The following is a 288,358-nucleotide window of genomic DNA, read 5'->3' on the forward strand; positions in this document are numbered from 1 at the left end:
AAACGAAAACCCATCGGCGGGTGCTTGAAGTAGGGCGACTCTGACGGTACTGGTGGTGGTAGCGTCGCGTGGAAGAGTGATAGAGCAGCGGCGCGTGCGGTGGAGAGTAATTCTTGTTTAGACTCTAATTTCAATTCCTAAAATTTTTAAAAATAAAAAATAAATCTTTTTACAATTTAAGAGATTCTAATTTCAATTCCTAGAATTTTTAAAAATTAAAAAATAGAATATTTTGAAACGTGGTTATGTACTATAGGAAATTTTCAAATAAAAATTAATTATGTAAACATAATTACTAAAATACACTAAATTTAATATAGGTATAAACTAATTTTTTTATGTGAATATTTTAATTGATAATTAAATATGACTTTATTTTAAAAATAAAATAAAACAGTATCCATCAAGATTGAATATATTCACAATCAAATGAACTATTAAGCAAATCAAATTATCACAATTTTTTGTGTTTTAAACCATAATTTATACATTTTCACTCTCTACTTGGATCCGATTCTTCTGTCACATTCGCCTACAAAACAATAAACTTATTAATAATAAATACCCACTTAAACTTTATTATTTAAAATGTATAATTTCAAATATAGAATGTAAAAATTCACACAATTAATATAATGAGATTTATTATATAACATGATTTATACCATTTTCACTCTCTACTTGAATCCGATTCTACTGTCTGATTCGTCTACAAAAACTATAGCTTATTAATAATAACCACCCTTGAACTTTATTATTTAAAATGTATAATTTCAATATAGAATATAAAATTATCACACAATTAATATATAAGATTTATTATTAATATATAGATTAAAAGAAAAGGAAATGAAAACAATATTCACAAATAAAATTGAACTTATTATAATTTTATTAAGAAAAGAAACAAATTTTTTATTAGGATTAAGAGATTTAAAAAAAATAATAAAACAACTTATTTGAAAATTAATTATAAAACAGTCAATTTAGTGTGGACTTTGTGTTTCATTTTGGGTAAGAATTGAGAGTGAATTTCGAAAAGAGGTTTTGTATGAGGCAAATGTTTGTTTAATTGGTTGTGTAAGTAGCAGCTATAAGTATTGTGTTTAAAACAATCACAAACTAGAAACATAAAGAAACCTGAGAAAGAACAATCCATCCCCCTGTTTGTGAAAAAGATGCATAAAAAAGTCAAAACATTACCAACCGGCCACTGTTAGCTTTTAATATGCTAGGCATGAATGTTGATAAGCTTATTCATTGTATCTCAAATCTTAAAACATGGATAGGGTTACTCTGTTGAATTTAATGTCATATTTATATACATTTATTCAAATAAAGTGCATCAATGAAAGATCATCAATGCAAAATGGTAAAACTTTACAATATTAATTACAACATGTACATGAATGTTGATAAAGTTATTCATTCAATCTCAAATCTTAAAACACTTTACCTTTGTTAGCACATCACTTTCTCAACTTGGTCACCATTATCCAAAGCTCATTCCTTCAACGCTCATTCCTTCCTTTTAATCTAAACACAAATCAATTTGTATTAATATATACTGTTACTCTATTGAATTGAATGTCATATTTATATACATTTAATTCAAATAAAGTGCATCAATGAGAAGATCATCAATGCAAAATGGTAAAACTTTACAATATTAATTACAACATGTAATGTAGCTCTTGAATCATCAAGTACATACCTGTTCATTGAACAACTCTTGCACCGTGGCATTCAAGTTGCCGTTCCAAAGTTCTCCATCCCATGGTTGCACTTTGTTAAGCTTGGGTGTCACTTGCTCTCCATAACCAAAGGTCTTCATTTTTCCACATCCCCATATATCTAGCCTCTCCAATGCTGGGTATTCAATAGTATATGATCCAGAGCTAAAACAAGTGAGGTTGTCTAGATATCTAAGTTTCAAGTAGTACAAACTAGGAAACACTATCTTCTCTATTGATGCTTTTTTTTCTCCTTTCTCATTTGTGACTATTTCTTCTATTGTTGAGCAATAACTTATTTGAAGCCTTTTGAGCTTCACCAGACACTTGACAATGGAAGGGGTGAAAAGGTTTTTTAATTTAGGACATGAACTTATCTCTATAGAAGTTAGGTTTCCCAAACTTGGGGAGGTTATGGTGTGGTCTAACTCCTCATCCAAAGCTTCTTTCTTCTCAAAGATCTCCTCTAAATTATTGCAATCCCTTATATATATTTCTTCCAAACAAATAAGGCTTTGGAGTAGACTTGGTACAACATTTAACATGTTGTAGCACCTATACACACTTAAAATTTTTAATTTACTAAAAGATGGGGCTGGAGGTGGTCCATGACATAGTTCAACCAAGTTGGGGTTAGAATGCATGTACAATTCCTCTAAATTGTAGAAAGTTGAGTTTGGTGTCCATTCCAATGTATTTAGGAGATACTGTATCTCATCACATGATGTGATATCAAGATACTTCAATTCATTGAACCCTTCTTCAACTAGGTTATGGCTAATACTCTCTAAATTAGCAATTTTCTCTAAAAATAGACACTCAGTTCTTTTGAGCAAACTTTTAACCCAATCATGTATTTTTGAAATGTTGGTTTGTGAGACACGCATATTTCTTGAGTATCTATTCTCATCCAAATCATCATCATTATATTCGGTATAACCTATTCTTAATTTAAATTTGGATAGGTTATTTTGGAATACCAACAATTTCGGTGAGAGGTCAAGGTTTGAAATAAAAACATCTAAATGAGTCAATCGAGACAAGACTTCTAACTCAATAAGATTGGCATTACTTTTCAAATTTTCACTTTCATATTCCCATTGCCAAAATCTATTAATGTACAACTCCTCTAACTTTTTAAGAGAGGGTATAACACCACGAGGTATTAGTGTTAACTCTCAACAATGATTCAAATCTAATAACCTGAGATTACTTAATTGGCTAAAGGAAACAGGGATCTCTTGAATAGAAGATCTGGAAAGACTAAGAATCTCTAGTTTACTTAGACCTCCAATCATTGATAAGTCCCCTAAATTGCAACCACTAAGATTTAGTGTTCTAACAGTTAAAAGAAATGAAAGTGATTCAGGCAATGACAAGAGTTTAGTTTGACTCAAATCTAAAACTTTTAGATCTTTCATACCTTGAAAGAAATTACTAGGGACAACCAAATCAAAATTATTCTGCAGTAACAAAGCCTGCAGTTTTGGACATTCCAACCCACTAGGTAGCTCCCTAATATAATTTGCCATCAATGAGATACATGTGAGATTTTCAAATGTATCTCCATTTGACCACTCTTGTAATCCAAGGCCAGCTTTTACCATGAATCTATGGTTGTGTTTCGGAGCTATCATTAATGCAAAATCACGGATAACATCATGCATTTTAACAAATTTTTCACCATCATCAATTAAGAGAAAAGAAGAGGTGATGGTACTTACAATACCAAAGATTCTATCTCTGATATCTTCTATCTTCTCATCGACGTTTTTGAACCACCGTAAACCGATCCCGTATCTAACCAAATCTTCAATTGGAATTCTGTAATCGTCTGGAAATAAGCTACAAAATAAGAAAAGTGTTTTTTTCTCCACACTTTCCAAATAATTGAAGCTACCAACAAGACCCTTAATATTGTAAATATATATATACAAAATAATCATATGAATGATAGAGCAAATCAAATTATTACAATCTCTTGCATCAACATCTAATATCTTTCAAAAGAGTTTTTCATCTTCTTTTTCTCTCGTCTTCTTCTATACAAAAACAATCAGCATTTAGGAGATTTTATTAGACTTAATTTTTGATTGTTATTGTATTTAGAAAATGAGTAAGCTGTGTTAAGATCTTCAAAAGATGAAAAGCAAAAAATAAATTATCTTTGTATATCTATCTTCAAGAAATAAAATATCTTTGATTGAGCACATTCTCTGATCGTACACCAAATTTCCCATCTTCTATACAGAGTTCTAAGAAGCAAATTCAAATTACACAAAGTACATATAATTTCTGTTCATTTGAACAAATACTACACCAAGTACATATAATTTCTTAAAAAATATCTAAATTTATTTTGCCATTTCCAAAACCACTTTTAACTAAAAGTTTACAAGTACAAACAGAATTCAAATTTAAAATATTTATATTACACTTTAATTTGATTGATTTATTATGTAAATCATTTAATATTTACACTAAAAATTACTAAATAAAAGTGTATTTTTTGTTATTTACATGCAACATATGTAGCTTATTAAGAGAATGCAAAGCTTACCCTGTACACAATTCAAGCAAGGAACTAGATATCAGTCTAAAAATTGTGTTTTTTGGATTGAATTATGACTTAGCCGTACATATCATACAGACCAATAAGCAAGTTGTGAGCTAATCCTTCTTGCATTAAGACCACAGCAAGATCAGCACAAGCTACAGGATCTGAAATTCAAAGAACAATGCACAGATTTACAGTCGGAGATAAACAACCCTTCCGTAACACAAACTCAAACATGTTCGTATAATAAATGAATCATTAGAGAATAAAGAAACAATGTAATTATGTCAATTTCTTAGACTCAAAACACAATTACAGTATATATAAAGGCGACAATAGCTCAAACCAACAAAAGATTTCTTCTACATATACATTAAAGTATTGGAAAAAATTATCATAAAATTTCAAAAGAATCATCATCAAGGTAACCAGAAAATTAAATAAAATGTTGAAGACCATTTTCTGTCCAACCAAATTCTGTGAATGTAACTTTATTCCCCTGTATTATAGTAGTGATGAGTTTTAAATGTTTCCTTTAACGACTGTCTAAAGGAAAAGAGGAGCTTACTGTTAACTTCTTTTGCTCTGGTAATTATTTTCTTTATCTAGTAATCTCGGAAAAGACTGAAAAGAAGAAAAGATGAGGGGCATCTCAAATTAAAGCACAATGGTCATTTTTTAAAGAAAACAAAAAAGCAAAGTGAATTCTTCCTTTTAAATTGTTGTTGTTTCCTTTTGTGGACAGATGGTATGAAAATTTTTGGAGATATGTTTGGATATAGCATAAAAAAGAAGCCTCAATTAATTCAGCGTGTCTGTAATTATAAAATATTTATCTGTATATTTTGAACAATATCTACATAAAATATATATAATTTTTTAAAACATATAAGTAAAGTTTAAAATACAAAAGGAATTAAAATTTAAGAATATTTTGAGAAACAAGAAGATGGGAAGTTGAACCATTGCCACAAACTGTCTCTTAATAAAAGAAAACTAAAATTTAGGCACCTATATGGACCAAATAAGATTTTATCTTTACTACCCCCTTTTTTCCAAGAAGTGCTTTAAGTGTCTATTTCAGCCATGAAAAGTTGTGCTTTTTTCATGCAATACAAATCCAAATCTTATGCGACAAAAGAAAACAATAAGAAAACCAAAAGCACAAAGTTAATTGAAGCATGAATCCGTGATGACAAAATATAGAGCATATTATTATTTTGAATAGAAAGATGGGAAGAATCAGTGAAATAGATTTTAACTTACCCATGTTATATGCTCAAATGTCAGTAACCCTGTCACTGAAATTGAATTTTGTATCCACCTCTTTGATTATGAACACATTATCTAATATTAAACCAACTTTCCCATCTTCATAGAAACAGATTTCAAAGCAAATTCAAAATAATTATATAACTAAATATAAACCCCGACATTCAGATTAACTAATTATTTTGGAAAGACTTAAGACAACTACATGAGCAGAAATTCATTCAGAGTTCAGCGCAAACATAAGATTGCATTATGTAAATGGCAAGGGTAAAATCTACACTAAAACCCTTGTAAGCACCAGCTCTTTAACAAATAAAAACTAAATTTTCATACAAATTTCTTCTACAACTGCAGCTACAGCAAAAATACTATGATACTAATTAGGCTTCTCAATCCAGTTAAGTACATACAAGTAAATAGAATTATTAGAATTCACCAGTTACCATCTTGAATGTTTAGGTAAGACCCAATTCCATGACCAATACTCTGTCGATATTCAAGAACATATTTCCACAGAGACATCCTAGCAAAAATCCAAGGGTGCATGCCTGTAGAAGGTGATTTATTCAATCAGTTGTGCAATCTTATGCAGACCAGTGTTACCTAATATTTCGAATTTGTTGCAATTGCACTCACTTATAACAATTAAAAAAAATTAAAATCTTAATCAATGTGTGCAATGGACTAAAGTATGCAGCAAGGCATACTTTAATAACGTAACATATGCCAACATTCATTAACGTTTAGATATAAAGGAATTCAATGACCAGTAGTAATCAACACCATCTTTGCATAGAGCTTGCTGATTCCTACAAGAAGGTCAGGGGCAATACTAGTAGAAAGTGATTGAAATCTACGTAAGCAGATTCAATATTTGGAATCTTCAAGAGAGTTGGGAGATTCATAACCATACCAGATGCCTTGAGTCAAGTATTAAAGAGTAAAAAGGGATTAGAAAAGTGAACCAGGTGTCCACAAAGGCAAGACAAATAACTAACAATAAAATTATAGTTAAATATGACATTTCTTCTTTACACATATTAGGCACAGCAAGCAGAAGAAAGCAATGGAGCTCACCTTTGTTAAACCGAAAAAAGCATCACTTTGCTTCTCAGAAAGGGCTGGATCTCATGTGTGAACTGTTCCAGACAACCTTCAGAAAGTTCTACCTGAAAAGTTTCTAAAAGCATAACAAAATTTAAAGCTAGAACACAATGATATTTCATATACTTTAATCCATGCTTACAAATAATTGATGTTCAGACAACTAGACAAGTGTGAAGTCAGAAGAAATGTAGCATTTTTAACCATAAAAAGGGAATGAGTTTTTAAAATCGTTGAATCTTCAAATCGTTCTTCCTCAGTCGTGAACAAAAGAGTTAAAGAGTATATCTTGCACAATAGATATATATTCAACCCAACCTTTTCTCTTGCAGTTCTTCATGTCCTGGCAAAGTCATATTCTTCATATTCATTAAATAAACCGCAATCAAACAATTAATTGAGACAATTTATCAAGCACTTTAAAAGCATAATTAATTTAGATAACCAATACCCAAAAAGAGATGTACCACAACACAGTAGATCAGTGGCCAAACCAGTAGATCATGAGGGCCACGAGAGTAGATTGCTTCGGCTACACAGCTGCTCTCAGCGAGGCAAAGCGCAGTCCAAGCCTTAGTGTTGAAGATAAGTAAATTGCCAAAGTAAATCTATACTAAAATCCTTATGTGCATAAGTATTACAGTAACATCTGGTTATACACACAGAATATATATTAAAATTTTATGAAAAATTTTTACTACAACTTCAATTGAAAGCAAAAACGGCAGTCCGATACTAACCATCTGTTGCCGTCATGGAAGCTTGTAAAGGCACAAGTTGGGCCTGGGTTCAAAAACTATTGACCTGCTTAGCATTGCAACACCAGAAAGATAAACTAATTAGGCTTCTCAAACCAATTAATAACATCTATATAAATGCAAGTAGTAGGAAATTACCTCACGCCAGGCTGTAATTCTAGTTCATTGCAAGGAAACCAATCAGTTCAAGTAGTGGCTTCAATTATGCTTCATTGAACCATTTGACAACAAACTCACCAATCCCAAGGAACCATTCCTCACAAACAGTTGCATGAAATCCTTTAATAAACCCAGAATGTATTACAACATAAAAGCTGCACAATTCTAACATGTAATCAACCAAAAAAAAAAAAAAAAAAATTCTTTACCAGTTTACTAGGCCGGTTACGTTGTCCGATTAATGCACCACTCATTTAGACACCTCTTGTTTGCCTTGACCTCATCCTCCAAAAACTTTCAGCTTCTGCAGAGATTTTGTCAACTTCTGACTCCAGCTTTGAACATCAGTTTCTATAATTTCTAATGAAACAATTTCCATGGTGAAAACAAGGAAGAGTAGTGTACAGAAGAACAAAAGAGCTAGAAATGTTGAAGTGGTGGCAGAGTTTCAGCTTTGAAGGACCAAAAACACAGATTTGAATGAGTTTTTGGTACCCAAATTCAGATCATAAAATACAATAAATGTTTTATACATTTTTATTATGCAGGCTATCAAAAGCAATCACAATTCACAAAGACACAAACTCTTCAAGCAAGCTACAATTTATTATCTTTTGATTACTTCTTGTCTGCCATTTACATCATTAAAAATATAATATTAGTGGAATTAACTTTGGAAAGCTTACAGTAGTGTTTGATTTCTCTACTAGATTGCAAACAGAATCATGATTAAGCAATTACATATAAGATTACACTGAAAGATGACATCTATGTATATTCTTATACAAACAATTGTAACCTAAAGCTAACACTAATTACAATTGTGATAACTAATTGATATTAAAATATGACATATAATCAAATCTTATTATTGTGTTGGAAATATATATTTAAGTTTTGTTTTTTCTTTTCTACTAGCTAGCATCACATAATATTGTAAATGTAAGCCAAACAAATAAGTACATGCATAAATCACAAGAAGTTCAAGAAATATAAGCCAAAAATTGATCATCTTCTGCAGTGATTTTATCAACCTCCGACATCTAGAATATCAATTTCTATAATTCTAGATTCCTTTTAGCAGCTTTAATTTTGGCTTCTAACTGTCTCCTATACCAGCAAATGATTAATTTGCTTCTCTAAGGGTCCAATGTGTCCTAGTAGTGAAGCAATAACCAAACTGACAGCCTGCTGCACCAAACAAACAGTCTAAGTGCTTCCAACAACTGAAAAAACAATTTCCATGGATGAAAACAAGGAACATAGTAATTAGTTTGAATGAGTTACCCGTTTTGCGCTCAAATGTCAAGTAATTAACCCTTGTCCCCAAGGTCACTTTCTTCAAGCTTACAACAAATTTCACATCCTCATAGTAACAGGGCTCTGAAAAGAAAATTCAAATTAATAATTAATACAAAATCCCAATGATTCTAAGATAACACAACCCCAGTCACAGATTAAAGTATCCAACTATTAAAGTGATCCAAAAAGTATATGTTAACAACATACCTAAGATAACACCTTAGCCATTATCCAAAAGAAAATTAATTAAATAAAACCTCAATGATTCTGGCAAACACACAACCATTAATTTGGAAAGATGGGACAACTAAATGGGCAGAAATCCTTCAGGGCAAACATAAGACTGCAATATGTGAATCTAAGCCAGGAAAAAAAGAAGTGTATTGCAGGAATGACATAAGTTCAAGAAATGTAACATTAGAGAAACAGTTCTAAAGATAAGTAAAGGACCCTTATAAGCATGAGCTTAACAAAGAAAAAATTAAAATTTACAGAAAAATTTCTTCTACAACTGCAGCTAAAGCAAAAATACTATCATACTAATCAGGTCTCTCAATCCAGTTAAGTACATACAATAAATACAAGTTGTTAGAATTCACCACTTACCTTCACGAGTGTTTAGGTAAGACCCATTCCTAGACCAGTACCCGTCGGTGCTCAAGACCAGATTTCCACAAAGGCATCTTAGCAGAATACCAACGGAGCATGCCTGTAAACAGCAAAGTGCAAGCCTCAGCGCTACACAGGCAGCTTCTCTTTGTTTACTGATGAAGACAAGTCTCATCATGTTACATTAGAGGTCTTTTGTCTACTGAGTTGGCGTTTCACAGCAGTACCTGTCCAGTAAAATAAAAACAGCTGGAATGACTATTGCCCACCCGAAATTAACCTCCCTTTATTGTCAGTTTTAAGATAAGCAAACGGCCAAGGTAAAACCCATATTAAACCCTTATGTGCATGAGCATGCATCTGGCTACACAAACAGAGGACATAAATTAAATTTTTTGAAAAATTTTTTCTTCAACTAAATTTAGAGCAAAAAAGTTATATGATACTAACCATCTGTTGCAGCAATGGAAGCTTGTATAGTAAGTTGAGCCTGGGTTCTAAAACAATTAAATGGGGTTCTGCAGGCACTGCAACACCAGAAAAATAAATTAGTTAGGCTTCTTAATTCATATAAATACGTCTAAGTAAATGCAAGTAGTTGGAAATTACCTCACACCTGCTGTAATTCTCGTTGTTTGCAAGCAAGCAAATCAATCATACCAAGTAGTGGCTTCAGTTATGCTTCTTTGAACCATTTGACAACAAACTCACCAGATGTAAGAAACCATTCTTCACAAGCTTTCATCGAACATGTTGCCTTTAACAAACCCAGACTGATTTTATTTTGTCTGGGATAAATGCAACACTCTTTGAGACACCTCCAATGTTTTCAGCTTCTGCAATGATTATATCAACTTCTGACATCCAGCTTTGACATCCAACTGTATCGGAGAACAAAAGAGCTAGAAATGTTGAAGTGACGGTACTACGGTAAGTTTCAGCTTTCGTAGGAACAAAAACATGAAGTTATCGAGTGAGTTGGGGGTCCCAAATTCAGATCCTTAAATAGCATAAATAGTCCAATATATATTTAATTACTAAATATCCTTAGAATTTAATAATTTATAATTACTTAATTTAATTAATAATTAAATCATGGTTTGTTCGTGTTGAAATACGTGAAATCAGAATGAAAAAGCTGAGAAAGGAGACACGTGGAGCCCTTATTTAATATAGTAAATAAAAACAAACTTTTATTTTAAATTTAAGAAGATTTATAACTGTATATTTATAATTTTTAACTAAACTAATGTTATGAAATTTATGCAAATCATTTATAACACGAGAAATATTCGTTTATAAAAATAAATAACTTTAGAAAGTTGTATATTTTTCACGTGGGATTGAATATATTAGAACATATTGAAAATTTTAATTATATCATAAATAAAATCTTATCCTATTAATTTTTTAAGCAAACCTCGACGGTACGAGGAAAATTTTATTAATTAAAAAAAAGATGACACCTAGACAGAGGGGGATGTAATGAGCCTTACCTCTCAAATAAGACTAAATACAATAAAAAAATAAATGAGAAAAAATATTATGCATGAATTACAAAGAATATATACAAAAGCTTTACATACACCATTAATGTTTCTAATAAATATATACAAACAATCATAGGAATGACAGAACAAACCAATTATTACAATCTCTAGCATTGACATCTCAATACTTTCATCGGAAATTCTTCTTCTTCGTCTTCCTATAAACATTCAGCATTTAGAGATTTTATTTAGACTAAATTTATAAAATAATCAATTACTTCTAATTACAAATAAAAGTGTTTAAAAAATATTTTGAATGATATATTACTTTAGGAAGGATTTTCGAATAAAAAATTAATTGTGTAAATAATAATTACTAAAATAGCCTAAAAATCAAATAAGGTATAAACTAATTTTTTATGCGAATAATTATTTAATCTAATTGTAATAAAATATTGGCCTAATTTAAATAAAAATAAAAAAACACTATCTACAAGATTGAATTTTTCCCTATCGTCCATAGCAAACGCCACTTTCATACTCATTTGCCAATATCGTTTGACTATCACCGTGGTACCATTGAAGTCGACAGATGAGCTACCAAAGACGACGAGCTATCACCAAAACTAGTGACCATCTATTGATCCATCAATTTTTATTTTATTTTTCCTTGTGTATCAATGTTAGTAATTAATATATAATAATCATATGAACGATCAAGCAAATCAAAGTATTACAATTTCTTGTGTTGTTCAATAATACTGAATAATAATATATAAAACATGATTCATACCATTTTTACTCTCAAATTTAAGTCGATCCCTCCGCCTGATTCTCCTACAAAAACAATAGTTTTTTAGTAATGGACACCCCTTGAACTTATTATTTAAAATGTATAATTTCAAATATAGATATGAAAAATATCACACACTTAATATGATGAGATTTATTATTTAAAATGTATAACTTGTTTTGAAAAAAATAAAAATAAAAAAAATAAAAGAGAAATGAAACAATGTTCACATAATAAATTGAACTTATTATAATTTTATTAAGAAAAGAAACAAATTATTTATTAGGATAACAGATTAAAATAATAATAATTAAAAAATACTTATCTGAAAAATTAATTATAATATAATTGTAAAATTATAAAAATTGGTTTTTTCTTTTTGCTGTAGCCAGGGGGAGCCATCGCTGCTCCGCCCGTGTTTGTGGATTATCTACAACTTAACCTATTTGGAACTTAAAATTTAATAAATTATAAAATAATTACTTAATTTAATGAAAAGGTTGAAATGCAGTGAAATCAGACTGAAAAAGTTGAGAAAGGAGACACGTGGGGTCCTCATATAATATGTAAATAAAAAAACAAATCAATTTATCAGAGGAGGCATATTCATTTATATAATAAATAACTTTGTTACCTATTTGGGCTTATGTTAAAATAATCATTAGATTTTATATACAATTTCTGTATAATTGACATGATGATATCATAACAATTGCATATAAAAAGTGTATTGGGTTGGGAAACTCTTGGCAACTAGCTAGGCATGAATGTTGAAGATATATATATATATATATATATATATATATATAATGCCCTTAAATTACAAACACGTAACAATTATCTTCACCAACTTGGGAATTAGGCATTCAAACCCCTATCTTCAATTTCAAAAAACCTGTGAAGAATAAAAACTAGCCAACATGTACATCGGTCAACCACTATCGGTGGGATTAGAGATGGGCAATTAGGACTGGGTCCAAAAACTCAATCCAAAAACTCGGTCCTAAGAGACCTGGTCCTGTGGAGGAGGGTCCAATCCCTCCATTGGGTCCTCGGGCCTGGGCCCAATCCCTTATACAATTACTGTAACCCCTTATAAATTTTGAAATAAACATAAATTATAGGGGTTAAAAGAAAATATTACAAAATTTATTTTTAAAAAAATTCTCCAAGCCCTAAAAAATTTATAAATTTTACCCCTAAAAAATACTAAAAACCTCCTACAAAATTTCGTTTCGCCCCTAAAATATAAAAAAAAAAATCGGGGGAAAAAAAAAATTTCCAAGCCCATAAGACCGGTCCGAGTCCTAAAGTTGCTCTAGGTGGGATCTATTTATAATTACAACATATTTATTTGTGGGAATAACACTACAGAACATAAGGTAGAGGTTATAATGTTAATTCTCCTACAGATGATAAAATTTAAACTTGTTAATTTATGATTCAATGGTCTACAATCTTCTAAAATATTTCAATTCATTTATGCCAATGCCAAAACCATTTTTAAATAAAAGGTAAATATTCAAAAAGAATTAAATTTTAAATTATTTCAGGAGACAAGAATAAAATAAAAATTAAAGTTTATGCACCTACATTGATCAAATAAGATTTTATCTTTTTTTTCCAAGTTTTTATGTGTGACAAAAGAACAAACAAATTAAAGAATAGCAAAAGCAGGAAGATGCAAACCGTCTGTTGCAGTCATGGAAGCTTGTATAGGCAGAAGCTGAGCCTGGGTTCAAAAAACAAATTAAATAAGGTCCTGATCAGGAATTGCAACACCAGAATGATAAACTAATTAAACTTCTGAATCCAATTAAGCAGAAGTCGTGACTTTTTTTTATGCTTCTTTGAACTATTTGACAACAAACTCACCACACGTAAAGGACCATTCCTCACAAGCATTTCATCAAACATGTTGCATGAAGAAACAATTCCTCAAAAGCATTTCATCAAACAAGTTCTATGAAATGCTTTTAACAAACCCAGCAAGTATAAAAACACAAAACACTACACAATTTTAACATATAATCAGCACAGCATAAATTTTATTCTTTACCTGTTCACTGAGTTGATCACGTTGTCTGGGATTTATTTACAACTCCATTAACTTTTTAAGAGAGGGTAGAACACCACGGGATATTAATGGTTGCTTCCAACAAGAATTCAAATGTAAGAACCTGAGAATAGTTAATTGACTCAAGGATATGGGGATTTCCTCAATAAGATCAGAATTGGAGAGGTCAAGTATCTCAAGTTTACTTAGCTTTCCAGAGCTTCATATTCCGCCAGATTAGGTAGACGTCGACGTAGGGAACAGTTATGCCAACGCCCATCGTGCGTCGGGGTAGTCCATGTTTCTCGCGGTGAACATAAAGCAACTTGAATTGAGTTGAATTTTCCCGGATTCTCTAAGCGTGTAATTGGTGAAAAAATGTGTGTAGATGAATCAAAATGCAAAGGAAATGGGTGGAAAGGTGGGCGAAACAGCACAGGATGTTACTGAGAAGGCAAAACAAACAGTGGAAGGAGCATGGGGCTCAGCTAAGGATACAGCTCAGAAAGCTAAAGAATCATTGATGGGCAATGCTGAAGCTTCCAAGGAAACCGTCAAACAACATGCTGAGGAAGTGAAGAAAAACATGAACATGAAGAACTGATTACTGTTTTTGTTCTATCTCATATTAAGTTTCACTCTTATATATCTATATATAGTTATTTTGTAGTAGTGCAGATGTCTCAGCACCGTAAGAAAGTGATGAACTATCTGTTTTGAGTCAGCTTTAACTAGCTCACTTTATATAACTCTTCGTATTTTAAGTTTAAACCTAAAGAAATTTAACTTAAGTTTCTGGAATGAATGCATGTCTACTTCGTTTGTTTGTTATCACATTCGAGACATATTCATTTATATAAATAAATAATATTTCAAGTGGGATTGAATATATTGAAAAATAATATATTTGACTTTAAATATCTTTCACGACAATAAGGTTAAGAGTGTCATATACCTAATTTATAGTAAGTAAATTTCAATTACATCGTAAATAAAATCTTATATTATTAATTTTTTTTAAGCAAACCTCGACGGTACGAGAAAAATTTTATTAATTGAAAAAAAAAAGATGACACCTAGATAGAAGGGTACATAATTAGCCTTACCTCTCAAATAAGACTAAATACAATAAAAAGTAAAAAAAATAAGAAAAATGATTATGCATGAATTACAAAGAACAAATATAAAAGCTTTTACACACACCATTAATATTTGTAAAATATATATATACAAAATAATCATATGAATGATAGAGCAAATCAAATTATTACAATCTCTTGCATCAACATCTTAATATCTTTCAAAAGAAGTTTTTCATCTTCTTTTTCTTCGTCTTCTTCTTACTACAAAAACAATCAGCATTTAGGAGATTTTATTTAGACTTAATTTTTGATTGTTATTGTATTTAGAAAATAGAGTAAGCTGTGTTAAGATCTTCAAAAGATGAAAAGCAAAAAATAAATTATCTTTGTATATCTATCTTCAAGAAATAAAATATCTTTGATTATGAGCACATTCTCTGATCGTACACCAAATTTCCCATCTTCGTAGATACAGAGTTCTAAGAAGCAAATTCAAATTACACAAAGTACATATAATTTCTGTTCATTTTGAACAAATACTACACCAAGTACATATAATTTCTTAAAAAATATCTAAATTTACTTTTGCCATTTCCAAAACCACTTTTAACTAAAAAGTTTACAAGTACAAACAGAATTCAAATTTAAAATATTTTATATTACACTTTAATTTGATTGATTTATTATGTAAATCTATTTTAATATTTACACTAAAAATTACTAAATAAAAGTGTATTTTTTGTTATTTTACATGCAACATATGTAGCTTATTAAAGAGAATGCAAAGCTTACCCTGTACACAATTCAAGCAAGGAACTAGATATCAGTCTAAAAATTGTGTTTTTTGGATTGAATTATGACTTAGCCGTACATATCATGACCAATAAGCAAGTTGTGAGCTAATCCTTCTTGCATTAAGACCACAGCAAGATCAGCACAAGCTACAGGATCTGAAATTCAAAGAACAATGCACAGATTTACAGTCGGAGATAAACAACCCTTCCGTAACACAAACTCAACACATGTTCGTATAATAAATGAATCATTAGAGAATAAAGAAACAATGTAATTATGTCAATTTCTTAGACTCAAAACACAATTACAGTATATATTAAAGGCGACAATAGCTCAAACCAACAAAAGATTTCTTCTACATATACATTAAAGTATTGGAAAAATTAATCATAAAATTTCAAAAGAATCATCATCAAGGTACACCAGAAAATTAAATAAAATGTTGAAGACCATTTTCTGTCCAACCAAATTATGTGAATGTAACTTTATTCCCCTGTATTATAGTAGTGATGAGTTTTAAATGTTTCCTTTAACGACTTTCTAAAGGAAAAGAGGAGCTTACTGTTAACTTCTTTTGCTCTGGTAATTATTTTCTTTATCTAATAATCTCTGAAAAGACTGGAAAAGAAGAAAAGATGAGGTGCATTCTCAAATTAAAGCACAATGGTCATTTTTTAAAGAAAACAAAAAAGCAAAGTGAATTCTTCCTTTTAAATTGTTGTTGTTTCCTTTTGTGGACAGATGGTATGAAAATTTTTGGAGATATGTTTGGATATAGCATAAAAAAGAAGCCTCAATTAATTCAGCGTGTCTGTAATTATAAAATATTTATCTGTATATTTTGAACATATGCTACATAAAATATATATAATTTTTTAAAACATATAAGTAAAGTTTAAAATACAAAAGGAATTAAAAATTTAAGAATATTTTGAGAAACAAGAAGATGGGAAGTTGAACCATTGCCACAAACTGTCTCTTAATAAAAGAAAACTAAAATTTAGGCACCTATATGGAACAAATAAGATTTTATCTTTTACTACCCCCTTTTTTCCAAGAAGTGTTTTAAGTGTCTATTTCAGCCATGAAAAGTTGTGCTTTTTTCATGCAATACAAATCCAAAATCTTATGCGACAAAAGAACAAACTAAAGAAAACCAAAAGCACAAAGTTAATTGAAGCATGAATAATGCTGATGACAAAATATAGAGCATATTATTATTTTGAATAGAAAGATTGGGAAGAATCAGTGGAAATAGATTATTAACTTACCCATGTTATATGCTCAAATGTCAAGTAACCCTGTCACTGAAATTGAATTTTGTATCCACCTCTTTGATTATGAACACATTATCTAATATTAAACCAACTTTCCCATCTTCATAGAAACAGATTTCTAAGAAGCAAATTCAAAATAATTATATAACTAAATATAAACCCCGACGATTCAGATTAACTAATTATTTTGGAAAGACTTAAGACAACTACATGAGCAGAAATTCATTCAGAGTTCAGCGCAAACATAAGATTGCATTATGTAAATGGCAAGGGTAAAATCTACACTAAAACCCTTGTAAGCACCAGCTCTTTAACAAATAAAAACTAAACTATTCAGACAAATTTCTTCTACAACTGCAGCTACAGCAAAAATACTATGATACTAATTAGGCTTCTCAATCCAGTTAAGTACATACAAGTAAATAGAAGTTATTAGAATTCACCAGTTACCATCTTGAATGTTTAGGTAAGACCCAATTCCATGACCAATACTCTGTCGATATTCAAGAACATATTTCCACAGAGACATCCTAGCAAAAATACCAAGGGTGCATGCCTGTAGAAGGTGATTTATTCAATCAATTAGTGCAATCTACTTATGCAGACCAGTGTTACCTAATAATTTCCAATTTGCTGCAGTTGCACTCACTTATAACAATTAAAAAAACATTAAAATCTTAATCAAGTGTGTCAATGGACTAAAGTATGCAGCAAGGCATACTTTAATAACGTAACATATGCCAACATTCATTAACGTTTAGATATAAAGGAATTCAATGACCAGTAGTAATCAACACCATCTTTGCATAGAGGCTTGCTGATTCCTACAAGAAGGTCAGGGGCAATACTAGTAGAAAGTGATTGAAATCTACGTAAGCAGATTCAATATTTGGAATCTTCAAGAGAGTTGGGAGATTCATAAACCATACCAGATGCCTTGAGTCAAGTATTAAAGAGTAAAAAGGGATTAGAAAAGTGAACCAGGTGTCCACAAAGGCAAGACTAAATAACTTAACAATAAAATTAATAGTTAAATATGACATTTCTTCTTTACACATATTAGGCACAGCAAGCAGAAGAAAGCAATGGAGCTCACCTTTGTTAAACCGAAAAAGCATCACTTTGCTTTCTCAGAAAGGGCTGGATCTCATGTGTGAACTGTTCCAGACAACCTTCAGAAAGTTCTACCTGAAAAGTTTCTAAAAGCATAACAAAATTTAAAGCTAGAACACAATGAATATTTCATATACTTTAATCCATGCTTACAAATAACTGATGATTCGGACAACTAGACAAGTGTGAAGTCAGAAGAAATTGTAGCATTTTTAACCATAAAAAGTGGAATGAGTTTTTTAAAATCGTTGAATCTTCAAATCGTTCTTCCTCAGTCGTGAACAAAAGAGTTAAAGAGTATATCTTGCACAATAGATATATATTCAACCCAACCTTTTCTCTTGCAGTTCTTCATGTCCTGGCAAAGTCATATTCTTCATATTCATTAAATAAACCGCAATCAAACAATTAATTGAGACAATTTATCAAGCACTTTAAAAGCATAATTAATTTGAGATAACCAATACCCAAAAAGAGATGTACCACAACAACAGTAGATCAGTGGCCAAACCAGTAGATCATGAGGGCCACGAGAGTAGATTGCTTCGGCTACACAAGCTGCTCTCAGCGGAGGCAAAGCGCAGTCCAAGCCTTAGTGTTGAAGATAAGTAAATTGCCAAAGTAAATCTATACTAAAATCCTTATGTGCATAAGTATTACAGTATACATCTGGGTATACACAAGAATATATATTAAAATTTTATGAAAAATTTTTACTACAACTTCAATTGAAAGCAAAAACAGCAGTCCAATACTAACCATCTGTTGCCGTCATGGAAGCTTGTAAAGGCACAAGTTGGGCCTGGGTTCAAAAGCTAATTGACCTGCTTAGGCATTAAAACACCAGAAAGATAAACTAATTAGGCTTCTCAAACCAATTAATAACATCTATATAAATGCAAGTAGTAGGAAATTACCTCACGCCAGGCTGTAATTCTGGTTCATTTGCAAGTAAACCAATCAGTTCCAAGTAGTGGCTTCAATTATGCTTCATTGAACCATTTGACAACAAACTCACCAAATCCCAAGGAACCATTCCTCACAAACATGTTGCATGAAATGCCTTTAATAAACCCAGAATGTATTACAACATAAAAGCTGCACAATTCTAACATGTAATCAACCAAAAAAAAAAAAAAAAAATTCTTTACCAGTTTACTAGGCCGGTTACGTTGTCCGGGATTAATGCACCACTCATTTAGACACCTCTTGTTTGCCTTGACCTCATCCTCCAAAAACTTTCAGCTTCTGCAGAGATTTTGTCAACTTCTGACATCCAGCTTTGAACATCAGTTTCTATAATTTCTAATGAAACAATTTCCATGGATGAAAACAAGGAAGAGTACTGTATAGAAGAACAAGAGCTAGAAATGTTGAAGTGGTGGCAGAGTTTCAGCTTTTGAAGGACCAAGAAAACACAGATTTTGAATGAGTTTTGGTACCCAAATTCAGATCATAAAATACAATAAAATGTTTTATAACATTTTTATTATGCAGGCTATCAAAAGCAATCACAATTCATAAAGACACAAACTCTTCAAGCAAGCTGACAAGTTATATATCTTTTGATTACTTCTTGTCTGCCATTTACATCATTAAAAATATAATATTAGTGGAATTAACTTTAGGAAAGCTTACAGTAGTGTTTGATTCTTCTACTAGAATTGTCAAAACAGAAATCATGATTAAAGCAATTACATAATAAGATTACACTGAAAGATGACATCTATGTATATTCTTATACAAACAATTGTAACCTAAAGCTAACACTAATTACAATTGTGATAACTAATTGATATTAAAATATGACATATAATCAAATCTTATTATTTGTTGGAAAATATATATATTAAGTTTTGTTTTTTCTTTTCTACTAGCTAGCATCACATAATATTGTAAATGTAAGCCAGAAACAAATAAGTACATGCATAAATCACAAGAAGTTCAAGAAATATAAGCCAAAAATTGATCATCTTCTGCAGTGATTTTATCAACCTCCGACATCTAGAATATCAATTTCTATAATTTCTAGATTCCTTTTAGCAGCTTTAATTTTGGCTTCTAACTGTCTCCTATACCAGCAAATTGATTAATTTGCTTCTCTAAGGGTCCAATGTGTCCTAGTAGTGAAGCAAGTAACCAAACTGACAGCCTGCTGCACCAAACAAACAGTCTAAGTGCTTCCAACAACTGAAAAAACAATTTCCATGGATGAAAACAAGGAACAGTAGTTAATTAGTTTGAATGAGTTACCCCTGTTTTGCGCTCAAATGTCAAGTAATTAACCCTTGTCCCCAAGGTCACTTTCTTCAAGCTTACAACAAATTTCACATCCTCATAGTAACAGGGCTCTGAAAAGAAAATTCAAATTAATAATTAATACAAAATCCCAATGATTCTAAGATAACACAACCCCAGTCACAGATTAAAGTATCCAACAGATTAAAGTGATCCAAAAAGTATATGTTAACAACATACCTAAGATAACACCATAGCCATTATCCAAAAGGGAATTAATTAAATATAAAACCTCAATGATTCTGGCAATAACACACAACCATTAATATTGGAAAGAGTGAGACAACTAATATTGGCAAACATAAGACTGCATTATGTGTATTTGCATGAATGACAATAAGTTCAAGAAATGTAACATTAGAGAAACAGTTCTAAAGATAAGTAAAGGACCCTTATAAGCATGAGCTCTTAACAAAGAAAAAATTAAAATTTACAGAAAAATTTCTTCTACAACTGCGGCTAAAGCAAAAATTCTATGATACTAATTAGGCTTCTCAATCCAATTAAGTACATATAAGTAATACAAGTAGTTAGAATTCATGACTTACCTTTATGAGTGTTTAGGTAAGACCCAATTCCTAGACCAGTACCCCGTCGGTGCTCAAGACCAGATTTCCACAAAGGCATCTTAGCAAGAATACCAACGGAGCATGCCTGTAAACAGCAAAGTGCAAGCCTCAGCGCTACACAGGCAGCTTCTCTTTGTTTACTGATGAAGACAAAGTCTCATCATGTTACATTAGAGGTCTTTTGTCTACTGAGTTGGCGTTTCACAAGCAGTACCTGTCCAGTAAAAATAAAAACAGCTGGAATGACTATTGCCCACCCGGAAATTAACCTCCCTTTATTGTCAGTTTTAAGATAAGCAAACGGCCAAGGTAAAACCCATATTAAAACCCTTATGTGCATGAGCATGCATCTGGCTACACAAACAGAGGACATAAATTAAAATTTTTTGAAAAATTTTTTCTTCAACTAAATTTAGAGCAAAAACAGTTATATGATACTAACCATCTGTTGCAGCAATGGAAGCTTGTATAGTAAGTTGAGCCTGGGTTCTAAAACTAATTAAATGGGGTCTGCTCAGGCACTGCAACACCAGAAAAATAAATTAGTTAGGCTTCTTAATCATATTAAATACGTCTAAGTAAATGCAAGTAGTTGGAAATTACCTCACACCATGCTGTAATTCTCGTTTGTTTGCAAGCAAGCAAATCAATCAGTACCAAGTAGTGGCTTCAGTTATGCTTCTTTGAACCATTTGACAACAAACTCACCAGATGTAAGAAACCATTCTTCACAAGCATTTCATCGAACATGTTGCCTTTAACAAACCCAGACTGATTTTATGTTGTCTGGGATAAATGCAACACTCTTTGAGACACCTCCAAAATGTTTTCAGCTTCTGCAATGATTATATCAACTTCTGACATCCAGCTTTGACATCCAACTGTATCGGAGAACAAAAGAGCTAGAAATGTTGAAGTGACGGTACTACGGTAGAGTTTCAGCTTTCGTAGGAACAAGAAAACATGAAGTTATCGAGTGAGTTTGGGGTTCCCAAATTCAGATCCTTAAATAGCATAAATAGTCCAATATATATTTTAATTACTAAAATATCCTTAGAATTTAATAATTATATAATTACTTAATTTAATTAATAATTAAATCATGGTTTGTTCGTGTTGAAATACGTGAAATCAGAATGAAAAAGCTGAGAAAGGAGACACGTGGAGCCCTTATTTAATATAGTAAATAAAAAACAAACTTTTATTTTAAATTTAAGAAGTATTTAATAACTGTATATTTTATAATTTTTAACTAAACTAATGTTTATGAAATTTATGCAAATCAATTTATAACACGAGAAATATTCGTTTATAAAAATAAATAACTTTAGAAAGTTGTATATTTTTCACGTGGGATTGAATATATTAGAACATATTGAAAATTTTAATTATATCATAAATAAAATCTTATCCTATTAATTTTTTAAGCAAACCTCGACGGTACGAGGAAAATTTTATTAATTAAAAAAAAAGATGACACCTAGACAGAGGGGGATGTAATGAGCCTTACCTCTCAAATAAGACTAAATACAATAAAAAATAAAATGAGAAAAAATGATTATGCATGAATTACAAAGAATATATACAAAAGCTTTTACATACACCATTAATGTTTCTAATAAATATATACAAAACAATCATAGGAATGACAGAACAAACCAAATTATTACAATCTCTAGCATTGACATCTCAATAACTTTCATCGGAAATTCTTCTTCTTCGTCTTCCTATAAAAACATTCAGCATTTAAGAGATTTTATTTAGACTAAATTTATAAAATAATCAATTACTTCTAATACTACAAATTAAAAGTGTTTATAAAAATATTTTGAATGATTATATACTTTAGGAAGGATTTTCGAATAAAAAATTAATTGTGTAAATAATAATTACTAAAATAGCCTAAAAATCAATATAAGGTATAAACTAATTTTTTATGCGAATAATTATTTAATCTAATTGATAATAAAATATTGGCCTAATTTAAATAAAAAATAAAAAACACTATCTAACAAGATTGAATTTTTCCCTATCGTCCATAGCAAAACGCCACTTTCACTACTCATTATGCCAATATCGTTTGACTATCAGCGTGGTACCATTGAAGTCGACAGATGAGCTACCAAAGACGACGAGCTATCACCAAAACTAGTGACCATCTATTGATCCATCAATTTTTATTTTATTTTTCCTTGTGTATCAATGTTAGTAATTAATATATACATAATCATATGAACGATCAAGCAAATCAAAGTATTACAATTTCTTGTGTTGTTCAATAATACTGAATAAATAATATGATAAAACATGATTCATACCATTTTTACTCTCAAATTTAAGTCGATCCTCCTGCCTGATTCTCCTACAAAAACAATAAGTTTTTTTAGTAATGGACACCCCTTGAACTTTATTATTTAAAATGTATAATTTCAAATATAGAATATGAAAAATTATCACACACTTAATATGATGAGATTTATTATTTAAAATGTATAACTTGTTTTGAAAAAAAATAAAAATAAAAAAAATAAAAGAGGAAATGAAAACAATGTTCACATAATAAATTGAACTTATTATAATTTTATTAAGAAAAGAAACAAAATTATTTATTAGGAATAACAGATTTAAAATAATAATAATTAAAAAAATAACTTATCTGAAAAATTAATTATAATTATAATTGTAAAATTATAAAAATTGGTTTTTTCTTTTTTGCTGTAGCCAGGGGGAGCCATCGCCTGCTCCGCCCGTGTTTGTGGATTATCTACAACTTACCTGATTTGGAACTTAAAATTTAATAAATTATAAAATAATTACTTAATTTAATGAAAAGGTTGAAATGCAAGTGAAATCAGACTGAAAAAGTTGAGAAAGGAGACACGTGGGGTCCTCATATAATATAGTAAATAAAAAAACAAATCAATTTATCAGAGGAGGCATATTCATTTATATAAATAAATAACTTTGTTACCTGATTTGGGCTTTATGTTAAAAATAATCATTAGATTTTATATACAATTTTCTGTATAATTGACATGATGATATACATAACAGATTGCATATAAAAAGTGTATTGGGTTGGGAAACTCTTGGCAACTAGCTAGGCATGAATGTTGATAAAGTTATTCATTCAATCTCAAATCTTAAAACACTTTACCTTTGTTAGCACATCACTTTCTCAACTTGGTCACCATTATCCAAACCTCATTCCTTCCTTTTAATCTAAACACAAATCAATTTGTATTAATATATACTGTTACTCTATTGAATTGAATGTCATATTTATATACATTTAATTCAAATAAAGTGCTTCAATGAGAAGATCATCAATGCAAAATGCTAAAACTTTACAATATTAATTACAACATGTAATGTAGCTCTTTCATCGTCAACTACATACCTGTTCATTGAACAACTCTTGCACTGTGGCATTCAAGTTGCTATTCCAACGTTCTTTATTCCATCCTACAACCACTTTGTTAAGCTTGGGTGCCACTTGCTCTCCATAACCAAAGGTCTTCATTTTTCCACATCTATATATACGTAATATCTCCAATGCTGGGTATTCAATAGTATATGACCCAGAGCTAAAACAAGTGAGGCTTCCTAGACCTCCAAGTGACATGTCGTACAAACTAGGAAACACTATCCTCTCTATTGATGCTTCTTTTTCTCCTTTCTCATTTGTGACTATTTCTTCTATTGTTGAGCATCTCCATATTTGAAGACTTTTGAGCTTCACCAGGCATTTGACAATGGAAGGGGTGAAGAGGTTTTTTAATTTAGGACACCTAATTATTTGTATAGAAGTTAGGTTTCCCAAACTTGGGGATGTTATGGTGTGGTCTAACTCCTCATCCAAAGATTCTTTCTTCTCAAAGATCTCCTCTAAATTATTGCAATCCTTTATATATATTTTTTCCAAACAAATAAGGCTTTGGAGTAGAGTTGGTGAAAATAGTTTTATCAACTTATCGCATGACCAAAGTTCTACTCTCTTCAAGCTACAAAGGCTTACGGATTGATGGTCACCATTCCGTATATGTGACAACTCTGGCAAAAATGCCAATTTTAGATACTCTAACGATGAGAGTAACTTGGCTTCTCCCTCTGCAATCTTAATATCTTTACAATCAAATATATACACCAATGATTTACAAGATGTGATATCAAGATACTTCAATTCATTGAACCCTTCTTCAACTAGGTTATGGCTAATACTCTCTAAATTAGCAATTTCCTCTAAAAATAGCCTCTCGGTTCTTTTGAGCAAACCTTTAACCCAGTCATATATTTTTGAAATGTTGGTTTGTGAGACAAGCATATTTCTTGAGTATCTACTCTCATCCATAGAAGCATCAAAATATTCACTATAACCTATTCTTAATTTAAAGTTGGATAGGTTATTTTGGAATACCAACAATTTTGGTGAGAGGTCAAGGTTTGAAATAAAAATCTCTAAATGAGTCAATCGGGACAAGGCTTCTAACTCAACAAGATTGGCATTGCTTTTCAAATTTTCACTTTCATATTCCCATTGCCTAAATCCATTAATGTACAACTCCTCTAACTTTTTAAGTGAGGGTATAACACCACAAGTTATTAGTGTTAACTCCTTACAATTATTCAAATCTAATAACTTGAGATTACTTAATTGGCTAAAGGAAGCGGGGATCTCTTGAATAGAAGATTTGAAAAGGCTAAGAATCTCTAGTTTACTAAGACTTCCAATCACTGATAGGTCACCCAACTTGCAACCACTAAGATTTAGTGTTTTAATTGTTGAGAGAAATGAAAGTGATTCAGGCAATGACAAGAGTTCAGTTTGACTCAAATCTAAAACACTAAGATTTTTCATACCTTGAAAGAAATTACTAGGGACAACTAACTGAAAATTATTATTCTGCAGTAACAAAGCCTGCAGTTTTGGACATTCCAACCCACTAGGTAGCTCCCTAATATAATTTGCCATCAATGAGATACACGTGAAATCTTCAAATGTATCTTTGTTTGGCCACTCTTTTAGACCAATTCCAGCTTTTACCATAAACTTACGGTTGTATTTAGGGGCTATAGTTATTGCAAAATCACGAACAACGTCATGCATTTTAACGTGCTCTTCACCATCATCAATTAAGAGAAAATAAGAGGTGATGGTATTTACAATAGCATGTACTCTGTCTCTAGCATCTTCTGTTGTCTCATCAGTATCTCCAAACCACCTCAAGCCCATCCAATATCTAACCAAATCTTCAACTGAAATGCTGTAGTCCTCTGGAAATAAGCTACAAAATAAGAAAAGTGATTTTGATTCCACATTTTCTAGATAATTGAAGCTCAGTTCCAAAGATGAAAACACGATTCCCTCCATTCCTTGGATGCTTGTTGGGTTGGACTTTTGAAGTTGTCGTGCCGCATTGCTCCACACATGCTTGTTCTTCCCCTTTAAGGCCCCTGCTACTGTGACAATCGCAATCGGCAAACCGCCACATTTAGCAGCTACATCTCTTGCAATTGGATTTATATCAGTAGTTTCAACAATCGTGCCAGCCAGCTCCTTGAATAAGGCCCAAGACTCTTGTTTTGACAAAGTTTCAACTATAAATTTCTTTTGACAATTCATTTGATCACAGACGTTTATGCTTCGAGAGGTGATTACAATTTTACAACCTCTATGGCTTTCTCCAAAAGGAATACCAATATCATCAAGCTTTATTTTTCTCCAAACATCGTCTAGTATTACGAGAATCCGCTTCTTCTCCATGATTCTCCCCGATAAGAAACTTGCTCTTTCTATTTCAGAATTAGCAGGTAGAGATGCCGTTACACCTAACATGTCAGCAATTTCTCCTTGAATCCTCATTATGCTAGGAGTTTGAGAGACAACTGCCATCACTACTGGATCATATATCTTTTCATCTTTTAATTGTTTGCCCATTTCTTTTACTAGTGTGGTTTTACCCACACCCCCCATCCCACATATTCCAATTATGTAGACACCATCATCATCAACTAACGCCTTCACGATTTCCTTCTTAATTGAATTTCTAGATTCAAAAGGGCCAGAAGAAAATACCTCGGATGATGATATAATTCCCGAAGGAGGAGCAGGAATTGACACACTCTCAATCTTTGCCGCTTCTTGGAGCTGATTAGAAATCGCCAGAGTCTGCTTCTTTGCTTCCTTACTGAATCGATAATGTTGTCTGAGATTAATGCACCACCCTTTGAGGCACCTCTTATTTGCTTTGTCTTCATCTTCCAAAAACCTTTTAGCTTTTGCGGAAATATTATCAGCTTCAGCCATCCAACTATTTGAAAAATCACCAAGATGATTTCTCCATGTCTTTTAGCAAATTTGATTTTCTTTTGTACTGTGTCTCTACTGTCTGCAACTTTTAGCTTGATTTTTCAAGTTTTCAACGTTGTCATTGTAATGAAACAAGTAACCGAGTTGATCGCAGCAGCTGCAAACAACACTTTCGAACTCCACACATTGAGGAAACAATTTCCATGGCTTGGTTTTTTTTTTTTTTTTTTTTTTTTTTTTTTTTTTTTTTTTTCAGTTGGGTATAAGGAGAAAATTATGTTTTGAGTGTTTGAAGGTGAAAGAAGAAAAATATATAGGACTTTAGGCAGGGTTTTAGGAGAATTTTTTTGGTTCAGTTTGTAACAAAGAGTAGGAAAACAAAGAGATGAATAGGAAACAAGTATGTTGTTTGCTGTGAAATGATAAGAAAAAAGGAGTAAAACATATGAAGCAAAGAAAAGTAAATGATTTGTGGAAGGAAAAAGTATATATATATATATAAATATCCTTTCAATGCAAAAAGAATTTTGTACGTATTGTTGTTCAATTACCAATCACTTAGAGATGCATGCTTAAGAAAGAAATCAAAGTATAATTTGCTGAAGATCCTCCTTGCCTTCAGTTTTAAGGCTGCAGCTTGGTTCCATCCTTATTACAAACTCATTCTTCTCTCTTATAATTGTTTCTAAGTTAGAATCTCTAATTTTGTATATATTCTTGTCTTTGGAAAGAGGAAATCATAAAGAAAAGTGATTATATGATAAGAGGAGAGGAAGCAAGGTATGCAATTCATCTTGCCTTTGCTCTCATGGCTTCTTTTCTTTTATAAACTTTTTCTGATTTAGGATCTACAAAGAATTGAAAACCAAATGTAGAATTATTCTTGTCTTCTAAAAGAGAAACTTAATTGAGAAAATGATACCATTGTTTGACCTCTTAAATCAAAATCCTGCAAAAAGAATCCTTCAATCAACAAGAATTGCAGAGCAAGGGAAGGGATATGCATGAACACCAAGAACTAATGTTCTTTCCTCATAAGTAGTGTTATAAATTTTCAAGTTTTATTCTTACATATATACGTTTAGTTATTTTGTTTTTGCAGCGTATATAAGAAATCCTTTAGAAAATAATAATATAAATTTAATCTTTGGTTACCCAAATTTGTATTGATTTATAAGGTTTAATTAGCTTCAAGGCTGTTTGATTTACGTTCACCAATTTTATGTTCTCTAACTTATGTACCAATTAATGGCTTGAATTTTGCATTCAAATTACCAACTCATTTCTTATTTCTAAGTAATATTAATATTCCAAGGTAATAAAGGAGTAAGATTGCAGTTACTGAATCCTGAAGGAATTGTATAACCAAAAAAGTCGATTGTCGAATTCGTCGCATCAATACTAATTACTAAAAAAGTGAAAAAGAATTTATATGCAGAAGGGAGGTATTCGTAATTGATGTTGAAATGAATACTTTTGCTTGCTCTCAACTCAAGGCTGCTTGGTTCCATTCTTACAACAATTTTTTATTCTGTTCCATAAGAATACAATATTCTTGTCTTCTAAAAGAAATCTAGGAACATTATTGTCTTGTGAAAGACAAAATGTAAAGCAAGTTAATGTTGTTTTGATCATCCTTCTTCTTCCTCTGCAAAAAAATATATAACAAACTTCAGATTGTACAGAAACATAAGAAGAATACTTAATGTTGTTTAGAATTAGTCCATGAATGGAAACACAGGGCTTCTACCATTTAATGCACTCCACTCATTTTAAAAGGAGTTTTCCCTCTAGAAATTTAAATATATATTTACCAAATTGTTTTCAACAACTAAGGCCTCTATGGTTTGTTGATTTAGCCCTTGTAGTCGAAGACTTTTAGAATCATCAATTTCATCGGCAAAGTGATATCATAGAAGTTAGAATCTAAGTTACCCGATATTACTACCTCCTATTAGCGTCAACTGAAAAATTTTCAACAACTACTCCAATGTCAGCACCAGACCATGCTAGCAGTATAATGGCAACAATTGTTCAATTAAATTCAAAAGATATCCCAACTGTAAAATAAACTAAAATACCTTTACTCTGAGCAGCAGTAATTTGGTCTCTGATCAGTTAACAGCCTTCTTGTTAGATCTCTCTATGAGATTTCTAACCTGAAGTAAAATGAAGTTATAACAATATAAGCTATTAATGCATAGGTGCATATTACACTAGCTTCAAGAATTACAATCACAAGAAAGTCAAAGTAATGCTTCCCACTTTGTCTAAATGTTCAAGAACTGAATTTTGATTATTGGGATTCATGTAAGATTCATCCTTCAATCCAATTAGTGTCATGAAAATTGAGTAAGCCGTGTAAAGATCTTCAAAAAATGAAAAGAAGAAAATAAATTGCCTTTGTATATCTATCATCATGAAATAAATTATCTTTGATTATGAACACATTCTCTGATCGTACACTAAATTTCTCATCTTCGTAGAAACAGAGTTCTAAAAAGCAAATTCAAATTAATTATAAAACCTCAACGATATTGATTTTCTTCATCCTAAAATCTTAGAAAATACTGGAAAAGAAGATAAGCTAAGGTGCATTATCAAATTAAAGCTCAATAAAACATTGTTAAAAGCAGAAAAAAGAAAAAAGGCATAAATATGTTTCTGTTCATTTTGAACAAATACTACACAAAGTATATATAATTTCTTAAAAAATATTTAAATTTACTTTTGCCAATTCCAAAACCACTTTTAACTAAAAGTTTAAAAATACAAACAGAATTAAAATTTGAAATATTTTATATTGCACTTTAATTTGATTGATTTATTATGTAAATCTATTTTAATATTTATAATAAAAATTACTAAGTAAAAGTGTATTTTTTGTTAGTTCACATGCAACATATGTAGCTTATTAAAGAGAATGAAAAGCTTACCCTGTATACAATTCAAGCAAGGAACTAGAAATTAGTCTAAAAATTGTGTTCTTTGGATTCAATTATGACTTAGCCGTACATATCATTACCAATAAGCAAGATGTGAGCTAATCCTTCTTGCATTAAGACCACAGTAAGATCAGCATTGGCAGCAGGATCTGAAATTCAAAGAACAATGCAAAGATTTACAGTCGGAGATAAACAACTCTTTCGTAACACAAACTCAACACATGTTCGTATAATCAAATAAATCATTAGAGAATAGAGAAACAATGTAATTATGTCAATTTCTTAGACTCAAAACACAATTACAGTATATATTAAAGGCGACAATAGCTCAAACCAACAAAAGATTTCTTCTACATATACATTAAAGTATTGGAAAAATTAATCATAAAATTTCAAAAGAATCATCATCAAGGTACACCAGAAAATTAAATAAAATGTTGAAGACCATTTTCTGTCCAACCAAATTATGTGAATGTAACTTTATTCCCCTGTATTATAGTAGTGATGAGTTTTAAATGTTTCCTTTAACGACTATCTAAAGGAAAAGAGGAGCTTACTGTTAACTTCTTCTGCTCTGGTAATTATTTTCTTTATCTAGTAATCTCGGAAAAGACTGGAAAAGAAGAAAAGATGAGATGCATTCACAAATTAAAGCACAATAGAGCATTTTTGAAAGAAAACAAAAAAGTAAAGTGAATTCTTCCTTTTAATTTGTTGTTGTTTGCTTTTGTGAACAGATGGTATGAAATTTTTTGGATATATGTTTGGATATAGCATAAAAAAGAAGCCTCAATTAATTCAGCGTTTCTGTAATCACAAAATATTTATCTGTATATTTTGAAAATATGCCACATAAAATATATATAATTTTTTAAAAATATATAAGTAAAGTTTAAAATACAAAAAGAATTAAAAATTTAAGAATATTTTGAGAAACAAGAAGATGGCAAGTTGAACCATTGCCACAAACTGTCTTTTAATAAAATAAAACTAAAATTTAGGCACCTATATGGAACAAATAAGATTTTATCTTTTACTACCCACTTTTTTTCCGAGAAATGTTTTAAGTGTCTATTTCAGCCATGAAAAGTTGTGCTTTTTTCATGCAATACAAATTCAAAGTCTTATGCGACAAAAGAACGAATTAAAGAAAACCAAAAGCATGAATACCGGTGATGACAAAATATACAGCAAATTATTATTTTGCATAGAAAGATTGGGAGGAATCGTTGGAAATAGATTATTAACTTACCCATGTTATATGCTCAAATGTCAAGTAACCCCGTCACCAAAATTGAATTTTGTATCCACCTCTTTGATTATGAGCACATTATCTAATCTTAAACCAACTTTCCCATCTTCATAGAAACAGATTTCTGAGAAGCAAATTCAAAATAATTATATAACTAAATATAAAACCCCGATGATTCAGATTAACTAATTATTTTGGAAAGACTTAAGACAGCTATATGAACAGAAATTCATTCAGAGTTCAGGGCAAACATAAGATTGCATTATGTAAATGGCAAGGGTAAAATCTACACTAAAACCCTTATAAGCACCAGCTCTTTAACAAATAAAAACTAAAATTTTGAGACAAATTTCTTCTACAACCGCAGCTACAGCAAAAATACTATGATACTAATTAGGCTTCTCAATCCAGTTAAGTACATACAAGTAAATAGTAGTTATTAGAATTCACCAGTTACCTTCTTGAATGTTTAGGTAAGACCCAATTCCATGACCAATACCCTGTTGATATTCAAGACCATATTTCCAGCCAGACATGCTAACAAGAATACCAAGGGTGCATGCCTGTAGAAGGTGGTTAATCAATCAATTAGTGCAATCTACTTATGCAGACCAGTGTTACCTAATAATTTCGAATTTCCTGCAATTGCACTCACTTATTACAATTAAAAGAACATTAAAATCTTAATCAAGTATGTCAATGGACTAAAGTATGCAGCAAGGCATATGTTAATAACGTAACATATGCTTACCGTCATGAACGTTTACATATAATGCAATTCAATGACCAGTAGTAATCAACACCATCTTTGCATAGAGGCTTGCTGATTCCTACTAGAAGGTCAGGGGCAATACCAGGAAAATGTGATTAAAATCAATGTAGAATCTACATATGCAGATTCAATGTTTGGAATCTTCAAGAGAATTGTGAGATTCATAAACCATAACAGATGCCTTGAGTCAAGTATTAAAGAGTAAAAAGGAATTAGAAAAGTGAACCAGGTGTCCACAAAGGCAAGACTAAATAACTCAACAATAAAATTAATAGTTAAATATGACATTTCTTCTTTACACGTATTAGGCATAGCAAGCAGAAGAAAGCAATGGAGCTCACCTTTGTTAAACCGAAAAAGCATCACTTTGCATTCTTAGAAAGGGCTAGATCTCATGTGTGAACTGTTCCAGACAACCTTCAGAAAGTTCTACCTGAAAAGTTTCTAAAAGCATACCAAAATTTAAAGCTAGAACACAATGAATATTTCATATAGTATAATCCATGCTTACAAATAAGTGATGGTTCGGACAACTAGACAAGTGTGAAGTCAGAAGAAATTGTAGCATTTTTAACCATAAAAAGTGGAATGAGTTTTTAAAATCTTTGAATCTTCAAATTGTTCTTCCTCAGTCATGAACAAAAGAGTTAAAGAGTATATCTTGCACAATAGATATGTATTCAACCCAACCTTTTCTCTTGCAATGCTTCATGTCCTGGCAAAGTCATATTCTTCATATTCATTAAATAAAACGCAATCAAACAATTAATTGAGACAATTTATCAAGCACTTTAAAAGCATAATTAATTTGAGATAACCAATACTGAAAAAGAGATGCACCACAACAACAGTAGATCAGCGGCCAAACCAGTAGATCATGAGGGCCACGAAAGTAGATTGCTTTGGCTACACAAGCTGCTCTCGGCGGAGGCAAAGTGCAAGCCAAGCCTTAGTGTTGAAGATAAGTAAATTGCCAAGGTAAATCTATACTATAATCCTTATGTGCATGAGTATTACAGTATACATCTGGTTATACACACAGAATATATATTAAAATTTTATGAAAAAATTTTACTACAACTTGAATTGAAACCAAAAACGGCAATCCGATACTAACCATCTGTTGCCATCATGGAAGCTTGTAAAGGCACAAGTTGGGCCTGGGTTCAAAAACTATTTGAACCCAGTAGATCATGAGGGCCATGAAAGTAGATTGCTTCGGCTACACAAGCTGCTCTCGGTGGAGGCAAAGTGCAAGCCAAGACTTAGCGTTGAAGATAAGTAAATTGCCAAGTTAAATCTATACAATAATCCTTATGTGCATGAGTATTACAGTATACATCTGCTTATACACACAGAATATATATTAAAATTTTATGAAAAAATTTTACTACAACTTGAATTGAAACCAAAAACGGCAATCCGATACTAACCATCTGTTGCCATCATGGAAGCTTGTAAAGGCACAAGTTGGGCCTGGGTTCAAAAACTATTTGACCTGCTTAGGCATTGCAATACCAGAAAGATAAACTAATTAGGCTTCTCAAACCAATTAAGAACATCTATATAAATGCAAGTAGTTGGAAATTACCTCACGCCAGGTTGTAATTCTGGTTCATTTGCAAGGAAACCAATCAGTTCCAAGTAGTGGCTTCATTATGCTTCATTGAACCATTTGACAACAAACTCACCAAATCCCAAGGAACCATTCCTCACAAACATTTCATCAAACATGTTGCATGAAATGCCTTTAACAAACCCAGAATGTATTACAACATAAAAGCTACACAATTCTAACATGTAATCAAAACCAAAAAAAAAAAATTCTTTACCTGTTTACTAAGCCGGTTACACTGTCCGGGATTAATGCACCACTCATTCAGACACCTCTTGTTTGCATTGGCCTCATCTTCCAAAAAATTTTCAGCTTCTGCAGTGATTTTGTCAACATCTGACATCCAGATTTAAACATCAGTTTCTATAATTTCTAATGAAACAATTTCCATGGATGAAAACAAGGAAGAGTAGCGTACAGAAGAACAAAAGAGCCAGAAATGTTGAAGTGGTGGCAGAGTTTCAGCTTTTGAAGGACCAAGAAAACACAGATTTTGAATGAGTTTTGGTTCCCAAATTCAGATCATAAAATACAATAAAATGTTTTATAACATTGTTATTATGCAGGCTATCAAAAGCAATCACAATTCACAAAGACACAAACTCTTCAAGCACTGACGAGGTATATGTCTTTTGATTACTTCTTGTCTGCCATTTACATCATTAAAAATATAATATTAGTGGAATTAACTTTAGGAAAGCTTATAGTAGTGTTTGATTCTTCTACTAGAATTGTCAAAAAAGAAATCATGATTAAAGCAATTACATAATAAGATTACACTGAAAGATGACATCTATTTATATTCTTATACGAACAATTGTAACCTAAAGCTAACACTAATTACAATTGTAACCTAAAGCTAACACTAATTACAATTGTGATAACTAATTGATATTAAAATATGACCTATAATCAAATCTTATTATTTATTAGAAAATATGTTAAGTTTCTGTTTCTTCTTTTATACTAGCTAGCATCACATAATATTGTAAATGCAAGAAAGAAACAAATAAGTACATGCATAAGTCACAACAAGTTCAAGAAATATAAGCATTAGAGAAATAACTCAACAAGAGAAGAAAATGGTCAAGGTAAAATCAATACTCAAACTTTCATGAGCATGAGCATGAGCATATATCTGGCTACACAAACAAAGAATATGATCCGTGAGACTCAGTAAACAAAAGAGATAATAGTTTAAAAAGAAAAAATGCTCATGTAGCTCTTAACAAATTTAAAACCTTATGAAAGCTTTCATCTAAAACTGAAATTAAGGCAAAAAAACAAAGATCTACTTGTTAGGAGTTAGGAGTTAGGAGTTATATGTACTTTTTTCTTATTCTCAAGGGTAGTATAGTTTTTTTACTTAGTTGTATATATATGTAACTTTACTCTTTGAATTATTCTCTTTTTCTTTTGGTTAATTGTAATATGGAACCCTAGTTTTTTCTTTTCTTTTTTTCAATCTTCTTTAAATCCTCTTTGAATCTTTGAGTATGCTAATAATACCAATCCTTTGTTGCAATCACGGAAAGCTTGTATAGGAACTAATTAAATAAGATCCTGCTCAGGCATTGTATCAACACAAAGATCAACTAATTAGGCCTCTAAATCTAATTAATTAAATACATATAAGTAAATGCAAGCACTTGGAATTCACCACTTACCTTTATGAACATTACCTTCATGAACTTTTATTAAATGGGGTCCCATGTCAATAATCAACACCAGCTTTCGTAGAGGCATTCTAGCAAGAATTTCAAAGGTATTACCAATAAAATGTGATTAATCAATCAATCAGTTGAATCTACCTATGTAAACTCACATAAAAAAATTATATAAAAATAATTAAAAACCTTGTTCAAGTATGACAATAGATTAAACTATGCAGCGCAGCCTTCGTTAATAGCATACCTAAAGTTAACACAATATCCACAAACTAAAAAGGAAATTACCTCACACCAGGCTTTAATTTTCATTTGTTCGAAAGCAAAGTAATGAGCTCCAAGTAGTGGCTTCGAATAGACTTCCTTAAACTATTTGATAACACACTCAATACCACAAGCAATGAACCAATCCTCACAAGCATTTCATCAAAAGGAAATTGTTTCTGCCTTGCCTTCTGCAACGAAGACAACAAAGACAAAAGATATTTAGAAATTTGTTTCAATTATCAAAATCAAATATTTTTGTCTTCAACAAGAGAAGACCAATGTATACTTTTTTAAACCTGACATAAGGATTGCAATCAATGTGTATATATATATATATATATTAAAAAAAAATCATGCAATTGACAAAAGCAGTTATAAGTACTCTTTGCCTAAACAGGCCAGCAGTGCAAGAGCAACGATTGTTGCAGCATACTAGGCTAGAATCAATTGCAACATAAGTTGATTCTAAAAGAGTTTATATATCCTACCTTGATTAAATACGTTTAACTCTTTCTTGAATTTAGGACAGTAGAAACACCTGAGACTTGGACCGTGAAACTGATATGCTAGAATCTCAAATGTAGAATAACCTAAAATAGTGGTATCAATCATAGGTGTAGACAAAATTATTGTAATTCTGAGTAACGGTCAATGATCTTTGTTTTGTCAACAACCTACTTGTTAGATCTCTCTAACAGGTTTCTGATTTAAAATAGAATGAAGTTATAACAATAGAGTTAATGTATAGGCACATATTATGCTGCCTCTAGGAACTACAACAACAAATAGCTATTACAAGACATAAGAAACCTAGACTATCAAGACAACTGTTACCTTTTTCTGAAGGTTCCATAATTGAATTTCGATAATTGGGATCTCAAGTAATATTCATTTCTCATACAATTTGTATCATGAAAATTAAGTAAGCAGTATAAAGATCTTCAAAAACATGAAAAATAAATAAATAAATTACCTCTGTAAATTTAAAAGGGCTCACTATAGCCATGTTTGATAGTCACTGGAGGAAATTTTTAAGAGAGATACACATCCCTTCTATGAATAAGTAAGATGTGAGCCAATCTTCTTGCATCAAACAACAAAAAAGAACAGCACTAGCAGCAAGATCTGAAATTCAAAATACAAAGAGCAGAGATAGAGTCAGAGATGAAAAATCCTTTAGTAATATGAATCAACACATGTTCTACCAATCAAACGAATCATTAGGGAAAAAAGAAACAATTTAACTTTGCGAATTTCTTGGATTAAAACACAGGTACAGTATATATGTAAGGTGACACTGGCAAAAACCAACAAAGGATTTCTTGAAAAGAGCAATCATCCAAGTCTTGCTTGGAAAATCAACATAAAAGATATCTAACTAATTTGTAATGCCTATAGTTTGAATTTACGTATAAAATCAAATTTAAGTATAAAATCATATAAAAATCAATCGACAATGTTTGCAGTTTATTTGATGTTGTCAATCAATATATACTCTATTTTCAGCCTGAGCATGAAGAATACAAAATCAATTTTATATACATTCTTCTTCAATCTCATCAATCACTTAGAGATTCTTATACATATGAAATATACAAGTATGGCATATATATATAATCTACTTCATGTTAACTCCTGTGTTAAACTACTTTGATGATATATTATTTGCGTTATGAAATGATAACAGTAAAGAAGGAATATTTGTTTAACTCTTCTACTATCTACTCTACCATACCAGAATGAGAGGATGACCACAGAAAACAATCGATTATGCGATCAAGTTTAATTAGGCTAATCAATATTTTAGGGTCTCAATTTGAACTATCGATAGGACACCATCTCAATTTGGTTGAATATACAATGATATGAATGATCAAGAAAATCAAATTATTCCTACCTCATTACAGTCTCTTGTAATGAAATCCTAAACTATTTCACAGGAAGCAGTTCATTCTTCTCCATCTAGAGGGCAATATTAACACACTTAAGCTGTAAATAAACATTATATGAATAATGAAAAAATTAAGCTCAATGATATGATATTGTGCTAGTTTTAGGTGACTTAGACATAGTAAAACATAATTCATGCCACTTTCAGCTGATCCTACAGGCCTTTAGGGAAGAAATTAACCTGAAATATTGAACAAAATGCTGAGCAATACATGAAGCATGCATGGACACCAAGAGATAATTTTCTTTTTCTCTTCTCACAATCATTATTCTCAATCTAATCAAGGAAAACTCTACATCCTATATATGTATACCCTTGATAACAACTTGTAATTATACTATACCAACACCATAGAATGACCCCATCAAAATAACCCTGTACATGATCACATTTATGCTAACCAACATTTAAGAGTTTTATTTTGAAATTTCAACGAGAAGTAATCACTAATTTACAAAGATTAGTCCATTGAAAGTATGTTATAAACTTTAATAATTGGACTTGGATACCATGCATTATGTACCATTATATTAATGATCTAGAAAATCTGATTATTACAATCTCTTGTATTTATGTTCCAATCTCTTTCACAGCAAGCACTTCACTGCGTCTTCCTCTACAAAGCATAAACACAAACTCTGGTTGTAAATAAACATGTTAAAGAATATGAAATAAGTGGAAGAATATGACTGTATTATGAAAACAAGAGTCATATGTAACGCCCGCTTGAGGTACGCAACTCATATGTGCTCATTTTGCCCTTAAAGTTGTTTTAGTTAAGTGTGTATGTGTTGAAATTGCTTGAATGCCCTGAAATTGGTGAAGTCTTGTTGAAAGTTGTGAAAGGTAGACTTCGCCGCGGCGAAGAGTAGACCCTAGAATTTTTCGCCGAGGCGAAGAATTCCTTTTCGCCGTGGCGAAGACTCGGCTGAAAAGTTTTATGAGTTTCTAAAGAATTCTTCCTTTGGGGAAAAATGACCATTCTACCCCTAATTAGCAGGAAAAGTGGGGAGTGAAATGCAAGGACATTGCATGGAGAATAGTTTAAATGTGGGTACATTTGCAAAGAATTAAAGGGCAAGGTTGGAATTCCTAAGAAAGAGTAAGGGTAAAATGGGAAAGAGTGGAGAAAATATGAGATATTAAGGGTTTAGCTTTAGAAACCCTTTCATTCTTTCTTTTCCACTGCCTCTTCCATCCTTCAATTCTCTCATGCTTTCATTCAATTTTTCCAAGGATTTTTGGAGGGCTTTTGACTAGAAGTTGATACAAGTTAATCCTAAGCACTTAAAGGTAAAAATCCTCACTCTAGATGTGAATTTTTATTGGTGTAAGAGTAGAATCCTTACCAAGTTTGTGTTTAAGGTTTAAGAGAAAACATCAAGCCATCAAGAGTAGAGAGCTTAAGTGGATTCTACTTGAGTATAAGGTAAGTAAATCCACCTAAGTTGTGATTTGCATGATTGAATGATGTATAGAGATTTGTATATGATTAATGCTTGAATTTTTATGTTTGGAATGAGTTGATGGATTTATGAATGAGTTCAATGTTGATTTATGGAGAGATTCCCACCATGAGAAGGGTGGATTGTGTTGATAAACTTTGATAGAAGTATGGAGAGATTTAGAAGAATTTGAAACGAATATTTGAAGTGTGTTTTCTTTGTAGGATGTGTGATGATTTAAAGGAGTTGAACTCCAATTTTGGATGGTTAAGAAAGAAGTAGAATTATAGTTAGAGAAGAGTTTATATATGCACACATATTGTTTGATGAAATGCCTAAGAGAAGCATGAGTAGAAGTAGAGAACCTTACTTTATGCAATATAGCATATTTGCATTTCATGAGTGCATATAAGAAAGATTCTAGGCATAAGCCATCCATATGCATATGTTTATATGTGTAATCATCAAAGATAGAAATATGAGTAAAAAGAACTAATTCTCTTAGAATAAAGAGAAAGAAAGAATTAGCACTAGAGAATAACATGACTAAGAAGTGCTAAAGAAGATAAAAGAGAATAGGTTGTGCGATAGGGAACCCGTGAGTGTAGAATTACCTGCATGTAAACCGCCGTGAGAGAACGGTCTCCGCCATGAGAGAGCGGAATGAGAATGAGAAAAAGAATTCGTATAGTCCGTGAGAATACATGCGGATGAGTGCTATACACGAGAGAGAGTACACTCACATGGCCAAGGGTTCTGAATCCATGCATAAACCAAGACCGATCGGCAAAGAATAAGAATAAGAATAAGAATGAGAATGAGAATGAATAAGAATGAGAAAGAATGAGAAAACATGAGAAAAGAATAAGAAAAGATTAGAAAGGAAAGAAAAGAGAGAAAATGCATTGCTTTGCCTTAGTGCATATGCATCTCATCCATGCATGTTATCATGATATCCCTCATGGGTGATGAGAATAGAGAGAAAGAAAGAAAAGAACAGTAGAAACAGAGAAAGAACAAGAATGATTGAATAAGAGAAAGTGAAAAGAGTAAGGAAAGAATTGAAGAGTAATATACTGGGATAGTGGAGTAGAGGATTCACTTACTGAGCATCTTTGTGCTCACCCCGTTGTTTTCTATGTTTTTGTAGGACATAGGTGAGGTCGTGGTCGGATACAGCGGCAAGCGACGAGACTTGGCTACACTATCCACTGTTTTGAGAGTCTTTTTGTACACATGATATTGTGCTATGTAAAGAATGTATATATCAAGTAAAGAAAATTTTTGGGCTCAACTATTTTGATAAGTATACTTGTATTTTTATTAATAACTTGTATGAATATAATAGTAGAAAGAAGTCATTACATCATACCACTTTCACTTGATCATCACATACCTGTTCATTGAAGAAATGTTGCATTGAGGTTTTAAGGTTACCATTCCAACGTTCTTGATATTGGTTATAAATATAGATAAGATCATATGGAATGATCAAGTAAATCAAACTATTACTGTTTCTTATTACAATTTCTTGTATTGACATCCAAATCCTTTTCACAGCAAGCACTTCATCCTCCTTCCCCTTAAGAGCACTAACAAACTATGGTTGTCAAGAAACATGTATTCTGATGTTTAAACAAAAATCCCAAAACCTTTTCATTCATTAATAATGTTACGTACACAACATAGTTTATGAGTATAATTCTTTTCTCAAAATTTTTCACACACCAATAAGGATCTTCCAAGTTTTCACACGATACATCATTAAAATTTTTCTATGTTTTCTTTGCATGTATGTAGAAATCAAAGAAGTTCAGTTCACAAATTCCTATCTTTCACAATCAAATACTTAGAAATCATGGATGATAGCACAAATTATTTGTAGATTAAGAAAATTCCAAAAGTACAAAGATGATCGAAGCATAAATATTGGAGATAAATTAAATGTAGAGCATATGTTTTGCATAGAAAGATCAGGAGGAACCAATATGATTAACTTCGCCATGTTATATGCTCAAATTTCAAGTAACCTTTTTAACCAAATTTGAATTTTGTCTCCACCTTTTTAACCATAAGCATATTCTCCAATATAACCTGATAATTATATAAATGAATAAAAAATGAAACGGCATAAAGGAGGGGACTCCCCTCCAAGCTACACACATTGGACAGGCCCAAGATTATAACCAAAAAAGAAGGCCGAGAAGAGACAAGGATCTACAATTCTGTACAAAGAAGCCCGAACAACCAAACCCAGCCTTAGCAAAAAAAACAAGGCTCAAGAGATCAAAGTACAAAAATAAAACACCAGCCCAACAACGCAGTCCTGCCCAGCCAGCAAAGAGGCCCATACAAAAGTCATGGGTCATGGCTTCCATAAGAAAGCAGCCAGCCTGCTCAGCAGCAGAGAAGCTCAAGCCGAAACACATGAACCCTCACAATAAACACAAATCCAAGGAGAAACCACACACATGCTGCCAAATGCCAATAACCAGAAGAAGCCATGGAGCCAACAACCATCACCCTTCCAACAACACAGAGAAGACTACCAGCAAAGGACTCAGGCTGCTTCAACGGCCCATCCAACAGAGCAAAGTGATGATTATGGCCCCCAAGGCCGAGGTGGCCGTGACCCACCTGACTAAACTACCAGCAGATCATCCAGCCCAAACAGCTTGGTCCACGAGAAACCATAAGTAAAAGTCCCACTAAAAGGCAAAAGCTTGAACTGATCCATGATGTCGAGAGCAGCTAAATGGGAGCCATAAGAGAATTCAAAAAATTTCCTAGTCCGCTTCTGGAGGAGGTCCAAAGGCGAAGAAAGGGAGAGCAGAAGGGAAAACTGCTGAGAGCTGACAAGGGGAACCCAAGGGAAGCCAGGGAAAATGAAGCCATTTCTCCTTTTAGAGGTACTGGAGTCCAACACCACCAACAGCAGCTCCCAAGAGTCACTTTAGGAAAACCAGTTCTAGTCAACCAGTCCTCTGAGGATATTTGGCTTACTGTGACTCTCCTTCCTTGTCGTCCAAATGCCAACATCAAAAGCTGCCTTAACAACCCATAACAAACCACCTAAGGCCAAAAGTGATTCCAAAGAAGCAAATTAAAGTTAATTAAATGTAAAATTTCAATAATTCTTGCGATGCCACAACCTTCATATTTGGAAAGACTAAAAGAACTAAATGGGCAGGAACTCATTCAAGGCAAACATAAGATTGCATCAAGTAAATGTAAGCGAGAAACAAATAAGTATATGCATGAATGGCAACAACTTCAACAAATGTAAGAACTAGGGCAATAATTTTAAGGATAAGTAAATAGCCAAGGTATCAAACATGATGCATGAATTGCCTTGCAACAAACCCAGAATGTATTAAAACACAAAAGCTACAAAATTTTAACATGTAATCAACACAACATAAACTGTCTTCTTTACCTGTTTACTGAGTCAGTTACATCGTTTGAGATTAATGCACCGCTCATTGAGACACCTTTTGTTTGCTTTTGACTTCATCCTCCAAACATTTTTCATCTTCTGTAGTGATTTTATCAACCTCCAACATACAGAACATCGATTTCTATAATATCTAGATTCCTTTCAGCAGCTTTACTTTGGGCTTCTAACCATCTCCTATACCAGCAAGTTTCTTAATTTGCTTCTCTAAGGTTCCAATGTGTCCTCGTAGTGAAGCAAGTAACCAAACTGACAGCCTGTTGCACCAAACAAATAGTCTAAAAGGTGCTTCCAACAACTACATAAACAATTTCCATGGATGAAAACAAGGAAGAGTAGTTAATTAGTTTGAATGACTTAGCCCTGTTTTGTGCTCAAATGTCAAGTAATTAATCCTTGTCCCAAGATCACTTTCTTCAATCTTACAACAAATTTCACATCCTCATAGTAACAGGGCTCTGAGAAGAAAATTCAAATTAATAACAAATATAAAATCCCAATGATTCTAGGATAACACAACCCCAGTCACAGATTAAAGTATCCAACAGATTAAAGTGATCCAAAAAGTATATGTTAACAACATACCTAAGATAACACATAGCCATTATCCAAAAGGAAATTAATTAAATATAAAACCTCAATGATTCTAGAAATACCATTAATTTTGGAAAGAGTGAGACAACTTATTGGGAAGAAATTTGTTCAGGGCAAACATAAGACTGCATTATGTGTATTTGCATGAATGACAATAAGTTCAAGAAATGTAAGCATCACGGAAATAGTTCTAAAGATAAGTAAATGGCCAGGGCAAAATATATACTATACCATTATAAGCATGAGCTCTTGACAAATAAAAATTAAAATTTAGAGAAAAAATTCTTCTACAACTGTAGCTAAAGCAAAAATACTATGATACTAATTACGCTTCTCAATACAGTTAAGTACATATAAGTAAATACAAGTAGTTAGAACTTAGAATTCATGACTTACCTTTATGAGTGTTGAGGTAAGACCCAATTCCATGACTAGTACCCTGTCGGTATTTGATACAACACGTGAAATGAGGGTTTATAATAAGAGGCGTAGGAAGAAGCACTAGGGAATCAATTGTGATAAAGGGAGCAGCTAAAGTGTGAAGAGAAGCAAAAAGGTAGAATAAACAGGTGGCAACAGATAAGTGGCTGAGAATGGAATTCTGTTAGGGAAGGAAGTGAATAAAAGGGAGCAGCAGATGTTGAAAAGGGCATCAAGAGAGAATAGAGTAAAGGGGAGGTAGCTGGCCCTCGAAGTCCAACGTAGCAGTTCCATTTATTTTCCTTGTTGTTTGTTAATTGAATTCTGGTGTTGAGAAGTGTCCATACAGGAATGTAAATCTGACTTTACCAGGAAATATATACTTGAAGTTCTGAATGTTTAGATTGTTTATACTTAATGGTTGAATATTTGATGCTGTGGGTGATTGAACTGGTACAATAGAGTAGGTTCGCAACAGTATTCAAGAGAAGATTTCCACATAGGCATCTTAGCAAGAATACCAACAGCTCATGCCTGTAAAAGGCAATTAAGGAATCCACCAGTGCAATCTACTTATGCAGATTCAATGTTCTCTTATAATTTCGAATTTGCTGCAGTTGCAATCACTTATGACAATTTAAAAAAAAAAAAAATTAAAATCAACTATGATCAGCAGCCAAGCCAGTAGATCATGAAGGCCACAGGAGTAGATTGCTTCGGCTACCCGAGCTGCTCAAGGCGGCGGCAAAGTGCAAGCCTCAGTGCTACACAGGCAGCTTCTATTGATTTACTGATGAAGACAAAGTCTCATCATGTTAGATTAGAGCTCTTTTGTTTACTGAGTTGGTGTTTCACAAACAGTACTTGTCCAGTAAAAATAAAAACAGCTGGAATGACTATTGCCCACACGGTAACCTACATCGATTGTCAGTTTTAAGATAAGCAAACAGCCAAGGTAAAACCTACATTAAAACCCTTATGCGCATGAGCATGCACTGGCTACACAAACAGAGGATATAAATTAAAATTTTTTGAGTTTATTTATTTATTTTTTGGTTCAGCTAATTTTAAAGCAAAAACAGTTATATGATACTAACCATCTGTTGCAGTCATGGAAGCTTGTATAGTAAGTTCAGCCTGGGTTCTAAAACTAATTAAATGGGGTCTGCTCAGGCACTGCAACACCAGAAAGATAAATTAATTTGGCTTCTCAATCCAATTAAATACGTATAAGCAAATGCAAGTAGTTGGAAATTACCTCACGTCAGACCGTAATTCTCATTTGTTTGCAAGCAAGCAAGCAAACCAATCAGTACCAAGTAGTGGCTTCAATTATGCTTCTTTGAACCATTTGACAACAAACTCACCACGGGTAAGAAACCATTCCTCACAAGCATTTCATCAACCATGTTGCATAAAATGCCTTTAACAAATCTAGAATGTATAAAAACACAAAACACAAGATTGCATTATGTAAATGTAACCAATAAACAAATAAGTATTTGCATGAATGACAAAAAGTTAAGCAAATGTAAGAATTAGAGCAATAATTTTAAGGATAAGTAAATGGTCAAGGTAATACCTATACTACAACCCTTATGAGAATAAGGATGCATCTGGCTACACAAACAGAAACTAATTAAATGGGGTCTTGCTCAGGCAGTGCACACCAGAGAGATAAACTAATTAGGCTTATCAATCCAGTTAAGTACATATGAGTAAATTCAAGTAGTTGGAAATCACTTCATGCCAGGTTGTAACTGTCATTTGTTTGCGAGCAAACCAATCAGGTCCACGTAGTACTTGTTTTATGCTTCTTTGAACTATTTGTCAACAAACACACCACATGTAAGAAACCATTTCTCACAAGCATTTCATCGAACATGTTGCATGAGGAAACCATTCCTCAAAAGCATTTCGTCAAACATGTTCTATGAAATGCCTTAGACAAACCTAGAAATTATAAAAACACAAAAACTACACAATTTTAACATATAATCAACACAACGTAAATTTTATTCTTTACCTGTTTATTGAGTTAGTTACGTTGTCGGGGATTCACTGAGACACCTCTTGTTTGCTTTGACTTCATCCTCCAAAGAATTTTCAGCTTCTGCAGTGATTTTATCGATCTCTGACATCCAGTTCTGAGCATCAGTTTCTATAATTTCTAGATTCTTTTCAGCGGCTTCATTTTCTCCTACACCAGCAAGTTTTGGGTTTTCAAATTGAGATCATAAAATACAATATAATATTGTATTATCATAATTACTTACTATGCAAGGTATCAAAAGCAATCACAATTCACAAACTCTTTGTAAAAGCTGATGTGATAAGTACTTTTACACATGCTGCAGAGATTTTTGAGACTGTATTGGGACCCTTCTTCTTCTTCTTCTTCTTCCTCTATAGAGCATTAATAAACATATATATAATTCAACAATATGATTCAATTCACCCTCCTTGTTGAATAACCTTTCAATTCAAAATTTTGTTTAATTTTTATATTATATATTGCACTTTAATTTAAATGATTTATTATTTAAAAATATTTTATTAATTTATCAATTTTTTAAAATGTCTATTTCTCCAACCACGTTATAGCTAATACTCCTTAAATTAGTAATTTTATCAAAAATTTGATACTAATTTCTTTTGAACAAATCTTTAACCCATTGATTTATAACTGAAATAAGATTAAAAGTCTCATGCACCCAATATATAATAAACAAATTTCAACTACATCATAAATAAAATCTTATACTATTAATTTTTTTTAAACAAACCTCGACGGTACAAGGGAGATTTTATTAATTGAAAAAAAAAAAGATGACACCTAGACAGAGGGGGACGCAATGAGCCTTACCTCTCAAATAAGACTAAATACAATAAAAAATAAAAAGAGAAAAATGATTATGCATGAATTACAAATAATAAACATAAAAGCTTTTACACACTATTAATGTTTGTAAAATATATATACACACACAAACGATAGAGCAAATCAAATTATTAAAATCTCTTGTGTCGACATCTCAATATCTTTCACCAGAACTTCTTCTTCTTCGTCTTCTTCTTCTTCATCTTCTTCTTCTTCTTCTTCCTACAAAAACAATAAGTATTTAAAAGATTTTATTTAGACTCAATTTTGAAAATAAACAATCAGCATTTAACAAATTAAAAGTGCTTATCAAAATATTTTGAAAGGTGATTATGTACTTTAGAAAGGATTTTCGAATAAAAAATTAATTATGTAAACTACTAAAATACTCTAAAAATCAGTATAAGGTATAAACTAATTTGTTATGTGAATAATTATTTAATTTAATTGATAATTAAATATTAGCTTAATTTTTAAAAATAAAAAAATAATAAACATTATCCAACAAGATTGAAACTTGGTTATGCCAGCATCATTGAATACATTACCTTTTGACTATCATAGAGACAATGGTACCATTGAAGTCAGTGGATGAGTTGCTAAAGACAACGAACAATCACCAAAGTCAGTGTTAGTAATGAATATATACATAATCATATGAACAATTAAACAAATCAAATTATCACAATTTCTTATATTGTTGATAATACTAAATAAATAATATAATAGACATAATTCATCCATTCACTCTTACTTAAGCTGATCCTCCTGCCCGTTTCGCCTACAAAAAAAAAAAATAAGCTTATTAATAATAGACACCCCTTGAATTTTTTTATTTAAAATGTATAATTTCAAAAATAGAATGTGAAAAATTATCACACACTAAATATAATAAGATTTATATTTAAAATGTATAATTTATTTTGAAAAAAGAAGGAAATGACAACAACATTCACATAATAAATTGAACTTATTATAATTTTATTAAGAAAAGAAACAAAATTATTTTTTAGGATAAGAGATTCAAAAAATAATAATAATGAAACAACTTATCTGAAAAATTATTATAATTATAACTGTAAAATTATACAATTTATTTTTTGCTGTAGCACCCCTGGCTCCACCTTGTTTTTGTGGATTATTAACAACTTATCTGATTTGACTATTATATTGTGGTTGTGGCATGTTAAATTATGCCAAAGTTTTGCATAAATAAAGATTGCATATAAAAAAGACGATTTAATAAATGCTAAATAAATGGAATGAATAATTAATCTAACAAGGAAAAAAGTAAGCAAATGAATTTGTATAAATATTTGATCATTAAGTACATACCTCTTCTTTGAACAACTCTGCATGTGGTATTCAAGTTGTCATTCCAGCGTTCTTCATCCTCTTTTAAAAGCAATCTTAAGCTTGGGTGTCACTTGCTCTCCATAACCAAAGGTTTTCATTTTTCGACATCCGTTATCTCTAGCCTCTCCAATGCTGGGAATTCAATAGTATATGATCCAGAGCTAAAACAAGTGAGATTGTTTAGACCTCGAAGTTCCAAGAGGTACAAACTAGGAAACCCTATCTTCTCTATTGATGCTTCTTTTTCCCCTTCCTCATTTGTGACTATTTCCTGTATTTTTGGGCAAAAGCTTACTTGAAGATATTTGAGCTTCACTAGGCATTTGACAATGGAAGGGGTGAAGAGGTTTTTTAATTCACGACAAACAAATATGTAAATAGAAGCCAGGTTTCCCAAACTTGGGGAGGTTATGGTGTGGCCTAACTCCTCATATAAAACTTCTTTCTTCTCAAAGATCTCTTCTAAATCATTGCAAAACTTTATATGTATTTCTTCCAAACAAATAAGGGTTTCGAGCAGAGATGGCGAAAATAGTTTTATTAACTTATTGCATGACCAAAGTACTACTTTCTTCAAGTTATGAAGGCTTATGGATTGATGGTCTCCCTTCCATATATGTGACAACTCTGGCAAAGATTCCAATCTTAGATTCTCAAACGATGAGAGTAACTTGGTTTCTCCCTCTGCAATCTTAATATCTTTACAATCAAATATATACACCAATGATCCACAATCTCTTACTGTGAAAGTTTGAAGATTTTGAAAGCTTTGTAACAAATGACTTGGTACAACATTTAACATCATGTGGCACCTTCTCACTCTTAAAACTTTTAATTTACTGAAAGACTGGGCTGGAGGTTGTCCATGACATAGTTCAACCAAGTTGTAATTGTCATAGATACCCAATTCCTCTAAATTGTGGAAAGTTAAGCTTGGTGTCCATTCGAAAGTACTTAGGAGATACTTTATCTCATCACATGATGTAATATCAAGATACTTCAATTCATTGAACCCTTCTTCAACTAGGTTATGGTTAATGCTCTCTAAATTAGCAATTTTCTCTAAAACTAGAAACTCAGTTCTTTTGAGCAAACCTTTAACCCAATCATGAATTTTTGAAATGTTGGTTTGTGAGAGCTTCATATTTCTTGAGTATCTACTCTCATCCCAAAAATAATCACTATATTTACAATAACCTATTTTTAATTTAAAGTTGGACAGGTTATTTTCGAATACCAACAATTTTGGTGTGAGGTCAAGGTTTGAAATATAAATCTCTAAATGAGTCAATCGAGACAAGGCTTGTAACTCAACAAGTTTGGCATTGCTTTTCAAATTTTCACTTTCAGATTCCCATTGCCTAAAACTATTAATATACAACTCCTCTACCTTTGTAAGAGAGGCTATAACACCAAAAGGTATTAGTGTTAACTTTGAACAACCTTTCAGATCTAACAACTTAAGATTACTTAATTGACTAAAGGATACGGGGATCTCCTTCATAGAAGATGTGGAAAGGCTAAGAATCTCTAGTTTACTTAGATTTCCAATCACTGATAGGTCCCCCAATTTGCAACTTCTAAGATTTAGTGTTCTAATAGTTGAGACAAATGAAAGTGATTCAGGCAATGGCAAGAGTTTAGTTTGACTCAAATCTAAAACTTTGAGATCTTTCATACCTTGAAAGAAATTACTAGGGACAACCAAATCAAAATTATTCTGCAGTAACAAAGCCTGCAGTTTTGGACATTCCAACCCATTAGGTAGCTCCCTAATATTATTTGCCATCAATGAGATACATGTGAGATTTTCAAATGTATCTCCATTTGACCACTCTTGTAATCCAAGGCCAGCTTTTACCATGAATCTATGGTTGTGTTTCGGAGCTATCATTAATGCAAAATCACGGATAACATCATGCATTTTAACAAATTTTTCACCATCATCAATTAAGAGAAAAGAAGAGGTGATGGTACTTACAATACCAAAGATTCTATCTCTGATATCTTCTATCTTCTCATCGACGTTTTTGAACCACCGTAAACCGATCCCGTATCTAACCAAATCTTCAATTGGAATTCTGTAATCGTCTGGAAATAAGCTACAAAATAAGAAAAGTGTTTTTTTCTCCACACTTTCCAAATAATTGAAGCTCAATTCTAGAGATGAAATAATGTTTCTCTCCATTCCTGGGATGTTTGATGGGGTAGACCTTTTAAGTTGTTGCAAAGCGTCCCTCCAAACACTAGTGTTCTTGTCCTTTAATGCTCTTGCTACTATCACAATAGCAATCGGCAAGCCATCACATTTAGCAGCTACATCTCTTGCAATTGGGCTTATCTCAGTTGTTTCGACATTCGAGCCAGCAATTTCTCTGAAAAGCACCCAAGATTCTTGTTTCGATAAACTTTCAACTGTAAATATCTTTTGACAAGACATTTGATTACACACAATTTCGCTTCGAGAGGTGATAGCAATTTTACAACCGCGATGATCATTCCCAAAAGGAATACCAATGTCATTCAATTCAATTCTTTCCCAAACATCATCTAGTATTACCAAGATGTGCTTTTTCTCCTTGATTTTGTCCCACAAGAAATGTGCTCTTGCTAATTCAGAATTAGGCGGCAAGGACTTTGTTACACCTAACATGCCAGCAATGTCGCCTTGAATCTTCATAATACTCGGGGTTTGAGAGATAACCACCATCACTACTTCATCATATATTTTTTCTTCTTTTGCTTGTTGGCTGATTTCTTTCACTAGCGTGGTCTTACCCACGCCCCCCATCCCACATATTCCAATTATGCTGACATTATGATCATCAATTAACACCTTCAGGATTTGCTTCTTAATTGAATTTCTAGATTCAAAAGTGCCTGAAGAAAATAACTTCGATGACGATATAATTCCAGATGGAGGAGCAGGACAAGACACACTCTCAAACATTCCCACTTCCTGGAGTAGATCAGAAATCACCAAAGTATGCTTCTTTGCCTCCTTACTGAACCGATAGCGTTGTCCGAGAATGCACCACCCTTTGAGACGCCTCTTGTTTGCTTTGTTTTCATCTTCCAAAAAGCTCTCAGCTTTTGCGAAAATATCATCAGCTTCAGCTATCCAACTTTGGACATCAACCAAGATTATTTCTCCATTACTTTCAGCAAATTTGATTTTCTTTTGCACCGTGTATCTGCTATCTGCCAACTTCTTAGCTTGCTTTTTCAAGATTTCAATGTTGTCGTTGTAATGAAACAGGTAACCAACTTGATCGCGAGCGGCAGCAATTGAAGAACCAATTTCCATTGCTTTTGTTTTTGGTTTTTTTTTTTTTTTTTTTTCTTTTTTTTTTTTGTGGGGTATAAGGAGAGAATTCTATTGAGTGCTCTTTGAAGGTGAGAGAAAAATAAAAGAAAGGATTTCAAGGAAAGGTTTAGGAGAAATTTTGTGGCGTAGCAACAAAGAGGAGGACACAAACACAATCAGATGAAGAAAGAATGAATGATTGAGTGTTGTGAAATGATAAGAAGAAAGAAAAGCACAAAAGTGAAAGAAGTAAATATATATGATTTCAAGCAAGGTGAAAGAGAGAATTCTATTCGAATGATTGAAGGTGAAAGAAGGATAAAATATATGATTTCAAATGCAATTTGAGAAATGATAAGAATAAGAAAAGCACAAAAAGAAAAGTGATTTATATGAAGAAGGAAAGTATGTAATTCATCTTTGAAATTTTTCGAATGATTCCATCCTCTGCCTTTGCTGTCAAGGCTGCTTGGTTCCATCCTTGTTTCAACATCATTCTTTACTTTTATAACATGTTAATGTGTTAGAATCTATAATTAATGTAGATATATACTATAAGAAATGTCTTCAGAAATAAAAATTCAATATCTATACTGAGCATAAAGAATACAATCAGCTAGGTATAAAACCAAATTTACTACACAATCAAATTTACGTATAAAATCATATAAAAATCGATCGACAATGTTTCAAGTTCATTTGATGTTGTCAATCAATATGTATTTTGTTTTTAGCCTGAACATGAATACAAAATCAGTTTTATATACATTCCTCTTCCATCTCATCAATCACTTAGAGATGCTTAGGCAAATTTATTAAACTATTCTGATAATATATCATTTGAATAATGAAATGATAAAAGTAAAGAAAGAAAAGCATAAAAAGAAGAAGGAATATTTATATGAAATAAGAAAAAAGAAAGGTTGCAGGATAAAGCAAAGAAAAGTAAATGGTATGAAAAAGAAAGGTATGCAATGCACCTTGGAAATGAATGATTCTATCCTTCGCCTTAGCTTCCAAGGCTACTTTTCTTTTATAACATGCTTCTATGTTAGATGAATCTTTAATATATTCAAAATCAAATGTAGATATATTATATGACAATGAGCCTTAATCTGAGACTAGTAACAGTTCCATGTAGATTATACAATTTGAAGTCTAATGTCATTAAACAATCTTTCAATATATTAATTAAACATTTAAGACAATAAGACCAATATGAACAACAACTTGAGTGTTTTTTGCTAGACCAAATCATCCAATTTAAAATTTGTGGATTTTGCACAGCCATTTTCTGATACATGCCTTTTTTTTTAGAAAAAAATGTTTTTCTAAACTGTTGGCCAGGTTGATGTTTTCACATTTGGCAATATTCATTAAAGAACTTTCTAAGAAAGGTTATTGACCATATCATCATAAATATATTTAGAAAAAAAGTAATCTATCCAACTCATCCTCAATCATTTTTTTGGCAACAAAAACAGAATCATTAAATCTTTACCATAATTGACCTTTTTTGTAATGTCTATGTTTTAAATTGAATTTAAAATAAAAACTTTAAAATTTACAAATAATTGTGTTTATTTCTTTTAAATTGTCGGCCGCAAAGATGCCAAGTGAGATTGTAAGGACAATTTGTAAAATTCTTATTCTTATAAGATGTCAATTGGCAAAGTATGAAACAGCAAAAGAGGTTACACATTAAGCAATCCTAAATACTAAGTAATCATATTAATCACTCTATTTGAATAGTCTAACGGAAAGATTAATTTAAATTCTTGAATAATAACAAAACATTTACTAATCATCTTTTTAATGTCCTTAACATGTGAATTTGAGACGTAAATTCAGAAAACCTATATAAGAGACCCATTAGAAATTAGAAATTAGACGTAAATAATGCACTTGTGTCTTTTACCTTCTCACGTTAATAATGAAGTAAGGAACCTTTTATGTCATTTGATGAAATTAGATATATGTTTAAAAAATTAACGTTTTATGTTAACTCATGTGTTTACTATACTAACATCAAAGAATGACTTATAAAATTATCGTGTGTTGTATAACCAAGAATGTCAAAATTGTCCGCATCAATAATAATGAAGAAAAAGAAGTTGGAATTTTATATATGAAGTCACAAATGAAATGGAAGGCTATGAAGAAGAAAGGTTTGTAATTGATCTTGAAATGAATGATATTTCATCCTTTGCCTTTGCTCTCTTCTCAAGGCTGCTTGGTTCCATTCTTATTACAAGTTAAAGCATCTTGTCTTCAGAAAGAATGTTGTCTTCTAAAAGAAATATATTCAAATTAATGAAACGTAGATATATTCTATAACAGAGAAATCCAGAAGTATTCTTGTCTAAAGCATAGAAAGTTAAAGTGTGACACCGATCGAGAACTAATTTAATTTTGTCCATCTGAATATCACAATTTCTCACTTTAAATAAAAAAAATTACTACTGGTATCTTAAAAAGCATAAAGCAAGAAGGGTATCTATGAATGATTGCAGTCTTCTTACATAAAAGAAAGTAAAAAAAATGATTAAGGATAATTATGATGGATATGGAACAAGAAATAAGAAAAGTTCAAGCATAAAGTAAAGAAAACATTAAAATAATAATAATAAAAAAAATTAAAGTGCGTGATATGACGAATCAAGATATTTAATTTAGCTCATTCTTTTATTTTATAAAATGCTCAACGTAATTGTTGTCTTTCCTCCTGATTAGGTTGGTATAACCTTGATCAAGTTGTTTCCTCATGATAATGAAATCCTAAATAATTGAATTTTTTTCTAGTTGAAAAATTATTGTTCAAAGTCACAAATCTTTTGACAAAATGAAAGTAATATAATCTCAGAAAAAAATTCAAAAGGGAATTTGTCTACACTAATCTATAGCCATGACAACTACAAGGTATAAAAGATTTAATAATGCTGTTGGAGAAATGGTTTCAGATAAATATATATATACTCAAGCAAAATGAGCATACTGCATATCTTCCATAGCTCAATGCACACTCTCTATGAGGTTGGCGTAAACATGATTACACGTCCAATTGATCCATCCTGCTCACAAAACTATTGTATAGTACGAGGAAAATCAATCAAAGTTTCCTTCACTAACAGTTTATTGTAAGGCATGCTCTGCTTCCCTCAAGAATTAGCAAGTGAGTTCCTTTTGTCCTCGCCGATATACTATACTCGACCACTTGCTTCTACTCATCTTGTATTGGGTCAAGCCACAAGTCTCCTTGCTGCAGCAATGCAAAAATAAAGTCATCTTAGTTAAAAATGACCATATAGACCAACTTATTTCTTGAAAGAACCCTATTGAACAGCAATGATTACCTCTTCCCTCTATAAGATTAACTAGTTCAGAGTTAAAACAAACTAATAGGTACAGGTTGATACCTTGAGTTAATCCTCATAATTTGCATGTAATCATAGGCTAGTCAATCACTCCAACTTATGATTATTTTGATTCAGGCTAATTGCCTAATGAAACAAGAACGAACATTTTCTACCAAATCGTCAATATATTAATAGTCATGGAAAATTCGATAGAACGAAAAGTCTGCATTATACTTGTGACCATATTCAATAGCGTACTATATCAACACCATAGCATAACATCTGCATTAACCACATATGCTAAAAGACTCAATATCCTATACAAAAGAAATCAAATGAATTGCAAGTAAATGTTGTTTAGAATTACTGCATTAACGGAAATTGTGTTGCCACTCACCAAACAAAGGGGCTTCTACCACTTAATGCAGTCCAGTCACTTTATAAAATCCAATGCGTGCCATCAAAAGTGTTGGCACTGCAAATTTCAATGGTGATCCTCATAATTTTAGAGCGTCTATTAGCAGGAGTTTTCCCTGTAGAGATTTCAATAAAATAAAAAGCAGCAGTCGGTGTCATATATGTGATTGTTGACACATTGGATATATAGAAAATGATAGTTAAGTACCAAATTGTTTTCAACAACTAAGGCCTCTATGTTATGTTGATTTAGCAATTGTAGGTGAAGCCTTTCAGCGGCAATCCATTGTCAAAGTGATATCATTGAAGTTAGGATCTAAGTTACCCAATATTACTGCCTCCTATTTGCCTAAACAAGAAACTTTTCAACACTTACTCCAAATTTTAGGTTCATTGATATTTGGTGAGGGTGTCAATCCAATCCCAGAGAATGCTAGCAGTGTAATAGCAACAATTGTTTAATTAAATTAAAAAGATATCCTAGATTATGCAAGGGTAAAAGTTGAAAGATATACAAGAATTCCTTGAGTTTAGGACTGTAGAAACACTTGAGACTGAGGCTATGAAAAAGATATGCAAGAATACCAAATGTAATAGGAAAATAATACAACTACCAAAAAGAGCGCACCCAATTTATGCACCGAATGACGTGGTATAATCTTGACCGTCGATTAATTATGAATTAATATTAATCGACGGTCAGGATTACATCACGTCATTTGGTACATAAATTCGATGCGCTCCTTTCGATAATTGTGGCATTACTCAATGTAAAATGCCTAAACTCTGAGCAATCTTCTTGTAGATGAGATTTCTAACCTGAAATGGGCCATTAAACTCTCCTCAATGTTTTCCAATGGCCAAGCTAACAAACTACATTTTCAGAAATGCCCCAAAGACCCCAAATGGATTCTGGCCCATTCATGGCTTCGTATAGTAGCCCATATCAGCTTTGACACTTTTGGGCTATTATTTAATATATATATATATATATTTATGAATCTAATAATAAATAATTTTTTTTAAATATAGTCAATAAAGTAAATTAAATTAATGTGAACAATTTTTTGTTAAAAATTACCAATTTTTCCAATCAATTTTATTTTCATTTATTTTATAGTTAGGATTTTGTTATCATAACAGTTCTCTCTCAAACCCTATTTTTAATTTATTTATTTAATTTTTATATTATAACCATTGTAGTCTTACCAGACCCACTCACCCAAATTGTAGGCTCTCCATTTGAATACAAATATTTTGTAATAGAACACAAATTGATATTTAATTCAACGAGAAAAGTTAATTGTTTGGGGATTATAAAATTAAACAAAATAAATGAAATACAAAATATATATTAAAATAAATAAATTATTTCTTTTTAATATTCTTTACACACACCCTTAAAATACAAGATAAGATAACTCATAAATAAATTTATCCATAAACGTGGTCCCCTTTGAGAAAAAAAAAAACTATTTGAAAAAACATTTTCCCGCCCATCATTAAAATTCAAACACATAACAACTCCCTTAACTTTTTAAGAGAGGGTAGAAAACCACGGGGTATTAATGGTTGCTTCAAATAAGAATTCAAATGTAACAACCTAAGAATAGTTAATTGACTCAAGGATATGGGGATTTCCTCAATAAAATCAGAATTGGAAAGGTCAAGTATCTCAAGTTTACTTAGCTTTCCAGAGCTTCATATTCTGCCAGAGTAGGTAGACTTCGACGTAGGAAACGGTTATGCCAACGCACATCGTGTGTCGGGATAGTCCATGTTTCTCGTGGTGAACATAATGCAACTTGAATTGAAATGAATTTTCCCAGATTCTCTAAGCATGTAATTGGTGAAAAAATGTGTGTAGATGAATCAAAATGCAAAGGAAATGGGTGGAAAGGTGGGTGAAACAGCACAGGATGTTTCTGAGAAGGCAAAACAAACAGGGGAAGGAGCATGGGGCTCAGTTAAGGATACAACTAAGAAAGCTAAAGAATCATTGATGGGTAACGCTGAAGCTTCCAAGGAAACCGTCAAATAGCATGCCGAGGAAGTGAAGAAAAACATGAACATGAAGAACTGATTATTGTTTTTGTTCAATGTCATTTTAAGTTTCACTCATATATATGTATAGTTATTTCGTATTTCAAGTTTTAACCTAAAGAAATTAAACTTATGTTCTTTGGTATTGACAGTGCTATTCTTTATGGAGTGTTTGATAAGAAAAAAGAAATTTATCCTTTTTCAATCTAAGAAATTCTGATTTGAGTTCTCATAATTGTTTGAGACTGACGACAAGCTTGTCCCCAGTTGAATGCATGTCTTCTTCATTTGTTTGTTATCACACTTGAGACATATTCATTTATACAAATAAATAACTTTTAGAAAGTTATACATTTTTCATGTGGGATTGAGTATATTGAAAAATGTTCTCACATGAATGATTATCTTTTGCAACAATAAGGTTAAAAGTCCCATGCACCAAATTTATAATAAGTAAATTTCAATTACACCATGCATAATATCTTATACTATTAATTTTTTTTTTTTTTTTACGCAAACCTCGACAATACAAGGGAAATTTTATTAATTGAAAAAAAAAGAATGACACCTAGACAGAGGGGTATGTAATGAGCCTTACCTCTCAAATAAGACTAAATACAATAAAAAATAAAATGAGAAAAATGATTATGCATAAATTACAAAGAATAAATATAAAAGCTTTTACAGACGCCATTAATATTTGTAAAAAATATATATACAAAATAATCATATGAATAATAGAGCAAATCAAATTATTACAATCTCTTGCATCGACATCTCAATATCTTTCATCAGAAGTTCTTCATCTTCTTCTTCTTTACTGCCTTCCTCTTACAAAAACAATCAACATTTAAGAGATTTTATTTAGATTTAATTTTGGATTGTTATAGTTTATAAAATAATTAACTACTTCTGAAATAAGTAGTTAACGACTTCTTCTTTTTCCTCTAGAATGCATTAACTAACTCGTTATCAATAAACATGTAAAAGATAAATATATAACTTTCAACTGATCTTCCTCCAAAAACAATCAAATTGCTTCAAATAATACAAATTAAAAGTGTTTATCAAAATATTTCGAAAAGTGATTATGTACTTTAGGAAGGAATTTCAAATAAAAAATTAATTATGTAAATAATAATTACTAAAATATCCTAAAAATAAATATAAGGAATAAACTAATCTTTTTTATGTGAATAATTATTTTATTTTATTTATAATTATATATTAACTTAATTTTTAAAAAAAAAAAAAAAAAATCTATCCAACAAGGTTGAATTTTTCCCTCCCTTCCTTCCATAGAAAAACACCATCTTCACTATTCATTATGCCAACATACTTGAATATATTACCTTTTGACTATCAAAGCGGTACCATTGAAGTCGGTAGATGAGCTGCCAAAGACAACGAACAATCACCAAAGTAGCCACCGTCTATTGATCCGTCAGTTTTATTATATTTTTCCTTTTGAATTAGTATTAGTAATGAATATATACACAATCATATGAATAATCAAACAAATCAAATTATCACAATTTCTTGAGTTGTCAATAATACAGAATAAATAATATGATAAAACATGATTCATACCATTTTTACTATTTACTTTAAGCGGATCCTCCTGCCTGTTTCACACTTTCACCTACAAAAACAATAAACTTATTAATAATAGACACCTCTTGAACTTTATTATTTAAAATTATAATTTCAAATATAGAATGTGAAAAAATTATCACACACTTAATATAATGAGATTTATTATTTAAAATGTATAATATATTTTGAAAAAGAAGAGAAATGAAAACAATATTCACAGAATAAATTGAACTTGTTATAATTTTATTAAGAAAAGAAACAAAATTATTTTTTAGGATTAAGAGATTTAAAAAATAATAATAATAATAAAAAAAAAAAAAAAAAAACCCTTATCCAAAAAATTAATTATAAATATAATTGCGAAGTTATAAAATTTGTTTTTTTTCCTGTAGCACCCCCTGGCTCCACCCCTGTTTTGTGGATTATCAATAACTTATCTGATTTTGACTTTATCATATTGTGGTTGTGGCATGTTAAATTATGCCAAAGTTTTGTATAATTAAAAGATTGCATATAAAAAGTCAATTTAATGAATAATTAATCTAACAAGAAAAAAGTAATGCAAATCAATTTGTAAAAATATTTGAATATATACCATTACTCTATTGAATTGAATGTCATATTTATATATTTAACTGAAATAAAGTGCATGGATGAGAAGATCTCAATGGAAAATGCTAAAACTTTACAAAATTAATTACAAGATATAGCTGTTTCATCATTAACTACATACCTCTTCTCTGAACAACTCTTGCACTATGCCATTCAAGTTGCCATTCCAATTTTCTTCATCCCATGTTCGCATTTTGTTAGGGACACCAGATATAGGCTTTAAGGACACCACAACATACCCGTCAAAGTGAAGCAAAAATGAAAAAAATCCACAATATTCTGCCACGATCTACACTCAAGTTGGTAAAAAATGCCAACTAAACCTAATTTGTTAATAGTTCATGTAGCTTGACAACCTCTCATTAATTATTAACAAGCCAGTAATCCCAGCATAACTTAAAAATTCCACAAGTGAATAAGGTTTTACATATCCTAATCCAAATATCCTTTTCATTCCACCTTATCGCTATATGATATCACACCCTCAAGAAAGAAACTAGCATATAGCAAAATTTACACTATTGCATTTGTGTTTTCAAGTGTACTGACTAGAACTCCAAATAACGGAAGTAACTAGAGCTGCAAACAAATTGCAAGTAAAACTAAAAAGCAGACTTACATTTAGGAGATAACTCAATGCACACTCTCTATGAGGTTGGCGTAAACATGATTACACGTCCAATTGATCCATCCTGCTCACAAAACTATTGTATAGTACAAGGAAAATCAATCAAAGTTCCCTTCACTAACAGTTTATTGTAAGGCATGCTCTGCTTCCCTCAAGAATAAGCAAGTGAGTTCCTTTTGTCCTCGCTGATAAACTATACTCGATCACTTCTTTCTACTCATCTTGTATTGGGTCAAGCCACAAGTCTCCTTGCTGCAGCAATGCAAAAGTAAAGTCATCTTAGTTAAAAATGACCATATAGACCAACTTATTTCTTGAAAGAACCCTATTGAACAGCAATGATTACCTCTTCCCTCTATAAGATTAACTAGTTCAGAGTTAAAACAAACTAATAGGTACAGGTTGATACCTTGAGTTAATCCTGATAATTTGCATATAATCCTAGGCTAGTCAGTCACTCCAACTTATGATTATTTTGATTCAGGCTAATTGCCTAATGAAACAAGAACGAACATTTTCTACCAAATCGTGAATATATTAATAGTCATGAAAAATTCGATAGAACGAAAAGTCTGCATTATACTTAGTGACCATATTCAATAGCGTACTATATCAACACCATAGAGTAACATCTGCATTAACCACATATGCTAAAAGACTCAATATCCTATATAAAAGAAATCAAATGAATTGCAAGTAAATGTTGTTTAGAATTACTGCATTAACGGAAATTGTGTTGCCACTCACCAAACAAAGGGGCTTCTACCACTTAATGCAGTCCAGTCACTTTATAAAATCCAATGCGTGCCATCAAAAGTGTTGGCACTGCAAATTTCAATGGAGATCCTCATAATTTTAGAGCGTCTATTAGCAGGAGTTTTCCCTGTAGAGATTTCAATAAAATAAAAAGCAGCAGTCGGTGTCATATATGTGATTGTTGACACATTGGATATATAGAAAATGATAGTTAAGTACCAAATTGTTTTCAACAACTAAGGCCTCTATGTTATGTTGATTTAGCAATTGTAGGCGAAGCCTTTCAGCGGCAATCCATTGTCAAAGTGATATCATTGAAGTTAGGATCTAAGTTACCCAATATTACTGCCTCCTATTTGCCTAAACAAGAAACTTTTCAACACTTACTCCAAATTTTAGGTTCATTGATATTTGGTGAGGGTGTCAATCCAATCCCAGAGAATGCTAGCAGTGTAATAGCAACCAACTTTTTCAATTAAATTAAAAAGACATCCTAGATTAGCGAGGGTAAAAGTCACAAGATATACAAGAATTCCTTGAGTTTAGGACTGTAGAAACACTTGAGACTGAGGCTATGAAAAAGATATGCAAGAATCCCAAATGTAATAGGAAAATAATATAGTTACCGAAAGGAGCACACCGAATTATACATCGAAGACGTGACACATCCTGACCGTCGATTAATTATGAATTAATATTATCGACAGTCAGGATCATACCATGTCATTTGGTACATGAATTCGATGCGCTCTTTCGGTAACTATGTATTACTCAATGAAAATGCCTAAACTCTGAGCAATCTTCTTATAGATGAGATTTCTAACCTGAAATGGGTCATTAAACTCTCCCAGTGTTTTCCAATGGCCCAGCTAACAAACTACATTTTCAGAATGCCCCAAAGACCCCAAATGGATTCTAGCCCATTCGTGGCTTCGTATGGTAGCCAATATCAACTTTGACACTTTTGGGTTGTTATTTAAAACATATATTATATATATATATATATATATATATAATATATAATATATATATATATATATTATATTATATAATGCCCTTAAATTACAAACACGTAACAATTATCTCCACCAACTTGGGAATTAGGCATTCAAACCCCTATCTTCAATTTCAAAAAACCTGTGAAGAATAAAAACTAGCCAACATGTACATCGGTCAACCACTATCGTGGGATTAGAGATGGGCAGTTAGGACTGGGTCCAAAAACTCAATCCAAAACTCGGTCTTAGAAGACCTGGTCCCGTGGAGGAGGGCCCAATCCCTCCACTGGGTCCTCGGGCCTGGCCCAATCCCTTATACAATTACTATAACCCCTTAAATTTGAGAGTAAACATAAATTATGGGTTAAAAGAAAATATTACAAAATTTTTTTAAAAAAAATTCTCCAAGCCCTAAAAAATTTATAAAATTTAAAATTTTACCTCTGAAAAATACTAAAAACCTCCTACAAATTTTGTTTCGCCCCTAAAATATAAAAAAAAAATCGGGGGAAAAAAAAAATTTCCAAGCCCATAAGACCGGTCCGAGTCCTAAATTGCTCATGGGCCTAGGACCGTCCCAGTCCCAAACAGGCCCAGGCCTGGGTCTGCTTGGGACTGGTCATGACCAGCTCTAGTGGGATTTCTTATAATTACAACATATTTATTTGTGGGAATAACACTACAGAACATAGGGTAGAGGTTATAATGTTAATTCTCCTACAGATGATAAAATTTAAACTTGTTAATTTATGATTCAATGGTCTACAATCTTCTAAAATATTTCAATTCATTTATGCCAATGCCAAAACCATTTTTAAATAAAAGGTAAATATTCAAAAAGAATTAAAATTTAAATTATTTCAGGAGACAAGAATAAAATAAAAATTAAAGTTTATGCACCAACATTGATCAAATAAGATTTTATCTTTTTTTCCAAGTTTTTTATGTGTGACAAAAGAACAAACAAATTAAAGAATAGCAAAAGCAGGAAGATACAAACCATCTGTTGCAGTCATGGAAGCTTGTATAGCAGAGGCTGAGCCTGGGTTCAAAAACAAATTAAATAAGGTCCTGATCAGGAATTGCAACACCAGAATGATAAACTAATTAAACTTCTGAATCCAATTAAGTAAAAGTCGTGACTTTTTTTTTGTGCTTCCTTGAACTATTTGACAACAAACACCACACGTAAGGAACCATTCCTCATAAGCATTTCATCAAACATGTTGCATGAAGAAACAATTCCTCAAAAGCATTTCATCAAACATGTTCTATGAAATGCCTTTAACAAACCCAGAAAGTATAAAAACACAAAACACTACACAATTTTAACATATAATCAACACAGCATAAACTTTATTCTTTATCTGTTCATTGAGTAGATTACGTTGTCTGGGATTTATTTACAACTCCATTAACTTTTTAAGAGAGGGTAGAACACCACGGGATATAAATGGTTGCTTTCAACAAGAATTCAAATGTAAGAACCTGAGAATAGTTAATTGACTCAAGGATATGGGGATTTCCTCAATAAGATCAGAATTGGAGAGGTCAAGTATCTCAAGTTTACTTAGCTTTCCAGAGCTACATATTCCGCCAGAGTAGGTAGACGTCGACGTAGGAAACAGTTATGCCAACGCCCATCGTGTGTCGGGGTAGTCCATGTTTCTCGCGGTGAACATAAAGCAACTTGAATTGAGTTGAATTTTCCCAGATTCTCTAAGCGTGTAATTGGTGAAAAAATGTGTGTAGATGAATCAAAATGCAAAGGAAATGGGTGGAAAGGTGGGCGAAACAGCACAGGATGTTATTGAGAAGGCAAAACAAACAGTGGACGGAGCATGGGGCTCAACTAAGGATACAGCTCAGAAAGCTAAAGAATCATTGATGGGCACTGCTGAAGCTTCCAAGGAAACCGTCAAACAACATGCTGAGGAAGTGAAGAAAAACATGAACATGAAGAACTGATTACTGTTTTTGTTCTATCTCATATTAAGTTTCACTCTTATATATCTATATATAGTTATTTTGTAGTAGTGCAGATGTCTCAGCGCCGTAAGAAAGTGATGAACTCTCTGTTTAAGTCAGCTAGAAAACATCGTTTACTAACTCACTTTATATAACTGTTCGTATTTTAGGTTTAAACCTAAAGAAATTAAACTTGAGTTTTTCGATTGAATGCATGTCTACTTACGTTTTGTTTGTTATCACATTCGAGGCATATTCATTTATATAAGTAAATAACTTTTAAGAAGTTATAGTTCATGTGGGATTGAAAAATATTCTCATGTGAATCGGATACAATAACATATTTGATTTTAAATATCTTTCACGACAATAAGGTTAGTCATATACCCAATTTATAATAAATAAATTTCAATTATGTCATAAATAAAATCTTATATTATTAATTTTTTTAAGCAAACCTTGATGGTACGAGGAAAATTTTATTAATTAAAAAAAATGATGACATCTAAACAGAGAGGGACGTAATGAGCCTTACCTCTTAAATAAGACTAAATACAATAAAAAAGAGAAAAGAGAAAAATGATTATGCATGAATTACAAAGAATAAATATAAAAGCTTTTACACACACCATTAATATTTGTAAAAAATATATATACAAAATAATCATATGAATGATAGAGCAAATCAAATTATTACAATCTCTTGCATCAACATCTTAATATCTTTCAAAAGAAGTTCTTCATCTTCTTTTTCTTCGTCTTCTTCTTCCTACAAAAACAATCAGCATTTAGGAGATTTTATTTAGACTTAATTTTGGATTGTTATAGTTTATAAAATAATTAATTAGTTCTAAATTAGTGCTAACACAATCAAACCCTGGATGACCTTCCATTGACATTCTCTTAATACTGGTAAAACCTAACATAAAACATGGGACCTGAAGATTTGAACAAAACACAACAAAAAACTAAGTAATAAAATTTATTCAACCAAACTAGATACTAGGCTACTGTTGCTTAAAGTTTCCGCCTAAAGGACAGAACACAAACAGATCAAAATACCAAAAGAATAAAAAGCAAAGAAAACAATAATAGTACAAAAATAACTGGCTAACATCTATATATATTTTTTCATCTAGGAGATGTGTATTCTTTCGAGGTCTGGTGTTCAAGTTTGAGATGGGAGAGAAGAAAGGTAAAGTTATTTACACATATATGTAGCTGTATCACCTGGATGGACAAGGAGGCAAGGAACCACAGAAATGAGGGACACCCGATTGTTTTTGTTTTTCTCTGAAAAAGTGAAATTTGATCAATGAAACTCCTTTTTGACTGGGGTGGTTGAAATGGCAAAGGCACCATGAGAAATGCATACGAGAGTAACAAAATTCATTGCAAATTAAATATATGAACAACAATGAAAGGGGGAGGGAGATGACCCTGCAAGAATTCCAGAGAATGATCTAGTATCCAACTGTTAATGAGGACAATGACTAGAATTACATACGACTCTAACCTCTGAGGCAAGTTGAATTTCATAATTCTATTCAGGAAAAGAAGAATAAATATCTCCACATATCAAACAAATGACAATAAGTACTGCAGCCTCACTGGAATGTCTTGCAAAAAAAACACATGCACAACAGAAACAGAAGCTTGTACTGGTACACGGACCATTGTATGCATAAATGCCCTTACCAATGATGATGGCATCAAAGACAATGATACAACATTGAGCATCAGATAGACGAATTTTTGGAAGAAACCTTCAATTCAAGGAGAAATCATTCCTCCTTCTCTCTTAACGGTATTGACCCCCAAAACCTACTTCTACTCCTACTCCAACTCAACTCCTTTAAAAAACAATCATGGACAGGAGTCTATACATCAGATACAGGCTTTAGGGACACCACAACATACCGTCAAGGTGAAGCAAAAACAAAAAAATCAACAATATTCTACACACATCTACACTCAAGTTGGCAAAAAGCCAACTAAACTTAATTGTTAATAGTTCATGTCGCTTGACAACCTTATTAATTATTAACAAGCCAGTAATTTAGCATAACTTTAAAATTCCACAAATTATAAGGTTTTACAAATCCTAATCTAGATATCCTCTTCGGTCCACCTTATCGCTATATGATATACACCTTCAAGAAAGAAAGAAATAGCATATGCAGAATTTACTCTACTGCATTTGTGTTTTCAAGTTTTATTCTTAGCGAATGTGTACTGACGAGAACTCCAAAGAACAGAAGTAACTAGAGCTACAAACAAATTGCAAGTAAAACGAAAAAGCAGACTTACATTTAAGAGATAACTCTCCATCTTTCGCGCTTAAGAAGTTGCAAGATAACAACCGGAAGCAACGAAAGTCTGAATGCCCAAGTCGAAGTAGCAATAATTACCCACCTGAAAAGTCCTTATACACCAACTAATAAAACAGAACATCTCAAGAGTGAATTTCATTAACCATGAAAAGGAGATATAAAGAATTTAAAAGAGAATACCAATGTTTACAATTTTATAGGCTTTGTGACAATTTTCAACTTCATGAAACACATTTACACACAAAATAGCTGAGAGAGCAGCTTTACCAAGGGAAGGGGAGAGATTATGACAAGCATCCAGACCGAAATCAGAGTTTGAACAGGAAGATCGACTCTTCACCGTGCCAATCACTCCGTCACAGAAGTTACAATCTCCAACGGGATCGCAAGGACTAAGCGCCGGAGTCAGTGAGCGAGTCGTCATCTAGTGAACCGGAGTGGAAGAAACAAGAACTCACCGGGAGTGGTTGAAGTAGGGCGACTTGACGGTGGTGGTGATAGTGTCGCGCAGAGGAGTGATAGAGCGCGGCGCGTGAAGCGGAGAGTAATAAAATTTATTCCATCTGTTTTTGAATAAGTAATAAAAATTTATTCTCTCAGTTTTTTAATTTATTTTTCTCTTTTTTAAAATAAAAACTTTCACTCTAAATTAGTTTATAATACAATATTACAAAAAAAATCAATAAATTAACATATTTGAGACATATTTTCAAGACAACAAAATAAATGATATTTAAAGTAACATATTTTCAAGACAAACAAAATAAGATATTTAAAGTAATTTTATCTATTGTATTAGTATTAAATATTATTTTGTTTTTCTATTTTAGACAAACATGGAGAAGAGGTTCATTTTTCGCGTTTTCAAGTACTTTATATATAATTTCGTGTTTTAAGTTTTAACATAAAGAAATTAAATATATGGGTTCCTTATATATATATATATATATTATATTATAATATATTATAATTATATATTATATATATATATATATATAATATATTATATTAGTCCTATCAATTTTAAGGTGCTATTTTTTTTTTCGAGAAAGAAATTAATGATTTAGATTTTATGGAGGTGTCCAATAAAGTCAATCTATCACTTAGAAATTTAAAAAATGAAAAAAATAAAATTCATTTTTTAATTTAAGAGATTTTAATTTTAATTACTAGAATTTTACATGATTAACTTGTCTTAGTAAAAGTATTTTGAAAAGTGATAGTACTTTAGGAAGGATTGGCAATAAAAATTAATTACATAAATAATAATTACTAAAATACCCTAAAATCTAATATAAGGTATAAACGAATTTTTCTGTGAATTTTAATTGATAATTAAAATTAGCTTTGTTTAAAAAATAAAAATAAAACAGTATCCATGCAAGAGTGAATAATATACAATCAATTAACAATCAAGCAAAGTAAATTATCACAATTTCTTATTTGATCAATAATACTTAATAATAGTATATGATAAACTATGATTCATACCATTTCACTCTCTATTTTATGTTGATCTTCATGTCGCGTCATCTACAAAAATAATAAGCTTATTAATAATAGCACCCCTATAAATTTATATTAAAATGTATAATTTTAAATATAGATATAAAAAATTATCACATAGTTAGTATAATGAGATTATATTTAAAATGTATAATTTTTTTTTTTTAAAGAAATAAAAACAATATTCACATAATAAATTGAGCTTATTATGTGAATATTAACAAGCTAAGCATATAATTTTAATACTAAAATATCCTTAATTATAAAAAGTTGAAATGCAGGTGAAATCAAAATGAAAAAGTTGGGAAAGGAGACACGTGGGGCCCTCATATAATATAGTAAATAAAAACAAAACTATTATTTTATAATTTTTAACTAAACTAAATGTTTATGAAAATTTATGCAAATCAATTTATCAGCGAGGCATATTCATTTATATAATAAATAAACTTGTTACCTGATTTGGGAATCTTTATGTTAAAAATAATCATTAGATTTTATATACAATTTTCTGTATAATTGACATAATGATATACATAACAGATTGCATATAAAAAGTGTATTGGGTTGGGAAACTCTTGGCAACTAGCTAGGCATGAATGTTGATAAAGTTATTCATTCAATCTCAAATCTTAAAACACTTTACCTTTGTTAGCACATCACTTTCTCAACTTGGTCACCGTTATCCAAAGATTCCTTCAACGCTCATTCCTTCCTTTTAATCTAAACACAAATCAATTTGTATTAATATATACTGTTACTCTATTGAATTGAATGTCATATTTATATACATTTAATTCAAATAAAGTGCATCAATGAGAAGATCATCAATGCAAAATGGTAAAACTTTACAATATTAATTACAACATGTAATGTAGCTCTTTCATCATTAACTACATACCTGTTCATTGAACAACTCTTGCACCGTGGCATTCAAGTTGCCATTCCAACGTTCTTCATTCCAATATCCCACAAGCACTTCGTTAAGCTTGGGTGTCGCTTGCTCTCCATAACCAAAGGTCTTCATTTTTCCACATTCACTTATCTCTAGCCTCTCCAATGTTGGGTATTCAATAGTATATGATCCAGAGCTAAAACAAGTAAGGCTCTTTAGAAATCCAAGTTCCAAGTAGTACAAACTAGGAAACACTATCCTATCTATTGATGCTTCTTTTTCTCCTTTCTCATTTGTGACTATTTCTTCTATTGTTAAGCAAAACCACACTTTAAGGCTTTTGAGCTTCACCAGGCATTTGACAATGGAAGGAGTGAAGAAGTTTTTGAATTTAGGACATGAACTTATCTTTATAGAAGTTAGGTTTCCCAAACTTGGGGAGGTTATGGTGTGGTCTAACTCCTCATCCAAAGCTTCTTTCTTCTCAAAGATCTCCTCTAAATTATTGCAATAATCTATATCTATTTCTTCCAAACAAATAAGGCTTTGGAGTAGACTTGGTACAACATTTAACATGTTGTGGCACCTATACACTCTTAAAATTTTTAATTTACTAAAAGATGGGGCTGGAGGTTGTCCATGACATAGTTCAACCAAGTTGGGGTTAGAATACATATACGATTCCTCTAAATTGTAGAAAGTTGAGTTTGGTGTCCATTCCAATGTATTTAGGAGATACTTTATCTCATCACATGATGTGATATCAAGATACTTCAATTCATTGAACCCTTCTTCAACTAGGTTATGGCTAATACTCTCTAAATTACCAATTTCCTCTAAAACTAGATACTCAGTTCTTTTGAGCAAACCGTTAACCCAATCATGTATTTTTGAAATGTTGGTTTGTGAGACATACATACTTCTTGAGTATCTACTCGCATCCGAAAAAGGCTCAAAAAGTTTACCATAACCTATTCCTAATTTAAATTTGGACAGGTTATTTGGGAATACAAATAATTTTGGTGAGAGTTCAAGGTTTGAAATAGAAATCTCTAAATGAGTCAATCGGGACAAGGCTTCTAACTCAACAAGACTGGCATTGCTTTTCAAATTTTCACTTTCATATTCCCATTGCTTAAATCTATCAATGTACAACTCCTCTAACTTTTTAAGAGAGTGTATAACACCACAAGGTATTAGTGTTAACCACCAACAATTATTCAAATCTAATAATCTGAGATTACTTAATTGGTTAAAGGATACGGGGATCTCTTCAATATAAGAATCACAAAGGTTAAGAATCTCTAGTTTACTTAGACTTCCAATCACTGATAGGTCCCCCAAATTGCAAGCACTAAGATTTAGTGTTCTAATAGTTGAAAGAAATGAAAGTGAGTCAGGCAATGACAAGAGTTCAGTTTCGCTCAAATCTAAAACTTTGAGATCTTTCATTTCTTGAAAGAAACAACCAGGGACAACCAAATTTCTATTTTCTTGTAGTAACAAAGCCTGTAGTTTTGGACATTCCAACCCTTTAGGCAGCTCCCTAATGTTATTTGCCATCAATGAGATACATGTGAGATTTTCAAATGTATCTCTATTTAGCCACTCTTGTAAACCAATGCCAGCTTTCGCCATGTATTTATGGTTGTATTTAGGAGCTATCGTTAACGCAAAATCACGGATAACATCATGCATTTTAACAAACTTTTCACCATCATCAATTAAGAGAAAAGAAGAGGTGATGGTACTTACAATACCAAATATTCTATCTCTGACATCTTCTATCTTCTCATCGAAGTCTTCAGCCCACCTTAATCCGATCCCGTATGTAACCAAATCTTCAATTGGAATTTTGTGATCCTCTGGAAATAAGCTACAAAATAAGAAAAGTGATTTTGCCTCCACAGTCTCGAGATAATTGAAGCTCAATTCCAGAGATGAAATAATGTTGCTCTCCATTCCTGGGATATTTGATGGGGTGGACTTCTTAAGTTGTCGTGCTGCATCACTCCAGACATGCTTGTTCTTTCCCTTCAACGCTCTTGCTACAGTCACGATTGCAATTGGCAAGCCACCACATTTAGCAGCTACATCTCTTGCAATTAAGTCTATATCAGAGTTTTCCACAATCTCGCCGACAATCTCCTTGAAAAGAACCCAACTTTCTTGTTTCGATAACGTTTCAATTGTGAATACCTTTTGACAATCCTGTTGATTACATACAAGTTTGCTTCGAGAAGTGATCACAATTTTGCAACCTTTATGGTCATCACCGTAAGGAATACCAATCTCATCCAATTCGATTCTTCTCCAAATATCATCCAACACCACAAGAATCCGCTTCTCTTCCTTGATTCTCTCCCACAAGGATCGTGCTCTTCCTGACTCGATTTCAGTCGACAGTTTCAAACCCAGCATGTTTGCAATTTCCTCTTGAATCTTCGCAATATTAGGAGTTTGAGACACAACCGCCATCACTACTGCATCATAGATCTTTTCTTCTTTTGCTTGTTTGCTGATCTCTTTGACCAGTGTGGTCTTACCCACGCCCCCCATCCCACATATTCCAATTATGCTGACATTATGATCATCAACTAACGCCTTCACGATTTTCTTCTTAATTGAATTTCTAGATTTGAAAGTGCCTGAAGAAAATAACTTCGATGACGATATAATTCCAGGCGGAGGAGCAGGACAAGACACACTCTCAAACTTTTCCACTTCCTGGAGCCGATCAGAAATCTCCAGAGTATGCTTCTTTGCCTCCTTACTGAATCGATGACGTTGTTTGAGATTAATGCACCACCCTTTGAGACACCTCTTGTTGGCTTCCAAAAACTTTTCAGTTTCTGCGGAAATCTTATCCGCTTCTGCTATCCAGCTTTGAACAGTAGCGAAGATGGTTTCTCCATTTCTTTCAGCAAATTCGATTTTCTTTTGCACAGTGCCTCTGCTATCTGCCAGCTTCTTAGCTTCCTTTTTCAAGTTTTGAATGTTGTCGTTGTAATGAAACAAGTAACCAAGTTGATCGCCAGCAGCTGGGAACAAATAGTCAGCGACCTTCCCACCAATAGAATTAACAATTTCCATGCCTTTTTCTTTTCTTACGGGTACAAGTAGAAAATTATGTTTTGAGTGTTTGAAGGTGAAAGAAGAAATAATATAGGACTTTAGGCAAGGTTTTAGTGAGAACTTTTTTAGGCTCAGTTTGTAACAAAGAGATGAATATGAAGGAAACAATTATTGTTTGTTGTGAAATGATAAGAAAAAGGGAGGAAAACATATAAAGCAAAGAAAAGTGAATGAAAATGATCTTGAAATAATGAATATTGTTCCATCCTTTGCCTTTGGTCTCAAGGCTGCTTGATTCCTTTCAATGCAAAATCAATTTGTATGTATTGTTCTTCAAATTTATGAATGATTCCATCCTTTGCCTTCAGTTTCAAGGCTGCAGCTTGGTTCCATCCTTATTACAAGCTCATTCTCCTCTCTTATAATTGTTTTTGAGTTAGAATCTCTAATTTTGTGCATATTCTTGTCTTTGGAAAGAGGAAATCATAAAGAAAAGTGATTATATGATAAGACGAAGCAAGGTATGCAATTCATCTTGCCTTTGCTCTCATGGGTTCTTTTCTTATATAAACTTTTTTCTGATTTAGGATCTCTAAAAAATTGAAAACCAAATGTAGAATTATTCTTGTCTTTTAAAGTGAGAAACTTAATTGAAAAAATGATACCATTATTTGATCTCTCAAATCAAAATCCTGAAAAAAGAATCCTTCAACCAAAGAATTATTCTTGTCTTTTAAAGTGAGAAACTTAATTGAAAAAATGATACCATTATTTGATCTGTCAAATCAAAATCCTGAAAAAAGAATCCTTCAACCAAATAGAATAGCAGAGCAAGGGAAGGGATATACATGAACGCCAAGAACTATATTTCTTTGCTCATAAGTAGTCTTATCAATTTTCAAGTTTTATTTTGTCTTTGCAGTGTATATAAGAGATCCTTTAGAAAATAATAATATAAATTTAATATTTTCTTACCCAAATTTGTATTGATTAAGGTTTAATTAGCTTCAGGGCTGTTTGATTTACTTTCACCAATTTATGTCCTCTAACTTATGCACCAATTAATGGCTTGAATTTTACATTCAAATTACTAACTTATTTCTTATTTCTAAATAATATTAATATTCCTTAAGGCATTTCAATCCCAAAGTAACAACACTGCAATTACTGAATCCTGAAGGAGTTGTATAACTAAGAAAGTCGATTGTCGAATTCATCACATCAATATTAATTACTGAAAAAGTGAAAAAGAAAAGCACAAAAAAGAAGGAAGGAATTTATATATGCAGAAGGGAGATATACATAATTGGATGTTGAAATGATACTTTTGCTTGCTCTCAACTCAAGGCTGTTTGGTTCCATCCTTACAACAATTTTTTATTCTATAGCATATATGTTCCATAAGAATACAATATTCTTGTCTTCTAAAATAAATCTAGGAACATTCTTGTCTTGTGAAAGACAAAATGCAAAGCAAGTTTATGTTTGGATCATCCTTCTTCTTCCTCTGCAAAAAATATATAACAAAGTTTAGATTGTACAGAAATATACGAAGAATACATAAATGTTGTTTAGAATTAGTCCACGAATGGAAACACAGGGCTTCTACCATTTAATGCACTCCACTCATTTTAAAAGGAGTTTTCCCTCTAGAAATTTAAATATATATTTACATGTTATATACCAAATTGTTTTCAACAACTAAGGCCTTTTGTTGATTTAGCACTTGTAGGGGAAGATTTTTAGAATCATCAATTTCAGCGGCAAAGTGATATCATAGAAGTTAGAATCTAAGTTACCCGATATTACTACCTCGCATTAGCGTCAACTGGAAAAATTTCAACTACTACTCCAATTTTTCGACTATAAGTTCATTGATATTGGGTGAGAATGTCAGCATCAGACCATGCTAGCAGTATAATAGCAAAAATTGTTCAATTAAGTCCAAAAGATATCCCAAATGTAAAATTAACTAAAGTACCTTTACTCTGAGCAGTGGTAATTTGGTCTCTGATCAGTTAACAGCCTTCTTGTTAGATCTCTCTATGAGATTTCTAACTTGAAATAAAACGAAGTTATAACAATATATGTTATTAATGCATAGGCGCATATTACACTAGCCCCAAGAATTACAATCACAAGAAAGTCAAAATAACGCTTCCCACTTTGTCTAAATGTTCAAGAACTGAATTTTGATTATTGGGATTCATGTAAGATTCATCCTTCAATCCAATTTGTGTCATAAACTTTGAGTAAGCCGTGTAAAGATCTTCAAAAGATGAAAAGAAGAAAATAAATTGCCTTTGTATATTTATCTTCATGAAATAAATTATTTTTGATTATGAGTACATTCTTTAATCGTACACCAAATTTTCCATCTTTTTAGAAACAGAGTTCTAAGAAGCAAATTCAAATTAATTATAAAACCTCAACGATATTGATTTTCTTCATCCTAAAATCTTTGAAAATACTGGAAAAGAAGATAAGATGAGGCGCAGTATCAAATTAAAGCTCAATTGAACATTGTTAAAAGCAGAAAAAAGTAAAAAAGCAGAAATTGTTTCTGTTCATTTTGAACAAATACTACACAGAGTATATATAATTTCTTAAAAAATATTTAAATTTACTTTTGCCAATTCCAAAACCACTTTTAACTAAAAGTTTAAAAGTACAACCAGAATTTAAATTTAAAATATTTTATATTACACTTTAATTTGATTGATTTATTATGTAAATCTATTTTTTAATTATAATAAAAATTACTAAATAAAGTGTATTTTTTGTGATTTTACATGCAACATATGTACCTTATTAAAGAGAATGCAGAGCTTACCCTGTATACAACTAAAGCAAGGAACTAGAAATTAGTCTAGAAATTGCGTTCTTTGGATTCAATTATGACTTCTTGCATTAAGACCACAGCAAGGTCAGCACTGGCAGCAGGATCTGAAATTCAAAGAACAATGAACAGATTTACAGTCAAGAGATAAAAAACCCTTTTGTAACACAAACTCAACACATGTTCGTATAATCAAATGAATCATTAGAGAATAGACAGACAATATAATTATGTCAATTTCTTGGACTCAAAACACAATTACAGTATATATTAAAGGCGACAATATCTCAAACCAACAAAAGATTTCTTCTACGTACACATTAAAGTATTGGAAAAATTAATCATGAAATTTTAAAAGAATCATCATCAAGGTACACCAGAAAATTAAATAAAACGTTGAAGACCATTTTCTGTCCAACCAAATTCTGTGAATGTAACTTTATTCCCCTGTATTATAGGAGTGATGAGTTTCAAATGTTTCCCTTAATGACTTTCCAAAGGAAAAGAGGAGCTCACTGTTAACTTCTGCTCTGGTAATTATTTTCTTTATCCAGTAATCTCGGAAAAGACTGGAAAAGAAGAAAAGATGGGGTTCATTCTCAAATTAAAGCACAGCAGAACATTTTTGAAAGAAAACAAAAAAGCAAAGTGAATTCTTCCTTTTAATTTGTTGTTGTTTGCTTTTGTGAACAGATGGTATGAAATTTTTTGGAGATATGTTTGGATATAGCATACAAAAAGAAGCTTTAATTAATTCAGCGTTTCTGTAATCACAAAATATTTATCTATATATTTTGAATATATGCTACATAAAATATATATAATTTTTTTAAAATACATAAGTAAAGTTTAAAATACAAAAAGAATTAAAAATTTAAGAATATTTTGAGAGACAAGAAGATGGCAAGTTGAACCATTGCCACAAACTGTCTTTTAATAAAATAAAACTAAAATCTAGGCACCCATATGGACCAAATAAAATTTTATCTTTTACCACCCCCTTTTTTCCAAGAAGTGTTTTAAGTGTCTATTTCAGCCATGAAAAGTTGTACTCTTTTCATGCAATGCAAATTCAAAGTCTTATGTGACAAAAGAACAAATTAAAGAAAACCGAAAGCACAAAGTTGATTGAAGCATGAATACCGGTGATGACAAAATATAGAGCATATTATTATTTTGCATAGAAAGATTGGGAAGAATCAGTGGAAATAGATTATTAACTTACCCATGTTATATGCTCAAATGTCAAGTAACCCTGTCACCAAATTGAATTTTATATCCACCTCTTTGATTATGAGCACATTATCTAATTTAAACCAACTTTCCCATCTTCATAGAAACAGATTTCTGAGAAGCAAATTCAAAATAATTATATAACTAAATATAAAACCTTGACGACTCAGATTAACTGATTATTTTGGCAAGACTTAAGACAACTATATGAGCAGAAATTCATTCAGAGTTCAGGGCAAACATAAGATTGCATTACGTAAATGGCAAGGGTAAAATCTACACTAAAACCCTTATAAGCACCAGCTCTTTAACAAATAAAAACAAAAATTTTGAGACAAATTTCCTCCATAATTGCAGCTACAGCAAAAATACTTTGATACTAATTAGGCTTCTCAATCCAGTTAAGTACATACAAGTAAATAGAAGTTATTAGAATTCACCAGTTACCTTCTTGAATGTTTACGTAAGACCCAATTCCACGACCAATACCCTGTCGATATACAAGACCATATTTCCACAGAGACATCCTAGCAAGAATACCAAGGGTGTATGCCTGTAGAAGGTGATTAATCAATCAATTAGTGCAATCTACTTATGCAGACCAGTTTTACCTAATAATTTCGAATTTGTTGCAATTGCACTCACTTATAACAATTAAAAAAACATTAAAATCTTAATCAAGTATGTCAACGGACTAAAGTATGCTGCAAGGCATATGTTAATAACGTAACATATGCTTACCGTCATGAATGTTTACATATAATGCAATTCAATGACCAGTAGTAATCAACACCGTCTTTGCATAGAGGCTTGCTGATTCCTACAAGAAGGTCAGGGGCAATACCAGTAAAAAGTGATTAAAATCAATGTAGAATCTACATATGCAGATTCAATGTTTGGAATCTTCAAGAGAGTTGGGAGATTCATAAACCATACCAGATGCCTTGAGTCAACGATTAAAAAGTAAAAAGGAATTAGAAAAGTGAACCATGTGTCCACAAAGGCAAGACTAAATAACTCAACAATAAAATTAATAGTTAAATATGACATTTCTTCTTTACACGTATTAGGCACAGCAAGCAGAAGAAAGCAATGGAGCTCACCTTTGTTAAACCGAAAAAGCATCACTTTGCTTTCTCAGAAAGGGCTGGATCTCATGTGTGAACTGTTTCAGACAACCTTCAGAAAGTTCTACCTGAAAAGTTTCTAGAAGCATACCAAAATTTAAAGCTAGAACACAATGAATATTTCATATGGTCTAATCCATGCTTACAAATAATTGATGATCCAGAAAACTAGACAACTGTGAAGTCATAAGAAATTGTAGCATTGTTAACCATAAAAAGTGGAATGAGTTTTTAAAATCTTTGAATCTTCAAATCGTTCTTCCTCGGTTGTGAAGAAAAGAGTTAAAGAGTATATCTTGCACAATAGATATATATTCAACCCAACCTTTTCTCTTGCAGTGCTTCATGTCCTGGCAAAGTCATATTCTTCATATTCATTAAATAAACTGCAATTAAACAATTAATTGAGACAATTTATCAAGCACTTTAAAAGCATAATTAATTTGAGATAACTAATACTGAAAAAGAGATGCACCACAACAACACTAGATCAGTGGCCAAACCAGTAGATCATGAGGGCCATGAGAGTAGATTGCTTCAGCTAAGCAAGCTGCTCTCGGTGGAGGCAAAATGCAAGCCAAGCCTTAGTGTTGAAGATAAGTAAATTGCCAAGGTAAATCTATACTAAAATCCTTATGTGCATGAGTATTACAGTATACATCTGGTTATACACACAGAATATGTATTAAAATTTTATGAAAAATTTTTACTACATCTTCAATTTAAAGCAAAAACAGCAATCCGATACAAACCATCTGTTGCCGTCATGGAAGCTTGTAAAGGAACAAGTTGGGCCCGGGTTCAAACACTAATTGACCTGCTTAGGCATTGCAACACCAGAAAGATAAACTAATCAGGCTTCTCAAACCAATTAAGAACATCTATATAAAAGCAAGTAGTTGGAAATTACCTCACGCCAGGCTGTAATTCTGGTTCATTTGCAAGGAAACCAATCAGTTCCAAGCAGTGGCTTCAATTATGCTTCATTGAACCATTTGACAACAAACTCACCAAATCCCAAGGAACCATTCCTCACAAACATTTCATCAAACATGTTGCATGAAATGCCTTTAACAAATCCAGAATGTATTACAACATAAAAGCTACACAATTCTAACATGTAATCAACACACACACACACACACACACAAAAAAAATATATATATATATTCTTTACCTGTGCCAGTTACATTGTCCGGGATTAATGCACCACTCATTCAGACACCTCTTGTTTGCATTGACCCCATCCTTAAAAAAAAATTCAGCTTCTGCAGTGATTTTGTCAACTTCTGACATCCAGCTTTGAACATCAGTTTCTATAATTTCTAATGAAACAATTTCCATAGATAAAAACAAGCAAGAGTAGTGTATAGAAGAACAAAAGAGCTAGAGATGTTGAAGTGGTGGCAAAGTTTTAGCTTTTGAAGGACCAAGAAAACACAGATTTTGAATGAGTTTTGGTTCCCAAATTCAGATCATAAAATACAATAAAATGTTTTATAATATTGTTATTATGCAGGCTATCAAAAGCAATCACAATTCAAAAAGACACAAACTCCTCAAGCAAGCTGACGAGGTATGTATCTTTTGATTACTTCTTGTCTGACATTTACATCATTAAAAAAATATTATTAGTGGAATTAACTTTAGGAAAGATTATAGTAGTGTTTGATTCTTCTACTAGAATTGTCAAAAAAGAAATCATGATTAAAGCAATTACATAATAAGATTACACTGAAAGACGACATCTATTTATATTCTTATACGAACAATGGTAACCTAAAGCTAACACTAATTACAATTGTGATAACTGACAACTAACTGATATTAAAATATGACATATAATCAAATCTTATTATTTATTAGAAAATATATTAAGTTTTGTTTCTTCTTTTCTACTAGCTAGCATCACATAATATTGTAAATGTAAGCCAGAAACAAATAAGTACATGCATAAATCACAAGAAGTTCAAGAAATATAAGCATTAGAGAAATAACTCAGCAAGAGAAGTAAATGGTCAAGGTAAAATCAATACTCAAACCTTCATGAGTATGAGCATGCATCTGGCTACACAAACAAAGAATATGATCCCTGAGCCCAGTAAACAAAAGAGATAATAGTTTAAAAAGAAAAAAAGCTCATGTAGCTCTTAACAAATTTAAAACCTTATGAAAGCTTTCATCTAAAACTGCAATTAAGGCAAAAAAACAAAGATATACTTGTTAGGAGTTAAGAGTTATATGTACTTTTTCTTATTCTCAAGGGTAGTTTAGTTCTTTTACTTAGTTGTATATATATGTAACTTTACTCTTTGTATTATTCTCTTTTTCTTTTGGTTAATAGTAATATGGAACCCAGGTGTTTCTTTTTTTTTTTTTTTTTTTTTCAATCTTCTTTAAAATCCTCTTTGAATCTTTGAGTATGTTAATAATACTACCCTTTGTTGCAATCATCAAAGCTAGTATAGGAACTAATTAAATAAGGTCCTGCTCAGACATTGTATCAACACAAAGATTAGCTATTAGGCCTCTAAAATAATTAATTAAATACATACAAGTAAATGCAAGCACTTGGAATTCACCACTTACCTTTACGAACATTACCTTCATGAACTTTTATTAAATGGGGTCCCATGTCAATAATCAACACCAGCTTTCGTAGAGGCATCCTAGCAAGAATTTCAAAGGTATTACCAATAAAATGTGATTAATCAATCAATCAGTTGAATCTACCTATGTAAACTCACTTAAAAAAATTATATAAAAATAATTAAAAACCTTGTTCAAGTATGACAATAGATTAAACTATGCAGCAAAACCTAAAATCAACACGATATCCACAATCTAAAAGGAAATACCACAAGCAACGAACCATTCCTCACAAGCATTTCATCAAAAGGAAATTGTTTCTGCCTTGCCTTCTGCAACGAAGACAACAAAGACAAAAGATATTTAGAAATTTGTTTCAATTTTGATCTTATAATACACTTTAATTTACCAAAAAGTCCTTTTGCTAGGTAATTGTAAAAACAAACTACTCAAGGACAGTTTTGGTATAAAATTTTAAATTTAAAAAGTACTTAAAATCTATTTATTTTATAATTTTTAACTAAACTAATATTGTTTCTTGAAAACTTATGGAAGCCTATTTATTTTATGTTAATTGTAAATGATTTAATTTAATTTAATTTATTTTATGTTATTCAATTATTAGGATGTCTTATATATTTTTATTTTAGAAGGAAATTTTATGGCTTAGTTTGCTACAAATTAAAGAGAAGCACAATATATCATATAAGCACATTAATGAAATATTTCATACTTTGTATATATATTTAAAACAATTAATGATAGAAAGAAAAACCTGTCTCAGTCTTTTCTTTTATAATATGTTAAGAGTTGGCATCTGCAAAGTATTCAAAATCAAATATTTTTGTCTTCAACAAGAGAAGACTGATATATACTTTTTTAAGCCTGAACATGAGGATTACAATCAAGATCTATATATTTAAAATCTACTTCATGTTAACTTCTGTGTTAAACTACTCTGATAATATATTATTTACATCGTGAAATGATAAAAAGTAAATAAGGAATAGTTGTTTAACTCTTCTATTATTTACTATACTATACCAGCATATATAAGAGGATGACCACAGAAAAGAATCACTTATACGATCCAGTTTTATTAGGCCAATCAATATTTTAACTATTGACAGGACAACATCTCAATTTGGCTGATTATACAATGATATGAATGATCAAGAAAATCAAATTCTTCCTACCTCATTACAATCTCTTGTAATGAAATACCAAGCTATTTCAGAGGAAGCAATTCATTCTTCTCCATCTGTAGAGCAATATTAATACACTCAAGTTGTAAATAAACATTATATGAAAAATGAAAAAATTAACACTTTCACTATCAGTACTTTCAGCTCATCGTATAGGCCTCTAGGGAAGAAATTAACCTGAAATACTGAACAAAATGCTGAGCAATACATGAAGCATGCATGGACGCCAACAGCTAATTTTCTTTTTCTCTTCTCACAATCATTAGTCTTAATCTAATCAAGGAAAATTCTACATCCTATATATCTATACCCTTGATAACAACTTGTTATTATACTATGCCAACATCATAGAATGACCCCATCAAAATAACCGTGTAATTGATCACATTTATGCTAACCAACATTTAAGAGTTTTATTTTGAAATTTGAACGAGAAGTAATCACTAATTTACAAAGCATTAGTCCATTGAAAGTATGTTATAGACTTTAATAATTGGACTTGGATACCATGCATTATGTACCATTACATTAATGATNGTCTTTCATGGGCTTGGGTAGAACTCTCCTTGGAAAACCGGCTTGCCAAGGGAGGGTGCCCAAGCCTTTATAACCCACATGCCCACCCTTTTCTCTTTCAATGTGGGATCCTAACATTCCACCAAGCTTTCGCAACCGACATCCACGTCGGCCTCTTTACCCCCGTCAACCTCTTTATCCCTTGGGTGACTACGCGGATCCCCTTTCCCTCGGGCCTCCATGCCCTTTCTCGGGGTAGCAGCCCGGGCCTAAGGTCAGCCTGCCACGGGTCAGCCTGCCACGCGTGCGCTGCCACATAGGCGCAGGATCATGCTCTGATACCAATTGATAAGAACCCACTCCAATAACTCAACAATTTGGGTTGGGCCATGGGTCTTTCATGGGCTTGGGTAGAACTCTCCTTGGAAAACCGGCTTGCCAAGGGAGGGTGCCCAAGCCTTTATAACCCACATGCCCACTCTTTTCTCTTTCAATGTGGTATCCTAACAATCTCCTTCCACAATCGTTTGTCAACCAACTAGGATGTGATGTATTGTTATTTTGCTGGGAAAAGTTTCCTCCCTGGACTGGTGGTAACCTATCTTTATATCATAGATTCCATTAGACTTGTGAGGCCAAACAATTTGGTCAGGATCAGAGTTCCTACTTATCGGAATAGCTGCCATCTTTTTTGCATTTCCAGCCTCATAAACTTCAACTAATTTATGATGATCCCAAGATCTACCAATCGAGGAAAACAGCTCCTTCACTTTCTGATCTGCTTGTACAATGGGCTTAATGTCTTGCATTCCTGGTGGCATCTAATTGTCATTCATAATTCGAACAGAGTTGCCATTATTCACCTTCCAAATTGCTTTCTCCTTGAGAAGGCTTCTGCCAAACAACAAATTCTTCCAACCCTAAGAACTATTCTTTTTGCATGTTGCCTCCCAAAAGTTTTTTTGAGGGAAATATATGGCTTTCAAGATTCACATCCATAAAATATCAGAATTCAATAGAATGCTCCATGCTTGTTTACTCAATAGAGCCTGGTTCATTTTGTAAAAATCCCTAAATCCCAGCCCTCCGTCTTTCTTGCTCTTTGATAACTTTTTCTGTCCAACCCAATGAATTCCTTTCCTCTCCTTGCTTTTTTTCCACCAAAAGTTAGTCACACTCATGCATAATTTAGCACAAAAATGTTTAGGGAATTTAAGAATGGACATAGCATAGTTAGGTATGGATTGCAAGACAACTCTAATAAGCACTTCTTTACCAACTGATGACAAGAGTTTTTCTTTCCAGCCTTCGGTTTTTTGTTTAACCCTCTCCATGATCCAACTTAGAGTTTGTGTTTTGGTTTTTTCCCAAGAAGAGGGAATCCTTAAGTATTTTGAAGGAATGTCCCAACAAGGGATGCTTAAGGCCTTGGAAATTTTGTCCTTGACTTTATTTCTGGTATTACAAGAGAAAATTGGGCTTCTGGTGATAATCAATTGGCAATCTAAAATTCACTTCAGGCCTTCTATCTCCCAATTGGACCGGACTTAAGTGTTGACTGAAGCCCAACTTCTCCATTGGACTTCCTTTAGCTGACTTATTAGAAGAGCTAGAGCCCTCACAACCCGGTCCAGTTTGCATAAGATTAGAGAAGCCCACATTGTTTAGGTCCAATGACATGTTACCACAATTAATACCAACATTCTCCTTTAACTCATCATAATCATTACCCACATTGTGATTTTGGCCTCCCATCAGAAATTGAGAATGAGTTACCGTCATTATCTGGATTTGTGATGAATTAGGCGTAGCCAATTGCCTCCAGATTTGGTTTTGTAATAGGCTGGTTGGGTTAGTGTCCTTGGAGCTTGTGATGTAGCCCTTGATTATCTGCTTTTGTCACATTGCAATTAATGCCACTGTTGTCAGAGTAATTTTCTCTTTCCTCAACTCTAATGTTTTGCTTCCCTCCTCCATGAACATGATTTTGCTTGCTTCCTTCAACCTCTTCTATCAAGGATCTCACTTGTGATGTTCCTAGCAAGGCACCATACTTTGACTTGGTAGTATCGTAAGGGCACACCGCTTTGGCTTCGTTACAACTTTTCTGTTTATAGCCTATCCTGTCACAGCCATAGCAAAAGTTCTGAAGTTTTTCATACTTAAAGAAGACCCATATGTTGCCTAGTTCTTTCCTGTTCACCCAAACCCCAGTTGCTAGCGGTTTCATAACATCAAGCAACACTCTCACCCTTAGAAAGCTGTGCACCAGTCTATCTTGAACCAATGAATTTTCAACCTGAAGAACCTCACCAATACAATAGCCTATTTTTACAGCACTATTTGTGCTTAACTTAGCTAGCGGTAAGCCATGAATTTGAACCCAAAATGGAGCTTTGGTAAAATCAATCTCATATAGTGAGACATCTAAGGACCCAACATTGTAGATTAAGGAGGGCTCCCAAAACATTCCATGGACTATCTTGAAGGATTTGCTTGGGTTTCTCCTCATCCGCGAAAGTAAACAAAAACATATTAGGGCCAAAATCCCCCGCCCCTCATATCCCTTATGAATCATGCCTTTGACAATATTTTTATTCAAAATTTATAGAAAAATCATCTTTAAAATAAATAGCATAAATAACATCATTGGAGGTGCTTTTATTAAGTTCATTTTTTGAAAAAATATATTCTTGATGCTTTTATTAAGTTTATTTTTTGAAAAAATATATTCTCGATGCTTTTATTAAGTTCATTTTTTTAAAAAATATATTCTCTTTCTTAAAATTTAAAGGAATCGATTTATTTAAAAATTAATGAAATATTTTTTAATTATACGAAAGAAATTGGAGATACTCTTCAGCCCTACCTTACGCAGCCTTAAAACCATTGAGAATTAGTTGAATATTATTTACTTAAAAAAGAAAAACAGATAAAAGTTATTTATATTCAATCAAAACATCGTCTCCTTCCCAAACTGGCCTGAAACTGAAACATTACTAAATACTAAAGAAGCAGAAAGAAAATAACAGTTGACAAAAACTAAGCATTTTCGTCTCCATCAGAAAATAAAAACAAAACAAACACCTAGATGGATAACCCATTGCCCAAGAGCTGGAGCATCCACACCCGTCCTGAAATTATAGCCAAATACCAAATCCTGGAGCGCGTGGGAGCCGGCGCCTACTCTGACGTGTACAAGGGCCGTCGATTATCCGACAACCTCATAGTGGCGCTCAAGGAGGTGCACGACTACCAATCGGCATTTCGCGAAATCGAGGCTTTACAGATCCTCCAGGGGTCCCCAAACGTGGTGGTTTTGCATGAGTACTTTTGGCGGGAGGACGAGGACGCCGTGTTGGTCTTGGAGTTCCTGCGGTCGGATTTGGCCTCCGTCATTTCGGACGCCAAGAGAGAGAGTGGACTCAGCGTGGGGGCGATTAAGAGATGGATGGTTCAGATTTTGTGTGGAGTTGACGCGTGTCATAGGAATATGATCGTGCATAGGGATTTGAAACCTGGGAACTTGTTGGTTGGAGATGATGGGGTGCTCAAGTTGGCTGATTTTGGCCAGGTACTTTTTATTTTATTTTTTTGAGCCATGTTTTTCTTAGAATTTTGTCATTATTGGATGGATGAAGTTATAAAGAGAGGATTTTAATGCTTCAATAATCATTGTGTTAATATTTTTAGAAGATAACTTAGCGCATTGGCCTCTTTAACAAATTGAAAAAAGAAGTGCATTTCGCTAGGTCAAATGATCTGTTAGCAATTGCTAGTAATTTATTTATTTATTTTGATAGTTTGATCAATTATATTTTGTTTTCGCCCATTGCAAAAAATGAAAAGTTTGATTTAGTTAAATTGATAGCATCAATGTATTAAGTTGATTTTGATAATTGGTACCATTGATCTCTTAGTTGAAACTAATAGTTGGATTGGTCTAATTTTTGTTGTGCAGATATAATGGAAAAAGAGGGTAAGTTGAGAATTAGTTTAACTTCCTAATGACGAGAACCTGACCTTTCTACACAAATTTGTGTTTAAATTATTAGCTATCTCTTGTCTGTAAAACAGCGAAAATATATTAACTTAAGACGGTTAACATAATGACAATGCTAGTAGAGCTTGCTATCAGCTGTCAATAGTTAGGAGTGAGTGAACCTTAATAATGATGAGAGAACTATCCTTTTCATGAACTTATAGTCTTTCTGGAGGTGGTTGGTGGCATTTGCAAGTTTATAAGTAACTGCAGCAAATTGTTGTACTTGCTTTTTTTTTTTTTTTTTCTGAGGATTGAACTTTTCCGTTTTCTTCTGTTTCCAGGCAAGGATACTCCTGGATCATGAATTGGTTGCTGCTGACGACAATCCTCCACCATTTGAACCGGATACTGCAGATCAGGAAAATATTTGTCAAGCACCTCAAGCTGGTCATGAAAATGCATCCCAAAAAGGATATGTTAATCAAGAGCCAGAGGGTATGAGTAAGGAAGACTCTTTTAGGGAGTTAGATGAGGTCAAAGCTAAACATTCTATGCATGAAACTGATAAAGAAACAAATGTTGATGATGGAAATGCATCTTGTTTTGCTACATGTACTACTAGTGACATAGAAGATGATCCTTTCAAGAGCTCTTATTCTTATGAAGCAGAGGAGGCTGAGAATGATGAGCGTGGTGCTTTCACATCCTGTGTTGGAACTCGCTGGTTCAGGTCACCTGAACTGCTCTATGGATCCACAGCCTACGGATTAGAGGTTGATCTATGGTCATTGGGTTGCATATTTGCAGAGCTTTTTACTCTACGGCCTCTTTTCCCTGGGACTTCTGATATCGATCAGCTTAGCAGAATTATTAGTGTATTGGGCAACTTAACAGAAGAAGTCTGGCCGGGTTGTGTTAAACTTCCCGATTACCAAACGATTTCATTTTGTAAGGTAGAAGATCCTAGTGGTTTGGAATCCTGCCTGCCCAACCGCTCTACAGATGAAATCTCTCTTGTCAGAAAACTTGTTTGTTATGACCCAGCTAGTAGAGCTTCTGCAGCAGAATTGCTACATGATAAGTATTTCAATGAAGAGCCTCTTCCGGTTCCAACATCTGAGTTGCGAGTTCCTTTGACAAAGGGTAACCAAGATGAGGATTCTCCTGGAGGATGGTATGACGACATGGGTTCAGATTCTGACTTTGATGAATTTGGCCCGCTAAATGTGACAACCACCAATTCTGGTTTTTCAATTCGATTCTCTTGAGCAAGACAAGTGTTTAGGTACTTCGGATTGTTAAATTATATGTCTATTTGTTTGAGTAACCATTTTAAAGCCATAAATTATTCGCATAAAAGTGTCTTATACCAGTAGGACCCTTATATTTTCTTATGCTAAAGTAACACTTCTAGTGCACAACATGCTTATTCCTTGTAAAACCAGAGGATTATGATAATATGTTGTTTCACATGTTTTATGGCACCTGCTACACTGAAAGGCTATTTTATGATATGATTTTGAGGTAAAGCAAAGGATATGGCTGAGCTAAGATTATAGCATTTGGAAAGTGACGATGGCAAAGTATTCTTGTGCATTATGTTCCAGAGACGATTAATAAGTTGTGAACCGTTTTCATAATGCCACTGTCCTCAAAGTGATTGAGCCAATGACCTTAGTTATCAATTACAGGGACATTCAAATTGTCAGTCTCGAACTTTTTAATAACGTTATATGAGGGAAAAACGTGAACTTTAACCTGAAGATAGCTGTTTTATCAACCTTGATCATTATCTATGATAACACTATTACATGGTGGCCAGTCACTGGATATATAGATTGTATATGAATTTAGAACTGTCCTTGAAATAATTAGTAAGGTCATTGTTTGTTCAATTGAAATATTAACTGGGATCCATTCTTTTGGGAATCTTGAGAATTAGATTTTGAGTTGATTTACCGAATAAATCATGCACATATTCTACATATTTGATGGTGATGAGGTCCATCAAGGGATGGTCATCCTCATCCTTGTCTCATATCCAAATTTCCAAATTTCACTATAACGGGACGGGTAAGGGAATTAGGGATCCCCACATAACATATACCGGATACCGTACTAGGTTATTGAGAAGTGTAAAAGAAAAAGAGATGATTTATATTCAATATTCTAACAATTAGCACAACTAGAAAATGTCTCATATCCTAAATGTATTCAATAATTAGATTAAAAGTTTAAAAACTAAATATTCATTCCCAGTCTATATACACTTCAATTCAAACACAAAATTACACATCTAAGTTTTGAATAACAATTATAAAAATTCAGTAACCGCTATGTCAAATTTAATATTTGGGGGATCGGAATCGGAGATGATGAAGGGATTACAATTCCTATGGAGGATGGGTTCTTTATCCCCATCTGTGAAAAAATATTGTTTTCACTTAGTAAAACAATGCACTTATGGTGTCCACTATTTTCTGCTTTATGACTAGTCCTCTGAAATGTAATACAATCTCTCAAGTGATAAGAGGAAATTGGCCCAAAATTCAAGTATTGATTTAAGTGTCTATTCTAGACTTCTAGTGCAACCAGCTGGGTAACATTGTAAATTTTGTAACTTACTGTTATCATATAGCCGAACGTCCATCCTCAAACACAAATCTCCCGAACTTTTCAGACACCATATATTGATTTTAAAGGGGTTACATATTTGAGACTACATAATACATATTATCACATATCAAAGCTCTATATATGATGCCTAACTGACCTAAACCCTAACGACTGGAATAAGCCAAATCTCACACCACTAAAATTCATATCATATGAAGTACTTCACTTGCCTGATGACACTTGATCTTACACATTATTTAACCAGAATATCGGCCACTTCAACTTCGTGTCTACCGTCTTATGTTTAGCTTCCATCAAATGAAAAGAAATTGCTTATTACTTTTCAACTGGAGTCTGTTTCTTTCAAGCAAGAAAGGCCTTCACTATTCTTGTGGAAGAAGTGATATCTCGATTTCTTGGAGTGATTTTCCTTTTGTTTCCACAACATTTCTTTTCACAAACACCACAGCCATCAAGCAAAAGGTTGCAAACATAGAGTACAAGAGCTGTGACCCAAGTTGCTCCAGTAGTTGCAAGAATAGCAAGCCCACAAAGAAATTTATCACCTAAAGAATGGAGATAGACAATGAATAAATCAAACCATCTTACTTCATTTGACTTTATTAATAGATAGAAATACCCAGACAGTTTTAAATTTAACTCAAACATTGCAAGTGCAGTACCAAATAAAAAGGGCGAAAAAACCAAAGATATTGTGACAAGAAAAGTTACCCAGTGCACTGACATACCACTGCATAGCTTCGCCCTAATTCGACTGGGGAAGATTTCTGGAAGGAGAAGACCTGGAACTGGACAGCCCCAGAGCAAATGTTAAGACAAACCTGCAAAAAGTTCACACTTAAATGTCCATATAATATCAGATTCCACAAGGTTTTGTCAGTTTCCATCAGTCATGTACCATCTAATCCATGCAAGATGTCACAGAGAATCAGGCATGGCTGATTAATTGCTAAAAATTATTAAATTTGTTGAGGTGACCAAAAATAATACAATCCAAATATTCATATATTCAGCATCTCTATAAAATTTAATCAACACATTGCAATTGCGGCCAATCTTGCAGGCTACTCTCAAGTTAAGAGTAGTCTCCAAGGACATTCCTATTGGCTAGCAAGATTTCAAAACCTTGGCTTTCACAAACTTTCAAAGATTTTTATTTGTATGACACCCTCATCATTCACCAATTTTCATGCAACATATAGAAATTATCTTCTTCTTACAGCCTTAAAGATATTCTTCAGTGGAGCTGGAAACAACTACAGCGTTTATATTAAATAGCGCTATACAAACACAAAGTATCAGGCAGAAATGAAACAAAATGGCCAGTTCTGCGTACAGTATGTTATTAGATGCATGTATAAGCTCACGAAGTTCATATCAAAGATTCACTTATTATAATATAGTACTCACAATAGCATGCCACCCAGAAAGGTATAAAGTCCAGATTCTGGCATGTAAGAACTTGAAGCAGGACTGAAGACCCATTGATGCTGCCTGAGTAGATGCATGCATTATGAAGAGATGGAATATTAAATGATAGACTCCATTAACTCATTCTATAAACTCGGGAAAAGAGATATCAGCTGAACCATGCACAACAGTAGCCACCATGGTGGTATCATGAATATAATTATGCTAACAAGAAATCAATAAACTTATTGCCATCCTGCTCCAAAAGATTGTAACTTCTGAAGATTGAACTATCTTTCTCTCATCCCACACATGGTTGCAATAAAATATAAACCCTACAGAGCTCCCCTCTGTCAGTAGAAAAGCACATCACAATGCACCATGGAAAGCATGTAATCCTCCCTAAAGTAAATGAAAATGTAATTATGTGCAAACAGATCCAGTTCCAGATTCTCTAATGAATTTTACATCAACTCGGTTCTTAATCTATATTAAGCATAAAATGAATGGCTTTCTGTGAAAGAAGACATGAAATGCAATCACATTTACCATGCCAAAGAAGCTCCACTGAAGGAGCACTTTCCTTCCTAGTTTATCCATCAATGTCATTGCAACAGATCCTGAAGACAAATAAATCATCCATCAATTGAAACTGCAATGATACAAGTACGAAAGACCTATTAAAGAAAAACCTATACTGATAGATTTGCAATTCAATGAGACATTTGCAAGTTGGACGACACCCGCACTTTTAAATACAGATGAAGAGAAATAAAAATAGCATTTATACCAATAGCTGTTGTAAAGCAAATAGGGTTGATCCATACAAACAAATCAAAGGAACATGTGATAGCAAAGCCTAAAAGGAAACCAAGGAAGGAAAGAAGAAGAGAGAAAGTAATGTGACAGCAGCGTGACAACTGCAACTGTAGAAGCTGAATAAGAGAGGATAGAAGCATTAGACGCTCATAAGGTACACCAGAAAGTATCTATCTACCTCTAAAATGGCGACCAGAAGCAATTCTTCAGCTTCACAGTTCTGTGTCATCCCCTCTGTCTAACTTGGACAACTCGCCATAGAATATTTGACATGTGCTCCACCTAAAAGCCTCTCGAATTCATTTCGCTTCAGCACTTCTTCTTGCTAGTTTTTACCATAGAAAGTGTAAGCATTGCATCTCTTAACATAAGAAACAATTAGAGATAAGCTTATGTCTTTTGGGGGAATAGTCTTTGCTTAGGGAAGCCGGAATAATGGCAATTCAGACAAAACAACTTTCTCGTCATGGTAAGCCCAAAAAGAAATAAAGATACTGTAAAAGACTCAGCAAAAACTAGTATATTTGTGCTAAAAACCAATGGTATCTCCAAAAACAATTGCCAGCAGAGCGTAAGATCACAATGTTAAAACACAATGGCAAAAAAAGATCACGAGGGAGTAAGAGCACAAAATGTATTTTTAGTGATACAATTAATTCATTTGGTCATGCCACAGCCACTATCAATTTTTTTTACTAACAATAATAAACTATGACTGTCTAATGGCATTTAGAACACATAGGAGAATTACGTTGCAAAAGAAAAACTTGCGAATCAGAGCAAACCTTATGCAGCAATGTGGACTCTCTGGACAAAGACAATGGCAGGGCAAGTATTCCTGCGGGATTGGTAGCTACCCAAAAACAAATGCGCCACCTAAACGAATACCCACAAAAGAAAATGTATGTCAGAAAGGCTAATTCTACCAAGGATGCTGAGTGGTACAGTGCACATTTCTTACCAGCCGGATATTTCTTTGACAGGATTCCAATAACAGAGCTGCCATAAGTCCAAGACATGTGCAATCTGGAGAATCCTCCATAAGTGCCCCTCCACATTGAAGGGGAAACCTGCTCGAGTAGATGTGCAAAATGAATACAAGAGAAATAATTCCTGTGTTCATGATCAAGAAAGACTGTGCATAATCAAATCATTGATTAGAATATAAATCTACTGTCACATAAGAGATGCCACAGGGGGTCCAATACCCATTCCTATTCCAACCAAGAACCTTCCCAAAAGCATACCATAGATTGCCAGTTATTGCACTGAAATACAAATCTTAACTTTCAGGTCGACATCCAACAATAAGAATTTAATATAGAAAGAAAAGGGAAGGGGGGATTGTGCATCAGATAATAATAAACTTTATTATTCTACCAAAAATAAATACACACAAGAAAAATATAAATGAACTATGCAATAAGAAAGAGACTGTATGATAATTTTTACTTAAGACTAAACAAAATTCACATGTGACCTTTAAGCTTGAATATAATCCAAGACTAAACTATTATCTGGTAACAAAAAACCAAAATACGATATTAAAGTCTAGTTTTACTATTTCATATTTGAAAATTATAGAAAAAATAGATGAAGTTTCATATTTTAACGAAACCAAACAAATATTGGAGAAAAAACTCTGATTAGAACAGATTTAGAAAGAAAAAAAAACGTGAAGTACAGAGTAAGAGCCGTTACGCCTCAACGCATTGCGTTATGGGCAAAAGCATACCTTACGGCAGCACCAATGATCATAGGCAAAGCACACAAGCTGAAAAGCCCTCGACGGCCAATTCATCAGCAATCCAACATAAATAAGCATCCGACAAGCGCACCAGCCAGACAAGTACTTAATACCAAACCTATGTTTGGCATAACATGATATAAGATTAATAGCCACATTTAAAATATCACCACTATATTAACATCCCTTAACCGAAAAAAAAAAAAAAAAAAAAAAAAAAGATGATGGGGGTTGGGGGGGTGGTTTAGTGAATAAAAGCAAAAAAAGACATCCAGAACTCTCACCTTCTGCTAAGGTATTCCCACTAAAACCAAGATCAAGAGAGATGCTTTCAAGTGGTTCATTAACCACTCTGTTTATTAAAACAAAATACAAAAGATAAACATCAATTTGTTGATCCATAAACTTCTAATAGAAACATGAAGAAAAAGAAAATTAAGAGAAACAACAAAAGGACTAAGTTTAAGATAGCACACAAACCCAAGATGATAGCCAAATAAAAATGAAGATAAGGTTGCCACTAGCACATAGGGGAAAGACAGCCTCCACGAAGGATTTGTAGTTTCCAGATCCATGCTCTCCAGTAAATGAGCTAATGAAATATAAAAAATGAGTCCCATTATCATCTCAAAATGCTTGGTACCTTCATATGATTGAAATAATGCATAGACTATCTACTTGAACAATCCCTACTTATTTATGACCTTATAATAAGACAACAAATACATTTCCTTAACCAATTTTGACTTTGAATTTATGGGTTTTTCTTTCATTTCCCTTGATCAATAGAACATATTGCAATTAATATACAAGGAGACAGAAGCAGTCCACAACTGATGCATCTGAACTCAATCGCTGAGTCAGGGATATTAAAACCAGGGGTGAGTTGTCAATAAGAATTAATGAAATACAACTTCAAACAGTCAATGGACAGAGTTAGTAGTTACCTGAGTTGTCTTCTACATCTACAACGCTTGTATTATCTCTTGATGGCATTCGCTTATACATTGAGTATGATTCACGCTGTCGCCCCCACATGCCAAGCTGCAGCCAGCTTTCACTTCAAATCAGCAAATTTGGAGAGTTCTACGACTTCACTGCCACATCACATTCATAGACAATTGGCATTTACTATACAGGTTACATCAATTTATTATTTCCAGTTGTAATAAATAGGGTTAATTGCCAAAATTTAACAGTATCTCAGATCAGCCAGTCTAAACTGAAAATATTATAAATTACCAAATCTTTAATATTATTGTCTTCCATCTTTTTTATCATGTTATGATCTGTTTATGCACTACGAGTTTAAAGTCATTCTCCATTTACTTTTGCTGAAAGCCTGAAATTCTCCATTTATAGAAACCTCATATAAAGCAAATGAACCATAGTTGTTTCTTACTTACCAAAAAAAAACTAAAGTTGTTTCTTTCCACTCAATTTCTCAGTGATCGGGTAAAGAGTACAGTTACATATTTTCATCACATTACAAAGACTGTAAAAGCCTAATAAGTTCTTCGTCCAATTTAGGTTAACATTCAACAATTGATTACCTAAGAAGCTGGTAAGGACTCCACAATCAGAAACTAATTAAACTCTATTATAGTTGCACCTAATTACGCATTATTTTCAAAACTAAAGAAAGAATTCAAATAATAACGTAACATTCAGATTTCTTCTTTTTCCTCCGATTTCTCCAGGCAGCCAAACAGATTGAAGAAAAAAACAGGGGTTCTCCAAACCAAACTAAATCTCGAGCACAACTAAACTTAGTACCTTTTGAACCGGATCACACTCCCACGAACTCCCAATTCTAACAAAACAACGTAAATTCTCAATAGAAATGAAGCACTAACAACTTATTAAGCAAAAATCAATCACCAATGATCCTTTCACTAGACCAAACATACAACAAACAAAAATAAATATAAAATAATCTAAATTTAATCACCTTGATTATGTTTCGATTATCCAAAGAGTTCAAAAGGATCTGAAACAATAAAGGTTAGGAACTTTGCAGTGACACTGACGCTGAGAAAAACTAAAGTTCAAGAAATACTGTCGAAACCGCTTATATATAAAGCTGGACAGGAGAACTCTCCACTAACGTGCGCTTGATGTATAGGTTAAGAATTATCTTTCGTCAATTCCTTGTTGTGATGTTATTCCCTAGAAACAAACATGAGAAAGGGATTTTCTCTCTCTTCGCCAGACAATTAACTTTAAGAGACAGAAAGGGACAAATCTACAACGATAAACCATAAATTAATTCATCAAATAAACAATTAACAAAGTAAAACGAAAAAAGATCTCACTGTTGTACCATAATTGAAATTTAGTTATGGCTCAGAGGCGTAGCTGTCACTTCAGAGAAGGTGAGAACCCGGAAGCTGCAGCATGAGGGGTGATTCAGTCATTTTGTTAATATAAGCGTACGTGATTAGTGTTTCTTGTGACAGGTGGCGAACTCTAGAAAACTCGGGTTTGTTGGTTTGTCACTGGCCGAATTGTCTTTGCGCTTACGCGAAAGAGGGGGCCTAACTTTTTTATTTATTGCGGGCAATTTCCATTTAATGGTTTTTGTTAGCCTAAATTACAATCGCAACGCCTTGCCCCGATTTACTTTTTGTTTTAGTTTTAAATTTTTTTATTACAAAATTTCATATCAAATTATTCAGAATTAAAAAAAAAAAAATCTTATACATTAATTCTTGATGCTACTAAGAATAAATTAATCATTCTACTAACATGATACTAAAAAGCGAGTTTATGATAACGGGTATTGTCACTATTTCTAAAATAAAAAACGGTGCGGATAACATTAAATTTAGGACATGTTATATAATATAATATTGAATAATACAATCTAATATTTGGTATAAACTTTAGATTGCCTTAATTAATGTAATCTACAAGTGCTCAATACATAATCATGGTACTATTTAATACCAAGTAAAAGAGTGAGTACTATGTGTATTGTACAATTTCATTTAATTTAATCATTTTAGTTAACTAATAACTTAAAATGTAGTTTAAAAATATTTAAATTATTATTATTTAAAATTTAAAATTAAGAAAAAGTTTAATATTTTATGTGAATATTTAAACAATCTAATTTCTAATAAATTATCTTTTAATAACTTTTTTCCAGTAAAATTTTTAATAAGCATATTTAAAATTTTAATTGAAGTCTATATATATATACAACAAAGAACTAATTATATTTGGTCCTATATGATATTATACAACACACTAAACTTGACGTTTAAAGTCAAAAATAAAATGTTTGATTAATGGTATATGATATAAAAGATACAACAAAGCTACGAACACCGAAAAATTTACACCGAAATATGTACCAGCCTACGTGTACGCGTGACTCGATTTTTTTATCAATTTTTTTTCTAATGAACGGCCGTCCATCAAATATGGACGACCGTTCACTTACATGGACTCCCGTCCATATTATATGGATGGGGGTCCCCATTTAAAGGACGTCCATCCATAATTAAAATATAATAAAAAAAATTTATAAACATTAAGGACGGTCGTTCATCTGTTATGGACAACCGTCCCTTTATTTTGGATGGACGTCCGCAAATAAGAAACGCCCGTTCTTAACCGAAATATGAAAATAAAAAATAAAAACTTTGGGGACGGGCGTCCATTACATACTTTAAAAAAAAAAAAAAAAAAATTCTAAACCTCTTTTTCTTTCTCTTCATTCCCCGTCTCCTCTCTTTTTCTTCGTCTTCATTCCTCCTCTCTTCTTCTTGTCTAGTGTTATTGAGAACCGCAGCCACTGAAGTATTTATATCAAAACAAAACGAAGACAAGATAAGCAACAATCATGCAACTATAAAAACAACTGATCATCATGCTGCAGCAACACAAAAACTCAAGAAAAAATGTATACATACATTTGAGTTGTGAAAATATAAACAAAAGCAAAACAAGCAATAATGGCGAGTGATGGTGACATTATGAACAACAAGCAAGTTATATTGAAACACTTCGTTTATGGAGCTCCAAAAGAATCTGACATTTTGGTGAAAACAAGTTCAATATCTTTGAAAGTCACTACAGCCACTAAAACAGCAGCGTGGAGCTACGCATTCTGGGCTCTCTGCTACAGCACCCACTGCTGCTTCTTCATCTTCAAGAAAGAACGAGTAGTCTGCCAAAAATAAACACACCACATCATCTTTTATGCCTTCGGCAATATCATATATCACATATATATTTATCATCATGGTAAGCTACACAAAGCTGCGAGCGAAAATTGTACAATTTCAGCGCTAGAATTGATAATAAATCTTCAAACTCACCTCAGAAAATATCAATCATTAATTACAAGAGAGCAGCTTAACAAACTGAATGTAAATATGAATATGCATATTATGTCGACAGATTTTGCCCAATACCAAGACTTTTGAACTTGGATTTTGCAAAAGAAAATACCATACAAAACAACAGAGCAAAATATATTTGTATAATAGAAATCTGGATATGTATTATTCAGTTTGAAACATTATTTTGAAACATTATTTAAGTAAAGCACACAAGTCAAACTAGTTTATACAAGGTGAGATACGTCTCAGATAGATACTGGTCTTAGTAGACACATGAAATTTTCACTTGGTTAACCGCTTGTTTCCAGCTCCTCCATGCAGCTGCAATGCCCTGTTTGGAGCAACATGAAGAACACCTTCTTTTTCTGCCATAAAAAGAGCATATAAAAGTTATCTACGTGAAAATGCTTTTGTATAACACCTAAAATAAGAATCAAAATATAAAGGGAGATATAATTCAAGAATAAAAGCCAAAGAGCCAGGATATATAACAAAGACAGTTGGTACCAAAAACAAACTTACGAAAAAAGTTATATACATCTCACTGAAAACTTCTTTCAGAATGAATATATTTTCTGTATTATAATACGCATACTCATATTTCACAAATTTCAATTGTGAGATAATATTTTGATATTTTGGAAGGATTAATTTCGAGACACAAAAATGAGAAAAAGAAAAAGAAAAATAAGAGTCCTAGAATGATTCCTCCACCAGTGCTTGATTGGCATTACTTTGCTGGTATCATAAGGAAAGCTTGCTTTTTACATTCATTATATATTAAGACGAACTTAATATAAATAGCACACATCAATAACTATCAGGCAAAACTTAAAACAATCAGTCATCAAATCAGAGGTTTCTTATCACAGATAAGTGTTAGGCTTCAAGAAATAGAACTCCAGCATACACTGGCAGATATGTGCACAAGCATTAATGTTTACCTTGTTTTTCTTGGCAGACTACTCGTTCTTTCTTGAAGATGAAGACGCAGCAGTGGCTGCTATAACGGAGAGCCCAGAATGCGCAGCTCCACGCTACTGTTTCAGTGGCTGCAGTGACTTTCAAAGATATTGAACTTATTTTCACCAACATGTCAGATTCTTTTGGAGCTCCATCAACGAAGTGTTTCAATATAACTTGCTTGTTGTTCATAACGTCACCATCACTCGCCATTATTGCTTGTTTTGCTTTTGTTTATATTTTCACAACTCAAATGTATGTATAAATTTTTTCTTGAGCTTTTGTGTTGCTGCAGCATGATGATCAGTTGTTTTTATCGTTGCATGATTGTTGCTTATCTTCGTTTTTTTTTTTATATAAATATTTCAGTGGCTGCAGTTCTCAATAACACTGGACAAGAAGAAGAGAGGAGATGGGGAATGAAGACGAAGAAAAAGAGGTTTAGAATTTTTTCTTTTTTTTAAAGTATGGACGCGCCCGTCCAAACGTAAGGGATGGCTGTCCCCAAAGTTTTTTTTATTTTTTTATTTTTATATTTTGGTTAAGGACGGGCGTCTCTTATTTGCGGACGCCGGTCCAAAATAAAGGGACGGCTGTCTATAACGGATGAACGGCCGTCCCTAATATTTATAAAAAAATTTTATTGTATTTTAATTATGGACAGGCGTCCTTTAAATGGGGACGCCCGTCCCTAATATATGGACCCCTGTCCATATAATATGGACAGGAGTCCACTAGAAAAAAAATTGATAAAAAAATCGAGTCACGCGTACACGTAGGCCGGTACATATTTTCGGTGCAAATTTTTCGGTGTCCGTAACTTTGTTGTAAAAGATAATGGGTTATTTATGTTGAGATATTTTGACTCACTTTCCTATTTGTTTGTTTATCTTTAAAAAAATTATTTGGTAAAAAATACAATTATAAATAAGAATATAATTTATGAGTCCTAATAGGAATTGAAATACGAATCCTATTAAAAAAATAAATATAGAAGTGAGAACTAATTCAAGGTTATGAGAGAATGTGAGAACACTAGTATTTGATATCTCCTAACAATTTATCTTTAGGATAACTGTTGCGATTTTGAACCAAATCACACTCTAAAACTACTGCCAATTCAATCACACACAAGATCAAAGAAGAATCAAAGACACAAACAATTATCGTGGTTCACTTGTTCAAGATTCGAACAAGCTATGTCCACGTTGAACTCCAGAACACTGAGACCTGCTGCACTCTGTATCAAGAAAGTTCTTATAGATTACAAGCTCTCAAGAACTCTCAATCACTATTACAAACACCCATTCACAGTAGTCCTTACAAATCCCAAGAGAAATCTAACCCACTCCTCTTAACCAAAAAGGAAACACAACCTTTTCTACACGATTCACCAAGAAATCGCCTAAGAATTACACAAATAGTGCTAAATAAAAGAACACAGCATAGAGCAAAAATACACGAAGAAGAAAGCCAAAAAACTGCTCACGCAATGAAGAATTGGCTACTTTTATATGTTGACTAAATGAGAGGATGGCAGCCGTTGGATCTTCACACAAAGAGACAACCAGGATTAAAACAAAAAGAGATAGCACTCAAAACGGCAGCGCATGGGATTAAGTCATGCGACACCGTTTATGGCTTCACACTTTAACAATCTCCACCTTGAAGCCAACACACCATTTCTGAACAGTACCCATTAGTGCAGTAAGCATCTTCAATGTTCCTTCTTAGCTCCATTACCTTATTTGATGTGAAGTAAGTCCAAGCAATGCTTGAACTTAGTGGCAGTCACCACCTTAGTCCCCATGTCAGCTGGATTCGCCTCGATTGGGATCTTTCGCAGGTTCAATTAGCCTCTTGAGATTAGATCTCTCACAAAATGAAACCTCACATCCACGTGTTTAGTCCTCCTGTGATACACTGGATTTTTACATAGGTGGATGGCGCTTTGACTGTCAGAATATACAGTCACAAGCTCTTCCGATAGGTTAGCTTCTTTCAGAATACCTTGCAACCAAATTGCTTCCTTAAACGCATCAGTTATAGCCATATATTCAGCCTCGGTTGTGGATAAAGCAACCAGGGGCTGTAATTGTGACTTCCAACTCACACAATTCCCACCAAGAGTAAAATAATATGCTATAGTAGGTTTTCTAGTATCTTTGCACCTGCAAAATCAGAATCTACATACCCAGCCAGATCAAGTACAATATTTCTTTTGCAATAATCCAAACCAACATGCACAGAACTGCTTATGTATCTTAAGAGTCATTTCAAAGCAACCCAATGCTTAATTCTAGGATTAGACATGTATCTACTTAGTAAAGAAATAGCTAATGCTAGGTCTGGTCTTGTACTAATCATAGCATACATTGTTGAGCCTATTGCATTAGCGTAGGGAATGTTTTCTATTTTTATCAATTCAGAATCTGTTTTAAGACATTGCACTTTGCTGAGTACAAAGTGACTTGCTAAAAGTATAGAAACAACTCTAGAGTTAGTCATTCCAAACTTGGATGTAAGTTTATGTAAATCTGCATGTGGTGAATTTTCAACTTATTTAATTTCCTATTTCTCTCTATCACCATTCCTAGAATCCTCTTTGCACATCCTAAGTCCTTCATATCAAATTTGGCGCTCAACTTTGCCTTTAAATCATTTATTTTGGACTTGGACTCACATATTAACAACATGTCATCAACATACAAAAGCAAATATATAGGCACGTCTTTAGTGAGTGCAAAATAAAAGTAATTGTCATATTTACTCCTAGTAAACCCAATCACAATGGAGTCAAATCGTTTATACCATTGCTTAGGAGACTGTTTAAGACCATATAGGATTTATGCAGCAAGCACACATGTTCAAGTAGATTTTTATCTATAAAACCAATAGGCTAACTCATGTATATAGTTTCTTCTAACTTACCATGTAAAAATGCAGTATTAACGTCTAATTATTCTAGTTCTAAATCATAGTGAGCAACTATAGACAACATTAACCTAATTATTTTAAATTTAACTACAAGAGAAAATATCTCATTAAAATCAATACCTTCTCTTTGTGTGTAGCCCTTTGCAACTAACTTGGCCTTGTATCTTGAAGGGTCAGGCTGATTTATCCCTTCCTTTAGCTTGAACAGCCATCTACACTCTACACACTTTTGATCTTTAGGTTTCTGAACCAATGACCAAGTTCTATTTACCTTTAAGGAGTGCATTTATTCACTCATGGCAGCCAACCATTGCTTGCTATCGTTTGAGCTTATAGCTTCTCCATAGGTGGCTGGTTTAGCTCTTTGGATTTCAACCCTAGCCACTAATGCCATGTAAATCAGGTCTGCATAATTGTATCTTGTGGGGAGTTTGATTTCACGCCTGATCATATCCCTTGCAAGCTAATATTGAGCAAGATCAGCTTGTTGAGGCCCTCATTCAGGCTCTATTTCTTCATCTTCAGTGCCTTGAGTGATACCTGCTGGTTGTGGCAGCTCTGCAGGTCTAATTTCATCATCAGAATTGGTCAAGTCAGTTTAGTACATTGTTGGCTCCACCTAAATTTGGGTGGTATCAGTTTGGTTCAAATCTTCAGTCTCACTATTAGAGGTACCTGTAGTGGAGTTAGAAGATTTACAAGGAAAACACATCCATTGAAGACCACATCCCTGCTAATTATGACTCTTACCCCAGAAGCCTCTCTCTCCCAAAGCTTATGCCCTTTTGTCCCTTCTTGGTATCCTAGAAACACACATCTAAGAGACATTAGCTCTAACTTCCCATCATTTGTGTGTTCATAGGCAGCACACCCAAATACCCTTAGGTGGTTGAGACTAGGCTTCCTACCAGACCAGCTCTCTTCAGGACACTGGAATTCTATAGCTCTAAAGGGGCTCCTATTTATAAGGTAGGCAGCAGTAGTTAAGGCTTCTCCCTAAAAGGTTTTAGGCAGCCCTGAGGTGAATAAGAGACACCTAACCTTTTCCAACAATGTTCTATTCATTCTCTTCGCAATCCCATTCTGCTAAGGGGTTTTCCTAACTGTCCTATGCCTACCTCCATTGTTACGGATAATCAGCGATGGATGAATAATAAAATGCAATAAAATAACCAACAATGAGATTTTTAAAGTGGTTTGGCGAGGTAAACTCTCAAGCCTACCTCCATTGTTCTTGTATTTGCTGTGAGAGCTTACAATAATAGTTCTATAGAAAAATTTTAACCCTTTTTTCATTATTTGAGGGGGTTTATATACAATGTTTATATAAAGGAAAGAGCGAAAATAAAGAGATTATAATTAATTTGAAATGTAACTCCGATATTCTTGCAATTGAGCGCTGTGATTGCGAAGAGATTACTGTTAATCTTATCATTCCTGTAATATTTGGGATCTGAAGTTATCTGGGAATCGATTGAATGGTCATTCGGATTGTTCGCAACTAGCTTGTGGTGGATCGAGCTATTAATCGATGAGTTTATGCTGGGTTGAACAACCAGTAGAGTCGAGTTAATTCTGGATCGATTTAATACCTCGCAACTCATCGAGCTTGATGGAAAAATCACACATAACATAAATTTTACTGCTTAGTTGACTGATAATGGATAGTAAAAAGTTTTTCAATTCAATAAAATAAAAGAGAAAAAATTGCAATGTTTTTTTTTTTTTTAAATAATTGTTAATAAATGCTTTTATATTTTTTTTGAGCAATAATACTTTTTTGAAAGTGCGTTTAATAACGCGTAGGACCACTTTGTAAAAATCAGGTAATAAGTTGCCCTTTTCTGTAATTTGCCCGTAAAAATGTCCCATTCCTCTAGGGTTTTTGTAATCCACCCCACTCATTACAATTGAAATCCCGTCTCGGCAACAGACACGCGTTCATCGGATTCACAGACACTAAAAAAAAAAAAAAAAAAAAAATCCAATAGATGGGTTCAAGGGACAAGGAACAAACGACGCCGCATCATCAACCGCTACTCAGTAGCCTAGTTGTACGTCCCTCCGTCAGCGACGGGGGCGGTGACGGTGGCGGTGGCCGCGGTGGTGGCAGCGATTACGAGCCCGGCGAAGTTCGCCGTGACCCCCCTCCAACTTATCGTTCTGATCGGTACTCTGATGAGCCTGGTTCGTGTTGCTCCTTGTTTTTGTCGTTTCATTTGTTTTTATTTTTATTGCGCTGTTTGAATCTCTTTCTCTTTTGAGGTCCAATTTCGAAATGGTGAATTTTCTTGTTTTCATGTCAAAATCCTGATGGAAGAGATGATGCGATTTGAAATCCTAGATCTGGTTCGCGTGATCTGTTATTATGTTTCTTTTAAATTATAGATATATTTATACCTTTTTGTTTAACTGAGTCTTTATCACATGCAACTAACTTGTGAATGATCGGCAGATTTTGTTTTACCATTTGATTCGTGGTTTGTGAAGTGATTTTTTTTTTTTTTTTTTTTAAATAGCTATTATGTAGTTCAAGTTATGATTTTAAAGCAACGATAACTTAGGTGAGTTCGGGTGTGTGCGTATTGTATTATGAGAAAATGGACTTCATAAAACTCAGGTTACAGCTCATTATAATCTTCTGGAGGAGCTTGCCTTCTCCCCTTTTCTAAGTTTTGTTTAAACCAAACTTCTTTTCCATAGAATGATAAAAGGTTTGTGGTAGTGAGCACACCTCTTAGGCGGCATTTGGATGTTCTATAGAATATTTTAACTGCCCTCTTAGTATGTATTGTTATAAGATTAAATAGTTTCCATCATCACAAATTATGTTGGAATTTTGAAATGGTAGCACTTCAGGGCTCTATTTTATGTGTTTGGACACATATTTTGATTACTATGCGACCTGGCAGCATGATATTTTCTCACGTTTCTAGAATTTTGCTAGTGAGTTTGAAAGCATGACTCAGTCTTGTATTTTCCTATGCTTTTGTGCTAGTGACCTGCTTTTCTATGTCTTCTGTTGCATATCGAGCATGTGGATCTACTGCCAGTTATGGAGTGTCAAACTGTGAATAAATTTTGCTATTATGTGTTACAGCTTTGAATGTTGCCTGCAAGAACTTGGGTCTTGAGGAAGGCATCATGGTGTGAGTGCGGTCTTGGATCATAATCTGGGTGAAATTGATTTTTTGTTTTGAGTAATTTATTTTGGGGCATTCCATCAATGGATGTTGTGCATTCTCTGTGAATCTTGGGTGCTGCATCACAAAAAATAAGTTCTTGTTCTGTTTATGACAAAGAATGTGGACTGGTTTGAATACTGAGGGAATAATGACTATAACCTTGGTTTCAATTGATATGGAGTTTTCAATTTGGAAAGATGTAAATCACACTTTGGGAGGGATTTTCCCTTAAGTTTTACTCTTGAGATGAGATGATCACATGGCATGGTTCATTGAAGTGTCAGAATACCCAATATTAGTTAGCACAGTTGTGATGGTTATCTTAAGTAATAACCTGGGCATTAATGTATTGGGGTCCACAGAAATATGATGAAAAATGCACTGGGGTTGCTACTGGCTATGTTTTTGTGAAGCTGACATTTCATTATGATCCGATGCTATTTGCTGGCCTTCAGATGTCATCAGTTCCTTAGTTTACGGAAACATCTAAGACTTCCCGGTGGTAATTGGAAATCTCTAGCTGCCCTCATGCAGATTTGTGGTTTGGGATTGTCCTTATGATAATTAATGGTTTGATTGGGCTACTTACATTTTATTTTCCTTTTTCCATATGGTTAAATAGGGTTGAGTTGGATTGCTCACAGTAAGTATGATGGAAATCTGTTTTTGCGGCTTTTGGAATTTCTGTTATTATTCCATAAGTTGTTTTTATAGTTTTCTGTATCTCAGCTGAGGAATTGATACAGAGAGTTGCTGCAGGTCTCTGAAACTATTGGGTGATCATTTTCTTTGGGTAATTAGTCCTTTCAAGTTTTCCGTTATGTTATAGAAGGTATTGGTAGTGGCAGACAATAATGATCAATCAGACAGTCCTCCTCTGGCTTCGTACGTGCATGTTTTGAGCAATTATACCCTTGGGTTTGGACTGGAATTGTTTAAATTGTGTTGCTTTTGAGTTATATTTTTTGGGTGTTTGGATTATAACCACATGCTGGGATGTTTCTGAAAACAAGTGAATGGTTTCGTAGCCGGTCAATTTTTGATATAATGCTGTTTCTGGTGGTTGATTACCTGTATGGTTCATCCTGTTGGTTTCGCTGCTCTTTATTGAAGGTGCAGTTTCAGCTGAAGGTTTGGAATAAACTTGTACTGGGGTTTTGGTTTCTCTGTTGGTTGTTATTTTTAGGCTTATATCTGTCTTTATCCGCTGTCCTCGGTTGTGGACAAAGCTATCTTCAGAATTACTAGCTCGTCTTGTACTAAATTTGGTTGCTCAACATTCTGGGTTTGGGGTTAATAAATCTGATACGTTTAGGTTAGACACATATTATTAAGCTGATAATGGTTTACAAGATAGATGGATTTGGATCTTGAATGTAGGAACGCTGGGCTTGTTTTTGTTTTATGAGGACTGAGTGGTTATCATTTGTGGTAAGTACAAGTAACCATCATTTGACTTGCTTATCCAACAATTTTTTACTGGTACTGTGGACTAGTTGTGAAAAGTAACTAGGGCACTTACCAAGTGAACTTTTCACTCTTTTCCATGGCCATAATATCTTTTTGTACTATTAATAGAGAAGGTGGTCTGAGTGATGGTAACTACCCTTGCAAACTTTGTTGATTGGGTCATTTGACAATTCTCATGGATAGCTGATCTTCCGGCATTATAAATACATTATTGCATCCATTATTTTCCTCTGGTCAGTTGGGGTTAGCTTATCTGTAGATTTTACTGCTCTTTTTTTTCCAGGATATAGAACTCGTGCAGGTTCTGTTTCTCCTATACGGCGTAGGGATGCAGATCATCGATATGGCTCTAATTTTGATCATTCTGGGGGTATGCCACGCAGCCGCGAATTTGGCAGTGGGAAGGATCATGATAGATATCGAGACCCTTCACCACCTTATGCTCGAGGAAGGGGTGGTGGCAGGCCTTTTGGCAGAGGTTTCGATGGACCTGCACTTGGTCCTGGGCCTTTAAGAGGTGAAGGCATGAATCGAAATAATCCAAATGTGCGACCACGGGAAGGAGACTGGGTTTGCCCTGATCCTTCGTAAGTCTGCGTATCATTTTTTTGCTCTGGAATTTTTATTTTTTATTAACTAGTTTTTCTTCCCTTAATTTCTATACTCCTTTAGATTCCATTATTTCTTGTAATCTTGGCCCAAGCTCTGTTTGGTTTTTATTTGTTGTGTTTTACAAGAAAGAATGGTAATATTATGATATTTTTTAATTAGAGAATTACATTGATTTTCATCTTGCTGGATCCTAGATTTAAAGCTCCTCTTATCAATTGTTGGTACTTTCTAAGCCCTTTTACAATACTCGGAGAGACAGTTTCTCTTATTATTATGATTGGAACAGAGTTAGAAATCTTTACCTTTTTAAGCACTCCATGAGTGAGTAACCTTCTCGTTTTTGCCATTTTTTCTCCCGACAGGAAATTTGACCTAGTGCTGATATAGTTTTTCGTTTCATCAAAGTCAATTAGTGAATACTGTTATTGGTAAGTTTAAAGCATCCAATCTTTCATTCTTCCTCATTGTGTTTTCCATGTCTCAGATGCGGCAACCTGAACTTTGCCAGGCGAGAGTACTGTAACAATTGCAAGAGATTTCGCTATGCACCTGGTGGAAGTCTTAGAAGGGGTTATCCTGGCCCTCCACCACCACCACCACCACCACCTCCTCCTCCTAGGCGATTTCCTGGACTTCCTATGGATATTTCCCCTGGCAGACCCATGAATGGTTATAGGTCGCCTCCTCGTGGTTGGGGCAGGGATGGCCATGGCCCTAGAGAGTTTGTAGCTGGTGGACCACCGCCTTCTCGGCATGAAGGTAGGTTTTCTGATCACATGCGGAGGGATCGGCTTGATTTTCCAGATGATGGTTATCGAGGGAGGAACAAACCAATGCCACCTATGGATTGGGGCCATAGAGACCGTGGAAGGGACAACTTCTTCAATGAAAGGAAAGGGTACAGACGGGCACCCTCTCCCCCTCCAGCTCCACCAGTTCCTCCTCACCGTGGGCGATGGGGACGAGATGTGCGAGAGAGGAGCAGATCGCCAATTAGAGGTGCACCTCCACCGAAAGATTATCGTCGAGATATGTACATGGAACGGGGTAGAGATGATCGAAGAGGCATTGGGCGTGACCGAATTGGAGATGCGTATTAGCATGGATGGGAAAAGCCGAAAAGTTATTAGAGCCTAGAGGACAGCTTAGGATTGTAGTGCTTTGCATTTTATTTCAAGTTCCCATGATAATTTTGCGGGATCCTTGACAATTCTATATCTATCAAGATTTTCTTTACATTATTGACCAAACAGTTGGTAGTCATAGTTTGTCAGGTTTATGCCTTAAAAATCTGCCTACACCGTATAGGCTACGACTTCTTCCCTCATTCCAGTCTTCTCTTCTATCATCATTACATATTCCAAGTTGACTTGCGTCAAACCTTAATAAAAACGTTAATGAATTATCAGAATCTTGTCCCCCCGTACGTTTAATTTTTTTGAAATACTTTTATTTTATCTTATTTAAATAAAAAAATAGAATCCGTGTTTTTTTAGTTATTCAAATCATTATTCTAAAAATTATTCCAAATCAAATAAGATTTAAATAGAATTTTTCAATTGAAAATGAAAAGTGGGAGGTAACAATTATTTTCACAATAAAAGCTCTATAAATTATAAAAACACTCTCATCCACTCAAGCCATTGCCAATTGTCAGTAATCATCACTTTTCATCATTGCCATCGACGGCCGGCGGCGTCGAAATGACTCACGACTAGTCGATTATGCGCCAATCTGACAATTTTCTTCAGATTTACCATGGATTTGACCGAAAACGGTCAGATTTACGATTAGAACTGATCATTGATGACGGCTAGAAATCTGGCCATCAACGATAGTCATATTCTGGTCATAAATTTGACAATTTCTGACCAGATCGATGCACGGCTGACAAGATCCAGCAAGTCTTTCGCTATTCTGATGATTGCCGACTATCGTCCGACAGTGGTGGCCGGTTGCCGACAGTGACTTAGGTGGATGAAGGTATTTTTGTTAATTTATAAACTTTTATTGCGGGACATGTATAGCTAAATTAGCAAATGTATAAAGTTAAAAAATAATCTAAATATTTTTAAAAAATGTATCAAACAACAATTCTAATTTTCATCTAACTCTGATATAATTTTTTAATATTATACCAAACACATCATCAGAATCTTATCATATTTGATTTTCCTATACTATCATATTCAAATAGTTTTTGAGAGCAATAATTTTTCAAATAACCTACCAAAGAGGCCCTTGTATAATTGTTATCAACTTTTGGTGAAGAATTTGGTTCCTCTTATCTGAAATTACATTTAATTTACTTTTAAAATTGGCTTCATCATGGTAAAGTAACCTTCATTTAGGTCTTCCTTTATAAATAAAATTGATGTTTAATATGGTATTTTTCGCTAACTGTCTTTGGTATGTTTGGAGTCTTTTAACTAATTTAGGCTCTACAAATTATTTTATATAATTTACAAAATAAGAGTTGGAACTTTCTAATATAAAGTTGCCTAGTTGATGAAATTATTTTTTATAAATTACACGCTTGTGTTTTATTGTGATTAAAATTTAGACCGTCTATTAATGACCTCGTTCTAACAAACTCTCCCATCCCATCAATCCATCAAACTGACCTTAACCCAGTTCTACTTGCACCTCCATGTCAGCAACTTCTCTGTCCATTTAGGATTTAGCGCCAATTTTATTTTATTTTTCCTTTTTTTTAAAACCGCTCCTCAGCTCATTACATAAATATTCCTTCCACTCACGTGCTTCCACATATCCCAACTTGCTTACATGGCCTGATTTTAGTGGTCAATCATTCACTTTGCCTGCACTCTACAACACCAGATTTTACCTTCTAGCACGAATAACTTTGGTGAAGCATATAATCCGACGGTCAACCACTTACCAACGATGCATTCCTATGAATTTCCACCGTCTGATATTTTCTTTCAATATACACCGTGAGATGAAACAAAGAAGCAAATCTCACCCTTCAATATACACAAAAATTGAAATTTCAAAACATCTCAGAAGAGAGGGAGGAGAGACAGAAGAACAACTAAGTCCCTTTTGCTCTTCTTCGTTCCTTCCTTTTCCTTTTTTTCACAGTTCCCCTTCTCTTCACAATCACTGTACCGAATTCCATCTCTGTACGGTTTTTCTTCTACAGTTTCTCTCTTTCTCTCTCTACGTTTATGCGCATCCAGTTACTCTCGATTTCATTTTTTTCGGTTTAAAGAAAATCATCGGTGTGAATCTCGAGCTAAGCAATTACATATTCTGTTTATAATCTGATACCGAAAAGGTGTCGAATTGGTTTTTGGATCTGAAATTTCTTTAATTAGTCTTGATTTTGTGAAATTTGTGGGACTTTTGGAGTGTGATTGCTGGATTAAGCTTCAAAAGATTGGTTCTTTTTTAGAAATAAAAAGTGGTTTTTAAAAAAATTGATGGGGGAGGGTGAGGAAGGCGAATTCCCTCCAAAAAAAGTGCAATCGGACACGCAAGGCGGCGCCGGTGATTTCCCGACGAAGAAGCTCGCTAGACAGCTCGATTTCACCGCCGGTTTTGGTGGAACTGTGGTTTTGCCTGAGCACCCACAGCCGCAAGCCGTGGTGCCAATTACTCAGCCGCAGCCGCAAACTGTTGCACCACCTCTGCCACCGTCCACGCTTACCGCGCAGCCATCAGTGAGGGTTGTGTAAGTTTTGAAATTCTTTTATCAAAATTGGTTTTTTGGAGTATCAACTTTCTGATTATTTTTACTGCATGTTTCCTCTTACTGTTATGTTGTGAGAGGTTAGGTTTGATTGCTCTCTTTCAGTTGTTACATAGTTCATTTTACAGTTAAACTATTTATTACAAGTTTCTTCATTTATCTCCTCAATTTCTGAGTTTTTTCTTTTTGGGTTATATTGAAATTAAATGGTAGACTTGAGTGAGTTCTTTACTGTTGAATTTACTTGTTGATTCTCAACTGATTTCCTCTCTGGTTGGCGCTAGTTAATTTTTCCGAAGTTATCATTTCTTTAATTTGCTAGTAAATAAACTCTATCAAGGACCTGAAACTTTCCAACGCAAAATTACTGTAAAAATATGGCAGTGTGGCAAAACTTTATATGGAAGTTCAAAGTACTTGCATCAATTTTGTTAACAGTACTTTTGCTTTCTCCAGAAAACCAGAATCCCCAAAATCAAGACCAAGACCCAATGTTGACGTCAAAGAGAGTACTCCAAAGAAGCAAAAACAGTGTAACTGTAAACATTCACGTTGCTTGAAGTTGTGAGTATCTCACCTCTCTGTGCGTTCTTTAAATGCAGGAGCATCATTGATGGGTTGATATATATTTTATGGAAATTTGTATTAAATCGGTATTATTCCTATTTGATTTGGGGCTGTGGTCCAACTCTGTTTATATACTGAGATGTTGGTTGATGTTTCTGTTTCGTCTTGAACTTTTGATGATCAAAGCAGGGATGCATTTTTGTTTACCCTTTTTTTCTCCTTCTGCTGTTCAAGAAGTTAGATGTTTATGTGAAACTTTGGGGGTCTTTAGATAGAAGGGAAAATTTACCTTATTAGGTAATGATTTATTTCCATGAAAAAAGAAAAGGATAGTTTCTTACAGATTTTTTGTGAAGGTAATAAAATGCATCTCTATTTTCCCTGTCCTTGTCCACTCACCCGTCTCTGTGGTGTTGTGTATATGCATTATTCAACTTATTCATTCATTTTTCGTCAAGTTATGGATTTCTTAATCATATCAGATAATCAGGTGAGCTTGAAATGTTCAGTTGGGGTGGAATGACTGTAAGTTTTGGAATATTTTTGTTTTGTTTCTTTATAATACCAGTTAAGAGTATCATTGATCAAACTCACCTCATACTATCGTTCTTTGAAGTAATTGTTTTATGAAATGAAATATTAATGCCTTTTGACAACACTTGACGAATAATAATACTTTCGAGGCTGAGGTAATTTTTTGTTAGAGTTATATTACGAGAAAATTGAGACCATTTTTTCCAATTCAGCTCAAGGATTTATATCTATATCATAAAAGATAATGATTGGTAATCAAAACGATTCAATCCAATAGTTTCATTATATTTACTATTAGAATCATTATATCAATGGGATTAAACACAAATTATGCATATTTACTTGTATCACTGGGCTTGGGCAATGTTGGATACCCCAAGGCCTTACGTAATTCAAATAATTGTTGTTCAAAACAATTATTAATGAGCATTTTAAATATATGACATGTTCCTTTTATATTTCATTGAGGTGTGTCACTTTTTATATTTTCCATGTACTAGGTTTGTCCCATCAATTTTGTCCTTTCCGTTTGCAAGAACATTATTACTTACAGGAAAAAAATAAGATTAAACCATAGCTAATTTGTCTTTGTATTTAATTTTTGTGCCCTCCTGCCAATCTCAATTGTCTAAGAACTGTTTATGGAGAAATGGTTGCTTCTTATTAGATGCAATTATGTTTTCTGATATTTAGCTAATATTTCTCTGTAACAGGTACTGTGAGTGCTTTGCATCTGGAATTTATTGTGATGGATGCAATTGTGTAAATTGTCATAACAATGTTGAAAACGAAGCTGCTAGGCGAGAAGCTGTTGATGCAACTTTAGAGCGTAACCCAAACGCATTCAGGCCAAAAATTGCTAGCAGCCCACATGGAACACGGGATACTAGGGTATGTGAGCCAACTTTATGTACTACTTTTCTGTGAAATACGGTCTATTGATCTCATTAATAAAATGCTGAGATCACCTTGTAATTTGTGTAATGTTAATTAAGTTTTAAATGCTTATTGTCTAAACTAATTTAATCAGATGAAGTTTTCAAATTCTTTTAGGTCTTTGTTTAACATGTTTAGAAATCACCACTTTTTTTTTTTTTTTTAAATAGCCCTTTTAGCGATGTAACTGTCCAGAACTGTTTATCATTTGTGCTGTAGTTGTAACTGGGAAAATCTTGAATGAAAAAATTTGCTTAGTGAAAGGAGAAAAGGGTGTATTTTTATGCACAAAATTTATATTATTCTATTAAAGCAAATGTTAGCCAGAGCTTTNAATATGTGATTCCACCTAAGTTTGGGTTGTTGCTAAACTGTAGGGGTGGAATGGAAATTTTGCTTGATTATTTAAAGAAAGCAAAATTTAGGTTTTCGTAGAATTCTCTCATTCTTGCCGTGGGTTAACTTTTGAGAGAAAGATTTTCTCTCTTCTTCTTCACACTCTATCATTCAAATACCATCTTTAAAGCCAAGAATTAATTCTAGCAAAATTAATTCTTGGTCTCTGACATACTGTCTTCGTGTGGAGGACGTGAGTTCGATTCCGTTCTCGAATCAGTAGCGAATCCCATTCAGAGACACTGGCGGAGCCTCCAAATGCTGGTATCCTTGCATGGATCTTTATTGTTTCAATTTAAGCATGTTATATATATATATATACCAGACCCTGATCTTGGCAAATCAGAGTGATCGATGGGCAAAAATTTTTATTTTCCGCTGCCTTTATCTATCGATTTACTAACAACTTCCTCACTCATGGCAGCCAACCATTGCTTGCTATCCTTTGAGCTTATAGCTTCTTCATAGGTGGTAGGTTCAACTATTTTGATTTCAACCCCAGCCACCAATGCCGTGTAAATTAGGTATGCATAGCTGTATCTTGCAGGGGATCTGATTTCACGCCTAATCATATCCCTTGCAAGCTGATACTGAGCAAGATCAACTTGTTGAGGCTCTCCTTCAGGCTCTATTACTTCATCTTCAGTGCCTTGAGTGATTCCCACAGGTTGTGATAGCTCTGCAGGTTCAGTTTCTTCATCAGAATTGGTCAGGTCAGTTTGGTACATTGTTGGCTCCACCTTAATTTGGGTGGTATCAGTATGGTTCAAATCTTTAGTCTCACTATTAGAGGTACCTGCAGTGGGGTTAGAAGATTTACAAGGAAAAACACATTCATTGAAGACCACATCCCTACTAATTATGACTCTTAACCCCCAGAGCCTCTCTCTCCCAAAGCCTATACCCTTCTGTCCCTTCTTAGTATCCTAGAAACACACATTTAAGAGACATTGGGTCTAACATTTGTGTGTGCATAGGCAGCACACCCAAATAGCCTTAAGTGGTTGAGCTAGGCTTTCTACCAGACCATCTCTCTTCAAGACATTGGAATTCTATAGCACTAGAGGGGCTCTAATTTATAAGGTAGGCAGCAATAGTTAGGGCTTCTCCCCAAAAGGTTTTAGGCAGCCCCGAGGTGAATAGGAGACGCCTAACTTTTTCCAACAGTGTTCTTGAGACATCCCATATCGCTTAGGAAGGAGTGGCCTAAGCTAGTTAAATACCAAGGGAACCCCCTTAATAGTCAAGACGCGTTTTGGGCTTGAGCAAGGGTTCTTGGGCTGAAAACAAAACTATGAGGGGCTGGGCTTCAGAGTCGAACCACCCAGGTTGCCAAAGCGAACAATATCTTGACTGTGTTGGGTCGGCAGTAGGCCGGGGTGTTACAATTGGTATCAGAGCCAATCCCAACCAGAAATGTGTAAATAGTCAAGAGATCTCGTCTGGCCCAAGAGGGATCGCAACGAAGACGTTGGATCCTGAGGGTAGGAGATTGAGACATCTCACATCGCTTGGGAAGGAGGGGTCTGAGCTAGTTAAATACCAGGGGAACCTCCCAATAGTCAAGACACGTTTTGGGCTTGAGCAAGGGGTTTTGGGCCTGAGCAGGGGGTTTTGGGCCTGAAAACAAAACCGTGAGAGGCTGGGCTTCGGAGTCGGACCACTTAGGCTGCCAAGGTGGACAATATCTTGACTGTGTTGGGCTGACAGTGGGTTGGGGTGTTACAATTCTATTCATCCTCTTCGCAACCCCACTCTCCTAGCTGTCCTATGCCTTAGGATCCTTAGGTCACTACGGTAGGTATCAAATTCAGAGTTACAAAACTCTAAACCATTGTCAGTCCTAAGGGCCTTGACTCTATTTTCGCACAGGTTTTCCACCAGAATTTTCCAGCCTTTAAACTTGGTAAAGGCTTCATCCTTAGACCTTAGGAGGTACACCCAAACCTTCCCACTGAAGTCATCTATAATAGACAGGAAGTATGAGTTCCCACCATGAGACCTAGCCTTCTCAGGACCCCACAAATCTGCATGTAGGTATTCTAAACACCTAGTGGCCTAATGCGTTCCTTTTGGGAAACTCATCCTATGTTGTTTACCCAACACGCATGTTTCACAAAATTCTAGGTTAGTGATAGTATCATTCACAAAACACCCCTATTGTCTGAGAATGTTCATACCTTTCTAGCTTATGTGGCCCATCTTCAACTACCATTTCTCTGTAGCAGACATGTTAGTAGTAAATAGAGCAGTATTAAAGAGTTATCACAGTAATACCCATATAGTATGTACAACCCATTTTTCTTAATCTCTCTAAGCAATACATGATTATTTTTGTACACTACTATACAACCATTCTGAGCCTTATAAAAGCATCCAGGCTCATCAAGTGTCCTAAAGATATCAGGTTACATTTTAGTTCAGGTATATATCTTACTTTGGTTAGTCCAATTATTTTGCCATCATTCAGCTTGATGGCAATGCTACCAACTCCTTGGACCTTACACGAGTGATTATTACCCATAAAAACAATTTTCTCATCACGTTTAAGGTCTTGAAAACAGTCATTATTTGGACTCATGTGGAAAGAACACCCTGAATCTAAAACCCATTCTTTAGCACTAACAGAGTTTAAAACAGTTTGAGCTTCAGCAAGCTCAATGCTATTACTAGTACATGCTAGATTGCTTTCAGTATTAGTCTGCTTCTGTTTCTTAATCCAATCATAGTAATTCTTTTTAAGATGCCCAATTTTATTATAGTAAAAGCATTTCCTAGTTTCTGATTTAGGCTTACTGTTACCTTTACCCTTCTTTTTATTCTTAAACCCTGGATTATGCTGAAACACTCTTCCTGCCTTTTTTCCTAATTGACCAGTATCAGTCCTACCTTTCACAAATAGGTTATTGCCATTTCGTTTATGAGTTTTCAGTTCTAATACCCTAGATTTCAAACCAGCCACAATCAAATCAACACTGGGGACAGTCCCACTATACTGCAATGCATTTTTAACAACTAAATAGCCCTCAAGCAAGGAATTTAATTGGATCATCGCCAAGTTAGAGTCTCCTAATTCTTGGTCAGTGCCTTTAAGAATAAGTGTCATTTTCAGGATCTCGTTTAGATTATCATCTAAAGATTTAGAGACATCCATTTTATATGCAAACAAAGAACCCTTTAAAAAAGCTAAATTAGGGGTAGATTGTAATGCAAATAAAGTTTCGAGTTTACCCCACAAGGCGATTGGATTCTCCAGGTCATCTACCTTCTGTAGAACGCTGTCTGATAGGTTTAGGATGATGAGATTATATGCCTCCTCATCAATCTTAGCCTTCTTTTTCAGCTTCTCCTCTGGCCACTTTGATGAATCTTTCTTCAGCGCAATTCCCACCTTATTGTGAGACAAAAGAACCTTCATCTTTTTTTTCCAACTGCTGAAATCAATTTTCCCATCACACTGGGTGATTTCCATGCGAGTGGTAGTAGTCATTGTGTGAATTTTCCATTGAACCCTAGAAATCGGAATTAATTTTTGATTCTCACTAATTGACAACCTAATTCATGATTATCAAAACCCAAGATTACCTAGGATCTATTAAATCAAGAAACCCCCAATTTAACAAACCCTAAAATAAAAAATTTCCCAAATCAAGAACCTGATTGATGATTTCCAGAACCTTTGACTCCCTAAGAACTTTTTAAAACACGAAACCCCAATTTTAACAAACCCTAGGATCAAGAATTTCCCAAATCAGAAACCTAGAACCAAAGCTCTGATACCATTGTTGTGATAAGGGACCAAATCACACCCTAAATCTACTGCCAATTCAATCACACACAGAAGATCAAAGAAGAATCAAAGACACAAACAATTACCATGGTTCACTTGTTCAAGATTTGAACAAGCCACGTTCGCGTTGAGCTCCAAAACACTAAGGCTCGCTGCACTATGTATCAAGAAAGTTTTTACAGATTACAACTCACAAGAACTCTCAAATCTCTCTCAAACGCTATTATAAACACCCACTCAAAGTAATCCTTATAAAACCTAAGAGAAATCTAACCCACTCCTCTTAACCAAAAGGAAACACAATATTTTTACACGATTCACCAAAATCGCCCAAGAACTACACAAATTGAGTGCAAAGTAAGAATCCTAACAGAAAGCAAAAATACACGAAGAAGAGAGCAAAAAATCTATTCACACAATAGAGAATTGGCTACTTTTATATGTTCACTAAATGAGAGAAGGGCAGCCATTAGATCTTCAGACAAAGTGACAGCCAAGATTAAAAAAGGATAGCATTCAAAACGGCAACGCATGGGATTAAGTCATGCGGCATCGTTTATGGCTTCATACTTTAACATACATTTTTTCTTTTACAGTTGTAGTGAAACCTATATTCGACCGAGGCTTATTACATTAATATATTATATAGTATGGTTCGGCATAACTACAAAAGTAAGAATACATAACAGTAATATATACATTATAGTTCAGCAATAGCTTTTACAATTATTCACTCAAATTTATGGTTCGAAATTTGGCATATCAGAAATCAATAATAGAGAAATACGTGGATCGACAGTCAAACCGTGAACTAACGTATCTGTTATAACTATGGACAAATTAAATTTCGATACATGGTTTATTACAATTGTGTAGAACAATAATAATTAACTTTAAGGGGGCATTTGGATCATATAATGTTTTATTATAGGGGTATATTATATTAACAGAAAGAAAGAACACCTTAAAGATTACTAGGAATGTTTAGAAAATGTGTTTGGTTGGTTCAAATAAATTTGTCAATAATATGTTTGGTTAGGAGGATAAATTGGTGGATATGTAATATAGATTAGTAAATTACCCTCCTTTTTAAATATTAATATAATAATATTTTTTGAATCGTTTCTTTTAACCCCCTGCATTTAAAATTTTGCTAAAATACCCCGGCCATATAAAATTTCAATTTGTAGCAAAATCACCCCTTCCCAGCCCAAGCCATCGCCGGCAGCCAGTTACCATCATCGGTAGTCGACGAAATGGTGCACGATTGGTCGTATATGACTGGCCATGCGCCATCAAAGTCGAAAATGGCCATGGATCACAAATCCGTGGCCGAAAAATGGATGGATCACAAATCTGTGATCCATGGCTAGAAAAGGCCTTACCAGCGCACGACCAGCCAGATCTCATTGATCGTGCGCCATTACAGTGATTAACACCAGCGGTCGGCGGTGGTCTTGGGTGGTTGAGAGTATTTTGTTAATTTTTAAACTTTTTTGTGGCTAGAGTGTTTTAGCTAATTTATCAAATGTAAGGGGGCTGGGTAAATGATAGAGAGGGTAATTGTGTTTGAAATGGTTTTTAATTAAGGGCAAAATGGGTAGAAAAATCATATTACCCCAGTAATGTTTTAATAACACCCCCAAACAAGGTAATAAGATTACCCCCCACATTACCAACAATAAACACTATTTGCAATAAAAGATTACCGTAATATTTTATTACTTGAAAACCAAACACAGAAATCTTACAAAATAAATGAAGATTACCCCCGTTATCTTATCTACCCCCGATCCAAACAATCCCTAACTAATTTTTTCATATATTGGTGAAACTTATGAAAATTAGAGAACCTATCCAATATATTTTACTCATATTGATGATTCTTTAAAATTTTATTGAAATCAAACAGACATTTTATCTTTTACAATTGTAGTGAAACCTATGTTCGACAAAGGTTTATTACAGTGATTCATTATAAATTATGGTTCGGCTGATGGTTTGCTACAATTCTATATTAATGAAATGACATAGTTCGGCGTGTGCATTCACGTAACATAAATATTAGACAAAATATTGAATGATGGTTTGACATTGTTTGGCTACTGACTTCTTACAATTCAACAGCCAAAATAATGAGTTGCATGATTTTATGTGTCTACTTTTTAATGCATTTAATTTGATAGAAATGTTATCATATATTGGTGAAACTTATGAAAACTAGAGTGGATATTTATTGAGCAAGGTATGACCCATTTATTAATGATTGTTCAGTGAAACCTGAGAAACAGGAGAAACTAAAATGTGTGTGATGATAAAATAAATGGTTCGGCAGCAGGTCTATAGTTATCCAAATTCAACATATAATATATCAAATTCAAGCTCTGTCTATTTGGTTTTCAAAGATTTAAATCGCTCATCAATTGGATTTTTATTGAGTAAGTTATGGCCAATTTACTACTGACTATTCAATGGAAATAAAAAAACAGGGGAAACTGAAATGTGTGTAATGATAAAATGAACGGTTTGGTAGTGGGGCTAAAGTTATCCAAATTAAGCATATAGTATATCAACTTAAATCCCTATCTGTCTAGTCTCTAAAGATTCAAACCTCTCATCAATTGGATTTTTATTGAGCAAGTTATGGTCAATTTACTACTGATTATTCATTGGAAACCGAAATGTCAATTGGATTTTTATTGAGCAAGTTATGGTCAATTTACTACTGATTATTCAGTAAAAACCGAAATGTGTGTAATGATAAAAAGAATGATTCAGCAGTGGGGCTAAAATTATCCAAATTAATCTTATAGTATATCAAATTAAATCCATGTCTATCTAGTTTCTAAATATTCAAACCTCTCATCAATTGGATTTTTATTGAGCAAGTTATTGTCAATTTACTACTGACTATTCAGTGGAAACTAAAATATGTGTGATGATAAAAGGAACGGTTCGGTAGTGGGGCTACAATTATCCAAATTAAGCGTATAGTATATCAACTTAAAGCCCTATCTGTCTAGTTTATAAAGATTCAAACTTCTCATCAATTTGATTTTTATTGAGCAAGTTGTGGTCAATTTACCACTGACTGTTCAGTGGAAATTGAAATGTGTATGATGATAAAAGAAATGGTTCGATAGTGGGACTACAATTATCCAAATTAAGCATATAATATATCAAATTAAAGCCCTGTTTGTCTAGTTTCTAATGATTCAAACCTCTCATCAATTGGATTTTTATTAAGCAAGTTATGGTTAATTACTACTGACTGTTCAGTGGAAACTGAAATATGTGCGATGATAAAAGTAACGGTTCGGTAGTGGGGCTACAGTTATCCAAATTAAGAGTATAATATATCAACCTAAAGTCATGTCTGTCTGGTTTCTAACAATTCAAATCTCTCATCAATTGGATTATTATTGAGCAAGTTATGATCAATTTACTATTGATTGTTCAGTGGAAACCGAAATGTGTGTGATGATAAAAAGAATGGTTTACTAAAGCTACATAATTCAGCATAAAAAATCAATTGATATTGGTTAAACAAATAAAATTAGTTATATTCAACAACAATCTTTTTTCATGATATATGTATGTAACATAAAAAAATATTAACAAAAAAAGATAGAACAATTACAATTAAAATTACATATCAATATTTGTTTTCCTTTCTCATTACTAAAATTGAATTCGTTTTTATGGCACAAATCTTCGTCTGTTCATCCTGAAATTGTCGAATGATACCAATCCTTGTAGGTCATCATCACTTGATTTTCCTGAAACAGATGAAAATGAAGATGGAAAAGATGGAGACAATAATTAAAGGACAATTCCAGTGAAAAATGAAAAAAAATTCTAAACTAAACAAAGAAATACAATTAAATATTATGCAACAACATTACAAAACTATCAACACACACACACACACACACACACACACACACAAAGCACAACTACTATTAAATATCCAACATCACTTGATATTTGTAGAACAGATGAAAATGATTCTCCTTTGCGGGAACCACTAACTTTACAAAACTATTGCTGAACAAATATTAACAAATGGAATATTTGTTTTCCTTTCCCGTCTCTGCATCATGGTACCAATCCTCACATAAATAAATACATATAGATTTAAAAGTGAAGGTAAAAAGTTTGCATTTAATTGACAAAGATTTAATTACACCTTTCATATGTCCAACTTTCTAATATCAATATTTTCTCATTAATATCTCTAACCCTTTATATTGATTCCACATAAACAACAACACATAACACATTCAGTGCATCAAAAATAAAACTTATCAAACCCTTCATATTCACATGAATATCTCTAACCCTTCACATTAATATCAAACACATAAAACGTATAAATCCCTTTACATTCACATAAATTTATTTCTATATAACTGAAAATATTTAATGTGAATGTGAAACATCAATGATTAAGGTTATTAATATGTGTCATTAATAAGCCACGTGTAACAAAGAATCCAACTCATCACATTATCACCAATAACATGCAGCTAAATATAAAGAATCCACATCATCACCAATCAAATATAGCCATATGTCTGATAATCTGCCTACGTGTCAAATTGAAGGAATTTTACATCTTCAAAGGGGCCATCATATAGCCTCTCTCTCTCTCTCTACATATATATAATGGGAGTTTTCATTTTTTTTAAGTTTCAAGTATCATTCATACTAGTCATAGGTTTTCAAGTATGTTATTTTATGTATCAAACTCAATGTTTTAAGTTGTGAGTTTCATGTATGTTGTTCTAGGTTTCAAGTATTATTAAATCGATGTTAAAGTTTCCAAATGCAATGTTATAAGTTTCAAAAGAAATGTTTTTGGTATTAAGTCTCTTAGATTTCACGTTATGTGTTATAAATTTCACATTTTAAATTGTAGATTTAACGTATAATATCCTAGTTTTTAAATTAACGTTAAAAGTTTCAAGTATAGCATTGTGAATTTCGAATTATGACATTATCAAATCAAATCCCTCGAATTTCACGTTCAACCCTTTTTTTATTTTTTTTATTTTTTTAAGGTTTTAAATATATGTTGATTTAAATAAAGATTTTAGAAGGTAGAATGTCATTTTCCCTCCCAAGGTTTGGTGAAACAACATTTTCCCACCCATCAAGTTTCAAAGCAACACTTTCCTACCCATCGTTATGTTCCGTTAGAAAAATACATTCTGAAAAAGGGCAAATGGTCAATTCATGAACCTACTCTTTTTACTTACTATATCCTATCACTCGACCCAAACATCTCTCTATCACTCCCTTATTTTCTATCTCTAAAGAACTTTCTCTTGCAATCTTGATTTCTCGTTTTCAATTTGTCTCTAGTGTTGTTGTTTTGGAGATTGAGCGAGAGAGATTGTCTCTGCGACGTGATTTTTGGATTTCTCTATTGCTGTCGAAGGCCAAACCGATTGGAACTTAGGGTTTACGTTGTGAATTCATAGACATAGGGGTTTGAGGGTTTGGAATCAGCGGGAGTGGGACCTAGCCCAAAAAGGAAGGTTGTCCCTCCATTGAAGAAGCATGAAATTACAAACTAGAAAGAGAAAAAAGGATAGATGGAGTTTAGAGGAAGAGGAAGCTTAAGGATTGACGTTGAAAAATATGTTTTTCTGTTTTGACCATCTTGCCCTTTTTTAGAATGGATTTTTCTAATGGAACATAACGATGGCTGAGAAAGTGTCGTTTTAAAACTTAACGGGTAAGAAAGTGTAGTTTTGCCAAACCTTAGGTGCGAAAATGTCGTTCTCCCATTTTAAAATATAGATTAGGTATACTTATTAATGGGGGCCACTAAAAATTCTATGGGGGCTAAAAATTAGTTTTTTTTTTTTTCTTTTGTGACGTATGGATAGACTTGGCAAAACAAGTGGGTGGGCTGGGTTGGGGTCGGGTTGGGTCATCACAGATATGGGTCCAATACGGATCGAGTTATACGAGTCCAAAAAACTGGGAGCTGATTGTAAAATGGGTACCCCTGAGTTTACCTATATTACCCGTTAATAATACGGGTCGAGTCGGGCTGGGGAAAGGGTCGACCTGTGGGTCTGGACCCATTTTGCCAGGTCTACGTATGGACGAGGCAGGGAGGGTGGATCCAATTGTGAACAAATTTAATTGATTGAGAAAAAAAAAAATAATAATAAAATAAAAAGATAGAAAAATCCCTAACCTAATATTTGAAGAAGAATTATTTTGAAAATAGATTACGTTTTTTTAATTTTACTATTTAATTATTTACTATTTAAATTTATTTTTCAATAATAAATATTTTTCAAATAATAAAAATTGTTTTCAAATTAAAAGCTATAGAAAACCATGTTAGAGCATCTCTAAATGACTCTTTATATGATTCAAACTCTTTATTATAAAGAGTCTATCTATAAAAACAAAAGTCTAACATACTCTTTATCTTTAAAATATAAATTAGAGAGTGAGTTTGACTCTCCACATTTAGAGAGTCAAATTTCACTCTCTATCCTAATTTTAATTAATAAGCTACAAATTTTTATGCATTTTATTTGTTAATTCTCTCTCCCATTAAGTCTCTTTCTTAAAAATAAAAAGCATTTTCGTTAAATTTAAAGAGTCTATTGGATTTGAATAAAAATTTTGTTCTTTATATTTAAAAATTAATAAAGATGTTCTTTATTTATATAAAAGATGTTCTTCAAAATAAAGAGCACCATTGGAAATGCTCTTACACTAGTTTTTACTTTTTAAGATTGTATTTGAAAACCGTTTTCTAAAAACTATTTTACTCATTTTTATAAGAGTTTTATCATAATTTGTTTTAAAAAACAAAAAACTAATAATAATTATGTCCCTTTTGAATGAGTTTTTGTAAACGTTGTGAGCATAATAATAATAATTTTTGTTAGCATTCATTAAGATTTGGAAAATGAAGAGTAATTCTTGTCTTCAGATTTGGAAAATGGAGATGAGTGAAAAAGAGGCGGAGAAATAAAAGAAAATTAATAAAAAATTCAACACGAGTTTTTGAGGTCAAGTTCTTTCGGATACTAATAAAGGTGATCACTGGAAGAAAACCCTAAAAATAAAACTTGATTGGAATGTTGAAGGAGAATCTTTTTTTTCTTTCAAAATCAAAGCTGGCACTGGATCAATTTGGAACGAGACAAACAGCCATAACATGCACACACCCTGGACTTCAATTTACATTCTTTATTTTTCATACACTTATAAAGAACCACCGACGTACGTAATCAGCAGAGGGTGAGCGTGTGGAGTAACATAGATAGACTTATAATTTGTAACTGTATGAATGACCCACCAAAAAGGTCGTGGAAAAAAATCCAAGCACTCCATTACAAAGATTGTCAGGACCCATAAATAATTACCTATTAAAAGCTCTTATTCAATTTGAAATGTACGAGATTGAAGATGCTAAATCCTATTTACTTCAAATTTAACCAAAGTGGGATAGAAAGAGAGAGAGAGGCGGGGAAATGCCATTACCAAAGCAGGAAACAAAGAACAATGAAATTATAATAATAAATATAAAAAAAAAAAAAAAATTGCATATGTTTAGGTGCTTTATCGACAATAAGGACCGTTAAACAAAGGCATCCAGTATATACAGTGGGGAACAGACATGCTTATGCGCGGAACCCAGACGCACTCTTAACTATATTTTATTAATACCCTTCTGAAATCCGGTCCGAACGGTCTCACTTACTCCTGAGTCCCGAGTCCTGACACTCAACTCACCCTACATCCAACCCAACCCAACCCAACCCAAAGGGTTCTCTCTCTCTCTCCGTCTCTCGAGCTCCGAGAGAAGCAAAATCTAAAAGCATACAAGGACACACACAGACTGACAGACAAAGACGTTACTCTAGACCAGAAGCACGTTACAACTTCAAAAGCTCCGCCAATACAAGAGCAAAGTGAAGCCAAGTTGAAGATAAAAACACTTTGTTTTGCTCAGCTCTGAGAGAAGGGCGATTTTCAGCAATGGCTAGAGGATTTCAGCTTACTTTTGCCATTTCTTTGTTGTTTCTGCTTCTGGGTATGTTTTTTTTTTTTTTTTTTTTCTTCTGTTTCTCTCCCTCATACTTTGTATCCACTTGTTTTTACATCCATTTGTTCTACTACTGCTTCAGTTTTCTTCTTTTCTCCATCTAACAAGATCTTTATTTTCTGGGGCCTTTGATTTTGAAGGGTAACATGCTTTTCAATAATCAAATCTGTGTGCCTCAACTATTTTTCTTTTTCTTTTGGCACAGTTAACCTCTTTCATTTTCTCTATCTTTTTTCCTAATTGGCTTCTTCTGTAATGCAGTACAAACTTTTTCTTGAAGAAATTTTGAAGTACCAATGGTTTGCATTTTCTTTATCAGGAGTTGATTAGCTAACCTGTAATATGTTCCTCTCTCTCTCTCTTTGATAAGGTGTTACATTTCTTCATTCTTTAACGTGCCACCAAACGATAATACCTTTTTTTTCCCAACAAAAAAACAGGGTAAAATCAAAAGCATTGCGACTAGAAGTTTCCTGCCACTAATTTGGTAAAAAAATTTCGAAATATTATACATGCATTTATAGTCTTACCTATGGTAGGTAGAGTTTCAAATTGATGGACGGCTAGATTGCAATAATCTAGCTTGTGGACCCTCTTGTGATTTTGTTTGATATGTATGTTTTACTTACAACAATGTGATACGCTCTTCTACTTCAGGTGTGTTATCCTCAGTTATTGTGAGAGCATTATTGTCTTTTTACAAGCTTTCATATTTCTAAAAGAGTAAAACTGCTACATTGGGTAAACTTGTGTTTTAGAAGTCATGTATACCTTATCTTATGTTTCGTCAAGTAGTTCATTCTTTCCTTAATGTAGTATTTGATCACAGTGGCGGAATTTGCTGTCGAGGCACTTTTGACTTATGAAATTTAACTTTTCCATAACTAGTTTTGTTGCTCATTATGCCATTGTAACTTTAATAGCTGTGGCTGATCTGAATTTAAGAGGGATGGTTAAATGTGATGGTTCTCCCTGAGTTTCTGGGTAATTAACCTATTAAAGCTTGATTTTACTCCGTTGGAGATGTATGTTTCATGAATAAGTAGTTCAGTTGTGTAAAAGTATATATGTGGTCTGGTAGACTCCATCTCTAACTTCATAATTGAATTGATGTATATGATGGAAAGTTAGCTGACTGGGGTCTCATATGTTTTATGAAGAAAAACCAGTTTTGGGAATTTTCCATGTAGACAATGAATACTCAAGAATGTTCATATTGCAAAAGATGTTTGAAACAAGTTCCCTGAAGTATCGTAATTATTCTCACTGGCACAATGTCAGTCAGTTTGTAGAATGCAACACTAGTTGATGTTCCTCCAAAGTCGTGGGTTTCTGTGGGACAAGAAAAGCAATCACTTTTACCTATCATTACAAATGTAACTCACATCTTTTAGTTGCACAAATGAGAACTTCTCACGTGTTCTCTTGTTAGTGTGTGTGGGCTTGTTTAAATTTTATCAGCAGTTTAATTGGGATAATATGTCTTGTCATATTGTGGCAGGTTTTTGCCGAGGAAGTACGGTTGGAGTTTGCTATGGAAGAAATGCTGATGACCTCCCAACACCTGATAAAGTAGCACAGCTGGTTCAACAACATAACATCAAATATCTAAGGATCTATGATTCTAATATCCAGGTCCTCAAAGCTTTTGCAAATACTGGAGTTGAACTCATGATTGGGGTCCCAAATTCAGATTTATTGCCATTTTCACAGTTCCAATCCAATGCAGAAACCTGGCTGAAGAACAGCATCCTTCCATACTATCCAGCCACTAAGATCACATACATAACTGTTGGTGCTGAAGTCACAGAAATCCCCGGTAATACCTCTAAACTAGTTGTGCCTGCAATGCAAAATGTCCTCGCGGCATTAAAAAAAGCTGGTCTGCAGAAAAGGATTAAAGTTTCAACTACCCATTCCCTTGGGGTTTTGTCCCGATCATTCCCACCTTCTGCAGGGGCCTTTAATAGCAGCTTTGCATTTTTCCTGAAACCCATGCTGGAATTCCTTGCCGAGAACCAGTCACCTTTTATGATAGATATATATCCATACTATGCATATAGAGATTCTTCCACCAATGTGTCTCTAGATTATGCTCTATTTCAGTCATCCTCAGAAGTCATAGATCCGAACACTGGCTTGCTTTACACAAACATGTTTGATGCACAGATTGATGCTCTTTACTTTGCACTTATGGCTCTGAATTTCCGAACAATCAAGGTTATGGTAACTGAAACTGGCTGGCCCTCCAAAGGTTCACCAAAAGAGACGGCTGCAACTCCTGATAATGCACAGACTTATAACACCAATCTGATCCGACATGTCATAAATGACACAGGCACTCCTGCAAAGGCTGGACAGGAGCTAGATGTGTATATTTTCTCATTGTTCAATGAGAACAGGAAACCTGGGTTGGAATCTGAGAGAAATTGGGGTTTGTTTTATCCAGACCAGACAAGCGTCTATAACCTGGATTTAACTGGGAAAGGAGCAGTTGATATGACACCAGATTCAAATGTTACTAGTCTGAATGGAACTACATGGTGCATAGCCTCCACCAAGGCTTCTGAAAAGGATTTGCAGAGTGCATTAGATTGGGCATGCGGCCCTGGGAATGTGGACTGCTCTGCTATTCAGCCTAGCCAGCCTTGTTTTGAACCAGATACTCTACTCTCTCATGCATCTTTCGCATTCAACAGTTACTACCAGCAGAATGGGGCTTCCGATATTGCTTGTAGTTTTGGAGGGAAAGGGGTCAAAGTTGACAAAAATCCAAGTATGTAATTCCACATCCAACTTATTCATTGCTTCAATTGTGTTTGGAGCCTCTTCGTGGATCAATTAACGTGCATTTTCTTTTTTGTGCAGGCTATGACAATTGCTTGTATATGACCGCGGGGTAAGTTCAATACCTCAGAGCAGCCTGTTTAAAAATTTTGTGTAGTCATACTCCATAGACTAAAACTTGTTTTGCAATAAACTTACAGGGCAAACAAAACTGCAGCCAGCAGCAATACAACAGCGATATCTTCTACTTCTTCCTCTGCACGTAATGTGGCCTTTACATGGACTACAAGTTTTTTACTTGTGACTTTTCTGTCAATCCTCTTGAATATTGAAGGATCTGTGAAGAGTTCGATACTAATATGAGAGTGGTGCCTCTCTGAGTTGGAGGAGAAATACTGATCTGGACAATTTTCCGTAGAAGTTTTGATGGGAGAAAATGTAACTACAGTGGAGGAATTCGCCCTCTGGTTTTGTATGATATTTGATAGCTATCACCGCTTCATTCCAGTAGTTAAGATTAATTATATGTTTTTGCACATATCTTGCAGCTTTTGATTGTTGCATATTGCTTGTATTAAAGGGACTGCAATTTCGAGTATGCTGTTTCAGATTTAACAATATTTAATGCCTTGGCTGCTTCTCCCCACTAAAACGGCTTTAAGGGATTCTTCAAAACCAAATCGTTGAAAATGAAATTCTTCTTTCTTCAAAATCAAATCACAAAAAAGTGAAATCGTTCTTATCTTAAACAGTGTAGGGATTAATTCGTAATTCTGCTAGAAAGGACTATTTTGTCGTTGAGAGGTTATTTTGACCGAATAAAAAATTAAATCATTGGCTGTTAAAGCAGTCAGCCATGTAGCTCTCTGGCGCACCTATATCGAGTATACGTCATGGGCATTTCTTAGTTTCGACTTTTCAGTTAGGGAGAGCTCTTAGTTTCGACTTTTCAGTTAGGAAGAGCGACTTGTGCATACACAAGGTTTGTCATAACGATAAGTTTGTATCCAAAAGGTTTTGAAACAATAAATAGGTATCTTTCGTCATGTTCTGATTTCTGTTTATTAATAGTAAAAAGATTAAAATACCCTTGAAAGTTTGAATTTTAGTTTTTTATAAATTTAAAAATTTCTAAAAACCTCTTAGGTTTACAAATTTAACTAAATACCTCAATATATAAAATTTTTGTAAAATAATAAAAATACCCCCGTCACCTGCAGTGTCAAATTCCGGCCACCACCGCCGGAATCTGGTCTGGAAGTTGCGTTACGACACAGACCCGTCGGATCTGTGTCGTAACGTGCCGATCTTGCCTTTTCCGGTCAGATCTGCCACAGATCTAGCCGGAAAAAGCCAGATCTAGTCGTCGAAACAGCAGTCAGATCTGGCCTTTTCCGGCCAGATCTAGCCGTCGACGCCGCAGATGGAGTTTTGTGACGTCGACGGCCAGATCTAGCCGTAGATTTGGCCTTTTTCGGCCAGATCAGCCACGGATCTGGCCAGAAAAAGCCAGATCGACGCGTTACGACACAGATCCGACTGGTCTGTGTCGTAACACAACTTTCCGGCCAGATTTCGATGGTGGTGGCCGAAATCTGGCATTGCGACTGGCGAGGGTGTTTTTGTTATTTTACAAAAATTTTATATATTGGGGTATTTAGTTAAATTTGTAAACCTAGGAAGTTTTTTAGAAATTTTTAAATTTATAAATAACTAAAATTCAAACTTTCAAGGGTATTTTAGTCTTTTCACTATTAATAAACAGAAATCACTAACAGAACATGACGAAAGATACCTATTTGTCGTTTCAAAACATTTTGGATACTAACTTATTATTATGACAAACCTTGGGTCTGCACAAGTGGTTCGCCCTTTCAGTTACCCTGAAAGAACTTGCAATGGTGCCACTGATGTCATGAGCCTCTGATATTGTCACCCATTTCGAAATTTAAATATTGCTCTAATTGACAAAGCAAAGGGATTACTTTATGTCACCAAAGCCAGCTGGTTGTTGCAACTTTCACTTTCTACTTTCATCTTCTCCTTTAGCTTCACAAACACAACTCGATAATTCCTCAAACTTTGTCCTAACTCCGACTCGAAATTTCCTCAATTTTTCAGTATTCTAAGAATACTGAGGATCTGGATCCCTTGAAAGGGGCTTTGCTTTCAACCGAAGAAGAACAGATAGAATCCATTGTTCATAGCCCAAAACACAAGGGTCAGAGATAGATTGTTAACAAATATAATATAAATATATCTTAACCATCCATCATGATAGTGGGTTACATGTATTCCAATGACCAAGATAAACGCATATAGAAAACGAAGAATACTTTAAAATTTAATGACAATCAAATAAACACATCCATTAGATATGTTCCACTATAATGTTCATAAGATAACTCACTTGACAACCACAATCATACATCAAAGTAAGCCATCATATCCATCAATTTCACAGGCACCAAACTATTTCTTTCCACACAGAGTTCCCATGACTTTGAATACTTCCAAATATTATTACATTGCAGCTCAGAAGATGCAAGTTTGTAGAGAAGCCAAGAAGAACTGAAACAAATAACAGACATACAAACCAACTAAAGACCTTGTTCCACAAGATAATCACCAAGCCTTTCCACAATCATGTTGCACTGTCCAGGAGTCATTGGCTCATCATAGATGCCAATAACGAAGGCCATATTGGTCTTCTTGACAGTAACACCACCAGGTCCCTGAAATTAAAATGAAACTAGTCAACAATCAGCTATGAAACAAAACCAAATGTAAGAGGCAGCTTAACGNACCAAGCAAAGTAAGGATACACCCATTTCGGAGTCTTCAATAAGTTCTTTCCAGTTGAAAGTGGATGCAACACTGTCAAAAAGTAATATAGATGTCCTGCGATGATTCCCAGAAGGTCTGACATCAGAGGTGAACCAAAAACAACATCCAAAGCCAGCATTGCCCATGGTAGATAAAATGCCTACAAATTAAAAAGAAAAATGAATACGACATGCTTCGGATAAGTAAGGAGCAGCCCAAGCTAGCTCATAAAACAAATCCAAGAAACCACCCCATTGCATTCATCCTCAAAACTATAGCTCACATACCTTAAGCGTCACGAGGCCATATATATTAATTTGGGCATTCGGAAATTCTCTACTCCAGACATAGATAAGCATAAAAACAAGGGATATCCCCAAATAGCCTGTCTGAAATATGGGGATGGCTGACAACACCTTGAATCCAGAAGACAAGTACCACCAAACAATGACGTTAGCAAGGCAAAATGGTCAAAGATGCTCAGAATTCATAAAGTACAAAGTCACACAGAGCTGATCATTACAACTACAGTCACTATATGTTCAAATTATTCACACCAAACACAAAAGATCAAAAAAGGCAATAGAATTGTTCCTTTTTTTTTTTTTTTTTTTCTTGAAAAAGGGTATTTGCATTTTTTGCTTTAGAACCAAAATTTCAAGACTCCAGCTCATATGAGCTTGTGCCACTTAACTAATTAGTCATCTGCATAGTGAATCATCTTTAAGGAAAAAGATCAGTAAAACATTAAATCAGAAAGCTGAACAAGATGAAGGCACACACCAGCAATGACAAGGCTCCAAATATCATCATCCACAAAAAGTCTGCTGTACGTCTGTCAAACGGTCCCTTCTCTAGGTTAACTCCATATCTCACTCTGTAAAGTTAATAAGAATTACCACACAAGTTAATGCCAAGGAGAAAAAACAAAAGAAAAATGAAAAATCCACACACATGTTATCAAATTACCACGTGGTTGTCATAGCAGAAAACCACTGGAGTTGCACAATAAAATCAAACTATTTTGATGCTCCGAATTTTAAGTTTTCAAGATATAATACTTACATCATCAAAAGGCGGATCCCAAAATTGATTGAGAAAAAACCAATGAAAAAGAAATTTGTAAACAGCCTCCACACCTATGATTGCAAGTCAAATATAATAAGCAAGTCTACAGGATAATTGAGAAAGAAATTGAAATGTTTTTGTTAACTGAGATCTCATATCAAACTCCAAAAGAAGATACCAACAAAGCCAATCCATAACAGTGCAAATTTGCTGGTATGTTAAGAGCATATGGGTCTATAATTGAGTGTGTGTGCGTGTGTGTGTGTGTGTGTGTGTGTGAGTGTGTGTGTGTGTGTGTGTGCGCGCATGCGCTAGAAAGAGAGAGAGGGAGATTGAATGGAATATGTTCAGGGTCATTTGACAAATCTCAAAAAGGGACTGGCTTGGTTTGCAGATTGTTTCTGGCACATATTTAACCAACAACATGGGAAACACAAATTTCTAGCATTCTGCCATATAGATGCTATGGGAAACACATATATAGTACCCAGTTATACACTTAGGAGCCAAATATCAGTTTAAAATATAAAAATAAAAAGTTGTTTTAAAGTTCGAATTCTCACTAGAGAACTTTGTGGAAATTTGAAAACATCCTTCCCCAGGAAAACAAAGAGTTTTACACCTCAAGGAAATGAGATAAGCACAGCCTTAATATTCAAACACTGTCGAATTGTAAGAGTTTAAATATTTGATATCCTTATGCCAGTTAGAACTATCAGATTGGTACAAGCTATTTTCCAATCCATATACCCTGAACATAATGCAAACGTATTTCAAACACAATCTGGCTATTTGTTCTTTTAAGAACTAGCTCAGCACACAAGAGACGTGATACTCAGAAATTCATGCAAGCTAAACCATCTTCACAGAAAATATATTTATAACAACAAAGCATTGAATCATAATAAAAGATAAAATTATCCATCAACATCTGTACAAGCCTACTTAGTTAAAATTGTCGGAACATAAACTTTAGAACAATTGGGATATTTTTTTCTTCCAACATCAATAGAATAATCTAGCTAATTGTTTGTAATCCAAAAAAATAGAACCCAAACCTGAAGACGTAAAAAGACTAGCTCATAGTCTAATCCAAGATAATTAGGATTCAATAATCTGAGCTGACAAGCTGTAGTGACTGCAAGGCACAATGTCCCATAAGCCTTGCATATTGGTGGAAGAGAGTTATAAAATCTGAAAAAGGAAGAACAACAAGGATTAGACAAATAAAAAATTGTCACTGAAACTATTTCAATTCTTAAAACAAAAATAACATTGAAAAAACCCAGAGTAGAGACTCAAATAGCATGGAAAGCAAAGCTCTGCTATTTCACATACTGTCAGGGAAGTAAAGCATTGAACTAATGGTTAAAATCAAAGCACGCACTATAATTGAGATTCTACACCACAACAGGATATCTTGTTTGATAAGCATGTTCTTTTTGCTTAGTTTTCGTCATTTCTTATTTTTGTACCCTTAGTTTTGCAATAACATAGAAGCAAGCAAACAGAAATCCATCTTGGTCAGCTAGCTGCCACTCGGCAAACTAAAATCTAACAACTGCAACGCTTTACTTTGACTTGCATATGTAAAGACGAAAAACAAACAAAGTTGCAGCGTGAAGATAACAAACCCTTAACTAAGTCTTAAAATTAACTACATAATAAAATAATAACGCTTGAATTTGAATCAGCGAACCCACAATTACAAACCTATAAAGTCCAATACCATAAACCATGTTTGAATTTGAGTATTACATTAAGTAATGAATTAGTAACATAAAAACACGAATAGAAGTGAATTTTCAAGAAAATAAAGACCCAAGTTAATAGTATGAATATGAAGAGAAAGAGAAAAGGGTAATACTCAGCAGGTGTAGACATTGGCGACCCAAGAAGCTAATTCAGCTGAAAACCCAGTTTTAGATCTTCTCTTTAAGTGGTGTTAATGAATTGTTTACCCAAGAGTTGAAAACCGGTTGTCAAAAGTTAATAGCATAGGATGTACCAACCAGAAGGTTCTGTAGTAGTCCATCAATCCATCGTATGTGTATTTTATTGAGTAAACGACACGTTCCCACCCAAAGATTAGCGAAACCTAAGTGTCCACCCCTAGTTTCATTTATTTCAATACCCACCCTTAAATTAACACTGTTGATGATTTTTGGGTTCTGACTAATATGTAGAATATTATTACCAAGCTATCTTTACCAATAAATTACTTTTTAACCCAAATACATTTGGATTTTTTTGACAATCGCAAGGGAGGGAAAAATCAAGAGAAAATGCTCAGATTTGACCAAAATAAAGGTGAACGAGACTGAGGGATTGATGGGTTTTATTAGAGATAAGTGGGGGGAGTTAGTGGTGGTAGCAGTGATGTCAAACGACGTCAGAATCTGGCTAGATCTGGATTTTTTCTGTAGCAGTGAGAGAGAAAAATATTGAGGATAAAAGGCTCAGATTCAACCAAAATGCAGGTGGACGAGGCTGAGGAATGGATAGGCTTTGTTGGGGATGAGTGGAGGAAGCTAGTGGTGATGGCAATGATGTTAAACGATGCCAGAATTAAGTTAGATCTGGATTTTTCTAACAGCCGTGAGAGAGAGGAAAATCGCAAAGAAAATGCTCATATCCGATCAAAATAGAGGCGGACGAGGCTGAGGGATGGATGAGTTTTGCCAGGGATGAGTGGAGGAAGTTCGTGGTGGGGGCGATGATGTCAAACAATGCTGGAATTCGGTCAAATATATATTTTTCCAACAGCTGCGAGGGAGGGGAGTGATGAGGGGTGCTTGTGAGAGAAATTTGAGATGTAAAGGTTTATTTTGAAATTTTTATTTTTATTTAAGATTTAATGCAATTCAAATGACCATTTTACCCATTGACCATTAGATTAAATGATTTTCTGTTAGTTTAAGGGTGGGAATGTAGAATAAATGAAATCAGGGGTCGGAAATGTCATTTGTTTTATTTGTTGTGTTATCCCACGTGTAAACCAGTGGGATTGAACTTTGGGCCTTGGTATTGAAAGGTTATGGTCATTCACTAATTGGGCCATTTGGTTACAATTATGAGCATATGTCTTTCTGATATTGAGGGAACTTATTGAATCAAACCTGAAGTCCAAAACATCCGAATAACGTAGAGCATAGGCCTTCTTGATAATGAGGGAACTTACTGAATCAACCCTAAAGTATCCATAGCAAGTGTCACCGATTACGATTTCCTTTTTCATTTAAGATATTGAAACTCCTTTCCTCTCTCATTTGTATCCCTTCATTCACTTCTTGTGAAAAACTCTCTATTATTTATAAATCCTAAATAAAGAACAAGTAAAGATGGAGCACGATGAGGTTATATGGCAAGTTATCAGGCACAAAACAATCACTGCAATTTCTTGGCCAAGTGAGTCTTCTGCTTGACCAGGTATACACTGCTTCTTATGTCTCAAGATATATCTTCCACTTGATTGGGAATTACAAACAGCTACTGTCAAAGAGTGCTGAATAGCTCCATAGACTCCTAATTTGATTAAAAGTAAATGGTTCCTGGTGAAATTGTTGACTTATATATCATGATAGCATATGTTCATGGTTCCAGTAAATTATGGCTTAATTGTGGTAACACTTAAGACTTGATAGTTGATAGTACAAGTTTGCTGACAGTTGTTTGTGTCAAAAATGATTCAAACAATCTTATATGCAAATGTCTCATAATTGTTATTTTTTGAACTGAAACAAAATTTTGGAAGCGATTGTCATTGGCCATGGCACATTCTGTTTCTGCATGGTTAAGTTGACATCAATACAATTCGAGTGAATCTTGATATCTCAAATTATATTTTCTCAAGTTGAGCAAGAAGATGCAGATGAGAGACCAAAGACAGTCCACTGAGAGTGTCAAGTCTATTGCTTAAATTTAATTTCTTACCGAGTAACAGTGTCAATTTTACATACATAAGATATAACTGCACAAATTGGTAGTGAGAGGAAGCGCAATTGTTGTATTGTTGAGTTGCACTAGTATGCAAAATTTTGACCCAATATTTGAGAGATACTTTCTTACTCATCATTCACTTCTATTTCGTTTTTCCAATATTTGTATTGGATCTGAGTTGAGGAGCTGAATTCTTTATTGCTCATAGCTAGTTCTTGCTGCACTTTTTCAATTATCTTGTTGGTAGTAGAAACGAAAGATGAATTGGAATTTCTTATGTGAATGTATTCTAATTATTGATACTTATGTTGTGTGAGAGGAAACTATCATGGACATATTTCTTTCTTGGAAGTTGATTTTACATTTACCTTACCCGCTTTGAGTTGAAAAAACAAAAAAACATACTCAAGACCCCAAATAATACTTCCCTTGTATTGTACAATAGAAGAAAAGTATTATGTGAATTTTTTCTTCAAAAAAACAAAAGGCAATCATGTTTGTTTGTATCAGGCAAGTAAAGCATTGAACTAAAGCAAAAAAACAGGAGCTCTGCTATTTCACAGATAGCATAGAAAGCAAAAGCAAGAGCTTTGCTATTTCACACTGATAGGAACTCCTGCCAAAATGAATCAAACCCAAGCAAACAACACCCAAAATAACAGATTACAATTGAACAACAAACTTATATTAATCAATAGAGGAGTAAAACAAGTATTGAAGAGCAAAATAGACCAAATCATAAAGTAAACACAAAACAAGGATAATTTCCTAGCAATTCGAGGAGCTGGGACCTCTATGATAAACCTTCAATGAAAATACTTAACCCTTCCCCAAGACTCTTCCTAACTATATATACTAGTTATTTTACTGATTTATCCCCACTCTATTATTCTTTATAACCTGCCACGTGGAGATTCCCATAACAAACTCCCATTACCACCCATCTGCCTTTATGTCTTTTATGCCCCCTCAACTTGTAGACCTTATAATAGGTGGTCTATAAATCCCAAAACACCAAACACCCCCCCCACCCCCCCCCCCCCCCCCCCCCCCCCCCCCTCTCTTTGAAGAGCCGCCTTGTCTCAAGGTGAAATTAAGGAAACCATGTTTTGATTACATCAAATGGCTCCCATGTAGCTTCAAATACAGTCCTGCGATCTGTTTGGGTTTTGACATTTCCGGCCAAATTCCAGTTGATTTTGATGGCCAAAATTCAATCCAACACCACCACCTGAACCATCGTCCTCCACTCTACGAAATCCCTCTAACCCCGGAACTTGGTAGCCCTCCTTTTGTCGGCTGTGACTTGCAAACATTGTCACAATTGGTTTGATTTTTCCAACCAAATTCTGGCCTCCAAAATTCAATCAAACACCACCAACTAAACCACTAGCCTCCATTCTACAAAACCGCTCTAACCTCGGAACTTGGTAGGCCCCCGTTTGCTGGTCGTGACTCCCATATTGGGTTGAATTTTTTGGCCAAATTTTGGCTTATTTCAACCTCTAAAATTCAATCAAACACCACCAACTAAACCATCGACCTCCACTCTATAAAACCCTTCTAACCTCGGCACTTGGTAGCGCCTCGTTCGCTGGACGTGACTCCCATATTGGATTGAATTTTCTAGCCAAATTCTAGCTTATTCCGACATCAAAAATTCAATCCAACACTACCCCTTAAACCACCGACCTTTACTCTACAAAAGCCCTCTAACTCCAACACTTGGTAGCCCCTCGTTTGCCGGCGATCAAACTAGGGATTGAATGAACAATGAAATTGAAATCTTAGACCGGAAAAGAGGCTGGTCAACTGTTGGACTGGTTCGATCGGTCGGTCCGATCCAGTTTTCATAACATTGCTTTGACTTGCATATGTAAAGACGAAGACAAACAAAGCTACAATGTGAAGATAACAAACCCTTAACCAAGTTTATGTTGCCAAGTTGGGTTTTAGTCTTAAAATTAACTACATAATTATTAAAAAAATAACGCTTGAATTTTGTTTTTCTATTTTATTTTATAGCAATATTTAAGTAATTTTATTTGAACTGATCATTAGCAATCTAATCATTTTTAATATGAGATAATGCCACCACAGTATTAGTTGTGAAATTTATTGTCAAAGGTTGGCATGAAAAGTTAGTCCTTGAGAATTCAACATTGTGTTTTTATATAGCTGTAATTGGATAATAAAAAGGATTTAATGAGCAATTTCTTATTCTTTATTTGCCCTTTTTTCTCTTGAGCATACATGGAAGTATTATTGGAGGTAGGTAGCCATGACGAGCTGAAATATATTATCTCAAAATTAGAGTAAATAAAAATTAGGTTTGTAATACTGATTGGTGAGAAGATGGCGTGGTTTAGGCGGTCCTAAACCATTATTATGATGACAAAGAAGCACAATAATATTAGTTTGTTTGGGTTGCAATGAAATCCGTGACAGTTAATTATGATTATTATAATTAACCGTATCATTGGAAATGGGCGGGTGGGTCTGAGTCTCACACACATACAACAAACTACCTTGCCTGTCTGCCAACTTCATCTTGATGTCACCTTGGCGTTTATCGTTTCCTTGCCTGGATTCCTCTTATGTTTTATTTGTTTATTATTCTCAATACATCGTTAAATAAAGAGCAATCGCCCAAGTTTATACATTTGTTATCTTTATTTTGGATTCTCACAGTTAAACTAACGACGTTTTTTTTAATATAACATATTTTTAATTTTTTACTGTAAAATGCACATTAATAAGCTAAAATAAACTAACACTTTTTCTGGTAGAAGATGAGTTTATGTTAACAAAGAAAAAAGCTTACGTTGATAGCATCTAAACCTATGGTTTTTGATTTTTTTTGACCAATTTTAAAGTCTAAAATCACTTCTAAGGTTATCATTAGATTTTTTATAGTTTTTTTTAGAAAATTTATACCTTCACTTGTCGACTTTGTCTACTATTTTTTACTATTTTTAATAATTATTAATAATAATAATAATTTAAGATTGAGAATCTAAAATAACTGAGACTAATAATAGAAATATATCGTTTACTCTTAAATAAATAAATATTTTGTATCTTGAGAAAATGTGATACTGTCACCAAAGATTCGTTGAGATTGGAGGGAGGGAGCACGTGAGGAACACGCAGCCAAGTGGGGTGGAAGCGAAAGAGAAGTGGAACAGATTGTATATTGTCGTGACTTGGGTTGTGTCAACGGACATTGATGTAACATGTCTGATTTGGAATGCTGAGGCTCCAACATTACACAATAATAGGAAAACCCCCTCTTCTGGATTTTCACAACCCACCCACTACCTTTTAATTACTTGTAAAAAAAAAAAAAAAAGAGGAAAACCTTGTCAATAATAGGAGGCTATGATTTAACATTATGAAACTTTAATTACTTGACCACGGCATCAAGTGTTTAAAGAGTAAAAACTAAAATTTGGGCAGTTGACCAAACTAAAATAAAATGTAGTAATCTTCTTTGTGCCAGCAGCGACCAACCCCACCCATAGTGAATCACCAATCATATCACTCCACCTCACGTACGTACCATGCATCCATATATCGATCCCATCTAATTGCCTCGCTTACATGGCAAACAGATTAACCAACCCCTGTCCCACTCTAACTAATTAAAATTGCTTTCCACTTTTCTTTTTTCTGTTTATTTATTTTATAATTCATCAACACCGCAACATAAACATGAAGATATTATCTGTGACTGTGACGGTATCAAAAAGAAAATAAAATAAAATGTTAAAACGGGGCCATGGAATGGAATATGCAAAAGTGGTAGATAAGATTAATGATTTGGTGTTGTTAAGGTGGTAATTGAGGGCGTAAAGTGACCCTTAATCTAAGAAAGCTGGCGTCCATGGGTTGAGTTGACCTCCTTTTGAACTGGAAATACTCAATGAATTTGGTAAGTGTTTGTGTTACTGGGCAAAAAGTGTTTGGTAGCGTAGAAATGAAACAAACATCATGTTGTAAACCTGATTTTGGCAAGCAATAGGGATGGTGCGCCTACACGCTTGCTCCCCACGCTCCGGTCACTGATAAATGCATGCTAAGGGTCCCCCTTTATTCCTGTCAACATTTCCACCTTCCCCTCACTCTCAACTCTCATCATTTAATAAATCAAACCAAAAGGATAAGGTTTCAAAAACAACCAAACATTATGTAACACTCATAATTTATTTTTAATATTACAAGAAATTGAGGTGAAAAAGAAAAAGTTGTGGATTTGAAGCATGCATGTATTCTTAAATTAAATTTTAAAAATGTTTTTATTTAATTTATTTTGTCGGGAGGATATTGCATTACGTTACTTTATATGCAAGCTTCATCCAGAAATTAATTAAGCTCATTTTATTATGCCTATTTATTCAACAACCATCCTTGACCAGACGTGAACCAATTCGTAAAGAATAAAAAATGAACATAAGTGATTAACTGCAATCAGCGCCGTCAAGAAGCCGTCCAAAACGGCGAACCGATTGGGAAGGCGTCAACGAATGACACGTCAACAGATTTCTTCTTGTTCTGATATTTAGAGATGGAAATGTAGGAAAATTCTCACCCAATCCAACTCCAGCTACGCATAGTCAGTCTCCCATGACAACGTGGTGACAACCTTAACACAGCTGTACCCCTCCCCACTGCGGGACCCATTTTTATTTTCCCCGCCGATATTTTCATCTTTCTTTTCTCCTCAGTTTATCATTTCCTTTAAAATTATATTACTTTTTCTTTTAAAATTATATATAACTCTTAATTAATTTATGTATTTTAAAATAGGTATATGTACGGTGATGTTTAAAATGTTATGAAATATGCGTTTAACACTTAACCAATCAAATCAATATACAATGAATAAGTGATGAAGCATAAACGACATAATTTTCAAATCCTTAAGTAACCTAAAAAGAAGACATAATTGCTAAAATTAATTAAAAATAGTACGTGATAATGCCACACACTACAAAATGTATATAATTTTTGTTTGCAATTAACATAACAATTGACTTGTACGTATTATGAATCTATGATGTTACCTATTGTACCATATATTAACTTCAATTTATACGTCTATGCTCATCAAACAATCAATATTTGTATTAATTAATAATTATGTTACACAATTTGAGTATTCAACAAGCATATTGTACTCAAGATCAGGATTAAATTACAGTGTTATTGCCTAATTAATTAATAATATAAAGTCACCAACAAATTTTAGCAGTGATTTGGTTAACTGGGTACCCATCGACCCTACATAAGCATAATCGTAACTCTAATTTTTCTCCTACCATTTTCCCGCGAGAAGAAAAGTGGTGAAACCAAAATAATTAAAAATAATAATAAAAGAGAGAAAGTAAAACGTTAAGACAGGTGAGCCGACATTCAATTGAGTCCATGAACATAGATGTTTCCTAAGCTCTTGAGCTCCCCTATCTCATCAACTGACGTACATTTCGAGTTTCACTCATCATTCTTCAATTCCTTTTAAATCCAAACATACAGTCAACTACTACAATCACCAATGGATCCCTGCCCATTCGTACGTTTGATTGTCGAATCTTTGGCTCTCAAACTCCCACTTGCCGCCCCTAAACCAGCCGGTCCGGGAGTTCATCCATCCGCCACTCCATGTTTTTGCAAGCTCAAGATCAAGAATTTCCCTTCACAAACTGCTCTTGTACCGCTTTCCACATCACCCAACGACTCTCCACCCGAATCCTCTACCTCCGCCTTGGGTTTTCACCTCGACGCTACCGCCATCCGCCGCCTCTCAGCCAAGCCCGTCACTCTTCGCGTCTCCGTCTACACGGGTCGCATGGGTAGCTCGTGCGGCGTTAACTCCGGCAAGTTGCTGGGGCGTGTACACGTAATTATTGACCTCTCAGGAGCTGAGTCTAAGCCAATTGTGTTCCGTAATGGGTGGCTGAAGCTGGGAAGTACTGAGACTGAAAAGCCTTCGGCTCGGCTTCACTTAATGGTCCGGGCTGAACCAGACCCCCGGTTTGTTTTTCAGTTTGGCGGGGAACCGGAGTGTAGTCCTGTCGTTTTTCAGATTCAAGGGAATAATAATATCAGGCAACCTGTTTTCAGCTGCAAGTTCAGCGCTGACCGAAACTCAAGATCCAGGTAACATTTCTTTTTCAACATTTTGATTATATGGGTTTTTTGTAGGGTGATGTAGCCGTATACTGTTGGCGATGGTGGTGGTGGTGGTGGTGGTGGGGTGGTCAAGAATCATTACTTTAATAAATTTTTTTTCCTGAGAAATTATTGTTTGTCGCATTAATTCGGAGAGTGTTGAGATAATTCCGTATTTGGATATGCTTTTTTGATAAAGTAGGGATCATGTGGGTTGTCAAATTTCTTTGCTTAGCTGGTGACTCACATCACATGTCTTATTATGCTAAGTTGGCCACCACCTTATCTATTTTCCCTTATTTTGTTCCTTTCATGAAATTAACCTCCATTTTTAGTTTCCTTCATGCTAATTTACTTTGAAAATGGCTGATCAAAGTAACCAACAATTGGCCCGTAGTGGACGCTTTAACTTGGTCCCATTCAATCACAATTCCACCCAATAGTCTTTATCATTTGGCACCACTATTTCTTTTACTTTTCCTAAGTTTAGTAGGTTCAATTAACGCTCACGATTCATTCCTTGATTTCTCTGTTGTTCTTGGTTATCTTGTCTTCAAATAATTTCAGTCTATGGCCACATGAGAATGTCAACTTAACCGACCATGCACCGTGACTAATCACGAACTTCTATGGTTAAGAAAATTAAACAATAAAAAGCACTCAAATTTCTAACTAAAATCACTAATTTGATTATTAATAATGGTATCCGTTGCTAGTTTGGTCAAACGAATCAGAACTTGAAATCTATATATACTGTATCAAACTAGTTTTGATTCCCTCCATGTGCAAGAATATTTGGTCGTTACGTACATCACGTTAATTCAATTTCCTGTCAACTGTTCTGACATATCTATATTTGAAGTCGGTTGGGTTCTAAGATTTTGTTGTTTGTGATTCTTGAAACCAGATCTCTGCCATCAGATTTTACCAACAATAACGCCAACAATCGAGGATGGATGAGAACATTTTCAGGCGAAAGAGAACGACAAGGAAGGGAGCGCAAAGGATGGATGATAATGATATACGACTTATCCGGCTCTCCAGTGGCAGCCGCCTCCATGATCACTCCATTTGTTCCGTCACCAGGATCCGACCGCGTGTCCCGTTCAAACCCTGGCGCATGGCTGATCCTCCGGCCTCACGGTTTCTCCGTAAGCAGTTGGAAACCATGGGGCCGTCTCGAAGCATGGCGTGAGAGATGCCCGATTGATGGGTTAGGTTACAAGTTTGAGCTCGTTACCGATAGCGGCCCTAACAGTGGAATCTCCATTGCTGAAGCGACAATGAATGTAAAAAAGGGAGGCCAATTTTGCATTGATAGTAGGATTATGAGAGATTCTTTAGTGAGTTTAAGATGTCCAGTTAAAGGATTCGTGATGGGTTCGAGTGTAGAAGGTGAAGGAAAGGTTAGTAAACCTGTGGTACAAGTTGGGGTGCAGCACGTGACTTGCATGGCGGATGCTGCACTGTTTATAGCACTTTCAGCCGCCATTGATCTGAGCATGGACGCTTGCAGACTTTTCTCACATAAACTTAGAAAGGAGCTTTGCCACGATGAACAAGATGTCTTCTCTTAAAACGGATTCTTTCTTGTGCAGTGATAACCAATTATGAGTAAAGCACTAATGGTTGGAGCATAGAAGATATATATTTTGCGACTTCCTTTGATCTTTTTCCCCAGGTTTAGAAGTGTGGATGCCGATCGCTTTCCGGATTTTGGGAGGCTCTTTTTCCGGTTGATTAATTCCCCGTGATTTTGGTCCTTTGAGTTGATATATAAATCGATGATTTCTTGCTGGTTTTGATTCTGAAATTAGTTTTGGGTTTTGTCGACATTTAATTTATTTATGCGTAGAGGTTTTGATCCTCTGGCTCTGAGTTTATACCTTACAGATTGGAAGTTCAAAGTGTACAGAAAAACAAATTAAGGAAAAATGTTTGTTGATATTTTATTTATTCTTTTTTATTAATCTTTTTGTTATTACACTTTAGCAATTGGTTTTTACAAAAAATTGATTGGTTTATCATGTATATATTTCATGAATTAACATGGACTTGAATACTTACCTACTGTACTACTACTTAAAAATAAAAATAAACAAGAGGAAAATAATAAATTTGTCCTAGCATTATGATATTAAAATAGTAAACTTTAATTAATTAGTATATTACATATTTATGAGGCCTTGATCGGCTTTATGTTTGAAAGTATTTAAGAAATTGGGAATTCCAGTTCATTCTGCAAACCTGACTTTTACGTCGTTTAATTCCTGATTTTGATGGTTCTTTATAAAATTTTAAATTGGTAAATTATTATTTTTTTCTCAATCAAAAGATAGCACCGTATATGAATTTAATTAATTAGATAAAGTAATAAACAGAAAAGTTATAACATGATGCTTACGTTTGAAAAAACTTTCCCAACTAGAAATGGTCTCTTGTTAGACCTAACTGATTTTCCTTTGCATGTACAATGGGACAATAATACTAGGTGTACAAAAAAGTTTTATACGATGTAACAGAAAATAAATTAAAAAATAAATACAAAAAGTCAGACATATTATAATTACCCTTCATTTTACTTCTTATACTGTTCACTTTGGATAAAAACTTTTGTAATAAGTGCAGTTTTACTTTAATGGAAATCATTACCATAGCCTTCCCTTCTAAATTTGAAAAATACATGTGCCAGTTTGATTATGGGCCGAAACAAAAACGACAAAAACGAAGGTCCTTCAAAAACACAATATTCTGATTTTGTAATTTATTAAAGAGTTAACTACTTTTTCCCACCCAAGGTTTGCCTTAATGCTTTAAAATATCACTTTCTCACCTAAAATTTATATTCTATTAATATCTAAAGTACACTTCACTTTCTCAGTCGATATTCAGCAAGTTATCAGGAGCCAAAATAAGAGAAGTTTTGTAGAGGAGAGACTGGTAGATCGAATTATGGTGACCGATTGAATATTCGTTAATGGAATCAACTGAAAATAAGCTAAGAATAGAAAATCTTAGCTTTGTGATGGTCAACAATCAGTGAGAAATAAGATGTCGGAGAGAATTTTCACCCTAGAAATTGATTGGAATCGACTTTAGATAGTAACGGAATATTAACTTTGGGTGAGAAAGTGGTATTTTAAAACTTTTGGGTGGGAAAGTCATTAAGGCAAACCTTGGGTTGGGAAAAAGTGTTTACTCTTTATTAAAATGATTTTAAACTATATTTAATTAAATAAAACCCCATCTTCTTAAGGACATTGTCTGCCAATAATTAATCCTTTTTTAGTTCATTATAATTAAACAAAACTCCATTACCTTTTTTTTTTTTCAAAGGAGATTATCATAATTTTTAGGGGAAGTTATTGGACCTCCACAAATTTTGGAACATGACAAAAATACCCACAGTTGTTTATTTAAATCATGTAATAACAATAACACACATACATAAAAGAAAGAATGCACCTCATCCTTAAACTATCACCACCGCCATCAAACTAAACTCAGCTAAAACATTAAGAATAATGCTAGCCTTACTCACTTCTCTTACTCACATTTATTAAAAAAGTGAAAAACTGGATAGGGTTAACATTTTAACAAAGTTGAGTAAGAAAAGTGAGTAGCGGTAGTGAGTAAGACTAGCATTACTCAAACATCAACTCTTCGCTTATTGATGCACAAATCCCCAATCACTATTTCTTCATTTCAAAACCACAAAAACTGATTCAACCGCAAACCATAGTGTTTATTTATGTTGTCAAATCTATAATACCTTATTTCAGGATGTAATTGATTCATTTAAGAATGTTTAAATTTGAGAGTGTCACAGCCGGTTTAAGGTTAAATTGATTGTTATGCTACATAATTTTTGGACTTGATTTTAGAAGTTAATAAATAAAATAATATTATTATTTCACATATAAAATTATCAACATAATAAGGGTAAAATAGGTATTTAAATGGTGAAAGATCAATTAATAGTTTGCATTAATGAATACTATTTGAGTGTTGTTAATTTCCAAAATTTGTGGGTGTTCATTGTCTTCACCCAAATCTAGGGTGACCAAATGAAGTTTTATCTAATTTTCTTAATCCTTTGAGGGGGTCGTATATGGGGACAGATTGGGTAAAAGAAAGAAACAAAAAAGAAAAATATTTTCAACGTGCTTTAAATAAAAAACAGTCTGGGTAATTATAAGCCACTCAAAAAACAGAAAGGGGAAAAGCCAGAAGGCTTCCCCAGATGGATTCCCGCAGCTTCCTCCTTTCAATCTCCCTCATTCTCTTCATAATAACATTAACCTCTCACGCTTCAGCCCAGTCAATCATACAAATCCCATCTCACAAAACCCAAATCACCGGCGACCGCAAAATCCGGGTGGACGATGGAATGTATTGTGACAGCTGGAGATTCTCTGTGGAGACGAACGATGCAGGAATTTGGGAGTATGTTCCCTCCAGATGCGCAAAATATGTCCAAGACTACATGACCGGCGACCGTTACTTGTCTGACTCTGAGGTGGTCTCTTCTTACGCCCTCAACTTCGCCAAGAACGTGAACGTGTCAGATGATGGAAAGGACGCTTGGGTTTTCGATATCGACGAGACCTTGCTCTCCAACTTGCCTTACTACGAGAAAAATGGATTCGGGTGCGTTTGATTGGTTTGGTTTTTGATACTGTTAATGTTATTGAATCATGTGTCGTGACATGTTTCTGCGTGTCGTTTTATATGTTAGGTGTGCATGTGATTAGATGTACAGTTAATGATGGAGGAATTATCAAATGGGTGCTACCTCATTATAACATTTTGTTGGTGATTGTAGAATTTGTTGCGTAAAAGTTTTAGCTTGCACCTATCTTTAGTGTCTAGAGGACAATCTTGAATGTAAGTAGATGGCAAAACAGTGTATGTGAACCACCACTGCAGTGGATAGGTCAACTAGTACTCTAGGTGTATTACATTACTCAAGAGCTCTTAAATTCGATCTACCTCGGCTGGTAATAGGGGTGACCACTGAACACTTATCCGATCGTTAGCTTTAGGACATCAGAGGATTAGTTAAGCTACACGTAAGCTACTTTAGACATCCCGGTAAAAAAAAAAAAAGTGCATGTGCATTTAGATTGAAATCATTGAATGAATCCACCTAAGAGTTGTCCTTGGAGGCTCAGTTTAAATGGAGGATTCTTTTCAAGACTTGTTTCTATATATGACCATGTATATGATAAGCTAGTAGGATATTTATTGATCTCTTATCAGTTTTTTTTTTTTTTTTCCATTTAATATTGATTTGTTCGCTTAGTTATACAAATCTTAACAACAGGAAGCATTTTACCTAGTTTCTATGAGATTATACAACTAATTCAATTTTGTTTTTTTTTTTTAAACCTTCATTAAGGCAAATGTTACATTATATTTTCTCACAGACGCTATGATAGCGAGCTATTTGTTTTGTTAACTGATGTAATCTCCATAACTAAGAGGGCTATGCTTGTGCTCCTTTTATTATAGATTCAACCAAACACACTCTAAAAAAGTTGAAATTCAACTTCATATAGAAACTGATGCATATGGGGGAATGTTAAGGACAGAACAGAAGGAATATATGTATAAATCTCAGCAGACAGCAGACCTGAAGTGGAATAAACTTAGAAATTATTCAAAACCCTGGTTATGAAGCGCCAATACATTCAGTTTTACATCAGAGGATAAAGAGTTACAATATAGAAACAGTTTGATATTAATTTATTTATAAGTGTGAAAGTATTGTGACAACTCCTGACATGAAATAATCTATCTTATTATAAGTTCATGTTTGCTTATAAAATCATTTTTGTTTTGGGGAGCTCTCTTGTGATCACCCTTTCTGAAATTGAAATTGTTTTTGTGCCTATCATTGATATTGTTATTTTACATATTTTCTTAATTAAGATAAAGATTGTTGCCTTAAGTCACTAAAGCCTTCTTGTTCTGTTCATAGATCAGAATCTTTCAATGAAGAATCTTTTGATATGTGGGTGGATCTGGCTGAGGCTCCTGCCTTACCAGCAAGTTTGAATTTTTACAAGGAGCTCAAACAGCTAGGATTTACAATATTTCTGTTAACTGGGCGGAGTGAAGATCAAAGAAATGTGACGGATAAAAATCTTGTATTTGCTGGATACAGTGGTTGGGAAAAGCTCTTCTTGAGGTAAATGAACTTATATGAATTGTGATGATTAATTTCGTTATGCTTGCTCCTTGTGGTGTGAAATCTAAAATGAAATAGACTAAGTGGCCTTTTCTTAACAATCAGGTTTTTCATTTATTTGTTATCAATCTAATGAGACCCCTAACATGCTGGTATATGGTAGGAAACATAAGGGCATGAAGTACAGGATTGTGGGTAGCTTGGTAGGAAAGTCCTTTGTGCGTGTGGTGTTAAGGTTTGTTTTAGAAGGGACAGATGGCATTAGGAGAATGGGTAAATGATGGATTATGTTATGGAGAGACATATCAGTAGAATAAAAGAGAGTGACAGGGAGTATTGAGGGGATATCCAGAAAAGTAGAAAGGGGGAATTAGGGGAGGTCCTGGCCCTCGAAGTCCAGCGGGCTTTTGTTATTTCTTTTGTTCTAATATCCTTCTTTTCATTTGGCTGTGTTGATTAGCTTCGGCTGTTCATACTTGGTGTAGTGTTTGATCCACGTTAATATATAGATATTTTCTGTTTTCCTGAGTTACTGCTGTGTTCTTGCTGTTTTTCTGGGTTATTGCTTATTTTGATTGTTGTTGGCTTGTTGTTTGAAAGGTTGGAGTGCGTTCCTATCACACTCTTAATTACCCAAAGTGCTGGCCTTTGGTTGAACATTAAGGCTAACACATTAAACTCTTTTGTAAATGATACAGGGGACTTTCAGATCAAGGCAAACCGGCCGATCTTTACAAATCTGAGAAGAGATCAGAGTTGGTGAAGGAAGGTTATAAAATTCATGGGAGCTCTGGAGATCAGTGGAGTGACTTAGTGGGTTTTGCTGTGGCTGAAAGGTCCTTCAAACTCCCAAATCCAATGTATTACATTCCTTAAACAAAATATAAAAGGAATTTGTTCGTATGATCCTGTTGTACTGTTATTTTGCTTCATGTAATTGGATGAACATACTTGTTTGCTTCATTTTAATAAGATACCACTGCGAATTCATGGTTGTTACCTTAGAAAAGCGTCTGCACGTGAATGGGTTTTAGATGGCCTTTCTACGTGCTTGTGTTTATAACTATTTATCCACATTGTTGATGATTAGGTAGTAAGGTATGTTTATAAACTCACTAATTTGGTAAAAAGGAGATGCTTTGGTTGTGAACTTGTCTGAATAGCCCTATGTAGATTATGACCTGTTTAATATTTTGAATTATAGAAGACAATTTCCTTTTCTCGTAGAGGACGCATAAAGCAATTTCAATTGGATATAAACTAGATCTATCTGATTGTGGAGTCATCCCAAGTAGTAGTTGAAACACTAACTCCCCTACTGACAAGTGACAAAAGCCATCGCCTATTTACCCAATAATTTTAAATGAATCCTACCCACATTTATGTCATCTCCGTTTGGTTCAAAATTTGGGGGTTTTGGGAAAAGTTTTTTAAAAAAAGTTGAATTGGGTGGGTATTACGATGTAGAATTTATAAATCAATAAAATACTCTTTATGTTTATTTTTTTACAAAATACCCCCTATAATAAAACATTAAAAGTTAACAAAAATACCCCTAATCCACCCTCAAACACCCCCAACCGGTGACCACCATCGGAGGTGGCCGGAGTCGCCGTATGGGCGCATGACCGGTTGGATCTTGCCGGTCATGCGTCGCTATAGCCTTTTCCGGCCAGATCCACGGTGGATCTGGCCGGAAAAGGCCAGATCTACGGTCAGATCTGGCCGTCAACGGTCAGATCTGGCTGTATTTGCTCTCAATGACGGCCAACAAACGGTCGTCGTTGATGGTCAACGACGACCGTTTGTTGGCTGTCGTGACCGAGTGTTACGGCCAAAGATCTGATCAAAAAAGGCTAGATCGACGCATTACCGGCCAGATTCAGCTGGTAGTGCGCCATCCTACCAGATTCCGGCCATTTTCCAGTGGTGGTGGCCAGAATCTGGCAAATGTGGATTATTAGGGTGTTTTTGTAATTTTAAAAAAAATATTTAGGGGTATTTAATTAAATTATTAAATTTAAGGGATTTAAAAAAAGTTGAATAATATTGGGAGTAGTATTCCCAAAAATCTGAGTTTTTGGGTATTTTACTGTTTAACTTTTTTGGGAATACTAAAAATAGTATTCCCAAAACTGAAACAAACTACAGCCATTGAGTTTTGACTTTTGAGAAGCAAGGAGCAGCGGTAGGCATGGAATTTTACTACGGTAATTCTAAGAGAGACCAAGTACAAGTAGTCAACCTGTGGCTTTGAGTTACCACTTACCATCACACAAAATGAAAAACACGCCTGTCTTCTGATGGGCAACGATAAAATTAACTCAAGTATTCATTATTCAACAAAAAATTATAAATCAAATAGTGGGTAAATGAGCACCTATGTTGACATAATCGAATGCCTAAACAAATATTACCATTTACAGGGTTCTGGGTTGAGACTCGGGAGTGTAGTTAGACAACCGTAACACAGTAGCACAGAATGACAACCAAAAGATCAGAGTCAGAGGTCATGTCATGTCACACAGCTAGCAAAAACTGTTTTAGATTAGTTTAAATGTTTAATTAATGATAATAACATGAAGATCGTTGCTAGTCAACATCTGATAAAGATATTTGGACCTGTGATACATTTTAATTACTTTGGAGAAACTCTCATGAATAGCACCTCGTCTATGATTTCTGGGCATGTCTTCACTACTAATTACTAAAGACGTTTATAATGATGACTTACAGATGTAAAGAGTCCATAAAGAAGTTAAATTAAGAAGCTATAAATCATAATTTCTATAGAAATTAAAACAGCCATAACCATCCTGTTATACAATACTGGTATAAGTAAGTAACTCTCTCTCTCTCTCTCTCTCATGGGCTTTCAAGGAGATTGATGAGCTGAGTTACCGATTAATGACCCACAAACAAGAGGCTGTACAGAAGGAACTCTCAGACAACTCAATCCTCCTCCAGGAATCGTGGAGCAGTCTGGTTGAGGTCTCTGCATGCCTCTTCCAGGAATGCAATTTGATGCGAAATCAAATCCCACATTCCTGAAAAACAACTTGGCACATTGCTGGCTAAACCCAGAAAAGAAATTGTAAGCAACCGTCAGATTCATTAGGCTTTTAAGAGAACAAACCAGGTCCGGCAGTTCTCCAGAAAGCTCATTGTGAGCCAAATTCAGAACCTCAACCGCATTTAGACAAGAAATAGTATCTGGCAAACGACCCATCAATGAGTTGTAACTTACATCAAAAACTTGCAAATCAGAAAATAGCCCAACTCCCTGCGGAATGCAACCTGTTAACTGGTTATTGAGTAACAAAATCTCCTTCAATTTAGAATTGCTGAAGGCAAAACGAACTGGGATACTTCCGGTGAACTTGTTGTTGGCTAAATTGATGACAGAAGCAGGGGAATTGGGCAAATTTTGTGGAAGTTCACCAGTAAATTGGTTGTTATTGACAAAGATTGCATCAAGTCCCTTGGTAAAGAGATCTTCAGGGAGGGTTCCAGAAAAGCTGTTGAATCTAAGGTCTAAATAAACGAGGTTTGGAATGTATAGAGTAACAGTAGGAAAAGAACCAGAGAAATTGTTATTACTGATGTCTAACTCTTGGAGAGAAGTGAGGTCTTTGAGAGTATCAGGAATTGTGCCTGAAAATCTATTGCTATTGAGGTGAAGCAAAGTCATGTCTGTGAGTACAGAGAGTTCATTAACAAGAGTACCTTGAAGATTTGCATGGTTGAGATCTATTCCTGAGACAACCCGGACAGGTGTTTCTGAACAAAACACTCCCTTGTAAGAACAAACATCTGAGCCAACCCATGTCCGCAAAATTCCCAATGGGTCATCAGTAACTGCGGATTTCCACGCCTGGAGTGCAGTGTAAGCAGCGTTGAGATCACTTGAACCTGAAGACCCACTTGGGGTTGTACCACCAATCCAAACACCAGTTCCTCCGCCACCGGCACCTGCATTGCCGATACCGATGCCAACACCACCGCCAACACCGAAGCCAGCTTCTGTAAAAATCAGGTGGAGCAGGAGAAAAGCTAGCACGCAGCTCTTCTCCATTGTTCTCTAAGCTTAACTATGAATGTGGTTATTTGATAGGGTTGTTTGTAAAGTTGTCCAAAACAGGGCTTCTACCACATTCAATGACGAAAATGGTGGGGTTTATTGGTCATCTGGGTGCCCCTTGGGGCTCTATTATTACTACACTTTACTTTTTAGTTTTTACTGCACATGTTGACTTGTATGGCCAAAATGCTCACGGTGCAGAACTGCAGACGGGTTGGTGAGTTGGGAATTAATTATTCACCAAAACTACAGCTAGCTTTGGATGAGTTAAAGTTCTTCAACTTCAATGCAGTTCTCAATGGCCTTTTCTATTCATCTATCTACTAAAACACAACTTATTTAATTGAACTGAGTTTATATATCCAGTGAAGCCACACCAAAACATAACAAATGGAACTGAATTATTCATTCAGTTATTGAAACTAATGTAAGATTTGTCTAGGTGAAGGTATTTCACCTTTTGATCAAAAAGAAAAATGAAATTTGAATCTTTCAAAAGGGAGTATATAATTAACATAGGTCGAAATTGGAATTTCATTATCACGAACACAAAAACAACTTGTTGCATGACAGATAATAGCTAACTAACCCCAAGGGCTTAGCATGACAGTCAAAGAGGTTTGCTCTATTTTTTGAATTCTTAGGTTTAAACTTTGGGGTCACGACCACAATAACATTGTGGTTTTGCTAGTCCTTTAGGTTTGTAGAGTATTTAATAGACCTTGAGGATAGCTAACAAATATAAAGGTTTGGATTTGAGTTGATTTAAAGCAACAGTGGTTCGACTAAAAATTTGGAAGTGTGGTTGCAGAGAGGCGGATGCTACCCACTCTCAAATTTTTTTCAAAAAATATTAATATGTACAATTTTTGGATTTTGGCCCACCTTAACAGAAACATTAATGAACAAAAATATTAATGTGGAATTAGTTTATATTTTGGCCTACCCTAATAGAAATTTCTGAATCCACCCCTGGTTGCAGAAGATACAACCCCGACTGGAATTATAGAATTACACCAAATTGATATTATTGACATATATTTATGTTAGATAATAATAATGTGAAGTTTTACAGATTTTGATTTTGGAAGTAAGATTTTATATATGTTAACGTGGGGGTGAGTGGTGGAGTGGGGAAGGCCTGCAATGGAATGTTTTGAAGTGAATGCTGAAGAATCATGTGAGTAACATGCAATGTTCCCAAATTTCAATGATGGTAAACACTCCATTTTAGCCAAAAAGGGTAAAGCTTCATGTGAACATGAAACGAATAAAGGTTTATACCTTATGCGCATGCAATGCTACTTTGATTTATCAATTGGATGGCAGCTACACCAACACCATTGCTCTTGCCTTTACTGTTTTAAGGGTCAAAACAGAATCTATTCCTCCTATATTCAATTTCCCACCAGTCCTAGTAATTTGCTCAATTATCAAAAGCTTGTCCATAATTTCATTCCCCCATCTATACATGTTTAATTTGCTACCCACCCACTTAAATTTCTTTTGAAATTAAAATAAAATTCAGGATTTTAAAAAGAAAATTTAATAAGATATCAATTATCATAATGAAATTACTACTTCAAGTGATTCCAACAGCAAAATTCTCTTCTACTGCAAGATATACAGCATTAGCATGTAAAGGCTAAAGTGTCACCTTTTTTTATTTTGTTGATGCGTGATTTTGACATCAACGAAACGAACATGTGAAACGCTGAATTGGCCCAGATGACACACGTGAATGCAAGAAAAATGAGAATAAATGCAATGGGAACAATTTTTAAAGTGGTTCGGATGCTAAGGAAGCAAGTCCTACGCCCACTGATGTTTGTATTAATGATAGGGGTCAAGTCGCTTTAGCGGACTGACTTACAAGTGACAGTACAAGAGAGAGAATGTTATATATTCTTGAGGGAGAGTAGCCAATCCCTTAAATGAAAGAGGAGCTCCCAATTTATAGTGGGATGGATTAAGGTTATCATTACTGAATCTGTGAGTTGGTGGGACTATCCGTGCAAATCCTTCTTTATGTCACATTGCCCACCTTCTGGAGTGATTTACGCGATTTGGAGCAGGGATTGGACACGTGGGATCACCACAACTTCTGGCTGGCCTAGCACGCACCCACTGTTCTGACAGTAGCATGCTGCTTCTTTCCTCATGTGACTCGGCTGCGAGTGTACCCATGTTCTGACTTTTGCACGCTGACTGGACCTTACGTCAGCCCTGCAGTCTTTAGGCATAACATATTTATTATTATTTTTTGAAGGTCGGCTCTCTAAATGAATTTCTATTTTGGAGTTAAAATAGAGTGTCCTAATATCATATAACACCAACATTTATAATGTTAACATTAATTAGAGTTTTTTTTTTTTTTTTTTTTTTTATCCGGAGGTGTCCTGACCAGCTTGCGTGCATTTTGACTAGTCTCCCAAGGCCCGGAAGTTAGTAACCAGGTGAGCCTCCAGTGACTATTAATAAGTTTGCGCATACCTCAACTAGTCCTTCGAGGCCCTGAAGTTAATGGTTAGGTAAACCTCCATTGGCTACCCTTTATTAGTAAGATGGGGATTCGAACTCAGAGGGTCAGCTTGCGCGTACCTTAACTAGTCCCTCGAGGCCCTGAAGTTAAAAGCTAGATAAGCCTCTAATGACTATCCCTTATTAGTAGTTGTGAGGAATTAAACTTAAGACTTCTTGAGTAATACACTCAAGAGTCTCAAGCGAACCGTCAAGCTACCTAGGGGTAGTTAACATTAATTAGAGTTGGTTTGTAATAAACTAACCTTTTTTTTTATTTGGGGTATTTATACCAGTTTGCGCGTACCTCAACTAATCCTTCGATGCCCTGTAATTAACAACCAGGTAAACCTCCATTAGCTACTCTTATTAGCAACTGAGGTGAATCTAACTCAAGACCTCTTGAGTAATACACCCAAAAGTTTTAACTGATTACTCGACCACCTAGTGGTGATTAGAACCAGCATTACACCCTCTTGATATTCCTAAGAGATGTGGGCTTAACTGGAAGACAATAGCTAGGTAGAACCAGCATTATGATTAGTAGTAATCATATTAATTTAAAACATGCAATTAATAAGCATTCAACTAAAGTTTGGTAATTGTTGGATTCCAAGATTTTGAATAGCAATTTAGTGCAAAACACATAATTCTCTTAAGATATGACAATTATTTCACTATCGCATATTCATCTTTTTCAATTCTCCATTATATATTTATACCCACCATTTGTATTGTCAACAAAGAATCAATTTCCTAGTAGTTTTTATTTGTCATTTTACTCCAAAGGGGACCATTTCAGAACCCATAAGCAACATTTCCCTTTTGGAGAAATGAATTGGGCTGCAACGATTGTAGCTCACACGTATACACGACTATACAAACGAAAAGCCAGAAAACCTTCCTTATTCGTTAATATTGGTTATGAAAATCTTTGTTTGTCTTTACGTTTACGGGCATGGGCATTGGATAGGGTCATTATGTAAAGCATTACCCACATAACCAACTATGGGTTTGGCGAGCGATAAAGGCTTGGGGTCAAAGAGTTTGCTTTCCCTATGGTTTAAGATTCGAATTACAAGAACGATTGTTAATATTATTGGTCATGGACTGCAGAGTTTGCCTTGTTTTAGAAGCTTTGTTCGGGGTTAGAGGACTAGTCGAGGCGTAAACTGACCGTGATACCTCCTAATAACAAAAAAAATAAATAAAAATAAACTTTACCCACAAATTGCCCAATAAGAAGAAAATGAGTTACAATCATTACCCCATCTATTGTGAACCACTTTACTTTTCAATTTATGTGTTTGATCTTATCTTATGGACTTAACTTGGAATTTTTCAATTAGTTAAACCTACAAGTCAAGCTAACTGTGAGCAACAGATAACGACCTCTTCTCTCAAATCTCCACCACTAAGTGCCTAAATTCTTACCTTCCCTTGTCAATTTTATACCAAATCTAGTTTCACATATTAATTATACCTATACCATATCAAATCTAATTTCACATATTAATTCTACCTACTACATTTAGATTGCTCAATTTTAATTTTATTTTATTATTATTTATTTTTAATAATCGGTGTATCTAAACCAACTTGTGTGCACCTTAATTAATCTTTAGGGTCTATTAAACACCTTACAAACTCAATGTTTCAAGTAAGCTACAAATATGATAGGTGCCCCAACGTGGTTTGAACCCAAGAAATTAATGAAAGGGACAAACCTTATTGACCACTGGGCTAACTTCTTGGGGCTGCTCAAATATTCTTAGTTTCTTATCCCAAAGAAGAAAAGAATAAATTGTACTTGTAGGGATGTCTATCCCAAGTATTTCTCTTCCACAATCTTAGATTCCTAATAGATAAACATTATACTCCCTATTAATTGGGTCTTCCTACGATAAATTCATTTAGTTTGTCGAAAACTCATCTAGTTGTTGAGTCATGGATTTGGATATTAATAATGTAGGTACGAAGTTGGTGTATAATTCTTTAGCGAAGTAGTTGAATAAATCAAAATCAAATGAATAAATTCTCTGTAAAACTTTAAAGAAACTCCCACGTTTGTTTTATCTATGTATTGATATATATCCATTAAGATAAATACTGTTGACAATTTTTTTTTTTTTTCAAAATAAAGTTTCTCAAAGATTCTAGTTTTATTTTATTAAAAATGGACATGATAGTTTAATGATTCGCTTAAGACTGTTAGATGTATTATTCAAAAGGTCTTGAGTTCGAATCCACACGACTACTAATAAAGGATAGCCCTTGGAGGCTTACTGACTTTTAATTTCAAGGTCATAGAAAATTAGTTGAAATACGCACAAACTGATCTAGACACTCTTGGATACCAAAAAAATAATAAAAAAAGGAAATTATATATATTGTATATTGTAATATTAGTTTTATAGATAACTCAAAGTCGTTGGATTTTAATTTCTTAGTCTAATGAATACAGAGAGTTTTAACGATGAGGATTCACAGATAACGGTGGACCTATCTAATGTACCAGATCTTCCCTTGAGAAGAGTTTTGATTGACTGTTCGGTTTCACAAAATTCTTCACAATCTATATCGCTTATGCCTTAATTAACCCATCAACTTGACTCTCCAGACCCCAAAAAACCAACCCCTACTATCACTCCCACTTTTATTACTGGTCCCTCAATTTTTTCAAATCTTATGTTCCATCCCCTTCCTTCCGATACCCATACCCCTAATTTTGGGAATTTACACAGATTTGAGATGAAGATCGAGGAATTGGACGACGTGGGTTGTGATCCAAACGACGATCCTTGTTACAGAAAGCAGATTGTGAAGGTTGACGCCAAGAGAGCGTTGGTGGGAGCGGGTGCTCGGATCCTCTTTTATCCGACCCTTTTGTATAATGTGTTTCGTAACAAAATCCAGGCCGAGTTCAGATGGTGGGACGAAGTTGATCAGGTCATTTTTCCATTTCTTTTTCAAATTTTATTGATTTTAGGTTTAATTAATTATTGAAATCGTGGGTTTTACTTGTTTCTTGAATACGATTATGATTTTTCTTGGTTTCTTATTTCAGTTTGTTTTATTGGGCGCGGTTCCGTTCCCTAAGGATGTTCCCCGGTTGAAGCAACTGGGTGTCGGTGGAGTCATCACTCTCAATGAATCTTATGAAACTCTCGTTCCCTCGTCCTTGTATCATGTTAGTGATTTTATTTTGTTTTAATTTTATATGCTTATGTTGTTTCTCTTTGATGCTTTCTTAATTGCAAAGCTGAAATTTATTAAATAAGTAATGTCTTATAAGTGCAATTGTTGATGATTAGATTGTTTGATTTGGGACATTGAAATGAGTACTTGGAAGTTGTTATTTTGCTGGTTGTTTGTATGGAATTTGAAGGGCTTGAGTTTTTCCTTTCTATGATGGATTAAAAGTGAAGCAGTTTTTTTAACAGTTTGAAGATTTTTTTATTGTTTACAGGCCCATGGGATTGACCACCTAGTAATTCCCACAAGAGATTATCTCTTTGCTCCTTCGTTTGATGATATTAGGAGAGCTGTTGATTTTATTCACAGTAAGTATATAAACTTTGTTGGTCTCCAATACTTTGGTTCTTTTGTATTTAGGTTGAGTTGTAATTCCCAATTGTTGTTGTTCTCTTTTTTCTTTTGGCTTCAGGGAATTCATCTTCTGGTAGAACTACTTATGTTCACTGTAAAGCTGGGCGTGGAAGAAGCACAACCATTGTGCTTTGCTATTTGGTAAGAATTTTTTTTTTTTTTTTGGTTACTACGAGGTTATTCATCAATTTGAAATATCAGGCTTACGAATTATAGCTAAAGATTCTTCATTTTCATTTAAATTCTACTTGGCCCCTTTTAGTACTCAAGAATTGGGTTAATTATATGTCTGCAGGTAGAGTATAAGCACATGACACCAGCTTCTGCCTTGGAATACGTGCGATCTAGAAGACCTAGAGTGTTGCTGGCCCCCTCACAGTGGAAGGTAAGAAATCATTTGTCTAAATTATTTAATTGGGAAGAAAAGAACCTTTCGAAATTTTTTAATGCACTATGTTTCTTTAACCTACTATATGAAAGGTATACATGAGGTTAGACAGTTTGGGTGTATTTACTTTTTCCATGATAGCATTCTATGTAGGTTTTTGAATGCCTTCATCTCTCCTGGATTCCACACTTGTATTGTGGGGCTAAGAACTGAGAATAATTTATCTTCCTTGGTGTTAAATAACACACAATTCTTTTTGCAAATTGTAAATTGGTCTCTTCATGGTAATGCTTCTTTTGTCCTATGGAACAAGACAGTATGTTTTTCTCTGACTCGTAACTTAAGTTGGCTTACTGATTACATGATTATACCTACGGTCTCTGGCTAGAAATGCATTACTGTGTTAAAAATACATAACTGTGTTCGTTTGAACATTGATTCTAGTATTTCTTCCTGTGACAATACTTGCTATCATGTAACAACCGTAGCTTGTTGCTTGTGGATAATTATAATAAGCAGGCAGTTCAGGAATTCAGCGGGCAAAGACCCACTACTGCTACATATTCTCCCTCAGGTGATGCAGTTCTAATAACAAAAGAAGATCTTGAAGGGTATCATGGCACTTCTGATGATAATGCTGGAAAGGAGCTGGCCGTTGTATCCAGAACAATGAGGACTGGGCCCATGATGGCTAGATTGTCATGCCTCTTCGCATCCTTAAAAGTTTCTGGTGTTAGTGGACCTGTCACCAGGAGGCTACCTGAGGCACGTGCTTGCTAAATGCCCAATGCTCCACCAGATCCTATGAAGTTGTTGTTTGTACAGGAGCATTATGAAATAAAGTTCAGAGCTCTGACCATTACCCTGTATTCAGGTAATGTTGTGTTCATGAGAGAGGGAAGGAAAATGAAAAGTAAGAGAGATGGAAGAGTTTTTTTAATTGAGTGTATAATCTATTTTTGTATCCACACGTCATTCTATGGTATATATATTTATGCCGATAAAGATTTTTTACTCTCTAATTGCATCTCCTGGTCGAGTCCTCATATTTCAGTCACTGAATGTGGCATTTGTCCAGGCTAAGGCTAATACTCATTTGGGGTGGTGGGTTTTCGCAACTGTTCCTGCAATTCATGTGAATACCCTTTTCTGTCGATTGATCACTGGGTAGCATAGTTGGCAGATGCAGACGTACATCTTGGAACATTTGCCGATAAACGTATGGTAAGTATGAATTGCATGATGCTGTACTTTATCGACTGGTGGTTGGATCTGTAGTTAATACTTTACTTGACAGATTGTGTATCCCAAACAGGTCTTACTGTCGCTTCATGCAATAACCCATTAACAGATAAAAAGCTTCTTGAATGTATGTTTGTTTTCATTCTTTAGCAATCATAGTTTTTGTTGACTGGTAGTCACGGAAGGAATATATATTGATAAAAATAATTAGTAAAAATGTATGTGTCACAAAATGTTGGATGTAAGTTGAAATCAGAAAAAGAATCTAAATCTATGTTGTCTCTATAGATGATGGACCTCTGAAAAGAAAGGTGATAAGATGATAATTGAGAAAATTCAATAAAGTGGTGCCTCCACTTATGCATTAAACAGATTTCCTTTGTTCATGAGATTAAGATATTTTAACTTAATAATTCATTTTAGCACTATTTATAATTAGCTGGGTTTAATGGACTGTGGAGAGCGGTTAGTGAACAGAATGGATTGGATGGATGCATTTAACCCCTTCATTATCAGACGATAGTAGTAATAGAAAAAGGCTCAGGAGCCCAGATATATAAAATAAAAAGAAGCCCAGATTTAGAGAAAATGATTGGACTATTACTTGATATGGCTGAATTTGAAATTAATAATCCACCCAACAGTCGCCTTAATTCTAAAACTCTCAACCTTTTAATTTAATTAAACTTAATTTTCATTTTTAATAACGCAAAGGGATGGGTGAATTAGTTGCAGCTTAATGTCTACTTCTTTACTTATTGATTGGAATTTAATCAAATGCTGAATTTCTTTATTCTAATTGTATATAATACTACATTGTAATTTGTACACCTAATACAAACATCTTAAAATCAGCATTTGACCCATTTTCTCTCTAGAGCATGGAGATATTCTTATCAATGTCTCTAAATCACAAAATCTATGATGACATGTTTTATAATATTGAAACTACCACATTCTTGTCTAACCTTAAATTTAATAGCAAGATCTGTGTATTGTGAAAATTCAGTTGTCCCAATTCGCATCCCAGTAGATGAAGGACTAATCAGTGTTTGTTCTATAATAGTTGAATATGAATAAGAAAGTGGTTGGTGAAATCTATACTCAATGAGCAGGGAATGTTCACCAACTCTCCTAACTACAACAAACTTCAAAGAACAAAACACCAAGTTTCCGCCATCACCAGTCACCAGGCAATGTTATATATGTATTAAAAAGAAAATCTAATAATTTACTTCTTTCACGTTCTGGGTAGAAAAGAAAAGCAAACAATTAAAAAGTACGAATACTTTAATAATAATTTTTTTTTTTTTTTTTTTTGAATCATATATTTTTCTAAGCAATTTGAATGGTGATTGGACAGCCAATTACAGAGCCTCATCTTGGCTTGAAACTATCCTTGTGGCTTCCTTCCTCCATCTCTTTAGACAGACTCATCACCATAACTATATCTGAATTAATATTTCTGAATGAAATACTGAAGATACATTTTTGTAAGAGTACTGTATAGAGATGGAAAAGAAGAGGTGGGCTAATATGTTTGTGAAAAGGAGATGGAAAGACGTTGAAAGAATCTAAAAAAGATGGGTATGGCCATGTTGTGATATTCCCCCTTGCATTACACAATTCTTCTTGCAACTTCTTTAATGGACCAAATCTCTGCACAATAAGAGAAACCCTAAAATTGCTAATTAAAACCCCCTTTAAAGCAAAGCATCCAAAATCTTCCATAAAGTGAAAGAACTTGAATATCACCTTTTTATCTAGGTTGAGCAAGACATGCCATTCCCTTTTTATTTTATTGCATGTGGAAAGAGACACTGCTTCTTCCCACTCTGTTTATATATCCTCTTACCAATATCTCTCTACAACAGTGTTTAGATTCTCTTGCTAACTTTAAAATTTTAAAATTACCAAAACCCCTTTTACATGTTCTGTGTATTTGCTAATTATACTTGCTGAGTTTTGCTGCTATATACGACACTTAACAAATCACAACTTAATTATGAAGTTTCTTCCAGCATCTAGAAAAAGGGTATTCTCTGAATCTCCTGTTCAGATTATAGGAGCTAGCTTCATTTATAATTTTGTCAGCGTTTCATCGTACACACTAAATTATTGGCAGATCTGATCAGAATTTAGATAATTCCTTTGTGATGCAGATTTTAATTCTCTCTCAGCTATATTCTATTGTATTTTTTAATCTTTCTGATTGATGGTTATCAAGAAAACTGATAAATCTTAGTCATGTATACAGTATTTGATCAGACATCCTTCATAAAACGTGTATGCTTAGTTAAGATTTAGGTGAACTGAAATCAAAAGAAAATCAATATAGTTTATGAGATCTAACAGTAGTACGTATTTGGGAATATATATATATTGAATGGAATTATGGAAAGATAAAAGAAATTGTGACAAGTCATGAGAAGTGTCACATATCCAAACTTAAAGGTTATTCTTGTCTGCTTATTCCTTGTTCCGTCTTTATTCCCTTGAGAAACTACTATGAAGCTGCCTAATTTATCTTTATTTCATGCATGTCCCATGAAACCAAAAGATACCATGCACGTTACTCTCTCTCTCTCTCTCTCTCCCCTCATGGATAAGCTCATATCTCTACTCTCTCTATATACATTAAAAATACTACTGCAGAAAAAGCTCGAATCTGGAATAGAATAAAGCAATAAAGAAGTTTCCTAAACAACTAAAAAACAAAGACCCTAACTTTAATTAGAAAATTAAAATTTATTGCCAGTTACTACTATAAAAAAGATTCCATAATCCCATACCAGAAATAAAATTTTAACGAAGGTATAGCTCAACTTCATTTCCCTCCTCATCCATTTGATAGCTAAACACCAGAAACAGTAAACCTCTTTTATTAAGAAAACGACAACCACTTTTATATATCACCACTGATGATATGTATGAATTGAAGTTTACATAGAAACTAAAGAGATAAATTAAGTTCATTGTGGCTGTGTCTCATTTGTCGTTTATTTGATAGGGCATGCGCTACTTTTAGAGAGTTTTTAACCTCAATATATAAGTGGCCATAAAGAGGCTTCGGGGAAATCACTTCACTTGGTAAGTAGCGAGGACCCATCAAACTATACATTAATTTCTATCCAACCACATGTAAAAGTATATTTCCTTTTCAATTAGACAAACATCAAACTACAAAAATACAACGGACCTCCAAAGACAAAGGTGTTTGAATTATTTCACTCTCTTATTAAAGCTAAGGACTATACATATAAACTCACAAGAATGGATATAGAAAAAGGATAATATACACTCAACTCCACTATTCTATTATATGTCACCGTGAATATATTATGTAATTTTTCAACATAATGTAACAAAAGATAATTAATTGATTTTAAATTTAAAAAACACTTTCACCCAATTATCTATTGTCACATCATGTTGAATGAGAAATGTTATATGTTTAATATTATTCTTTTATATATCTAGATGACTTATATGACTACATAAGATCAATATCTTGTTTTGAATTGCAAAGACAGTACAACGGCACAAACCTACCGGGATAGAATTTTACTGCAAGGAAGAAAAGAAACCTCTATTTTTCAATTATATATAGGTGCTTTATTTCAATACATGTATAAATATTTCAGAAAGATTTAAATAGTTTTTTTTTTTTTTTTTCGGTTTCCCAAAAATACACATACTGAACATATTCACCAAATCACGATTAGAAAATATCAAAATTATACTCTTCTTCAGTTGGATAAAGAATATTTAATTGATATCATATATTTTATAAAGGATCCTAGCCAGTTGATCTGATGATCTTGTGATTAGGACTGTGATAGAATTGTTGATCAAACTGGTTAATGTCATTAACAAATTTTGCACAGATTGTACATCTTGTGGAGTTTATAGTTAATCTAATAAAATGACAAGGAGAGTTCATATGTCTCCTTTAAATTGTTCCAAAGTATGAAAAGAAGTACTGGAAGAAAGTGAGGCACCGATGAAATAAACAATTGGACAATACATAATTTAAAGGGAAATCATCATATAATTTATATATTTTACTTAAAAAAGTGACTACAAACAACACAATTAACAAAGTATTGTTGTTGCAATTTGCACAGACTCTTTGGTATTTTTCTTTAAAAGAACAGAAAAAAAGAAAATATACAAAACATCTTGAAATAATAAAATAATAAGAATAGGCATATATAAAGATGATATTGTAATGATAATGGTGATGATTTTCATGCACGATATCGATGGATTTACTTTGGGTCTTTGGTTCTCCTTCCATTTTGTCAGAAGAGAGCAGCCTTTTTTTGGCTTCTTTTCTTTTCTTTTCTTTCTTCTTTTTCCTTTTGTTCTTTTTCTCTTCTCTTCTCTCTTTCAACATGGACTGTTGTACAGTTAGTTCAGTTGAGAGTGAAAGCCATCAGACCTTAGCCAGGCAGGCCCTCCAGAGAAAAGAAAGAAGGAAAAAAAAAAAAAAAAAACAACAAACAAAGTATAAGATATCCTCCTGGCCTCTTCTTGAAAACAACTTCAGGGAGGGCTTCAAGTACTAATGATGATGATAATGATGTTGCTGTAATAGTGTTTTTTGTTTGTTTATTCTCTATTTATTTTTGCTCCTATCCATGATCTCCTGGTTGTCAGATCAGGCCAGAAGGAAGAGTACTTCAACCATCAGCTTCTTGTGGGTTTGTGATTGACGACTCCTGCAAAAGTACAACCATGTGAACAAAATATTAGGTTAGGGTTTAAACTACATATAGAAGTTGCCTTTTGTCCTTTTATCATCCCCGCAATCAAATTGTCTGACGATGTGTTTTTCCTCACGATGCTACGCATGAAAAAAGATCTAATGTGCTATCATCCGCTTTCTTTTGAAGCCCCAAATATATATATTAAAAGAATCATACATTCATATTCTCTTTATGCAGATTATTGCCATAAACACACTACTATTAGCGTCAGGAAAAAGGGATAGACCTTCTAAATTCTATTGGAGAATAATTTTAAAATAAAGTAGGTCTCAAGAAAGTTTTGGGCCTTGTTTTATATTCCTGTTGTCGTTCAAAAGAGGAGGAAGAAAAAATTAAAAATGGTTTTACTTCTACATATCAGGGCTTCTGGTTTCACATTACGCCATTGAGATTCTCATATTTGCTGATCCAACAAAAAAAAAAAAAAAACTATATCGGCCTTGAAATGGAAAAACCATCTGTCAATTTGTTGAAAGAAAAAGAGAGAGAGAGAGAGAGAGAGAAAGAAAGAAGAAGAAAAATAAAGTATATGCACAAAAGCAAAATATGGTTGTCGATTTATTGGATTTTATTTGTGAGGAAACCAAAAGACAGTATAGTCTAGACATGAAAAATAACTACACTTCTTTACAGGATACTGTGTAGTATAGCAATATCATACTAAATCACCGAAACTTAAAAATGAAAAAGAAGAATAAAAGAGATAAAGAGGAAAAAAAGAAAAGGTTTCTGATTTCTCTCTTTAATTTAAAATAATAATAATAATATATAGTAATAAAGAAGAATTGATATACTAAAATTTTAATCCTTTTCAACGCTAAGCTTTTACTTATATCTCTCGCCTTAGTTGGTATTATGACAAACAAGGGTCACGGATTTCAGGGTCAAAAAGTTCATACTCACTTCTTTGATATCAGTTGAAGTGCAACCCATTATGAGTTCCTCCAAACCAGACGCAGACCTTCCTCCCATTTTATGATGTTGCTGCTGCTGCTGCTGCTGTTGCTGTTACATTATATTGACCAAAAAGATAAAAAAAAAATTACTAATCATCATGTCTTCAACAAGGACTAAAAGCTTAAAAGACCATTTCATTGTTCCCAACTTAGCTGACACTAATTAACATTACTGAAATATGACATGTGTAAACTCATGACTTGTTACCAATTTCCCCCATTTCTTTTTGAGGTTTATATAATTAAAAATAGAGATAACGTTTATTCTGATATCATGTATACTTTATAAACTAAAGAGAAGAAACAGATGTTACTAATCTAGTCTGGTAATGTTTCTTTCTGGTAACAATGAATGAATGGGACTCAGATTTGTGGGTTAGTTAGTAAATTACCTGGAAAGTATCATTTTGAAGCATTATTCTGGAAACATGGTAAGAGTCATCGTCAAGAATGATAGAAGCGTGATGGAGTGGAGGTGGAGAGATGATGGTAGAGATGGGATGTGAAGGCCTGGTGATGTGGAAGGCTGTGGTTGCAATATTCTGAGGATGATGTGTATGGTGTTGGTGTTGGTGGTGGTGTTGCTGTTGGTGGTGGTGGTGTTGCTGTTGTTGACGGTGATGATCATGGGCCATATGATGTGGCCGCTGCTGCTCCCGTATGTCTTCGCACGTGCCTGCTGCTGCTGGGGCTTCACTTGCGGTTGAAGCTTCTCCTATCCCCACCTGCATGCAATAGACATATCCATGAAGCAGTTTGCTAGATAGTCCATTTTCAACAACATCCTTTATTTGTTTAATTAGCTTTAATATCTTTTTCTTTCTCTGTTTAATTTCCTTTGTTTACCTAGCGGTTTGAATATTGGTTTTAATTCATTGTTACCTTTCTGGCGGGTAAACAAAGTTTAGTTAGATGACAAAGATAATCAAGTGAGGTCCATAGCGTTTTGCATGCTGTATGTGCAAGCAACTTGTAGGAGAAAAGCAACCCTAGAACTTTTTTGAGTCCTTCCTTTTACTTTATCTTATGCGAGATGTACGAACAAAACTGATGTAAAAACTTAGCCAGCCTTATTTATTTCAAACAGTTAAGTTTATATACTTTTAGCAGAAAATTAATATGTAATTTAAATACGGGTAGATTTGGTACACAAACATGCCGTGAGAAAAAAAGATGGTAAATATGGGATTGTATAATATTTCAAGCTATCTACAAAACGTCAACATCTCTGTTGACGATGAGATATTGGTTGGTGTAATGAATGAACAAGAGGATATGTGGACTTTGAAAATGTAGAAGGCAATAAATATTTGCATGAATAAATGAAATTAATATATATATACCTCATCGAAGCTTTTCTTAAATGGGACGAAGCTGAAATGGTGATCATGAGGTTTCAACTGTTGCATATCCATAGTACCATAACTTGACATTGCAGCAGCAACCGCAGCTCCAGACATTTCATCCCTATGTGGAATTAATTCTTTTGATGAACAACTTCCACTGCCACTATCTCTTCTACTATTAGGATCACTGCTTCCTTCACCAGTTGTTACAATCCTATCGGACCAATTACATTGCCGTGGCTGTGTCTGATAGAATATCTTTGAAACCACAAGCTCTCCTTCTTTCTCTTCCTCATTCTGACCAAGGTGGTATTGGTGCATTACCCAGTTGGTCTTTTCGGGTTTTCGGTTCTTGCCAAAATTTGTATAGAGAACCAAGATTTTCTTGCACCCTTTTTGTTTACCATTGACCATAACTGGCCTTGTCTTGCCAGTTTTATGCCACCTTGTTTCGCCACCTTGCAAGTCACATTCGGTTTGAATTTTTCTTCGCTTTCTTGTGCCAGTAGTGTAAGCCTTTGAAGGTCTGTGGAAGAAGTGTCTGCTCAAGCCATCTCTTGTAACTCCTGGAAGAAATGTGAAGCCATTATCGCCAAAATCAAAGTTAGGTTGACATAGGTGTAACAAACTGTGAGACAATTAATGAAGAAGTCATAACAAAAAAGAGAAGCACGGCAAGACAAAACAACTAATGAAGTTTACAGCTTTTATCCGATACTTGGAAGATTATATATATAAGACAAAGCAATGACAAAAGCGAGAGAGATGACATATATATATTGTATATCTAACCTGGAAGTTTCTCAGGATGGGTATAACAAATCCCATCTTCCCCTTCAATAGTAGGAATGAACTCATCTATCAAAGGGTGAGATTTCATGTCTTTGGCTTCTACCTTTGCTTCCAGGTGATCTATCAGTTCTTGGTCTGTTGGATCAAATTTCACCCCAGCTGGTAGACCTAACCAGTCCTGCAAAATACAATCAAACTAAAATTAAAGTTCAAAAAAAAAAAATTAAAGTATAAGATAAAATGATTTTGTCGAAATACTATCAGATAATATTAGCCCCCAGAATAAAACAAGAAGAATAATTATATTCTTCTTTTAATTAAGAAAATGATTTTATGATTGAAGAGCTAAGAATATTAGGGTACTATCCGTTTCGTACCGGCTTTGCTTCGAGTTTATGTCCGCAGCCGGGGCACTGTTTGGATCCACACAACTGATGTTCTTCAAGCTTGGCGTCAATGAGATCAGAGTTACTGATATTGGAACTTAAATTACTCTTACTCATGGCTTATTGGATGGCGAAAGCAGATGCTATCTTCTTCCTCTCAAACTGGTTAAATATTCTTTAAAATTATACACTCTATATAATACCCACCTACTCATATCATATCATATCCAGTTACCTATCTGCACAGCACAAATCATCAGTCTTTTTGAGATCCCATCTTCAGTTATAAAAAACATAAATAAAAGGATAATCAATAAATCAGATTACGATTTCCCGTTGTATCATGAAACAATAAAATTAACCAAAATTTTCTCAAGGACCGAATTTTATTTTATTTTCAAAAAAAAAAAAAAAACAATCAATCAGAAAACCAAATCACTACAACCAGAAAAAAAGGGGGTAGAAATACTTAAAAATTGAGCAAGTCTTACACAAGTAAGTGAACCCTTGTGGCGAAATCAAATCTAAAAGAAGAAATGAGGGAAGCCCATGTGAGAAATAAGAAATAGCCGAAGAGAAATATAAAAAAAAAAAAAAAAATTTATTAACAGTTAAGATGATGATAGAAGAGAGAAAGGGGAGGAGACAAAGAGAAACAAGAAGGAGGAAAAGAGGAAACTGTCACAGTAGGATTGAACTATAAACCTGCTTTAACCATAGAAAACACCAGAATTTGCTCCCTTAGCTTACTTTAACCGAAGCCAGTGAAGAAAAAGGAAAAGTTGCCCTCAAGCCTATACACCACTTTTAAGCCTTTGCTAATTTAAGCTGCTTCTACAAGTAGACGGTTTGTATTTGAGAGAGAGAAAGAAAGAAAGAAAACAGGATAGAAAGGAGGAAAAAAACACTCTTAGTTGGGTTTTTCTTTCTTTCTCTTTCTAAAGCGAGCTGAAGCTCTTGACTACAAAAGCAAAAGGCATGAAACGGCCTTCACAGCTGTTACTTAAGACACACATTCAAAAGCATGGCAAGTAAATACAGATACAAAACACCCATCTGGATTTATATTTAATATAAAAATAGATATAGTTATAGAGAACTGCAGCCATATACAAGCGGTGGTTAGGTTAGAAAATTTTGATAGTAAAAAGGTGGTGATATATGAATAAAGTGAGAAATCTTAAAAATCAAAGTACTTGAGGTTGGACGTGGCAGTAAGTAACTTTGAGTAATAAAGACGATAACAAGGGAAATTACAGTTTGATGATTTGCACAAGAAATTGTGGTTAAAAGGCAGAATTTTTCCGAAAGAGAGAGAAACAAAGGAGAGATTGTGGGAAAAAAAAAACAGAGAGTAGTAAAAAAAGGATAATAAGAACTCACATGGGTTTTGAGATGGAGTGGTGATCATGATACTTTTGCCATGAATGAATGTTTCAGAGAGAGAAAGAGAAAGAAATGGAATTAAGGGGTTGCTTGATAAGCAAGGCAAATGAGCAGTGTACTTGATGGACCACCACCATTGTAATATATATATATATTTACAATATACAATTAATACTATATTTCATTAAAAAAAAAAAAAAATCTACACAAAACTTCAAGAACAAGCAGCACTGAGTTACCTGGCATTATTATAATCTCCTGAAATTAAATAATTAAGTAAAGATAAAACAATCGTTTTCTTTGAATTACGAACTTCTCTTTTGCTCTAGTGTGAGTGGGGGAAATCTAAAGTGTATAACACTCATACCCACCAATTATGTTATGTGGGCCTAGACCGAAATTAACCTAAAGCATATCTCTGCATTCACGTTTATAACATTCTTTTGAGCAGTCAAGATAGTCAATTATGAAGGGACCAGAAATATGTTTGCACAACTGATACATGCCTATGATGCTTCCTTTGTCTCCTCCTATTTATTGTTATATAAATATCTATTTATTAAAACTTAAAACTTGGATAAATAAATATTGTACAGTAAGTATCATTTGCTACTACTTAATTACGCTTAAATTTATATGTATGTATATAATGAGATGAGAGCCACAAATATTATTCAACTAGAGCTAGCCTTTGATATGGTGGACAAGTAATTCGAAGGGATTGGTATGATGATTAAAGAGGTTTGTTTTCTTTCTTGAGTTTCTAAATTCAAACCTTGGGACTATCTACTATAATTACATTGTGACTTACTTGATACTTTAGGCTTGTAGGGTATTAAATAAATCTCGAAGATTAATTGAGCTTGTGCATAAGCTAGTTCGGTCACACCGGTTTAAAAAAAATAAATAATAAAAAAATAGATAAGGTAGACAAGAATTGAAAGAACGAATCAGAAGTTGACTTTTGACTAGTAATAAGGCATGCAATGGAACCAGCATATGCATATCTTAAATAACACTACTCCTTTATGCTCTTGTCGATTCTGGTTCTGGGCATGTGACCTATATAAATTTCTTGGCATTTTGTGTTTGATATTGTTCCCTTTTCCTATATACAAATTACCTAGCTGCAAGGAGTGAAATTCTATAGTACTTGATATGCAATATTCCTATGTTTTCAATTGATTGGTAGGTGCATCTTCCTCTTATCATTCATGCATGTATCATAATACTAGGACAGATAATTAAATTTTATTTCAGATAAACTACTTGGGGCTTCTCCTGGAATCCAAAAATTCTTTGTTGAATTTTGTAATGGGAGAAAGATAGGATCCTAAGTCCTGATGACTTATATATATTTATTAAAGAATATCATAGTGCCAAACTACTTAGAATAGTACTTGTGATCTTTATATTCTTTGATTCACAGAATTTTTAATCTCAGATTATGAATTCAGACAAATTAGAGAAAGACCTCCATGAATAAGCTAAGGTGGTTGTGTTTGTGGGGGTTCCAGTCCAAATCCAAGAAGCAAAAAAAAAAATATATATATATATATATATATTTATATATATATATTACATTGCATCTTCAATCCTTTCTTTCTTCAAAATTGCCGACCATATTGACATTTTTGCATCTTAAGGCTTCATATTTACTCCAAGATCTGTCAATATTTTCTTTTTTTTCAGTATTTACTCATTGATATCATGATTATGTATGTTCTTACTCTTCATTAAATCACCTTCCAATGGATTTTTGCACAAGAATAAAGATCCTCTTTGATTGAAGAGCATCTAATAACAGTAGGATTTGCAACTTTAAAGATCTCATTAGAAAAAGCAAAATCCCGCAAATAGATCATTGTATTCAGCAGACGAATCATGTGCCCACAGACCTCGATCACTTGGCTTGGCGGCTTTTCATCTATGGAACTTATACTGTTGATGCGTGATTTTGACACTAACCAAGCACACGTGTGAAATGCTTAGCTGACCCAGAAGACACACGCGGGTGAAAGGAATGAGTAAAAACAATAGGGAACAACGTTTAAAGTGGTTCGGATGCTAAGGAAGCAAATCCTACGTCCATTGATTTTTGTATTAATGATAGTGGTCAGGTCGCGTTCAGCGGACTGACTTACAAATGACTATACAAGAGAGAAAATGCTATATAGTCTTGAAAGAGAGTAGCTAATAAAGAGTAGAATGAGCGAATCTCACAAATGAGAGAAGAGCCCTCAATTTATAGTGGGATGGATTAAGGTTATCATTACTAAATCTTTGAGTTGGTGGGATTATCCGTGTAAATCTTTTTTTATGTCCCATTGCTCACATTTCGGAGTGATTTATGCGATTTGGTGCAGGGATTGGATACGTGGAATCACTATAACTCCTGGCTGGTCTGACACGCACCCACTGCCCTGACGCGAGCATGCCGCCCCTATTATCGCATGATATGGCTGCTTCTGACTGGCTGCGGGTCTACCTAAGCTCTGACTTTTTATGTTAACTGAGTCTTGCGTCAGCCCTATATTTTCAGGCATAACATATACTTACATAGACAGTCATGTTGAAGCAATCCAATTCCATCACACCATATTTAATTTAAACTTATTAATTAGACTGTGAATGATTTTAAATTATCACGTCGCTTATCATATTGTTATCTGTAATTTACCAAAGTAGAAAAATTGTTTTTAATATAATTTTTTTTTTTTTTTCCAGTAGGACCAAATCATTAGTCTTCCATCCTTTGCTAAATTCCCAGGTGTGATTCTCCACGTCAAGTCAAAAAGTTACAGTGTGTTACTCATGACAAGTAATTGTAATTTGGTTTTTATAGTTTTGACAAACCTCATTATTTACAACATCACGCTTTTCTTCAATCCAAGTTAACTATGATTTCTTTATATTATCATCTCATAATTCAATTACACAATACCCTTTTTCGATTATTTTCATAACAATAAATTGATTTTCTGAAATTATTTTTAAATTTTGGGGAACATAATCAGTGTCACAATCAATCACCTAATATATAAATAGTGCAGATTAAATTGAAAAGAAAAAAAGGTTTGGATGATTTGTTGCCATAAATGTATAAGATTTCAATTAAAAATCCAATGTTTAATATTGGACCCATCACTTAATGATTGTGAATCTACAACCATCTTGACTTTGTGTGTGCATGTACCCAACAAATATTATGCTCAAATGCTAACAAGACTATACATATTATCAATGCATGTTGGAATAAGGGTGATTTATGAAAATAGAAAGTGATAAAAGAAAAGATGGATAAGGAGAAGAAAACTAGTTGTGGAAGTGGAAGAAGCCATTAAAGGAAAGCCGAAGAGACAAGGAAAGTTTAGTCGCCGCCAATAAAGGAAAGCCGAAGAGATAAGGAAAGTTTAGTCGCTAACCAACTTAAGAGAAATGGGCCTGAGAGGAAGAGAGTTGGCATATCCATGATGTTAGGTTTATCTAATGCTTAAACAATGCCCACACACTTTAATTACCAATCATCATTTCATTTCACTTGACTTCCATCGTCCTAGGCTAGGAACCATTCTATAAACTGTTAATAAAATCTTATATTCAGATAAAAACGAGTTTTCCAAGCATTGGAATATATCTTCGTTGTAAAAAGAGAAAAGAAGCATAATAATAAAAAGTAATCCCCAAAGGTTTACGCTGCAATAAGAGTTGAAATTTGCTTATTAGCATATAGATAATCAAACCACACATTAATCCACAACTTTAACATCAAAATAAGTCATAAGAAACCCATCTTTACTCTCAACAAGTCTTCAGTAGTTCATCCAGAATACAAGGGCCAAGAGAAAGTCAAAACTTGACATGACCAAGAACAGAATTACCGAAATAAATTATGGATCAGGAACACTAACAGCAATTCCATCAACTTCGGTCGCCATTGAAAATTGTATTATCAACCAGCTATTTCGGTAAATGGTAGACCAAACTACAAAAGAATATGACCTTGGACGCCAGTAAATACATCAAAATGCTGGCTTGTTATGCTTAGCGCACCAAATTATTCATAAAAATGGGAATGTCTAAAATTTATCTTATTGTCAACTGCATTGGCCGTAAAAAAGCTTGAAGGTATGCAGATGCAAAGTAATATAGACAACAGGTCTGGTGCCTGCCCGGTTCAACACAGGAAAGCAATTTAATTATGACTTGAACTTGTTGCTGACAGAATCATAGCTTGGGACATTAATGACTGCAAAACAAGAGGAAGAAATATATAGATAAAACACTCAAGAAAACCAATGAACCAGAATAGAATACTTTGAATAAACCCATAAAATACCATCTCCATATGATGCCATTGTCAGTGGGGATGAAAGAAGCTTCTGGGCTATTGAAGTAATATCCTTCACTGTAACATCATCCACGGCCTTCAAGAAGTGATCCACAGGTTTCCTAAGAAACAACAAATAATTTAAGAGGAAAACATCATATTACAGTCTCATGTGATAAAACTGCAAATGTGCATTAAAGAACAGGTATTGGGATCGAAGTGAGTCATTATTTTACCAAAGGCCACAGTGAAAATCAGTCTGCTCCTTTTGTCATCAACAGAGATCAAATATCTTTCCAATCAAATGTTTTTCATATATACTAGGTACTGCTTAAAGATCAAATGGGCATAGATTACAAAATTTCACCAGCTATGACATTAAAAAGTGGGGAAAAGATCATTATCTAAACTAGACCTTTTAAATTTGAGACTCTAGACCGTACATTACAACTATGAAAACTGTCATAACCTGTACAAAGCAACATTCTCATGCTCTCACAAATTCCAGACAGTTTTTCTGACACTGACATGATCACATGATTCAAAGCAAAATGACATCTCTTGTGCTGATTCCCTGCATTCTCTTCCTCATAGTTAAAGTCAAGTAACTATATCTTACCGACTTCTCTAGCAGATGCTGAATACTGCGTGTCAATATACATACACAATGAAGTACATGATGCACAGGAAATAGATAATATACAGAAACAGATCCTTTGAGGGTTAATTGTAATAGTTTATATACCCTCTGAGTGAACGATAAATTGATATCATGACTCTAGCCATACCTGTCACCATATGTCAAAACTTGTCTACCTATATCTTCAGATACAATCATCTGCACAATAAGAAAAAATAGATGAATAAGAATTTCAGAATCTTGAGCAGAAAAAAATTAACAAAAAAAAGTACAATTTATATCCGAGATCAAGAATTGAAAGAAAAAGTTAGCATACTCTGGATTCCAAATTCATCAAAATTGCAGACTTGGTTGATTGTTTAGCACGATCTAGCTGTACTTGATCAACTTCACAGAAAAGAGAATGCAAAGTGTTAGTCAGTATTGGGCTAACAAATCAAATGTTCTTAGCAAGAAACGTTACTGAACAAGGTAAAGATTGGCAGGAAACCTTCTCCAGGAGTGGCGACTGCAATAAGCTCCTTCGCTGCTACATCAATAGCTTTTGATACAAAATCAGAACCCTGTATCCAGATACAAGCATCTTCAATAGAGGTATCTGAAGCAGAAGTTACTGACATGGCTGATCCAAAACTACTTTCATGACTAAAGGATGATGTGAAATTCCTAGAGCTTTATATTTTAAAAAGGTCACACAAACAATCACTGGGTGCTTTCATATCACCATTCCGGAGGAAGGAATGATTTGGTTTCTTCTCTCACCTCTTTATTCAGGGGTGGGTGGTTGCGTTTGTACCTAGGCTAGTGGTTAGCATAATAAAAGTTCGTGGAGAGATAGGAGTATAGCTGTAAAAAAGTTTGCCATTAACCAGAATCTCCTAACAAAATTCTTTTGGAAGTAAATAAACAAACTCAAATAGTTGAAGTTCAGAATGGAGGCTTACAGTGGTAGCCTGAATACCAAATATGGCACTATGATTGTAGATGTTGTTGAATGCTGAAAATGACTGAACTTGCGCATACTCATTCAAAACACGAAGATCTGTTCATCAGCTTAGCACGAATAAATTATATGCCAGTGACATAGTTGCAGATAAGTGATGCAACTATCATAATATTGAGAGCACTGCTTAAACGAAAAACTACAAATAAACACAAGTAAACGAATTTATCCACTAAACATAACATTTCTCTCAATACGAAACTATAAAAGTTGTAACAATAAAAAAGAGCTATAAGAAACAGAACAAGCAGACAACTGAATAAGCACACACTACAGACATAACTTCAAATTTACGCATCCCATTATTGCTACTTAAAATTCAATAGTACACTGATAAGGGATCAAGGATAATAGGATCAACTTACATAGCCTCGAGTACATTCCTTTTCCAGGCCCTCCTGCTGAGAATGATCCACCACCTCCCAGTAGCATCTACAACACATTATATTTACTATTGCTTTTCAACTTAAATTTTCAATAAGAAGCCTCTAGAAAAATATAGACACAAATTAAGGGAACCACCAAGATAACAGAACCCTAAAAATGTGCTTGTTAAATGTTTAAAAGGTAAAAAGGTAATATTAAGAATATTGAAATGATATGGTAGTCCACTATCAGAACCTGAAGAACAGTCAAAGCCATAGCTTCCTTCTCTTTATGCCAACCACCAGGAAGTTCAAATGCAAGAACAAAATGGGTTCTCTGGTCCTGGAAGGAAAAATTGCACTTAAAAACCTTTTAGAAGGTTAATAAAGGCAGAAGATTTAAGTTTTTGATGCATGACATCTACAATACATACCCCTGAATCAGCTTGACAGCGATAATCACCTCCAGTGTACACAGATTTTGGCTCTTGGGGACAAGGAACACTCGGTAGGTCTGATAAAAGAGGTTCTGCTACAGATAACAGCTGCTCATGTTCAACACCGGAAGCTGCAAGTACCAACCGAGGAGCAGTATAATTTTCCTGAAATTCTCATACAAAACTTCAGAGTAAGAATGCAAAAAGTTGCAAATAGGAAATTACAATAAATTCAAACAAATATAATTTGCATAAGAAATAAATTCAAACATATTAGACTTACAGCAACAAATTCCTCCAAAATTGTACTATTCAATCTACTTATGGCAGATTCTGGGGCTAGAAGAGGATTAGCCAATGCACCAGAATAAGCGGCAGAGTGAATTGCTTCCAAAAGCAAGCCTTGGGGATTTTTGGAAGCATCGGTGATCTCCGATTTCACCTTCAGGAGCTGCAGAAGGAAAATATCACTTTCGAGCAGGCAACAATCTAAATTGACATTAGAAATGTAAGCAAGTGCAAACAAAATAATGAAAATACCTGCTCATTAACCTCCCAATCCAGGAAAACAGGGTTCCTCACACAGTCAATAAGCAGCTCCACCATTTCAGGAACATAAGTTTTCAGAGCATCAAAAGTGTATCCCATCTGTTCCCTAGAAGCTGAGGCTTGGACATTGCCACCAATTGCCTCCACTTCCCGCACAATACGCAGGTGGCTCCGGTTTCTTGTGCTTCTAAAGGCCATGCGCTCAAGCAAGTGTGTGGCTCCAAATGAGATTGGTGACTCATAGATTGAGCCACAATCAACATATAAACCTATTGAGGCAGCAGGGCTCTGATTGGCAAAAGAAGGAAACAAACTTTCTTGATAAAGTATAAAATAAATTCCCCTCAAGAACAAAGGGCCTTGAATTAGAAAACAAGTTGTCTATGAAAAAGTATTTGCATGCATACCACTGATGTTTCCGAGGCAATTTTGACACCATTTGGGAGAGTCGTAATCTTGGTTTTAGCCGGTTCAACATAATCAGGCAATGAAGGTGGAAGAGAGACACCCGGAAGTGGAAAGTCCAAAGGAGGTGAAGATTTGGATCGCTCCCCAGTCAACCAGCTAAAGAGACCACCTGAAGAGTATGAACTTGTGGCAACAGCACTAGAACTGGCGAATCTTGTGGCCGCAGGTATCCTACCACGCACATGGTCCTGTTCTCACAATTAATTGTAACATCAAACATTTCCACCACATAAGATAACCATCATATGTCAATATATACAAGTGTATAGCATTGGATAAACTGTGAATGAAAGAGAAAATCCATATAATTTAATTACTCATGCAACTAATAAACCCTATATGACACTATCCAGTTACAGTGGTACTTATCCATCACATTATCTCTTCTAAAATTATTAAGTAACTTACAATAAAAATTCAACCTTGCAATTCTTCAACCTTCAATTAATTTTCTCACCAGGAAGCAAGAAGCATATAGCAACACTACATTCTTATTACAAATTTATCTAAATTTCTAGAGAAAGTGAGCAAGGGAATAAACCTAATAGGTACCAGTTTCATCACATGAATATATATATATATGTATATGAACAGTAATCAAATCACCGGATCCTCCAATTTCAGTTCCATACTTCCATTATTTGATTTCTTCATACATAATGAAACATAATATACAATTCCTACGGTTTGACCGTGATGCAAGTAATGTGTTTACGTTTCGTGGAAAAGAAAATACAGCATCAATATGCTTTCTTTCATAAAACTAGTAATTTTTTCATCTTTAACATTTTGTTAAATACAAAACTATCAAACAACATAACTATTCTGATAAGAAGCATAAAATTCCAGCGACGTACAGACAGATCTACAAGCCAAAAATCCAAGCAAACACAGATTCAACTATCAACTAACATACAGGCAGCGAATCCAAGTAGCTTTTACTCCAATACGTTGAGTAATAAAAATGAAACCAACGGGTTTAATTAGGGCTTCAGGAGGATGGATAAGCGAGTACTGACCTTGAGAGAGCGAAGACGAGAGGCAGCGGTTCTGTACATGGTGATCGTAGGTCACTGTCAAACCCTAGTTCGTACGGACGAGTGATGAAACTGGCTGGCTCAAAAGAAAGAGGGGGAGTCTCTTAGAGTTGAGAAATGTGATTGCCCAATCAAAAAATGGACACGAGTGATCAATCTGGACCGTCTAATGATATTGTTTGCCTGATTTAATCTTAGCCGTTTAACTGAATATAGTGTTAATTCTCTTAGAATTATCAGTCGTTGGATTGTCTGATTTTGACCTCACCTTATTTACATTTTTAATTGATGCGCTCCATCTTTGTTTGCCACGTATTTTAATTTTCTCATAAATTCTTAATAGAATTTTATTCCAAGGGGCTGTTTGGATGGGGGTATATAAGATAACGGGTAATGTTTGTTTATTTTATAAGATTCATGTGTTTGGTTTGAAAGTAATAAAATATTATGGTAATTTTTTATTGTAAATAGTATTTACTGTTGGTAATATAGGAAGTAATCTTATTACCTTATTAGGGGGTGTTATTAAAACATTACTGAAGTTATATGATTTTTCTACCTATTTTGTCCTTAATTAAAAACCATTTCGAACATAATTGCCATCAAATGTCTATCAAATAACAATTACCCAACCCCCTACATTCGAGAAATTAGCTAAAACACTCTAGTTATAAAAAAGTTTAAAAGCTAACAAAATACCCCCAACCACCCAAGACCACCGCCGGCCACAGGCATCAATCGCTGTAATGGTGCACAACTAGCGAGATNTTATAAACAAACAAGTCAGCTTAATTTCAGAGCTTATAAGCTAATTTGACCAGCTTATAAACTTAGACAAATACCCTCTATGTTTGGTTTGCAAGTAATAAAATATTATGATAATCTTTTGTTGTAAGTAGTGTTTATTGTTGGTAATGTGGGAGGTAATTTTATTACCTTATTAGGGAGTGTTACTAAAACATTAATGGTGTAATATGATTTTTCTACCCATTTTTTCCTTAATTAAAAATTATTCCGGACACAATTGCCCTCAAATGTCTACCAAATAACAATTATCCAACCCCCTACGTTTGAGAAATTAGCTAAAACACCCCAACTACAAAAAGTTTAAAGTTAACAAAATACCCATAGCCACCTATGACCACCGCTGGCTACCGGCATCCATCGCTGTAATGGTGCACGCCTAGTGAGATCTTGCCGGTTGTGCGTCGATGAGGCATTTTCCGACCATGGATCTAGCGTTTTTATAACTATTTCACAACCAAAGATGTGGCTGTTTCACGGCCAAATTTGTGGCCGTGATGGCCATAGATCTAGTTGTTTTTCAATCATGGATTTGTGATCCATAGCCATTTCCAGTTTTGTTAGCGCACGATTGCCTATATACAGCCAGTCGTGCGCCATTTCGTCGACTATCGACAACGGGCAATGGTGGTGGTTGGTTGTCGACAGTGGCTTAGGGTGGGTGGGGATGATTTTGCTACAAATTAAAGTTTTTATATGGCTGGGGTGTTTTAGCAAAAATTCAAATATAGAGGGTTAAAAAATGATTCAAAAAAAATACTATTATATTAATTTTAAAAAAGGAGGGCTATTTAGTAATATATATAACGTGCCCACCCATTTATCTTCCCAATCAAACATATTAGTCACCAATTTATTCAAACTAATCAAACACATTTTCTAAACATTCTCAGTAATTTTCAAGGTGATTTTTTTATCCATTAATATAATATACCCTTATAATAAAATATTATATGATCCAAACGTCAAACGACGTGTTCCCACCCAAAGATCAAGCGAAATCTCAAGTTTCCACCCCTGGTTTCATTTATTTCAGATTCTCACCCTTAAATTAACACTGTTAATAATTTTTAGATTTTGGTACAGTACAAAAAGTGTTATTACTAAATTGTCTTTAACAAATAAATTAATAAATTACATTTTAACCCACTATAACTTGATTTTTTCGGCAGCCACGAGGGAGGGAAAATCGCTCAGATCTAGCCAAAATGGAGGTAGACGAGGCTAGGGGATGGATGGGTTTTGTCAGGGATGAGTAGGGGAAGCTAGTGGTGGTGGCAGTGATGTCCAAAGACGCCTGAATCTAGCTAGATCTGAACTTTTTCTAGCGGCCATGAAAGAGGGGTAAATCGTAGAGAAAATGCTCAGATCCAGCCAAAATGGAGGCGGACGAGGTTGGGGGATGGATGGGTTTTGTTAGCGATGAGCGGGGGAAGCTAGTTGTGGTGGCGGTGATGTCCAACAACGCCGGAATCCGACTAGATCTGGATTTTTCTGACAGCCATGAGGGAGGTCAGGGGTGCTTGTGAGAAATTTGGGATATAGAGGGTTATTTTGAAACTTTTATTATTATTTCAGATTTAATGAAGTTTAAATTATCATTTCACTCTTTGACCGTCACATTAAATGATTTTTTGTTAATTTAAGGGTGAGAATCTGAAATAAATAAAACCAGGGGTGGAAACATGAGATTTCGCTAGTCTTTGGGTGGGAACATGTAGTTTACTCTTATTCTAATTACAATAAAGAATGACTCACAATCTAATTCTATAAACTTTCTCTCACAATCCAATGTGACAGCTCGTAATCGATCAGTTTGCAAGAAGACAGACAAAACCCATTACAAACTATCACATTGGAATTATAAGGGAAAGTTTATAAGATTAGGTTGTAAGCGTAGTATTGTCCTTTTAATTATATACATAGTAAACAGGAAACACTGAATAAAAGAATGCTAGAATGGTCGAAGATATTGTAATAGCGGGCAGTGGCCTAACAAAGCACACGAGGTGCAGTATATTTGTTTATTGAAGCGTCAAGTTCAATGAAACGGAAAGAAGAATAGAAGTACGAACGATATCTTGAATGATACCAAGTGGAGAAACTCTATAAGCCTCTACAATCACAAATTATACCAGAATAAGTATCAGAAATGGAATATTGAAATCCCAAAAAATGATAAACATTCCCTTTTGAAATAACATGTTATAAATTGATCAATTAAGTATGCAAATTGATGTAAAGGGAGTCCATGATGTGTTGACATGGAGAGAATAATTCTCATCCTCTTGCAACAGTATCTTAGCGACCACATCTTTGTTCTACATCTCTTTCTTTCGACCTACTTGTGCTACTGGATGCTTATTCCCTTCAAATATTCACCCAATAATTTTTCTACATACCCACAAGCATTCTTTTGCATTAATGTCATATTTATTATATATATGCTCATGGAAACTCAGTCCCTCATAATTTGTTTTAACAACAAAGATGATGGCACCGGTGTTGGATGGCTCAAGATTGGCAGGATGTTACTGCCAGAGCTTTGTGAGGGAGTCCAGAATTCCATGGCCAAAAGCCTGTGCTTTCTCAAGGCTGTCAAAAGGTATGTAATGTTCAAGTGATCATCACATTATATTACAATTTCCCATAAAATAAAATGATTCATAGTGTTGTTCAGTTTTCTCGCAGAATTCCTTAATATCCTCAACTGCTAAGTTTACTTCTTCGCCCGTGCCATTTCTTGGGGTTGGCTGTGTAATCAAGAAAAAGGGAGTTAATGTTCTGTCAGCAGACATATCAGCACTGAATTTGGCTTCGGAATTTCTTTACGCATGTGATGATGAATACGGTGGAGTTATTATTGATCCAGAAAGCTTACCCTCAAGTGCAAACGCCTTTGTGTCTGCTCTTCGTGCTTCTCTATCCAACTGGAAAATGAAGGTTTGTGCACGAGTGTACAATTAACAGATTCTATAAATAACACAAACACATTCTTTTAACCATCAGATCATCCCAAATGTGCATTCACAATTCAAAAGACGTGTAATCGTGTGTAAATTTCTGGGAAATGCAGGGTAAGAAGGGAGTATGGCTCAAGATACTATCAGAGCAAGCTGATCTTGTTCCAATAGCAGTTCAGGTAATAATGCAATTAATGCTACGTTGTCTCACAGAAGTTCCCTCTGCAATTGATCTAAGGAATTTTGTTCGTTGTGTCCTATTCACTATCTCGAAATTTTAATAAGTCAAAACTAATTTTCAGGAAGGTTTCACATATCACCATGCTGAACCAGGATACGTTACGTTAACATACTGGATTCCTGATGAGCCATGCATGCTTCCTGCCAGCCCTTCGCATCAAATTGGCGTGGCAGGATTCGTGCTCAACGACAAAAGAGAGGTTTTTATCAACAGCAATTTTTCATCTTGCCTTTTTATCTATTTGTTCCATTTCATAACCCTTCTTTTTGTACTGCGAATTTACAACATTTAGGTCCTTGTGGTGAAAGAAAAATGTCCCTGTAGTTGCTCCGGTGTGTGGAAGTTGCCCACTGGTTATATCAACAAGGTGATACCTCTCATGTTTCAATTAATGGATTAACTGTAGAATCTATTCTACTGTGTCAAATTCTTTTTCCTATTATATTCACAAATGTTTGTAACGAACATGCGCTTTTCTTGATTCATATCAGTCTGAAGATATATTCTCGGGAGCTATAAGAGAAGTGAAAGAAGAAACTGGTGTAAGAACATAACAATTTACAAACTATCATTTTTTCTGAAATGGCTATTATATATTATCTACTTTATTAAATTGTATTCTCTATTTACAGGTTGACACAATTTTCCAGGAAATGGTTGCTTTCCGGTAAAGTTTTCGTCTATCGCCTCAAAACATATTAAATATATATTTAAAATTTTGATTTTAACTCGATCCACTTCTGTGTGCGCGTGCAACTCGATAGACATGCTCACCTTGTAGCTTTTGAGAAGTCAGACATACTCTTCGTGTGCATGCTGAAGCCATTGTCCTCTGAAATCACCATTGATGAGAAGGAGCTTCAAGCTGCCAAGGTAATTGAGGTTCAACTTCACATTTGCTTTCTCTATTTATATTGTGGTGATCTCTTCTTTCTGTAGCTGAAATCTTTGTCTTCAGTGGATGCCACTTGATGAATTGCTGGAGCAGCCATTTTATCTGGAAGACCACATGTCAAGAAAGGTCATCGACATTTGCATTAAGGCGTATGAAGATCAGTACAGTGGATTCATTGCTCGTCAGTTAAACTCCAAATTAGATGGAAAATTATCATACTTGTATTACAATGAATTGAAAAATATTTCGAGTATAGTTATGTAAGTTGTAGTAATCTGTTCCAAAATGAAATGAGAATAATACTACTTTGGGTTTGGGATGCCAACGATAAAGTTAGGCCATTTGATTGATGTCTATGCAAATTTCGTGACTAACCTTAGTGAGATTGGACACTCTACTTAGTGACTAGCTTGGTTGGTGTAGTGGGCTGGCCCGTAGTACGGATCTTAATGTAAACTCAATTGGAATTGGGCTATAACCTTCGGTTATGTAATAGATATTTTGTATTTGGGCTTTATAAAATGATAAGACTCAATAATTTGGTGCCAACGATAAAATTTAGGCCATTTGAGTGATGTCTGATGCAAATTTCGTGAACTTGTCCCATAAAAAAATTATCCAATCCACCTGCATCTATCATATAAAGTTTTGGAATGGATTGCATTGGAGTGACGGGTTACTTATTATAATCATTTTATAATACGAATAATAATTTATTATCTATATTAATAATTTAATAAAAAGTAAAAGTCTGCTGCTAGAATATACGTATTCTTATAACTCTGACTGAAAATGGAAGTCTAACATAGCTTGAGGAGAATGTCAAAGTTCCACCAACCCAAACTTTAATTGCCTCCTGTGTTAAACATTTTTTATTTTTTAAATGAAGACCGACATAGTTTAGATCTAGAGGTAAAGAACATTTCGTGTAAATGGTATTTGCCCAACATCTTCAGCAATGGACAATGTCAATGGTGACTGGTAATGGCAACAGTGTTGGTTGGACAATGACTTTTCCTTTCTGAATTTCATATTATATTATTATCTAATAAATTAAATATTATTTTTTTATAATAATTTAAAAGGTAAATGGATTAATGAATTTACCAAAATTAATACAATTCAACCCAACTAAATTGGGACGGAAAAGAACCTAAGCCTATGATGTTCCTAAATTATCAAACATAACATAACCATTTAAAACCATTCCTTTTTTTAAGGATAACAGAATGGTCTAGACTCGTTATGTAAATACAATAATGTTTGTTTGTCTAGAAAGACACGTGTCTAACATCCAATGAAGCTGAAAAAAGGTGGGCCATTTATTTACTTGAAGACGGGAGACATTATCAAGTTTTCCAGAAACCAAAATAAAAATCTCTTTTTATGTGTGATCTGAATTCAATCACAAATTATACATTGAGCTTTACGTTCTTGATGAAACTTATTTTGTTGAGGAGAAAAGTCAGATGAAGATCCATCTCAGACTACTGGAGAAAAACTTTTGACATATTTTAGTTGAACACGTCATGTAGTCCATGTGACACACTGGTTTATTGTTTGCCAATCTGGATGGTTTGGGAAGCGACTTCACGCATGCTTATGTTTATGTCCTCAACCATCCACCACCAATTAAACTCTCCCATATAAAATTAAAAAATTTATATAACCTGGCACTGAGTGGATCATCACAAATATAAAAAGCTCTTTTTTTTATTAGGATTAATTTTTTGTCAAAAAATATTCAATAATATATTTACAGTTTTCAAAGGAATATACCCCAATCCAAACAAAATAAATAAATAATAAAATGATTTATCACTAACCACCAATCAGAGTGCAATTGTTTTTTTGCCTAATTATTTGAATCTTTACAACTCAGATTTACAATAATAGCCCCTTAATTCACTAGTTCATTATTTACAGTTTTGACCTTTAGCACCTTATATTTAATTATTTACTGGTTTTCGGGAGTCTGGATTGTACTTCAGTACCCGTGAAGCTTTTTGCGGTGCTAATTTTACGAAGAAATATATAAGAGGACATATAAAAATAAACTTTGCTCTTGATTTTTATGATTTTTTTGGCTCTTTCTTTATTCATTTTTTTTTTTGTCTTTTTCTTGGATGATATTATTTTATAGTCTTTTTTGTATAACTATTTATAAAGATAGCATTTTTTTTTTGCTAAAACCTTCTATAAGTTTCAACACATTTAATATGCGAATCTTTTGCATTTAATGGTAATTTTTAATTAAAATGTTATTTAAATGGAAAATGTTAAAAATGTGTATTAAAAAAACTAATAATTAACAAAGAAATTAATATAAAATAATTTAAACAAATTTTATAGAAGATTTGTGCAGAGACTATGTGACACAAAATGAATGAAAAAACTATGTGACACCAAATGAATAGAAGATTGAATAAAAAAAGTTAAATTCATTATATTCACTCTTTTATTTATTTTTTGTCATATTAATTTTGTACACAAATATTTTTAATATTTATTTTTACGTTTAACCTTACTCCTAATCAATAATGGAAGGAATCAATTTAACCTAATAATGAAAGTATTTTTTGAAATATTAAATAATATAATTTAAAGATTTTAGTATTTAAATCATGTTACAGCATTGTTTTTGCCTGAATGAAGAGAATCCAATGAATAATTACGTACCACCCAAGACACTATCTGAATCCGGATCCGGAGGAGCCACCATTAACGAAACAAAACGCTAAAAAATCAACGGTATATAAAAATCTATTTCTAGAAGATATATTAATTTCCAACAAAAAAAAGACATCCTCTTTTCTCTAACCAATTTCACGCCACTTTCGTCTCCCTCACTGTGCTACAACCTTTTTTTCTTTTACTTATAGTATTACTTTTCTCATATTCGTCAAAAACCACTACACAAGCTGGAATAACAGCACGCCGCCTGTTTCGTTTCTTACAGTAACATATACATATATATATAAAGCCGTGCAGAAAACCAGCAACGAACAACCAAACTTGTACGTACTTAGATGGTTTTCAGTTTGGTCAAACACAGCGTCTGTGTTGCATAGTTTCCTATAAATATGGATTCATCTGTCTCTTTCACTTGTAACACGTTTTCCTCTGTTATTGAATGGATTCAGTTAATGTTTCGTCCACTTCGTCTTCTTCTCTGAAATCGCGTTTCTTGGAACCTTCAAATTCTGGGATTTCGAGTATTAAACAGTTTTCGTCGGTGAGTTTTAGTTCAAGTTCAAGTTCGCGTTCCAGTTTTAGTAGCGGATCTCCAAGGAAAGATACTTTGATGGCGTCATCTACCGAGAACTTCAAACCGAAGATCGTCAATGGCCCCGCTGGTTATGTTCTTCAAGATGTTCCTCATTTATCTGATTATATTCCTGATCTTCCTGTAAGCCTTCTAATTTCTCTCTCTTTATTTCTTCTTTGTTTCTGTTAATTCTGTTACGAGTTCTGATTTCTTGCAGAGAAGCTGTTTTTACTTTTTAAATTATAAATGCACTTTATTGTGAAGTGTTTAAACTTTCTGATTTGCCACAAAATTGCTTCTAACATTGTGGTCAAGTTATTGCATTTCTTTCCTTTCCATTTTTTTTTTTCACTTGGCCTTAATTCTCAACTTTCTTGATCTTTAATCATATTGCCTTTTTTTTTTTTTTTTTAAATTTCTTGTGCAGACATATTGCAATCCACTGCAAGACAATCCCGCGTACTCGGTTGTTAAGTAAGTTGATGATTCCCATCACTTATATACTCTATAGATATTTTTCTTTTTGCTGTTTTTGGGAGTTGTATAATTTCTCAGGACTGTCGGTAACTGGATCAATTGTTCATTTTGCCAGGCAGTATTTTGTTCATGTGGATGATACCGTTCCACAAAAGGTCAGACTTCTTGTCTCTTGACTTCTTTTTTATTTATTTATTTTTTTAAATTTTAATCTTTATGTATATGTAAGGGATTTCTTCATACTAATTGCTTAGATAGTGGGATTTTGTCTTAGTTAGCTGTCATGTGAGTTCAGCGGTTTATTATTGAGAGTGAAAAGGGACTACCTGTTAATGCTAACGTAATTTGGACTTAGGGACAGATCTTGAAATAGTATTCTTACTGGCTGGTTCTTTCCAGAAACTCTGGACTCACATTGCAAAAGCTTAACATGGTTTCTCTTTTATCCATATGTGTGAGATTGAAAGATAGTTGTTTTTTTTTTCTCTGAGGAAGGCTGGAGTCAGTAGGGTGTATGTGCTTTAAGAGAAGAGACTGAAAGACCAAAACCAAAACGTTTTAAACTTAGATGTGATTATACTTTCCTTCTTTTGCAGATTGTTGTTCACAAGAATTCTCCTAGAGGAATTCACTTCCGACGAGCTGGACCTCGTCAAAAGGTATATATGTGCTTGTGACTTGTGGGGTGAGATCTGAAACTGAAATGATCAAGGACCAGCTCTGAATTTGAATATTATTTTGGATGGTTGGTGTTTCTCAGGTGTATTTTGAGTCCGATGAAGTTCATGCTTGTATTGTGACCTGTGGTGGTCTATGCCCTGGACTAAACACGGTGATTAGAGAGATAGTGTGCGGCCTCTACCATATGTACGGAGTGAAGAAAGTGCTGGGAATAGATGTAAGTGACTAAATATCCATATCTCCTCACTTTTTATAGTGGGACTGCCTGATTATTTTTGTGATTGTACCCGTGCTATGATTCTTGTTAATGTTGAACTGCATATATGGTGAACATGTACAGCTATTTACAGTTGAACTTGCACAAGGAAATGTGTTGGTGTACCTGTTGCCTATATACTGATATAGTTCCCCTGTTTTAGAAGGCATGGCAAAGTTATTTTCTTCATATCAACCGGAAGTTCTAAACTTTAGGTGTTTTTGTTAGGATCCCACATCGGGATCTCACATCCACCAAGTGTGGTACTTAAGCCTAGAGGTTCTCCCACCTATCAGGCCAGTCTTTTGGGTTGGACTCTTCCTTGATCTTGAATTCTAACATTGGTGTTTTTCATTGAGAGTTGGGCTGTGGAAAAGGCTACCTATAGTCTAGATTAAGGTGCAATGTGCATCGAATGATTAATAGGTGAGTGATAGCTGCCCAAAGGGGGGAAGGGTTACCGTCGGGTCAGTGTCGATAAAGTGAAAGTCAACGTGGATGTCGGCTCTTGAAGGGGGGTGCAATGTTAGGATCCCACATTGGGAGCTCATACCCACCAAGTGTGGTACTTAAGCCTAGAGGCTCTCCCTCCTATTAGACTAGTCTTTTGGGTTGGGCTCTTCCTTGGGCTTGAGTTCTAACAGTTTTCTCCCTTTTATTGTTTGTAAAAAAACAATTTTTTGCTATGCTGAATCGGGGTTGATATTTAAAAAAAAGTTACCTTTTACTGCCATTGTATATTTGTTAGTTAAAAGTGGTTTTTTAATTATGTATAATTTGGTCTTATTGTCAACTGATGAAGTAAGGGATTCTGTAGGGAGGATATAGAGGCTTCTATGCTAAGAACACAATTCCTTTAACACCCAAGGTCGTGAATGACATCCATAAACGCGGTGGAACTGTTCTTGGTACTTCACGAGGTGGCCATGATACCGCCAAGATAGTTGACAGCATTCAGGATCGAGGAATCAATCAGGTATGTCGGGAAGTTTTAATTCATCTTCTAAGTTGCTCTTCACTGAAGATTTCTATGCATTTATTATAACCTAGATACACCTATGCAAAAAATGGATTCTGATCTTTTGTTATTTGGCAACTCAGGTTTACATAATTGGAGGAGATGGTACCCTGAAAGGAGCATCTGTTATATATGAGGTAGTCTTCATTCTGTAAAATATTAATTGTTTAGAAGTTGATGTATATAAACTCATCAGTTTCTTGCTATTTTTCTTTAGGGTCTTGCTGGCTGTGACATTTTCTTTCCCTTTTTAATTTTTTAATTTTTTATGAAAGCATTAATTTTATCACTGAATCCTTGGAATTTACTGCAATCTATGTATATATTTAAATAAAATTACCTATTCTCTTCATTCAGGAAGTTAGAAAACGTGGTCTCAAAGTTGCGGTTGTTGGAATCCCCAAAACCATTGATAACGACATTCCGGTACCCTTCTTGCCTTTTCCAACTGCTGGAGTGTTGCTGAGTTAAATATGACACCTCATACTCAAATTGTGTACAACTGTTCATTATGTGACAGGTTATTGACAGGTCCTTTGGCTTTGACACTGCTGTTGAGGAGGCTCAACGTGCTATTAATGCAGCACATGTTGAAGCAGAAAGTATTGAAAATGGTATAGGAGTTGTGAAGTTGATGGGTCGCTATAGTGGTAAGCTCCTGTTTTGTCAGAAACCTTAATCAATATATGAATCGGAATGTATGTATTTGGTTGACTAGAAATTACAGGATAGAAATTTTTTAACTTTTGCTTCTTAAGATTGGTCATGCTTACAATTCTAACATTAGCTATCTGGATTACAATATCTTTCTATTGCATTGACCCATGGCTGTTAGCAATATAGAAATCCAAATTTAAATGGCTGGACATTGTAAGTCCTATATAAATGTGGCGTTTCTATCGCAATGTCATTTTCCCATCTTTATTTATCGTTGATCTTGTTAATATTTCATTGTGGCGGACTGTTTGCCTCTTGATGAGTTTTTGTCTGTGCAAATAACTTATAAGCAAATGACTAGTCATTTCAATTGGTTAGTTATGATTTAGACTGATTAAAACTATTTTGTGGTTATGGGAGACTTTCAAAAAATTTCCCCTTTATACTAACTTTTTGTGGTTCATTTCTTAATTGAACGCAAATTTTTAATTGTTTAACACTCTTAATCTAAACTTAATGAATGGTGCAGGGTTTATTGCAATGTATGCTACTCTTGCAAGCCGTGATGTCGAATGTTGCCTAATTCCTGAGTCACCCTTTTATCTTGAAGGGGAGGGTGGACTTTTTGAATATATTGAGAAACGAGTAAAAGAAGACGGACATATGGTTATTGTGATAGCGGAAGGTGCTGGACAGGACTTGGTTTCTGAGAGCACGAGTTCAATGTCCCAGCAGGATGCTTCAGGAAACAAAGCCCTCCAAGATGTTGGGCTGTGGATATCACAGAAAATTAAGGTATCTATCATTTCTCTTTCCTTGCTCTGCAGTCTTTTTTCTTTTGACAGTATCAACTTAGAAGCCCTCTAAACTAACTTTTGTTTGTCAATTTATTTAATATGAAATAGTTGCAGATAATTTAATTGGTCAAATTCTGGTGTTTTGCAGGATCATTTTTCAAAGCAGAAAAAGATGGTCATAAACCTTAAATATATTGGTTGGTACTTGTTAATTTTCGTGCTCTTATATTTGATTCAATAGGATTGTCATTTCCTGGTATGTTAAAGCATTATACTTGGGCTGTCTGGCAGATCCTACTTACATGATTCGTGCTATTCGAAGCAATGCATCTGATAATGTGTACTGCACACTTCTTGCTCAAAGTGCTGTACATGGAGCCATGGCAGGGTACACTGGCTATACAAGCGGGCTCGTCAATGGCAGACAAACTTATATACCCTTCTATGTGAGTTCACCGGATAATCATTCACATTTGTTGGATTTGACAATTTTCAAAGTTTCTATATATGTGATGTTATGGGAGTAAAAGTTTTTTTAATTTTTGAACTTCTGATATGCAGCGAATCAATGAAAAACAGAATAAGGTTGTGATTACTGATAGGATGTGGGCAAGGCTGCTGTCTTCAACAAATCAGCCAAGCTTTTTGAGTCTGAAAGATGTGATTGAGGACAAGAAAGAGGAAGTGCCACAAACTCAATTGTTGGAGGATGACATTAGTTGTGATGAGAATTTGGAGGTGAACAAAGAGATTAGCTACAGTATGTGATTTGAATGAGATTGGTACTACAAAGCTTCGTATATTAATCAAACAACTGTTTGGGCTGCGGTTAGGATAGGCAGCTCCCTTGACGTTTCTCATGTAATGCGTGAAGAAGGGAAGTCAAATATTTGTATGAACTATGAAATATGATTAATTATTAGAATATGCAGCTCCCTTGAAGTTTCTCATGTAGTGGGCGAAGAAGGGAAGTCAAATATTTGTATGAACTATGAAATATGATTATAAGAATATCCTCAACTATTTACTATTTAGTATTGGATCAAGATTCTCTCTACTTGATCCAATTATGCAAGGTGTATAATTGTTATATTCTTCAAACATAGTGATCGTGTTTTGTTGGAGATTATATGATTTAAGATAAAATTCCAAAAGCAAATTTAATTAAAAATGAAGATGGGTGTGATTTATGTATTACATGTTTCAGTCAAGACCAAATCACCAAATGTGAAAATTTGCCAAGGAGGTTGTTTGCTATTTCATCCATTGGAGCAAAGGAATTTTTTTCTTTTATCATCCCCAAATAAAATAAAAAATTAAAGTGAATTCATTCAATTATTTATATTGGGGATGATCGGTTTAGGGTATTTTGAATTTTTTGAAGGAATCATAACCGATTGGTTCCTAAGATTTGGAATCGGAATCGGTTGGTTTCGATTCCTAGAAACCTAGAATCAGAATTGAAACATAAGTTTCGGTTCCTGGTACTCGAGTTATTTTTACCCCCGTACTACTTATAAAAAATGCAAATACACCTTAGAAAAGTACAAATACACCCCTAATAGTTTACAAAAATTATATTTAGTCCCGATTCTTACTTGGGTACCAAGGCCTCGGTTTCGGTTCTAGTTTTCGGTTTCAGCACTATAGAATCCAGAAGCAGACCTAAGAATTCCTGATTCCAATTTTCTAGAATCGGAATCGGACCCTTTTTTGTTTTGATTCTACCCTTTACTCATGCTCACCCCTAATTTATCCTTCCCAAATAAAATCTCAAATTTCTCACTTGAGGGGAGAAATTCGGGACATCATCAATAATATTAGTAGTCTGAGTCTTTTTACTTCAAAATTTTAATATTATTAATTAAATTTTTTATTTAAAAAGAAGAAAAGGTCTACGGACTACGGTTACCAACTTAACGAATGGCAAAAAGAGTAAATTTGGTTTCCTATTGGGAAAAATAAACTAAACACGGCTTCAAGGTCTGAGGTTTAGTATCAGAACCAGAAGTTGAGTAGATCAAGAAAGAAGATGGGGATCAGATTCATATTGATGGTCAACAAACAAGGCCAGACCCGTCTCGCCCAATACTACGAATGGCTCACCCTCGAAGAACGACGCGCTCTTGAGGGGGAAATTGTTCGCAAATGTCTCGCTCGCACCGAGCAACAGGTTCAGATCCTCACAATTCTAATCCAATCGCCCTTTATCTTTTTTTTTTTTTTTTTTTTTTTTTTTATTACTCTCCAATTCATAATTCTAAATATATAAACCATTTTGAATTGCTACTTGCAGATTTCATTATTAAGGCTTCTTTCTAGCTAATTTATAACTGTTTTATATTTTTGTATGTGAGAACAGTGTTCTTTTGTCGAGCATCGCAACTATAAAATCGTGTACAGGCGCTATGCATCGCTGTTTTTCTTAGTCGGAGTTGACAATGATGAAGTAAGTTTAACGCTTTATTCACCTGTTTTAGGAACGGTGCACTTGTACCTTTTTAAGATAATTGTGGCATCAAATATATGGAATTAATTTGAAAAAAATGGTAGGTTTTGAATTAAAAGTATTTTGAAAACCATTTTCCTTTGGGTGACATAGCTTACACATTCTAATTCACTCGCCTGCATCTGGCTGGTGCATTTATTTGTATGATATCAAAGCTTTCTTGCATTACATTGTCTTTGGTTTTAGTTTTTCCAAATTTATTGAAAGAGAGATTATTTCTATTTGGAGATGATATCTTCAGCGTGTAGTTTCAATTAATATTTTGTGAATTACTTTGTTTTAATATCAAGTAATACTATTAAACCAAATTGAGATGGCAATTCAATTGTTATGACTTGTGAATATGTTTGAAGGTGCCTGATTGTCATCTACGGAGTTTTTTATTCTTTTTAGAAAGTCCAGTTATGCGACTTGTATCTATCATGTCAGTGACTAACTTATATATCAGATTAGAGTCTAAATGGTTCATTATTTGTTCCCCATTTTGATCCCCTCAAACGATCTTAGTGTCGGATTAATGATTAACAAGGAAAAAAGAAATCCTGGTTCCTATCATAATTGTTTCATTATCGCTCATCCATATGTTAGTATAATTCAATCTCTATCTTAGTTGGATATAAGTCTTCAGATAAGAAGATAGGATGTATAGCATTACTCTAAAAAATTTGCTACAGATCTCTGTTACAGATAGTCTTGTCCAGTAAAAGAATTTATGAAAGGAGAAAATATTAACTAACAAAAGTACTAGTACTGAATTTTTTGCTGAAAACTGAGGGTCTGTGTCATGTACAAAATGATAAGAATGATCAATGAAGATTGATGATATTAGCTCAATTTGTCATTATTTTAGGAAATAGGTGGGTTTTATTCAAAATAAAAATAAAAAGAATGTTTGAAGATGTTTATGTTATGTATGAATTTAATTGAAGCTTAGTGCTTATCTGATTTTGTTGATCTCTCACTTGTCTGGTGACCACCACTCACCACCAAACATTTCTTTCTCTACGTTTCATTATCCTTTTTTTTCTTCTTTAATTATTATTTTAAAATTTTACCTTCCATGTTGCAGAATGAGCTAGCAATTTTGGAATTCATACACTTGTTAGTAGAAACCATGGATCGTCATTTTGGCAATGTGGTAAGATCTCTCATGAGATGAATTTAAATTTATGACTTAAGTTACCATGCTTGTCGATTTGGTTTTCATCGATGTATATGCTATTTACAATTTTAGAAAAAGTTGATTTCATTCAAATTTTCTGTATGGTTATAATTATGCAGTGTGAGTTAGACATCATGTTCCATTTAGAGAAAGCACATTTCATGCTGGAAGAAATGGTAATGAACGGATGTATTGTAGAGACAAGCAAGTCAAACATTCTGTCACCAATACAGCTGATGGACAAATCATCCTGAATAGTTTTGTGCAGTTGGTTTTTGTACGAGTTTCATGATGTTTTTGCGGCTTGTTTATGTTTTCTATTGTACAATAAAGTTTAAACAATATCAGATCTTTCATAAGTTAACATTCATTAGTTGATTGTTTGATTCATTATTGATTAAGTTGATGGATAATAAACAATCAGCTAAATACTTTAGTTTGAAGAATCTTCTTTAAGATGTACTTCAACAATTATAATCTGATTAATGCAAGTGTTGAGCTATCCTAACAACGAGCTCTGCCCAGTCTCCATCTGAAAACAAGTATATACATCTAGGCTGCTGGCCTCATTTCTTGCTTTACATCTTTTCTTCAAGATTGATTAGATTCACAGATTACTGCCAATCACATAATTCTTGTTCAAACTATATATGGTAGTTGGTACAGTTAAGATTAGCAGATTTACTGATGCCTATATGCTACTGAAGTCAAAAACCATGAAGCAGACCCTTGTAATCTCAATTCTTAATTGCAGGTAGAGGCCCCAAAATAATATGGCTAAAAAAGAATGTGTAAGCATCTAAATGTATTTCCAACCAAGGCTTGAACGAGGCCACAATTCATTAATTTATTGAACAATAATCTGAAAATGTTTGATCATACAATTTCCTTGGTGGTTGAGGAGATGTTCCAATAGAAGTAGCCCCAATTGACATAAACGCACGAAATATCAAAGCCTCTACATAACAATAACTATACAGCAAAGCTTGTGAGCAAAGCCAGCTAATTGCTTTTTTCCTTTTGCTATGTGTTTCTACCTGAACATAAATACCAAATCAAATGGCTGCTGGCCTCCCATTCTTTCTAGGGTCGCTCACTGCTGTGAGTGTTCCATGGAATATTAGAGCATTATTAATATCTTTTCCAATTTTTCTGCCTATCTTGATGGGGTTTTGCAGGTTTTGAACAACAAACTGAACAATAGCTCCCCCTGCTTTAGCCTCCAGTTGGTGACCCCTCTCTTCCAAGAAAAGCTTTCTTTCGTCAGTGAGCTCAATGTGATCGCCATCAATTACAGTCCAGTTTTCATACAAAACCATATTTGGTATTAGCTGCAGAAAAGTAAGGTAAAATCAGGAGCTGTTTCTGAAATTTGTTAGATGATACATGTTAATAGGAAGCAGTTATGAACCTTGTGGTAGACCCTTGGATTCTGGACAGCAGCTAAAGGTTCCATCCCCAAGATAAAATGGTTGAGAAAAACTTGGGTTACTGCTGGAATAATGTTCATTCCACCACTTCCTCCAATAACCCCAGCCAGCTGATTATCCTGCCATGGAAGGACATAAAAGTGACGTTTATTTCAAAACAAGACTTCAAAGAAAATAGAGCAATTGAATTTCTTAACTACTTCTCTATTAAGGAGCACAATTCTAGTTTATAGAGTAGCATGTAAAGTCAAGATCACTTCTACCTTTTCTGAGAGTAAAGATCTGAGTAATAAGAAATATGAACTGGGTGACATAAGTGTACCTTAGTAACGATTACAGGCGTCATAGAAGACAACGGTCTCTTGTTTGATTTAATAAAATTTGCTGGAGCAGGTGGTAGCTTATCAGGGGATATCTCTGAGGGTATTGAGAAGTCACCCATCTCATTATTGAACACAATGCCAGTAGAAGGAGAGAGTATCCCTGCTCCAAAAGGATAATTCACTGTTGTTGTCATAGACACAGCATTTCGATCAGCATCTACAATACAGAAATGGCTTGTTCCATGATCTCTAAGCTGACTCCACCTGCCCATTGAGGACTCAAACAATTCACACTCATGAATTCATGACAACACCACCGAAAGTTATGCTAGCAAACCTTAGATTTTTGCAGTTATCATACCTGTACATATAGTAGTCAGGAGAGAAAGTGGTGTTATCAAAAATTTTTTGCTGAATTTGCTTGGCATAAGATGGTGAAAGCATTTCAGACACAGATTCGTTTACGTCAACAAAATTAGGGTCACCTAAGTTCATTCGAGCAGCAAACATGTGTTTAAGCGCTTCAATTAATCTATGTAGACCAAGATTACCTTTTGCAGCATCTGAACTTCCATAGCTATCAAAGATGTTTAAAACCTGTTTCCAATCAATATTTAGAGCAATCACATCCACATACTTTCACAATTATGAAAAGAAATAATATACAGTGTCCAGGAAACGCAGGGAAAGGAAAAAATTTTACCCACCATGGACATCCCAACTGTTCCACTCGATGGAGGTGGCATTCCATATACAGTGTAGCCCATCACATTTGCAGACATTGCATCCACTACATCGACCTTGTAATTCCTTAAATCCTCCATTGTTAAAATCCCACCAGCCTCTCTCACATCTTTCACTAACTTCTCACCAACAATTCCATTATAGAAGGCTCGTGGTCCTTGTTCTGCCACTGCCTCTAGGCTTTGAGATAGCTTAACATTGTAGCAAGTATCACCTGCTTGTAACAACTTCCCATTTGGTGCAAACACTTTCCTTAAGCCTCGGTCATTCATGATCATTTCTGCATTATTAGCTATGTGTAATCCAAGATATGAAGCAACTACAAAACCATCTTTGGCAAGTTTTATGGCAGGTCGGAATAGAGTGCTCCAAGCCAAACGCCCATGTTTCAACCAAGCTTCATGAAGGCCAGCTATCTCACCTGGAACTCCCATAGATAGTGCACCAAAATACTTGGCTTTGGGATTGTTTTCATACATATTCTGTTTGTTGACAGTAACAATGTTAACAACCAAAAAAACAACTTGAACTAGTATATATTTGCAGAAAGAGAGAATTATGAACCTGCGAAGCAGCAAGAGGGGCGGTTTCTCTCATGTCAAAAGCTTGAGTTTGGGAGGTCGATGAAGAAAGAACAATCATAAATCCCCCGCCTCCTATTCCACTTGCCATTGGATTAACAACACCAAGGCAGAATGCAGTGGCGACAGCAGCATCAACGGCATGCCCTCCGTGTCTAAGCATTGAAGCACCAATTTCAGAACAACGAGCATCATCAGCTGCAACAACACCTTGCTCTGACTCAACGATATCAGCATTATTAAATTCAATCCTTCCATTGTACTTGTTTTCTTCTCTCAGTAACCAACAGCTTAAGTCATCTTTGAATATGAGGCCTACAACTGAAATGCAAACAATATGTTCAGCAATGAATTGATTACAATGACTAACTAAGAATAAAAATTGTAAGCAAATAAGCAAACCTAGCTTCAATTCTAGCTTCACTATGACATGATTAAGATCTAAACAAAATTTAATCTTCAACCACCCAACCTGGAGCTTAAGCTCATAAGATAAGGTAAAAAAAGACATTCCTTCATCTTCATGAAGATAAAAATAGAATTTGGATGGTATTTAATCAGATTCACATGTCAATTGATGATATGGCTAGTTAAGACCATCAATTTGGGATTTCTTCTAAGAGATAATCTAAGGTGTCTTTACCAAACAAAGTTGATCGGCAAGAAAAAAAGAAAAAAGAAGAAGAAGAAAGACAATGAATGAATAGAAAAGAGTTAAAGTTTAGAAATTGATTGTGCATGAAATGAAAAAGTTGGAGAGTGTAGTGATATCCATTCAGCTGGAAAAAGATAGCCACAACCCACGTTAAAATTCACACAAATCTGAAACCATAATCTTAGGATTAATATCTTAACTAACAAAAACTAAAAATATTACGAAATGCATTCCTACTGCATAAATGTTTCCCAAACTCATTTAGTTTGCTAAAAAAATCAATCCATCCAAAAAGCCCAGAAGAGAGAAACTAAAGAATTAACAGTTTTGACTTTAAAAAGAGATGGGTGAAGAAGAGAACTAACATGATATGGTTAATAATAGACAAAGCAGCCACAGAATTCTGGTCCAGCCCTTGTTCTTATTAGTCGTAGAAGAGGGATAATTACTGGGCAGAAGTGGAGCATCCATTTTTCACAGTTAGAAGAGAAGAAGAAGCAGAGGTGTTAGTTGTAAATGGTGGAGGTTGAAGAGTTGGTGATTGTCGTTGTTCCTTACAAGTTGTATATTTGAATATTTTAATCCTGTATATTGTGTCAGCAATGGAATCAGCCTTCAACTCAAATTCAATCCAGAGTTGGTGCAGTTCTTCTGAAATGATGTTCTCTCGTGGACCCAAATCCCAATCAAGTTTTGCCACCATCAAATTGCATTTGTCGAATAGGAATCTCCATGACGACTTCGTTTTGACAACTTTAAAGCAGAATAAAAATTATAAACTAGTGCAAATATCCATCACATGGGTAATTGGATTCTTCTCTTTCCTTTTTATTTTATTTATTCTTTTAAGGGGAATCTCCATAAAGGTGTGGGAGTGAGGGATATTTTCACATTAAAAATAAAAATGTGTTAAATAAAAAATAATTTTTATTTTTATCCAAATAAAAAGGGGTAAATAGTCAAACAGTGAAAAGAATAAAAATAAGTAATGAAAATGAGTAGCGTTGATTTTAGAGGGATGAGAATTCAGATATTGAAAAGGAAAAATATTTATTGGATACGCAATTAAATTAACGTTGGCAATGACGTCAATTTTCAATCTATGAGATTCACGGACTCAGATTGAATAATTACAAATATATCTTAATAAGACAAAAATTCATCATTATTATTATTAATAATAGAGTAAACGACTTGTTCCCACCCAAATTTTTATCGAAATCCCAAGTTTTTACCTGTTTCATTTATTTAGATACCCACCCTTCAAACAACGCCGTTAATTAATTTTAGTTCTAACCTAGATGTAGAAGATGTTATTACCATCCTACCCTTAAAAAATAAATTAATAAATTATTTTGTAACCCTCTCATTAGTAGAATTAGAAAATAATTATCTTACTTTCAAATTTATTTTAATGACACCCTCTTCTTTACTTCACATCATCCCCATCTCCGACCACCCAGCCACAGCCACTACCACCACCACCGCCACCCAGCCATTGCCATCACTGCCACCCAGCCACTATCACCACCTAGCCTTTTTTTTTTAAAAAAAATCTACCCTTTTTTATTTATAAAAAAATTAAAATAAATGAAAAACAAAAATCAACAAAATCTACCAACGTTGTCAACCAACAAACCGCCGTCGACATTAACACAGAAAATGGGGGGCTGCCTGCTGCTGTGCGCAAAGGCAGGCACAAAACAGGCGCGTCTTGGAAGGGCTCGCTAGCGCGCGTTGGCTGTGGCGTGCGTTTGGTGAAGTGGGTGTCTGGGTTGGTTGAGGCAAAACAGAAAACAGGTGGTGAGCAGGTGAAGTTAGGAGAGTGATCAGCGGTGGTTGGTTGGGTTCTTCGACCAGAATCAAAGCAAAAACACTCCAAATAATCAATCAACCAATACCCAAGCTTCAATTTCATCAAAAATCCAACCTTCAACAACAAATTTCAACAAAACGCAAAAACCCTAGGTTGAGTGGCGGACGATGAACAGTGGCTGCCGTGGTCGGAGAGGATGGGGGGTTTTGTAGGGAAGAAGCCGATAAGTTGGGGGGTGGTGGTGGGAGGGGTTTTGGCCGCCCAAATCGGCCGAAATCCGGCAAAGAACGGTTGCATGACGCCGTTGCTGTGGCCGGAGAACAGCGTGTGCAGTGCGGGGTAAAAGGGTGGGGTTTTGATGGTGGGACGCCAGGGGTTCTTTTGGTGGTGACGGGGAACACCAACAATGCCAGATTCCAGCCAAATCCGACCTAAGACGGGAATGCTCGCGGCTGGGAAAATTCGCGAAAAAGGGCCAAATCCGGCCAAAAATACGATCGATGAGGCAAGAAGGCTATGCAATCAGGCTTGGGGTGATGAATTCTGTCGGTTTTGGCAAAGAATCCAGCTGGATTCAGCTCAAATCGGCCGGCAGTAGGCCGACAGGTGAGCCCAGTGGTGGCTAGTTGAGAGAAAAAATTCAGGGCCATTAGGACAGGAAGTGCAAAATGACAACTTTACCCTTGGACCGTTATTTTAAACATTGTTCTGTTACTTTAAGGATGTGTATCTGGAATAAATGAAACCAAGTATAAACTTGGATATCTCGCTAAACTTTGGGTGGGAACATGTCGTTTGCTCTTATTAATATTTATAACTAAACATGAAATCATTTCATTACCATGACTGAAATTTCTTAGTTGTGACATTAAATAAGTATAAAGATATATTAAGTTTATAAATTTTAGCTTGATTTCACTGATTTATATAATTACCAAAATAATTAAATTCCTCAGACAACTTATTAAAAATTCTTAATAAACTGATATATATAAAGCAAGATAAATAATATAGTTTATTGCATCAATATATCATGGCTTATTACAGCGGCTCCGACTTTCTGCCATTTCAAAGTCTTATGTTTTTTCTGTTAAATTTATAGCAAACCCAAATTGATAAACTATAGTTTGACCGGAATTTTGGACATTCAGCAAACTTGTTTAAATTGATTTTAAATTTGTAGAGTACAATTCAAGATAAAATTGAGTAATTTTGGAAATCATTAAAGAAAATCAATTTGATATATTCAATTTAAACTTAACAACTTGGATGTTTTCTAAAAATAAATACCAAATGAAAAAAATGGAGCTCAAGTCTCAAGAAGAAACCAGAACAGATTGTCAGAAGCAAAGTATGAGCATTACAATTATTTACAAAAGAACCTGACCAACTTTTAGAAGGAATGAGCCAAGCCACAGCCACAAATTACAAAGGAAAATCACATTATTGAATGCTGTGTTTCTGACTATATCTACACTAATCACTATACTCTCAAAACACAAGCAAACTATGAAGGAGAATCATAAGAATGAGACAAACACTATCTATTTTTGACCTCTAATCTATTCACTGAATGCGAATGCCTTTCATGACTGCCAGAACAAATCAGGATCATTGCTATAAAGTGAGTAATCTTGTATTTCTTGATTAGCCACATGGTAATCTATCAGTCTGGCTTGAATTATTTTACACAACACCAGTCCACAAGGAAGCATCCACCATTCACTTTCATCCCTGCACCCATCATTTTTTACAGATTTCAGTAATTATACAAACTGCACCTACCACCACACCCCAATCAAACATACTTACATGCTAAAATTCCAGGATTGAAAGCTTGTATGTTTTTTACTTGAGTGGGCTCTATAATGAACAAGTCCACATATGAACGCAGTTACCTGTCAACAGAAACAAATATGATTAAGAATATCACAATAAGAAACATTCAGTGTTCCTTTAAAATGTATTAGAGGAAAATGAAACAATAAATTGACAGAATAATCACAAAAATCTAAGCTACGTAATGCAGTAATGCAGATCGGACTTATCAAATAAGTCCAGGAAGCAGCTTCCTGGGTTCATCCACATTACGTTTGTTTGGAGTAGAAAGGCTTAAAATCCAGCACAATTATCTCTAAATTTCAAAAACTATAAAAAGCAAAACTGGAATACAACTTGCAACTTGCAGCAGAAAACCCTCTATTTATCACATAATACAGTCCTTAAATAAGAATGCCAATACAACCATCTAAAGCTACAATTGCATACGACCATCAGAGTTAACGAAATAATCTCTTCGAATGTCATACCACTTTTCCAAAGAATCAAATGCTTCACACATTTTTGTTACCATATTACCTCACTGGCACACAGATCAAATCTCACAACAAGGACTGATATCAAGCAATTTATTCTAGAAACAAACACATGTTTCATTCTTGAAATATACTAGTGTTTCAAGAAGAATGAATAAATTGTTTAAATTAGTTTAGTTGATGGAAGTGTGAATCAGAATATAAAAAATTTTCAAGCTTCAAATTATTTTAAAAAAGGGGCTTGAATAATCTTACAACATTGATCAAGGATGTCACATTCCACAGAGCATATACACGGGCCAGGCCTGCAGACCGTCTGGGTCCATGACTGAACAAAGCATTAATTCCAGCAGGGAATGGAAACAGTAGACCAAGAGGAAGGATAAACAAAACTAAAAAAAAGTTGAGCAGTGATATGGAATACATCTGCAGCAAAGTAAGCAAAACTAAGCTAAAATCGGCAAGAAGAAGTATTGAGATAAGTAAACCAACAAGATCCTGCAATATTGACAAAAAAAGAGAAGTTAAAATTTTATCTTAAGACATTAACCAAATATTGGAAAAAGGAAATAAACAAATCAATGACTATACCGGAATCATTTCCAAAATCCACTACCTGATGACCAACGGGTTTAGAATTATAAACGATAAACGAAAAGGGATAATAGATAGTCCTCTTTGTTTTAAGAGTTCGTAAGCTCTTGGCATGCAAAATTCCTCCAAATATCCTTCTCTGTGTCATTAGATGTTCACCGACTCTCAAATAATCTAGTGTGCCTTCCCTACGAGATCTGTGCAAACTGCATAAAACAGCATAGAGAAAATCAAGTGATTACAAGAGAAAAAAAGTTCAAGTCACATGGTTTAATGGTCACAGGGGGGAGACAGTTGTTACCATGACTGCTGCTCATGTAGCAAAGATCCGTCTTGACCTTCGATAGATTGTGCCAGACTTTCATTTTCAGTGGCACATACCACAAGTCCAAACTGGCAATATCCAGAAGATGTAGGTTGAAACCAGGCAAGATTAACATGTATACCATATGTAATTAAAATAGGATTTGCATGTGTTTCAAGCCAACTGATAACATGACCTAAAGTAATCTTTAAGTGTCCACAGCGAACCAAGCGCAGTTGAGCATTTAGACCAGCCACCAGTCGATACCATATGGTTGGTGGAACAGACTGTAAAATAGTGAGATAAACAATAAACAGGGAACAAAACTTCATTGCACAGAAATGCCATGGAAAAGAAAGGCAACTAAGTACAAGAATTCACAAAAATACAAGAATTCACAAAAAGAACAACCTTATGAACGAACAAATGACATACCTGGCTCATAAGGCTAGTAAGAATGTTATCACTCTGAAGAGAGAAAGAAGCCATGTAGCTTCCATCTCCTCCAAAAATTAGCGACATTGGCAACCTTTGTTGAAGACGAGGTGGAAGATCAGCTCTTTTCTCGTCACCGCCAAGGAAAAAGTCAACATATGCCAGCATTAGATCAGCAGTTGCAGCTACCTGCAGTGTGGCACAGTAAACATGAAAGTTATAGATTCCATTAAAAGTAAAAAAAAAAAAAAAAAAAAAAAAAAAAAGACACAGCAACTCGAGCTTGTCCAAAGTCAACAAAATATGACAGTTGCATCTGCACAAGATTGCCTAAGGTGAACTAGAAGAGGAAAGTACTAGCGTGACATAAATTTTCACAGCAACTCAAGCTTGTCCACAGTCATTTTCATCTAAGACAACTACAGGAGAATGTTAGCTCATCAAAATCAAAGAGAGCAGTGTGCTGTATCATGTAACTATAGAAAGAATGGCTTTAAGTGAGAACCCAACTCTAAAGATTAAAAATTCCTAGAATTTTAGGTCAGTATCACAAAAACAGTTTCATTCATTATAGCTGGCAATGGATCTAGTAAAGATTTTGTAGGTTACTTGTTCAGTTTTATTTCTTATTTTTCTGAGGAAAACGCCCATATATTCCTGAACAACAAAACATGTTACGCGCTAACACATAGCAACATTTGGAATATGTTTCAGAAGAAATGAACCTTAAGCCCTTCGTAGAGAGCACGTGAACGGCAAGAACGCAAGCAAGCATGATCATATTCTGACCGAACAAATTCACGAAGTTGCTGTAATTTCTTTTTCCTGCAACGCTGTAGCCAGGACCATGCCAGTGGATAAGCAAGAATGGAAAGGATGCTGTAGATAGATCCTTCCCACCACTGATAAGCAGCTAAACCATTAATCTCATCCACAAATCTATTGAATGCGTCCTCATATCTATCATGTAAATAAACAAAGAGAAATGTATATAAGTAAACTAAATAATACAAAACTATAAATAAATAGATAAATATATAATGTGCTTCAAGCTTCTCATAATGAAGAATATATTGCTAACTACTAAATCGCCACTAGAGAGAGAGAGAGAGAGAGAGAGAGAGAAAGCTTACACAATATCCATTACTTGTTCTGGAGGAGAGTGAGGTAAATACCAAGGTTCACTGAAAGTATTGGGTCCCATAAAATACATTCTATGCACATGACTCTGGGACTCTTCAGTTCTACTCGTCTCCAAAACCTAAAAGACAAGAATTATAAACTTAAATATAATACGTAACCAATTGCAGAGCTCTGCAAATGTTGCTGTTAATTAGATTGGTAAGGATGAACATAAATAAAGCAAGGAAGTAACTGGAAATTAACCTCATTCAAAGACTCTAAGAAAGGGAAGGAGTGATCTATTTGAGAGGCACGAGGAGCAGGCACAAGAGCTGGTAGTTCATCCCCACCCACATATTTCATCCGTGCAACACTAAGAACAAGAGCTAACAGGATGAGGAGACCTAAGAGAATAAGACCAAATAGCCACGGCCCACCAAAAGTGTATACCAACTCTTCAAGTTTTGTATAACAGTGTGGCATGTGATATCTCTCAGAAATGCACTTATATGGGCAAGGACTTTCAGTGACACCACCTGTTAAATAGATTGGATGCATTTAAGAATAAAACTATCCAAAGAAGAATCTCAAAACTCAAAAGGCTTACAAGGTGAAACAAATCTCAAACATTATTGAAAAATAAAAATCACCTCAAGCCAAAAACAACATTAAATTAATGCATACCGTAAAGACAAACACCTATTTACATATAGAAGCAGCAATCTAAAATTTTAGAAATACCTCGAACAGTAATATATATGGCACGCTGTGGAAGCTCAGAGGATGGGCAATTACGACAAAGAGCTCTGTCAGATCCACTTACATTCTTAAAAGTCCCTACAGGGCATTCCTGCAGTACAATTCCTCAAATAGTAAGGATGAGCAAGGATGTCAACAGTTTAAACTAACAAGCAAAAAATTAGAGATCCCCACCAAAAAATAGAATAAAATAGAAAAATGAGTTGAACAATAAGATCAAGCTGACAAGCTAACACAAACATGGGTATTAGACTACAGGCAGAATCAAAATATTTCACCTTCCCCACAAATTTTACAGGGAACTCTTGGTCAATATTAGACAATGGCCAAAACCATAGAAGCCAATTTTTTTCTAAATGACATTAAAATTGCAAGCTACCTCACAAAAGATGCCATAAAGACCTTTAGGGCATGCCTTTCCTGTAACTGTCCCATTTCTTCCAGCAAGACCCTCGCCTCTACCCAATCCTCCCCTGCCATAAGGGGGAAAAATGCTTAAAATCAAACAGATTTCAGAAAGTATTAACAATTTAGCTATGTTAATTATTAATAAGAAAGAGCCAAAATGCTAAGAAAATGACATCAGCACGAAGCAAAAGAACGTCAGGACAATCTGGTAACTGACAACCAAGTAGTTTTGACTTGTTGGAAACTTCTCTTAAAAATTTGGTCTACCAGATGCTTGAGAAAACAACATACTTTTTCAACCGTCAGAAAACTTATCCAGACAGCTATAGGAGAATTCACCTTTAATGTCTAAATATGCAGGACGTTTTGATAGTAGCACAAAAATTTTAAAACAATTGATATGAAAGATGTTTATCCATTGCCCACACCCTTCTTCAGTCAAGTTGAGCATGGTAATTCAAACATTCTGAATGCCATAAATCATTGCATTCCAGTTTCCTGGGTATTAATATTATATAAAAAACCCAATAATAGGATGTAACAAATCTATTCACATTATATATAAAACCCAATAGTAGGATGTAACAATTCTATTAAAATTAAGTACAAAAGCCAATAATAGGATGTAAAAATCTGCTTGACAGATGAAGCTTTTATCACCTCAACCCATATTATAGAGTTAAAGCCACCAACCAGAGGACCCCTTTTCAGCAGTTATATTCAAACATGAAACATATTAAGTAAAGGACCCGATGGAACAAAATGACAAACCATAAAATAAATAAAGGCCACCTAATTATTCAATAGGAACTTGATGCGAGAAAATATATCTAAACTGCTGCATATTAACATATTTTGTAAAATACAAACCTAGCATGGATAGTTCCTTTAACACTTGCTAAGGGTAGATACTCATCCCCAGTTGGTATATCTGACCAATGAAAATGAACCCTTCCACCACCACCACCACCACTATTTGGGCTGCCATGTCCTCCAGCAGTTGAGACAAGAGAAGAATCACCAAGCACCAACATATGAATAAACATAAGAATGGTTCCACCAGATCCACCCCCAGGACCTATATTTGAGAAAAGCCTGACATCTTTTCCAAAGCTTTCTCCATCAGCTCTAAGTGAACCGTAAACAGATAAACTTGTAAGTGAGTGCTCCAATGAACCCATCACTGTCCAAGAAAATGAAAATATAAAGCAACGATCTATAAGGAGAAAAAAAAAACTACAAAATACAAAATGTAATTCAAATCAACCCAATAATAGCAAGATCATAGCCAAATTTGAACAATATCCCTATGTTGATAATTGCACATATGCCATGAATTTATTCCTAGTTCTCTGTTATTTTCAGTTTATTCAACAACCATAAATCTGTAACATGGATCTTCCCAGAAAAGCATAAGCAGCACAAATCATATTAAGAATATGAATCAGCTACATTTCCAAAATCTAAAAGACAAAGCACTGGCTTGACAAAAGAAAGTGGATGATATATACAAAGGACCAACCTGAAGTATTGATTTAAGAGTAGACGTGATTCCAAAGATAATAGCATACATTAATACCCATTAATAAAGACATAGGATTCCTAGCTCTTGATGGGCAAAAGCAAGTGAAAAATGTGAGAATAATGCGTCAATAAGCCAAAAATGGAAAAATAATGCAAAAAGAGATGCATAAATCTAAATCAAGGAATAATATGCTCTAAATTCCCAATGAAACTGTAATTTATGCACAAGCCTCAAGGGTTTGATGTACATGTTGCAACTCACTCCAGATTCCTCACTTCTAATGGTAAGTATAGAAGAAACAATAAAGAAACCCCATAATTATTGCATAAAGTCAACAAGCTTACCTATAATGCCACCACCAGTAGTTGCACCAGCTAGACTATTATTTCCACTACCACTGCCAAGTTCACAAGGCAAGTCAGCATCCCCGTATGCAGAACCGCCCTCAACAAAATTACCATTATAGTATCCCTCACCACCTTTTCCACCATGCCCACCGCCACCACCAAGACCATTGTCAAAGACTTTTCCTCTTCCCACCCCACCAGTGCACCCTGCACATAATCCAAATTAGTATTTCATTAAATAACTTTTACCCTAGAATGAGAGCTTTTGGTGGAACTCTGTAACTTCAACGCTACATGAACAAGCCAATTGCTCCAAAATTCTAAATGATACGTATAATATAAATGCATACAAAAATTATGACACAAGTGGTCATAGATCAAATCACTAGGCATGGTTGACATTCCATCTCATAATTTACATTTTCAAGGTACAATATTAATACATGTAAAAGGTACCCAACCATTAAAAGTGCATTGATCTAATGATTCACAACTTATGTCAAAATGTACATACAGAATATTGATCCTACAGTGTGTTTGTGTGTGTATAGAGAGATAGAGAGAAAGAGAGAGAGACTCACCTAGCCCCGATGCACTGATTACACCAGAACCACGAACAACAACAGTTCTAACCCAGTGAAAGTGAACAACAGATCCTGTTATGATGCCTTCATTAATAATATCTTCAACTCTACATATCTGAAGCAACAGTAAATGATAACAATTAATAAGAAACCCAAAGTCCAAAGCCTGTCACTGCACAATTAGTCATGTACTAATATCACCAAGATAAGTACTTAGTGTNAGTTTTGACTTGTTGGAAACTTCTCTTAAAAATTTGGTCTACCAGATGCTTGAGAAAACAACACACTTTTTCAACCGTCAGAAAACTTATCCAGACAGCTATAGGAGAATTCACCTTTAATGTCTAAATATGCAGGACGTTTTGATAGTAGCACAAAATTTTTAAAACAATTGATATGAAAGATGTTTATCCATTGCCCACACCCTTCTTCAGTCAAGTTGAGCATGGTAATTCAAACATTCTGAATGCCATAAATCATTGCATTCCAGTTTCCTGGGTATTAATATTATATAAAAAACCCAATAATAGGATGTAACAAATCTATTCACATTATATATAAAACCCAATAGTAGGATGTAACAATTCTATTAAAATTAAGTACAAAAGCCAATAATAGGATGTAAAAATCTGCTTGACAGATGAAGCTTTTATCACCTCAACCCATATTATAGAGTTAAAGCCACCAACCAGAGGACCCCTTTTCAGCAGTTATATTCAAACATGAAACATATTAAGTAAAGGACCCGATGGAACAAAATGACAAACCATAAAATAAATAAAGGCCACCTAATTATTCAATAGGAACTTGATGCGAGAAAATATATCCAAACTGCTGCATATTAACATATTTTGTAAAATACAAACCTAGCATGGATAGTTCCTTTAACACTTGCTAAGGGTAGATACTCATCCCCAGTTGGTATATCTGACCAATGAAAATGAACCCTTCCACCACCACCACCACCACTATTTGGGCTGCCATGTCCTCCAGCAGTTGAGACAAGAGAAGAATCACCAAGCACCAACATATGAATAAACATAAGAATGGTTCCACCAGATCCACCCCCAGGACCTATATTTGAGAAAAGCCTGACATCTTTTCCAAAGCTTTCTCCATCAGCTCTAAGTGAACCGTAAACAGATAAACTTGTAAGTGAGTGCTCCAATGAACCCATCACTGTCCAAGAAAATGAAAATATAAAGCAACGATCTATAAGGAGAAAAAAAAACTACAAAATACAAAATGTAATTCAAATCAACCCAATAATAGCAAGATCATAGCCAAATTTGAACAATATCCCTATGTTGATAATTGCACATATGCCATGAATTTATTCCTAGTTCTCTGTTATTTTCAGTTTATTCAACAACCATAAATCTGTAACATGGATCTTCCCAGAAAAGCATAAGCAGCACAAATCATATTAAGAATATGAATCAGCTACATTTCCAAAATCTAAAAGACAAAGCACTGGCTTGACAAAAGAAAGTGGATGATATATACAAAGGACCAACCTGAAGTATTGATTTAAGAGTAGACGTGATTCCAAAGATAATAGCATACATTAATACCCATTAATAAAGACATAGGATTCCTAGCTCTTGATGGGCAAAAGCAAGTGAAAAATGTGAGAATAATGCGTCAATAAGCCAAAAATGGAAAAATAATGCAAAAAGAGATGCATAAATCTAAATCAAGGAATAATATGCTCTAAATTCCCAATGAAACTGTAATTTATGCACAAGCCTCAAGGGTTTGATGTACATGTTGCAACTCACTCCAGATTCCTCACTTCTAATGCTAAGTATAGAAGAAACAATAAAGAAACACCATAATTATTGCATAAAGTCAACAAGCTTACCTATAATGCCACCACCAGTAGTTGCACCAGCTAGACTATTATTTCCACTACCACTGCCAAGTTCACAAGGCAAATCAGCATCCCCGTATGCAGAACCGCCCTCAACAAAATTACCATTATAGTATCCCTCACCACCTTTTCCACCATGCCCACCGCCACCACCAAGACCATTGTCAAAGACTTTTCCTCTTCCCACCCCACCAGTGCACCCTGCACATAATCCAAATTAGTATTTCATTAAATAACTTTTACCCTAGAATGAGAGCTTTTGGTGGAACTCTGTAACTTCAACGCTACATGAACAAGCCAATTGCTCCAAAATTCTAAATGATACGTATAATATAAATGCATACAAAAATTATGACACAAGTGGTCATAGATCAAATCACTAGGCATGGTTGACATTCCATCTCATAATTTACATTTTCAAGGTACAATATTAATACATGTAAAAGGTACCCAACCATTAAAAGTGCATTGATCTAATGATTCACAACTTATGTCAAAATGTACATACAGAATATTGATCCTACAGTGTGTTTGTGTGTGTATAGAGAGATAGAGAGAAAGAGAGAGAGACTCACCTAGCCCCGATGCACTGATTACACCAGAACCACGAACAACAACAGTTCTAACCCAGTGAAAGTGAACAACAGATCCTGTTATGATGCCTTCATTAATAATATCTTCAACTCTACATATCTGAAGCAACAGTAAATGATAACAATTAATAAGAAACCCAAAGTCCAAAGCCTGTCACTGCACAATTAGTCATGTACTAATATCACCAAGATAAGTACTTAGTGTTCAATCTGGCAAATGGGACACCTGAAGAGTGAAGGACAATGACGAGTTCAGATTACAATCTTCTGGCGGATGAAGTAGTTCCACAGGACAATCCTGAAGTTCACAGTAGAGCCGCGGTGTCCTACCAGGGTTTTAAAAAATTATTAATCAACTGAAGATAAATAAATGCAGTGATTGTCATATAATTCACAACTTACGTATTATTGTTACTGGCATTCTCCAAGGGGCCTCGTAGCACAGATCCAGGTCCAACCTACACGTTACAGAAGAAAATTACATGAACAATTCCAGCACAAATTTATCAAATTATAATCAAATCACATATGAAAATTAAGAAACAAGTAGGAACAGTATATGAACCATATAGAGTTGAAAAAAATCAAGCAAACAATCCACACACAAACAAATACATAAATGAGAATTTATGCATGTCTACAAGTCTATGCAATATCCTATTTACTAACTTCTCATCCAAGACAAATTAACAGAATAAACACAGTTACATACAAGAAACAGAAATGATTTGCAAATTTGAAGTTGGACATATATATAAACTCATAGGCTTTTTATACAAAAGGCTGCAAATCTCTCACTTAAGCATTGTTGATTTTAACATCTTTTTCATATCTTTTTTTCCCCCTTAAAAAGATTTAAGAATTCATATGCCTCAAAATGTTCCAGTATTCGTCTTTTGATTTTATCATATACTAGGTAATTTGATTTTGTATTCCATATAGTTATAGAGGTTAATACTTTACATCCGCAGAGGTGGCCCATGAAACATCGATTGTTCAATGAGTATACTCAATCAAAACGTAAATTATATAATTTCAAAATCTAGAGAATACAAACAAGAACCACTGGAATTAATAGATTAAAGTACACATTATTATTCATCATTAATCATCATGCAAGGTGATTCTCTGATGTCAATGAGCCAATTGCAAACCTGACATTGAATTCCTCACTAGAAATCTGTAAATAATTCATTCTTGGAAAGTAAAAAAACTAATATCCAAATTATTTCAAGCAATAATCATTGGGCAATTAAAAGGACTATAAAGGAAAAGAAGAGGCCAAACAGTGTAAGCTGTTGTTAGTGATCCTCAGCATAGGCCAACAATAGAGACAAACTGAAAACCTCTTTCAAAACTGATTAATCTTATGTAAAGAAGTCACGCAAATTCAAAAGTAGAGGAGCCCTCAGCTTACATTGATACTGAAAAATAATGACAAAATCAGACGCTGTGCCTCAATTGTATCTCCTGGTCCTGATAAATTCAGAAACCCTTGTCCATGAACTCCCAAATTTGCACTAGAATGTATCACAGACGAATTCTGGAGACCAAAGACAGGAGTCGCTTAATCCCCTGAAGCACATAACTAAAGGTGGTCTGCTTAACAAGAAAATGAGGAAGGTAAATACCTTGAGAACCACTAAATTGCTAGCCTCAAGCAAAGATGTTGCCAAAATTGCATCAGCACCAGCATCTATAAGCATTTTTGAATTCCACATAAGGTGCATTTTGACAGACATTCGTAGAGCCCCATATATCTATATTAAAATGGAAATCAGAGCAGTAAAAACTATAATCTAAAATTATTATAATTGCAGCATTTTAGAAGGAAAAAAAAGCACAGTGATCATGATAAAAATTAAAAATGACAAAAATACACCCAAAAGATTAAATTATTTAGCAGCTTAGATGAGAAAATATTACCCACAGACGGTTTAGTTACCAGAGAAGCAAAGATATGCTGACATCAGAAGAAATTGAAAATGAAGACGATACTGGCAAGTATCCAATATGATGTTTTTTATGCAGTCCTAATCTGCAAACACTCAATTTCATTTCAGCTTTTGAGGTTTGTTACACAATCTGGATCTGCATGTATTTGGGTGTACTTTGGAGGATGAAACAGTTACCCATCCACCCAAAGCAGGTGTGGCTGGATCAAGGGCTAAGAAGGATGGAAGCAGTATGAGTTTAGGAACAGATCCAATAGTAAAGATTTTAGAAGGAGCATGTTAAATTGAGCAAAAACGCTTGTGACGGGATGAATTATGAGAATAGTGATATTAAACTAATAAACATGCAATAAACAAATATAGACTTCCATCACCACTACACAAACATTTGGTAATAAAAGAAAAGTGCATACTACTTGCCTTGACAACTGAATCACTCATTAAAAGCTCTTCTGCCATCAATTCAAATTCAGATATGGCATAATGTGCAAGCCCAAAGCTTAGAACTGCTCCACTTGACAGGTGAATTTGTCCTCGAACCTATGTAATGCAAACAAAATTCTATATCAAAATATGTTTAGTTTCACAAACTCTTAATGCAAAGCATTCAAGCTGAAATGGTAAGCCGCAGATACAACAAACAAAAGAGCCCTAAGAACTTCCTTAACCAATATCATTATAAAGTATAAATATGTGATCACTATTTGAGAACAGTCTTGCAAAAGAAGTGTCTTATACTAAAAGACAAGCTTTCAACTAAAGCAATCAATAACTGTAAAAAAAATCCAAGCAAGGACACAAGATATTATTTCTCATTGACCTGAACACGACTCCAAAACAAAGGAACAGAAGCCTTAGCATGATCCCGAATATAAACATTCGTCCAAAGTGGCTGTTTAGGGAACTCTAAAAGAAGTGTGTCAGTATTTGTGGGCCGTTTTTTGTTGCTGACAACAAGCCTCCGAGGCACAGCATCATAATATGTCCCTGCAGCACCAGCGTTTTCAGGACAGCCAAAACTCCTTCCACCTGGAAACAAGATGAAAAGCTTCTGGTAAATAAGATGTAGTTCCATATCTTACCAAAGAAAAACTGCAGCAAAAATCTCCTGTGAAAGTCTGAGAGAGAGAGGGTCAAGTAACCCCATAAACATTAGAATTTCCCACATTTATTCGTATTGAACCCCATAAAATTGGGCCAACAGGCATAAAGCATAATAATTGACACGGAATTATTAAAATTTATTCACACAGAACCATAAGAGAAAGAAAATCCTCAAAGAAAATGGGTTGAGTTAGAGGCATTAAGTTTCAGTTATGAATAACACATGTCCTATATTACACCTCCATGTCACCTAATCTCAAGGAAGAACATTTAGATTGTCCAACCAACCATTCTGTAGTATAATGAAGAAAAGCCTGAAATATCAAGTCAACAAAAACAGTTTAACCCTGCCCTCATAACAGTGGTATTCAGGTGCTCAACTGTGATAACTAGTTTTCTGAAATGCAGTCCAATTTGACAAAAATGAATAATAAATAAATTTCCAGTCTTTTTTACTCTAACATAGAGGTAGATTTAATAAGAGAGAATTACAAAATAGTGAAGAGATTTGAACAAAGTCTATACAAGGAGCAGAACCAGAAATTTGCTTAAGGGGCCTTTTTCGCCATCACTTAGCTGATACCAATTTGCTTTACAGACCACATACATCAAATGTGTTTTTATTTAAGTTAATCATTTAACTTTAGAGATCTACTTAAATGTATATGTCCAAGACTTTGTAAGATTTTTCTTTTAATTATATTTAGCTGGTTTTTCACTTCTTCACAAAAAAATAATAATAAATAAATAAAAAACGGTGAGCTTCATTAATTGTTGACATTGAAGAAAATGTTTGCTCATACTTTAAAATCTGATTCCCAGGATAAGAATGATTTTTATAAAGTAATAAAATAAAATTGGACGGTTTGTCAGACATCAGTGTGGAGTATTAAAGCAGATAACAATTCACCAGTTGCCCTACACACACAAAACACATACACGCATGACAAAGAAAAGGTCACAAACTGTACCTAAATGGTGTAGAAAAGGAGACAATTATCATGAGCACCTAAGGCAGCAATGAAATAGAAGTGGGACAAGCGCACTTGCCCTTTCAGACAAGGCTAATGCCCCATGTATATGAACAGCCCTTAAGAAAAAAATTGCAGGATGTCAGCTAGAGCAATTGCACCCCTCAGCTTCACATATGAGTAATAATAAATAAAAAAGAATTTGATCCTATCTGAATGGATTCAAATGATCCTCTTTCGTCGAATAATTGTATAACAGGAATTCAAGAATAAAATTTTTCATGTTACAAAAAAGAGAAAGTTGGCACATAAGCTAAATTACAAGTTCAAAAAATTTTAAAAACAAAAAAGCTGTACAAGTTCTAGGAACCAAATTTTTTTTTTCTGCTTCCCTACCAACTACTACTCATTCAGACCAGCAGCACTCAGAAACAAGGGTCAACTCAGAACACCCCAAAGCTTAAAATAATAAATTCCAATATAATTTTTATCAGAATTCACAACGTCTTTTCTGTGGTCACTCAAACAGCAAATTTTAAAATAAATGTACGCAGAAAATTAAATGTCTTAGTCATACCATGAACAAAAAAATCTGTCTCATCATGCTTGCTAAAAACATTGATAGAAACTCTTCCACCACCACCTCCAGCAAATCCATTTCCTCCAGCCGCACTTATTATGCCACTTCCAGTCCTGCTCCACACAGAAGAAGGATATAAGTCCAGAGAATCTCTGAGGCACTGTTATTATTAGTTGTTTAAGGTGAAGATTTGGCTATGTTATGACTAAAAAAGGGAAAGGAAAAGAGGTTTTAACAGCCCAAACAACATGACCAACACAAATCAAGTAAATAGCAGACCTAAAAATCAACTCCGCCATTCCACATGGAACATAAAAACAAAATAGTCTTTTCCCTTTTTTTCATACGGATCTAACATCTAGCATTTCAAATTCCACAAATTTTCCATTTTTTTCTTAAATAAGAAACAAAAACAATACTAATAAAAGCAGAATTCACAAAAGAGTGAAAAAGCTATCCACAAATTTTCCTTTTATTTCATGAGTATGTAATGACGGACAATTCCCCACAAGCACATGCTCACTTCACGCATCCAGCTCCAATTCCATTCATATGTCCCCTTCAGCTCTACCTTCTAAACCCAACAACCAGCCATATGTAAATTGACTGTCATTGTGATTTCTTGGCCACCATCTTTACTAATAGTTGATCTTATCATGACATTTACATTCTGTAGATCTTGTTTTCTGTTGCACAAAATAGTAGCAGCAAACAATGACATCATCTGGATTATTCTAGCACTAATTGAATTAACAAGAAAGAAGTTCTTCATGAACAGAGCTTCATTGGTCACCAATCCCTCATTACCCAAACGATTAGCACTCACATCCCCCCACCGCAGCTATTTCAAGAATTTGTTTGTATCTCTTCATGACCGATCAATTCTATAATCAACCATTAAAGTTCAAATGATCTGCTAGTAGAAAACTTATAAGAGATTTAATGACTATTCTTTACATCTATCCTCCAAGTTTCGAAATTCCAAGCAAAAGATAAAGAAATTCTTATACTCTATTATTCATCAACTATGTAAATTAACTCTTATTTTGGCTTCTCCCAACTTCTTTCAACCAAAACACATTCTTATACTTCAAACTTGGCATTGAAACCAATTAGCTAAAATTGTGATAAAAACGAACCTGAGAAACACAAGTGTAACCCCAGTCAACCCCCAGAAATAACACACATAATAGGATAAGGCATCAATGTCACCCTAAAAAAGGCCCCATTGAAAACAACTTAATTGGGACCAAGTTCATCATTCTACTTAGAGCTCCATGTTTCATGTCTACATACATTTCCAAAGTGCCACATAATTCCCCTCCAGAGTTTATTCAAATATCGAAAAGAACATTCTGTCCCTCTCTATTGAAGTAAATAAATTTCCTGATTTCATTGTTTTATAGTGTTAAATTTCACTCCTACCCAACAATCATCCATTCACTCATAAATCTACCCTGTGATTGTCTCTTTGATAATTCTCCCCTCTCAGACCAATATTCGTCACTGTATTTAAAGTTTCACTCTTGAATGCCCTAAGCATGTCAACTTCTATTTCCAAGACGCCACAAAGTTCCCCTTCCACAGATAATTTGACGTCAACAAAATTCTGCCCCTTCAATCTCTTTTTCCCTCCCAGAAGTTTGATTTTACTATTAAAATCTATTGCATACAATTTTTTTGATAAGCCTAACAAATTATTCATATTTTTCAATTAAGTTCAGATAGCAACACAACACAATTCATAATTCACATCTCATGTACATAGGAAAAACATCAAACTACAGCATCAGCATAAAATTAACAAAAAGGAAACAAAAAGAATCAAAGAAAATTTACATTCTATGAGCTTTGACAAAAATGCTGCCACCAGAACCTCCACCGCCGTTGATGCCACCATCACCACCATCAGCTATCAAGCTTCCACCAACCTCAATCTCATTCACAACCACTAACCGAATCCTCCCACCGCCTTTTCCTCCAAAATTTTCCTCTTTACTCGTGGTCCCACCTTGACTCCCGTAACTCCACGGCTCCTCCAAGGACGACCACGAATACGCATCTCCCCCCCACACATCATCCGGCAACTTCATGTTATCCACCACGCAACTCGCACCTCTCCCTCCATGGCCCCCACCAGAGCCCTGCACACCCTCTGGGGTCCCACTCGTCTGAGCCGGTGGGTCACCGGCTAACCCGGTCACATTCACCACCGAACCGTAAACCAAACTCGCGTTAAAAGCCGTTATGTAAACCGTCCCGGCAATTAAAGCAGCGTTTTGACTTAAAACGAAATCACCACTAACGTTAAATGTTAACGAACAACCTAAAATCGGACAGCTTAAGGTTACACCTGGAAGTACATGAACACTTCCAGCACCTTCTATGTACACGTCATCATCTTGGAAGACTAAACTAGAATTGAGCTTGCAAATCGTTTCGAGAGTACCGATACCGTTAAGGTCGGCTTCGCATGAGAGAGAAGGAGGATGAGGTGGCGATAGAGGCGGTGGTGGCGATGGAGGAGTGTAATCGCCATGAAATAACGAATCGGCACCGAATTCGATCAGCGAGAAATCGCCCGGATCGAGAGATAAGGAAGGGTTTAGAGTGAAGAAAGTTAAAATGGTACATATGAACAAAGTTTGGGCCATTTAGAGAAGAGATACTCATTACATAGGCAAAAATGAAATTGGAGCGGTGTCAAGTGTGTGTCGCAGTGAATTGAATTGGATTGTGGGTTTGATGAAAAGGGAGTAAGTGAAGAGTGTAAATGAAGAAAGTTTCTGGCAATATTGAATTGGTATTGGAGGAAAAATGGTGAGAACCTGAAACAAACAAAAACTAGGAAAGAGAAGTAGAGTGTGCAGAGAACTCAACAGATGGACACTGGACAGTCAAGCCGGAGCACTTGTGGGACGGCAATGTCAGTTTTGTTAATACGGGCCATGCACACTCTTTTCAGGCTTTAAAGCTGGACCTGGGCCTCGTAAATGGACCGTTTCTCCTGAAAGCCCAAAGGTCATATTAATGAGAAATATTCTGAAAATGCGTTTGGTTCAGAGAATGTTGGATTACTGAAAATTAGATTACCTTGAAGATTACTGAGAATCTTTAAGAAAATGTGTTTGGTTAGTTGGTGGATATGTTATATTAATATGTTTGGTTGAGATGAATAAATTGGTGGGTATATTATTTAAATTATTGAATTGTCCTCTAATTAAATTATATTATTATATTATTTTTTAATATTGATTATTATTTAGATTCTTATAACCCCCTTGCATTTAAAAACTTAGCAAAAATAACCCCATAATAAAAGTTTGGACAAAGCACCCCCACCAACCCAGCCACTACCGACCGTCGGCAACCATTGCAGGTCATCGGCAACCGGCAACCTAACAGCACACGAAAGGTATGAAATGGCCTCCGTGCACTGTATGACCATTTTCGGCCAGAGATCTAGCCAGATTGATGAAGGATCTAGCCGTCAACGGTCATATTTGTCACGATTTGGCCGTTTTCGGCTAGATATCTGGCCGAAAATGGCCATATCGACGTACAGTGGTCATTTCCGGCCTTCTGTGGGACGTTCTAGTAGTGGCGGTGGTTGGCCGCGACGGTGGTTGCCAGCACCAGGTGACGGCAGGTGGGTAGGGGTGGTGGCTTGAGTGAGCTGCAATTTGTTTTGAATTCAAAGGTAATTTTGTCCAAAAAGTTAATTAATTGGGGTGAAATAGTAAAAGCCATATTCATGTAAATAAATTTAAAAATAAGGGTATTATTGCCCTAAAATTTTATTAATAAGGAATATAAATATAACAAAAAAAGATTACCCTAATACTCTTAGAATACCTAAGAAAATAGAAGTAATTAGATTATCTTCAATATTATCAACAATAACTACTATTTATATTTAAAGATTATTAGAATATTATATTATTTAACAACCAAACATGATAAGATGACATAATTCTAACAATCTCACGTTACATTCAACCAAACGCCCCCTTAAATGCATTCCAAATATTTCTTTCTAAAATTGGTTTCAACCCATAGACAGTAATATCAAAATACATGCATTTAAGGCCTTTTTTATTTTTCACTTTTGGAATGTAATTGACTGTGATTTGCTGTCTTAATTAATTCCCCTTTTTCTTTTTTTTGTCTGCAAATTTATTGCTACCAGATTACAAATTAAAATTAGCAATAAATTAAAATTATAAATTAATTATTTGGAAAATTAATTAAATAGATTTAAGCAATTCGGTTTATTCTTAAATAACCCAATTTTGGATGCAGCTGGTANTTGATAACCAGATGTGTAATAAGTAAGATGATATAATTCCAATAATCTCACGTTATATCCAACCAATCGCCCTTAAATGCATTCCAAATATTTCTTTCTAAAATTGGTTTCAACCCATATACAGTAATATCAAAATACATGCATTTAAGGCCTTTTTTATTTTCCACTTTTGGAATGTAATTGACTGTGATTTGCTGTCTTAATTAATTCCCCTTTTTCTTTTTTTGTCTGCAAATTTATTGCTACCAGATTACAAATTAAAATTAGCAATAAATTAATTATTTGGAAAATTAATTAAATATATTTAAGCAATTCGGTTTATTCTTAAATAACCCAATTTTGGATGCAGTTGGTATTGGAATTGCCCCCAAATGTTATGTTATTATAAGGTTACATTGAGCATTGCTTGATAGTCGGATAAAAATTAAGAATAATACTATACATACATCATTCTCATACAACACTTTTCATACAATATTATATGACAAAATATGATTGGGTGAAAATTTAATTTTAACTTTAAATTAGTCAATCATATCTTGCCATATAATATTATATGAGAAATATTGTATGAGAATGATGTATGTGTAGTATTATTCTAAAATTAATATATTAAAAGGGATTACATAAAAAAAACATATATATAGTTATTAATTAACTATTGAAATAATTAGTAAACCACTAGGGGTCATGTTTGGTTCGTGGAAAAATAATATATATTAGGAAGGAGATTACATTGTTTGCTTGTAATAAAGAATCTTGAAGAAATGGAATATAATTTATTTTTCTCTACAAAAATACCCCCAATTAATATTAAATAACATTTTATTTAATTAAAATTTTCAAAAATTTAACAGCTTAAAGTTCTAAACATTTACAAAGTTCAAAAAACTTCAAAATTCTTAAGTTGGTCAACACCGGTCCAAGTTACTGGTCGATGACTTCATGTCACTCTTTCGGCATCACCGTCGGCACATAGAAAACGAGTAGTCAATGATATATTGATCTGGGTAGATTTTGGTTGCCAAAGTCGACATAGTGATGACACACACAGTGGCCATACAGAATGCCACTGCACGTGACATCATTGCAATGGCTTTAGATGGCGGCAATCAATCTAGATCAGTAGATCGTTGGCCTCTAATTGTACACACTACACACGCCGACAATGATATCGAAAACATGAAGAAAATTTGCCGTCGATGACTTTTATGGCGATGAATGGTTGTTTCCAACACCAGCACCGATGGTGGCAAAGCAGTAAATATGTTTGATTATTTTAATTATTAATAAATTATAAAATAATCAAATCAGGGATAAAACGGAAAATTAAAATTTAGGAAGGTTAAAGCAGACATTTTATTATCTCATTACTAGCAATGGATGGCATTCCCACATTTTTAAGAATAGGAGTCTCGTTCCAAGCTAAGATTAATTAAACCAAACAATGGGATGGATATTATATTCCCATTCCCATGTTGATTACTGTGAAGCAAACACATCCTCGGTTCCACTTCCACTCGAAGGAAGCAGAGTAGAGAGATGACCATTCTAATTAGGGTAGTATTACACTTATAATCCAAACTGACAAACTTTCTCTTATAATTATGATATAGCAACTCGCAATTAGTCAACTCGTAAAAGATCTTGTTTGTCTAAGAATGAGTCTTGTCTGTCTAATTGCGAGTTACTACGTTAGGTTATGAGAGAAAATTTGTAAGATTAGTTTGTGAGCCAATTTTTATTGTTTAAATTAATAATTCATTTTTTTATATGCATTACACATAATTAAATAACACTAGATAATTTATATCAGCCAGGTCGCTGCCTTTTCTTCAATCCAGCATGCCTTAATTCTCCAAGCTGGAAAGTTTCACCATTTCAGCTTTGCAGGGAAATACTGAAAAAAAAGTTAGGAAGGCAATTATATTAATATAAGTTGGTGAATTAAATAACCTCGCCAGCCACAATAACAGGAAATGCACTCACTTTCTCAATGAGGGAAAGATAGTATATATAGCTTTACTGCTTCAACATCAACAAGAACTTTGCTCTTACTATACAGATCATATTGCTGCACATGATTTTATATTTATAATGCACAAAACTATAAAGTATCATTGAACTGAAAGGAAGGCAATTGATAAACCAAATTTAAAGAAAATTATCTAATCTCTTACTTGAATACATGGAGCCACTTCAGGTTCTCCTTGTCCTCTTCGTTCATGAGGTGTGTACGTATATATATGCTCCCTCCTTGTGTAATGCTGAAAAAAATATAAAAACAAATAAGTTGGAAATGTCAGAATATCAATTGGAATGGAAATTTAAAAAGAATAAAAAAGATGCTTACGGTAAAAGGAGTGATATCGAACAATGAACAATCCAGCCAAAGGTAGAGTTGTCTCCATTTTCCTTGCCCACCTGAGCATTTCAAAACTTGAACTAGTGCTCTGATTCTGATTTCATGACCAAGGCTTATTAAAAGAAGGTTGAAGATATTACCATGTATATGTAGTCATCATGTCCCCATGATATAATCATAACATTGTCTAATCCACATCCTTCCGAGTAAATTCCATTGTTGGTATTATATGCAGGATTGTTATAGTCTGGGTTGTCCTTAAAATACTGCAGCAGCAAATATTTGGAAATTGTCTCGCACAGATGAATATTAATTCTAATTAACACTAAGCTACAATACAAATTTGGTAAGTTTAATCAAATTCCAGTCCAGGATAGAAACTATAAAAACCTGGTGCTGAACATTGGGTTCGTAAAATGCGCATCCAAGTGGGAAAGTATCTCCCACAATATTTACATCAGTCTAAAAATGAAATCTTTCAAGTCCTCGAATGATAATCTTAGTTTTCTCAACAGACAAAAACAAGGCTCCATGCTGTACACCCAATAAGCTGTTAATTACCTAAAAATAAACCTTTCTTTTACCTGGAGTTAATTAAGCATGTTAACACCATGGCTTGTGACTCTTATCAACTATTTGTAATATAATCGGTAGTGCTTGATTGTTAGGCTATTTCTTTCAAATATTATCAGTATTATTCAATTATTAAAGTTTTTAAAATAAAAAACAAACAGGTATCTTTATTTATTTACGACAACTTATCAAATAGTAAGTAAAACATCAGGTAACACCTGCCATCTTCATCATACAAATATATTATACTGGACAATATTATTGTAATCTGTACATCACAGGCTGCTGTCTTTATTTAATCTATAAGTATTTTTAATCCTCCGAGCTGCGAGAGCTTCACCATCTCAGCTTTGCAGGAAAATACTGCAAACAAAATTAAATTCAGATTGGTAAAAATGAACTCACTAGCCCAACGAAAAAACAGGAAATATTGTACTCACTTTGTCGATGAGGGACTGATAGTATGGCTTCACTGCTTCAACGTCAACAAGAACTTTGCTCTTACTGTACAGATCATATTTGCTGCACATGAATTTAAATTTAATCGTCATTGATGCTATGGGAAAGGAAAAAAAAGTTAACCAAATTTGTAGAAAATAATAATAAAATTAAAACTTACTTGAATACTTGGAGCCACTTGAAGTTTTCCTTGTCTTCTTCATTCATGAGGTGTGTATATGCGCCCTCCTTGTGTAAAGCTGCAAAATTATGAAAATAAAATAAATATTCCCATTAGGTCAATTAATAGATGCATATTTATGAAGAATTAGTGAATTGATATTGCTTACGGTAAAAGGAGTGATATCGGACAATGAACAATCCAGCCGAAGGCAGAGTCGTTCCATTCTCCTTGGCCACCTGCGAATTTCAAAACATCAGTTAATGGTCCAATTATAGTTCTTAAGAAACTGCTCTGATTGTGATATCACCAATTAAGAATAGTTAAAAAAACGTTGAAGATATGTTACCATGTACATGTAATCGTCATGGCCCCACGATATCATAACATTGTCTAATCCACATCCTTCCGAGTAAATTCCATTCTTGGTATTATATGCAGGATTTTTGTAGTCTGGGTTGTCCTCAAAATACTGCAACAAATATTTAAAAAATTTCTCGTATACACGAATATTTCTAATTAACACCAAGTTACAATACAAGTTTAATGCTAAATTTAACTCAAGGAGAAACTAAAAACCTTGTGGTGAACATTGGCTTTGTCAAATGCGCATCCAAGAGGGAAAGTATCTCCTACAATAACGAAATTGACAATTTTATTCATTAAATTACTATGAACTAAATTACAAATGACCTAATTTCATCCTTGAGTTTAATTAAAATATAGTACTCACCAACAACAGCCCATTGAGGGAGCCCACCAAATTTAGGAAGAGTAAGAACCTTTCCCAGATCTGAAAACAATGCATGATCCAGTTAATATTGTATGTTGTTTTCATCTGTCTCTCAAAGGGATAGGGCTCATTTGACTTAAAGACCATAAGGGAAACTATTGAAGCCTGACCAAGTCAAAATGTTCTTATAATAATATCAATTAATATAGCTGGCAAAATAACCAAAGAATAACCATGAATGAGAGCAGTCAAGTGCAACCAATCTTCATCAGGATAATCCCTTCTTATGGCTTCAGCAGATTGCAACAAGTGCTGAATTTGAGGCTCATCCAAGTCAGGATCGCTTTCATCCACAACTTCATTTAGAAGTTCACAGCATTCCCATATGCTCATTTCCACTTTGTTCAATTTCCCGTACTCTTCCCTTATTTTCTTAACCTGAATTTTTACATAAATCATATCAGAATATATTCATCAATATCTCGGTTACACGTACAAAATTAATTGTGTATGCTTACAAAGTCATATGTTTGGTTAATATGCTGCAACCGATAAAATTCTTCAACAGTCTTTTGCCTTTCACTTTCTGCGTTGTAATCCCTATAAGACGTTTCCATTTCTCACTGTAAGATTTCTTTCATTAAGAACCAACCCTAAATTTATTCATAAAATTATAATAGTGGATTTGAAAATAATAATAATAATAATAATAATAATAAGACCTGAATGTTTGGCCAAAGGAATTCATCTCTGGCGCCACAAATCCATCACTTGACACAGATTTTTCCTGGTCCTCAACTTGTTGAACTGGAATTAAAGGAGATGAAAATATAACATTAATAATACGAGGACAAGTGATCCAAATCCATATTCATCGATGAAATATTCATTAAAAACCTCAATAAAAAGAAAGTTACCAGGGACAGGGTTCTCAATGAGGATAGTCATCTTCGCTTATAATTGATATTAATTATACACGATCTGAAATAACAACACAGAATTCTCACAAATGGCTGTGACAAATAATATTGCAGGAGGGCACTTTATAGTAGTTCAAAAGAGTCCTTCATTGATATTTGGAAAGTTTCTTGTCCTTATAGAATCTAAAAAAGAAGTCTTTCGAGTCCTCAATTGAAAATCTTTGTTTTGCTCAACAATTTTACCCAAGAGAATAGTTCGGATTTGAAGATTCGAAAAGCTGTTAGAAATAAGACTACACTAGCTATCAATAAAATCGCGTGTATGACACCCTCCAATCAGAACAATTTCTCCAATTACCTGAATAGAAACCTCTCATTTACTTGCGTTAGATATATCTTCTAATCCTGATTAGATTACACGTAATTTAAAAATAACAAATTAGTGTAAACGTAAGGCAAAATTAAAATTTTATCCAAATCTTTTGATAAGAATTGTAAAATCAACAGCTGGAATAAAGACTGTAATGGCATTATTTGGTTTTCATAACATTTATAGCGTTCTTTTTCGTCTGTATCTACTAACCCATCAATGTAATTTCTAAATCGGGCGTTCTTTTTCGTCTTTATCTAGTAACCCATCAATGTAATTTCTAAATCAAATTTATATCAATTACTATTAGATGACATACTGGTCAATTAAAATTTTTAAATGTATTATTAAAGAGATTTTGAATTTCTAACTCCAAACCCTAAAGGGTCTTATATGATTAGTTTAATTGCACGCAAATTGACCTAAACACATTTGAACAAAACAAAAAAAAAAAATCACATTTATATCACATGTTTTTACTTCTTTCAGTAATTGTAAATTAGGGCATGTTGTAGAGCTCCATATGTTTCTCCTTTTTGATTATATTAATCAACGAATATCACAATTTTAAGTCATGAAAACTTTAGATTAAACTTAAGTTTGAACATCCCCTTCTAGCTTGAATTTGACTTATTATTGATTCACTAAATACTATAGTATGTGAATTCAATGACTTGTAGCATTTCAGCGAAAATGATATTGTGATTTTTTTTTTTTTTTTTTTTTTTTTTTTTTTTTGGCTTTTGCTTTTGCTTATAGTATTCGTAATTTGGAGATCCACATACTACATTCATAAAAGTCAACAATATTTAAATGGATAACAAAGTGCTTTCAAAAACATTGCCGACAAAAACAGAACCTTAGCCAAATTCAACTCATTCTAATTTCAGTGTATGAGTCGTGTTGGGCTCTTAAATTGAAGAGAGTTAACTTGAAATTTTATACGAGTTTTCTCACTAAAGTTTAGATAAGGGGCGGTGAGGAAAGGAACAAGTATTAAGAAGAAAAAAAGGGCCCAAGTGAGGAAGGCTCTTGAAGAAGGAATATTGAAGAAGAAGTAGGAGCTAACGAGAGAAAAATTAAAAATTATAATTTATTAAAAAAAAAAAAAAAGGGAAATCTGAGAATTTTCCGGTAAAGGGGGTTGTGGCTATTTCTTTCCCCTCTTACTTCGTATTCGGTAGGAGATGAAGTCTCCAGCCGGCCTCAAAATTTTCCAAACCTTAGAAGAAGGATTGAAGAAGTAATAAATTGTTGCCATTTTCAGTAGTGCTCTGGATAAAAAACAATAAGTCTCTAGTAAAAATAAACATTTCAATGAGAATATATTTTATCATAATAATAAAAATATACCTTTCATTTCCAACATCCAACTTCAAATTTGAATAATAACAATAAAGAGTTTCTATCTTTAAAATATATTAATAACTGAATAATATCAGTTAAATTTGGATAGCTTTTGTATTCAATACAAGAATTTACTTGCATTGCAAGTATTATTATTGTAAACTTAAATGAACACAGGCTAGGGTGTACACAGGTCCAATTTTGGTGGTGATGGTGAAGATTCAAAATTAATTAGTAATTATTTTAACGATCTTCAGATTAGACTGATATTATTCAGAAATTAATATATTATCAAATATTATGCATAAATCAATTGTAACGTATAAGTTGAGGAATTCTTCTAAACGAATTCACCATTTCTGGATTTTAAGGCTTGTTGTAGTAATATACTAATATTATTAAGAGAAAGAAATAGATAACATCTTCTTGAAGAATTAATTTTTACCAAAAGAATTCTTTCAGGAAATATTATCTATTTTTTAGTCTTAATAATATTACTACAGGCAATGAGATTCCTGTTTTTTACGTACATAATTGATTTGTTAATTTCTTAGGTAGATTCCTGGTTAATTTTGTTGCCACTTTAAATTATGGTATAAGAAACGATAAAATACATTTTGATTAAGCTGATGAGAGAAAGAGGAAACTTAATTTACAGAAAATACAGGACGAAATTCTTATTAGTAAAGGAAAGATCAATAACATTGAGACATATTTTTTAATATCAAGTGCACAACTCATAAATTAATTAATGAACCCACCACACTGATTCACCCCTCTTCTTCACGTAAAATGATGCCGCAGACCTCCTCCTTTTGTTAATTACAAAATAGATATAACCAATTTAATTTACATTACTCTTTACTTTAAAATTTAATAGATAATGAGAATCAAAAAGCTGCTTCCAAATCTTGTATGCTTTTAAACTCAAAGATTGCAAGCTTCACCATCTCAGCTTGGCAGGGAAATACTGAAATAAATTTACAAATGAAAGTTAAATATTAATTGATGAAAACAACAAAGTGAAAGAAGAAATTAACAAGAAATGCAGGGACTCACTTTCTCAATGAGGGAAATATAGTATGGCTTTACTGCTTCAACATCAACAAGAACTTTGCTCTTACTGTATAAATCATATTTGCTGCAAATTTACAATTCCATAAGTTAGATTGATCTAATCGGCATTTAAGTATCAGGATTATAGAAAATAATCAAACTTACTTGAAAACATGGAGCCACTTGAGATTCTCCTTGTCCTTATCGTTCATGAGGTGTGTGTATGCACCCTCCTTGTGTAAAGCTGCAAATTTATGAAAACAAAACTTAATCTTAGTTTGCCCTAATCTGAATATATATAATGCAAATTATAGAAGTAATCAAATAAATGATGCTTACGGTAGAAGGAGTGATATCGGATGATAAACAATCCAGCCGAAGGGAGAGTTGTTCCATTCTCCTTGGCCACCTGTAAATTACAAAACATCCATAGACCATAGTTAGAATCTACTTCTTGAAAACCTGTTTGGATTATGATACAACCAATTCTTAGTTGAAAGTTTGGAAGATAGATATACCATGTACATATAATCGTCGTGACCCCATGATATCATTACATTGTCCAATCCACATCCCTCGGAGTAAATTCCATTCTTGGTGTTATAAGCAGGATTATTGTAATCTGCGTTTTCCTTGAAATACTGCAGAAATAAATGTTTAGAAATTTTCAATCAAATGGATATTATTTCATAATTCACCATAGCTATCTTGTTGAGTTTCAGTTCTAGAAGCAACTAAATATATACCTTGTTGTGAACATTGGCTTTATCAAAAGCGCAACCAAGAGGGAAAGTATCTCCTACAATATTTAACTCAGCAATTTAGTTGAGATAATTCGAAATTAAGTAATTAATATACAAAGCTAATCGCATTCTGGGGTCAAAATATAGTGCTCACCGACAACAGCCCATTGAGGAAGCTCTCCAAATTTAGGAAGAGTAAGAACCTTTCCCAGATCTGAAACATTGCATGATAAAATTTATCAATTAATATTACTTTTAGTCCCACTTGTAAAAATAAGATTAAAAAAAAAAAAAAAGAAACATGTTGTTCTTTCATTTCTGCTTCATTAAGGGAAGAGAAATATTTGATTAAACGGTGTTACGTAATTGATCTTTTGGCATTAATGGTTACTTAAAAGTTAAAAGGTAAGTAGTGAACAATGAAGAGTCAAAAGGTATATAAAATATTTTTAGAGATAATATTTTTAATACGACATGTAGAAAAGAATAAAGGAATCATAGAGGGACATATACCATGAATGAGAGCGGTCAAGTGCAACCAATCTTCATCAGGATAATCCTTTCTAATCGCTTCAGCAGACTGCAATAAATGCTGAATTTGGGGTTCATCCAAGTCAGGATCACTTTCATCCACAACTTCATTCAGGAGTTCACAGCATTCCCATATGCTCATCTCTGCTTTGTCCAATTTCTCATACTCTTCCCTCATTCTCTTAACCTGTCATTATTTTCATCAAATGAGATCAGAACATATCCATCCAAACTATATAGTTCTCTTGTTTACGCGTGTAAAACATCATGGAATTTTATGTGCTTACAAAGTCATATGTTTGGTTAATGTGCTGCAACCGATAAAATTCTTCAACAGTCTTTTGCCTTTCACTTTCTGCATTATAATCCCTACAAGGCGTTTCCATTACTCCAGGTCAGATTTCATTCAGCAAGAACCGAGCCAATTATTCAGCAAGAGAAAATTGAAAACGGTAAAAAGAAATTAAAACCTGAAAGTTTGGCCAAATGAATTGATCTCTGGAGCCACAAATGCATCACTTGTCAGAACTTTCGGCACCGTGAAACCGCCATCTAATACCAACTCATTCTTATTCTTCTGCTCAACTTGTGAAACTGGAATCAAGAAAATACAAACATCAACAAGAAAGTACTGGTGATTTCGGATATAAAGAAAACAATTGTAAACTATCAAAACCATTTCCACTTTTTAACCAGAAGAAAAAGAAAAAGAAAAAGAAACTTAAAAGAGCGAAAATGGTACCAAGGGCGGACTGCTCAATGAGGATAGTCATCTTCTCTAAAGGAGGAAAAACGCTCTTAAATGACTAACGCAAAAAAAGGTACAGAGGTGGTGTGGCGAATGATGGCTCATGATACAAGTATTTATAGTAATTCGCTGAAAGGTCCTTCCTTGGAATTTGGAATGTTTGGAGTCCTTGAATATCCAAAAAGAAAAATCTTACAAGTCCTTAAATGAAAATCTTACTAAACTATTTTGTCCAGGAGAGCAAAGTTCGGATCAGAACAATACAAACATGTGACAAATAAGACTAAACTAACTCTCCTTATAGCGCGTGCCTTACACCCTCCTATCAAAATAATAATCTAAAAAAATGGAGCAAATCCCATAATTGTCCGTTCATATTTGTTAATTAAAATAAAAAAACGTAAAGAATTAGGTGAAACATAATCTAAAAATTGAGATCAGAGGCTGAGAATGGGGATGCATATATGGGAAGATTACACCCAATAAAAACTACTAAGTGTGGAGTAGGAACTGACTCAGCTTTACGTAGATATCACATCTTATTATAAATCAAACTTGGACTCTCTGACGCAGCATCTACTCATGTCCAACCAATCAACCTTTGACTTTTCTTGGTTGGGGGATTTGCAATCAACGGCTGAGCTGTGACTGTTAACACTTGAATTGAATGGTTAATAAAGTAAAACGGACGATGTACATTGTACAACGTCAGCAACTTGTGAAAGCCGTGTGTTATTTTCAGGAGGGATTTCCTTAGTGGTTAGAAGAAATTGCAAGTTGCTGGTGATAGAGGGAGCCAGCAGAGATTTTTGTTAGTTTATTACTTTATTGCGTGCCGGCTATTGTAAATTATATAACCGACACATTGGTCGCTATAGTGACAGATAATACTTGTGGAAGTGGTGCGGTTCTTAAATATTTGTGGTTTTTATAAAAGTAAATGATGTAATAAAATTTAAAACGTGGTCTGGAATAAGAACAAACGGTGATCTAATTTCAAAATTCTGAAAAAGTTGATAGCTACTTGACATTGTTTAGATCTTTTCCAAATAAAATCGGTGTCAGCCCGTACAAATACAACTTGTTACCTGTTACCTTGTGGTATAATGAATTATTGAATGAGAGGTTGATGATAATAAGTTTTTTTTTTTTTTTTTTTTTATTACTCGGCCGAGCCAGTTTGTGTGGTAGTTCAATTAATTTTTTAGGGTTTTAGAATTGTTAACAGGATAAAATACTTAATAGTTATCTTTATTAATGTTTGGAATGACTCGAATTCAAGAGTTTATAAAAACTTACTCTTTTATCATCAGGTCACCTAGGGGGTGTTTGTCTGAGCTTATAAAAATTAGCTTATAAGCAATTGAAATTTTAAACAATTATGTGTTTGATTAAAGTACTTATAAGTGACTGATAAGTAGTTGACGTGTTTGATAAAATGTGGCTTATAAGTAAATTTTATTATAAAATGACTAAAAAAAGGTACTATATTAAATAAGGGTATACTATAGAATTTTAAAATTAAACAAGGATAATATGGTAATATACTTGGTCAAACTAACTTATAAGCAGAGTGCTTATAAGCAAGAAAAAATAAGTATCTCCCCCCCAATTTATTTTTTTTGACTCATAAGTTCAAAAAAGTTATAAACAAACAGGTCGGCTTAATTTTAGAACTTATAAGCTAGTTTGACAAACTTATAAGCTTAGACAAATACCCCTCTAGTGGTGGTTCATGATAATAAGATTAAAATATTGAATGTGTACCAAAATAATAAAACTAAATTAACAAAAATGTTAATGATATTTAAAGTGAGATTTCGTAATGCTTTCAATGATGTTGACAAAAACTTTAACATTATTTTTGAAATCACATGATTCAAACCCTAATATGCTTTAATCGTATTTGGTCATCCATTCCGTTCTTATGATTTAAGAAATATAACATTTCTTATTGTAAAATATGCTTATCATCAATGCTTATTTCCTTCTTATATTTTAACTCTATAATTGATTATTAATTATTGTAGAATGAACATCCTATTCTCAATTCAAGGTCACGGCTTAACTAGTACACTCATCTATTTAAACTGCCTCATTGGCTACCTAATTTTCTTAATTACTATTTTCAGAAATATCTCACTAAAATTATTAATAAGGTCATGATATGATACTTCATTTATCATGGAAAAATAAAATACTAAAAATATTATTCTACTTCAAAGTGGGAAGTCAACTGTATTTCTCATTGACACTCAAAAATAATAATCCTAACATTATGGATAATCTTCCATTCTTTGGTTCCCTATAAATAAATATCTTTAATTAATTTAGAGTCCTAAGTGAAACTTGTCTAAAATAATTTCGCTGGGACCATATAAATTCATCACTTTAGAGTTTAGACTGATTATAATATAATATGCGTTTAAAAGAAATCCACATTCGACTATAGACGGAGATATTTCGAAATTCGACATAATGAATTGAGAAATTGGGTTTTTTAAATAAACTTAGCTAAATTCATTAAACATAAAATAACAATATATATGTTATGGTGTGTGTGTCTGTGTCTATATATATATATACATTATGCAATGTTCTTAAACCCAGATCGAACCGGTCAGTCGAACTGGTCTGACCAGGTTTTGGCCATCATTACAACATTATGCATTTTTAGTTATGACATTCATTATATCTAAAATATGAATTTGCATAGGTAAATGGTTTAACTAAAAATGCAATTTTTTTGTAGCTTATCGTAGCTAGAATTGGCGTATCTAAAAGTTAGCCATATAACTTTTTGTTTATATAGCTAACAATTTATATTTTTTTTTTTACTGTGGATGAGATTAATATGTAACTAAAAACTTAAATGTTTTTGTCATAACAATAATAAGCTTTGCCTTTATAGCCATGGAGAATATTATGTATAGCTATGTTTGCATTTTAGCTACACAAATATAAATTTACAACTAAAACTTGAAAATTCCTGCTACAAAAATGATATCCACGGTAAATATATTAACATTTTAGCTACTTGACCACTAAATTCGTAACTAAATAAAAAGATCATTTGCCACATATATAATGAATTCGTAGCTAAATATTAAATTATTTGTTACGGATATATAGAAGTCATATCTATATATGAAAAGATATTGTTATGGATATAGTATGTTAATAGCTAAATATTGAAATTACTTGCTATGAATACTTTTGATTTGTAACTAAATATTATAATTATTTACTATGGACATATTAAAGTCATATATATATATATGAAATTCATTTGCTATGAACATAGAGTGTTAATAGCTAAATATTGAAATTACTGCTATGAATACTTTTAATTTGTAACTAAATATTATAATTATTTGTAATGAAATAAATAATTTATATCAAGAATTTATAATTTATTGTTTCGATTAAAATTATTTGTAACAAATATTGCTATAATTAACAAATTTAATAATAATTACAAATTTATAGCAATTTTTTTATACTAAATAGATGATATGACGTCATATGAAAAATTCTAATATAAAAAATAGAACATTAACAAAGTCATTTTCAACCAAATAATTGTTTACTCGTAAAATCCTTCATCCTAGTAATTTAAAATGTTATCAACTAATTTTTTTTTATAAAATATGAATGCTTCAATGTCATAGCAATCTTTCCTGACCATTTAAGAATTTCCACCAACTTGCAATATCAAATTTGAAAAAGCAAATTAGATTAATCATATAGATTATTCACAAGTGTACGAAATCGTGCAAGTAGTAAAGCTCAAGTAAACGAGTGTCGAATCCCAAGAGAACTACTTATCAAGTACCAAACTAATCTATTTGATAAAACAGAATTTTAAGAATAATTTAATAAAAAATAAAACAAACTAAAAACTAAACAAAAGCAGAATTGTATTAATACTTTGGTAAAAAAATCAATATGACTAAACCTAGGGCACATATTTCACACCAATTTAATCCTATGCATTGACAATTATTGCTAACCTAAATAAGTTTATTCTAAAGGACAAACTCTATAATATTTCACTAAATTTCTCTCAAACAATTAGCGAATTAACCCTTAAGCAACCAACATCTACACTAAACTTAACATAAATCCCAAAATATATAAATAAACATAACAAGAACAAAAACTAACAAAAATTCTTGGATCAATCATAAAGTTGTCTAAAAAATCACATATACACAAAACAAATAGAATAATTAAAAATTGCCTAAACTCACAGACAATGCAAACGTCAATTCCATTTTCGTTATCAACCCTAGAATATCCATACAACCTCAAACCATTAGTCTACAAACCTGGATGGTTTTATGAGTAACATTCATGAACAAAATTTTGATCTCAGTATTCGGGTTATAACTTAAATATGAATCATGGAATCAAACTCCATATGCTCACTTTTCAAACCACTCTCCACTAATGTAGAAATTCATACTACCTTGGATCAATAGGTCTTTGTATAGGTTGTAACGTTAGGCTAGGGTATGGGTTCATGAAAGAACGAAAAGGGAATTCAACAAAAATCAAATTAAGAGACTTAATCTTCATTCATTCTTATTACTATCATACAAAAACACTTCCCCTTTTCACTCAGTAGCTTCCCAACCTTTATCGAGCTCTTTCTTTTCGACACTAATATAACCTCATTTGCATAATTTTACATCTTCATAATGCTTTTCAATGCCCACTTTTCTTTTCTTCCTTTTTTCTTTCATCATTCATTTTTTGTTTTTCAAATTTTTTTTCTTTAGTTTTTTTTTTAATAATAAAAAGAAAGTAGAAAGTACACACAACCCCACCTTGATCTTACAAACACTCAACAACCCCCAAAAAATTTCTTCATTTAAACCTAGGTTGTGGCAAAACTACACTTCCTCACCAAAACTCGTAATAGGTTTGATTTACAATTAAGTTCTTAAAGATAAAATGGGTGAGATTGTGTTTTAGGCTCATAATCAGGGTAGGGCAAAAATTAAGTTCAAAGAAAGAAAAACAAGACTAAATTGTGCTTAAAAAGACTCAAAGGGTTAACTAGCGATGATAATAAAAATGGTCAGCTTGAAAGACTCAATCGGTCCAAAAACAGTCTAAATCATTTCCTAAGTGATGTGAACTCTAGGATTTCACGTTGAGTGGTTATCAAATGAGTTCTAAAGTTTGTTGAGATTGGAAAAATGTCCATGAAAACTTCACACATAAAACGTCTCTAAGTAAATAAACTTAACCACTTTCAATCCACATACCGCTAGGGTCTCAAACTAAATGTCATTAACATTCATAATCATCTGTAATTAAAGGCAAAAATTAATGTTCTCTACTTGTTACATGTTATTACAACCATATTAATATCATTGACAAATAAATTAATCCAAGAAACTAAAACAAAATTCAAACCAAAACACAAAAAATTTCCTCATTAACCCACAAATTCAAAATAAATTTTGAAGAGACTTCTCTTACCCTCAACCTAAATCTACGTTGTCCCCAATGTACAAATGTAAGCAAAAGGAAAAAGAGAAAAAGAAAATTTACCCCCCTTTTTGCAATAGTGAAGTGCGAATATGCGTGACAATTTGATCACCAACTCGTTTCATTTCATTGTTGCCTTTTAATTTCTTTCAAAAACAAAGAAACTTACGATGCACCTCATCAGCAACACACATCACGTGTTAAATTTATGAATTTAGGGAAAAAACACAACATCAAAATTATTTAAACTAAAAAAAAATTAAACACACTTGAAAATTAACACCTGTAAAAATAACAAACTAATCAATAAAAGAAAAAGAAAAATACAAAGCTTGGGTTGCCTCCCAAGAAGTGCTTTGCTAAAGTCGTAAGCTTGACTTTCTCACTTTCTTCAATCCGGATCATCTAGGAAATTCCAAGCCCTCTGATCCTTAATTCCACCATACACATAAGACTTCAATTGTTGTTCATCAACCTTCTCAAATTCAGTCTCCATAGTCCTAGAGTTGACTAACTTTAGGCACTATGTTATCAAAGATACTAATCTCAAAGCATGTATCTAACTCAGATGGACGTTTCATGGCATCGAAAACATTAAACTCTACTTGCTCATCTTCTCGTGTTTTTTCACGCTCGCCACGACGATAATGTTTATCACCATAGTGTGCATGATTTTCTGCATGTTCCTGGTCTGCTTCAATTGCTTCAATTTGTTCCTTATCCCTTGGTTCCTCTAGTTGTTTACCACTCCTCAAAGTGATTGCATTGACTTGCTCCTTCGGATTCTTCCATTTGCACTAAATGTTTGTTCGGATGAGATGGTTGAGATAGGAACAGAGAAAACATCAAGGGAAAATCTTGATAATACCGAAAAAAATACATTTTCTGGTTTTCCAATATTCGAAGACATCAAAGTTGGCTCTTCGTTGTGGATCTGCTGGTAGCACGTCGGGGGTTCCCAAATATTGGTGAAGCTCATTACTCTATAGCTGCATGGAGGACAGTATATTTGTTGTTGATGCTTCTGAAGAGGAGTCTATTCTTCGGGTTTGGGTCCTCTTCGACCTATTAAGTGCATTCCAGGAGTTGTAGTCTTCATTTGTGTCTTCTGATGCTACTTCCTTAAGTATTTCACCTCTTTGCTGGTTCCCATACCTGTTTTCATATTGCAAATATACCTCTGCAAGACATTGTCTTAACTCTCCTAGTTGATTGTCATATGCTTCATCTCATAAATTTTCACTTAACGTGTCTAAACCATTTTCTAAACCCGCTAATTTAATTCTAGGATTAAATATGGCAACTAAACAAAAAAGAAAAGGAAGGGGTTTCCAATATTTTTTAAATTTTAATTCCATTGCCTCTATTGGTCCCGCTAAAATTTCATTGTTTCTGTTTTTTTAAATAAATCTGAAATTTTTATAATTGTATATATTACCAATGGACTAGTAGGATAATACAAACCAGAAAGTTTTAAAGTGGATAGATAAAAAATTTTAAGAAAAAAATGAAAATGTTGAGCTATATGACAATTAGAGGTGGGCATTCCAGTCCTAGGACCGGTCCTCTCACCGGTCTTAGGAGGCCTGGTCCCAAAACAGGACCAGGCCTAAGGAGGAGGGCCTTCCTCCAAGGCCCGAGCCCAATTTTTTTTGACTTTTTCAATATAACCCCTATCAAATTACCTAAAACCCCCTGTCATTTTTGAAATAAACATAAAATACGAGGGCTAAAGTGAAAATTGACAAAAATTATTAAAAAAAAAAAAATTTTTAAATAACATGTAGCAGCCAACGGTAATGTTTAAACTTATAACCGTTGGGTGGCAACGGTCACTCCAACATTTATAGTTTAATATAAATTAAAACTTTTTTTTTTCATTCCCCCCCCCCCCCCCCCCCCCCCCCACAACTACACTATAAATAACCCTAAAATCTTTCATTTTTTCCACACCAATCAATCCTCATCTCTCCTACTCCAAATCTCCAATCAATTTTCTCATTCAATTTGTATTTATATTTATAATTTATTCATATTATTTATTCAATTATTCATATTATTCAATTTTTTTCTATTTTTCAATATCATCATAATTTCATATTATTATTTAATTTCTTTTCATTTTAATTATTTATTATTTTATCATAAATTTATAATGGCTTCCCCAAATCAATTTTACATTCCATCCAACGAAGAAATTGAAGGCTTCAATCCATTTTCACCATTTCCTCCAGAGGAAGCAGTTGCAATTCCACAACCACATTCGGTCGGGACGAGGTGTAGCCAAACACATGCGAGTTGCGAGTCAACAGGCACAGGCATAGCCCAACCCCCCCGACCGTCAAAGAGGGTCGTGTCCGATGTATGGCGATACTTCACCAAATCAAAACGGCCAAAGACAAATGGGGAGGGGGAAGAATCGTGTGGGATATGTAATTTTTTTGGAACCATTATTGGCGTTGAGAAGGGGACTTCGACGATGCGACGACACGTGGAGAAGAAACACCCCTAAATAATGCAGTTGCCTGATGCATCTTCAAGCGGATCAGGTAGACAAATTCAAACTCAACTTAATTTTAATCCACAATCCACAATCCTCAAGTCTCTCAACATGGCAATATAATGCAAATGTTGCACGAGAGGAAATAGCAAGATATATGGTTGCTACGGACTCTCCCATTTGTTTATCTAAAAATCCTTTTTTTATTCATATGATTAAAACTGCATTTTGTCCAGCATATACCGATGTTAGTAGAAGTACAAGTAGAAGAGATATACTAAAACTTTAAAACAAAATAAATAATAAACTTAAAAACGAATTTCAAAATTTTAGGAATATATCTATTGCACTTACATCAGACATATGGGCTTGTAGATCAAAAACTGATTTTTTAACTGTCACAGTACATTTCTTAGATCATAATTGGGGTTTACAACAAAAATTGATAGGTTTTAAACCATTATATGAAAAACATAGTGTTGAAACTATTTATTTTACAATTCTTGAAGTTTTGCAAGAATATTTATTAACTGATAGAGTTGTAGCGCTAACGCTTGATAATACAGCTGCTAACACCGCGACAATCTCTTTATTTGAAAAGAAATTGAATCCGCGTGGTGAAGACAAATTTTTTCACCAGAGATGTTCTTGCCACATCATCAATTTGCAGTGAAAGCAGGTTTAGATGCTATACATTTGAAGATGGAGAAGGTGCGCAGAGCTATCGGATTTATCGTCAGCGGTAGCAATAAAAGATTGCAGGAGTACGTCAAATATTGTAGGCAAGAGGACCCACCGGTTCGACATTTGAAGTTATGTACAGACATGCCTATCCGTTGGAACTCCACCTACCTGATGTTGGAAAAAGCTTTGCCAACCGCGAAACAAATTACAAATTTCGTCAACCGGAAGAACCATCTAGAGGAAGTTGTCAGCTATGATGATTGGGCGGTTTGTGAACTTTTTTATTCATTTCTTCAATTTTTTTATGATGCTACTAATACATTAAGTGGTATTTATTATCTAACTACTAATTTAGTGTTAGATATTTTACTTCAAATTTCTAAAACTTTTGCTGAATATAGATATAATAACATTTTAAGTGAAATCGTTTCAAAGATGGAAGAAAAATATGAGAGAGATTGGTTAGATATTCCATTCTTATATGGATTAGGCCTTGTTCTAGATCCTAGGTTTAAATTACACGTAGTTAACTGTATAATTACTGAGATAGGCCATCATTTAGGACATGATTATACATCTTATTTGGGTAACTTTAAACAAAAATTGGAGAGCCTTTTTTCTTTATATGAGAACAGGTACAGTGAAAGTGGAAGTGGAACGTTCAGGAGAGAGGATCCGGACCTTAATGTAGCCCTCCGTTAAGGATCGAGCAAGTGGACGTATGTGGAACATGGCGGAAGTAGTAGCTCCAGCTCATACATACATGGACCAAATGAGCTGAATCGTTACCTACAAGTGGATCTGTCCTATATGACGATCAAGGAGCAACATGATATGGATATTCTTCAGTGGTGGAACCAACATGAAAGTCGATTCCCCATTGTAGCCCAAATGGCACATGACATTTTATCTGTGCCGGTTTCTACAATTGCATCCGAGTCAACATTTTCAACGAGTGGTCGGATTGTTGAAGATAGAAGATGTTCTTTAACCGATGAGATGATTAAAGTGATAACATATTTACGGGATTGGACTAATGCAGAAAGAAGACTACAACAGCACCCTGAAGATCCCGAACTACTCAAACTCTTTAGGAATACTGATTTGAATGATGTAAATACTGTTGACGATGAAAATGAATAATTTAATTAAAAAAATTATTTAATTGTTTATTTGTGAAGCGTGAATGTGTGAAACGTGAATTTATGCTAAAAATTAAAATTAAAAATTAATTTATTTATTATTTTATTATTTTTTAAAATTAATTAAATTTTTAAAAACTTACTAATTAACCCTTACAAAATACTAAAAACCCCCTATAAAATTTCGTTTCACCCCCAAAATATGAAAAAAGATTAGGGGGAAAAAGAAATTGTCCAGGCCCATAGGACCAGTCCTGGGCCCATAGGACCAGTCCTAAGGACCGGTCTGGGTCCTTATTTTGCTCATGGGCCTGGGCCCGGTCCCAGGCCCATGAGCTACTGGTCCCATTTGGGACCAGTCCCAAACGAGCCCAGGCCCGGGCCCATGCCTGCTTGGGACTGGTCCCTGCCCACCTCTAATGTCAATCACTGTCTGCCAAATAATGAGGACCCCTATGATTTGCTACAAAATAACTAATTAAATTTGTATAAAGTAAACATGAATCAAGCATTAAATAAGTACTATTCCATCTAATAGGCATGTCTAATACAAAAGTTCTAAGAGACATATTTGATTTTATACAAGCATCTTGAAATTCAGCATTTCTTCTATTACTACTAGTAATCCAAGTTAAAGAATCCCTAATTCTATCAATATTATTTCTAATTCTTTTCATACCACTTTTCGCAATTAAATTAATAATATAACATGCACAACATTGGTGAAAAAACTTCAAATTGTCATAAAAAGAAAAATTTATTTCAAAAAAATCTATAGCTCTACTATTCGCACTGGCATTATCTAAAGTTAAACTTATCACTATGTAAACAATATCATAATCTTCTAAAACTTCAACAATTTTATTATAAATTTGTTGACCACTATGATCCACATCTATTAATCTAAATCCCAATAAAAAATTATTTAGTTTACATTCGTTATCAAAATAATGACTAGTCCCTCAAATATAATCTTGTTTAGCTCTACCACTCCAAATATCGGCAGTTAGAGTCACACTACCATGACAACTATATATTTTATTTCTTAATTCTAATTTCATTTTCTCAAACAATTTTATTAAATCATTTCTAATTGTAGTTTTGGAATAACTTTTAAATCCTGGAAAAAATAAATTTTTAATAAATCTTTCAAAATATTTATCTTTACTCATATTAATAGGTTGGTTAGTTGCAACAATATATAAAGCTAATTGTTTCCTATATACATCATAATTATAACACCAAGTAGTACCCGTATTAGTTATTTGAGTTTGATTGGTTCTCTATTTCCATGTTGATTCATATGTTTACTAGCATGCCTTTTTAAAGTACTAGTACCATTACCTCCATCAGCTTTATAAATATTTCCACAATACGTGTATCTTGCTTTCTTCACTTGAACTCTATTTTCTGTCTCGTAAAACTTATCGAAATGCATCCAATCGTCTGATGTGTGCCTGTCATTAGTTCCGACTGTAGTTGATAAACCCGCTTCTGCTTAAGATGGAGTTGTACAAGGACGACGATTACAAGGACGACTTCTAGAACCATTGGGAGCTGTAGCAGCATAGGTAGGAAGGGGGGAATATTATGAGGTGTATCGGATTATGAGAATGGGAAAGCGAGACTATTTGAATCTACCGCATTTACGTTAGTAAATTCAAGGGGACTAGGATAATTTCTTCATCATCGAAATTGATGGGATGGAAATATCTATCCATTCTAGTTAAAAAAAAAAAAAAAAGGGATATAGAAGAAATAAAGAATTAAAGAAGGAGAATTGGAATTTGGAAATATGAATTGAAAATTGCAAAAACTAATAAAAATTAAAATGAGAGCAAATTGACAACAAAGAGATTGAGAGATTTCAATAGAGAAAATGAGGAAAATGAGAGAATGAGAGAATTGGGATGTGAGGAAATATGACAGTTTAGGCCCTATTTATAGAAAAAAAAAAGGGGGAAAAGAAAATGAGCAAAAACCCCTCCAATGTTATAAAAGGCTATATTTCAGGGTAAAATGGGTTTTTGCAAAAAATATTTAATTTAATTTTTTTTTGTCCAACCCGTGGGTTGAAAACCCCCAACTCGACGGGTGGACGATTTTTTTTTTTTAAATATAACCGCCCAACAAGGTATACCGTGCCAGGTTGAATCCGGGTTGATTCCACCTCTACTCTTCCCATCGTCTATTCATCTACTCCATTTGCCTTTTTACTTCTTGTAATTTCTCATTTGTTCCCTCTTTGCCTCCTCCACCCTTTCATTTGCTTCCTTCCTAGTTTTTTGTACTTATTTCATAAGTTGTACTTTAGTTGGCCTACTTCCAAAATATTCAGTAATACTTTTTCCTGGACCATAAGCACGCAAATAGCCACTATTCTCTGGACCAGAATGTCTTAAATATTCATCATTATTCAATAAGAGTTGTCCTTCTACTTGTTTTTTCATCGATCAACGATGTGATTGCAAAATAAATTATATAAATGAGCTTGGATGTGTGTGCATAATAAAAAAATCAAAAGTAGTTAAAGAGAATAAAAAGCTATTACAATAATGTCTTCTATACTGGATTCAACTTGCGTTCCTTTCTTTCTTTTGCAAGATTCAATCCAAACTTCAACACGAGAATAAGTATATCGTTTTTTTTACTGTCATAATAAAAGTTATGAACATATTGATTAAAAAATAATGAGTGTGAATTATAAACTTAATCTCATATTGATACCCATAAAATGTCCGTCTCTTATACAGTCCGAAAACTTGGGTCTCTGCATCAAACCCCAAAAAACTCTTAATCATGACAATTTTAATTGTTAAACTTAACCACTACATCTTCTAAATCTATCAATTTCTTTTATTGGGCTGGGTGTTTATTTGCATTCATAAACAAGTGAGGAGAAGAGAGGAATATGGACATTGTAATTAAAACAAGGCACCCCCAAAATAAATAGATATTTAATCAAACCATTATATTTTTCACTAAATAATACTTACCGTAACGTCAATTTCATCTCTTTTTACTGACTGTCAAACACACCTTTCTCCACTAAAATCATTCTCAAATAAGTATATATATAGGTAAACCCCAAATGTTCAGCCACATAATGAAAGCAAACAACACCTATACAAGCTTAATGTAAAATTTCCAGCAACATTTATACCCCTTTAAATCCACAAAACTTTCAGCCGAAACTCCAAAAATTTCAAATAGCCATCATTCAAGTTTTACTCAATTTCCAGCAAAAAATTTATGTCCATCCTTTCATTGACTAGGATGCACATAATTTATTCTCTCTATAAAACATAAACAGATCTTTATAGGAAAGAAGATGGTGCAAAAACATATCTTTTGTAACTATGAGAAACACTAATTCAACAAACGAAATATGGGAAACCATAACTATTTAAAACTCCTATAAACCTTTCTCAATTCTCTACAGAATGTCTTATGTCTTTATACACAATACAAAAATATCAAATAACAGTTTTATAGCAAACCAAAAATCGTTGGTGCACTTACAACTAAAACACCAACAGTGACCAGACAACCACCGCATTTGGCATATGGAGCCTAGTTGCAGTAACAAGGCCGAAGCCCGTGGCAACAATCGTAATTGCCCTTAAACCCCTGCAACTCTCTTGTACCCTGAGAGAAATAAAGCATAGAAATGGGACAACAACAAAGATACACAATATAAGAAAATAAATAGGTATTTCGCTTTGCTAGACATCTCAAATTTGCAATTTGTCACCAAAACTGTAGTCATAGTTGAAATTATATGACCTCCCAACACTAAGACATTGGCGTATTTGTCTTCATAGACATTGTTTACCCCAAGAGTTAGGCTCCTTGCCGTAGAGAAGATGAAGTATTAGCAGTTGAAGTTTGGCTCGATGATGGACTATCATGAACGTCACTACCACTAGAGGCAGTTTGCTGGTCATCAACCTAACCATTGCCACCAAGGGGAGTTTGATTAAGAAATTGAGTCCTTTTTAGACCATAAAACAATGAACCTGCCAATCAAGATTTAACAAATAAAGATTTTGATCAAGATTACGTACCCCTCATTGATGTTCGGTTCTGATCAAGAGTTAGGTAAAATAGGAACCTTGATGTCATATGATTTCATAAAGATCACTTTCTAAGCTTCGTCTTGATTGGAGTAGCCATGAGTGAGAGAAACCTACCAACCATAAAATCGAAACAGGACTTCAATGATAAAAACATTTACCAAAAGACCAAATGACAATCAACAACTCAAGATTGGCATAACCTCAACCAATTCTTTCCAGATTTGTATCCCTAAATAGGAAAACGATACAAGTACTATTAAAACAAAAGCAAAGATGATATGTCTACAATGAGGAAAACTCTTTCAAGATATCTAATGAAGTTTTATGGTTTCTTTTTTTTAATTAAGTCTTAAGAGTTGTTAGATCATGGAACCCTAAATCGAATAAGGATCATTAGACCAAGAAAGACCTACCAATAAGATTTTGATCAAGAATACTTACCTCAGTGGTCAGCGAAAATTGCTTATCAACAGAATAAGTTTCAATTCATCTTCTGCTTTTGAGCAAAACTTGAGCTGATATTTTATTTAAGAGAACATGAGATGCTTGAGAGTCTATGAATTGGAGATTTGTGAAAGAGATCATACCTTGTTCCTTGATCGGCCATGGGAGTGATACAACCCTAACAACTATAAAATCGAAACGAGGACTTTGATTTAAAAATGTCTGATCATGAGCGAAACTTATTTAACAAACAAACCTTCCTACCATTAATTTGATTTAAGAGGTAATATTAGTGCATATGAATTCGAGATTTGGGAAAAGATCCTTATTTTTCTTGATCTTCTTCCATTGCGGTAGGGATAAGTGAGAGAACCCTAGTGTGACTGTGTGTGAATTGACTTGAAATTCAAAATATTATTAGAATTAGGTTGACTTAGATATATAAACTATTATAGCACGATTAGAGCACAATTATAGCACGATTTTTTTTTAACATATAAAATCATGTGTTTTGTAATTAGAGAAACACTATGATGAAACAAAAAAAGAAATACAGAAAACTAATAACTTTTTGAAACCCCAATAAGCCTTTTTGAATTTTTTATAGAATGTCTTTTTACAAAATCCCAATTTTTTTTATAAAATGTCCTTCATACACAAGTAAAAAAAAAAAAAAAAAAATTCAAAAACAGTTTTTACTTTAAAAAAAGGGTCTTTATGCACAATCCCAAAAATACCAGAAAACGATTCTTATTGCGTACCATAAATTGCTGGTGCACTTAGAACTAAAACCTCAATAGTATTAGCAGAGAAGAATGAAGTATTAGCAGTTGAAGTTTGGCTCAATGGTGGACTATCATGAATGTTACTACCACTAGATGGAGTTTGCCAGTCATCAACCTAACCATTTGCCACCAGGGGAAGTTTGATTCAGAAATTGAGTCATTTTTAGACCATAAAGAACCTACCAAATCAAGATTTACCAAATAAAGATTTTGATCAAGATTACGTACCCCTCATTAATGTTTGATTCTGATCAAGAGTTAGGTAAAAGAAGAACCTTGATGTCATATGATTTCAAAAGGAACCTTTCTGAGCGACACGTTTTTAGAACCTTACTGCCATACCTTGTATCTTCATTCTTGATTGGAGTAGCCATGAGTGAGAGAACCTTACCAAGCATAAAATCGACACCATGACTTTCAATAATAAAAACATTCACCAGAAGACCAAATGAATCAACAACTCGAGATTGGCATAACTTAAACCAATTCTTTCCAGATTTGTATCCCCAAATAGGAAAAGACACATAGTTTATACAAATACAAAGCAAATATGATATGTATACAATGAGGAAAGCTCTTTTCAAGATATCTACTGAAGTTTTATGGTGTGTTTTTATTAAATCTTAGAGTTGTTAGGTCATGAAACCCTAAATCGAATGGAAGTATTATTAGACCATAAAACAAGAACATACCAAATAAAGATTTTGATTAAGAATACTTATCACGATGATGAGCAAAACTTGCTTATCACCAGAAGTTTAAATTCATCCTCGTTTCTAAGTGAAACTTTGAGCTGACATTTGATTTAAGAGAACTTTAGATGCTTGAGAGTCTATATGAATTGGAGATTTGTGAAAGAGATCATACATTGTTCCTTGATTGCCATTGGAGTGATAGAACCTTGATAACTATAAAATCTAAACAGAACTTTGATTTAGAAATGTCCGATTCTGAGCAGAACTTATTAAAATGAACATTCCTGCCATTTAATTTGATTTAAGAGGTAATATTAGATGCTATGAATTCAAGATTTGGGAAAGAGATCCTTACCTTTTTGATCTTCTATTGCGGTAGGGTGAGTGAGAGAACCCTAATGTGATTGCGTGTGCAATTGACTTAAAATTCAAAATATTATTAGAATAGGTTGGCTTAGATATAATAACTATTATAGCAGAATTTCTTCTTTACCATAGAAAATCATGTGCTTTGTAATATGAGAAATACTAATTATAGCAAACAAAAAATATGGGAAACTAATAACTTTTTGAAACCCAAATAAGCCTTTTTGAATTTTTTATAGAATGTCTTTATACATAATCCCAAAATTTTTTACAGAATGTCTTCATACACAATTAAAAAAATATCAAAAACATTCTTACTATAAAAACTTCTTTAAACACAATCCCAAAATATCAGAAAATAGTTTTTATTGCATACACAAAATTGTTGGTATACTTAGAACTAAAAAACCACTACACATTATGCATTTCTAGCCATCGTGTTCATTGTAGCTAAAAATATGAATTTGCGTAGCTAAAGATTTAGCAACAAATGCAATGTTTTGTAATTATTGTAGCTAGAAGTGTGCAGCTAAAAGTTAGCCATGTATTTTTTGCTTACGTAGCTAAATTTATATTTTTTGTTATGTATAATGTTGGGGTTAATCCAAAAGTGAACAAAACAACCAGCTCCTTGAGCATTAGGAATGTGAGATTTCGTAAGCTTTCAATGATGTTGACAACAACTTTAGCATTATTTGTGAAATCACGTGATTCAAACCCTAATATGCATTAATCGTATTGGTCATCCATAACATTATGATGATTTAAGAAATACAACATTGTTATTGTAAATATGCTTATCATCAGTGCTTATTTCCTTCTATATTTAACTCTAAATTGATTATTATTATTGTAGAATGAACATCCTATATTCAGTTCAAGGTCCCAGCTTAACCAGCATATTCATCTACTTAAACTGCCTCATTAGCTACCTAATTTTCTTAATTACTATTTTTCAGAAATATATCACTAAAATAATTAATAGGCCACGATATGATACTTCATTTATCATGAAAAAAAAAATGCTAAAAATATTATATACTTCAAAGTGGGCAGACAACTGTATTTCTCATTGACACTCAAATAATAATCCTAACATTATGGATAATCTTCCTTCTTGGTTCCCTATAATAAATATCTTTAATTAATTTAGAGTCCTAAGTGAAACTTGTCTAAAATAATTTTGCTAGGACCATACAAATTTGTCATTTTAGACTAAATAATATATATGCATTTAAAAGAAATCCATATTCGACTATAGATGGAGATATTTCGAAATTTGACATAATGAATTGAGAATTTGGGTTTTTTAATAAACATAGCTAAATTCATTAAATATAACAATAACAAATATATATGTTATGGTGCGTGGTAAAATACATATATATAGTATTTTGATTTTTTTTTTTTGTGTGTACTGTATTATGCATGTTCTTAAACCCGAATCGAACCGGCCCAACCAGGTTTGGCCATGACTTCGGTCCACTAACATATAAAACCTGATTTTGAAGAATAAACTGCTTGGACCACTATTGGACTGGCATAACAGTGTTAGACCGCCGACCAACTAGCAGATGAAAAAGCATTTGAAACTTGATGAAATTAATTAATTACATTCAAATGGTTGGACCATTGCTGGAGGGCATAAAGCATGGCTTGTGATTGAAGAGTAAGAGAAATGATCTAACATTGGGCTTGTAGGGTGATCAATGAGCCTCGATGATTAGTTGAGATGCGCGCAAATTGGCCCGGACATCTCAGTTATAATAAAAAAATGATCAAGAAGTTTATGAGAATTCCATGCTATTGTTCATGCCTTATATATGGATTACTTAATTTCTTGCTCTTTTTTCCTATAGAAAAATCATGTAGTGAGCACAAAGTTTTCCATTCGAAATCTAAAGAAGATTTTGATTTTGAAAATTGTAAGCCATATTATATATGATCAAGAAGTTTATATGATGAATTCCATGCTATTGTTCTTACTTTATATATGAATTTACTTAATTTCTTGTTCTTTTTTTCTATAAAACAATCATGTACTGTAGTGCTAACTGCTATGTATTAAAATTAAGCTACAATCTTGTCTAAGCAGTTTCCAATGTAAAAACTGCTCAGATAAGAAATGCAGTTTTTCGCTGAATTATGTATTCTGTTTTCATTTTTCTTTCTTTGCAATGTTGTTTGATATGTTAGTTGATTGACTGTTGTGGTTTGAGGAATTTTTAGATTGGATATTTGGTCAACTAAAGATTGTGTATAGTTTGTAGTCTAATCTTAATAGTAAAACAAGCAGTTTTCATATTATTTGTCAAAATAGTAGCTAGTTTTTATCTAAAACTAATACTGTTGGTGTCCGGGAAGAGAATGTCATCATCTGCGTCTGGGCAAACTCTACATCTACGAGTGCTTCCTCACAATCTTTTCGAGGAAGGAGTGATATGCTTGGGCATATGTTGTAAGGGTTTTGATAGAGATAGAAAATGACATTAACATGTCTTTACTATGGCAAGGTAACTAGAGGTGGAGGTATTTTTTGGATGAAACAAACACCTAGCAGGAGTAAAGTGGGATGTTGGAAAGTGCTTATAGGTTCCTTATGATGTTAGATTCCAATGCAGGAAGCGCTAAACGAAATTGGGGTAAAGAATAAGAAAAATGAAGAGTTTGTCAGCAGTTCACTCCTTATGGTGCTAGTGTACATGAATTTGAGGGCGATAAATTAGATGAAGATTGTGAAGAGGTCTCTCCATCGCAAATGACCATGAATGAAAGTGCTATGTATTAGCAGTAAAAACCAATGTGCAAGCACTAAGAGAATAGACCTATGCAATAGTGATTATTTTGCCCCAAAGTGTACTTTTGGGTCTCAACCCTTAATTAGGAGTGTTTGGCTGGAAAAAGCTACGGAGAGCAGACATGGTTTTATAAGGTTCTGTTATGATGCTTGCATCCTAATAAATGTTGTAAATTCCATTTATCTTCAACCTTTGGTTGATGCTATAGCTGCAATTGGTCCTAGGTATAAACATCCAACTTGATACTATGCATGTAAATTTATTAAGAGATGCTAAGAGGAATTGCAGTTACTTTTTGACAGTTACAGAGTACTTGGGAAGCGGTTGGATATATATTAATGGCTGATGGTTGAAGATACTTCACATAAGTCACTAATTAATTTTCTGATATTGTCTTAAAGGAGTTTGGTTTCTGAAATCCATGGATGCTTCAGTGCTGTAAAGGATGCCTTTACATTGTTCAAATTGTTTGAGGAAATGACTTTATGGGTTGGACCAAGTAATATTGTCCATGTTGTCACTAACAATGGAGTAAAATATAAAGCTACTGAAATAATGTTGTGTGAGAATATGAGATATTACTTAGTCGCCTTGTGTAGGTGCATTGCATAAATTTGATGTTGAAAGATATAGCTAGCTGGATCACATAGTTCATCTTGCGAACGTGCATCTGAGTGACAAAGTTTGTGTATAATTATACAATAAGGACAAGTTATATACTTTTAGCTCAAGTTCTTGCAAAATAACATAATATACATTTTTTAATAATTTACTAACATCTACTATCTATGAAAGGTGGAAAGAAATTGTATGCCCGGGCGCAACGTTTTGCTACAACTAACATTGCATTGAGAAGCTTTCATGAGCAAAAACATGACTGGAAGCTATGGTGACAAATAGATTTGTGGATTCTCGACATGCAAAACTTCTAAAGGCAAGGATGTTATTCTCATAATTGTAAATAATGAATTGGGGATGACATGGATAAAGTTCCAAAGTTATGACTCCATTGATGCGTTTGATGTAGATTGTAGACTCAATGAGAGGCCAACAATAGGGTATGAGTATGATGGATGTTTGTGCGTGATATTCATGCTGCCACTTATTTTTTGAATGCAGCTTTTAATATGACCATGTATCTTTTAGCACAAACTAGAGGTCATGAGTGATCTCTTGATGTTATTAAGAGAAAGCAAGTACGTTCAGAGTGAGCAAGTCAAGTTAGTAGACGAGAATAGGATATTTCGAGACCGTGAGGCAAGCTTTTGCATGAGCTTGCTGTTAAAACAACAGAACCACACGACCTAGTATGTAATAGTTATTAAATTTTTGAATTTTAAGTCCGATTTTTGAATTATGAAATTATGTTTAATATTTATTTTAATTTTCAATTAGATGAGTGGTGGAGGACATATGGTTACAATGCTCCAAATTTATAGACGTTGCAATTAAAATTCTAATCCAAACTTCAACGTCTTCGAGATGTGAGCGAAATTGGAGTATTTTCGAATGCATACATACAAAAAAAGAGAACAAATTGGAGCATCAACGGTTGAATGATCTTGTTTTGTTCATTATAACTTGCATTTGAAAATTAGGTATAAAGCATTGGCAATTATGCATTATCATTCTATTATCTCTTATTTTCATTATATTTTTATTTGTCGATGTTTAATATTTAACTATGGTCTTTTAGGATGTGTTACAAGGAAGGAGTTTCATCCTATTGATTATGAAAGTAACGATAAACTGAATTTTGGATAGTTGAGGTGAAGAGGAGGATGGTGAACTTAATTATGAGAATTGGAACAAGCATTTTTGGAGAAGGGTCTATTCTTGTCGATGTTGGTGATCATCCTTCTTATTATTATTCATCAGATGTTTCACAAGGTTGTTTTCAATTTTTAACTAACTTGATAGCTATTTTAAATAAATTAGTTAAAATCAGAAGTTTTAACTTATGATTTTTTTTTGCTAAAATTTTTGTAGATGATGATGTTGAGATGGTGCTCCAAATCAATTTAGGAGGATTGAGATCATTGGGTGAGTAAAGTATGTTTTGTTTTTTTTGTTTTTTGTTTTTTTTTTTTTTAATTATGTTATGAAGTGAATCTAGGAACATTACAGCTCACAAATTTTAGGACTTACATACTCTCTAAATGTTGGACAATCTGACTATATTATGTGCACATGAATGATGAATTGATCATAATATATCAGTTGATGAATCTATCGCCATTGTCAAGGTATTTCTTGTAGTATTAAATTTTACTTATCTATCAGAGTTATTTGATGGTATTAATTTCAATTTATACTCTTATCCTGTGGCTTTGGTTTTTGTTTTTGGCTTTAGTTGATGTATGGTACAAATGAGTTATTGAGAGTCTGGAATGTTCCTGTTTCTAGTTTGCTTTTTTCAAACATGTGCCTCAACTTGTGGGGCATTTAATTTGAATGGTGTGCTATGATTGGGATTTTGAGAAATTTTCCATTCCATTTTCAGTATAAATTTACATTGTACAAGTGATCAAAATTCCTTTTGTAGCTTATTTAGACTAAACTTAAGTTCTATATCATAGGAATATGATAAGTTCTCTAATTGATGCATATCTCCTTCGTGCATAAGTATCACTAATGTTTTGTCTAGACTATTGTACTCATATTTTGTTGATTATATATAGTCTATTGTTTGAATATCAGTTGCTTCTTTTGCATATATTGAGTGCATGGATACTTAGGCTTAAACATATATTGTCACATAGTGTTGATATGAAATTCGCACCACTAGAGAGATCCGATTGACTTGGTGGAATCAGAACGGATGTGGCATGATTACGGATAATCAGCGAGGGTGAATGATAAGTACAATAAAAAAAGATAATAAGATTTTTAAAGTGGTTCAGCGAGGTAACCTCTTATGCCTAGTCCACTGTTCTTGCATTTGCTGTGAGAGCTTACAATAAGAGTTCTATGAAAAATTTCTAACCCCTTTTTCATCATTTGAGAGGGTTTCTATACAAGGTTTGCACAAAGAAAAGAGGAAAATAAGGGATTACAATTTATCTGAACTGCAACTCTGATATTCTTGTGATTGGGCACTGTGATTACGTAGAAAATACAGTTAATCTAGTCATTCCCATAATATCTGGATCTGAAGTTATTTGGGATTGATTGAATGACCATTTGGGTTGTTCGCGACTAGCTTGTGCTGGGTCGAGCTATGTGTGATGAGCTTATGCTGGGTTAGACAACCGGTAGAGTCACAACTGATCTTGGGTCGATCTAATATCTCGCTACTCACCGAGCTTATGAAAAAATCACACACAACATCTGCCCGTGTTTGATTCGGGCTTCGAAGACTATTGCTCAATTTGATATCAAGCTCAACATTACCAGCAGGTCACCGGATGCAGGTTTGGTCGAGCTTCAAGGGTCGACCTCACACTTGATCGACGTACTTCACACTTGGATTTTCATTTCCGTGATACCTGACAAAACTCAGAATGAAGAGTTGGGTAGATGTGTAAATTCCATGCGGTCGTGTTGCATGAAATGAGGCAGCCTTTGTCAGTCACATTTCGTCCGCAAGGTAGTGATGGCAATGGGCTAGGCGAGATTGGGTACCCTTGGCTCAGGCCCAAGTCCAACCTCATGGCAAAGGCCCAAACCTGGCCCGGGCCCGTCACGATAGATAGGAAAGCCCAAGCCTGGACGCCGGGCTTTTGTAACCTCAGGCGCGGCCCAAGCTGCCCATTTTTATAATGTAAAATTTCAATTTTTTTTTATATTTTTAATTCTAGAAACAGTTTTTAAATATTAATTTATTTTTGAATACTCACCAATATATAAATAACATTCCACAAGTGCATCCATCCATGTAATTTTTAGAGTATAACATAACCATAAGAGCAACAATCAAATTGAGACAGTAAATCTGAACAAATACAAAACAGTAAACTCCATCACAAATTTTAAGTTGTTGCCTCCTTAAGTTTTGCAAGCTCCAGCTCCAATCGGGTAAGTCCACCTCTTTACAATTATAAAATACATAAGAAGTGTTGGAGTAGATGCCTTAAAGCCAATCAATTGTGGTATTGACTCTTTGTAATAATGTTTTATTAATCAATAAAGGCATTATCTACTAGATCATGTAAACCATAGTGTATGTATTGATATATGTCTTAGAATAGTAGAACCTGACGAGGGTATCAAGTGTTTCAAATCTTGATAGTGAGAACCCTATGATCACATATGGTGGCCATTCTAAAAACGTCTGTAGCCCTAGTATTAATCTGACCAAGGGCACAAATAATACAGTAAGGCTATCATATTGTTGAGAACCCCTGTCGAAGGCGTGACATATCTCACTTGTTAAGGTTGTTTGCTGGCAACCTGATGCAACCATAGGTGCTTGCTTTAGGCAAGTTCACTGAATTGATCTACAGAGGATTCCATATAGATGGTAACCCCAGTGTCTATGGAACAAATCCTCTAACGAATGGTGATGCTGTGATGCCTTAGACTTGAGATCACCAGAGCGTCTTGTGCACTAATCCATGTAGTTTGACACTGCCCAACGCAGTTCTATTCAGAGCTATCAATACAGTATGATTGGCTGCATCGAGGAGTGTATCAGACATGGTGGATCGAAGAGGATTCATCACTCCGAGTACGGAGAAGTTACACGGCAATTCAGTTAATGACAATGACAGTAATTTGTGATCACAGTGAGATTGAGTTATTGCTCAATCTTTCATTATTTCGGTCATTGGTCAGTAACTGAATACAAATATATCGAGAGTAACTGAGGTTGACACTATTTATGTGCCACAATCTCGATGAGATAACAGATGTGAAAGGATTGATTTTACAGTAACCATATCGTGATGGTAGCTATTTCGTTGAATCTGAATCTATCAGGTGGCCATGATGCCGCTAGGGTCAATCTTGGTCTGTGTGTAGTGAGAGTTAATTGGTGTTAATCGCGATACTACACACTGCCAAAATAATGGGGAGCCTACGGGTCAACACCATAGAAGATAATTAAGAATCAGTTTGTGAGAAGGGCGTTTTCATTTTTTTGATGAAAGGGATTTTGGTAATCTACAGTGCAATTAAATTTGCTAAGGTTGTTGCTTTTATTTAATTTGTATTAAAATTAAATAAGTGAGATTATTTAAATATGTGTACGCATATATTTAAATAATTATTGTTAATGTTAAATGTAATTATTATTATAATTAATTGAATTAATAATAATTAAATAAAAAATACTAAATGGGGGGTTTGGGTTGGTGCCTAAGCTATTCCTAAGTGGAATAGGGTTTCACATGCACTATATAAGTGCATGTGTTCTATGAATTAAATAACACTTTTCATTTTAAGTCATTTTATATCATATTCATTGAAAAGCTCCAGCCCACTCTCTAGCCACGCCACTTTACTTTGTATGAATCAAATTCATTTGATTCTTGTTCTTGATTCTTGAGGTAAAGAGGATCTAGCAAATCCCTCTTAGCTCTTCGGGTTATTTCATGTGGACTGCCATTGGTTCATTCTACTTGAATTGATAGTAAACCCAGTAAGAGACAAGTTGAATGAGCCTCCAAACGTGCGTATGAACTCTAATCTTATCTGATCGTTCATATTACTATAGAATATTTGATTTAACATTATCTATAATTATGTATCCTGATCTGGCTTAAAATGGAATCGATCGCTGTTTTATTTTTGTTTTCCGCTTCCATGGGTTAGATCGTTTCCTAACAGAAGCATGTAACACATGAAAGACTAAATATTAACCAATTGCATACCTATTCTTCATCATCATAATTCCTCTTCTTCCTCATCAGTGTCATCAAAAGTCGAGCATGATTGTTGACCTAATAAGATTGCAAATATACATTAAAGACAATAAGACAAATACGTTAAAGAAATAAAAATATACATTAAAGAAATAGAACAAATACGTTAAAGAAATAAAATTTTGATATAATCACCTTTTATATCCGCCCATAACCAATTCTAACACACCTCAATGCTTCTAGTATCTGAATGAGTTTGTTGCTATGTGTGCTTACTACCTTCCCACCCATGCTAAATATAGACTCAGAAGCGACCGTGAAGATAGGATAGCAAGGATGTCTCGTGCAATAGAAGAGTAGATTGGATATTTAGGCTCATTTGCCTCCACAAACCAATATGTCAAAGTTAGGAGTCCTAGGCAAAAGTTTCTCCTCTAAGTAAAAATAGTTCTGACTTTCCTTCGATAACATTGATTCTTGTGAATATACCTCTCAAAGTCACTAACGACCCGTCCTCTTCACCATAAGGAAATTAGTCTGAAAAGAAGGTGCATTGGGAGGAGGTTGACTATTTCCTTGCCTAAATTGGTACTAATTAAATAAATATGATAAAAATCCTCGAATTCTTATAATATGATCTTACCATCAACTCCATAGATCCGAGGAGAAAAAATAATCTAACGATTTCATTTTATCTACGATCTAAAACACTCGCTACCTCAAGACATTGTGAATCACATCCCAATACTTGCTAAAATTTTCAAGCATTTTTTTTTTTTTTCATATTCCTTATCAAATCATTCCACATCTGAGCCAACTAGACAATACAATTTAATTTCACAAACTTTTGGGAAATAAATAATAGAAGTCGATATTTTGTTTCGGAGAAACAGTTTGTGGCAACATAAATATTTTCAACTTTGAACAAACTTGTTCTGCCAACTCCCATTCCCCTCAGTTGGCAAACGTTTATATTGTGGCTCACGAAGCTTTAAACAAAAAAACACATCTTTGTAGATGAAAGCAGTTTCAAGCATTAAATAAGTTGAGTTCCAGAGAGTCTTACAGTCAAGAGCCAACTTCTTCGTACTTCTATGCCTTTTTGACGAACGCTTCAACAAATTTTGCTCTTTTTAGGAGATGCTGACCATAAGCAGCAAATAGCCACTATTCTCTGGACCAAGAATGTTCAAATATTTCATCATATTCAATAAGAGTTGTCCTTCTACTTTTTTTTCATCGATCAAACTGTGATTGCAAAATAAATTTTAAAATTAGGTTGGATGTGTGTGCATAATAAAAAAATCAAGAAGTAGTTAAAGAGAATAAAAAGCTATTACAAGATGTCTTCTATACTGGATAACTTGCGTTCCTTTCTTCTTTGCAAGATTCAATCCAAACTTCAAACACGAGAATAGTATCCGTTTTTTTTACTGTCATAATAAAAGTTATGAACATATTGATTAAAAATAATGAGTGTGAATTATTAAACTTAATCTCATATTTGATACCCATAAAATGTCCGTCTCTTAACAGTCCGAAAACTTGGGTCTGCAATCAAACCCCAAAAAACTCTTAATCATGACAATTTTAATTGTTAAACTTAACCACTACATCTTCTAAATCTATCCATTTCTTTTAGGGCTGGGTGTTTATTGCTCATAAAACAAGTGAGGAAGAAGAGGAATATGGACATTGTAATTAAAACAAGGCACCCCAAAATAAAATAGATATTTATCAAACCAATTATATTTTCACTAAATAATACTTACCGTAACGTCAATTTCATCTTTTTACGACTGTCAACACACCTTTCTCCATAAAATCATCTCAAATAAGTTTAATATAGAGTAAACCCCAAAATGTTCAGCCAACATAATGAAAGCAAAACAACACCTCTACAAGCTTAATGTAAAATTTCAGCAACAATTTATACCCCTTTAAATCCATAAAACTTTCAGCCGAAACTCCAAAAATTTCAAATAGCCATCATTCAAGTTTTACTCAATTTCAGCAAAAAATTTATGTCCAATCCTTTCATTGACTAGGATGCACATAATTTATTCTCTCTGCAAAACATAAACAGATCTTTATAGGAAGAAGGTGTGAAAAACATGTCTTTTGTAACTATGAGAAACACTAATTCAACAACGAAATATGGGAAACCAATAACTATTTTAAAACTCCTATAAACCTTTCTCAATTCTCTACAGAATGTCTTTATATGTCTTTATACACAATACAAAAATATCAATAACAGTTTTTATAGCTAACCAAAAATCGTTGGTGATATTAAACTAAACACCAACAGTGACCAGACAACCACCGCCTTTGGCATATGGAGCCTAGTGCAGTAACAAGGTCGAGAGCCCGTGGCAACAATCGTAATTGCCCTTATAACCCCTGCACTCTCTTGTACCCGAGAGAAATAAAGCATAGAAATGGGGACAACACAAAGTACACAATATAAGAAAATTAATAGGTATTTCGCTTTGCTAGACATCTCAAATTTGCAATTTGTCACCAAAACTGCAATCATAGTTGAAATTATATGACCTCCCAACACTAAGACTTGGCGTATTGTCTTCAAGACATTGTTTACCCCAAGAGTTGGCTCCTTGCCGTAGAGAAGAATGAAGCATTAGCAGTTGAAGTTTGGCTGATGATGGATATCATGAACGTCATACCCACTAGAGGCAGTTTGCTGGTCATCAACCTAACCATTGCCACCAAGGGGAGTTTGATTAAGAAATTGAGTCCTTTTTAGACCATAAACAATGAACCTGCCAAATCAAGATTTAACAAATAAAGATTTTGATCAAGATTACGTACCCCTCATGATGTTCGGTTCTGATCAAGAGTTAGGTAAAATAGGAACCTTGATGTCATATGATTTCATAAAGATCACTTTCTAAGTTCGTTCTTGATTGGAGTAGCCATGAGTGAGAGAAACCTACCAACCATAAAATCGAAACCAGGACTTTCAATGATAAAAACATTTACCAAAGACCAAATGACAATCAACAACTCAAGATTGGCATAACCTCAACCAATTCTTTCCAGATTTGTATCCCTAAATAGGAAAACGATACATAGTCTATATAATACAAAGCAAAGATGTATGTCTACAATGAGGAAAATCTTTTCAAGATATCTAATGAAGTTTTATGGTTTCTTTTTTTTAATTAAGTCTAAGAGTTGTTAGACATGGAACCCTAAAGAATAAAGGTATCATTAGACCAAGAAAGACCTACAAAATAAAGATTTTGATCAAGAATACTTACCTCAGTGGTCAGCGAAAATTGCTTATCAATAGAAATAAGTTTCAATTCATCTTGCTTTTGAGCAAAACTTTGAGCTGACATTTATTTAAGAGAACATGAGATGCTTGAGAGTCTATATGAATTGGAGAGTTTGTGAAAGAGATCATACCTGTTCCTTGATCGGCCATGGGAGTGATACAACCTAACAACTATAAAATCGAAACGAGGACTTTGATTTAAAATGTCTGATCATGAGCGAAACTATTTAACAAACAAACTTTCCTACATTTAATTTGATTTAAGAGGTAATATTAGATGCATATGAATTCAAGATTGGGAAAAAGATCTTATTTTTCTTGATTTCTTCCATTGCGGTAGGGATAAGTGAGAGAACCCTAGTGTGACTGGTGTGCAATTGACTTGAAATTAAAATATTATTAGAATTAGGTTGACTTAGATATAATAAACTATTATAGCACGATTAGAGCACAATATAGCACGATTATTTTTTAACATATAAAATCATGGTTTTGTAATATGAGAAACACTAATGATAGCAAACAAAAAAGAAATACAAAACTAATAACTTTTTGAAACCCAATAAGCCTTTTTGAATTTTTATAGAAGTCTTTTTACAAAATCCCAAATTTTTTATAAAATGTCCTTCATACACAAGTAAAAAAAAAAAAAAAATTCAAAAAACAGTTTTTACTTTAAAAAAAGGGTCTTTATGCACAATCCAAAAATACCAGAAAACGATTCTATTGCGTACCATAAAATTGCTGTGCACTTAGAACAAACCTCATAGTATTAGCAGAGAAGAATGAAGTATAGCAGTTGAAGTTTGGCTCAATGGTGGACTATCATGAATGTTACTACCACTAGTGGAGTTTGCCAGTCATAACCTAACCATTTGCCACCAGGGGAAGTTTGATTCAGAATTGAGTCATTTTTAGACCATAAAGAACCTACCAATACAAAGATTTACCAAATAAAGATTTTGATAAGATTACGTACCCCTCATTAATGTTTGATTCTGATCAAGAGTTAGGTAAAAGAAGAACCTGATGTCATATGATTCAAAAGGAACCTTTCTGAGCGACACAGTTTTTAGAACCTTACTGCCATACCTTGTATCTTCATTCTTGATTGGAGTAGCCATGAGTGAGAGAACCTTACCAGCATAAAATCGACACCATGACTTTCAATAATAAAAACATTCACCAGAAGACCAAATGACAATCAACAACTCGAGATTGGCATAACTTAAACCAATTCTTTCCAGATTTGTATCCCCAAATAGGAAAAAGACACATAGTTATACAAAATACAAAAGCAATAGATATGTATACAATGAGGAAAGCTCTTTTCAAGATATCTACTGAAGTTTATGGTGTGTTTTTTTAATAAATCTTAAGAGTTGTTAGGTCATGAAACCCTAAATCGAATGGAAGTATTATTAGACCATAAAACAAGAACATACCAAATAAAGATTTGATTAAGAATACTTATCACGATGATGAGCAAAACTTGCTTATCACCAGAAGTTTAAATTCATCCTTGTTTTTAAGTGAAACTTTGAGCGACATGATTTAGAGAAACTTTAGATGCTTGAGAGTCTATATGAAGGAGATTGTGAAAGAGATCATACATGGTTCCTTGATGGCCATTGGAGTGATAGAACCTTGATAACTATAAAATCTAAACGAGAACTTTGATTTAGAAATGTCCGATTCTGAGCAGAACTTATTTAACAAATGAACATTCCTGCCATTAATTTGATTTAAGAGGTAATATTGATGCATATGAATTCAAGATTTGGGAAGAGATCCTTACCTTTCTTGATCTTCTATTGCGGTAGGGGTGAGTGAGGAACCCTAATGTGATTGCGTGTGCAATTGACTTAAATTCAAAATATTATTAGAATTAGGTTGGCTAGATATAATAAACTATTATAGCAGAATTTCTCTTTACCATAGAAATCATGGCTTTAATTATGAGAAATACTAATTATAGCAACAACAAATAGTGGAAACTAATAACTTTTGAAACCCAAATAAGCCTTTTGAATTTTTTTATAGAATGCTTTATACATAATCCCAAATTTTTTACAGAATGTCTTCTACCAATTAAAAAAATATCAAAAAACAATTCTTACTATAAAAAACTTCTTTAAACACAATCCAAAAATATCAGAAAATAGTTTTTATTGCATACCACAAAATGTTGGTATACTTAGAACTAAAAAACCACTACAACATTATGCATTTCTAGCCATCGTGTTATTGTAGCTAAAATATGAATTTGCGTAGCTAAATGATTTAGCAACAAATGCAATGTTTTGTAATTTATTGTAGCTAGAAGTTGTGCAGCTAAAAGTTAGCCATGTAATTTTTTGCGCTACGTAGCTAACAATTTATATTTTTTGTTATGTATAATGTGGGGTTAATCCAAAATGAACAAAACAACCAGCTCCTTGAGCATTAGGAAATGTGAGATTTCGTAATGCTTTCAATGATGTTGACAACACACTTTAGCATTATTTGTGAAATCACGTGATTCAAACCCTAATATGCATACGTCGGATTTGGTCATCCATTAACATTATGATGTTTAAGAAATAACAACAATTTTGCTTATGTAAAATTGCTTATCATCAGTGCTTATTTCCTTCTTATATTTAAACTCTATAATTGATTATTAATTATTGTAGAATGAACATCCTATATTCAGTTCAAGGTCACAGCTTAACCAGCATATTCATCTACTTAAACTGCCTCATTAGCTACCTAATTTTCTTAATTACTATTTTTCAGAAATATATCACTAAAATAATTAATAAGGCCACGATATGATACTTCATTTATCATGAAAAATAAAATGCTAAAAATATTATTATACTTCAAAGTGGGCAGACAACTGTATTTCTCATTGACACTCAAAAATAATAATCCTAACATTATGGATAATCTTCCATTCTTTGGTTCCCTATAAATAAATATCTTTAATTAATTTAGAGTCCTAAGTGAAACTTGTCTAAAATAATTTTGCTAGGACCATACAAATTTGTCATTTTAGACTAATTATAATATAATATGCATTTAAAAGAAATCCATATTCGACTATAGATGGAGATATTTCGAAATTTGACATAATGAATTGAGAATTTGGGTTTTTTAAATAAACATAGCTAAATTCATTAAATATAACATAACAATATATATGTTATGGTGCGTGTGAAAATACATATATATAGTATTTTGATTTTTTTTTATTTTTTGTGTGTACTGTATTATGCATGTTCTTAAACCCGAATCGAACCGGCCCAACCAGGTTTTGGCCATGACTTCGGTCCACTAACATATAAAACCTGATTTTGAAGAATAAACTGCTTTGGACCACTATTGGACTGGCATAACAGTGTTAGACCGCCGACCCAACTAGCCCAGATGAAAAAGCATTTGAAACTTGATGAAATTAATTAATTACATTCAAATGGTTGGACCATTGCTGGAGGGCATAAAGCATGGCTTGTGATTGAAGAAGTAAGAGAAATGATCTAACATTGGGCTTGTAGGGTGATCAATGAGCCTCGATGATTAGTTGAGATGCGCGCAAATTGGCCCGGACATCTCAGTTATAATAAAAAAATGATCAAGAAGTTTATATGAGAATTCCATGCTATTGTTCATGCCTTATATATGGATTACTTAATTTCTTGCTCTTTTTTCCTATAGAAAAATCATGTAGTGAGCACAAAGTTTTCCATTCGAAATCTAAAGAAGATTTTGATTTTGAAAATTGTAAGTCCATATATATATATGATCAAGAAGTTTATATGATGAATTCCATGCTATTGTTCTTACTTTATATATAGAATTTACTTAATTTCTTGTTCTTTTTTTCTATAAAACAATCATGTACTGTAGTGCTAACTGCTATGTATTAAAATTAAGCTACAACTTCTTGTCTAAGCAGTTTCCAATGTAAAACTGCTCAGATAAGAAATTGCAGTTTTTCGCTGAATTATGTATTCTGTTTTTCATTTTTTCTTTTCTGAATGTTGTTTGATAATTGTTAGTTGATTGACTGTTGTGGTTTGAGGAATTTTTAGATTGGATATTTGGTCAAACTAAAGATTGTGTATAGTTTTGTAGTCTAATCTTAATATGTAAAACTAAGCAGTTTTTCATATTATTTGTCAAAATAGTAGCTAGTTTTTATCTAAAACTAATCACTTGTTGGTGTCCAGGGAAGAGAATGTCATCATCTGCGTCTGGGCAAACTCTACATCTACGAGTGCTTCCTCACAATCTTTTCGAGGAAGGAGTGATATAGCTTGGGCATATGTTGTTAAGGGTTTTGATAGAGATAGAAAAATGACATTAACATGTCTTTACTATGGCAAGGTAACTAGAGGTGGAGGTATTTTTTGGATGAAACAACACCTAGCAGGAGTAAAGTGGGATGTTGGAAAGTGCTTATAGGTTCCTTATGATGTTAGATTCCAATGCAGGAAGCGCTAAACGAAATTGGGGTAAAGAATAAAGAAAATGAAGAGTTTTGTCAGCATGTCACTCCTTATGGTGCTAGTGTACATGAATTTGAGGGCGATAAATTAGATGAAGATTGTGAAGAGGTCTCTCCATCGCAAATGACCATGAATGAAAGTGCTAGTATTAGCAGTAAAAACCAATGTGCAAGCACTAAGAGAAATAGACCTATTGCAATTAGTGATTATTTTGCCCCAAAGTGTACTTTTGGGTCTCAACCCTTAATTAGGAGTGTTTTGGCTGGAAAAAAGCTACATGGAGAGCAGACATGGCTTTTATAAGGTTCTGTTATGATGCTTGCATCCTAATAAATGTTGTAAATTCCATTTATCTTCAACCTTTGGTTGATGCTATAGCTGCAATTGGTCCTAGGTATAAACATCCAACTTATGATACTATGCATGTAAATTTATTAAGAGATGCTAAGAAGGAATTGCAGTTACTTTTTGACAGTTACAGGAGTACTTGGGAAGCGGTTGGATATATATTAATGGCTGATGGTTGAACTGATACTTCACATAAGTCACTAATTAATTTTCTTGTATATTGTCTTAAAGGAGTTTGGTTTCTGAAATCCATGGATGCTTCAGATGCTGTAAAGGATGCCTTTACATTGTTCAAATTGTTTGAGGAAATGACTTTATGGGTTGGACCAAGTAATATTGTCCATGTTGTCACTAACAATGGAGTAAAATATAAAGCTACTGAAATAATGTTGTGTGAGAAATATGAGATATTACTTAGTCGCCTTGTGTAGTGCATTGCATAAATTTGATGTTGAAAGATATAGCTGAGCTGGATCACATAGTTCATCTTGCGAAACGTGCATCTGAAGTGACAAAGTTTGTGTATAATTATACAATAAGGACAAGTTATATACTTTTAGCTCAAGTTCTTGTCAATTCATAACATAATATACATTTTTTAATAATTTACTAACATCTACTATCTATGAACAAGGTGGAAAGAAATTGTATGCCCGGGCGCAACCCGTTTTGCTACAACTAACATTGCATTGAGAAGCTTTCATGAGCACAAACATGACTTGGAAGCTATGGTGACAAATAGATTTTTGTGGATTCTCGACATGCAAAAACTTCTAAAGGCAAGGATGTTATTCTCATAATTGTAAATAATGAATTGGGGATGACATGGATAAAGTTTCCAAAGTTATGACTCCATTGATGCGTTTGATGTAGATTGTAGACTCAGATGAGAGGCCAACAATAGGGTATGAGTATGATGGATGTTGTGCCGTGATATTCATGCTGCCACTTATTTTTTGAATGCAGCTTTTTAATATGACCATGTATCTTTTAGCACCAAACTAGAGGTCATGAGTGATCTCTTGATGTTATTAAGAGGAAAGCAAGTACGTTCAGAGTGAGCAAGTCAAAGTTAGTAGACGAGAATAGGATATTTCGAGACCGTGAGGCAAGCTTTTCGCATGAGCTTGCTGTTAAAACCAACAGAACCACACGACCTAGTATGTAATAGTTATTAAATTTTTGAATTTTAAGTCCGATTTTTGAATTATGAAATTATGTTTAATATTTATTTTAATTTTCAATTAGATGAGTGGTGGAGGACATATGGTTACAATGCTCCAAATTTATAGACGTTTGCAATTAAAATTCTAATCCAAACTTCAACGTCTTCGAGATGTGAGCGAAATTGGAGTATTTTCGAATGCATACATACAAAAAAAGAGGAACAAATTGGAGCATCAACGGTTGAATGATCTTGTTTTTGTTCATTATAACTTGCATTTGAAAATTAGGTATAAAGCATTGGCAATTATGCATTACTCATTCTTCTTATTATCTCTTATTTTCATTTATATTTTTATTTGTCATGCTTTTAATATTTAACTATGGTCTTTTAGGATGTGTTACAAGAGAAGGAGTTTTCATCCTATTGATTATGAAAGTAACGATAAAACTGAATTTTGGATAGTTGAGGATGAAGAGGAGGATGGTGAACTTAATTATGATGAATTGGAACAAGCATTTTATGGAGAAGGGTCTATTCTTGTCGATGTTGGTGATCATCCTTCTTATTATTATTCATCAGATGTTTCACAAGGTTGTTTTCAATTTTTTAACTAACTTGATAGCTATTTTAAATTAAATTAGTTTAAAATCAGAAGTTTTAACTTATGATTTTTATTTTTGCTAAAATTTTTGTAGATGATGATGTTGATGATGGTGCTCCAAATCAATTTAGGATGGATTGAAGATCATTGGGTGAGTAAAGTATGTTTTGTTTTTTTTGTTTTTTGTTTTTTTTTTAATTTATGTTATGGAAGTGAATCTAGGAACATTACAGCTCACCAAATTTTAGGACTTACATATCTCTATAATGTTGGAACATCTGACTTTATATTATGTGCACATGAATGCATGAATTGATCATAATATATCAGTTGATGAATCTATCTGCCATTGTCAAAGGTATTTCTTGCTAGTATTAAATTTTACTTATCTATCAGAGTTATTTGATGGTATTAATTTCAATTTTATCTCTTATCCTGTGGCTTTGGTTTTTTGTTTTTGGCTTTAGTTGATGTATGGTACAAATGAGTTATTGAGAGTCTGGAATGTTCCTGTTTCTAAGTTTGCTTTTTTCAAACATGTGCCTCAACTTGTGGGGCATTTTTTAATTTGAATGGTGTGCTATGATTGGGATTTTGAGAAATTTTCCATTCCATTTTCAGTATAAATTTACATTGTACAAGTGATCAAAATATCCTTTTGTAGCTTATTTAGACTAAACTTAAGTTCTATATCATATGGAAATATGATAAGTTCTCTAATTGATGCATATCTCCTTCAGTGCATAAGTATCACTAATGTTTTATGTCTAGACTATTGTACTCATATTTTGTTGATTATATATAGTCTATTGTTTGATATATCAGTTGCTTCTTTTGCATATATTGAGTGCATGGATACTTAGGCTTAAACATATATTGTCACATAGTGTTGATATGAAAATTCGCACCAACTAGAGAGATCCGATTGACCTTGGTGGAATCAGAACGGATGTGGGCATGATTACGGATAATCAGCGATGGGTGAATGATAAGTACAATAAAATAAAAGATAATAAGATTTTTAAAGTGGTTCAGCGAGGTAACCTCTTATGCCTACGTCCACTGTTCTTGCATTTGCTGTGAGAGCTTACAATAAGAGTTCTATGAAAAATTTCTAACCCCTTTTTCATCATTTGAGAGGGTTTCTATACAAGGTTTGCACAAAGAAAAGAGCGAAAATAAAGGGATTACAATTTATCTGAACTGCAACTCTGATATTCTTGTGATTGGGCACTGTGATTACGTAGAAAATGCAGTTAATCTAGTCATTCCCATAATATCTGGGATCTGAAGTTATTTGGGAATTGATTGAATGACCATTTGGGTTGTTCGCGACTAGCTTGTGCTGGGTCGAGCTATGTGTTGATGAGCTTATGCTGGGTTAGACAACCGGTAGAGTCACACTGATTCTGGGTCGATCTAATATCTCGCTACTCACCGAGCTTAATGAAAAAATCACACACAACATCTGCCCCATAGTGTTTGATTCGGGCTTCGAAGACTATTGCTCAATTTGATATCAAGCTCAACATTACCAGCAGGTCACCGGATGCAGGTTTGGTCGAGCTTCAAGGGTCGACCTCACACTTGATCGACGTACTTCACACTTGGATTTTCATTTCCTGTGATACCTGACAAAACTCAGAAAATGAAGAGTTAGGGTAGATGTGTAAATTCCATGCGGTCGTGTTGCATGAAATGAGGCAGCCTTTGTCAGTCACATTTCGTCGCGCATGGGTAGTGATGGCAATGGGCTAGGCCGAGATTGGGTACCCTTTGGCTCAGGCCCAAGTCCAACCTCATGGCAAAGGCCCAAACCTGGCCCGGGCCCGTCATGAGTATGATAGGTAAAGCCCAAGCCTGGACCGACGGGCTTTTTGTAACCTCAGGCTCGGCCCAAGCTGCCCATTTTTATAATGTAAAATTTCAATTTTTTTTTTATATTTTTAATTCTAGAAACAGTTTTTAAATATTAATTTATTTTTGAATACTCACCACATATATAAATAACATTCCACAAAGTGCATCCATCCATGTAATTTTTAGAGTATAACATAACCATAAGAGCAACAATCAAATTGAGACAGTAAAATCTGAACAAATACAAAACAGTAAACTCCATCACAAATTTCTAAGTTGTTGCCTCCTTAAGTTTTGCAAGCTCCAGCTCCAATCGGGTAAGTCCACCTCTTTACAATTATAAAATACATAAGAAGTTGTTGGAGTAGATGCCTTAAAGCCAATCAATTATTGTGGTATTGACTCTTTGTAATAATGTTTATTAATCAATAAAGGCATTATCTACTAGATCATGTAAACCATAGTTGTATGTATTGATATATGTCCTTAGAATAGTAGAACCGTGACGAGGGTATCAAGTGTTTCAAATCTTGATAGTGAGAACCCTATGATCACATATGGTGGCCATTCTAAAAACGTCCGTAGCCCCAGTATTAATCTGACCAAGGGCACAAATAATACAGTAAGGCTATCATATTGTTGAACGACCCTGTCGAAAGGCAGTGACATATCTCACTTGTTAAGGTTGTTTGCTGGCAACCTGGTGCAACACATAGGTGCTTGCTTTAGGCAAGTTCACTGAATTGATCTACCAGAGGATTCCATATAGATGGTAACCCCAGTGTCTATGGAACAAATCCTCTAACGAATGGTGATGCATGTGATCCTTAGACTTGAGATCACCAGAGCGTCTTGTGCACTAATCCATGTAGTTTGACACTAGCCCAACGCAGTTCTATTCAGAGCTATCAATACAGTAGTGATTGGCTGCATCGAGGAGTGTATCAAGACTATGGTGGATCGATAGAGGATTCATCACTCCCGAGTACAGGAGAAGTTATCTCACGACGCAATTCAGTTAATGACAATAACAGTAAATTTGTGATCACAGTGAGATTGAGTTATTGCTCAATCTAATTCATTATTTCGGTCATTGGTCTAGTAACTGAATACAAATATATCGAGAGTAACTGAGGTTGACACTATTTATGTGCCACAATCTCGATGAGATAACAGATGATGAAAGGATTTGATTTTACAGTAACCATATCGTTGATAGGTAGCTATTTCGTTGAATCTGAATCTATCAGGTGGCCATGATGCCTTGCTAGGGGTCAATCTTGGTCTGTGTGTAGTGAGACGATTAATTGGTGTTAATCGCGATACTACACACTGCCAAAATAATGGGGAGCCTACGGGTCACACACATAGAAGATAATTTAAGAATCAGTTTGTGAGAAGGGCGTTTTCATTTTTTTTAGATGAAAAGGTATTTTGGTAATCTTACAGTGCAATTAAATTTGCTAAGGTTGTTGCTTTTATTTAATTTGATATTAAAATTAAATAAGTGAGATTATATTTAAATATGTGTACGCATATATTTAAATAAATTATTGTTAATGTTAAATGTTAATATATTATATATATATTAATTGAATTAATAATAATTAAAATAAAAATATCTAAATGGGGCTGTTTGGGTTGGTGCCTAAGCCTATTCCTAAGTGGAATAGGGTTTCACATGCACTATATAAGTGCATGTGTTCTATGAATTAAATAACACTTTTCATTTAAAAAAATTTAAAAAAAAATAAATAAAAAAGCTCCAGCCCACTCTCTAGCCCACGCCACTTTACTTTGTATGAATCAAATTCATTTGATTCTTGTTCTTGATTCTTGAGGCTAAAGAGGATCTAGCAAATCCCTCTTTAGCTCTTCGGGTTATCTTCATGTGGACTGCCATTGGTTCAATTCTACTTGAATTGATAGTAAACCCAGTAAGAGACAAGTTTGAATGAGCCTCCAAACGTGCGTATGAACTCTAATCTTTACTCTGATCGTTCATATTACTATAGAATATTTGATTTAACATATTATCTATAATATATGTATCCTGATCTTGGCTTAAAATGGAATCGATCGCTGTTTTATTTTTGTTTTCCGCTTCCATGGGTTAGATCGTTTCCTAACAGAAGCATGTAACACATGAAAGACTAAATATCTAACCAATTGCATACCTATTCTTCATCATCATAATTCCTCTTCTTCCTCATCAGTGTCATCAAAAAATGTCGAGCATGATCGTTGACCTAATAAGAATACAAAATATACATTAAAGACAATAAAACAAATACGTTAAAGAAATAAAAAATATACATTAAAGACAATAAGACAAATATGTTAAAGAAATAAAATTTTGATATAATCACCTTTTATATCCGCCCATAACCAATTCTAAGCACACATCAATGCTTCTAATGTATCTGAATGAAGTTTGTTGCTATGTGTGCTTACTACCTTCCCACCCATGCTAAATATAGACTCAGAAGCGATCGTGAAGATAGGAATAGCAAGGATGTGACGTGCAATAGAAGAGTAGATTGGATATTTAGGCTCATTTGCCTTCCACTAAACCAATATGTCAAAGTTAGGAGTCCTAGGCAAAAGTTTCTCCTCTAAGTAAAAATCTAGTTCTGACTTTCCTTCGATAACATTTGATTCTTGTGCAATATACATCTCAAAGTCACTAACGGACCCGTCCTCTTCACCATAAGGAATATTAGTCTGAAAAGAAGGTGCATTGGGAGGAGGTTGACTATTTCCTTGCCTAAATTGGTACTAATTAAATAAATATGATAAAAATCCTCGAATTCTTATAATATGATCTTTACCATCAACTCCATAGATCCGAGGAAAAAAATAATCTAACGATTTCATTTTATATCTACGATCTAAAACACTCGCTACCCTCAAGACATTGTGAATCACATCCCAATACTTGCTAAAATTTTCAAGCATTTTTTTTTTTTTTTCATATTCCTTATCAAATCATTCTCACATCTGAGCCAACTAGACAATACAATTCTAATTTCACAAACTTTTGGGAAATAAATAATAGACGTCGGATATTTTGTTTCGGAGAACAAGTTTGTGGCAACATAAATTATTTTCAACTTTGAACAAACTTGTTCTGCCAACTCCCATTCCTCCTCAGTTGGCAAACGTTTATATTGTGGCTCACGAAGCTTTAAACAAAAAAACACATCTTTGTAGATGAAAGCAGTTTCAAGCATTAAATAAGTTGAGTTCCAGAGAGTCTTACAGTCAAGAGCCAACTTCTTCGTACTTTCTATGCCTTTTTGACGCGACGCTTCAACAAATTTTTGCTTTCTTTTAGGAGATGCTGACCAATAAGCAACACTCTCACAGATTCTTGCAATTGCTTGTCCAATCATTGATAATCCATCTTGAACAATTAGATTCAGAACATGCACACAACAACACAAATGAAACAATGAACCACATAGCATAAGTGAGGCACTTGGAAGTTCGTTCAAGATATCTTCAACAACTGCATCATTGGTGGAGCAGTTATCGAGTGTCAATGTTGACAACTTTCTATCAATATTCCAGTCATAAGAGCAGTCCATCAATGCCGTAGCAAGCACATCTCTAGTATGTGGGAAAGGCACATATACAAATCTACAATATTAATTATACATAAAAAATAATATTAATCTACAATAATCGTATTAAAAAACAAGAATAATAAAACCTTAAAAGATAATACCTTATGAGTCGACTTTGTAAGACCTAGTTGTTGTCGATAAAGTGTGTTGTGATCGTCATATATCCTTTGTTTTGATTGTTGGCAGTCCACAAATTCGAAGTGATAGTAATCCTACTCCAGTTCTTGTTTAACAATTTCATTGTCTTCTCCTTTTCTACATCATAAATCTTGAATATATCTTTCTTAATAGTGTTTCTGCTCACAACCTTAAACAACGGTTGCATGTTGTTACAAAATTTCCTAAACGCGTAATGATCAATCATGCTCAAAGGATATTCATGTAGAACAATCATCATTGCAAGGTCCTTCCTCATTGACTCTTGATCAAACTGATGCGAAGTTAAGGTCATTTGTGACTTTGAACTAGAATCCTCTCCCGGGGTCATCAACAGAATCTTCCATGATACATCTCCATACTTTCATACTTTTGCCTTGGACAGATTTTATAATGTGAATGCAAGTGCCTTGTCTCGTTTTTAGAACCACTAGCAAGTTGTTTACGACAATAGTTACACTCTGCTTTATCCTTGCCATCAACTTTAACTTTCTTGAAATGTTGCCATACAATTGATTTTGTCCTTACAGTATTGCTGCAACTGTCAACCTCATTAAGTGGGCCATCTTCTTCATGTGTTTCTTCCTTAGTATCTAGAATTGGAGATTGAATTTGATTACTTCCAATCGTATCCAAAGTCGACAATTTTTTCAATGAGTCAGAAGGTAGATTCATCTCTTTGTCTAAGCTTTTTCGTTTAGCAAGTAAAGAATTTTGAATTGACACATTGAAATGTAAAAGAATGAACAAAAAGTATGAATATCAATAAACAATTCATACTAATCATCAAAAATCAAACATACCAATCAAAAATCAATACTATTAAGAAGAAACTAAATATAGGAGATAACATGTCCAGGAACTTTACCCAATATAATGATATAGAAGAAGCCTCAAGTACAAGTGAAGGTGGAAGCATGAAGGGATGAGAAGAAAATTGTAAACTATTGTTCATAGTAGGGGTGCTAATTTTTTACGCGACCTATTAACACGATGTGGATGGATTAAGCAAGTTAAGGTTTGAATGTAATCATATTTTATGTTTTTTACCTTCCCTATTCTGTTATCTTACTTTTCTACGCTACCAAACATAAAGGCTTAGAAGCTAAGGAGAATTTTGCGTTCAGCATATGGGGAGCTAACCTTAAGCCTTATACTTTAAAAGGCCTCTGATAAAAAATTTCGAACTATAGTTGTTGACTTCATAATTAATAGCTAATTTATAGTTTTAAGACCACATAATAATTTGTTCATCAATAAAAAGTTTGGTTAGTTAAATAACAACATTCTCCCGTAAACCCAACAAACCCATGATTCAAAACAAGAGATCAAGCAAAAAAAACCCAACAATCACAACCCTGAATAGAAGATCAGCCATCTATTGAACTCATAACTAGTAAAACAATAAACAAAACCAGAAAATCTCCAAGTGGGTAGTCACAAAAAATCACAAGCAATAAGAGAAACTTTACCCAATAGAATTATATAGAAGAAGCCAAAAACATACTAGGCTTTTACTCCATGAATAGTGAGTTGCTTCAAAGTGGGAACAAGAAGAAGAAGAAAATGAAATGGTTTTGCTTCTACAAGTAGAAAGTAGAAGAAAAAGCTTGGTTAGGTGACAGAGTTGCCCCACAAGCATAATCGATTTTGTTTCTGCTATATTTAGAGGCAACCTTGGCATGAAACATTAATCAACAATAGTATTGATGTCAACACCCATAATTCCCTCCTCTTTAAATATCAATATCCAAAACAAATAATGCCTTCTCTTTAATGCCCAACAATCGACATCATAACACAAAACAACACACCAAGGAAAAGTCCAAGAGAAAGGAGAGAAAAGGGGGGAAAGAAGAGAGCACAAACTAGAGATAGAGATGGAAGAGTGACGGCGAGATCGACGACAGCGAGACAATCTAGAGATGGAGATTGGAGATGTAATGGTGGGAGATGGAAATATTGGAATTGGTGGTGTGTAGTTTAGTTTAGGGAATGGGATGAGATTAGGTTTGGGAAAAATGGGTATATATATATATATATATATATATATGAAGAATGATGGCGAGATCGACGACAGCGAGACAATCTAGAGATGGAGATTGGAGATGTAATGGTGGGAGATGGAAATATTGGAATTTGTGGTGTGTAGTTTAGTTTAGGGAATGCGATGAGATTAGGTTTGGGAAAAATGGGTATATATATATATATATGAAGAGTGATGGCGAGATCGATGACAACGAGACAATCTAGAGATGAAGATTGGAGATGTAATGGTGGGAGATGGAAATATTGGAATTGGTGGTGTGTAGTTTAGTTTAGGGAATGGGATGAGATTAGGTTTGGGAAAATGGTATAGATATATATATATATATATAGAGAGAGAGAGAGAGAGAGAGAGAGAGAGAGAGAGGATAATCTTGTAATTAAATATATAGTATAAGGGTAATTTAGTAAAATTAATACTAAAATTGTTGGGTCGTGCCAGGTCGGGCCGAGACGAGCCTGAAGACATACCCAAGCCCGGCCCATACCCAAGGTCGAGCCTTAAAATCAGGCCCAGAGCCAAGCCCAAGCCCAAGCCCAAGCCCGCAAACATCGGGTAAAGCCCAGCGTTTTCGAGACGGGCCCGGTTGGGTACCTGAAAATATCGGGCCCATTGCCATCTCTACGCATGGGAGACTACAGCTGTCCACGCGCGAAGTCAAGACGATGTACGATGACGATTATCATTGTAGCAATCTGATGGTTCGTCACCCCTTGTGGATGGATGGCACGTGCCCACGTCTAAGGGCTGAGATTGCTAGACAAATGAAGGGCTGAGATTCACTGTAGATCGACGGCTACTATTAAACCCTGCCCTTTTGTCTTCCATGCAAACCATTATAAAAGGTGGCGCAGTCGTCATAGTACTCTTTTAATCCACAAAAGTTTTCTTTTGTTCCGGTAAGGTTCTTTTCCCTTTCTTTATCTGTTTTTCCAATTTTCGCGTCAAATGGTGGCCATTGTTATGGCTACATTGAGTGTTCTAGGGCTTAAGTAGGGTTTTTGAGTGCATCTCCGGCTGTCTTGGGTTTAAGGAGGGTTTAATGTGGTGGCCGCCGGAACCCTGGGTAGGTCATGTGCGTTTTTCGTGTGGCGCGAGCTATCTTGGATGCTTGAACTGAAAGCAAGTGTGAAATGGTCGCCGAGTTTTTCGAGCTTTGACACATGTTTGCTTCTATTTCAGGTACCCATAAGTGAGCTATAATTATGTCTTATTCCAGTAGTCACATAATCGATCGCATGTTTGACTTGCCCGCAGGCTCGGCAGTCCTCGAGGATGTAACCCCAGAGGTCTCTGAGGAAATCATTGCGCGAAGCTTGGTCCCCAATGCGGTAGACTCTTCCAACCATGCCTCGATACAGTTGGCTCAATCCAGGTGATCTCCAATCTATAGGCTATGAAGAAAGCCACAATCTTCAATTACTATCGGGGATCTGGAGCACATAAGAGCAGTCTATGCACCGCAACTTAATTTGATGGTTCTGGGGGACTCTTCTTGGAAAAATCCCCTGCCCGGATGGGTGGCGATCTTTGAGACCTTCCTGAGATGTGGGGTATCCATTCCTCCTCATCATTTCATCGACAGCGTGCTGAAGCAGTTCGACATCGTTCCTTTCTAGCTGTCTGCAAATTCGTATGTAATTATCATCACTCTATACATAGCATCTATGATCCCTGAATTGGGCAAACCATCTGTCAAGGAGCTCGTCTATCTATACAGGCTCAAGAAAGGGCAAGACCAGACGTACTACCTTTCCAAGGCTAGGAAGATACGTTTCAACGGACTAGTTGATGTCCCGAAGAAGGTCTCGCATTGGGACTACAATTTTTCTTCTATGAAGCCCAAGGGACCGGCGTCTTCGCTTTAGAAGCAAGTAAGACTTCAACTTTTCGTGCGTGCGAGGATTGCTTTCGAGCTTTGTGTTCTAGCTAATTGTGTTGCTTTGTTTTGCAATTAACGTCGAGCAAAACTATCTCCTTGTCGCGAGCTTGCAGAAGCTCCAACGTTTCAACGACCTTTCCAATGGACAGCATAACGTTAACAAGATCATTACGCTTTCTCACCTGAGAGCATACAGCTTCTATCGGGACGACACCAGGTTTCCTACCATTTTTGGAGAAAGGTTAAGTTATCGTTTACTCGCGCTCTTTTTCCCGCGCAAATAGGTTGCTCACTGTTTGCTTCTTTTTTGCAGAAATGTGGGTCAAGAAACCAAAAGGCCTCAAGAAAAAAGCAGCAGCTTCGGTGGCTATCAAGAAGACATTGGTTGCTTTGGCGACGAAACAGCCCGCTAACGTTGTCGGCATGAAACACAGTAGTGGCTAGCTTGAGGAAGGCCCAAGCGAGAAAAAAGCCTACGCCTGCCTGAAAGGCAATTGAAAAAAAAAAAGAGCCCTCAAGCCCCAAAAAGGGCCGGTAAAGAAAACACCCAAGCTGATTGGAGGTTCGGGGAGGAAATAGGCACTCGAGCAGCATGACGGCTCAGGTAAGAAGAAAATGATCGAGCCTCTGGAGGGCTTGAGCAAACAAAAGGTGGACGAGTAGCAGGTTGACTCAGGCAAAGAGGTCATCGTGCAGGCTGGCGACCTAAAGAAACCAACGGCCAAGGATTTGGCCAAGAAGAAGTATGCTCCTACGAGCAAGGCTGGTGCTACTGGGGGCAGTAAGTTTAGCTCGTCTCGATCGAAAAGCAAGAAAACAGATGAAGCAGCCCAAGCTACTGTCAACATGCTGATCGATCAACTGTTGACCATATTAGCATTAGGGCCACAGCAGCCATGGATGGCGTCACCCCACGAACATTTGCGGCTACTAGGGACGCAACTCTTACCGATATGTTGGCCTTGGTGTGCAGCTATGCGGCGAAGGTATTGATAGTTCGCTCCTCTTTTCTTTTATTTGCATGCTATCCTCACTTCTTGTTGACTTTCCATCTTATCCTTTTTTTAGGCTGTCATGGTGAGCAAACTTCTCTACGATGAGTGTTATGTCACCTTAGAGGGCACTCATAAAGGGTGGCAACTGGCGAAGATGGTAAAAAAGGACGCTCTGGTCAAGGCCGAGGTTGTAGAGAAGGAGAAGGAGGCCAAGCAAGCTGAGCTCGAATGGCTCAAGGAGGAAATGGCTACCTTTGGGGTCTTATTTGACAAGCTCAATGCGAGCGAGGTTGCACGAGCGAAGGCTGAAGCTAAGGCAGTTAAGGCTAAAAAGAATTTGGCACAACAGCGAGGTGCCAATAACAAATTGAATTCCGAGCTTTCCTCGGCTCAAGAGGCTACCTCAGATTGGAAGGTCAAATTCAAGCAGTCCTCGCTCGACCTTGCCTAGGAAGCAGAAGGTCGACAGAAGGCCGAAGCTTAGGCCAGGCAACTTAGACTTCAAATTGAGGAGTTGAACAAAGCTATTACTACTCGGGCCTAGCAGACGTCAGTCTTCCTCGTACAGAAGCTGTGGGAAGCCCATCCCTCGATCAACTTCTCTTTTCTTCCATGAACATATCAGAAAGAAATTGAGAGGATGAAGGTCGAAGCCCAAGGAATGACCTACGTCTACTCGGACGACTCCGAGGATGATGGTGAAGGTTAGGAGGAGGTCGAGGAAGGTGAAGAGGAGATTGGGCTCAAGCAAGAAGTCGAGGATCCGACTCCCATAACTACACTTCCCCCGAGTGAGGCTCCTTAAAGAAACTGTTGCCACTCCTTCCGTCGAGGAACCATCTCTTCCTGTTGACAATGAGCTCTCTGGACCAGTCGAGGATGATCCCCCTGCTCCCCCAGCTGCTTGAAACATCATTTTTTTTTTTTTTAAATGTAATAGTAGTTTATTAATGAAAGGAAGATTTTTCAGCATATCCTCATCGAGCAAAGATTTTATATTTTTGTAGGGTCATTTTTGTTGTCCCAATTGGACTTATAATAGAAGATCCGAATTTGCTCCAAGTTATGCATAGCTCGTTTCTTAAGGAGCTTTTTTGGATGTGTGCGAGGAAATCTTTTGTGACAAACAATTCCGATTCTGAATTAGTTGTCCATTTCGAGTTTTGGTTGCCGGCTTAAGGCCGATTTCATTTCGACATGTTTTTTCTTGAAATTTTTCTTTCAAGTTTAACTTCATCGATTTGGGATATTTCACCTTTATGGAGTTGGATTTTGGCATGGCTTATTGAGATAAGCTGCCTTTTCCTGGACTCTTGACTCCGAGTTTTTTTTTTTTTTTGGAATGCTATCGCGTAGGTCACGACCTTTGAAGTGACAAATAAATGCTAAACAAATTAAACATTAATAATGAACAAAGAAAGATTATGAATAATACCTCTTTTATTGATAAAGCACTTTGGTCGTGAACGACCTTACATTGAATGATAAAAAGAAAGACATAAGCGAAACCCAAGCTGCTTATTGGTAATACCTTCGCAAATGCTCGGCATTCTAGGCTCGCAATATCGCTTCACCATTGAGGCGTTCCAGGTGAAAAGATCTTAGTGTGAGCTTTTTGAAAATCCTAAAGGGACCTTCCCATTTGGCTCTAAGTGTCTCTAAGTTTAGGTTTTGAGTACCCTGGACGACCATTTTGAGAACCAGGTCACCCACTTCAAAGTCTCTGTTTTTTCCTTTGATGTTGAAGTATCGTTTGGCTCGCTGCTGATATGAGGCAAGCCTTAATTGAGAATTTGGCCGGTGCTCTTCAATTAGATCTAGTCTCAAGCGGAGAAGGTCTTCATTTACTTCCTCGTTGAAGACTTCCCTTCGGAACGAACTGATTCCCACCTCAACCGAGGCCATTACTTCACACCTATATGATAGAGGGAACAGGTTTTCACCTGTCGAACTCCTAGATATTGTTCTATAAGACCACAAGGCTTCAGACAATTCTTCGGCCCATCTTCCCTTCAGGGCATCGAGCTTCTTTTTAATAGTATGCTTGATGACCTTGTTCACAGCCTCCACTTGACCATTGGCTTGAGGCTAGTAAACAGCAACAAAGCTTTTCTTGATGCCAAGCTATTCGCAGAAAGATCTGAAGTCTTCACTATCGAATTGTTTCCTGTTGTCAGTTATTATACTGTGGGGGATTCCAAACTAACAAATAATGTTTTTGTAGACAAAATTATTTAGCTTGTTCGACGTGACGGTACCCAAGGGTTTAGCCTATGCCCACTTGGTGAAGTAGTCAATGGCGACCACTGCAAACTTAAAGTCCCCTTTTCCTTGAGGCAAGTGATAGATTAGGTCCATACCCCAGATCGCAAATGGCCAAAGGCTTGTCAGAGTAGTCAATTCTTGAGATGGAGCTCGCGGAGTATCTGCAAACCTCTAACACCAGTCACATCTGTGCACATAGTCCGCTGCATCGTAAAAAACTATTGGCCAATAATACCCCTAGCGGAGCACTTTGTAGGCTAGAGATCTACCTTTTGCATGATTTCCACAAATTCCCTCATGGATCTCCCTCATAACATAATCTGCGTCCTTATGGTCGATACATCGGAGCAACGATACATTGAATCCATGTTTGTACAATTTATCATTGATAAGTGTGTATCGAGCTACCTTTGTGCGGAGTGTTCTAGCTTCAGTTATCTCATGTGGTAGTGTACCATCCCTGTGGTAGGCAATGATTGCGTTTATCCAACTGTATCTCCAACTCATAGCTAAAATAGGTCATTGTGTAGCTAAGATGCTTGGTCTTAGGAGGAACTTAACTGGGATTGAATCAGCTTTTTCTTGGTTCATTGCAAAGGCTAAGCGAGCTAATGCATCCGCTTACGAATTCTTCTCCCTTGGGATCTAGAGAATTGTGAAAGATCTGAACTGCTTAAGCTTGGTTTCCACTAGCTGGAGGTAGGACGCCATCCTATCTTCCTTCACCTGGCATTCCCCGGTAATTTGGTGGACTATGACCTACAAATCACTATAAATCTTAATGGACTCTATGTAAGAATTCATGCTTAGAAAGGGTAAAATTGGTGTATAACATGGTATAAGGTCATATGACATGTTATTGAAACTAAAAGGGTGAAATTGTTACCTTTTATGCTTTACAACTCTTGTAACTTGAAAAGGAGTTCAAGATCTTCAACAAATTTGATGAAAATCCTCAAAGTAAATTCCACCCCAAGATGAAGAAAAAAGAGCCGGTCATGAGAGCTCAAGAGAGAGATTTTCAATTCAAAATGAAAAATTAGATTAAATTTGGGAAATATCACTTATTTATGCACAAGGACCATTTTGAAATTGTTCTCAAGTCCTTGAATCAATATGAATCCTATATTAACACTTAAAACAAATTCAATATTATTTTCAAGTCCTTGAAATAATTTTAATTTAATATTAAATCATTATTGATCCTAAGTCCTTGAAACAATTTCAATTTAATATTAACTCTTTAATATTAAATTCTTGATTTAAAAAAATTTATAATCAAGGCATATAAAATAATCCCGCTTAATATTTAACCCATTATTGAATCCAATTCAATAATATATTTTAGTCTATCATTGAATCTAATCCAATAATGACCAAATTACCTTATTATCCTTGGTAAGTGCTAGCTTCCATGAGTAATCATTTCTCACCAATACATAAATTCGGATGCACACGTTTACATCTGAACATCGTTAACCTTTAATGATATGTATTACTCTCTCTTCTCATACTTGGTTTTTAGGTGTGACCACTTAGGTTTACTGTAACCTAGCCATGGGCCAAATATCACAATCCTATATGTTTCGTCATAACTCTTTATGATCTAAACTCCCACCAATCATGGTAGGCATCTAGCAATGCTCCATAACTCCTAAGCCACAATGAAGTTAAACTTCAATGAACCTTTTTCCTGATCGTACGTTTTATGTAGTAAAATCCCTCCGTTGTCTAATCCCAATTAAGTATAGATTCATGGTATGTTAAAACCCTTAACGTAATCTTTATCCAAATTGTCAATCAATACAATGGAACGTGTCATCATGAAACTCCTTTTCATATGACTATTTTTTACTTTAGCCAGAGATTTTCTTTTCCAATGTTTATTGACATTCATCTGGAAACTTCGAACCAAACTATTTCGAGTCAATGAATCCCATCTTGACCATCACTTGTCCTCACACATGAAAAACATATGACCAAACCGGCTTCTTACACAAAACATGACTAGTCTCGTGTATATACACCATATGAATCATATCCATCCTATGTCGAGTCCAATCGTGATGTCTCAGGTCTAAGGATTAGTGGTACACTAGTACGATCCTATGATGTATCATTGACCACATTCTAAATGTCCATTGATTCATCATAATCGGCCATATTTGATCAACAATTCACCAACCTTTTATCCATGCTAATGCCCTAGTGATATACCTCTTATAATCACCCACACTAATACCATTACATAATATTCAATGGAGGCATTAAGCATGCCTATGATGCAATGTTACTGCCCAATTAACATTACTTACGTAGGGAATGCTTCGATGATTTGATTTTCTAAAGATCTGTATCATCCGGACATTTCACATGCATTCTAAATAGTATAAATGAAGCAGTAAACAACATGTGAAATAAGAACTCTTTCTTCTATTCTTAAAAGAATATTTACAAGATATATTGCCCTGAAACCGATAACATGATTGGTTCCTAGGGCATACACTAACACTCTGCCCCATTCCTTGGCGAGGTGGATCCCTGCGAACAATGCCTTATACTCAGCCTCGTTGTTGGAGGCGGTGAACCTAAATCTTATTACAGCTCTGATCGGGTTTCCTTCCGGACTTTCAAGCAAGAGCCCCACTCCTACCACTTTCTCATTCGAGGAGTCATCCACATACAAAATCCATTGTCCTAGGTCATCGAGCTTTGGTTTCTGTTGCTCAACTTCCCTCGAGGTATCTACCCTTGACGAGCCTGGTTCACCCTTTGGCTGATAGGAGAACTCTGATATAAAATATGACAAGGCTTGACCTTTGATTACTATTCTTGGGATATACTTGATATCGTGCTAACTTATTTCCATTGTCCACTGGCTCAATCTATCCGATGTCTCTGGCTTTTGCATTATTTTCTTCAGGGGAAAGTTGGTCAGCACGTGAATGGAGTGTGCTTGAAAATAGGACCATAACTTCCTAGCAGCGATGACAAGGGCGAAGGCAAGCTTCTCCATTTCAGGGTATCTTGTCTCCGCATCAAGCAGCCTCTTACTCACATAATATACAGGCCATTGCACCCCTCCCTCTTCGCGTACCAATGTCGCATTGAAAACAGACTTTGATACTGATAAGTATAATAGCAATGACTCGCCCTAGACGAGCTTTGACAACAAAGGAGGTTGTCTCAAATGTTTCTTCAGCTCTTAGAAGGCTCTTTCACACTCCTCTGTCAACTTGAAACCTTTCTTCCCCTTCAAGGTCTCAAAGAATGGTAAGCATCTGTCTATGGCTCAGGAAACAAACCTACTGAGTGCAGCTACACGTCCCATCAAGCTATGTACCTGCCTTATGCTGGTTAGGCTTTTCATATCAAGTAGAGCATGAATCTTCTCCGGGTTGGCTTTTACACCTCGTTGGTTTACGAGGAAGCCCAAAAATTTCCCCGAGCTCACTCCGAAAGCACATTTTAAAGGATTGAGCTTCATTCGGTATCTTCTAAGAACGTCAAACATTTCCCCCAGATGCTCAATATGGCTTTCAGTTACCTTTAACTTGACGAGCATGTCGTCGATGTATACCTCCATGGTCTTGCCAATTTGATAGGAGAACATCTTGTTCACCAAGCGTCGGTAGGTCGCCCCAGCATTCTTAAGGCCAAATGGCATAACCCTGTAACAATAAATTCCATGGTCAGTAATAAAGAAAGTATGTTCTTCATCGAGCTGGTACATCGGGATTTGGTTATATCTCAAGTACACGTCCATGAAGCTAAGTAGTGCGTTTCCAACTGTAGTATCTATTAACTGGTTAATCCGTGGAAGCGGAAAGCTGCCTTTTAGACAAGCTTTACTCAGATATGTGAAGCCGACGCAAGTCTGCCACTTGCCATTCGACTTCTTGACTAGGACTGGGTTGGCAAGCCAATCCAAATACTTCACTTCCCTGATGAAGTTGATGTTCAGGACCTTGTCAACTTCATCCTTGAGTGCTCTGGAGCACTTTGCATCCATCGACCTTCTTTTCTATCTTATCGGCCAAGCTTTCGGGTCGATGTTCAGCCTATGACACATTACCTCGAGCTGATCCCCACCGTATTTGCATGCACCCATGCAAAAACGTTAAGGTTTTTCCTCAAAAAACCCGCTAGGTTGTCAGTGATGTCTTTGCTCAGGCTATTACCGACTTTTAGAACATGAGTTGAATCTTCCTCATTGACACATATCTCTCATAGCTCTTCCGTTAGCCCTACTGCGGGCTTCACTCTATGAATGCCAGGATCAATGGTATCTTCGAGAGGCCCAAGGTTTGGCTCAGATTCTGCAATAATCATTGTTCTCGGGAGTAGCCATTTCTGTGCAGCATTTATAGCTCAGTTATAACATTCCTGAGATTCCTTTCGACAGCTTCTGATCATTGCGACTCCCCCAGGAGTGGGAAACCTTATTGACTGGCATCACACTAATGTGACTGAACTCAAGTCATCCAAGATCAGTCTTCCAAGGATGACATTGTATGTGGTTGGGCAGTCTACCACTAGGAATTCAGTCATCACTATTCAAACCTTGGGCTCTACCCCCCGAGTCATGGGTAGGTCGATCACCCCTTTGGGAACTAGGCTATCCCCTGTAAATCCATAGAGCAGCGAAGGGCACTCCCTCAGGTCTCTCTCTGTGAACCTCATCCCTCGGAAAGCTCCCAAGAAAATTATGCTCGCTGCACTCCCATTATCGACCATTACTCTCAGCACTCTAGCATTACCGATTCTGGCTGCGATTATGATCGCGTCATGATTATGGCAAAGGGACTCCTCGCATTCCTCGACTATGAATCCTACTACCTCGCTCTCTTGTCTGGGCCGTTTGGGCGGCCTCTGTTCATAGCTCATTATTCTAGAGACAAAGTTTGTTCTGGCCTCACGAGCATACTGTTCGTGGGCACACCTTGAGCTATTCGTTATGTTTGGCCCCTAGTAGATCATACCTACCTGGACCTCATTGTTGGCATTCGTTGAGGCTTGCGGTATCTGGTTCTGGACCTAATTGTTTTGCTCGCTAGCACCTTTGCGAGCTAGTGCCTCCTTGATGAATTCCTTTAGGTGCCCCTTTCGTATCAGGTCTTCGATGGCATCATTCAAAGCCCGACACTCATTGGTGTTATGCCTAATGTCCTGGTAGTATCGGCAATATTTTTGCCGATCCCTTCTGCCTAGAGTCCCCCCTAATCTTTTCTGGAGCGGGCAATCTCTTTGCCTCACGGGAGACTTCATAGATGTAAGTTATGTCTCTCGTGAGGGGGTACATTCTACATATCGCGGGAAAGGCTACTTGTCCCTGCGGTTATCTATTCTCTACCTTTTTTAGGACCTGTTGCAATCCCTATCATTGCAATCTTGACCCCTGCGCTTGTCTGATGGGCAATCATGTCACCTGTCTGGGGCTTCTCGCATCGAGCCTTTGGTCAATGTTGCCAGTGAGCTTTCCACTCGCCGGTGTTTTGCAGCCATTTCGTAAAACTTGGCCAGGCACACGTGATCTTCACTTTGGAGCTCTTTCCATAGCTCCATGTTTGGCCTGATGCCTGTAATTAAGCAAAGTTCGGATAAACTCCTCGGGTGAATCTGTAACCTTTGCTTGTTCATTCTGGAACTTCGTTAAATACGAGGTCAGTGTTTCATCCCTCTCTTGATGAATGTTGCTCAAGTAACTGAGGGGCATTGCAAACTGTCTCCTTGCTTGAAATTGTTGTAGGTATAGCGAGAAGAATTGTTGCTAGGAATTGATGGAGTTCGCCTTGAGTCTCTTGTACCACCTCTTGGTATCTCTTACTAATGTGACTACGAAGCAACGACATTTCGCCAAGTCACAGACCTAGTGTAACTCCATCAGGTCATTAAAATTGTCAAGGTGGTCTCTAGGGCCCCTTCTCCCATCGAATTTACTCTCTGGTGCCCTAAATCCTTGTGGAAGTAGGGTCTGGTGAACCTCCTCCATGAAGGGGGAACTCACTATTTCTTCCATTGCGCTGTTTTGGCGAGCCCTTAGATCATCGAGCATTTTTTGCATGCGATCTAAATCTTCATTATGGTTGCTCTGGCTAGTTAGGTTCAGCCTTACTTCGAGCAAGTGAGTTCGCAAGTTCGTAGCTTGCGAAGCCCCTCTATTGCGCACGTTGATTCACGAAGTTGAGTCATCATGGCTAGGCTGATAGGTTTTATCATTCTCATCGGTGCATTGCTCGCGACGTCGATTACAACCAGAACGTCGGTCATTGTCAGATTAGCACACATGACTCGACTCTACTCGCAAGCTTGCGAGGATTGAGCATGTCTCGGGCATGTCTCGGGCATGGGTTAAAATCGACACGCTGACACTGGGGATACTGTTGAGCATCTCGGGAGAGATCGTTGCCTTCAATCTCACCCAGTGGTTGCTTCACTGGCTACCTCTTGGGGTTAGTTTTCCCGTGGAATTCACGCTCAGGAGCGAAGTGGAGTTTATAACGGCAAGGGTTTCTGTCACCTCTCAGTGCCGAGGAGTCAGACTGGCCACCTTCTGAATTCATACTTATTGGGGAGGCATTGGCAAAGTGTGGCTGGTCGAGGTTCTGGGTAGTTGGTTGCTGATTTCTCAACTCAGCCACGTTTTGTTGCACCGCCTGTGCAACCATTGTTCTGATCATCTCCACCAATTGGCCATTTTTGGGGTGTGACGTCCCTACCCCCTGGTTATTCGTGATGTGCAGAGTTGGCAGCACATGTGGTCGATGTCCAACGGTGTCCTGTTGCACCTCCTGATGGGTGGTTTCCACATTTTCATGGTTTCCGGTGGTGGTCTTCAATCTGGTACGCACCATCACGAGCCCAAATTGAGTAGGTTGTTGTGGCAGTTCGTCGGAATTTCTAAGATGTTGGCATAGGCCCCTCCTTCTAGCTCCAAAATGATGTACAAAAATTTGCACCGACCAGAGAGATCTGATTGACCTTGGTGGAATTGGAACAGATGTAGGCGTGATTACGGATAATCAGCAATGGATGAATGATAAGTGCAATAAAGTAAAAGATAATAAGATTTTTAAAGTGGTTGTAAAACCCCTCCTTAGCTGGGTATTTCCTAAGTATCCCTTAGCCATTGAGAACCTAGAAAATACACGCCTAAGAAAGAAATTTATGTTAAAATCCTATTTAAAGAATAAACTATAGTTTAAAAACATTTTTTTTTTTTTATTTCTAAACTATAATAAGTTCACTGTACAAGTCAAATAATATAGTTTCCTTTCTTGGAGTAAATTATGAAATCCATAGTAATAATTACTAGAACATACACACTTTTACAAATTTTACTAGCAATTTGATTTCCTTTATTAACACAAACATATTTACTCCATTATAGAACATGGACATATTTACTGCATTATGAAATATGAACATAATTACTACACTAAATACTAGCAAAACCATTCAATAGTCATCATTAAAACATCCCTTCATGCTCATAGCGTCCCTCGGAATCCTCTCCCAGCTTCATGCCGTAATCCTTACCTACAAAACATTTTAAAACATTTCGTGGGGTGAGCGCTAATCGCTCAGTAAGGGAATATGGCCATTTATAAACTATTAAGGTTCATTATACAAGTATATTACTCAGGATCTTACCTACCTAAGAGACATAAGCTTCATTCATTGACATTAACAAGTTCATAAAACATGTCATACACCTTGGACTTTACTCATAAACATAAGTCATAACATAACCATACATAATATAACATAGAACATATATGACTTATGCAATATTCATAAACATGGCATGCCTATTCCTTTTGTCTTTGTACTTGATGTTTTCATTGGTCTTTATTATCCGATCAGATTCATTTGAACCATTACCTTGCTCTTGGTCGTCACCTCAAAGGACTCATGGTTTCTACAAAGATTTCATTCCTCTGATCTTGGTTTATACCGCAAGACACTCGTGGAATTCATTCTTTAACATTTCATAAATTTTTCATAAGACAACTAAATAAGCTATATGCATTACCATTATGAATGCAAACATATGGGATAACATCTCCCACGCTCTATCATACTATTCATTCATTTAACATGTAACCTTGGCCAATTGCACAACTCATCAATCAATTTAGCAAAACTCCATGACATAAATATTCTCCTATTTAATTCATTCAATTTCTCATACAACACAAGGAATTTCAACAGTAATACTATTCAATGGATTAATAGAATTTATAAAAAAAAGATGGGAATTTCTATTAATGAGGTGAATGTCATACAGTTCGTCACTTTTCAAGCAATGTTTTCCTCATCTTCCAATTCGAATTAATTTTTGGCTAAAACATAAAAGTTTTAGGTATATTTCTAAAATTTTTAATATTTCAAGAATTAGCTCAATTAGACTTCTATAACTTCAGTTATGACCAATTCAGTGAAGCATGTACAATATAAGTCTTAAAAAGCCAAATCCGAATTCTATTTATTTTTAACCATGTCACCTTCATTTGCTCATTCATAGTATTTGCCATATCATTCTAAGTATAAAAGGCCATAAAAACCTCCCTTTTTACAGAACCAAAAAGTGCCAAAACATCGTCTAACTACAAATCTCTTAATTGGCATAATCATCCTCCATATGCACACATACACCAATCAACACACCCATTTACACAATCCATAACCAAAACATAGCATCACACTCAAATTAACATAAATAAATATAAGTTTCATTAACCCTAGGTGTTATCAATTGTAGTCAGAAGGGAGATTTTTTCCTTACCTTAGTATTCAAAGCACAAAGACACTCCTCCTTAGCTCCAAAGGTTCATCCTTTCTACCTTATACATATAACCACTTATGAATTTCTCTTTTAATTAAAAGATCAGAACATTTTTTCCTTACCTTAGTATTCAAAGCACAAAGACACTCCTCCTTAGCTCCAAAGGTTCACCCTTTCTACCTTACACACATAACCACTTATGAATTTCTCTTTTAACTAAAAAACACAACAAACAAGGGTTTTAAAACTCACCTTAAACCCTGAAATTGAAGTTCTTAAAGTGTGGATGGTGATCTCCTTTGAAATTCAACTTGAAATCCTATGAAAATTTGAGAATAAAATACTTGGATTAGTGGCTTTTATGGTGGATTTGAGAGATGAAGAAGAAGATGATGCATGTGGAGTGTACAAGGCCGACTCCTCTCTCTTAAAACCTTGTAGATATTTATTTCATTACTACTCTATTATGATTGGTTATTAAAAGTTAGATATAAGGGTCATTTGGCATAAATTTTTCATATAAGGGTGTTTTGGTCATTTCCACCACAACATAATGATTAGCACTCATTTAATGCCATTTGACTTCTTTTAAACACTTGGTAATTAAACAATCCCATTATATAAATGACTAATTTACCCTTGTTGCACTTTTATGGATATTTAATTCATATGGATTTGTATGAAAAGACCATTATACCCTTAGTTACCGTTTACACCATTTAACCCTATCAATAAACTTTATGACCATTCTACCTTCATTTCTCTTCAATGACATCACCCCTTACACTTTATAATGGCCACATCTCGAAATACATGCAAATTGACCATTTTACCCTTCCATTCAAAAAAAGAAAATTACCTGAAAAGGTAAATTTCATACCTTAGGGCATCGGAATAATAACATGGGGTTTACAGTGGTTCAGCGAGGTAACCTCTTATGTCTATGTCCACTGTTCTTGTATTTGCTGTGAGAGCTTACAATAAGAGTTCTATGGAAAATTTCTAACCCTTTTTTCATCATTTGAGAGGGTTTATATACAAGGTTTGTACAAAGAAAAGAGCGAAAATAAAGGGATTACAATTTATTTGAACTGCAACTTCGATATTCTCGCGATTGGGCACTGTGATTGCGCAAAGATTGCTGTTAATCTAGTCATTCCCATAATATATGGGATCTGAAGTTATCTGGGAATTGATTGAATGACCATTTAGGTTGTTTGCGACTAGCTTGTGTTGGGTCAAGCTATCTGTCGACGAGCTTATGCTGGGTCGGACAACCGATAGAGTCAGACTGATTCTAGGTCGATCTAATACCTCGTCACTCACTGAGCTTGACGGAAAAATCACACACAACACTTAGCTATTATATGGTATATCAGCGATTTCTCAATATGTGTGCATATATGATCCTTTAAAAAAAAACAACAACAACAAAAATTGTATGTAGCATGTTCCTAGAATTAATGATGAAATATCAACACTTGCTGAAGCAACTTCAGATCATGAAAGACTACTGAGAAATGAAGCTGACATCAAAGTGAAACGGGAGTCGATGGCTTGATGCAATGAGAAATTGGAATTGTTAATAAAGTTTGTTATTATTTCTTTATGAATTTTGATATTGAATTTGTAGAAGTTGTAGACTTAGATTGTGAGAACTTGGTATTGATGTTTGTTATTGAATTCATAAGTAATTTGGATTTTTTTTTCTTCATATGGATGAAGCATGATAATGTCACCGGTCCAACAGGTCGGTCGGACTGGTTAAACTGTTCAACTCAAGGCTTAGTCGCCTGATCGGGTCATTGTCCGAGTCAATTTCCATAAAACATTGATAGTATTATATACCTGTATAAACAACTTGAATTTAACTTATATTTTTTTTTTAATAAAAAAATTTTGAAGTTCAGGAAATAAATTTTTATGTTTTACACTTACAGTCATTTCAACCATGATTTACAAGAAGGAAAAAATAAAAAAAGAATAAATTACGAAGTTTTATTAATATTTACATAGCAGTCGAGTTCAGGAATGAAAATTTTGATCACCTAAAACAAGTTATTATTATCTCATCGAACATTGGTTTAACATGAAAAAGATTCTTCAATAATGATAATACTAGTAAAACATGATATTGAATTGAAAAAAAAAAAATGTTGTATAAAGAAAAGAAAGAAGAAGATTGCCAGGCGTAAACGGTTAGAGGTGGTGATTGCGACGTGCCAGACCGTTTACAGCGTTGGATACACCCTTCTATTTATTTTTTGAACACGTATTTCTTATTTCATTTTTTTGAATAACAACAAATATCTTACGTGTATTTTTTATTTCTACTTCCTAATCCCACTCAAACCGTATTTGTCTTCTTCCTTTATATACCCTTTTTTATTTCTATTTTTATTTTACCCCTGCTTCTTTCTTAAAACTACGACAATGCCATCCTTGTCCAAACAAATTCATTTAAGGATATGAGAATCTTATATTTTTTTATAATTAATTAAAGTGTATATAAAGTTTCCATTGGTCCACCTATATAACAACTGTTTCTTAATGTGTATAATTACCATGTACACTTTAATTTAAATTTTTTGATGAAAACGAGGTGAGACTTTTTGCATAGACAAAAATATACTCGAAATATTCATTTTTCTTATTATAATTTATAGATTTTTTTTTTTTATTATTGATAGAACTAGGAAGACATAAGAAGTCAGAGTAATTTTTTTAAGAAAATATCCATCATTCATAGTCTGTATATCTTATACTAAAATTATCAACTCATGTAATGTGTTATCATGTAACATCAACTCATTTAAAAAAAAAAAAAAAAAAAGTAGAAAATATACGTTAAAATTAATGACAAAGTAACATTAATGAGAACTGTGTTTATATGTTATAGTAAATAAAATACTTTGATGTAATCGAAAATCTTTATAAAATTTGGAATTAAAATCCGGATGAATTCCATTGTTAAATGGTCGGACAAAACAATCTTATATTTAAATTATTAGATAAAAAATTTAAATTATAATAAATATTAATTATCAAAAAATTGAATAAAAAAATAAGTTAAAATTTCTCAAATCTATGTGTCGTCGATTAAGATAAATAAACTACAGTTGTGTCGTCGATTAACGGTCATGTTTTCGAACATGACGACATTATCAATATTGTTGGAATTGTTATAAAGTTATCTATCCTGTATTGCTGACGACATGTCAATTGAATGTAGTTATTTCGTTACGCACACAAGTAAATGTCATATCAATTTCGCGATGAAACACTATATTTGGTGGATTTACCATTTACAAAGTTAAATATAAGAGGGTAATTTCAATAACACTACAATGTTTTTCACACATTCAGATGATAGCTAAAATTATTTTTATTAAATTAAATATGACAATGAAGATGAATAAGGATCCCACTTTTACCATATTTTTAAATAGAAAATGTTAGAGGTATAAAGAATCTTTGTACAAAGTGATGTGGCAGCTATCACACCACTAGTTTTAAATCAATCTTCTCTTTCTTTTCACAAACTAGTGGTATGACAGCTGTCACATCACTTTGTACAAAGACTCTAAGAGTCTTTATAAATCTTAAATATCAATTCCATATAAAGTAAAGTTAACTTAATGTGTGCTTGAACGTACCCAATTAATAAATTCTTCTATTTACTTGATCATAAATGAAATAAATGGTGTTTGTGTAATTTGCTCAGAAATGCAGGCCCTTATGTTAGTAATTTTTTATGCAACCCGGCCAGGTTTTAGCCTATAAAAGGAGCCTAAGACATTGTTAAACTCATCATCAGTCATCGCAGCTTCCATTTTGCCTTTCCTCCACTGCTATACCATGACGATTATTGTTCATGGTACATTGTTAATTTTATTTTAATTTCTTCCAAGTCTTGTTATGTTTCTATAACAATGTGCTCTTACTTTCATAATCATCTCTTGTTTCGACATTTTATCTTTGTGACCAGAGCCTGTTGTCAATGAGAATGTGAGGGAGAATGAAAAATCGGAAGATTTAAAGCTTGACGCCGATTTTGTTGTCCCGGAGAGCAATGCTTTCGGCCAAAATTTCAGGTTTCACTCTTGCATATATTTCCTTATAATTTGGCTTTACATAAAACAATCAATGTCCTGATTTTGACTCATCAATGTGTTACACAGGGACTATGAAAAAGAGAGTGTCAGAAAAGCAATCGTCCAGGAATTCTACAGACAGAATCACATTTACCAAACCTACGAATTTGTAAAATATTTTTTTCATTCCTTTTCAAATTGCCATACATATCATGCATGCTCAGATTTACAACATTAAGTAATTATGACAGGCAAAGAAGAAGAAAGAACAGTATGAAAAACTTGACAAGGCTGAAATGACCATATGGGAATGCTGTGAACTCCTCAACGAATATGTGGACGAGAGTGACCCAGATCTCGATGAGCCCCAAATCGAGCATCTTCTCCAGAGCGCTGAGGCTATCAGGAGAGATTATCCTGATGAAGATTGGCTGCATCTCACTGCACTCATTCATGGCAATTATCAACCACTTTCTTTCATGCAAATATATATAACAAAAATGTTTTCAAATGAACATGCACGTATATATACTAACTCAATTTGA

General features: G+C 34.2%; 21 protein-coding genes, 8 long non-coding RNA genes and 3 pseudogenes across 38 annotated transcripts; 11 read left to right on the top strand and 21 right to left on the bottom strand.

The window, feature by feature from the left end:
• Positions 1–15,086: 15,086 nt before the first annotated feature.
• On the bottom strand, positions 15,087–17,154 carry LOC116121282. 2 transcript variants are annotated; one of them, XR_004126706.1, is made up of 3 exons: positions 16,982–17,154; positions 15,797–15,865; positions 15,087–15,176 (listed from the first exon to the last, which is right to left on the bottom strand). It is a non-coding gene; the product is annotated as an uncharacterized LOC116121282 (long non-coding RNA). The 2 variants fall into 2 exon arrangements; XR_004126707.1 differs by having other exon boundaries at positions 15,106–15,176; positions 15,708–15,865.
• Positions 17,155–17,758: 604 nt separating this feature from the next.
• Positions 17,759–19,142, bottom strand: LOC116121278. 2 transcript variants are annotated; one of them, XR_004126702.1, is made up of 4 exons: positions 19,018–19,142; positions 18,860–18,924; positions 18,084–18,769; positions 17,759–17,811 (listed from the first exon to the last, which is right to left on the bottom strand). It is a non-coding gene; the product is annotated as an uncharacterized LOC116121278 (long non-coding RNA). The 2 variants fall into 2 exon arrangements; XR_004126701.1 differs by lacking the exon at positions 17,759–17,811 and adding an exon at positions 17,826–17,923.
• Positions 19,143–20,952: 1,810 nt separating this feature from the next.
• LOC116121284 lies at positions 20,953–21,932 on the bottom strand. The gene is made up of 3 exons (XR_004126709.1): positions 21,784–21,932; positions 21,410–21,488; positions 20,953–21,181 (listed from the first exon to the last, which is right to left on the bottom strand). It is a non-coding gene; the product is annotated as an uncharacterized LOC116121284 (long non-coding RNA).
• A 672-nt stretch (positions 21,933–22,604) lies between these two features.
• Positions 22,605–27,274, bottom strand: LOC116121298 (probable disease resistance protein At4g27220). The gene is made up of 2 exons (XM_031407251.1): positions 24,368–27,274; positions 22,605–22,694 (listed from the first exon to the last, which is right to left on the bottom strand). The coding sequence occupies exons 1-2, from the start codon at positions 27,272–27,274 to the stop codon at positions 22,605–22,607; spliced, it is 2,997 nt and encodes a 998-aa protein (XP_031263111.1).
• A 1,395-nt stretch (positions 27,275–28,669) lies between these two features.
• On the bottom strand, positions 28,670–35,953 carry LOC116121276. 5 transcript variants are annotated; one of them, XR_004126697.1, is made up of 13 exons: positions 35,817–35,953; positions 35,544–35,608; positions 34,079–34,197; positions 33,838–33,994; positions 33,680–33,744; positions 33,364–33,588; positions 32,937–33,272; positions 32,588–32,690; positions 31,932–32,037; positions 31,475–31,598; positions 30,214–30,371; positions 29,359–29,436; positions 28,670–28,925 (listed from the first exon to the last, which is right to left on the bottom strand). It is a non-coding gene; the product is annotated as an uncharacterized LOC116121276 (long non-coding RNA). The 5 variants fall into 5 exon arrangements; XR_004126696.1 differs by having other exon boundaries at positions 33,364–33,477; positions 35,529–35,608; XR_004126699.1 differs by having other exon boundaries at positions 30,303–30,371; positions 35,529–35,608.
• Positions 35,954–41,252: 5,299 nt separating this feature from the next.
• On the bottom strand, positions 41,253–44,517 carry LOC116121277. The gene is made up of 3 exons (XR_004126700.1): positions 43,636–44,517; positions 42,628–43,103; positions 41,253–42,263 (listed from the first exon to the last, which is right to left on the bottom strand). It is a non-coding gene; the product is annotated as an uncharacterized LOC116121277 (long non-coding RNA).
• Positions 44,518–44,754: 237 nt separating this feature from the next.
• Positions 44,755–46,100, bottom strand: LOC116121279. Its single transcript, XR_004126703.1, has 4 exons — positions 45,936–46,100; positions 45,686–45,859; positions 44,918–45,093; positions 44,755–44,835 (listed from the first exon to the last, which is right to left on the bottom strand). It is a non-coding gene; the product is annotated as an uncharacterized LOC116121279 (long non-coding RNA).
• A 1,890-nt stretch (positions 46,101–47,990) lies between these two features.
• On the bottom strand, positions 47,991–51,203 carry LOC116121299 (probable disease resistance protein At4g27220). The gene has a single exon (XM_031407252.1). It carries the CDS (start codon positions 51,201–51,203, stop codon positions 47,991–47,993), a length of 3,213 nt encoding a protein of 1,070 aa, XP_031263112.1.
• A 7,108-nt stretch (positions 51,204–58,311) lies between these two features.
• LOC116121283 lies at positions 58,312–59,912 on the bottom strand. The gene is made up of 3 exons (XR_004126708.1): positions 59,847–59,912; positions 59,349–59,516; positions 58,312–58,661 (listed from the first exon to the last, which is right to left on the bottom strand). It is a non-coding gene; the product is annotated as an uncharacterized LOC116121283 (long non-coding RNA).
• A 4,350-nt stretch (positions 59,913–64,262) lies between these two features.
• LOC116121300 (probable disease resistance protein At4g27220) lies at positions 64,263–71,404 on the bottom strand. Its single transcript, XM_031407253.1, has 3 exons — positions 68,318–71,404; positions 64,444–64,515; positions 64,263–64,346 (listed from the first exon to the last, which is right to left on the bottom strand). The coding sequence occupies exons 1-3, from the start codon at positions 71,402–71,404 to the stop codon at positions 64,263–64,265; spliced, it is 3,243 nt and encodes a 1,080-aa protein (XP_031263113.1).
• Positions 71,405–74,174: 2,770 nt separating this feature from the next.
• On the bottom strand, positions 74,175–77,704 carry LOC116121281. Of its 2 annotated transcripts, XR_004126704.1 has the most exons (7): positions 77,496–77,704; positions 77,338–77,402; positions 76,562–77,246; positions 76,200–76,278; positions 75,906–76,011; positions 75,451–75,572; positions 74,175–74,332 (listed from the first exon to the last, which is right to left on the bottom strand). It is a non-coding gene; the product is annotated as an uncharacterized LOC116121281 (long non-coding RNA). The 2 variants fall into 2 exon arrangements; XR_004126705.1 differs by lacking the exon at positions 75,451–75,572.
• Positions 77,705–83,834: 6,130 nt separating this feature from the next.
• LOC116121244 (cyclin-dependent kinase F-1-like) lies at positions 83,835–86,409 on the top strand. The gene is made up of 2 exons (XM_031407182.1): positions 83,835–84,469; positions 85,222–86,409. Exons 1-2 carry the CDS (start codon positions 83,987–83,989, stop codon positions 86,146–86,148), a joined length of 1,410 nt encoding a protein of 469 aa, XP_031263042.1. The 5' UTR covers positions 83,835–83,986; the 3' UTR covers positions 86,149–86,409.
• A 1,136-nt stretch (positions 86,410–87,545) lies between these two features.
• LOC116121264 lies at positions 87,546–93,647 on the bottom strand (annotated as a pseudogene).
• Positions 93,648–101,655: 8,008 nt separating this feature from the next.
• On the top strand, positions 101,656–106,241 carry LOC116121262 (RNA-binding protein EWS-like). Its single transcript, XM_031407225.1, has 3 exons — positions 101,656–101,932; positions 104,684–104,987; positions 105,497–106,241. The coding sequence occupies exons 1-3, from the start codon at positions 101,737–101,739 to the stop codon at positions 106,110–106,112; spliced, it is 1,116 nt and encodes a 371-aa protein (XP_031263085.1). The 5' UTR covers positions 101,656–101,736; the 3' UTR covers positions 106,113–106,241.
• Positions 106,242–108,104: 1,863 nt separating this feature from the next.
• LOC116121301 (protein tesmin/TSO1-like CXC 5) lies at positions 108,105–110,755 on the top strand. Its single transcript, XM_031407254.1, has 3 exons — positions 108,105–108,709; positions 109,184–109,291; positions 110,542–110,755. Exons 1-3 carry the CDS (start codon positions 108,459–108,461, stop codon positions 110,753–110,755), a joined length of 573 nt encoding a protein of 190 aa, XP_031263114.1. The 5' UTR covers positions 108,105–108,458.
• Positions 110,756–122,635: 11,880 nt separating this feature from the next.
• Positions 122,636–126,443, top strand: LOC116121311 (glucan endo-1,3-beta-glucosidase 13-like). The gene is made up of 4 exons (XM_031407261.1): positions 122,636–123,024; positions 124,538–125,812; positions 125,905–125,935; positions 126,024–126,443. The coding sequence occupies exons 1-4, from the start codon at positions 122,970–122,972 to the stop codon at positions 126,184–126,186; spliced, it is 1,524 nt and encodes a 507-aa protein (XP_031263121.1). The 5' UTR covers positions 122,636–122,969; the 3' UTR covers positions 126,187–126,443.
• Positions 126,444–128,423: 1,980 nt separating this feature from the next.
• LOC116121302 (derlin-1-like) lies at positions 128,424–131,662 on the bottom strand. The gene is made up of 7 exons (XM_031407255.1): positions 131,585–131,662; positions 130,776–130,911; positions 129,715–129,788; positions 129,433–129,526; positions 128,937–129,065; positions 128,600–128,809; positions 128,424–128,558 (listed from the first exon to the last, which is right to left on the bottom strand). The coding sequence occupies exons 1-7, from the start codon at positions 131,599–131,601 to the stop codon at positions 128,424–128,426; spliced, it is 795 nt and encodes a 264-aa protein (XP_031263115.1). The 5' UTR covers positions 131,602–131,662.
• A 7,408-nt stretch (positions 131,663–139,070) lies between these two features.
• Positions 139,071–141,765, top strand: LOC116121271. The gene is made up of 2 exons (XM_031407233.1): positions 139,071–139,815; positions 140,735–141,765. Exons 1-2 carry the CDS (start codon positions 139,211–139,213, stop codon positions 141,402–141,404), a joined length of 1,275 nt encoding a protein of 424 aa, XP_031263093.1. The 5' UTR covers positions 139,071–139,210; the 3' UTR covers positions 141,405–141,765.
• A 2,248-nt stretch (positions 141,766–144,013) lies between these two features.
• LOC116121263 (acid phosphatase 1) lies at positions 144,014–147,024 on the top strand. The gene is made up of 3 exons (XM_031407227.1): positions 144,014–144,477; positions 145,811–146,020; positions 146,719–147,024. Exons 1-3 carry the CDS (start codon positions 144,071–144,073, stop codon positions 146,894–146,896), a joined length of 795 nt encoding a protein of 264 aa, XP_031263087.1. The 5' UTR covers positions 144,014–144,070; the 3' UTR covers positions 146,897–147,024.
• A 1,676-nt stretch (positions 147,025–148,700) lies between these two features.
• LOC116121275 (leucine-rich repeat extensin-like protein 4) lies at positions 148,701–150,190 on the bottom strand. Its single transcript, XM_031407238.1, has one exon. It carries the CDS (start codon positions 150,093–150,095, stop codon positions 148,896–148,898), a length of 1,200 nt encoding a protein of 399 aa, XP_031263098.1. The 5' UTR covers positions 150,096–150,190; the 3' UTR covers positions 148,701–148,895.
• Positions 150,191–155,079: 4,889 nt separating this feature from the next.
• On the top strand, positions 155,080–158,058 carry LOC116121309 (putative dual specificity protein phosphatase DSP8). Of its 2 annotated transcripts, XR_004126710.1 has the most exons (7): positions 155,080–155,570; positions 155,689–155,811; positions 156,091–156,184; positions 156,289–156,371; positions 156,526–156,615; positions 157,138–157,492; positions 157,697–158,058. XR_004126710.1 is itself a non-coding variant. In XM_031407259.1 (6 exons), exons 1-6 carry the CDS (start codon positions 155,310–155,312, stop codon positions 157,396–157,398), a joined length of 912 nt encoding a protein of 303 aa, XP_031263119.1. In that variant the 5' UTR covers positions 155,081–155,309; the 3' UTR covers positions 157,399–157,640. The 2 variants fall into 2 exon arrangements, 1 of the variants encoding a protein (XP_031263119.1); XM_031407259.1 differs by lacking the exon at positions 157,697–158,058 and having other exon boundaries at positions 155,081–155,570; positions 157,138–157,640.
• A 3,850-nt stretch (positions 158,059–161,908) lies between these two features.
• Positions 161,909–167,198, bottom strand: LOC116121312 (NAC domain-containing protein 75). Its single transcript, XM_031407262.1, is given in 8 exon segments — positions 161,909–162,554; positions 162,557–162,584; positions 163,536–163,637; positions 163,981–164,313; positions 164,932–165,500; positions 165,727–165,904; positions 166,104–166,351; positions 166,818–167,198. Coding segments are annotated over 7 exon segments (1,416 nt in total). The 5' UTR covers positions 166,230–166,351; positions 166,818–167,198; the 3' UTR covers positions 161,909–162,474.
• A 4,004-nt stretch (positions 167,199–171,202) lies between these two features.
• LOC116121268 (mitochondrial-processing peptidase subunit alpha-like) lies at positions 171,203–176,448 on the bottom strand. Its single transcript, XM_031407231.1, has 13 exons — positions 176,310–176,448; positions 175,230–175,478; positions 174,814–175,110; positions 174,557–174,724; positions 174,271–174,438; positions 174,093–174,179; positions 173,837–173,903; positions 173,413–173,510; positions 172,959–173,031; positions 172,785–172,855; positions 172,617–172,666; positions 171,838–171,950; positions 171,203–171,747 (listed from the first exon to the last, which is right to left on the bottom strand). Exons 1-13 carry the CDS (start codon positions 176,346–176,348, stop codon positions 171,698–171,700), a joined length of 1,530 nt encoding a protein of 509 aa, XP_031263091.1. The 5' UTR covers positions 176,349–176,448; the 3' UTR covers positions 171,203–171,697.
• A 3,130-nt stretch (positions 176,449–179,578) lies between these two features.
• LOC116121285 (nudix hydrolase 8-like) lies at positions 179,579–181,603 on the top strand. Its single transcript, XM_031407240.1, has 9 exons — positions 179,579–179,736; positions 179,812–180,074; positions 180,208–180,273; positions 180,397–180,534; positions 180,628–180,702; positions 180,827–180,877; positions 180,968–181,002; positions 181,100–181,208; positions 181,294–181,603. Exons 1-9 carry the CDS (start codon positions 179,622–179,624, stop codon positions 181,492–181,494), a joined length of 1,053 nt encoding a protein of 350 aa, XP_031263100.1. The 5' UTR covers positions 179,579–179,621; the 3' UTR covers positions 181,495–181,603.
• A 2,442-nt stretch (positions 181,604–184,045) lies between these two features.
• Positions 184,046–189,459, top strand: LOC116121257 (ATP-dependent 6-phosphofructokinase 3-like). Of its 2 annotated transcripts, XM_031407221.1 has the most exons (14): positions 184,048–184,247; positions 184,374–184,639; positions 184,926–184,972; positions 185,091–185,130; positions 185,572–185,634; positions 185,736–185,873; positions 186,730–186,888; positions 187,014–187,067; positions 187,288–187,356; positions 187,451–187,580; positions 188,117–188,382; positions 188,533–188,581; positions 188,676–188,830; positions 188,946–189,459. In XM_031407221.1, the coding sequence occupies exons 2-14, from the start codon at positions 184,535–184,537 to the stop codon at positions 189,150–189,152; spliced, it is 1,482 nt and encodes a 493-aa protein (XP_031263081.1). In that variant the 5' UTR covers positions 184,048–184,247; positions 184,374–184,534; the 3' UTR covers positions 189,153–189,459. The 2 variants fall into 2 exon arrangements, with proteins under 2 accessions (XP_031263080.1, XP_031263081.1); XM_031407220.1 differs by having other exon boundaries at positions 184,046–184,639.
• An 846-nt stretch (positions 189,460–190,305) lies between these two features.
• On the top strand, positions 190,306–192,491 carry LOC116121266 (AP-4 complex subunit sigma). The gene is made up of 4 exons (XM_031407229.1): positions 190,306–190,557; positions 190,747–190,833; positions 191,963–192,031; positions 192,175–192,491. The coding sequence occupies exons 1-4, from the start codon at positions 190,417–190,419 to the stop codon at positions 192,307–192,309; spliced, it is 432 nt and encodes a 143-aa protein (XP_031263089.1). The 5' UTR covers positions 190,306–190,416; the 3' UTR covers positions 192,310–192,491.
• A 370-nt stretch (positions 192,492–192,861) lies between these two features.
• On the bottom strand, positions 192,862–196,490 carry LOC116121265 (glutathione hydrolase 3). Its single transcript, XM_031407228.1, has 7 exons — positions 196,154–196,490; positions 195,117–195,454; positions 194,516–195,034; positions 194,170–194,405; positions 193,808–194,072; positions 193,467–193,604; positions 192,862–193,386 (listed from the first exon to the last, which is right to left on the bottom strand). The coding sequence occupies exons 1-7, from the start codon at positions 196,257–196,259 to the stop codon at positions 193,111–193,113; spliced, it is 1,878 nt and encodes a 625-aa protein (XP_031263088.1). The 5' UTR covers positions 196,260–196,490; the 3' UTR covers positions 192,862–193,110.
• A 2,430-nt stretch (positions 196,491–198,920) lies between these two features.
• Positions 198,921–215,963, bottom strand: LOC116121247. Its single transcript, XM_031407186.1, has 22 exons — positions 214,913–215,963; positions 213,071–213,186; positions 211,239–211,447; positions 210,839–210,958; positions 210,095–210,223; positions 209,881–210,006; positions 208,866–208,921; positions 208,690–208,789; positions 208,446–208,563; positions 207,862–208,071; positions 206,864–207,176; positions 203,513–203,606; positions 203,116–203,224; positions 202,639–202,910; positions 202,386–202,513; positions 201,978–202,212; positions 201,253–201,441; positions 200,815–201,104; positions 200,536–200,719; positions 200,175–200,417; positions 199,417–199,502; positions 198,921–199,338 (listed from the first exon to the last, which is right to left on the bottom strand). The coding sequence occupies exons 1-22, from the start codon at positions 215,725–215,727 to the stop codon at positions 199,191–199,193; spliced, it is 4,290 nt and encodes a 1,429-aa protein (XP_031263046.1). The 5' UTR covers positions 215,728–215,963; the 3' UTR covers positions 198,921–199,190.
• A 3,292-nt stretch (positions 215,964–219,255) lies between these two features.
• Positions 219,256–220,551, bottom strand: LOC116121305 (annotated as a pseudogene).
• Positions 220,552–220,583: 32 nt separating this feature from the next.
• LOC116121267 (inositol oxygenase 2-like) lies at positions 220,584–222,751 on the bottom strand. The gene is made up of 11 exons (XM_031407230.1): positions 222,590–222,751; positions 222,395–222,479; positions 222,191–222,272; positions 221,906–222,110; positions 221,673–221,732; positions 221,519–221,571; positions 221,289–221,411; positions 221,109–221,178; positions 220,940–221,018; positions 220,761–220,842; positions 220,584–220,683 (listed from the first exon to the last, which is right to left on the bottom strand). Exons 1-11 carry the CDS (start codon positions 222,618–222,620, stop codon positions 220,657–220,659), a joined length of 897 nt encoding a protein of 298 aa, XP_031263090.1. The 5' UTR covers positions 222,621–222,751; the 3' UTR covers positions 220,584–220,656.
• Positions 222,752–225,009: 2,258 nt separating this feature from the next.
• LOC116121261 (inositol oxygenase 2-like) lies at positions 225,010–227,489 on the bottom strand. The gene is made up of 11 exons (XM_031407224.1): positions 227,382–227,489; positions 227,110–227,233; positions 226,927–227,008; positions 226,622–226,826; positions 226,263–226,322; positions 226,112–226,164; positions 225,884–226,006; positions 225,705–225,774; positions 225,531–225,609; positions 225,369–225,450; positions 225,010–225,279 (listed from the first exon to the last, which is right to left on the bottom strand). The coding sequence occupies exons 1-11, from the start codon at positions 227,410–227,412 to the stop codon at positions 225,253–225,255; spliced, it is 936 nt and encodes a 311-aa protein (XP_031263084.1). The 5' UTR covers positions 227,413–227,489; the 3' UTR covers positions 225,010–225,252.
• A 60,088-nt stretch (positions 227,490–287,577) lies between these two features.
• LOC116121306 overlaps positions 287,578–288,358 on the top strand; it is a 1,956-nt pseudogene continuing 1,175 nt past the window's right edge.

The sequence above is a fragment of the Pistacia vera genome, unplaced genomic scaffold, assembly GCF_008641045.1.
Source record: "Pistacia vera cultivar Batoury unplaced genomic scaffold, PisVer_v2 Contig971, whole genome shotgun sequence".
Lineage (NCBI taxonomy): Eukaryota > Viridiplantae > Streptophyta > Magnoliopsida > Sapindales > Anacardiaceae > Pistacia > Pistacia vera.

Coding starts and splice junctions, on each gene's coding strand:
- LOC116121301 (XM_031407254.1), top strand. CDS start 108,459: ATGGGGGAGGGTGAGGAAGGCGAATTCCCTCCAAAAAAAGTGCAATCG. Junction 108,710..109,183: donor CAGCCATCAGTGAGGGTTGT/GTAAGTTTTGAA, acceptor TGCTTTCTCCAG/AAAACCAGAATCCCCAAAAT. Junction 109,292..110,541: donor CATTCACGTTGCTTGAAGTT/GTGAGTATCTCA, acceptor TCTCTGTAACAG/GTACTGTGAGTGCTTTGCAT.
- LOC116121263 (XM_031407227.1), top strand. CDS start 144,071: ATGGATTCCCGCAGCTTCCTCCTTTCAATCTCCCTCATTCTCTTCATA. Junction 144,478..145,810: donor TACGAGAAAAATGGATTCGG/GTGCGTTTGATT, acceptor TTCTGTTCATAG/ATCAGAATCTTTCAATGAAG. Junction 146,021..146,718: donor TGGGAAAAGCTCTTCTTGAG/GTAAATGAACTT, acceptor TAAATGATACAG/GGGACTTTCAGATCAAGGCA.
- LOC116121300 (XM_031407253.1), bottom strand. CDS start 71,404: ATGGAAATTGTTAATTCTATTGGTGGGAAGGTCGCTGACTATTTGTTC. Junction 64,516..68,317: donor AAGAGTTGTTCAATGAACAG/GTATGTAGTTAA, acceptor TCAAATCTTCAG/GTCCCATGTTTTATGTTAGG. Junction 64,347..64,443: donor GTCATCCAGGGTTTGATTGT/GTTAGCACTAAT, acceptor TTGTTTTTGTAG/GAAGAAGAAGACGAAGAAAA.
- LOC116121298 (XM_031407251.1), bottom strand. CDS start 27,274: ATGGCTGAAGCTGATAATATTTCCGCAAAAGCTAAAAGGTTTTTGGAA. Junction 22,695..24,367: donor AAGAGTTGTTCAATGAACAG/GTATGTAGTTGA, acceptor ATGTTTTTATAG/GAAGACGAAGAAGAAGAATT.
- LOC116121285 (XM_031407240.1), top strand. CDS start 179,622: ATGATGGCACCGGTGTTGGATGGCTCAAGATTGGCAGGATGTTACTGC. Junction 179,737..179,811: donor TTTCTCAAGGCTGTCAAAAG/GTATGTAATGTT, acceptor AGTGTTGTTCAG/TTTTCTCGCAGAATTCCTTA. Junction 180,878..180,967: donor AAGTGAAAGAAGAAACTGGT/GTAAGAACATAA, acceptor CTCTATTTACAG/GTTGACACAATTTTCCAGGA.
- LOC116121247 (XM_031407186.1), bottom strand. CDS start 215,727: ATGGCCCAAACTTTGTTCATATGTACCATTTTAACTTTCTTCACTCTA. Junction 202,911..203,115: donor CATATATATTACTGTTCGAG/GTATTTCTAAAA, acceptor TCTATTTAACAG/GTGGTGTCACTGAAAGTCCT. Junction 202,514..202,638: donor TCTTAGAGTCTTTGAATGAG/GTTAATTTCCAG, acceptor CTTGTCTTTTAG/GTTTTGGAGACGAGTAGAAC.
- LOC116121244 (XM_031407182.1), top strand. CDS start 83,987: ATGGATAACCCATTGCCCAAGAGCTGGAGCATCCACACCCGTCCTGAA. Junction 84,470..85,221: donor AGTTGGCTGATTTTGGCCAG/GTACTTTTTATT, acceptor TTCTGTTTCCAG/GCAAGGATACTCCTGGATCA.
- LOC116121309 (XM_031407259.1), top strand. CDS start 155,310: ATGTTCCATCCCCTTCCTTCCGATACCCATACCCCTAATTTTGGGAAT. Junction 156,185..156,288: donor AGCTGTTGATTTTATTCACA/GTAAGTATATAA, acceptor TTTTGGCTTCAG/GGAATTCATCTTCTGGTAGA. Junction 156,372..156,525: donor CCATTGTGCTTTGCTATTTG/GTAAGAATTTTT, acceptor ATATGTCTGCAG/GTAGAGTATAAGCACATGAC.
- LOC116121271 (XM_031407233.1), top strand. CDS start 139,211: ATGGATCCCTGCCCATTCGTACGTTTGATTGTCGAATCTTTGGCTCTC. Junction 139,816..140,734: donor GACCGAAACTCAAGATCCAG/GTAACATTTCTT, acceptor TCTTGAAACCAG/ATCTCTGCCATCAGATTTTA.
- LOC116121266 (XM_031407229.1), top strand. CDS start 190,417: ATGGGGATCAGATTCATATTGATGGTCAACAAACAAGGCCAGACCCGT. Junction 190,834..191,962: donor TCGGAGTTGACAATGATGAA/GTAAGTTTAACG, acceptor TCCATGTTGCAG/AATGAGCTAGCAATTTTGGA. Junction 192,032..192,174: donor ATCGTCATTTTGGCAATGTG/GTAAGATCTCTC, acceptor ATAATTATGCAG/TGTGAGTTAGACATCATGTT.
- LOC116121299 (XM_031407252.1), bottom strand. CDS start 51,203: ATGGAAATTGGTTCTTCAATTGCTGCCGCTCGCGATCAAGTTGGTTAC.
- LOC116121268 (XM_031407231.1), bottom strand. CDS start 176,348: ATGTACAGAACCGCTGCCTCTCGTCTTCGCTCTCTCAAG. Junction 173,904..174,092: donor TGGCTTTGACTGTTCTTCAG/GTTCTGATAGTG, acceptor AATGTGTTGTAG/ATGCTACTGGGAGGTGGTGG. Junction 172,667..172,784: donor TGATGAATTTGGAATCCAGA/GTATGCTAACTT, acceptor CTTATTGTGCAG/ATGATTGTATCTGAAGATAT.
- LOC116121267 (XM_031407230.1), bottom strand. CDS start 222,620: ATGACTATCCTCATTGAGAACCCTGTCCCTG. Junction 222,111..222,190: donor TTAACCAAACATATGACTTT/GTAAGCATACAC, acceptor GTAAAAATTCAG/GTTAAGAAAATAAGGGAAGA. Junction 221,733..221,905: donor CTTGACTGCTCTCATTCATG/GTTATTCTTTGG, acceptor CATTGTTTTCAG/ATCTGGGAAAGGTTCTTACT.
- LOC116121275 (XM_031407238.1), bottom strand. CDS start 150,095: ATGGAGAAGAGCTGCGTGCTAGCTTTTCTCCTGCTCCACCTGATTTTT.
- LOC116121261 (XM_031407224.1), bottom strand. CDS start 227,412: ATGACTATCCTCATTGAGCAGTCCGCCCTTG. Junction 226,827..226,926: donor TTAACCAAACATATGACTTT/GTAAGCACATAA, acceptor AAATAATGACAG/GTTAAGAGAATGAGGGAAGA. Junction 225,775..225,883: donor ACGACGATTATATGTACATG/GTATATCTATCT, acceptor TGTAATTTACAG/GTGGCCAAGGAGAATGGAAC.
- LOC116121262 (XM_031407225.1), top strand. CDS start 101,737: ATGGGTTCAAGGGACAAGGAACAAACGACGCCGCATCATCAACCGCTA. Junction 101,933..104,683: donor TCGGTACTCTGATGAGCCTG/GTTCGTGTTGCT, acceptor TTTTTTTTCCAG/GATATAGAACTCGTGCAGGT. Junction 104,988..105,496: donor TGGGTTTGCCCTGATCCTTC/GTAAGTCTGCGT, acceptor TCCATGTCTCAG/ATGCGGCAACCTGAACTTTG.
- LOC116121311 (XM_031407261.1), top strand. CDS start 122,970: ATGGCTAGAGGATTTCAGCTTACTTTTGCCATTTCTTTGTTGTTTCTG. Junction 125,813..125,904: donor CAAAGTTGACAAAAATCCAA/GTATGTAATTCC, acceptor TTTTTTGTGCAG/GCTATGACAATTGCTTGTAT. Junction 125,936..126,023: donor TGCTTGTATATGACCGCGGG/GTAAGTTCAATA, acceptor ATAAACTTACAG/GGCAAACAAAACTGCAGCCA.
- LOC116121265 (XM_031407228.1), bottom strand. CDS start 196,259: ATGGATGCTCCACTTCTGCCCAGTAATTATCCCTCTTCTACGACTAAT. Junction 195,035..195,116: donor CCCCTCTTGCTGCTTCGCAG/GTTCATAATTCT, acceptor GTCAACAAACAG/AATATGTATGAAAACAATCC. Junction 193,387..193,466: donor ATCCAAGGGTCTACCACAAG/GTTCATAACTGC, acceptor ACTTTTCTGCAG/CTAATACCAAATATGGTTTT.
- LOC116121257 (XM_031407220.1), top strand. CDS start 184,364: ATGGATTCAGTTAATGTTTCGTCCACTTCGTCTTCTTCTCTGAAATCG. Junction 185,874..186,729: donor AGAAAGTGCTGGGAATAGAT/GTAAGTGACTAA, acceptor GGGATTCTGTAG/GGAGGATATAGAGGCTTCTA. Junction 188,582..188,675: donor CATAAACCTTAAATATATTG/GTTGGTACTTGT, acceptor GCTGTCTGGCAG/ATCCTACTTACATGATTCGT.